The sequence below is a fragment of the Ambystoma mexicanum genome, chromosome 8 (genome assembly GCF_040938575.1).
Source record: "Ambystoma mexicanum isolate Mex_15411 chromosome 8, UKY_AmexF1_1, whole genome shotgun sequence".
NCBI classification, from domain to species: Eukaryota; Metazoa; Chordata; class Amphibia; order Caudata; family Ambystomatidae; genus Ambystoma; species Ambystoma mexicanum.
Genome location: NC_090929.1, coordinates 1,716,456,777 through 1,716,745,134, shown reverse-complemented (window position 1 = coordinate 1,716,745,134; position 288,358 = coordinate 1,716,456,777).

The following is a 288,358-nucleotide window of genomic DNA, read 5'->3' as shown; positions in this document are numbered from 1 at the left end:
CCTAATCACAGGCTCTGGGTCCGAGGCGTGCTCTGATATTCATCTACAGGGGAGGGTGAGAGTACAGGCTCTGACAGGCTAATCACAGGCAGCGGGTCCCAGGCGTGCTCTGACATTCATCTACACGGGAGGCTGAAAGTACAGGCTCTGACAGGCTAATCACAGGCTGTGGGTCCCAGGCATGCTCTGACATTCATCTACAGGTGAGGCTGAGAATACAGGCTCTGACAGGCTATCACAGGCTGCGGGTCCCAGGTGTGCTCTGACATTCATCTAGAGAGGAGGCTGAGAGTACAGGCTCTGACAGGCTAATCGCAGGATGTGGGTCCCAGGCGTGCTCTGACATTCATCTACAGGGGAGGCTGAGAGTACAGGCTCTGACAGGCTAATCACAGGCTGTTGGTCCCAGGAGTGCTCTGACATTCATCTACAGAGGAGGGTGAGAGTACAGGCTCTGACAGGCTAATCACAGGCTGCGGGTCCCAGGAATGCGCTGACATTCATCTACAGGGGAGGCTGAGAATACAGGCTCTGACAGGCTAATCACAGGCTCTGGGTCCGAGGCGTGCTCTGATATTCATCTACAGGGGAGGCTGAGAGTACAGGCTCTGACATCCTAATCACAGGCTCTGGGTCCGAGGCGTGCTCTGATATTCATCTACAGGGGAGGGTGAGAGTACAGGCTCTGACAGGCTAATCACAGGCAGCGGGTCCCAGGCGTGCTCTGACATTCATCTACACGGGAGGCTGAAAGTACAGGCTCTGACAGGCTAATCACATGCTGTGGGTCCCAGGCATGCTCTGACATTCATCTACAGGTGAGGCTGAGAATACAGGCTCTGACAGGCTATCACAGGCTGCGGGTCCCAGGTGTGCTCTGACATTCATCTAGAGAGGAGGCTGAGAGTACAGGCTCTGACAGGCTAATCGCAGGCTGTGGGTCCCAGGCGTGCTCTGACATTCATCTACAGGGGAGGCTGAGAGTACAGGCTCTGACAGGCTAATCACAGGCTGTTGGTCCCAGGCGTGCTCTGACATTCATCTACAGAGGAGGGTGAGAGTACAGGCTCTGACAGGCTATCACAGGCTGCAGGTCCCGGGCGTGCTCTGACATTCATCTAGAGAGGAGGCTGAGAGTACAGGCTCTGACAGGCTAATCACAGGCTGTGGGTCCCAGGCGTGCCATCACATTCATCTACAGGGGGGGCTGAGAGTACAGGCTCTGACAGGCTAATCACAAGCTGTGGGTCCCAGGCGTGCCATCACATTCATCTACAGGGGGGCTGAGAGTACAGGCTCTGACAGGCTAATCAGAGGCTGGGGGTCCCAGGTGTGCTCTGACATTCATCTACAGAGGAGGGTGAGAGTACAGGCTCAGACAGGCTATCACAGGCTGCAGGTCCCAGGCATGCTCTGACATTCATATACATAGGAGGCTGAGAGTACAGGCTCTGACAAGCTAATCACAGGCTGCGGGTCCCAGGCGTGCTCTGACATTCATCTAGAGAGGAGGCTGAGAGTACAGGCTCTGACAGGCTAATCACAGGCTGTGGGTCCCAGGCGTGCCATCACATTCATCTACAGGGGGGGCTGAGAGTACAGGCTCTGACAGGCTAATCAGAGGCTGAGGGTCCCAGGTGTGCTCTGACATTCATCTACAGGGGAGCCTGAGAGTACAGGCTCTGACAGGCTAATCAGAGGCTGTGGGTCCCAGGCATGCTCTGACATTCATCTACAGAGGAGGCTGAGAGTACAGGCTCTGACAGGCTAATCACAGGCTATGGGTCCCAGGCGTGCTCTGACATTCATCTACAGGGGAGGCTGAGAGTACAGGCTCTGACAGGCTAATCACAGGCTGCGGGTCCCAGGCGTGCTCTGACATCCATCTACAGGGGAGGCTGAGAGTACAGGCTCTGACAGGCTAATCACAGGCTCTGGGTGCGAGGCATGCTCTGATATTCATCTACAGGGGAGGCTGAGACTACAGGCTAATCACAGGCTGCGGGTCCCAGGCGTGCTCTGAAATTCATCTACACGGGAGGCTGAGAGTACAGGCTCTGACAGGCTAATCACAGGCTGTGGGTCCCAGGTGTGCTCTGACATTCATCTACAGGGGAGGCTGAGAGTACAGGCTCTCACAGGCTAATCATAGGCTGCAGGTCCCAGGCGTGCTCTGACATTCATCTACAGGGGAAGCTGAGAGTACAGGCTCTGACAGGCTAATCACAGGCTGTGGGTCCCAGGCGTGCTCCAACATTCATCTATAGGGGAGGCTGAGAGTACAGGCTCTGACAGGCTAATCACAGGCTGTGGGTCCCAGGCATGCTCTGACATTCATCTACAGGTGAGAGTGAGAGTACAGGCTCTGACAGGCTATCACAGGCTGCGGGTCCCAGGTGTGCTCTGACATTCATCTACAGAGGAGGGTGAGAGTACAGGCTCTGACAGGCAATCAAAGGCTGCGGGCCCCAGGCATGCTCTGACATTCATCTACAGGGTAGGCTGAGAGTACAGGCTCTGACAGGCTAATCACAGGCTGCGGGTCCCAGGAATGCGCTGACATTTATCTACAGCGGAGGCTGAGAGTACAGGCTCTGACAGGCTAATCACAGGCTGCGGGTCCCAGGCGTGCTCTGACATCCATCTACAGGGGAGGCTCAGAGTACAGGCTCTGACAGGCTAATCACAGGCTCTGGGTCCGAGGCGTGCTCTGATATTCATCTACAGGGGAGGCTGAGAGTACAGGCTCTGACAGGCTAATCGCAGGCTGCGGGTCCCAGGCGTGCTCTGACATCCATCTACAGGGGAGGCTGAGAGTACAGGCTCTGACAGGCTAATCGCAGGCTGTGGGTCCCAGGTGTGCTCTGACATCCATCTACACGGGAGGCTGAGAGTATAGGCTCTGACAAGCTAAACACAGACTGTGGGTCCCACGTGTGCTCTGACATTCATCTAGAGAGGAGGCTGAGAGTATAGGCTCTGACAGGCTAATCGCAGGCTGTGGGTCCCAGGCGTGCTCTGACATTCATCTTCTGAGGCGGCTGAGAGTACAGCATCTGAAAGGCTAATCACAGGCTGCGGGTCCCAGGTGTGCTCTGACATCCATCTACAAAGGAGGCTGAGAGTATAGGCTCTGATAGGCTAATCGCAGGCTGCGGGTCCCAGGCGTGCTCTGACATTCATCTACAGGGGAGGCTGAGAGTACAGGCTCTGACAGGCTAATCACAGGCTGTGGGTCCCAGGTGTGCTCTGACATTCATCTACGGAGGAGGCTTAGAGTACAGGCTCTGACAGGCTAATCGCAGGCTGCGGTTCCCAGGCGTGCTCTGACATTCATCTACAGGGGAGGCTGAGAGTATAGGCTCTGACAGGCTAATCGCAGGCTGCGGGTCCCAGGCGTGCTCTGACATTCATCTACAGGGGAGGCTGAGAGTACAGGCTCTGACAGGCTAATCACAGGCTGCGGGTCCCAGGTGTGCTCTGACATTCATCTACAGAGGAGGCTGAGAGTACAGGGTCTGACAGGCTAATCACAGGCTGCGGGTCCCAGGAATGCGCTGACATTCATCTACAGGGGAGGCTGAGAATACAGGCTCTGACAGGCTAATCACAGGCTCTGAGTCCGAGGCGTGCTCTGATATTCATCTACAGGGGAGGCTGAGAGTACAGGCTCTGACATCCTAATCACAGGCTCTGGGTCCGAGGCGTGCTCTGATATTCATCTACAGGGGAGGGTGAGAGTACAGGCTCTGACAGGCTAATCACAGGCAGCGGGTCCCAGGCGTGCTCTGACATTCATCTACACGGGAGGTTGAAAGTACAGGCTCTGACAGGCTAATCACAGGCTGTGGGTCCCAGGCATGCTCTGACATTCATCTACAGGTGAGGCTGAGAATACAGGCTCTGACAGGCTATCACAGGCTGCGGGTCCCAGGTGTGCTCTGACATTCATCTAGAGAGGAGGCTGAGAGTACAGGCTCTGACAGGCTAATCACAGGCTGTTGGTCCCAGGAGTGCTCTGACATTCATCTACAGAGGAGGGTGAGAGTACAGGCTCTGACAGGCTATCACAGGCTGCAGGTCCCGGGCGTGCTCTGACATTCATCTAGAGAGGAGGCTGAGAGTACAGGCTCTGACAGGCTAATCACAGGCTGTGGGTCCCAGGCGTGCCATCACATTCATCTACAGGGGGGGCTGAGAGTACAGGCTCTGACAGGCTAATCAGAGGCTGGGGGTCCCAGGTGTGCTCTGACATTCATCTACAGAGGAGGGTGAGAGTACAGGCTCTGACAGGCTATCACAGGCTGCGGGTCCCAGGCATGCTCTGACATTCATATACATAGAAGGCTGAGAGTACAGGCTCTGACAAGCTAATCACAGGCTGCGGGTCCCAGGCGTGCTCTGACATTCATCTAGAGAGGAGGCTGAGAGTACAGGCTCTGACAGGATAATCACAGGCTGTGGGTCCCAGGCGTGCCATCACATTCATCTACCGGGGGGGCTGAGAGTACAGGCTCTGACAGGCTAATCAGAGGCTGAGGGTCCCAGGTGTGCTCTGACATTCATCTACAGGGGAGCCTGAGAGTACAGGCTCTGACAGGCTAATCAGAGGCTGTGGGTCCCAGGCGTGCTCTGACATTCATCTACAGAGGAGGCTGAGAGTACATGCTCTGACAGGGTAATCACAGGCTGTGGGTCCCAGGTGTGCTCAGACCTCCATCTACACGGGAGGCTGAGAGTACAGGCTCTGACAGGCTAATCACAGGCTGTGGGTCCCAGGCGTGCTCTGACATTCATCTTCACGGGAGGCTGAGAGTACAGGCTCTGACAGGCTAATCACAGGCTGTTGGTCCCAGGCGTGCTCTGACATTCATCTACAGAGGAGGGTGAGAGTACAGGCTCTGACAGGCTATCACAGGCTGCGGGTCCCAGGCGTGCTCTGACATTCATCTAGAGAGGAGGCTGAGAGTACAGGCTCTGACAGGCTAATCACAGGCTGTGGGTCCCAGGCATGCTCTGACATTCATATACATAGGAGGCTGAGAGTACAGGCTCTGACAAGCTAATCACAGGCTGAGGGTCCCAGGTGTGCTCTGACATTCATATACAGGGGAGCCTGAGAGTACAGGCTCTGACAGGCTAATCAGAGGCTGTGGGTGCCAGGCGTGCTCTGACATTCATCTACAGAGGAGGCTGAGATTACATGCTCTGACAGGGTAATCACAGGCTGTGGGTCCCAGGTGTGCTCAGACCTCCATCTACACCGGAGGCTGAGAGTACAGGCTCTGACAGGCTAATCACAGGCTGTGGGTACCTGCCGTGCTCTGACATTCATCTACACGGGAGGCTGAGAGTACAGGCTCTGACAGGCTAATCACAGGCTGCGGGACCCAGGCATGCTCAGACATTCATCTACAGAGGAGGCTGGAAGTACCGGCTTTGGCAGGCTAATCACAGGCTGTGGGTCCCAGGCGTGCTCTGACATTCATCTACATGGGAGGCTGAGAGTACAGGCTCTGACAGGCTAATCACAGGCTGTTGGTCCCAGGCGTACTCTGACATTCATCTACAGAGGAGGGTGAGAGTACAGGCTCTGACAGGCTATCACAGGCTGTGGGTCCCAGGCGTGTTCTGACATTCATCTAGAGAGGAGGCTGAGAGTACAGGCTAATCACAGGCTGTGGGTCCCAGGTGTGCTCAGACCTCCATCTACACCGGAGGCTGAGAGTACAGGCTCTGACAGGCTAATCACAGGCTGTGGGTCCCAGGCGTGCTCTGACATTCATCTACACGGGAGGCTGAGAGTACAGGCTCTGACAGGCTAATCACAGGCTGCGGGACCCAGGCATGCTCAGACATTCATCTACAGAGGAGGCTGGAAGTACCGGCTTTGGCAGGCCAATCACAGGCTGTGGGTCCCAGGCGTGCTCTGCCATTCATCTACGGGGGGCTGAGAGTACAGGCTCTGACAGGCTAATCACAGGCTGTCGGTCCCAGGTGTGTGCTGACATTCATCTACAGGGGAGGCTGAGAGTACAGGCTCTGACAGGCTAAGCACAAGCTGTGGGTCCCAGGCATGCTCTGACATTCATCTACAGAGGCGGCTGAGAGTACTGGCTCTGACAGGCTAATCACAAGCTGTGGGTCCCAGGCATGCTCTGACATTCATCTATAGGGGAGGCTGAGAGTACAGACTCTGACAGGCTAATCACAGGCTGCGGGTCCCAGGCGTGCTCTGACATCCATCTACAGCGGAGGCTGAGAGTACAGGTTCTGACAGGCTAATCACAGGCTGAGGGTCACAGGCGTGCTCTGACATTCATCTAGAGAGGAGGCTGAGAGTACAGGCTCTGACAGGCTAATCACAGGCTGTGGGTCCCAGGCGTGCCATCACATTCATCTACAGGGGGGGCTGAGAGTACAGGCTCTGACAGGCTAATCAGAGGCTGGGGGTCCCAGGTGTGCTCTGACATTCATCTACAGAGGAGGGTGAGAGTACAGGCTCTGACAGGCTATCACAGGCTGCGGGTCCCAGGCATGCTCTGACATTCATATACATAGAAGGCTGAGAGTACAGGCTCTGACAAGCTAATCACAGGCTGCGGGTCCCAGGCGTGCTCTGACATTCATCTAGAGAGGAGGCTGAGAGTACAGGCTCTGACAGGCTAATCACAGGCTGTGGGTCCCAGGCGTGCCATCACATTCATCTACAGGGGGGGGCTGAGAGTGCAGGCTCTGACAGGCTAATCAGAGGCTGAGGGTCCCAGGTGTGCTCTGACATTCATATACAGGGGAGCCTGAGAGTACAGGCTCTGACAGGCTAATCAGAGGCTGTGGGTGCCAGGCGTGCTCTGACATTCATCTACAGAGGAGGCTGAGATTACATGCTCTGACAGGGTAATCACAGGCTGTGGGTCCCAGGTGTGCTCAGACCTCCATCTACACGGGAGGCTGAGAGTACAGGCTCTGACAGGCTAATCACAGGCTGTGGGTCCCAGGCGTGCTCTGACATTCATCTACACGGGAGGCTGAGAGTACAGGCTCTGACAGGCTAATCACAGGCTGCGGGACCCAGGCATGCTCAGACATTCATCTACAGAGGAGGCTGGAAGTACCGGCTTTGGCAGGCTAATCACAGGCTGTGGGTCCCAGGCGTGCTCTGACATTCATCTACACGGGAGGCTGAGAGTACAGGCTCTGACAGGCTAATCACAGGCTGTTGGTCCCAGGCGTGCTCTGACATTCATCTACAGAGGAGGGTGAGAGTACAGGCTCTGACAGGCTATCACAGGCTGCGGGTCCCAGGCGTGTTCTGACATTCATCTAGAGAGGAGGCTGAGAGTACAGGCTAATCACAGGCTGTGGGTCCCAGGCGTGCCATTACGTTCATCTACAGGGGGGGCTGAGAGTACAGGCTCTGACAGGCTAATCAGAGGCTGAGGGTCCCAGGTGTGCTCTGACATTCATATACAGGGGAGCCTGAGAGTACAGGCTCTGACAGGCTAATCAGAGGCTGTGGGTCCCAGGCGTGCTCTGACATTCATCTACAGAGGAGGATCAGAGTACATGCTCTGACAGGGTAATCACAGGCTGTGGGTCCCAGGTGTGCTCAGACCTCCATCTACACCGGAGGCTGAGAGTACAGGCTCTGACAGGCTAATCACAGGCTGTGGGTCCCAGGCGTGCTCTGACATTCATCTACACGGGAGGCTGAGAGTACAGTCTCTGACAGGCTAATCAGAGGCTGGGGGTCCCAGGTGTGCTCTGACATTCATCTACAGAGGAGGGTAAGAGTACAGGCTCTGACAGGCTAATACAGGCTGCGGGTCCCAGGCATGCTCTGACATTCATATACATAGAAGGCTGAGAGTACAGGCTCTGACAAGCTAATCACAGGCTGCGGGTCCCAGGCGTGCTCTGACATTCATCTAGAGAGGAGGCTGAGAGTACAGGCTCTGACAGGATTATCACAGGCTGTTGGTCCCAGGCGTGCTCTGACATTCATCTACAGAGGAGGGTGAGAGTACAGGCTCTGACAGGCTATCACAGGCTGCGGGTCCCAGGCGTGTTCTGACATTCATCTAGAGAGGAGGCTGAGAGTACAGGCTAATCACAGGCTGTGGGTCCCAGGCGTGCCATTACGTTCATCTACAGGGGGGGCTGAGAGTACAGGCTCTGACAGGCTAATCAGAGGCTGAGGGTCCCAGGTGTGCTCTGACATTCATATACAGGGGAGCCTGAGAGTACAGGCTCTGACAGGCTAATCAGAGGCTGTGGGTCCCAGGCGTGCTCTGACATTCATCTACAGAGGAGGATCAGAGTACATGCTCTGACAGGGTAATCACAGGCTGTGGGTCCCAGGTGTGCTCAGACCTCCATCTACACCGGAGGCTGAGAGTACAGGCTCTGACAGGCTAATCACAGGCTGTGGGTCCCAGGCGTGCTCTGACATTCATCTACACGGGAGGCTGAGAGTACAGGCTCTGACAGGCTAATCAGAGGCTGGGGGTCCCAGGTGTGCTCTGACATTCATCTACAGAGGAGGGTAAGAGTACAGGCTCTGACAGGCTAATACAGGCTGCGGGTCCCAGGCATGCTCTGACATTCATATACATAGAAGGCTGAGAGTACAGGCTCTGACAAGCTAATCACAGGCTGCGGGTCCCAGGCGTGCTCTGACATTCATCTAGAGAGGAGGCTGAGAGTACAGGCTCTGACAGGATTATCACAGGCTGTGGGTCCCAGGCGTGCCATCACATTCATCTACCAGGGGGGCTGAGAGTACAGGCTCTGACAGGCTAATCAGAGGCTGAGGGTCCCAGGTGTGCTCTGACATTCATCTACAGGGGAGCCTGAGAGTACAGGCTCTGACAGGCTAATCAGAGGCTGTGGGTCCCAGGCGTGCTCTGACATTCATCTACAGAGGAGGCTGAGAGTACATGCTCTGACAGGGTAATCACAGGCTGTGGGTCCCAGGTGTGCTCAGACCTCCATCTACACGGGAGGCTGAGAGTACAGGCTCTGACAGGCTAATCACAGGCTGTGGGTCCCAGGCGTGCTCTGACATTCATCTTCACGGGAGGCTGAGAGTACAGGCTCTGACAGGCTAATCACAGGCTGTTGGTCCCAGGCGTGCTCTGACATTCATCTACAGAGGAGGGTGAGAGTACAGGCTCTGACAGGCTATCACAGGCTGCGGGTCCCAGGCGTGCTCTGACATTCATCTAGAGAGGAGGCTGAGAGTACAGGCTCTGACAGGCTAATCACAGGCTGTGGGTCCCAGGCATGCTCTGACATTCATATACATAGGAGGCTGAGAGTACAGGCTCTGACAAGCTAATTACAGGCTGAGGGTCCCAGGTGTGCTCTGACATTCATATACAGGGGAGCCTGAGAGTACAGGCTCTGACAGGCTAATCAGAGGCTGTGGGTGCCAGGCGTGCTCTGACATTCATCTACAGAGGAGGCTGAGATTACATGCTCTGACAGGGTAATCACAGGCTTTGGGTCCCAGGTGTGCTCAGACCTCCATCTACACCGGAGGCTGAGAGTACAGGCTCTGACAGGCTAATCACAGGCTGTGGGTACCTGCCGTGCTCTGACATTCATCTACACGGGAGGCTGAGAGTACAGGCTCTGACAGGCTAATCACAGGCTGCGGGACCCAGGCATGCTCAGACATTCATCTACAGAGGAGGCTGGAAGTACCGGCTTTGGCAGGCTAATCACAGGCTGTGGGTCCCAGGCGTGCTCTGACATTCATCTACATGGGAGGCTGAGAGTACAGGCTCTGACAGGCTAATCACAGGCTGTTGGTCCCAGGCATGCTCTGACATTCATCTACAGAGGAGGGTGAGAGTACAGGCTCTGACAGGCTATCACAGGCTGTGGGTCCCAGGCGTGTTCTGACATTCATCTAGAGAGGAGGCTGAGAGTACAGGCTAATCACAGGCTGTGGGTCCCAGGTGTGCTCAGACCTCCATCTATACCGGAGGCTGAGAGTACAGGCTCTGACAGGCTAATCACAGGCTGTGGGTCCCAGGCGTGCTCTGACATTCATCTACACGGGAGGCTGAGAGTACAGGCTCTGACAGGCTAATCACAGGCTGCGGGACCCAGGCATGCTCAGACATTCATCTACAGAGGAGGCTGGAAGTACCGGCTTTGGCACGCTAATCACAGGCTGTGGGTCCCAGGCGTGCTCTGACATTCATCTACGGGGGGCTGAGAGTACAGGCTCTGACAGGCTAATCACAGGCTGTCGGTCCCAGGTGTGTGCTGACATTCATCTACAGGGGAGGCTGAGAGTACAGGCTCTGACAGGCTAAGCACAAGCTGTGGGTCCCAGGCATGCTCTGACATTCATCTACAGAGGCGGCTGAGAGTACTGGCTCTGACAGGCTAATCACAAGCTGTGGGTCCCAGGCATGCTCTGACATTCATCTATAGGGGAGGCTGAGAGTACAGACTCTGACAGGCTAATCACAGGCTGCGGGTCCCAGGCGTGCTCTGACATCCATCTACAGCGGAGGCTGAGAGTACAGGTTCTGACAGGCTAATCACAGGCTGTGGGTCCCAGGCGTGCCATCACATTCATCTACAGGGGGGGCTGAGAGTACAGGCTCTGACAGGCTAATCAGAGGCTGGGGGTCCCAGGTGTGCTCTGACATTCATCTACAGAGGAGGGTGAGAGTACAGGCTCTGACAGGCTATCACAGGCTGCGGGTCCCAGGCATGCTCTGACATTCATATACATAGAAGGCTGAGAGTACAGGCTCTGACAAGCTAATCACAGGCTGCGGGTCCCAGGCGTGCTCTGACATTCATCTAGAGAGGAGGCTGAGAGTACAGGCTCTGACAGGCTAATCACAGGCTGTGGGTCCCAGGCGTGCCATCACATTCATCTACAGGGGGGGCTGAGAGTGCAGGCTCTGACAGGCTAATCAGAGGCTGAGGGTCCCAGGTGTGCTCTGACATTCATATACAGGGGAGCCTGAGAGTACAGGCTCTGACAGGCTAATCAGAGGCTGTGGGTGCCAGGCGTGCTCTGACATTCATCTACAGAGGAGGCTGAGATTACATGCTCTGACAGGGTAATCACAGGCTGTGGGTCCCAGGTGTGCTCAGACCTCCATCTACACCGGAGGCTGAGAGTACAGGCTCTGACAGGGTAATCACAGGCTGTGGGTCCCAGGCGTGCTCTGACATTCATCTACACGGGAGGCTGAGAGTACAGGCTCTGACAGGCTAATCACAGGCTGCGGGACCCAGGCATGCTCAGACATTCATCTACAGAGGAGGCTGGAAGTACCGGCTTTGGCAGGCTAATCACAGGCTGTGGGTCCCAGGCGTGCTCTGACATTCATCTACACGGGAGGCTGAGAGTACAGGCTCTGACAGGCTAATCACAGGCTGTTGGTCCCAGGCGTGCTCTGACATTCATCTACAGAGGAGGGTGAGAGTACAGGCTCTGACAGGCTATCACAGGCTGCGGGTCCCAGGCGTGTTCTGACATTCATCTAGAGAGGAGGCTGAGAGTACAGGCTAATCACAGGCTGTGGGTCCCAGGCGTGCCATTACGTTCATCTACAGGGGGGGCTGAGAGTACAGGCTCTGACAGGCTAATCAGAGGCTGAGGGTCCCAGGTGTGCTCTGACATTCATATACAGGGGAGCCTGAGAGTACAGGCTCTGACAGGCTAATCAGAGGCTGTGGGTCCCAGGCGTGCTCTGACATTCATCTACAGAGGAGGATCAGAGTACATGCTCTGACAGGGTAATCACAGGCTGTGGGTCCCAGGTGTGTTCAGACCTCCATCTACACCGGAGGCTGAGAGTACAGGCTCTGACAGGCTAATCACAGGCTGTGGGTCCCAGGCGTGCTCTGACATTCATCTACACGGGAGGCTGAGAGTACAGGCTCTGACAGGCTAATCACAGGCTGCGGGACCCAGGCATGCTCAGACATTCATCTACAGAGGAGGCTGGAAGTACCGGCTTTGGCAGGCTAATCACAGGCTGTGGGTCCCAGGCGTGCTCTGACATTCATCTACGGGGGGCTGAGAGTACAGGCTCTGACAGGCTAATCACAGGCTGTCGGTCCCAGGTGTGTGCTGACATTCATCTACAGGGGAGGCTGAGAGTACAGGCTCTGACAGGCTAAGCACAAGCTGTGGGTCCCAGGCATGCTCTGACATTCATCTACAGAGGTGGCTGAGAGTACTGGCTCTGACAGGCTAATCATAAGCTGTGGGTCCCAGGCGTGCTCTGACATTCATCTATAGGGGAGGCTGAGAGTACAGACTCTGACAGGCTAATCACAGGCTGCGGGTCCCAGGCGTGCTCGGACATCCATCTACAGCGGAGGCTGACAGTACAGGTTCTGACAGGCTAATCACAGGCTGAGGGTCACAGGTGTGCTCTGACATTCATCTACAGGGGAGCCTGAGAGTACAGGCTCTGACAGGCTAATCAGAGGCTGTGGGTCCCAGGCGTGCTCTGACATTCATCTACAGAGGAGGCTGAGAGTACATGCTCTGACAGACTATCACAGACTGCGGGTCCCAGGTGTGCTCTGACATTCATGTACAGAGGAGGGTGAGAGTACAGGCTCTGACAGGCTAATCACAGGCTGTGGGTCCCAGGCGTGCTCTGACATTCATCTACAGGGGAGGCTGAGAGTACAGGCTCTGACAGGCTAATCACAGGCTGCGGGTCCCAGGTGTGCTCTGACATTCATCTACAGAGGAGGGTGAGAGTACAGGCTCTGACAGGCTATCACAGGCTGCGGGTCCCAGGCGTGCTCTGACATTCATCTACAGGGGAGGCTGAGAGTACAGGCTCTGACAGGCTAATCAGAGGCTGAGGGTCCCAAGCGTGCTCTGACATTCATCTACAGGGGAGCCTGAGGATACAGGCTCCGACAGGCTAATCAGAGGCTGTGGGTCCCAGGCGTGCTCTGACATTCATCTACAGAGGAGGCTGAGAGTACAGGCTCTGACATCCTAATCACAGGCTCTGGGTCCGAGGCGTGCTCTGATATTCATCTACAGGGGAGGGTGAGAGTACAGGCTCTGACAGGCTAATCACAGGCAGCGGGTCCCAGGCGTGCTCTGACATTCATCTACACGGGAGGCTGAAAGTACAGGCTCTGACAGGCTAATCACAGGCTGTGGGTCCCAGGCATGCTCTGACATTCATCTACAGGTGAGGCTGAGAATACAGGCTCTGACAGGCTATCACAGGCTGCGGGTCCCAGGTGTGCTCTGACATTCATCTAGAGAGGAGGCTGAGAGTACAGGCTCTGACAGGCTAATCGCAGGATGTGGGTCCCAGGCGTGCTCTGACATTCATCTACAGGGGAGGCTGAGAGTACAGGCTCTGACAGGCTAATCACAGGCTGTTGGTCCCAGGAGTGCTCTGACATTCATCTACAGAGGAGGGTGAGAGTACAGGCTCTGACAGGCTAAAAACAGGCTGCGGGTCCCAGGAATGTGCTGACATTCATCTACAGGGGAGGCTGAGAATACAGGCTCTGACAGGCTAATCACAGGCTCTGGGTCCGAGGCGTGCTCTGATATTCATCTACAGGGGAGGCTGAGAGTACAGGCTCTGACATCCTAATCACAGGCTCTGGGTCCGAGGCGTGCTCTGATATTCATCTACAGGGGAGGGTGAGAGTACAGGCTCTGACAGGCTAATCACAGGCAGCGGGTCCCAGGCGTGCTCTGACATTCATCTACACGGGAGGCTGAAAGTACAGGCTCTGACAGGCTAATCACATGCTGTGGGTCCCAGGCATGCTCTGACATTCATCTACAGGTGAGGCTGAGAATACAGGCTCTGACAGGCTATCACAGGCTGCGGGTCCCAGGTGTGCTCTGACATTCATCTAGAGAGGAGGCTGAGAGTACAGGCTCTGACAGGCTAATCGCAGGCTGTGGGTCCCAGGCATGCTCTGACATTCATCTACAGGGGAGGCTGAGAGTACAGGCTCTGACAGGCTAATCACAGGCTGTTGGTCCCAGGCGTGCTCTGACATTCATCTACAGAGGAGGGTGAGAGTACAGGCTCTGACAGGCTATCACAGGCTGCAGGTCCCGGGCGTGCTCTGACATTCATCTAGAGAGGAGGCTGAGAGTACAGGCTCTGACAGGCTAATCACAGGCTGTGGGTCCCAGGCGTGCCATCACATTCATCTACAGGGGGGCTGAGAGTACAGGCTCTGACAGGCTAATCACAGGCTGTGGGTTCCAGGCGTGCCATCACATTCATCTACAGGGGGGCTGAGAGTACAGGCTCTGACAGGCTAATCAGAGGCTGGGGGTCCCAGGTGTGCTCTGACATTCATCTACAGAGGAGGGTGAGAGTACAGGCTCAGACAGGCTATCACAGGCTGCAGGTCCCAGGCATGCTCTGACATTCATATACATAGGAGGCTGAGAGTACAGGCTCTGACAAGCTAATCACAGGCTGCGGGTCCCAGGCGTGCTCTGACATTCATCTAGAGAGGAGGCTGAGAGTACAGGCTCTGACAGGCTAATCACAGGCTGTGGGTCCCAGGCGTGCCATCACATTCATCTACAGGGGGGGCTGAGAGTACAGGCTCTGACAGGCTAATCAGAGGCTGAGGGTCCCAGGTGTGCTCTGACATTCATATACAGGGGAGCCTGAGAGTACAGGCTCTGACAGGCTAATCAGAGGCTGTGGGTCCCAGGCATGCTCTGACATTCATCTACAGAGGAGGCTGAGAGTACAGGCTCTGACAGGCTAATCACAGGCTATGGGTCCCAGGCGTGCTCTGACATTCATCTACAGGGGAGGCTGAGAGTACAGGCTCTGACAGGCTAATCACAGGCTGCGGGTCCCAGGCGTGCTCTGACATCCATCTACAGGGGAGGCTGAGAGTACAGGCTCTGACAGGCTAATCACAGGCTCTGGGTGCGAGGCATGCTCTGATATTCATCTACAGGGGAGGCTGAGACTACAGGCTAATCACAGGCTGCGGGTCCCAGGCGTGCTCTGAAATTCATCTACACGGGAGGCTGAGAGTACAGGCTCTGACAGGCTAATCACAGGCTGTGGGTCCCAGGTGTGCTCTGACATTCATCTACAGGGGAGGCTGAGAGTACAGGCTCTCACAGGCTAATCATAGGCTGCAGGTCCCAGGCGTGCTCTGACATTCATCTACAGGGGAAGCTGAGAGTACAGGCTCTGACAGGCTAATCACAGGCTGTGGGTCCCAGGCGTGCTCCAACATTCATCTATAGGGGAGGCTGAGAGTACAGGCTCTGACAGGCTAATCACAGGCTGTGGGTCCCAGGCATGCTCTGACATTCATCTACAGGTGAGAGTGAGAGTACAGGCTCTGACAGGCTATCACAGGCTGCGGGTCCCAGGTGTGCTCTGACATTCATCTACAGAGGAGGGTGAGAGTACAGGCTCTGACAGGCTATCAAAGGCTGCGGGCCCCAGGCATGCTCTGACATTCATCTACAGGGTAGGCTGAGAGTACAGGCTCTGACAGGCTAATCACAGGCTGCGGGTCCCAGGAATGCGCTGACATTTATCTACAGCGGAGGCTGAGAGTACAGGCTCTGACAGGCTAATCACAGGCTGCGGGTCCCAGGCGTGCTCTGACATCCATCTACAGGGGAGGCTCAGAGTACAGGCTCTGACAGGCTAATCACAGGCTCTGGGTCCGAGGCGTGCTCTGATATTCATCTACAGGGGAGGCTGAGAGTACAGGCTCTGACAGGCTAATCGCAGGCTGCGGGTCCCAGGCGTGCTCTGACATCCATCTACAGGGGAGGCTGAGAGTACAGGCTCTGACAGGCTAATCGCAGGCTGTGGGTCCCAGGTGTGCTCTGACATCCATCTACATGGGAGGCTGAGAGTACAGGCTCTGACAAGCTAAACACAGACTGTGGGTCCCACGTGTGCTCTGACATTCATCTAGAGAGGAGGCTGAGAGTATAGGCTCTGACAGGCTAATCGCAGGCTGTGGGTCCCAGGCGTGCTCTGACATTCATCTTCTGAGGCGGCTGAGAGTACAGCATCTGAAAGGCTAATCACAGGCTGCGGGTCCCAGGTGTGCTCTGACATCCATCTACAAAGGAGGCTGAGAGTATAGGCTCTGATAGGCTAATCGCAGGCTGCGGGTCCCAGGCGTGCTCTGACATTCATCTACAGGGGAGGCTGAGAGTACAGGCTCTGACAGGCTAATCACAGGCTGTGGGTCCCAGGTGTGCTCTGACATTCATCTACAGAGGAGGCTTAGAGTACAGGCTCTGACAGGCTAATCGCAGGCTGCGGTTCCCAGGCGTGCTCTGACATTCATCTACAGGGGAGGCTGAGAGTATAGGCTCTGACAGGCTAATCGCAGGCTGCGGGTCCCAGGCGTGCTCTGACATTCATCTACAGGGGAGGCTGAGAGTACAGGCTCTGACAGGCTAATCACAGGCTGCGGGTCCCAGGTGTGCTCTGACATTCATCTACAGAGGAGGCTGAGAGTACAGGGTCTGACAGGCTAATCACAGGCTGCGGGTCCCAGGAATGCGCTGACATTCATCTACAGGGGAGGCTGAGAATACAGGCTCTGACAGGCTAATCACAGGCTCTGGGTCCGAGGCGTGCTCTGATATTCATCTACAGGGGAGGCTGAGAGTACAGGCTCTGACATCCTAATCACAGGCTCTGGGTCCGAGGCGTGCTCTGATATTCATCTACAGGGGAGGGTGAGAGTACAGGCTCTGACAGGCTAATCACAGGCAGCGGGTCCCAGGCGTGCTCTGACATTCATCTACACGGGAGGCTGAAAGTACAGGCTCTGACAGGCTAATCACAGGCTGTGGGTCCCAGGCATGCTCTGACATTCATCTACAGGTGAGGCTGAGAATACAGGCTCTGACAGGCTATCACAGGCTGCGGGTCCCAGGTGTGCTCTGACATTCATCTAGAGAGGAGGCTGAGAGTACAGGCTCTGACAGGCTAATCGCAGGATGTGGGTCCCAGGCATGCTCTGACATTCATCTACAGGGGAGGCTGAGAGTACAGGCTCTGACAGGCTAATCACAGGCTGTTGGTCCCAGGAGTGCTCTGACATTCATCTACAGAGGAGGGTGAGAGTACAGGCTCTGACAGGCTATCACAGGCTGCAGGACCCGGGCGTGCTCTGACATTCATCTAGAGAGGAGGCTGAGAGTACAGGCTCTGACAGGCTAATCACAGGCTGTGGGTCCCAGGCGTGCCATCACATTCATCTACAGGGGGGGCTGAGAGTACAGGCTCTGACAGGCTAATCAGAGGCTGGGGGTCCCAGGTGTGCTCTGACATTCATCTACAGAGGAGGGTGAGAGTACAGGCTCTGACAGGCTATCACAGGCTGCGGGTCCCAGGCATGCTCTGACATTCATATACATAGAAGGCTGAGAGTACAGGCTCTGACAAGCTAATCACAGGCTGCGGGTCCCAGGCGTGCTCTGACATTCATCTAGAGAGGAGGCTGAGAGTACAGGCTCTGACAGGATAATCACAGGCTGTGGGTCCCAGGCGTGCCATCACATTCATCTACCGGGGGGGCTGAGAGTACAGGCTCTGACAGGCTAATCAGAGGCTGAGGGTCCCAGGTGTGCTCTGACATTCATCTACAGGGGAGCCTGAGAGTACAGGCTCTGACAGGCTAATCAGAGGCTGTGGGTCCCAGGCGTGCTCTGACATTCATCTACAGAGGAGGCTGAGAGTACATGCTCTGACAGGGTAATCACAGGCTGTGGGTCCCAGGTGTGCTCAGACCTCCATCTACACGGGAGGCTGAGAGTACAGGCTCTGACAGGCTAATCACAGGCTGTGGGTCCCAGGCGTGCTCTGACATTCATCTTCACGGGAGGCTGAGAGTACAGGCTCTGACAGGCTAATCACAGGCTGTTGGTCCCAGGCGTGCTCTGACATTCATCTACAGAGGAGGGTGAGAGTACAGGCTCTGACAGGCTATCACAGGCTGCGGGTCCCAGGCGTGCTCTGACATTCATCTAGAGAGGAGGCTGAGAGTACAGGCTCTGACAGGCTAATCACAGGCTGTGGGTCCCAGGCATGCTCTGACATTCATATACATAGGAGGCTGAGAGTACAGGCTCTGACAAGCTAATCACAGGCTGAGGGTCCCAGGTGTGCTCTGACATTCATATACAGGGGAGCCTGAGAGTACAGGCTCTGACAGGCTAATCAGAGGCTGTGGGTGCCAGGCGTGCTCTGACATTCATCTACAGAGGAGGCTGAGATTACATGCTCTGACAGGGTAATCACAGGCTGTGGGTCCCAGGTGTGCTCAGACCTCCATCTACACCGGAGGCTGAGAGTACAGGCTCTGACAGGCTAATCACAGGCTGTGGGTACCTGCCGTGCTCTGACATTCATCTACACGGGAGGCTGAGAGTACAGGCTCTGACAGGCTAATCACAGGCTGCGGGACCCAGGCATGCTCAGACATTCATCTACAGAGGAGGCTGGAAGTACCGGCTTTGGCAGGCTAATCACAGGCTGTGGGTCCCAGGCGTGCTCTGACATTCATCTACATGGGAGGCTGAGAGTACAGGCTCTGACAGGCTAATCACAGGCTGTTGGTCCCAGGCGTGCTCTGACATTCATCTACAGAGGAGGGTGAGAGTACAGGCTCTGACAGGCTATCACAGGCTGTGGGTCCCAGGCGTGTTCTGACATTCATCTAGAGAGGAGGCTGAGAGTACAGGCTAATCACAGGCTGTGGGTCCCAGGTGTGCTCAGACCTCCATCTACACCGGAGGCTGAGAGTACAGGCTCTGACAGGCTAATCACAGGCTGTGGGTCCCAGGCGTGCTCTGACATTCATCTACACGGGAGGCTGAGAGTACAGGCTCTGACAGGCTAATCACAGGCTGCGGGACCCAGGCATGCTCAGACATTCATCTACAGAGGAGGCTGGAAGTACCGGCTTTGGCAGGCTAATCACAGGCTGTGGGTCCCAGGCGTGCTCTGCCATTCATCTACGGGGGGCTGAGAGTACAGGCTCTGACAGGCTAATCACAGGCTGTCGGTCCCAGGTTTGTGCTGACATTCATCTACAGGGGAGGCTGAGAGTACAGGCTCTGACAGGCTAAGCACAAGCTGTGGGTCCCAGGCATGCTCTGACATTCATCTACAGAGGCGGCTGAGAGTACTGGCTCTGACAGGCTAATCACAAGCTGTGGGTCCCAGGCATGCTCTGACATTCATCTATAGGGGAGGCTGAGAGTACAGACTCTGACAGGCTAATCACAGGCTGCGGGTCCCAGGCGTGCTCTGACATCCATCTACAGCGGAGGCTGAGAGTACAGGTTCTGACAGGCTAATCACAGGCTGAGGGTCACAGGCGTGCTCTGACATTCATCTAGAGAGGAGGCTGAGAGTACAGGCTCTGACAGGCTAATCACAGGCTGTGGGTCCCAGGCGTGCCATCACATTCATCTACAGGGGGGGGCTGAGAGTACAGGCTCTGACAGGCTAATCAGAGGCTGGGGGTCCCAGGTGTGCTCTGACATTCATCTACAGAGGAGGGTGAGAGTACAGGCTCTGACAGGCTATCACAGGCTGCGGGTCCCAGGCATGCTCTGACATTCATATACATAGAAGGCTGAGAGTACAGGCACTGACAAGCTAATCACAGGCTGCGGGTCCCAGGCGTGCTCTGACATTCATCTAGACAGGAGGCTGAGAGTACAGGCTCTGACAGGCTAATCACAGGCTGTGGGTCCCAGGCGTGCCATCACATTCATCTACAGGGGGGGCTGAGAGTGCAGGCTCTGACAGGCTAATCAGAGGCTGAGGGTCCCAGGTGTGCTCTGACATTCATATACAGGGGAGCCTGAGAGTACAGGCTCTGACAGGCTAATAAGAGGCTGTGGGTGCCAGGCGTGCTCTGACATTCATCTACAGAGGAGGCTGAGATTACATGCTCTGACAGGGTAATCACAGGCTGTGGGTCCCAGGTGTGCTCAGACCTCCATCTACACGGGAGGCTGAGAGTACAGGCTCTGACAGGCTAATCACAGGCTGTGGGTCCCAGGCGTGCTCTGACATTCATCTACACGGGAGGCTGAGAGTACAGGCTCTGACAGGCTAATCACAGGCTGTTGGTCCCAGGCGTGCTCTGACATTCATCTACAGAGGAGGGTGAGAGTACAGGCTCTGACAGGCTATCACAGGCTGCGGGTCCCAGGCGTGTTCTGACATTCATCTAGAGAGGAGGCTGAGAGTACAGGCTAATCACAGGCTGTGGGTCCCAGGCGTGCCATTACGTTCATCTACAGGGGGGGCTGAGAGTACAGGCTCTGACAGGCTAATCAGAGGCTGAGGGTCCCAGGTGTGCTCTGACATTCATATACAGGGGAGCCTGAGAGTACAGGCTCTGACAGGCTAATCAGAGGCTGTGGGTCCCAGGCGTGCTCTGACATTCATCTACAGAGGAGGATCAGAGTACATGCTCTGACAGGGTAATCACAGGCTGTGGGTCCCAGGTGTGCTCAGACCTCCATCTACACCGGAGGCTGAGAGTACAGGCTCTGACAGGCTAATCACAGGCTGTGGGTCCCAGGCGTGCTCTGACATTCATCTACACGGGAGGCTGAGAGTACAGGCTCTGACAGGCTAATCAGAGGCTGGGGGTCCCAGGTGTGCTCTGACATTCATCTACAGAGGAGGGTAAGAGTACAGGCTCTGACAGGCTAATACAGGCTGCGGGTCCCAGGCATGCTCTGACATTCATATACATAGAAGGCTGAGAGTACAGGCTCTGACAAGCTAATCACAGGCTGCGGGTCCCAGGCGTGCTCTGACATTCATCTAGAGAGGAGGCTGAGAGTACAGGCTCTGACAGGATTATCACAGGCTGTGGGTCCCAGGCGTGCCATCACATTCATCTACCGGGGGGGCTGAGAGTACAGGCTCTGACAGGCTAATCAGAGGCTGAGGGTCCCAGGTGTGCTCTGACATTCATCTACAGGGGAGCCTGAGAGTACAGGCTCTGACAGGCTAATCAGAGGCTGTGGGTCCCAGGCGTGCTCTGACATTCATCTACAGAGGAGGCTGAGAGTACATGCTCTGACAGGGTAATCACAGGCTGTGGGTCCCAGGTGTGCTCAGACCTCCATCTACACGGGAGGCTGAGAGTACAGGCTCTGACAGGCTAATCACAGGCTGTGGGTCCCAGGCATGCTCTGACATTCATCTTCACGGGAGGCTGAGAGTACAGGCTCTGACAGGCTAATCACAGGCTGTTGGTCCCAGGCGTGCTCTGACATTCATCTACAGAGGAGGGTGAGAGTACAGGCTCTGACAGGCTATCACAGGCTGCGGGTCCCAGGCGTGCTCTGACATTCATCTAGAGAGGAGGCTGAGAGTACAGGCTCTGACAGGCTAATCACAGGCTGTGGGTCCCAGGCATGCTCTGACATTCATATACATAGGAGGCTGAGAGTACAGGCTCTGACAAGCTAATCACAGGCTGAGGGTCCCAGGTGTGCTCTGACATTCATATACAGGGGAGCCTGAGAGTACAGGCTCTGACAGGCTAATCAGAGGCTGTGGGTGCCAGGCGTGCTCTGACATTCATCTACAGAGGAGGCTGAGATTACATGCTCTGACAGGGTAATCACAGGCTTTGGGTCCCAGGTGTGCTCAGACCTCCATCTACACCGGAGGCTGAGAGTACAGGCTCTGACAGGCTAATCACAGGCTGTGGGTACCTGCCGTGCTCTGACATTCATCTACACGGGAGGCTGAGAGTACAGGCTCTGACAGGCTAATCACAGGCTGCGGGACCCAGGCATGCTCAGACATTCATCTACAGAGGAGGCTGGAAGTACCGGCTTTGGCAGGCTAATCACAGGCTGTGGGTCCCAGGCGTGCTCTGACATTCATCTACATGGGAGGCTGAGAGTACAGGCTCTGACAGGCTAATCACAGGCTGTTGGTCCCAGGCATGCTCTGACATTCATCTACAGAGGAGGGTGAGAGTACAGGCTCTGACAGGCTATCACAGGCTGTGGGTCCCAGGCGTGTTCTGACATTCATCTAGAGAGGAGGCTGAGAGTACAGGCTAATCACAGGCTGTGGGTCCCAGGTGTGCTCAGACCTCCATCTACACCGGAGGCTGAGAGTACAGGCTCTGACAGGCTAATCACAGGCTGTGGGTCCCAGGCGTGCTCTGACATTCATCTACACGGGAGGCTGAGAGTACAGGCTCTGACAGGCTAATCACAGGCTGCGGGACCCAGGCATGCTCAGACATTCATCTACAGAGGAGGCTGGAAGTACCGGCTTTGGCACGCTAATCACAGGCTGTGGGTCCCAGGCGTGCTCTGACATTCATCTACGGGGGGCTGAGAGTACAGGCTCTGACAGGCTAATCACAGGCTGTCGGTCCCAGGTGTGTGCTGACATTCATCTACCGGGGAGGCTGAGAGTACAGGTTCTGACAGGCTAATCACAGGCTGTGGGTCCCAGGCGTGCCATCACATTCATCTACAGGGGGGGCTGAGAGTACAGGCTCTGACAGGCTAATCAGAGGCTGGGGGTCCCAGGTGTGCTCTGACATTCATCTACAGAGGAGGGTGAGAGTACAGGCTCTGACAGGCTATCACAGGCTGCGGGTCCCAGGCATGCTCTGACATTCATATACATAGAAGGCTGAGAGTACAGGCTCTGACAAGCTAATCACAGGCTGCGGGTCCCAGGCGTGCTCTGACATTCATCTAGAGAGGAGGCTGAGAGTACAGGCTCTGACAGGCTAATCACAGGCTGTGGGTCCCAGGCGTGCCATCACATTCATCTACAGGGGGGGCTGAGAGTGCAGGCTCTGACAGGCTAATCAGAGGCTGAGGGTCCCAGGTGTGCTCTGACATTCATATACAGGGGAGCCTGAGAGTATAGGCTCTGACAGGCTAATCAGAGGCTGTGGGTGCCAGGCGTGCTCTGACATTCATCTACAGAGGAGGCTGAGATTACATGCTCTGACAGGGTAATCACAGGCTGTGGGTCCCAGGTGTGCTCAGACCTCCATCTACACCGGAGGCTGAGAGTACAGGCTCTGACAGGGTAATCACAGGCTGTGGGTCCCAGGCGTGCTCTGACATTCATCTACACGGGAGGCTGAGAGTACAGGCTCTGACAGGCTAATCACAGGCTGCGGGACCCAGGCATGCTCAGACATTCATCTACAGAGGAGGCTGGAAGTACCGGCTTTGGCAGGCTAATCACAGGCTGTGGGTCCCAGGCGTGCTCTGACATTCATCTACACGGGAGGCTGAGAGTACAGGCTCTGACAGGCTAATCACAGGCTGTTGGTCCCAGGCGTGCTCTGACATTCATCTACAGAGGAGGGTGAGAGTACAGGCTCTGACAGGCTATCACAGGCTGCGGGTCCCAAGCGTGTTCTGACATTCATCTAGAGAGGAGGCTGAAAGTACAGGCTAATCACAGGCTGTGGGTCCCAGGCGTGCCATTACGTTCATCTACAGGGGGGGCTGAGAGTACAGGCTCTGACAGGCTAATCAGAGGCTGAGGGTCCCAGGTGTGCTCTGACATTCATATACAGGGGAGCCTGAGAGTACAGGCTCTGACAGGCTAATCAGAGGCTGTGGGTCCCAGGCGTGCTCTGACATTCATCTACAGAGGAGGATCAGAGTACATGCTTTGAAAGGGTAATCACAGGCTGTGGGTCCCAGGTGTGTTCAGACCTCCATCTACACCGGAGGCTGAGAGTACAGGCTCTGACAGGCTAATCACAGGCTGTGGGTCCCAGGCGTGCTCTGACATTCATCTACACGGGAGGCTGAGAGTACAGGCTCTGACAGGCTAATCACAGGCTGCGGGACCCAGGCATGCTCAGGCATTCATCTACAGAGGAGGCTGGAAGTACCGGCTTTGGCAGGCTAATCACAGGCTGTGGGTCCCAGGCGTGCTCTGACATTCATCTACGGGGGGCTGAGAGTACAGGCTCTGACAGGCTAATCACAGGCTGTCGGTCCCAGGTGTGTGCTGACATTCATCTACAGGGGAGGCTGAGAGTACAGGCTCTGACAGGCTAAGCACAAGCTGTGGGTCCCAGGCATGCTCTGACATTCATCTACAGAGGCGGCTGAGAGTACTGGCTCTGACAGGCTAATCATAAGCTGTGGGTCCCAGGCGTGCTCTGACATTCATCTATAGGGGAGGCTGAGAGTACAGACTCTGACAGGCTAATCACAGGCTGCGGGTCCCAGGCGTGCTCTGACATCCATCTACAGCGGAGGCTGAGAGTACAGGTTCTGACAGGCTAATCACAAGCTGTGGGTCCCAGGCATGCTCTGACATTCATCTATAGGGGAGGCTGAGAGTACAGACTCTGACAGGCTAATCACAAGCTGTGGGTCCCAGGCATGCTCTGACATTCATCTATAGGGGAGGCTGAGAGTACAGACTCTGACAGGCTAATCACAGGCTGCGGGTCCCAGGCGTGCTCTGACATCCATCTACAGCGGAGGCTGAGAGTACAGGTTCTGACAGGCTAATCACAGGCTGAGGGTCACAGGCGTGCTCTGACATTCATCTAGAGAGGAGGCTGAGAGTACAGGCTCTGACAGGCTAATCACAGGCTGTGGGTCCCAGGCGTGCCATCACATTCATCTACAGGGGGGGCTGAGAGTACAGGCTCTGACAGGCTAATCAGAGGCTGGGGGTCCCAGGTGTGCTCTGACATTCATCTACAGAGGAGGGTGAGAGTACAGGCTCTGACAGGCTATCACAGGCTGCGGGTCCCAGGCATGCTCTGACATTCATATACATAGAAGGCTGAGAGTACAGGCTCTGACAAGCTAATCACAGGCTGCGGGTCCCAGGCGTGCTCTGACATTCATCTAGAGAGGAGGCTGAGAGTACAGGCTCTGACAGGCTAATCACAGGCTGTGGGTCCCAGGCGTGCCATCACATTCATCTACAGGGGGGGCTGAGAGTGCAGGCTCTGACAGGCTAATCAGAGGCTGAGGGTCCCAGGTGTGCTCTGACATTCATATACAGGGGAGCCTGAGAGTATAGGCTCTGACAGGCTAATCAGAGGCTGTGGGTGCCAGGCGTGCTCTGACATTCATCTACAGAGGAGGCTGAGATTACATGCTCTGACAGGGTAATCACAGGCTGTGGGTCCCAGGTGTGCTCAGACCTCCATCTACACCGGAGGCTGAGAGTACAGGCTCTGACAGGGTAATCACAGGCTGTGGGTCCCAGGCGTGCTCTGACATTCATCTACACGGGAGGCTGAGAGTACAGGCTCTGACAGGCTAATCACAGGCTGCGGGACCCAGGCATGCTCAGACATTCATCTACAGAGGAGGCTGGAAGTACCGGCTTTGGCAGGCTAATCACAGGCTGTGGGTCCCAGGCGTGCTCTGGCATTCATCTACACGGGAGGCTGAGAGTACAGGCTCTGACAGGCTAATCACAGGCTGTTGGTCCCAGGCGTGCTCTGACATTCATCTACAGAGGAGGGTGAGAGTACAGGCTCTGACAGGCTATCACAGGCTGCGGGTCCCAAGCGTGTTCTGACATTCATCTAGAGAGGAGGCTGAAAGTACAGGCTAATCACAGGCTGTGGGTCCCAGGCGTGCCATTACGTTCATCTACAGGGGGGGCTGAGAGTACAGGCTCTGACAGGCTAATCAGAGGCTGAGGGTCCCAGGTGTGCTCTGACATTCATATACAGGGGAGCCTGAGAGTACAGGCTCTGACAGGCTAATCAGAGGCTGTGGGTCCCAGGCGTGCTCTGACATTCATCTACAGAGGAGGATCAGAGTACATGCTTTGAAAGGGTAATCACAGGCTGTGGGTCCCAGGTGTGTTCAGACCTCCATCTACACCGGAGGCTGAGAGTACAGGCTCTGACAGGCTAATCACAGGCTGTGGGTCCCAGGCGTGCTCTGACATTCATCTACACGGGAGGCTGAGAGTACAGGCTCTGACAGGCTAATCACAGGCTGCGGGACCCAGGCATGCTCAGGCATTCATCTACAGAGGAGGCTGGAAGTACCGGCTTTGGCAGGCTAATCACAGGCTGTGGGTCCCAGGCGTGCTCTGACATTCATCTACGGGGGGCTGAGAGTACAGGCTCTGACAGGCTAATCACAGGCTGTCGGTCCCAGGTGTGTGCTGACATTCATCTACAGGGGAGGCTGAGAGTACAGGCTCTGACAGGCTAAGCACAAGCTGTGGGTCCCAGGCATGCTCTGACATTCATCTACAGAGGCGGCTGAGAGTACTGGCTCTGACAGGCTAATCATAAGCTGTGGGTCCCAGGCGTGCTCTGACATTCATCTATAGGGGAGGCTGAGAGTACAGACTCTGACAGGCTAATCACAGGCTGCGGGTCCCAGGCGTGCTCTGACATCCATCTACAGCGGAGGCTGAGAGTACAGGTTCTGACAGGCTAATCACAAGCTGTGGGTCCCAGGCATGCTCTGACATTCATCTATAGGGGAGGCTGAGAGTACAGACTCTGACAGGCTAATCACAAGCTGTGGGTCCCAGGCATGCTCTGACATTCATCTATAGGGGAGGCTGAGAGTACAGACTCTGACAGGCTAATCACAGGCTGCGGGTCCCAGGCGTGCTCTGACATCCATCTACAGCGGAGGCTGAGAGTACAGGTTCTGACAGGCTAATCACAGGCTGAGGGTCACAGGCGTGCTCTGACATTCATCTAGAGAGGAGGCTGAGAGTACAGGCTCTGACAGGCTAATCACAGGCTGTGGGTCCCAGGCGTGCCATCACATTCATCTACAGGGGGGGCTGAGAGTACAGGCTCTGACAGGCTAATCAGAGGCTGGGGGTCCCAGGTGTGCTCTGACATTCATCTACAGAGGAGGGTGAGAGTACAGGCTCTGACAGGCTATCACAGGCTGCGGGTCCCACGCATGCTCTGACATTCATATACATAGAAGGCTGAGAGTACAGGCTCTGACAAGCTAATCACAGGCTGCGGGTCCCAGGCGTGCTCTGACATTCATCTAGAGAGGAGGCTGAGAGTACAGGCTCTGACAGGCTAATCACAGGCTGTGGGTCCCAGGCGTGCCATCACATTCATCTACAGGGGGGGCTGAGAGTGCAGGCTCTGACAGGCTAATCAGAGGCTGAGGGTCCCAGGTGTGCTCTGACATTCATATACAGGGGAGCCTGAGAGTACAGGCTCTGACAGGCTAATCAGAGGCTGTGGGTGCCAGGCGTGCTCTGACATTCATCTACAGAGGAGGCGGAGATTACATGCTCTGACAGGGTAATCACAGGCTGTGGGTCCCAGGTGTGCTCAGACCTCCATCTACACGGGAGGCTGAGAGTACAGGCTCTGACAGGCTAATCACAGGCTGTGGGTCCCAGGCGTGCTCTGACATTCATCTACACGGGAGGCTGAGAGTACAGGCTCTGACAGGCTAATCACAGGCTGCGGGACCCAGGCATGCTCAGACATTCATCTACAGAGGAGGCTGGAAGTACCGGCTTTGGCAGGCTAATCACAGGCTGTGGGTCCCAGGCGTGCTCTGACATTCATCTACACGGGAGGCTGAGAGTACAGGCTCTGACAGGCTAATCACAGGCTGTTGGTCCCAGGCGTGCTCTGACATTCATCTACAGAGGAGGGTGAGAGTACAGGCTCTGACAGGCTATCACAGGCTGCGGGTCCCAGGCGTGTTCTGACATTCATCTAGAGAGGAGGCTGAGAGTACAGGCTAATCACAGGCTGTGGGTCCCAGGCGTGTCATTACGTTCATCTACAGGGGGGGCTGAGAGTACAGGCTCTGACAGGCTAATCAGAGGCTGAGGGTCCCAGGTGTGCTCTGACATTCATATACAGGGGAGCCTGAGAGTACAGGCTCTGACAGGCTAATCAGAGGCTGTGGGTCCCAGGCATGCTCTGACATTCATCTACAGAGGAGGATCAGAGTACATGCTCTGACAGGGTAATCACAGGCTGTGGGTCCCAGGTGTGCTCAGACCTCCATCTACACCGGAGGCTGAGAGTACAGGCTCTGACAGGCTAATCACAGGCTGTGGGTCCCAGGCGTGCTCTGACATTCATCTACACGGGAGGCTGAGAGTACAGGCTCTGACAGGCTAATCAGAGGCTGGGGGTCCCAGGTGTGCTCTGACATTCATCTAAAGAGGAGGGTAAGAGTACAGGCTCTGACAGGCTAATACAGGCTGCGGGTCCCAGGCATGCTCTGACATTCATATACATAGAAGGCTGAGAGTACAGGCTCTGACAAGCTAATCACAGGCTGCGGGTCCCAGGCGTGCTCTGACATTCATCTAGAGAGGAGGCTGAGAGTACAGGCTCTGACAGGATTATCACAGGCTGTGGGTCCCAGGCGTGCCATCACATTCATCTACCGGGGGGGCTGAGAGTACAGGCTCTGACAGGCTAATCAGAGGCTGAGGGTCCCAGGTGTGCTCTGACATTCATCTACAGGGGAGCCTGAGAGTACAGGCTCTGACAGGCTAATCAGAGGCTGTGGGTCCCAGGCGTGCTCTGACATTCATCTACAGAGGAGGCTGAGAGTACATGCTCTGACAGGGTAATCACAGGCTGTGGGTCCCAGGTGTGCTCAGACCTCCATCTACACGGGAGGCTGAGAGTACAGGCTCTGACAGGCTAATCACAGGCTGTGGGTCCCAGGCGTGCTCTGACATTCATCTTCACAGGAGGCTGAGAGTACAGGCTCTGACAGGCTAATCACAGGCTGTTGGTCCCAGGCGTGCTCTGACATTCATCTACAGAGGAGGGTGAGAGTACAGGCTCTGACAGGCTATCACAGGCTGCGGGTCCCAGGCGTGCTCTGACATTCATCTAGAGAGGAGGCTGAGAGTACAGGCTCTGACAGGCTAATCACAGGCTGTGGGTCCCAGGCATGCTCTGACATTCATATACATAGGAGGCTGAGAGTACAGGCTCTGACAAGCTAATCACAGGCTGAGGGTCCCAGGTGTGCTCTGACATTCATATACAGGGGAGCCTGAGAGTACAGGCTCTGACAGGCTAATCAGAGGCTGTGGGTGCCAGGCGTGCTCTGACATTCATCTACAGAGGAGGCTGAGATTACATGCTCTGACAGGGTAATCACAGGCTTTGGGTCCCAGGTGTGCTCAGACCTCCATCTACACCGGAGGCTGAGAGTACAGGCTCTGACAGGCTAATCACAGGCTGTGGGTACCTGCCGTGCTCTGACATTCATCTACACGGGAGGCTGAGAGTACAGGCTCTGACAGGCTAATCACAGGCTGCGGGACCCAGGCATGCTCAGACATTCATCTACAGAGGAGGCTGGAAGTACCGGCTTTGGCAGGCTAATCACAGGCTGTGGGTCCCAGGCGTGCTCTGACATTCATCTACATGGGAGGCTGAGAGTACAGGCTCTGACAGGCTAATCACAGGCTGTTGGTCCCAGGCATGCTCTGACATTCATCTACAGAGGAGGGTGAGAGTACAGGCTCTGACAGGCTATCACAGGCTGTGGGTCCCAGGCGTGTTCTGACATTCATCTAGAGAGGAGGCTGAGAGTACAGGCTAATCACAGGCTGTGGGTCCCAGGTGTGCTCAGACCTCCATCTACACCGGAGGCTGAGAGTACAGGCTCTGACAGGCTAATCACAGGCTGTGGGTCCCAGGCGTGCTCTGACATTCATCTACATGGGAGGCTGAGAGTACAGGCTCTGACAGGCTAATCACAGGCTGCGGGACCCAGGCATGCTCAGACATTCATCTACAGAGGAGGCTGGAAGTACCGGCTTTGGCACGCTAATCACAGGCTGTGGGTCCCAGGCGTGCTCTGACATTCATCTACGGGGGGCTGAGAGTACAGGCTCTGACAGGCTAATCACAGGCTGTCGGTCCCAGGTGTGTGCTGACATTCATCTACAGGGGAGGCTGAGAGTACAGGCTCTGACAGGCTAAGCACAAGCTGTGGGTCCCAGGCATGCTCTGACATTCATCTACAGAGGCGGCTGAGAGTACTGGCTCTGACAGGCTAATCACAAGCTGTGGGTCCCAGGCATGCTCTGACATTCATCTATAGGGGAGGCTGAGAGTACAGACTCTGACAGGCTAATCACAGGCTGCGGGTCCCAGGCGTGCTCTGACATCCATCTACAGCAGAGGCTGAGAGTACAGGTTCTGACAGGCTAATCACAGGCTGTGGGTCCCAGGCGTGCCATCACATTCATCTACAGGGGGGGCTGAGAGTACAGGCTCTGACAGGCTAATCAGAGGCTGGGGGTCCCAGGTGTGCTCTGACATTCATCTACAGAGGAGGGTGAGAGTACAGGCTCTGACAGGCTATCACAGGCTGCGGGTCCCAGGCATGCTCTGACATTCATATACATAGAAGGCTGAGAGTACAGGCTCTGACAAGCTAATCACAGGCTGCGGGTCCCAGGCGTGCTCTGACATTCATCTAGAGAGGAGGCTGAGAGTACAGGCTCTGACAGGCTAATCACAGGCTGTGGGTCCCAGGCGTGCCATCACATTCATCTACAGGGGGGGCTGAGAGTGCAGGCTCTGACAGGCTAATCAGAGGCTGAGGGTCCCAGGTGTGCTCTGACATTCATATACAGGGGAGCCTGAGAGTACAGGCTCTGACAGGCTAATCAGAGGCTGTGGGTGCTAGGCGTGCTCTGACATTCATCTACAGAGGAGGCTGAGATTACATGCTCTGACAGGGTAATCACAGGCTGTGGGTCCCAGGTGTGCTCAGACCTCCATCTACACCGGAGGCTGAGAGTACAGGCTCTGACAGGGTAATCACAGGCTGTGGGTCCCAGGCGTGCTCTGACATTCATCTACACGGGAGGCTGAGAGTACAGGCTCTGACAGGCTAATCACAGGCTGCGGGACCCAGGCATGCTCAGACATTCATCTACAGAGGAGGCTGGAAGTACCGGCTTTGGCAGGCTAATCACAGGCTGTGGGTCCCAGGCGTGCTCTGACATTCATCTACACGGGAGGCTGAGAGTACAGGTTCTGACAGGCTAATCACAGGCTGAGGGTCACAGGCGTGCTCTGACATTCATCTAGAGAGGAGGCTGAGAGTACAGGCTCTGACAGGCTAATCACAGGCTGTGGGTCCCAGGCGTGCCATCACATTCATCTACAGGGGGGGCTGAGAGTACAGGCTCTGACAGGCTAATCAGAGGCTGGGGGTCCCAGGTGTGCTCTGACATTCATCTACAGAGGAGGGTGAGAGTACAGGCTCTGACAGGCTATCACAGGCTGCGGGTCCCACGCATGCTCTGACATTCATATACATAGAAGGCTGAGAGTACAGGCTCTGACAAGCTAATCACAGGCTGCGGGTCCCAGGCGTGCTCTGACATTCATCTAGAGAGGAGGCTGAGAGTACAGGCTCTGACAGGCTAATCACAGGCTGTGGGTCCCAGGCGTGCCATCACATTCATCTACAGGGGGGGCTGAGAGTGCAGGCTCTGACAGGCTAATCAGAGGCTGAGGGTCCCAGGTGTGCTCTGACATTCATATACAGGGGAGCCTGAGAGTACAGGCTCTGACAGGCTAATCAGAGGCTGTGGGTGCCAGGCGTGCTCTGACATTCATCTACAGAGGAGGCGGAGATTACATGCTCTGACAGGGTAATCACAGGCTGTGGGTCCCAGGTGTGCTCAGACCTCCATCTACACGGGAGGCTGAGAGTACAGGCTCTGACAGGCTAATCACAGGCTGTGGGTCCCAGGCGTGCTCTGACATTCATCTACACGGGAGGCTGAGAGTACAGGCTCTGACAGGCTAATCACAGGCTGCGGGACCCAGGCATGCTCAGACATTCATCTACAGAGGAGGCTGGAAGTACCGGCTTTGGCAGGCTAATCACAGGCTGTGGGTCCCAGGCGTGCTCTGACATTCATCTACACGGGAGGCTGAGAGTACAGGCTCTGACAGGCTAATCACAGGCTGTTGGTCCCAGGCGTGCTCTGACATTCATCTACAGAGGAGGGTGAGAGTACAGGCTCTGACAGGCTATCACAGGCTGCGGGTCCCAGGCGTGTTCTGACATTCATCTAGAGAGGAGGCTGAGAGTACAGGCTAATCACAGGCTGTGGGTCCCAGGCGTGTCATTACGTTCATCTACAGGGGGGGCTGAGAGTACAGGCTCTGACAGGCTAATCAGAGGCTGAGGGTCCCAGGTGTGCTCTGACATTCATATACAGGGGAGCCTGAGAGTACAGGCTCTGACAGGCTAATCAGAGGCTGTGGGTCCCAGGCATGCTCTGACATTCATCTACAGAGGAGGATCAGAGTACATGCTCTGACAGGGTAATCACAGGCTGTGGGTCCCAGGTGTGCTCAGACCTCCATCTACACCGGAGGCTGAGAGTACAGGCTCTGACAGGCTAATCACAGGCTGTGGGTCCCAGGCGTGCTCTGACATTCATCTACACGGGAGGCTGAGAGTACAGGCTCTGACAGGCTAATCAGAGGCTGGGGGTCCCAGGTGTGCTCTGACATTCATCTAAAGAGGAGGGTAAGAGTACAGGCTCTGACAGGCTAATACAGGCTGCGGGTCCCAGGCATGCTCTGACATTCATATACATAGAAGGCTGAGAGTACAGGCTCTGACAAGCTAATCACAGGCTGCGGGTCCCAGGCGTGCTCTGACATTCATCTAGAGAGGAGGCTGAGAGTACAGGCTCTGACAGGATTATCACAGGCTGTGGGTCCCAGGCGTGCCATCACATTCATCTACCGGGGGGGCTGAGAGTACAGGCTCTGACAGGCTAATCAGAGGCTGAGGGTCCCAGGTGTGCTCTGACATTCATCTACAGGGGAGCCTGAGAGTACAGGCTCTGACAGGCTAATCAGAGGCTGTGGGTCCCAGGCGTGCTCTGACATTCATCTACAGAGGAGGCTGAGAGTACATGCTCTGACAGGGTAATCACAGGCTGTGGGTCCCAGGTGTGCTCAGACCTCCATCTACACGGGAGGCTGAGAGTACAGGCTCTGACAGGCTAATCACAGGCTGTGGGTCCCAGGCGTGCTCTGACATTCATCTTCACAGGAGGCTGAGAGTACAGGCTCTGACAGGCTAATCACAGGCTGTTGGTCCCAGGCGTGCTCTGACATTCATCTACAGAGGAGGGTGAGAGTACAGGCTCTGACAGGCTATCACAGGCTGCGGGTCCCAGGCGTGCTCTGACATTCATCTAGAGAGGAGGCTGAGAGTACAGGCTCTGACAGGCTAATCACAGGCTGTGGGTCCCAGGCATGCTCTGACATTCATATACATAGGAGGCTGAGAGTACAGGCTCTGACAAGCTAATCACAGGCTGAGGGTCCCAGGTGTGCTCTGACATTCATATACAGGGGAGCCTGAGAGTACAGGCTCTGACAGGCTAATCAGAGGCTGTGGGTGCCAGGCGTGCTCTGACATTCATCTACAGAGGAGGCTGAGATTACATGCTCTGACAGGGTAATCACAGGCTTTGGGTCCCAGGTGTGCTCAGACCTCCATCTACACCGGAGGCTGAGAGTACAGGCTCTGACAGGCTAATCACAGGCTGTGGGTACCTGCCGTGCTCTGACATTCATCTACACGGGAGGCTGAGAGTACAGGCTCTGACAGGCTAATCACAGGCTGCGGGACCCAGGCATGCTCAGACATTCATCTACAGAGGAGGCTGGAAGTACCGGCTTTGGCAGGCTAATCACAGGCTGTGGGTCCCAGGCGTGCTCTGACATTCATCTACATGGGAGGCTGAGAGTACAGGCTCTGACAGGCTAATCACAGGCTGTTGGTCCCAGGCATGCTCTGACATTCATCTACAGAGGAGGGTGAGAGTACAGGCTCTGACAGGCTATCACAGGCTGTGGGTCCCAGGCGTGTTCTGACATTCATCTAGAGAGGAGGCTGAGAGTACAGGCTAATCACAGGCTGTGGGTCCCAGGTGTGCTCAGACCTCCATCTACACCGGAGGCTGAGAGTACAGGCTCTGACAGGCTAATCACAGGCTGTGGGTCCCAGGCGTGCTCTGACATTCATCTACATGGGAGGCTGAGAGTACAGGCTCTGACAGGCTAATCACAGGCTGCGGGACCCAGGCATGCTCAGACATTCATCTACAGAGGAGGCTGGAAGTACCGGCTTTGGCACGCTAATCACAGGCTGTGGGTCCCAGGCGTGCTCTGACATTCATCTACGGGGGCTGAGAGTACAGGCTCTGACAGGCTAATCACAGGCTGTCGGTCCCAGGTGTGTGCTGACATTCATCTACAGGGGAGGCTGAGAGTACAGGCTCTGACAGGCTAAGCACAAGCTGTGGGTCCCAGGCATGCTCTGACATTCATCTACAGAGGCGGCTGAGAGTACTGGCTCTGACAGGCTAATCACAAGCTGTGGGTCCCAGGCATGCTCTGACATTCATCTATAGGGGAGGCTGAGAGTACAGACTCTGACAGGCTAATCACAGGCTGCGGGTCCCAGGCGTGCTCTGACATCCATCTACAGCAGAGGCTGAGAGTACAGGTTCTGACAGGCTAATCACAGGCTGTGGGTCCCAGGCGTGCCATCACATTCATCTACAGGGGGGGCTGAGAGTACAGGCTCTGACAGGCTAATCAGAGGCTGGGGGTCCCAGGTGTGCTCTGACATTCATCTACAGAGGAGGGTGAGAGTACAGGCTCTGACAGGCTATCACAGGCTGCGGGTCCCAGGCATGCTCTGACATTCATATACATAGAAGGCTGAGAGTACAGGCTCTGACAAGCTAATCACAGGCTGCGGGTCCCAGGCGTGCTCTGACATTCATCTAGAGAGGAGGCTGAGAGTACAGGCTCTGACAGGCTAATCACAGGCTGTGGGTCCCAGGCGTGCCATCACATTCATCTACAGGGGGGGCTGAGAGTGCAGGCTCTGACAGGCTAATCAGAGGCTGAGGGTCCCAGGTGTGCTCTGACATTCATATACAGGGGAGCCTGAGAGTACAGGCTCTGACAGGCTAATCAGAGGCTGTGGGTGCTAGGCGTGCTCTGACATTCATCTACAGAGGAGGCTGAGATTACATGCTCTGACAGGGTAATCACAGGCTGTGGGTCCCAGGTGTGCTCAGACCTCCATCTACACCGGAGGCTGAGAGTACAGGCTCTGACAGGGTAATCACAGGCTGTGGGTCCCAGGCGTGCTCTGACATTCATCTACACGGGAGGCTGAGAGTACAGGCTCTGACAGGCTAATCACAGGCTGCGGGACCCAGGCATGCTCAGACATTCATCTACAGAGGAGGCTGGAAGTACCGGCTTTGGCAGGCTAATCACAGGCTGTGGGTCCCAGGCGTGCTCTGACATTCATCTACACGGGAGGCTGAGAGTACAGGCTCTGACAGGCTAATCACAGGCTGTTGGTCCCAGGCGTGCTCTGACATTCATCTACAGAGGAGGGTGAGAGTACAGGCTCTGACAGGCTATCACAGGCTGCGGGTCCCAAGCGTGTTCTGACGTTCATCTAGAGAGGAGGCTGAGAGTACAGGCTAATCACAGGCTGTGGGTCCCAGGCGTGCCATTACGTTCATCTACAGGGGGGGCTGAGAGTACAGGCTCTGACAGGCTAATCAGAGGCTGAGGGTCCCAGGTGTGCTCTGACATTCATATACAGGGGAGCCTGAGAGTACAGGCTCTGACAGGCTAATCAGAGGCTGTGGGTCCCAGGCGTGCTCTGACATTCATCTACAGAGGAGGATCAGAGTACATGCTCTGACAGGGTAATCACAGGCTGTGGGTCCCAGGTGTGTTCAGACCTCCATCTACACCGGAGGCTGAGAGTACAGGCTCTGACAGGCTAATCACAGGCTGTGGGTCCCAGGCGTGCTCTGACATTCATCTACACGGGAGGCTGAGAGTACAGGCTCTGACAGGCTAATCACAGGCTGCGGGACCCAGGCATGCTCAGGCATTCATCTACAGAGGAGGCTGGAAGTACCGGCTTTGGCAGGCTAATCACAGGCTGTGGGTCCCAGGCGTGCTCTGACATTCATCTACGGGGGGCTGAGAGTACAGGCTCTGACAGGCTAATCACAGGCTGTCGGTCCCAGGTGTGTGCTGACATTCATCTACAGGGGAGGCTGAGAGTACAGGCTCTGACAGGCTAAGCACAAGCTGTGGGTCCCAGGCATGCTCTGACATTCATCTACAGAGGCGGCTGAGAGTACTGGCTCTGACAGGCTAATCATAAGCTGTGGGTCCCAGGCGTGCTCTGACATTCATCTATAGGGGAGGCTGAGAGTACAGACTCTGACAGGCTAATCACAGGCTGCGGGTCCCAGGCGTGCTCTGACATCCATCTACAGCGGAGGCTGAGAGTACAGGTTCTGACAGGCTAATCACAAGCTGTGGGTCCCAGGCATGCTCTGACATTCATCTAGAGAGGAGGCTGAGAGTACAGGCTCTGACAGGCTAATCACAGGCTGTGGGTCCCAGGCATGCCATCACATTCATCTACAGGGGGGGCTGAGAGTACAGGCTCTGACAGGCTAATCAGAGGCTGGGGGTCCCAGGTGTGCTCTGACATTCATCTACAGAGGAGGGTGAGAGTACAGGCTCTGACAGGCTATCACAGGCTGCGGGTCCCAGGCATGCTCTGACATTCATATACATAGAAGGCTGAGAGTACAGGCTCTGACAAGCTAATCACAGGCTGCGGGTCCCAGGCGTGCTCTGACATTCATCTAGAGAGGAGGCTGAGAGTACAGGCTCTGACAGGCTAATCACAGGCTGTGGGTCCCAGGCGTGCCATCACATTCATCTACAGGGGGGGCTGAGAGTGCAGGCTCTGACAGGCTAATCAGAGGCTGAGGGTCCCAGGTGTGCTCTGACATTCATATACAGGGGAGCCTGAGAGTACAGGCTCTGACAGGCTAATCAGAGGCTGTGGGTGCCAGGCGTGCTCTGACATTCATCTACAGAGGAGGCGGAGATTACATGCTCTGACAGGGTAATCACAGGCTGTGGGTCCCAGGTGTGCTCAGACCTCCATCTACACGGGAGGCTGAGAGTACAGGCTCTGACAGGCTAATCACAGGCTGTGGGTCCCAGGCGTGCTCTGACATTCATCTACACGGGAGGCTGAGAGTACAGGCTCTGACAGGCTAATCACAGGCTGCGGGACCCAGGCATGCTCAGACATTCATCTACAGAGGAGGCTGGAAGTACCGGCTTTGGCAGGCTAATCACAGGCTGTGGGTCCCAGGCGTGCTCTGACATTCATCTACACGGGAGGCTGAGAGTACAGGCTCTGACAGGCTAATCACAGGCTGTTGGTCCCAGGCGTGCTCTGACATTCATCTACAGAGGAGGGTGAGAGTACAGGCTCTGACAGGCTATCACAGGCTGCGGGTCCCAGGCGTGTTCTGACATTCATCTAGAGAGGAGGCTGAGAGTACAGGCTAATCACAGGCTGTGGGTCCCAGGCGTGCCATTACGTTCATCTACAGGGGGGGCTGAGAGTACAGGCTCTGACAGGCTAATCAGAGGCTGAGGGTCCCAGGTGTGCTCTGACATTCATATACAGGGGAGCCTGAGAGTACAGGCTCTGACAGGCTAATCAGAGGCTGTGGGTCCCAGGCGTGCTCTGACATTCATCTACAGAGGAGGATCAGAGTACATGCTCTGACAGGGTAATCACAGGCTGTGGGTCCCAGGTGTGCTCAGACCTCCATCTACACCGGAGGCTGAGAGTACAGGCTCTGACAGGCTAATCACAGGCTGTGGGTCCCAGGCGTGCTCTGACATTCATCTACACGGGAGGCTGAGAGTACAGGCTCTGACAGGCTAATCAGAGGCTGGGGGTCCCAGGTGTGCTCTGACATTCATCTAAAGAGGAGGGTAAGAGTACAGGCTCTGACAGGCTAATACAGGCTGCGGGTCCCAGGCATGCTCTGACATTCATATACATAGAAGGCTGAGAGTACAGGCTCTGACAAGCTAATCACAGGCTGCGGGTCCCAGGCGTGCTCTGACATTCATCTAGAGAGGAGGCTGAGAGTACAGGCTCTGACAGGATTATCACAGGCTGTGGGTCCCAGGCGTGCCATCACATTCATCTACCGGGGGGGCTGAGAGTACAGGCTCTGACAGGCTAATCAGAGGCTGAGGGTCCCAGGTGTGCTCTGACATTCATCTACAGGGGAGCCTGAGAGTACAGGCTCTGACAGGCTAATCAGAGGCTGTGGGTCCCAGGCGTGCTCTGACATTCATCTACAGAGGAGGCTGAGAGTACATGCTCTGACAGGGTAATCACAGGCTGTGGGTCCCAGGTGTGCTCAGACCTCCATCTACACGGGAGGCTGAGAGTACAGGCTCTGACAGGCTAATCACAGGCTGTGGGTCCCAGGCGTGCTCTGACATTCATCTTCACGGGAGGCTGAGAGTACAGGCTCTGACAGGCTAATCACAGGCTGTTGGTCCCAGGCGTGCTCTGACATTCATCTACAGAGGAGGGTGAGAGTACAGGCTCTGACAGGCTATCACAGGCTGCGGGTCCCAGGCGTGCTCTGACATTCATCTAGAGAGGAGGCTGAGAGTACAGGCTCTGACAGGCTAATCACAGGCTGTGGGTCCCAGGCATGCTCTGACATTCATATACATAGGAGGCTGAGAGTACAGGCTCTGACAAGCTAATCACAGGCTGAGGGTCCCAGGTGTGCTCTGACATTCATATACAGGGGAGCCTGAGAGTACAGGCTCTGACAGGCTAATCAGAGGCTGTGGGTGCCAGGCGTGCTCTGACATTCATCTACAGAGGAGGCTGAGATTACATGCTCTGACAGGGTAATCACAGGCTTTGGGTCCCAGGTGTGCTCAGACCTCCATCTACACCGGAGGCTGAGAGTACAGGCTCTGACAGGCTAATCACAGGCTGTGGGTACCTGCCGTGCTCTGACATTCATCTACACGGGAGGCTGAGAGTACAGGCTCTGACAGGCTAATCACAGGCTGCGGGACCCAGGCATGCTCAGACATTCATCTACAGAGGAGGCTGGAAGTACCGGCTTTGGCAGGCTAATCACAGGCTGTGGGTCCCAGGCGTGCTCTGACATTCATCTATATGGGAGGCTGAGAGTACAGGCTCTGACAGGCTAATCACAGGCTGTTGGTCCCAGGCATGCTCTGACATTCATCTACAGAGGAGGGTGAGAGTACAGGCTCTGACAGGCTATCACAGGCTGTGGGTCCCAGGCGTGTTCTGACATTCATCTAGAGAGGAGGCTGAGAGTACAGGCTAATCACAGGCTGTGGGTCCCAGGTGTGCTCAGACCTCCATCTACACCGGAGGCTGAGAGTACAGGCTCTGACAGGCTAATCACAGGCTGTGGGTCCCAGGCGTGCTCTGACATTCATCTACACGGGAGGCTGAGAGTACAGGTTCTGACAGGCTAATCACAGGCTGCGGGACCCAGGCATGCTCAGACATTCATCTACAGAGGAGGCTGGAAGTACCGGCTTTGGCACGCTAATCACAGGCTGTGGGTCCCAGGCGTGCTCTGACATTCATCTACGGGGGGCTGAGAGTACAGGCTCTGACAGGCTAATCACAGGCTGTCGGTCCCAGGTGTGTGCTGACATTCATCTACAGGGGAGGCTGAGAGTACAGGCTCTGACAGGCTAAGCACAAGCTGTGGGTCGCAGGCATGCTCTGACATTCATATACAGAGGCGGCTGAGAGTACTGGCTCTGACAGGCTAATCACAAGCTGTGGGTCCCAGGCATGCTCTGACATTCATCTATAGGGGAGGCTGAGAGTACAGACTCTGACAGGCTAATCACAGGCTGCGGGTCCCAGGCGTGCTCTGACATCCATCTACAGCGGAGGCTGAGAGTACAGGTTCTGACAGGCTAATCACAGGCTGTGGGTCCCAGGCGTGCCATCACATTCATCTACAGGGGGGGCTGAGAGTACAGGCTCTGACAGGCTAATCAGAGGCTGGGGGTCCCAGGTGTGCTCTGACATTCATCTACAGAGGAGGGTGAGAGTACAGGCTCTGACAGGCTATCACAGGCTGCGGGTCCCAGGCATGCTCTGACATTCATATACATAGAAGGCTGAGAGTACAGGCTCTGACAAGCTAATCACAGGCTGCGGGTCCCAGGCGTGCTCTGACATTCATCTAGAGAGGAGGCTGAGAGTACAGGCTCTTACAGGCTAATCACAGGCTGTGGGTCCCAGGCGTGCCATCACATTCATCTACAGGGGGGGCTGAGAGTGCAGGCTCTGACAGGCTAATCAGAGGCTGAGGGTCCCAGGTGTGCTCTGACATTCATATACAGGGGAGCCTGAGAGTACAGGCTCTGACAGGCTAATCAGAGGCTGTGGGTGCCAGGCGTGCTCTGACATTCATCTACAGAGGAGGCTGAGATTACATGCTCTGACAGGGTAATCACAGGCTGCGGGTCCCAGACGTGCTCTGACATTCATCTAGAGAGGAGGCTGAGAGTACAGGCTCTGACAGGATAATCACAGGCTGTGGGTCCCAGGCGTGCCATCACATTCATCTACCGGGGGGGCTGAGAGTACAGGCTCTGACAGGCTAATCAGAGGCTGAGGGTCCCAGGTGTGCTCTGACATTCATCTACAGGGGAGCCTGAGAGTACATGCTCTGACAGGGTAATCACAGGCTGTGGGTCCCAGGTGTGCTCAGACCTCCATCTACACGGGAGGCTGAGAGTACAGGCTCTGACAGGCTAATCACAGGCTGTGCGTCCCAGGCGTGCTCTGACATTCATCTTCACGGGAGGCTGAGAGTACAGGCTCTGACAGGCTAATCACAGGCTGTTGGTCCCTGGCGTGCTCTGACATTCATCTACAGAGGAGGGTGAGAGTACAGGCTCTGACAGGCTATCACAGGCTGCGGGTCCCAGGCGTGCTCTGACATTCATCTAGAGAGGAGGCTGAGAGTACAGGCTCTGACAGGCTAATCACAGGCTGTGGGTCCCAGGCATGCTCTGACATTCATATACATAGGAGGCTGAGAGTACAGGCTCTGACAAGCTAATCACAGGCTGAGGGTCCCAGGTGTGCTCTGACATTCATATACAGGGGAGCCTGAGAGTACAGGCTCTGACAGGCTAATCAGAGGCTGTGGGTGCCAGGCGTGCTCTGACATTCATCTACAGAGGAGGCTGAGATTACATGCTCTGACAGGGTAATCACAGGTTGTGGGTCCCAGATGTGCTCAGACCTCCATCTACACCGGAGGCTGAGAGTACAGGCTCTGACAGGCTAATCACAGGCTGTGGGTACCTGCCGTGCTCTGACAATTATCTACACGGGAGGCTGAGAGTACAGGCTCTGACAGGCTAATCACAGGCTGCGGGACCCAGGCATGCTCAGACATTCATCTACAGAGGAGGCTGGAAGTACCGGCTTTGGAAGGCTAATCACAGGCTGTGGGTCCCAGGCGTGCTCTGACATTCATCTACATGGGAGGCTGAGAGTACAGGCTCTGACAGGCTAATCACAGGCTGTTGGTCCCAGGCGTGCTCTGACATTCATCTACAGAGGAGGGTGAGAGTACAGGCTCTGACAGGCTATCACAGGCTGTGGGTCCCAGGCGTGTTCTGACATTCATCTAGAGAGGAGGCTGAGAGTACAGGCTAATCACAGGCTGTGGGTCCCAGGTGTGCTCAGACCTCCATCTACACCGGAGGCTGAGAGTACAGGCTCTGACAGGCTAATCACAGGCTGTGGGTCCCAGGCGTGCTCTGACATTCATCTACACGGGAGGCTGAGAGTACAGGCTCTGACAGGCTAATCACAGGCTGCGGGACCCAGGCATGCTCAGACATTCATCTACAGAGGAGGCTGGAAGTACCGGCTTTGGCAGGCTAATCACAGGCTGTGGGTCCCAGGCGTGCTCTGACATTCATCTACGGGGGGCTGAGAGTACAGGCTCTGACTGGCTAATCACAGGCTGTCGGTCCCAGGTGTGTGCTGACATTCATCTACAGGGGAGGCTGAGAGTACAGGCTCTGACAGGCTAAGCACAAGCTGTGGGTCCCAGGCATGCTCTGACATGCATCTACAGAGGCGGCTGAGAGTACTGGCTCTGACAGGCTAATCACAAGCTGTGGGTCCCAGGCATGCTCTGACATTCATCTATAGGGGAGGCTGAGAGTACAGACTCTGACAGGCTAATCACAGGCTGCGGGTCCCAGGCGTGCTCTGACATCCATCTACAGCGGAGGCTGAGAGTACAAGTTCTGACAGGCTAATCACAGGCTGAGGGTCACAGGCGTGCTCTGACATTCATCTAGAGAGGAGGCTGAGAGTACAGGCTCTGACAGGCTAATCACAGGCTGTGGGTCCCAGGCGTGCCATCACATTCATCTACAGGGGGGCTGAGAGTACAGGCTCTGACAGGCTAATCAGAGGCTGGGGGTCCCAGGTGTGCTCTGACATTCATCTACAGAGGAGGGTGAGAGTACAGGCTCTGACAGGCTATCACAGGCTACGGGTCCCAGGCATGCTCTGACATTCATATACATAGAAGGCTGAGAGTACAGGCTCTGACAAGCTAATCACAGGCTGCGGGTCCCAGGCGTGCTCTGACATTCATCTAGAGAGGAGGCTGAGAGTACAGGCTCTGACAGGCTAATCACAGGCTGTGGGTCCCAGGCGTCCCATCACATTCATCTACAGGGGGGGCTGAGAGTGCAGGCTCTGACAGGCTAATCAGAGGCTGAGGGTCCCAGGTGTGCTCTGACATTCATATACAGGGGAGCCTGAGAGTACAGGCTCTGACAGGCTAATCAGAGGCTGTGGGTGCCAGGCATGCTCTGACATTCATCTACAGAGGAGGCTGAGATTACATGCTCTGACAGGGTAATCACAGGCTGTGGGTCCCAGGTGTGCTCAGACCTCCATCTACACCGGAGGCTGAGAGTACAGGCTCTGACAGGCTAATCACAGGCTGTGGGTCCCAGGCGTGCTCTGACATTCATCTACATGGGAGGCTGAGAGTACAGGCTCTGACAGGCTAATCACAGGCTGCGGGACTCAGGCATGCTCAGACATTCATCTACAGAGGAGGCTGGAAGTACCGGCTTTGGCAGGCTAATCACAGGCTGTGGGTCCCAGGCGTGCTCTGACATTCATCTACACGGGAGGCTGAGAGTACAGGCTCTGACAGGCTAATCACAGGCTGTTGGTCCCAGGCGTGCTCTGACATTCATCTACAGAGGAGGGTGAGAGTACAGGCTCTGACAGGCTATCACAGGCTGCAGGTCCCAGGCGTGTTCTGACATTCATCTAGAGAGGAGGCTGAGAGTACAGGCTAATCACAGGCTGTGGGTCCCAGGCGTGCCATTACGTTCATCTACAGGGGGGGCTGAGAGTACAGGCTCTGACAGGCTAATCAGAGGCTGAGGGTCCCAGGTGTGCTCTGACATTCATATACAGGGGAGCCTGAGAGTACAGGCTCTGACAGGCTAATCAGAGGCTGTGGGTCCCAGGCGTGCTCTGACATTCATCTACAGAGGAGGATCAGAGTACATGCTCTGACAGGGTAATCACAGGCTGTGGGTCCCAGGTGTGCTCAGACCTCCATCTACACCGGAGGCTGAGAGTACAGGCTCTGACAGGCTAATCACAGGCTGTGGGTCCCAGGCGTGCTCTGACATTCATCTACACGGGAGGCTGAGAGTACAGGCTCTGACAGGCTAATCACAGGCTGCGGGACCCAGGCATGCTCAGACATTCATCTACAGAGGAGGCTGGAAGTACCGGCTTTGGCAGGCTAATCACAGGCTGTGGGTCCCAGGCGTGCTCTGACATTCATCTACGGGGGGCTGAGAGTACAGGCTCTGACAGGCTAATCACAGGCTGTCGGTCCCAGGTGTGTGCTGACATTCATCTACAGGGGAGGCTGAGAGTACAGGCTCTGACAGGCTAAGCACAAGCTGTGGGTCCCAGGCATGCTCTGACATTCATCTACAGAGGCGGCTGAGAGTACTGGCTCTGACAGGCTAATCACAAGCTGTGGGTCCCAGGCATGCTCTGACATTCATCTATAGGGGAGGCTGAGAGTACAGACTCTGACAGGCTAATCACAGGCTGCGGGTCCCAGGCGTGCTCGGACATCCATCTACAGCGGAGGCTGAGAGTACAGGTTCTGACAGGCTAATCACAGGCTGAGGGTCACAGGTGTGCTCTGACATTCATCTATAGGGGAGCCTGAGAGTACAGGCTCTGACAGGCTAATCAGAGGCTGTGGGTCCCAGGCGTGCTCTGACATTCATCTACAGAGGAGGCTGAGAGTACATGCTCTGACAGACTATCACAGACTGCGGGTCCCAGGTGTGCTCTGACATTCATCTACAGAGGAGGGTGAGAGTACAGGCTCTGACAGGCTAATCACAGGCTGTGGGTCCCAGGCGTGCTCTGACATTCATCTACAGGGGAGGCTGAGAGTACAGGCTCTGACAGGCTAATCACAGGCTGCGGGTCCCAGGCGTGCTCTGACATTCATCTACAGAGGTGGGTGAGAGTACAGGCTCTTACAGGCTATCACAGGCTGCGGGTCCTAGGCGTGCTCTGACATTCATCTACAGGGGAGGCTGAGAGTACAGGCTCTGACAGGCTAATCAGAGGCTGAGGGTCCCAAGCGTGCTCTGACATTCATCTACAGGGGAGCCTGAGGATACAGGCTCCGACAGGCTAATCAGAGGCTGTGGGTCCCAGGCGTGCTCTGACATTCCTCTACAGAGGAGGCTGAGAGTACATGCTCTGACACGGTAATAACAGGCTGTGGGTCCCAGGTGTGCTCTGACATTCATCTAGGGGGGCTGAGAGTACAGGCTCTGACAGGCTAATCACAGGCTGTGGGTCCCAGGAGTGCTCTGACATTCATCTACACGGGAGGCTGAGAGTACAGGCTCTGACAGGCTAATCACAGGCTGTGGGTCCCAGGTGTGCTCAGACCTCCATTTACACGGGAGGCTGAGAGTACAGGCTCTGACAGTCTAATCGCAGGCTGCAGGTCCCAGGCATGCTCTGACATTCATCTACAGGGGAGGCTGAGATCATAGGCTCTGACAGGCTAATCACAGGCTGTGGGTCCCAGGCATGCTCTGACATTCATCTACAGGGGAGACTGAGAGTACAGGCTCTGACAGGCTATCACAGGCTGCAGGTCCCATGAATGCGCTGACATTCATCTACAGGGGAGGCTGAGAGTACAGGCTATGACAGGCTATCACAGGCTGCGGGTCCCAGGTGTGCTCTGACATTCATCTAGAGAGGAGGCTGAGAGTACAGGCTCTGACAGGCTAATCGCAGGCTGCGGGTCCCAGGCATGCTCTGACATTCATCTACAGGGGAGGCTGAGAGTATAGGCTCTGGCAGTCTAATCGCAGGCTGTGGGTCCCAGGCGTGCTCTGACATTCATCTACAGAGGAGGGTGAGAGTACAGGCTCTGACAGGCTATCACAGGCTGCGGGTCCCAGGCGTGCTCTGACATTCATCTAGAGAGGAGGCTGAGAGTACAGGCTCTGACAGGCTAATCACAGGCTGTGGGTCCCAGGCATGCTCTGACATTCATATACATAGGAGGCTGAGAGTACAGGCTCTGACAAGCTAATCACAGGCTGAGGGTCCCAGGTGTGCTCTGACATTCATATACAGGGGAGCCTGAGAGTACAGGCTCTGACAGGCTAATCAGAGGCTGTGGGTGCCAGGCGTGCTCTGACATTCATCTACAGAGGAGGCTGAGATTACATGCTCTGACAGGGTAATCACAGGTTGTGGGTCCCAGATGTGCTCAGACCTCCATCTACACCGGAGGCTGAGAGTACAGGCTCTGACAGGCTAATCACAGGCTGTGGGTACCTGCCGTGCTCTGACATTCATCTACACGGGAGGCTGAGAGTACAGGCTCTGACAGGCTAATCACAGGCTGCGAGACCCAGGCATGCTCAGACATTCATCTACAGAGGAGACTGGAAGTACCGGCTTTGGAAGGCTAATCACAGGCTGTGGGTCCCAGGCGTGCTCTGACATTCATCTACATGGGAGGCTGAGAGTACATGCTCTGACAGGCTAATCACAGGCTGTTGGTCCCAGGCGTGCTCTGACATTCATCTACAGAGGAGGGTGAGAGTACAGGCTCTGACAGGCTATCACAGGCTGTGGGTCCCAGGCGTGTTCTGACATTCATCTAGAGAGGAGGCTGAGAGTACAGGCTAATCACAGGCTGTGGGTCCCAGGTGTGCTCAGACCTCCATCTACACCGGAGGCTGAGAGTACAGGCTCTGACAGGCTAATCACAGGCTGTGGGTCCCAGGCGTGCTCTGACATTCATCTACACGGGAGGCTGAGAGTACAGGCTCTGACAGGCTAATCACAGGCTGCGGGACCCAGGCATGCTCAGACATTCATCTACAGAGGAGGCTGGAAGTACCGGCTTTGGCAGGCTAATCACAGGCTGTGGGTCCCAGGCGTGCTCTGACATTCATCTACGGGGGGCTGAGAGTACAGGCTCTGACAGGCTAATCACAGGCTGTCGGTCCCAGGTGTGTGCTGACATTCATCTACAGGGGAGGCTGAGAGTACAGGCTCTGACAGGCTAAGCACAAGCTGTGGGTCCCAGGCATGCTCTGACATGCATCTACAGAGGCGGCTGAGAGTACTGGCTCTGACAGGCTAATCACAAGCTGTGGGTCCCAGGCATGCTCTGACATTCATCTATAGGGGAGGCTGAGAGTACAGACTCTGACAGGCTAATCACAGGCTGCGGGTCCCAGGCGTGCTCTGACATCCATCTACAGCGGAGGCTGAGAGTACAAGTTCTGACAGGCTAATCACAAGCTGAGGGTCACAGGCGTGCTCTGACATTCATCTAGAGAGGAGGCTGAGAGTACAGGCTCTGACAGGCTAATCACAGGCTGTGGGTCCCAGGCGTGCCATCACATTCATCTACAGGGGGGCTGAGAGTACAGGCTCTGACAGGCTAATCAGAGGCTGGGGGTCCCAGGTGTGCTCTGACATTCATCTACAGAGGAGGGTGAGAGTACAGGCTCTGACAGGCTATCACAGGCTGCGGGTCCCAGGCATGCTCTGACATTCATATACATAGAAGGCTGAGAGTACAGGCTCTGACAAGCTAATCACAGGCTGCGGGTCCCAGGCGTGCTCTGACATTCATCTAGAGAGGAGGCTGAGAGTACAGGCTCTGACAGGCTAATCACAGACTGTGGGTCCCAGGCGTCCCATCACATTCATCTACAGGGGGGGCTGAGAGTGCAGGCTCTGACAGGCTAATCAGAGGCTGAGGGTCCCAGGTGTGCTCTGACATTCATATACAGGGGAGCCTGAGAGTACAGGCTCTGACAGGCTAATCAGAGGCTGTGGGTGCCAGGCGTGCTCTGACATTCATCTACAGAGGAGGCTGAGATTACATGCTCTGACAGGGTAATCACAGGCTGTGGGTCCCAGGTGTGCTCAGACCTCCATCTACACCGGAGGCTGAGAGTACAGGCTCTGACAGGCTAATCACAGGCTGTGGGTCCCAGGCGTGCTCTGACATTCATCTACACGGGAGGCTGAGAGTACAGGCTCTGACAGGCTAATCACAGGCTGCGGGACTCAGGCATGCTCAGACATTCATCTACAGAGGAGGCTGGAAGTACCGGCTTTGGCAGGCTAATCACAGGCTGTGGGTCCCAGGCGTGCTCTGACATTCATCTACACGGGAGGCTGAGAGTACAGGCTCTGACAGGCTAATCACAGGCTGTGGGTCCCAGGCGTGCTCTGACATTCATCTACACGGGAGGCTGAGAGTACAGGCTCTGACAGGCTAATCACAGGCTGCGGGACTCAGGCATGCTCAGACATTCATCTACAGAGGAGGCTGGAAGTACCGGCTTTGGCAGGCTAATCACAGGCTGTGGGTCCCAGGCGTGCTCTGACATTCATCTACACGGGAGGCTGAGAGTACAGGCTCTGACAGGCTAATCACAGGCTGCGGGACTCAGGCATGCTCAGACATTCATCTACAGAGGAGGCTGGAAGTACCGGCTTTGGCAGGCTAATCACAGGCTGTGGGTCCCAGGCGTGCTCTGACATTCATCTACACGGGAGGCTGAGAGTACAGGCTCTGACAGGCTATCACAGGCTGCAGGTCCCAGGCGTGTTCTGACATTCATCTAGAGAGGAGGCTGAGAGTACAGGCTAATCACAGGCTGTGGGTCCCAGGCATGCCATTACGTTCATCTACAGGGGGGGCTGAGAGTACAGGCTCTGACAGGCTAATCAGAGGCTGAGGGTCCCAGGTGTGCTCTGACATTCATATACAGGGGAGCCTGAGAGTACAGGCTCTGACAGGCTAATCAGAGGCTGTGGGTCCCAGGCGTGCTCTGACATTCATCTACAGAGGAGGATCAGAGTACATGCTCTGACAGGGTAATCACAGGCTGTGGGTCCCAGGTGTGCTCAGACCTCCATCTACACCGGAGGCTGAGAGTACAGGCTCTGACAGGCTAATCACAGGCTGTGGGTCCCAGGCGTGCTCTGACATTCATCTACACGGGAGGCTGAGAGTACAGGCTCTGACAGGCTAATCACAGGCTGCGGGACCCAGGCATGCTCAGACATTCATCTACAGAGGAGGCTGGAAGTACCGGCTTTGGCAGGCTAATCACAGGCTGTGGGTCCCAGGCGTGCTCTGACATTCATCTACGGGGGGCTGAGAGTACAGGCTCTGACAGGCTAATCACAGGCTGTCGGTCCCAGGTGTGTGCTGACATTCATCTACAGGGGAGGCAGAGAGTACAGGCTCTGACAGGCTAAGCACAAGCTGTGGGTCCCAGGCATGCTCTGACATTCATCTACAGAGGCGGCTGAGAGTACTGGCTCTGACAGGCTAAACACAAGCTGTGGGTCCCAGGCATGCTCTGACATTCATCTATAGGGGAGGCTGAGAGTACAGACTCTGACAGGCTAATCACAGGCTGCGGGTCCCAGGCGTGCTCGGACATCCATCTACAGCGGAGGCTGAGAGTACAGGTTCTGACAGGCTAATCACAGGCTGAGGGTCACAGGTGTGCTCTGACATTCATCTATAGGGGAGCCTGAGAGTACAGGCTCTGATAGGCTAATCAGAGGCTGTGGGTCCCAGGCGTGCTCTGACATTCATCTACAGAGGAGGCTGAGAGTACATGCTCTGACAGACTATCACAGACTGCGGGTCCCAGGTGTGCTCTGACATTCATCTACAGAGGAGGGTGAGAGTACAGGCTCTGACAGGCTAATCACAGGCTGTGGGTCCCAGGCGTGCTCTGACATTCATCTACAGGGGAGGCTGAGAGTACAGGCTCTGACAGGCTAATCACAGGCTGCGGGTCCCAGGCGTGCTCTGACATTCATCTACAGAGGTGGGTGAGAGTACAGGCTCTGACAGGCTATCACAGGCTGCGGGTCCCAGGCGTGCTCTGACATTCATCTACAGGGGAGGCTGAGAGTACAGGCTCTGACAGGCTAATCAGAGGCTGAGGGTCCCAAGCGTGCTCTGACATTCATCTACAGGGGAGCCTGAGGATACAGGCTCCGACAGGCTAATCAGAGGCTGTGGGTCCCAGGCGTGCTCTGACATTCATCTACAGAGGAGGCTGAGAGTACATGCTCTGACACGGTAATAACAGGCTGTGGGTCCCAGGTGTGCTCTGACATTCATCTAGGGGGGCTGAGAGTACAGGCTCTGACAGGCTAATCACAGGCTGTGGGTCCCAGGAGTGCTCTGACATTCATCTACACGGGAGGCTGAGAGTACAGGCTCTGACAGGCTAATCACAGGCTGTGGGTCCCAGGTGTGCTCAGACCTCCATTTACACGGGAGGCTGAGAGTACAGGCTCTGACAGTCTAATCGCAGGCTGCAGGTCCCAGGCATGCTCTGACATTCATCTACAGGGGAGGCTGAGATCATAGGCTCTGACAGGCTAATCACAGGCTGTGGGTCCCAGGCATGCTCTGACATTCATCTACAGGGGAGACTGAGAGTACAGGCTCTGACAGGCTATCACAGGCTGCAGGTCCCATGAATGCGCTGACATTCATCTACAGGGGAGGCTGAGAGTACAGGCTATGACAGGCTATCACAGGCTGCGGGTCCCAGGTGTGCTCTGACATTCATCTAGAGAGGAGGCTGAGAGTACAGGCTCTGACAGGCTAATCGCAGGCTGCGGGTCCCAGGCATGCTCTGACATTCATCTACAGGGGAGGCTGAGAGTATAGGCTCTGGCAGTCTAATCGCAGGCTGTGGGTCCCAGGCGTGCTCTGACATTCATCTACAGGGGAGGCTGAGAGTACAGGCTCTGACAGGCTATTCACAGGCTGTGTGTCCCAGGCGTGCTCTACACGGGAGGCTCTGACAGGCTAATCACAGGCTGTGGGTCCCAGGCATGCTCTGACATTCATCTACAGGGGAGACTGAGAGTACAGGCTCTGAAAGGCTAATCACAGGCTGCGGGTCCCAAGAATGCGCTGACATTCATCTACAGGGGAGGCTGAGAGTACAGGCTCTGACAGGCTATCACAGGCTTACGGGTCCCAGGTGTGCTCTGACATTCATCTAGAGAGGAGGCTGAGAGTACAGGCTCTGACAGGCTAATCACAGGCTGCGGGTCCCAGGCGTGCTCGGACATCCATCTACAGCGGAGGCTGAGAGTACAGGTTCTGACAGGCTAATCACAGGCTGAGGGTCACAGGTGTGCTCTGACATTCATCTACAGGGGAGCCTGAGAGTACAGGCTCTGACAGGCTAATCAGAGGCTGTGGGTCCCAGGCGTGCTCTGACATTCATCTACAGAGGAGGCTGAGAGTACATGCTCTGACAGACTATCACAGACTGCGGGTCCCAGGTGTGCTCTGACATTCATCTACAGAGGAGGGTGAGAGTACAGGCTCTGACAGGCTAATCACAGGCTGTGGGTCCCAGGCGTGCTCTGACATTCATCTACAGGGGAGGCTGAGAGTACAGGCTCTGACAGGCTAATCACAGGCTGCGGGTCCCAGGCGTGCTCTGACATTCATCTACAGAGGAGGGTGAGAGTACAGGCTCTGACAGGCTATCACAGGCTGCGGGTCCCAGGCGTGCTCTGACATTCATCTACAGGGGAGGCTGAGAGTACAGGCTCTGACAGGCTAATCACAGGCTGTGGGTCCCAGGAGTGCTCTGACATTCATCTACACGGGAGGCTGAGAGTACAGGCTCTGACAGGCTAATCACAGGCTGTGGGTCCCAGGTGTGCTCAGACCTCCATTTACACGGGAGGCTGAGAGTACAGGCTCTGACAGTCTAATCGCAGGCTGCAGGTCCCAGGCATGCTCTGACATTCATCTACAGGGGAGGCTGAGATCATAGGCTCTGACAGGCTAATCACAGGCTGTGGGTCCCAGGCATGCTCTGACATTCATCTACAGGGGAGACTGAAAGTACAGGCTCTGACAGGCTATCACAGGCTGCAGGTCCCATGAATGCGCTGACATTCATCTACAGGGGAGGCTGAGAGTACAGGCTATGACAGGCTATCACAGGCTGCGGGTCCCAGGTGGGCTCTGACATTCATCTAGAGAGGAGGCTGAGAGTACAGGCTCTGACAGGCTAATCGCAGGCTGCGGGTCCCAGGCATGCTCTGACATTCATCTACAGGGGAGGCTGAGAGTATAGGCTCTGGCAGTCTAATCGCAGGCTGTGGGTCCCAGGCGTGCTCTGACATTCATCTACAGGGGAGGCTGAGAGTACAGGCTCTGACAGGGTATTCACAGGCTGTGTGTCCCAGGCGTGCTCTACACGGGAGGCTCTGACAGGCTAATCACAGGCTGTGGGTCCCAGGCATGCTCTGACATTCATCTACAGGGGAGACTGAGAGTACAGGCTCTGAAAGGCTAATCACAGGCTGCGGGTCCCAAGAATGCGCTGACATTCATCTACAGGGGAGGCTGAGAGTACAGGCTCTGACAGGCTATCACAGGCTTACGGGTCCCAGGTGTGCTCTGACATTCGTCTAGAGAGGAGGCTGAGAGTACAGGCTCTGACAGGCTAATCGCAGGCTGCGGGTCCCAGGCATGCTCTGACATTCATCTACACGGGAGGCTGAGAGTACATGCTCTGACAGGCTAATCACAGGCTGCAGGTCCCAGGAATGCGCTGACATTCATCTACAGGGGAGGCTGAGAGTGCAGGCTCTGACAGGCTAATCCCAGGCTGTGGATCCCAGGTGTGCTCTGACATCCATCTACAGGGGAGGCTGATAGTACAGGCTCTGACAGGCTAATCACAGGCTCTGGGTCCGAGGCGTGCTCTGATATTCATCTACAGGGGAGGCTGAGAGTACAGGCTCTGACAGGCTAATCATAGGCTGCGGGTCCCAGGCGTGCTCTGACATTCATCTACACGGGAGGCTGAGAGTGCAGTCTCTGACAGGCTAATAACAGGCTGTGGGTCCCAGGTGTGCTCTGACATTCATCTACAGGGGAGGCTGAAAGTACAGGCTCTGACAGGCTAATCACAGGCTGTGGGTCCCAGGCATGCTCTGACATTCATCTACAGGGGAGGCTGAGAGTATAGGCTCTGGTGGTCTAATCGCAGGCTGTGTGTCCCAGGCGTGCTCTGACATTCATCTACAGGGGAGGCTGAGAGTACAGGCTCTGACAGGCTATTCACAGGCTGTGTGTCCCAGGCGTGCTCTACACGGGAGGCTCTGACAGGCTAATCACAGGCTGTGGGTCCCAGGCATGCTCTGACATTCATCTACAGGGGAGACTGAGAGTACAGGCTCTGAAAGGCTAATCACAGGCTGTGGGTCCCAAGAATGCGCTGACATTCATCTACAGGGGAGGCTGAGAGTACAGGCTCTGACAGGCTATCACAGGCTTACGGGTCCCAGGTGTGCTCTGACATTCATCTAGAGAGGAGGCTGAGAGTACAGGCTCTGACAGGCTAATCGCAGGCTGCGGGTCCCAGGCATGCTCTGACATTCATCTACACGGGAGGCTGAGAGTACATGCTCTGACAGGCTAATCACAGGCTGCAGGTCCCAGGAATGCGCTGACATTCATCTACAGGGGAGGCTGAGAGTGCAGGCTCTGACAGGCTAATCATAGGCTGCAGGTCCCAGGCGTGCTCTGACATTCATCTACAGGGGAGGCTGAAAGTACAGGCTCTGACAGGCTAATCACGGGCTGTGGGTCCCAGGCATGCTCTGACATTCATCTACAGGGGAGGCTGAGAGTATAGGCTCTGGCAGTCTAATCGCAGGCTGTGGGTCCCAGGCGTGCTCTGACATTCATCTACAGGGGAGGCTGAGAGTACAGGCTCTGACAGGCTATTCACAGGCTGTGTGTCCCAGGCGTGCTCTACACGGGAGGCTCTGACAGGCTAATCACAGGCTGTGGGTCCCAGGCATGCTCTGACATTCATCTACAGGGGAGACTGAGAGTACAGGCTCTGAAAGGCTAATCACAGGCTGCGGGTCCCAAGAATGCGCTGACATTCATCTACAGGGGAGCCTGAGAGTACAGGCTCTGACAGGCTATCACAGGCTTACGGGTCCCAGGTGTGCTCTGACATTCATCTAGAGAGGAGGCTGAGAGTACAGGCTCTGACAGGCTAATCGCAGGCTGCGGGTCCCAGGCATGCTCTGACATTCATCTACACGGGAGGCTGAGAGTACATGCTCTGACAGGCTAATCACAGGCTGCAGGTCCCAGGAATGCGCTGACATTCATCTACAGGGGAGGCTGAGAGTGCAGGCTCTGACAGGCTAATCACAGGCTGTGGATCCCAGGTGTGCTCTGACATCCATCTACAGGGGAGGCTGATAGTACAGGCTCTGACAGGCTAATCACAGGCTCTGGGTCCGAGGCGTGCTCTGATATTCATCTACAGGGGAGGCTGAGAGTACAGGCTCTGACAGGCTAATCACAGGCTGCGGGTCCCAAGAATGCGCTGACATTCATCTACAGGGGGGGCTGAGAGTACAGGCTCTGACAGGCTAATCACAGGCTGTCGGTCCCAGGTGTGTGCTGACATTCATCTACAGGGGAGGCTGAGAGTACAGGCTCTGACAGGCTAAGCACAAGCTGTGGGTCCCAGTCATGCTCTGACATTCATCTACAGAGGAGGCTGAGAGTACTGGCTCTGACAGGCTAATCACAAGCTGTGGGTCCCAGGCATGCTCTGACATTCATCTATAGGGGAGGCTGAGAGTACAGACTCTGACAGGCTAATCACAGGCTGCGGGTCCCAGGCGTGCTCGGACATCCATCTACAGCGGAGGCTGAGAGTACAGGTTCTGACAGGCTAATCACAGGCTGAGGGTCACAGGTGTGCTCTGACATTCATCTATAGGGGAGCCTGAGAGTACAGGCTCTGACAGGCTAATCAGAGGCTGTGGGTCCCAGGCGTGCTCTGACATTCATCTACAGAGGAGGCTGAGAGTACATGCTCTGACAGACTATCACAGACTGCGGGTCCCAGGTGTGCTCTGATATTCATCTACAGAGGAGGGTGAGAGTACAGGCTCTGACAGGCTAATCACAGGCTGTGGGTCCCAGGCGTGCTCTGACATTCATCTACAGGGGAGGCTGAGAGTACAGGCTCTGACAGGCTAATCACAGGCTGCGGGTCCCAGGCGTGCTCTGACATTCATCTACAGAGGTGGGTGAGAGTACAGGCTCTGACAGGCTATCACAGGCTGCGGGTCCCAGGCGTGCTCTGACATTCATCTACAGGGGAGGCTGAGAGTACAGGCTCTGACAGGCTAATCAGAGGCTGAGGGTCCCAAGCGTGCTCTGACATTCATCTACAGGGGAGCCTGAGGATACAGGCTCTGACAGGCTAATCAGAGGCTGTGGGTCCCAGGCGTGCTCTGACATTCATCTACAGAGGAGGCTGAGAGTACATGCTCTGACACGGTAATCACAGGCTGTGGGTCCCAGGTGTGCTCTGACATTCATCTAGGGGGGCTGAGAGTACAGGCTCTGACAGGCTAATCACAGGCTGTGGATCCCAGGAGTGCTCTGACATTCATCTACACGGGAGGCTGAGAGTACAGGCTCTGACAGGCTAATCACAGGCTGTGGGTCCCAGGTGTGCTCAGACCTCCATTTACACGGGAGGCTGAGAGTACAGGCTCTGACAGTCTAATCGCAGGCTGCAGGTCCCAGGCATGCTCTGACATTCATCTACAGGGGAGGCTGAGATCATAGGCTCTGACAGGCTAATCACAGGCTGTGGGTCCCAGGCATGCTCTGACATTCATCTACAGGGGAGACTGAGAGTACAGGCTCTGACAGGCTATCACAGGCTGCAGGTCCCATGAATGCGCTGACATTCATCTACAGGGGAGGCTGAGAGTACAGGCTATGACAGGCTATCACAGGCTGCGGGTCCCAGGTGTGCTCTGACATTCATCTAGAGAGGAGGCTGAGAGTACAGGCTCTGACAGGCTAATCGCAGGCTGCGGGTCCCAGCCATGCTCTGACATTCATCTACAGGGGAGGCTGAGAGTATAGGCTCTGGCAGTCTAATCGCAGGCTGTGGGTCCCAGGCGTGCTCTGACATTCATCTACAGGGGAGGCTGAGAGTACAGGCTCTGACAGGCTATTCACAGGCTGTGTGTCCCAGGTGTGCTCTACACGGGAGGCTCTGACAGGCTAATCACAGGCTGTGGGTCCCAGGCATGCTCTGACATTCATCTACAGGGGAGACTGAGAGTACAGGCTCTGAAAGGCTAATCACAGGCTGCGGGTCCCAAGAATGCGCTGACATTCATCTACAGGGGAGGCTGAGAGTACAGGCTCTGACAGGCTATCACAGGCTTACGGGTCCCAGGTGTGCTCTGACATTCATCTAGAGAGGAGGCTGAGAGTACAGGCTCTGACAGGCTAATCACAGGCTGCGGGTCCCAGGCGTGCTCGGACATCCATCTACAGCGGAGGCTGAGAGTACAGGTTCTGACAGGCTAATCACAGGATGAGGGTCACAGGTGTGCTCTGACATTCATCTACAGGGGAGCCTGAGAGTACAGGCTCTGACAGGCTAATCAGAGGCTGTGGGTCCCAGGCGTGCTCTGACATTCATCTACAGAGGAGGCTGAGAGTACATGCTCTGACAGACTATCACAGACTGCGGGTCCCAGGTGTGCTCTGACATTCATCTACAGAGGAGGGTGAGAGTACAGGCTCTGACAGGCTAATCACAGGCTGTGGGTCCCAGGCGTGCTCTGACATTCATCTACAGGGGAGGCTGAGAGTACAGGCTCTGACACGCTAATCACAGGCTGCGGGTCCCAGGCGTGCTCTGACATTCATCTACAGAGGAGGGTGAGAGTACAGGCTCTGACAGGCTATCACAGGCTGCGGGTCCCAGGCGTGCTCTGACATTCATCTACAGGGGAGGCTGAGAGTACAGGCTCTGACAGGCTAATCAGAGGCTGAGGGTCCCAAGCGTGCTCTGACATTCATCTACAGGGGAGCCTGAGGATACAGGCTCCGACAGGCTAATCAGAGGCTGTGGGTCCCAGGCGTGCTCTGACATTCATCTACAGAGGAGGCTGAGAGTACATGCTCTGACACGGTAATCACAGGCTGTGGGTCCCAGGTGTGCTCTGACATTCATCTAGGGGGGCTGAGAGTACAGGCTCTGACAGGCTAATCACAGGCTGTGGGTCCCAGGAGTGATCTGACATTCATCTACACGGGAGGCTGAGAGTACAGGCTCTGACAGGCTAATCACAGGCTGTGGGTCCCAGGTGTGCTCAGACCTCCATTTACACGGGAGGCTGAGAGTACAGGCTCTGACAGTCTAATCGCAGGCTGCAGGTCCCAGGCATGCTCTGACATTCATCTACAGGGGAGGCTGAGATCATAGGCTCTGACAGGCTAATCACAGGCTGTGGGTCCCAGGCATGCTCTGACATTCATCTACAGGGGAGACTGAAAGTACAGGCTCTGACAGGCTATCACAGGCTGCAGGTCCCATGAATGCGCTGACATTCATCTACAGTGGAGGCTGAGAGTACAGGCTATGACAGGCTATCACAGGCTGCGGGTCCCAGGTGTGCTCTGACATTCATCTAGAGAGGAGGCTGAGAGTACAGGCTCTGACAGGCTAATCGCAGGCTGCGGGTCCCAGGCATGCTCTGACATTCATCTACAGGGGAGGCTGAGAGTATAGGCTCTGGCAGTCTAATCGCAGGCTGTGGGTCCCAGGCGTGCTCTGACATTCATCTACAGGGGAGGCTGAGAGTACAGGCTCTGACAGGGTATTCACAGGCTGTGTGTCCCAGGCGTGCTCTACACGGGAGGCTCTGACAGGCTAATCACAGGCTGTGGGTCCCAGGCATGCTCTGACATTCATCTACAGGGGAGACTGAGAGTACAGGCTCTGAAAGGCTAATCACAGGCTGCGGGTCCCAAGAATGCGCTGACATTCATCTACAGGGGAGGCTGAGAGTACAGGCTCTGACAGGCTATCACAGGCTTACGGGTCCCAGGTGTGCTCTGACATTCATCTAGAGAGGAGGCTGAGAGTACAGGCTCTGACAGGCTAATCGCAGGCTGCGGGTCCCAGGCATGCTCTGACATTCATCTACACGGGAGGCTGAGAGTACATGCTCTGACAGGCTAATCACAGGCTGCAGGTCCCAGGAATGCGCTGACATTCATCTACAGGGGAGGCTGAGAGTGCAGGCTCTGACAGGCTAATCCCAGGCTGTGGATCCCAGGTGTGCTCTGACATCCATCTACAGGGGAGGCTGATAGTACAGGCTCTGACAGGCTAATCACAGGCTCTGGGTCCGAGGCATGCTCTGATATTCATCTACAGGGGAGGCTGAGAGTACAGGCTCTGACAGGCTAATCATAGGCTGTGGGTCCCAGGCGTGCTCTGACATTCATCTACACGGGAGGCTGAGAGTGCAGTCTCTGACAGGCTAATAACAGGCTGTGGGTCCCAGGTGTGCTCTGACATTCATCTACAGGGGAGGCTGAAAGTACAGGCTCTGACAGGCTAATCACAGGCTGTGGGTCCCAGGCATGCTCTGACATTCATCTACAGGGGAGGCTGAGAGTATAGGCTCTGGCAGTCTAATCGCAGGCTGTGGGTCCCAGGCGTGCTCTGACATTCATCTACAGGGGAGGCTGAGAGTACAGGCTCTGACAGGCTATTCACAGGCTGTGTGTCCCAGGCGTGCTCTTCACGGGAGGCTCTGACAGGCTAATCACAGGCTGTGGGTCCCAGGCATGCTCTGACATTCATCTACAGGGGAGACTGAGAGTACAGGCTCTGAAAGGCTAATCACAGGCTGCGGGTCCCAAGAATGCGCTGACATTCATCTACAGGGGAGGCTGAGAGTACAGGCTCTGACAGGCTATCACAGGCTTACGGGTCCCAGGTGTGCTCTGACATTCATCTAGAGAGGAGGCTGAGAGAACAGGCTCTGACAGGCTAATTGCAGGCTGCGGGTCCCAGGCATGCTCTGACATTCATCTACACGGGAGGCTGAGAGTACATGCTCTGACAGGCTAATCACAGGCTGCAGGTCCCAGGAATGCGCTGACATTCATCTACAGGGGAGGCTGAGAGTGCAGGCTCTGACAGGCTAATCATAGGCTGCAGGTCCCAGGCGTCCTCTGACATTCATCTACAGGGGAGGCTGAAAGTACAGGCTCTGACAGGCTAATCACAGGCTGTGGGTCCCAGGCATGCTCTGACATTCATCTACAGGGGAGGCTGAGAGTATAGGCTCTGGCAGTCTAATCGCAGGCTGTGGGTCCCAGGCGTGCTCTGACATTCATCTACAGGGGAGGCTGAGAGTACAGGCTCTGACAGGCTATTCACAGGCTGTGTGTCCCAGGCGTGCTCTACACGGGAGGCTCTGACAGGCTAATCACAGGCTGTGGGTCCCAGGCATGCTCTGACATTCATCTACAGGGGAGACTGAGAGTACAGGCTCTGAAAGGCTAATCACAGGCTGCGGGTCCCAAGAATGCGCTGACATTCATCTACAGGGGAGGCTGAGAGTACAGGCTCTGACAGGCTATCACAGGCTTACGGGTCCCAGGTGTGCTCTGACATTCATCTAGAGAGGAGGCTGAGAGTACAGGCTCTGACAGGCTAATCGCAGGCTGCGGGTCCCAGGCATGCTCTGACATTCATCTACACGGGAGGCTGAGAGTACATGCTCTGACAGGCTAATCACAGGCTGCAGGTCCCAGGAATGCGCTGACATTCATCTACAGGGGAGGCTGAGAGTGCAGGCTCTGACAGGCTAATCACAGGCTGTGGATCCCAGGTGTGCTCTGACATCCATCTACAGGGGAGGCTGATAGTACAGGCTCTGATAGGCTAATCACAGGCTCTGGGTCCGAGGCGTGCTCTGATATTCATCTACAGGGGAGGCTGAGAGTACAGGCTCTGACAGGCTAATCATAGGCTGCGGGTCCCAGGCGTGCTCTGACATTCATCTACACGGGAGGCTGAGAGTACAGTCTCTGACAGGCTAATAACAGGCTGTGGGTCCCAGGTGTGCTATGACATTCATCTACAGGGGAGGCTGAGAGTGCAGGCTCTGACAGGCTAATCATAGGCTGCAGGTCCCAGGCGTACTCTGACATTCATCTACAGGGGAGGCTGAAAGTACAGGCTCTGACAGGCTAATCACAGGCTGTGGGTCCCAGGCGTGCTCCGACATTCATCTACAGGGGAGGCTGAGAATACAGGCTTTGACAGGCTAATCACAGGCTGTGGGTCCCAGGCATGCTCTGACATTCATCTACAGGTGAGGCTGAGAGTACAGGCTCTGACAGGCTATCACAGACTGCGGGTCCCAGGTGTGCTCTGACATTCATCTACAGAGGAGGGTGAGAGTACAGGCTCTGACAGGCTATCACAGGCTGCGGGTCCCAGGCATGCTCTGACATTCATATACATAGGAGGCTGTGAGTACAGGCTCTGACAAGCTAATCACAGGCTGCGGGTCCCAGGCGTGCTCTGACATTCATCTAGGGGGGGCTGAGAGTTCAGGCTCTGACAGGCTAATCACAGGCTGTGGGTCCCAGGAGTGCTCTGACATTCATCTACACGGGAGGCTGAGAGTACAGGCTCTGACAGGCTAATCACAGGCTGTGGGTCCCAGGTGTGCTCAGACCTCCATTTACACGGGAGGCTGAGAGTACAGGCTCTGACAGTCTAATCGCAGGCTGCAGGTCCCAGGCATGCTCTGACATTCATCTACAGGGGAGGCTGAGATCATAGGCTCTGACAGGCTAATCACAGGCTGTGGGTCCCAGGCATGCTCTGACATTCATCTACAGGGGAGACTGAGAGTACAGGCTCTGACAGGCTAATCACAGGCTGCGGGTCCCATGAATGCGCTGACATTCATCTACAGGGGAGGCTGAGAGTACAGGCTCTGACAGGCTATCACAGGCTGCGGGTCCCAGGTGTGCTCTGACATTCATCTAGAGAGGAGGCTGAGAGTACACGCTCTGACAGGCTAATCGCAGGCTGCGGGTCCCAGGCATGCTCTGACATTCATCTACAGGGGAGGCTGAGAGTATAAGCTCTGGCAGTCTAATCGCAGGCTGTGGGTCCCAGGCGTGCTCTGACATTCATCTACAGGGGAGGCTGAGAGTACAGGCTCTGACAGGCTAATCACAGGCTGTGTGTCCCAGGCGTGCTCTACACGGGAGGCTCTGACAGGCTAATCACAGGCTGTGAGTCCCAGGCATGCTCTGACATTCATCTACAGGGGAGACTGAGAGTACAGGCTCTGACAGGCTAATCACAGGCTGCGGGTCCCAAGAATGCGCTGACATTCATCTACAGGGGAGGCTGAGAGTACAGGCTCTGACAGGCTATCACAGGCTTACGGGTCCCAGGTGTGCTCTGACATTCATCTAGAGAGGAGGCTGAGAGTACAGGCTCTGACAGGCTAATCGCAGGCTGCGGGTCCCAGGCATGCTCTGACATTCATCTACACGGGAGGCTGAGAGTACATGCTCTGACAGGCTAATCACAGGCTGCAGGTCCCAGGAATGCGCTGACATTCATCTACAGGGGAGGCTGAGAGTGCAGGCTCTGACAGGCTAATCACAGGCTGTGGATCCCAGGTGTGCTCTGACATCCATCTACAGGGGAGGCTGATAGTACAGGCTCTGACAGGCTAATCACAGGCTCTGGGTCCGAGGCGTGCTCTGATATTCCTCTACAGGGGAGGCTGAGAGTACAGGCTCTGACAGGCTAATCATAGGCTGCGGGTCCCAGGCGTGCTCTGACATTCATCTACAGGTGAGGCTGAGAGTACAGTCTCTGACAGGCTAATCACAGGCTGTGGGTCCCAGGTGTGCTATGACATTCATCTACAGGGGAGGCTGAGAGTGCAGGCTCTGACAGGCTAATCATAGGCTGCAGGTCCCAGGCGTGCTCTGACATTCATCTACAGGGGAGGCTGAAAGTACAGGCTCTGACAGGCTAATCACAGGCTGTGGGTCCCAGGCGTGCTCCGACATTCATCTACAGGGGAGGCTGAGAATACAGGCTCTGACAGGCTAATCACAGGCTGTGGGTCCCAGGCATGCTCTGACATTCATCTACAGGTGAGGCTGAGAGTACAGGCTCTGACAGGCTATCACAGACTGCGGGTCCCAGGTGTGCTCTGACATTCATCTACAGAGGAGGGTGAGAGTACAGGCTCTGACAGGCTATCACAGGCTGCGGGTCCCAGGCATGCTCTGACATTCATATACATAGGAGGCTGTGAGTACAGGCTCTGACAAGCTAATCACATGCTGCGGGTCCCAGGCGTGCTCTGACATTCATCTAGATAGGAGGCTGAGAGTACAGGCTCTGACAGGCTAATCACAGGCTGTGGGTCCCAGGCGTGCCATCACATTCATCTACAGGGGGGGCTGAGAGTACAGGCTCTGACAGACTAATCAGAGGCTGAGGGTCCCAGGTGTGCTCTGATATTCATCTACAGGGGAGCCTGAGAGTACAGCCTCTGACAGGCTAATCAGAGGCTGTGGGTCCCAGGCGTGCTCTGACATTCATCTACACGGGAGGCTGAGATTATAGGCTCTGATAGGCTAATCACAGGTTGCGGGTCCCTCGCGTGCTCTGACATTCATCTACAGAGGAGGCTGAGAGCATAGGCTCTGACAGGCTAATCACAGGCTGTGGGTCCCAGGCATGCTCTGACATTCATCTACAGGGGAGACTGAGAGTACAGGCTCTGACAGGCTAATCACAGGCTGCGGGTCCAAGGAATGCGCTGACATTCATCTACAGGGGAGGCTGAGAGTACAGGCTCTGACAGGCTAATCACAGGCTGTGGGTCCCAGGCATGCTCTGACATTCATCTACAGGGGAGACTGAGAGTACTGGCTCTGACAGGCTAATCACAGGTTGCGGGTCCCTTGCGTGCTCTGACTTTCATCTACAGAGGAGGCTGAGAGCATAGGCTCTGACAGGCTAATCAGAGGCTGTGGGTCCCAGGCATGCTCTGACATTCATCTACAGGGGAGACTGAGAGTACAGGCTCTGACAGGCTAATCACAGGCTGCAGGTCCCAGGAATGCGCTGACATTCATCTACAGGGGAGGCTGAGAGTACAGGCTCTGACAGGCTATCACAGGCTGCGGGTCCCAGGTGTGCTCTGACATTCATCTAGAGAGGAGGCTGAGAGTAGAGGCTCTGACAGGCTAATCGCAGGCTGCGGGTCCCAGGCATGCTCTGACATTCATCTACAGGGGAGGCTGAGAGTATAGGCTCTGGCAGTCTAATCGCAGGCTGTGGGTCCCAGGCATGCTCTGACATTCATCTACAGGGGAGGCTGAGAATACAGGCTCTGACAGGCTAATCACAGGCTGTGGGTCCCAGGCGTGCTCTGACATTCATCTACAGGGGAGGCTGAGAGTACAGGCTCTGACAGGCTAATCACAGGCTGCAGGTCCCAGGAAAGCGCTGACATTCATCTACAGGGGAGGCTGAAAGTACAGGCTCTGACAGGCTAATCAGAGGCTGTGGGTCCCAGGCGTGCTCTGACATTCATCTACAGAGGAGGCTGAGAGTACATGCTCTGACAGGGTAATCACAGGCTGTGGGTCCCAGGTGTGCTCAGACCTCCATCTACACGTGAGGCTGAGAGTACAGGCTCTGACAGGCTAATCACAGGCTGCGGGTCCCAGGCGTGCTCTGACATTCATCTACACGGGAGGCTGAGAGTACAGGCTCTGACAGGCTAATCACAGGCTGCGGGACCCAGGCATGCTCAGACATTCATCTACAGAGGAGGCTGGAAGTACCGGCTTTGGCAGGCTAATCACAGGCTGTGGGTCCCAGGCGTGCTCTGACATTCATCTACGGGGGGGCTGAGAGTACAGGCTCTGACAGGCTAATCACAGGCTGTGGGTCCCAGGTGTGCTCAGACCTCCATTTACACGGGAGGCTGAGAGTACAGGCTCTGACAGGCTAATCACAGGCTCTGGTTCCCAGGCATGCTCAGACATTCATCTACAGAGGCGGCTGAGAGTACTGGCTCTGACAGGCTAATCAAAAGCTGTGGGTCCCAGGCATGCTCTGACATTCATCTACAGGGGAGGCTGAGAGTACAGGGTCTGACAAGCTAATCACACAGGCTGCGGGTCCCAGGAATGCGCTGACATTCATCTACAGGGGAGGCTGAGAGTACAGGCTCTGACAGGCTAATCACAGGCTCTGTGTCCGAGGCGTGCTCTGATATTCATCTACAGGGGAGGGTGAGAGTACAGGCTCTGACAGGCTAATCAAAGGCAGCGGGTCCCAGGCGTGCTCTGACATTCATCTACACGGGAGGCTGAAAGTACAGGCTCTGACAGGCTAATCACAGGCTGTGGGTCCGAGGCGTGCTCTGATATTCATCTACAGGGGAGGCTGAGAGTACAGGCTCTGACAGGCTAATCATAGGTTGCGGGTCCCAGGCGTGCTCTGACATTCATCTACATGGGAGGCTGAGAGTACAGTCTCTGACAGGCTAATCACAGGCTGTGGGTCCCAGGTGTGCTCTGACATTCATCTACAGGGGAGGCTGAGAGTGCAGGCTCTGACAGGCTTATCATAGGCTGCAGGTCTCAGGCGTGCTCTGACATTCATCTACAGGGGAGGCTGAAAGTACAGGCTCTGACAGGCTAATCACAGGCTGTGGGTCCCAGGCGTGCTCCGACATTCATCTACAGGGGAGGCTGAGAATACAGGCTCTGACAGGCTAATCACAGGCTGTGGGTCCCAGGCATGCTCTGACATTCATCTACAGGTGAGGCTGAGAGTACAGGCTCTGACGGGCTATCACAGACTGCGGGTCCCAGGTGTGCTCTGACATTCATCTACAGAGGAGGGTGAGAGTACAGGCTCTGACAGGATATCACACGCTGCGGGTCCGAGGCATGCTCTGACATTCATATACATAGGAGGCTGTGAGTACAGGCTCTGACAAGCTAATCACAGGCTGCGGGTCCCAGGCGTGCTCTGACATTCATCTAGATAGGAGGCTGAGAGTACAGGCTCTGACAGGCTAATCACAGGCTGTGGATCCCAGGCGTGCCATCACATTCATCTACAGGGGGGGCTGAGAGTACAGGCTCTGATAGGCTAATCAGAGGCTGAGGGTCCCAGGTGTGCTCTGACATTCATCTACAGGGGAGCCTGAGAGTACAGGCTCTGACAGGCTAATCAGAGGTTGTGGGTCCCAGGCGTGCTCTGACATTCATCTACAGGGGAGACTGAGAGTACAGGCTCTGACAGGCTAATCACAGGCTGCGGGTCCCAGGAAGGCGCTGACATTCATCTACAGGGGAGGCTGAGAGTACAGGCTCTGACAGGCTAATCACAGGCTGTGGGTCCCAGACATGCTCTGACATTCATCTACAGGGGAGACTGAGAGTACTGGCTCTGACAGGTTAATCACAGGTTGCGGGTCCCTCGCGTGCTCTGACATTCATCTACAGAGGAGGCTGAGAGCATAGGCTCTGACAGGCTAATCAGAGGCTGTGGGTCCCAGGCATGCTCTGACATTCATCTACAGGGGAGACTGAGAGTACAGGCTCTGACAGGCTAATCACAGGCTGTGGGTCCCAGGAATGCGCTGACATTCATCTACAGGGAAGGCTGAGAATACAGGCTCTGACAGGCTATCACAGGCTGCGGGTCCCAGGTGTGCTCTGACATTCATCTAGAGAGGAGGCTGAGAGTATAGGCTCTGGCAGTCTAATCGCAGGCTGTGGGTCCCAGGCGTGCTCTGACATTCATCTACAGGGGAGGCTGAGAATACAGGCTCTGACAGGCTAATCACAGGCTGTGGGTCCCAGGCGTGCTCTGACATTCATCTACAGGGGAGGCTGAGAGTACAGGCTCTGACAGGCTAATCACAGGCTGCAGGTCCCAGGAATGCGCTGACATTCATCTACATGGGAGGCTGAAAGTACAGGCTCTGACAGGCTAATCAGAGGCTGTGGGTCCCAGGCGTGCTCTGACATTCATCTACAGAGGAGGCTGAGAGTACATGCTCTGACAGGGTAATCACAGGCTGTGGTTCCCAGGTGTGCTCAGACCTCCATCTACACGTGAGGCTGAGAGTACAGGCTCTGACAGGCTAATCACAGGCTGCGGGTCCCAGGCGTGCTCTGACATTCATCTAGATGGGAGGCTGAGAGTACAGGCTCTGACAGGCTAATCACAGGCTGCGGGACCCAGGCATGCTCAGACATTCATCTACAGAGGAGGCTGGAAGTACCGGCTTTGGCAGGCTAATGACAGGCTGTGGGTCCCAGGCGTGCTCTGACATTCATCTACGGGGGGGCTGAGAGTACAGGCTCTGACAGGCTAATCACAGGCTGTGGGTCCCAGGTGTGCTCAGACCTCCATTTACACGGGAGGCTGAGAGTACAGGCTCTGACAGGCTAATCACAGGCTCTGGTTCCCAGGCATGCTGTGACATTCATCTACAGAGGCGGCTGAGAGTACTGGCTCTGACAGGCTAATCAAAAGCTGTGGGTCCCAGGCATGCTCTGACATTCATCTAAAGGGGAGCCTGAGAGTACAGACTCTGAAAGGCTAATCACAGGCTGCGGGACCCAGGCGTGCTCTGACATCCATCTACAGGGGAGGCTGAGAGTACAGGCTCTGACAGGCTAATCACAGGCTCTGGGTCCGAGGCGTTCTCTGATATTCATCTACAGGGGAGGCTGAGAGTATTGGATCTGACAGGCTAATCACAGGCTGTGGGTCCCAGGCGTGCTCTGACATTCATCTAGAGAGGAGGCTGAGAGTACAGGCTCTGATAGGCTAATCACAAGCTGATAGTCCCAGGTGTGCTCTGACATTCATCTACAGGGGAGCGTGAGAGTACAGGCTCTGACAGGCTAATCACAGGCAGCGGGTCCCAGGCGTGCTCTGACATTCATCTACACGGGAGGCTGAGAGTACAGGCTCTAACAGGCTAATCACAGGCTGTGGGTCCGAGGCATGCTCTGACATTCATCTACAGGTGAGGCTGAGAGTACAGGCTCTGACAGGCTAATCACAGGCTGTGGGTCCCAGGTGTGCTCTGACATTCATCTACAGAGGAGGCTTAGAGTACAGGCTCTGACAGGCTAATCGCAGGCTGCGGTTCCCAGGCATGCTCTGACATTCATCTACAGGGGAGGCTGAGAGTATAGACTCTGATAGGCTAATCGCAGGTTGCGGGTCCCAGGCGTGCTCTGACATTCATCTACAGGGGAGGCTGAGAGTACAGGCTCTGACAAGCTAATCACAGGCTGTGGGTCCCAGGTGTGCTCTGACATTCATCTACAGAGGAGGCTGAGAGTACAGGGTCTGACAGGCTAATCACAGGCTGCGGGTCCCAGGAATGCGCTGACATTCATCTACAGGGGAGGCTGAGAGTACAGGCTCTGACAGGCTATCACAGGCTGCGGGTCCCAGGTGTGCTCTGACATTCATCTAGAGAGGAGGCTGAGAGTACAGGCTCTGACAGGCTAATCGCAGGCTGTGGGTCCCAGGCGTGCTCTGACATTCATCTACAGGGGAGGCTGAGAGTACAGGCTCTGACAGGCTAATCACAGGCTGCAGGTCCCAGGAATGCGCTGACATTCATCTACATGGGAGGCTGAAAGTACAGGCTCTGACAGGCTAATCAGAGGCTGTGGGTCCCAGGCGTGCTCTGACATTCATCTACAGAGGAGGCTGAGAGTACATGCTCTGACAGGGTAATCACAGGCTGTGGTTCCCAGGTGTGCTCAGACCTCCATCTACACGTGAGGCTGAGAGTACAGGCTCTGACAGGCTAATCACAGGCTGCGGGTCCCAGGCGTGCTCTGACATTCATCTAGATGGGAGGCTGAGAGTACAGGCTCTGACAGGCTAATCACAGGCTGCGGGACCCAGGCATGCTCAGACATTCATCTACAGAGGAGGCTGGAAGTACCGGCTTTGGCAGGCTAATGACAGGCTGTGGGTCCCAGGCGTGCTCTGACATTCATCTACGGGGGGGCTGAGAGTACAGGCTCTGACAGGCTAATCACAGGCTGTGGGTCCCAGGTGTGCTCAGACCTCCATTTACACGGGAGGCTGAGAGTACAGGCTCTGAAAGGCTAATCACAGGCTCTGGTTCCCAGGCATGCTGTGACATTCATCTACAGAGGCGGCTGAGAGTACTGGCTCTGACAGGCTAATCAAAAGCTGTGGGTCCCAGGCATGATCTGACATTCATCTACAGGGGAGCCTGAGAGTACAGACTCTGAAAGGCTAATCACAGGCTGCGGGACCCAGGCGTGCTCTGACATCCATCTACAGGGGAGGCTGAGAGTACAGGCTCTGACAGGCTAATCACAGGCTCTGGGTCCGAGGCGTTCTCTGATATTCATCTACAGGGGAGGCTGAGAGTATTGGATCTGACAGGCTAATCACAGGCTGTGGGTCCCAGGCGTGCTCTGACATTCATCTAGAGAGGAGGCTGAGAGTACAGGCTCTGATAGGCTAATCACAAGCTGATAGTCCCAGGTGTGCTCTGACATTCATCTACAGGGGAGGCTGAGAGTACAGGCTCTGACAGGCTAATCACAGGCTGTGGGTCCCAGGCATGCTCTGACATTCATCTACAGGGGAGACTGAGAGTACTGGCTCTGACAGGTTAATCACAGGTTGCGGGTCCCTCGCGTGCTCTGACATTCATCTACAGAGGAGGCTGAGAGCATAGGCTCTGACAGGCTAATCAGAGGCTGTGGGTCCCAGGCATGCTCTGACATTCATCTACAGGGGAGACTGAGAGTACAGGCTCTGACAGGCTAATCACAGGCTGTGGGTCCCAGGAATGCGCTGACATTCATCTACAGGGGAGGCTGAGAATACAGGCTCTGACAGGCTATCACAGGCTGCGGGTCCCAGGTGTGCTCTGACATTCATCTAGAGAGGAGGCTGAGAGTACCGGCTCTGACAGGCTAATCGCAGGCTGCGGGTCCCAGGCATGCTCTGACATTCATCTACAGGGGAGGCTGAGAGTATAGGCTCTGGCAGTCTAATCGCAGGCTGTGGGTCCCAGGCGTGCTCTGACATTCATCTACAGGGGAGGCTGAGAATACAGGCTCTGACAGGCTAATCACAGGCTGTGGGTCCCAGGCGTGCTCTGACATTCATCTACAGGGGAGGCTGAGAGTACAGGCTCTGACAGGCTAATCACAGGCTGCAGGTCCCAGGAATGCGCTGACATTCATCTACATGGGAGGCTGAAAGTACAGGCTCTGACAGGCTAATCAGAGGCTGTGGGTCCCAGGCGTGCTCTGACATTCATCTACAGAGGAGGCTGAGAGTACATGCTCTGACAGGGTAATCACAGGCTGTGGTTCCCAGGTGTGCTCAGACCTCCATCTACACGTGAGGCTGAGAGTACAGGCTCTGACAGGCTAATCACAGGCTGCGGGTCCCAGGCGTGCTCTGACATTCATCTAGATGGGAGGCTGAGAGTACAGGCTCTGACAGGCTAATCACAGGCTGCGGGACCCAGGCATGCTCAGACATTCATCTACAGAGGAGGCTGGAAGTACCGGCTTTGGCAGGCTAATGACAGGCTGTGGGTCCCAGGCGTGCTCTGACATTCATCTACGGGGGGGCTGAGAGTACAGGCTCTGACAGGCTAATCACAGGCTGTGGGTCCCAGGTGTGCTCAGACCTCCATTTACACGGGAGGCTGAGAGTACAGGCTCTGACAGGCTAATCACAGGCTCTGGTTCCCAGGCATGCTGTGACATTCATCTACAGAGGCGGCTGAGAGTACTGGCTCTGACAGGCTAATCAAAAGCTGTGGGTCCCAGGCATGCTCTGACATTCATCTACAGGGGAGCCTGAGAGTACAGACTCTGAAAGGCTAATCACAGGCTGCGGGACCCAGGCGTGCTCTGACATCCATCTACAGGGGAGGCTGAGAGTACAGGCTCTGACAGGCTAATCACAGGCTCTGGGTCCGAGGCGATCTCTGATATTCATCTACAGGGAAGGCTGAGAGTATTGGATCTGACAGGCTAATCACAGGCTGTGGGTCCCAGGCGTGCTCTGACATTCATCTAGAGAGGAGGCTGAGAGTACAGGCTCTGATAGGCTAATCACAAGCTGATAGTCCCAGGTGTGCTCTGACATTCATCTACAGGGGAGCGTGAGAGTACAGGCTCTGACAGGCTAATCACAGGCAGCGGGTCCCAGGCGTGCTCTGACATTCATCTACACGGGAGGCTGAGAGTACAGGCTCTAACAGGCTAATCACAGGCTGTGGGTCCGAGGCATGCTCTGACATTCATCTACAGGTGAGGCTGAGAGTACAGGCTCTGACAGGCTAATCACAGGCTGTTGGTCCCAGGTGTGCTCTGACATTCATCTACAGAGGAGGCTTAGAGTACAGGCTCTGACAGGCTAATCGCAGGCTGCGGTTCCCAGGCATGCTCTGACATTCATCTACAGGGGAGGCTGAGAGTATAGACTCTGATAGGCTAATCGCAGGTTGCGGGTCCCAGGCGTGCTCTGACATTCATCTACAGGGGAGGCTGAGAGTACAGGCTCTGACAAGCTAATCACAGGCTGTGGGTCCCAGGTGTGCTCTGACATTCATCTACAGAGGAGGCTGAGAGTACAGGGTCTGACAGGCTAATCACAGGCTGCGGGTCCCAGGAATGCGCTGACATTCATCTACAGGGGAGGCTGAGAGTACAGGCTCTGACAGGCTATCACAGGCTGCGGGTCCCAGGTGTGCTCTGACATTCATCTAGAGAGGAGGCTGAGAGTACAGGCTCTGACAGGCTAATCGCAGGCTGTGGGTCCCAGGCGTGCTCTGACATTCATCTACAGGGGAGGCTGAGAGTACAGGCTCTGACAGGCTAATCACAGGCTGCAGGTCCCAGGAATGCGCTGACATTCATCTACATGGGAGGCTGAAAGTACAGGCTCTGACAGGCTAATCAGAGGCTGTGGGTCCCAGGCGTGCTCTGACATTCATCTACAGAGGAGGGTGAGAGTACATGCTCTTACAGGGTAATCACAGGCTGTGGTTCCCAGGTGTGCTCAGACCTCCATCTACACGTGAGGCTGAGAGTACAGGCTCTGACAGGCTAATCACAGGCTGCGGGTCCCAGGCGTGCTCTGACATTCATCTAGATGGGAGGCTGAGAGTACAGGCTCTGACAGGCTAATCACAGGCTGCGGGACCCAGGCATGCTCAGACATTCATCTACAGAGGAGGCTGGAAGTACCGGCTTTGGCAGGCTAATGACAGGCTGTGGGTCCCAGGCGTGCTCTGACATTCATCTACGGGGGGGCTGAGAGTACAGGCTCTGACAGGCTAATCACAGGCTGTGGGTCCCAGGTGTGCTCAGACCTCCATTTACACGGGAGGCTGAGAGTACAGGCTCTGAAAGGCTAATCACAGGCTCTGGTTCCCAGGCATGCTGTGACATTCATCTACAGAGGCGGCTGAGAGTACTGGCTCTGACAGGCTAATCAAAAGCTGTGGGTCCCAGGCATGCTCTGACATTCATCTACAGGGGAGCCTGAGAGTACAGACTCTGAAAGGCTAATCACAGGCTGCGGGACCCAGGCGTGCTCTGACATCCATCTACAGGGGAGGCTGAGAGTACAGGCTCTGACAGGCTAATCACAGGCTCTGGGTCCGAGGCGTTCTCTGATATTCATCTACAGGGGAGGCTGAGAGTATTGGATCTGACAGGCTAATCACAGGCTGTGGGTCCCAGGCGTGCTCTGACATTCATCTAGAGAGGAGGCTGAGAGTACAGGCTCTGATAGGCTAATCACAAGCTGATAGTCCCAGGTGTGCTCTGACATTCATCTACAGGGGAGCGTGAGAGTACAGGCTCTGACAGGCTAATCACAGGCAGCGGGTCCCAGGCGTGCTCTGACATTCATCTACACGGGAGGCTGAGAGTACAGGCTCTAACAGGCTAATCACAGGCTGTGGGTCTGAGGAATGCTCTGACATTCATCTACAGGTGAGGCTGAGAGTACAGGCTCTGACAGGCTAATCACAGGCTGTGGGTCCCAGGTGTGCTCTGACATTCATCTACAGAGGAGGCTTAGAGTACAGGCTCTGACAGGCTAATCGCAGGTTGCGGGTCCCAGGCGTGCTCTGACATTCATCTACAGGGGAGGCTGAGAGTACAGGCTCTGACAAGCTAATCACAGGCTGTGGGTCCCAGGTGTGCTCTGACATTCATCTACAGAGGAGGCTGAGAGTACAGGGTCTGACAGGCTAATCACAGGCTGCGGGTCCCAGGAATGCGCTGACATTCATCTACAGGGGAGGCTGAGAGTACAGGCTCTGACAGGCTATCACAGGCTGCGGGTCCCAGGTGTGCTCTGACATTCATCTAGAGAGGAGGCTGAGAGTACAGGCTCTGACAGGCTAATCGCAGGCTGTGGGTCCCAGGCGTGCTCTGACATTCATCTACAGGGGAGGCTGAGAGTACAGGCTCTGACAGGCTAATCACAGGCTGTTGGTCCCAGGCGTGCTCTGACATTCATCTACAGAGGAGGGTGAGAGTACAGGCTCTGACAGGCTATCACAGGCTGCGGGTCCCAGGCGTGCTCTGACATTCATCTAGAGAGGAGGCTGAGAGTACAGGCTCTGACAGGCTAATCACAGGCTGTGGGTCCCAGGCGTGCCATCACATTCATCTACAGGGGGGGCTGAGAGTACAGGCTCTGACAGGCTAATCAGAGGCTGGGGGTCCCAGGTGTGTTCTGACATTCATCTACAGAGGAGGGTGAGAGTACAGGCTCTGACAGGCTATCACAGTCTGCGGGTCCCAGGCATGCTCTGACATTCATATACATAGGAGGCTGAGAGTACAGGCTCTGACAAGCTAATCACAGGCTGCGGGTCCCAGGCGTGCTCTGACATTCATCTAGAGAGGAGGCTGAGAGTACAGGCTCTGACAGGCTAATCACAGGCTGTGGGTCCCAGGCGTGCCATCACATTCATCTACAGGGGGGCTGAGAGTACAGGCTCTGACAGGCTAATCAGAGGATGAGGGTCCCAGGTGTGCTCTGACATTCATCTACAGGGGAGCCTGAGAGTACAGGCTCTGACAGGCTAATCAGAGGCTGTGGGTCCCAGGCGTGCTCTGACATTCATCTACAGAGGAGGGTGAGAGTACATGCTCTGACAGGGTAATCACAGCCTGTGGGTCCCAGGTGTGCTCAGACCTCCATCTACACGGGAGGCTGAGAGTACAGGCTCTGACAGGCTAATCACAGGCTGTGGGTCCCAGGCGTGCTCTGACATTCATCTACACGGGAGGCTGAGAGTACAGGCTCTGACAGGCTATCACAGGCTGTTGGTCCCAGGAGTGCTCTGACATTCATCTACAGGGGAGGGTGAGAGTACAGGCTCTGACAGGCTATCACAGGCTGCGGGTCCCAGGCGTGCTCTGACATTCATCTAGAGAGGAGGCTGAGAGTACAGGCTCTGACAGGCTAATCACAGGCTGTGGGTCCCAGGCGTGCCATCACATTCATCTACAGGGGGGGCTGAGAGTACAGGCTCTGACAGGCTAATCAGAGGCTGGGGGTCCCAGGTGTGCTCTGACATTCATCTACAGAGGAGGGTGAGAGTACAGGCTCTGACAGGCTATCACAGGCTGCGGGTCCCAGGCATGCTCTGACATTCATATACATAGGAGGCTGAGAGTACAGGCTCTGACAAGCTAATCACAGGCTGCGGGTCCCAGGCATGCTCTGACATTCATCTAGAGAGGAGGCTGAGAGTACAGGCTCTGACAGGCTAATCACAGGCTGTGGGTCCCAGGCATGCAATCACATTCATCTACAAGGGGGGCTGAGAGTACAGGCTCTGACAGGCTAATCAGAGGCTGAGGGTCCCAGGTGTGCTCTGACATTCATATACAGGGGATCCTGAGAGTACAGGCTCTGACAGGCTAATCAGAGGCTGTGGGTCCCAGGCGTGCTCTGACATTCATCTACCGAGGAGGCTGAGAGTACATGCTCTGACAGGGTAATCACAGGCTGTGGGTCCCAGGTGTGCTCAGACCTCCATCTACACCGGAGGCTGAGAGTACAGGCTCTGACAGGCTAATCACAGGCTGTGGGTCCCAGGCGTGCTCTGACATTCATCTACACGGGAGGCTGAGAGTACAGGCTCTGACAGGCTAATCACAGGCTGCGGGACCCAGGCATGCTCAGACATTCATCTACAGAGGAGGCTGGAAGTACCGGCTTTGGCAGGCTAATCACAGGCTGTGGGTCCCAGGCGTGCTCTGACATTCATCTACACGGGAGGCTGAGAGTACAGGCTCTGACAGGCTAATCACAGGCTGCGGGTCCCAGGCGTGCTCTGACATTCATCTAGAGAGGAGGCTGAGAGTACAGGCTAATCACAGGCTGTGGGTCCCAGGCGTGCCATTACATTCATCTACAGGGGGGGCTGAGAGTACAGGCTCTGACAGGCTAATCAGAGGCTGAGGGTCCCAGGTGTGCTCTGACATTCATATACAGGGGAGCCTGAGAGTACAGGCTCTGACAGGCTAATCAGAGGCTGTGGGTCCCAGGCGTGCTCTGACATTCATCTACAGAGGAGGCTCAGAGTACATGCTCTGACAGGGTAATCACAGGCTTTGGGTCCCAGGTGTGCTCAGACCTCCATCTACACCGGAGCCTGAGAGTACAGGCTCTGACAGGCTAATCACAGGCTGTGGGTCCCAGGCGTGCTCTGACATTCATCTACACGGGAGGCTGAGAGTACAGGCTCTGACAGGCTAATCACAGGCTGCGGGGCCCAGGCATGCTCAGACATTCATCTACAGAGGAGGCTGGAAGTACCGGCTCTGACAGGCTAATCACAGGCTGTGGGTCCCAGGCGTGCTCTGACATTCATCTACAGGGAAGGCTGAGAGTACAGGCTCTGACAGGCTAAGCACAAGCTGTGTGTCCCAGGCATGCTCTGACATTCATCTACAGAGGCGGCTGAGAGTACTGGCACTGACAGGCTAATCACAAGCTGTGGGTCCCAGGCATGCTCTGACATTCATCTATAGGGGAGGCTGAGAGTACAGACTCTGACAGGCTAATCACAGGCTGCAGGTCCCAGGCGTGCTCTGACATCCATCTACAGGGGAGGCTGAGAGTACAGGTTCTGACAGGCTAATCACAGGCTGAGGGTCACAGGTGTGCTCTGACATTCATCTACAGGGGAGCCTGAGAGTACAGGCTCTGACAGGCTAATCAGAGGCTGTGGGTCCCAGGCATGCTCTGACATTCATCTACAGAGGAGGCTGAGAGTACATGCTCTGACAGACTATCACAGACTGCGGGTCCCAGTTGTGCTCTGACATTCATCTACAGAGGAGGGTGAGAGTACAGGGTCTGACAGGCTAATCACAGGCTGCGGGTCCCAGGAATGCGCTGACATTCATCTACAGGGGAGGCTGAGAGTACAGGCTCTGACAGGCTATCACAGGCTGCGGGTCCCAGGTGTGCTCTGACATTCATCTAGAGAGGAGGCTGAGAGTACAGGCTCTGACAGGCTAATCGCAGGCTGTGGGTCCCAGGCGTGCTCTGACATTCATCTACAGGGGAGGCTGAGAGTACAGGCTCTGACAGGCTAATCACAGGCTGCAGGTCCCAGGAATGCGCTGACATTCATCTACATGGGAGGCTGAAAGTACAGGCTCTGACAGGCTAATCAGAGGCTGTGGGTCCCAGGCGTGCTCTGACATTCATCTACAGAGGAGGCTGAGAGTACATGCTCTGACAGGGTAATCACAGGCTGTGGTTCCCAGGTGTGCTCAGACCTCCATCTACACGTGAGGCTGAGAGTACAGGCTCTGACAGGCTAATCACAGGCTGCGGGTCCCAGGCGTGCTCTGACATTCATCTAGATGGGAGGCTGAGAGTACAGGCTCTGACAGGCTAATCACAGGCTGCGGGACCCAGGCATGCTCAGACATTCATCTACAGAGGAGGCTGGAAGTACCGGCTTTGGCAGGCTAATGACAGGCTGTGGGTCCCAGGCGTGCTCTGACATTCATCTACGGGGGGGCTGAGAGTACAGGCTCTGACAGGCTAATCACAGGCTGTGGGTCCCAGGTGTGCTCAGACCTCCATTTACACGGGAGGCTGAGAGTACAGGCTCTGAAAGGCTAATCACAGGCTCTGGTTCCCAGGCATGCTGTGACATTCATCTACAGAGGCGGCTGAGAGTACTGGCTCTGACAGGCTAATCAAAAGCTGTGGGTCCCAGGCATGCTCTGACATTCATCTACAGGGGAGCCTGAGAGTACAGACTCTGAAAGGCTAATCACAGGCTGCGGGACCCAGGCGTGCTCTGACATCCATCTACAGGGGAGGCTGAGAGTACAGGCTCTGACAGGCTAATCACAGGCTCTGGGTCCGAGGCGTTCTCTGATATTCATCTACAGGGGAGGCTGAGAGTATTGGATCTGACAGGCTAATCACAGGCTGTGGGTCCCAGGCGTGCTCTGACATTCATCTAGAGAGGAGGCTGAGAGTACAGGCTCTGATAGGCTAATCACAAGCTGATAGTCCCAGGTGTGCTCTGACATTCATCTACAGGGGAGCGTGAGAGTACAGGCTCTGACAGGCTAATCACAGGCAGCGGGTCCCAGGCGTGCTCTGACATTCATCTACACGGGAGGCTGAGAGTACAGGCTCTAACAGGCTAATCACAGGCTGTGGGTCCGAGGAATGCTCTGACATTCATCTACAGGTGAGGCTGAGAGTACAGGCTCTGACAGGCTAATCACAGGCTGTGGGTCCCAGGTGTGCTCTGACATTCATCTACAGAGGAGGCTTAGAGTACAGGCTCTGACAGGCTAATCGCAGGTTGCGGGTCCCAGGCGTGCTCTGACATTCATCTACAGGGGAGGCTGAGAGTACAGGCTCTGACAAGCTAATCACAGGCTGTGGGTCCCAGGTGTGCTCTGACATTCATCTACAGAGGAGGCTGAGAGTACAGGGTCTGACAGGCTAATCACAGGCTGCGGGTCCCAGGAATGCGCTGACATTCATCTACAGGGGAGGCTGAGAGTACAGGCTCTGACAGGCTATCACAGGCTGCGGGTCCCAGGTGTGCTCTGACATTCATCTAGAGAGGAGGCTGAGAGTACAGGCTCTGACAGGCTAATCGCAGGCTGTGGGTCCCAGGCGTGCTCTGACATTCATCTACAGGGGAGGCTGAGAGTACAGGCTCTGACAGGCTAATCACAGGCTGTTGGTCCCAGGCGTGCTCTGACATTCATCTACAGAGGAGGGTGAGAGTACAGGCTCTGACAGGCTATCACAGGCTGCGGGTCCCAGGCATGCTCTGACATTCATCTAGAGAGGAGGCTGAGAGTACAGGCTCTGACAGGCTAATCACAGGCTCTGGGTCCCAGGCGTGCCATCACATTCATCTACAGGGGGGGCTGAGAGTACAGGCTCTGACAGGCTAATCAGAGGCTGGGGGTCCCAGGTGTGTTCTGACATTCATCTACAGAGGAGGGTGAGAGTACAGGCTCTGACAGGCTATCACAGTCTGCGGGTCCCAGGCATGCTCTGACATTCATATACATAGGAGGCTGAGAGTACAGGCTCTGACAAGCTAATCACAGGCTGCGGGTCCCAGGCGTGCTCTGACATTCATCTAGAGAGGAGGCTGAGAGTACAGGCTCTGACAGGCTAATCACAGGCTGTGGGTCCCAGGCGTGCCATTCCATTCATCTACAGGGGGGCTGAGAGTACAGGCTCTGACAGGCTAATCAGAGGATGAGGGTCCCAGGTGTGCTCTGACATTCATCTACAGGGGAGCCTGAGAGTACAGGCTCTGACAGGCTAATCAGAGGCTGTGGGTCCCAGGCGTGCTCTGACATTCATCTACAGAGGAGGGTGAGAGTACATGCTCTGACAGGGTAATCACAGCCTGTGGGTCCCAGGTGTGCTCAGACCTCCATCTACACGGGAGGCTGAGAGTACAGGCTCTGACAGGCTAATCACAGGCTGTGGGTCCCAGGCGTGCTCTGACATTCATCTACACGGGAGGCTGAGAGTACAGGCTCTGACAGGCTATCACAGGCTGTTGGTCCCAGGAGTGCTCTGACATTCATCTACAGGGGAGGGTGAGAGTACAGGCTCTGACAGGCTATCACAGGCTGCGGGTCCCAGGCGTGCTCTGACATTCATCTAGAGAGGAGGCTGAGAGTACAGGCTCTGACAGGCTAATCACAGGCTGTGGGTCCCAGGCGTGCCATCACATTCATCTACAGGGGGGGCTGAGAGTACAGGCTCTGACAGGCTAATCAGAGGCTGGGGGTCCCAGGTGTGCTCTGACATTCATCTACAGAGGAGGGTGAGAGTACAGGCTCTGACAGGCTATCACAGGCTGCGGGTCCCAGGCATGCTCTGACATTCATATACATAGGAGGCTGAGAGTACAGGCTCTGACAAGCTAATCACAGGCTGCGGGTCCCAGGCATGCTCTGACATTCATCTAGAGAGGAGGCTGAGAGTACAGGCTCTGACAGGCTAATCACAGGCTGTGGGTCCCAGGCATGCAATCACATTCATCTACAAGGGGGGCTGAGAGTACAGGCTCTGACAGGCTAATCAGAGGCTGAGGGTCCCAGGTGTGCTCTGACATTCATATACAGGGGATCCTGAGAGTACAGGCTCTGACAGGCTAATCAGAGGCTGTGGGTCCCAGGCGTGCTCTGACATTCATCTACAGAGGAGGCTGAGAGTACATGCTCTGACAGGGTAATCACAGGCTGTGGGTCCCAGGTGTGCTCAGACCTCCATCTACACCGGAGGCTGAGAGTACAGGCTCTGACAGGCTAATCACAGGCTGTGGGTCCCAGGCGTGCTCTGACATTCATCTACACGGGAGGCTGAGAGTACAGGCTCTGACAGGCTAATCACAGGCTGCGGGACCCAGGCATGCTCAGACATTCATCTACAGATGAGGCTGGAAGTACCGGCTTTGGCAGGCTAATCACAGGCTGTGGGTCCCAGGCGTGCTCTGACATTCATCTACACGGGAGGCTGAGAGTACAGGCTCTGACAGGCTAATCACAGGCTGCGGGTCCCAGGCGTGCTCTGACATTCATCTAGAGAGGAGGCTGAGAGTACAGGCTAATCACAGGCTGTGGGTCCCAGGCGTGCCATTACATTCATCTACAGGGGGGGCTGAGAGTACAGGCTCTGACAGGCTAATCAGAGGCTGAGGGTCCCAGGTGTGCTCTGACATTCATATACAGGGGAGCCTGAGAGTACAGGCTCTGACAGGCTAATCAGAGGCTGTGGGTCCCAGGCGTGCTCTGACATTCATCTACAGAGGAGGCTCAGAGTACATGCTCTGACAGGGTAATCACAGGCTGTGGGTCCCAGGTGTGCTCAGACCTCCATCTACACCGGAGCCTGAGAGTACAGGCTCTGACAGGCTAATCACAGGCTGTGGGTCCCAGGCGTGCTCTGACATTCATCTACATGGGAGGCTGAGAGTACAGGCTCTGACAGGCTAATCACAGGCTGCGGGGCCCAGGCATGCTCAGACATTCATCTACAGAGGAGGCTGGAAGTACCGGCTCTGACAGGCTAATCACAGGCTGTGGGTCCCAGGCGTGCTCTGACATTCATCTACAGGGAAGGCTGAGAGTACAGGCTCTGACAGGCTAAGCACAAGCTGTGTGTCCCAGGCATGCTCTGACATTCATCTACAGAGGCGGCTGAGAGTACTGGCACTGACAGGCTAATCACAAGCTGTGGGTCCCAGGCATGCTCTGACATTCATCTATAGGGGAGGCTGAGAGTACAGACTCTGACAGGCTAATCACAGGCTGCAGGTCCCAGGCGTGCTCTGACATCCATCTACAGGGGAGACTGAGAGTACAGGTTCTGACAGGCTAATCACAGGCTGAGGGTCACAGGTGTGCTCTGACATTCATCTACAGGGGAGCCTGAGAGTACAGGCTCTGACAGGCTAATCAGAGGCTGTGGGTCCCAGGCATGCTCTGACATTCATCTACAGAGCAGGCTGAGAGTACATGCTCTGACAGACTATCACAGACTGCGGGTTCCAGTTGTGCTCTGACATTCATCTACAGAGGAGGGTGAGAGTACAGGCTCTGACAGGCTAATCACAGGCTGTGGGTCCCAGGCGTGCTCTGACATTCATCTACACGGGAGGCTGAGAGTACAGGCTCTGACAGGCTAATCACAGGCTGCGGGTCCCAGGCGTGCTCTGACATTCATCTACAGAGGAGGGTGAGAGTACAGGCTCTGACAGGCTATCACAGGCTGCGGGTCCCAGGCGTGCTCTGACATTCATCTACAGGGGAGGCTGAGAGTACAGGTTCTGACAGGCTAATCAGAGGCTGAGGGTCCCAGGTGTGCTCTGACATTCATCTACAGGGGAGCCTGAGAATAGAGGCTCCGACAGGCTAATCAGAGGCTGTGGGTCCCAGGCGTGCTCTGACATTCATCTACAGAGGAGGCTGAGAGTACATGCTCTGACACGGTAATCACAGGCTGTGGGTCCCAGGTGTGCTCTGAAATTCATCTACAGGGGAGGCTGAAAATACAGGCTCTGACAGGCTAATCACAGGCTGTGGGTCCCAGGTGTGCTCCGACAATCATCCACAGAGGAGGCTGAGAGTACAGGCTCTGACAGGCTAATTACAGGTTGTGGGTCCCAGGCGTGCTCTGACATTCATCTACAGGGGAGGCTAAGAGTACAGGCTCTGACAGGCTAATCACAGGCTGTGGGTCCCAGGCGTGCTCTGACATTCATCTACACGGGAGTCTGAGAGTACAAGCTCTGAATGGCTAATCACAGGCTCCGGGACCCAGGCATGCTCAGACATTCACCTACAGAGGAGGCTGGAAGTACCGGCTTTGGCAGGCTAATCACAGCCTGTGGGTCCCAGGCGTGCTCTGACATTCATCTAGGGGGGGCTGAGAGTACAGACTCTGACAGGCTAATCACAGGCTGCGGGTCCCAGGCGTGCTCTGACATTCATCTACACGGGAGACTGAGAGTACAGGCTCTGACAGGCTAATCACAGGCTGTGGGTCCCAGGTGTGCTCAGACCTCCATTTACACGGGAGGCTGAGAGTACAGGCTCTGACAGGCTAATCGCAGGCTGCAGGTCCCAGGCATACTCTGACATTCATCTACAGGGGAGGCTGAGAGCATAGGCTCTGACAGGCTAATCACAGGCTGTGGGTCCCAGGCATGCTCTGACATTCATCTACAGGGGAGACTGAGAGTACAGGCTCTGACAGGCTAATCACAGGCTGCGGGTCCCAGGAATGCGCTGACATTCATCTACAGGGGAGGCTGAGAGTACAGGCTCTGACAAGCTTTCACAGGCTGCGGGTCCCAGGTGTGCTCTGACATTCATCTAGAGAGGAGGCTGAGAGTACAGGCTCTGACAGGCTAATCGCAGGCTGCGGGTCCCAGGCATGCTCTGACATTCATCTACAGGGGAGGCTGAGAGTATAGGCTCTGGCAGTCTAATCGCAGGCTGTGGGTCGCAGGCGTGCTCTGACATCCATCTACAGGGGAGGCTGAGAGTACAGGCTCTGACAGGCTAATCACAGGCTGTGCATCCCAGGCGTGCTCTACACGGGAGGCTCTGACAGGCTAATCACAGGCTGTGGGTCCCAGGCATGCTCTGACATTCATCTACAGGGGAGACTGAGAGTACAGGCTCCGACAGGCTAATCACAGGCTGCGGGTCCCAGGAATGCGCTGACATTCATCTACAGGGGAGGCTGAGAGTACAGGCTCTGACAGGCTATCACAGGCTGCGGGTCCCAGGTGTGCTCTGACATTCATCTAGAGAGGAGGCTGAGAGTACAGGCTCTGACAGGCTAATCGCAGGCTGCGGGTCCCAGGCATGCTCTGACATTCATCTACACGGGAGGCTGAGAGTACATGCTCTGACAGGCTAATCACAGGCTGCAGGTCCCAGGAATGCGCTGACATTCATCTACAGGGGAGGCTGAGAGTGCAGGCTCTGACAGGCTAATCACAGGCTGTGGATCCCAGGTGTGCTCTGACATCCATCTACAGGGGAGGCTGATAGTACAGGCTCTGACAGGCTAATCACAGGCTCTGGGTCCGAGGCGTGCTCTGATATTCATCTACAGGGGAGGCTGAGAGTACAGGCTCTGACAGGCTAATCATAGGCTGCGGGTCCCAGGCGTGCTCTGACATTCATCTACACGGGAGGCTGAGAGTACAGTCTCTGACAGGCTAATCACAGGCTGTGGGTCCCAGGTGTGCTCTGACATTCATCTACAGGGGAGGCTGAGAGTGCAGGCTCTGACAGGCTAATCATAGGCTGCAGGTCCCAGGCGTGCTCTGACATTCATCTACAGGGGAGGCTGAAAGTACAGGCTCTGACAGGCTAATCACAGGCTGTGGGTCCCAGGCGTGCTCCGACATTCATCTACAGGGGAGGCTGAGAATACAGGCTCTGACAGGCTAATCACAGGCTGTGGGTCCCAGACATGCTCTGACATTCATCTACAGGTGAGGCTGAGAGTACAGGCTCTGACAGGCTATCACAGACTGCGGGTCCCAGGTGTGCTCTGACATTCATCTACAGAGGAGGGTGAGAGTACAGGCTCTGACAAGCTAATCACAGGCTGTGGGTCCCAGGCGTGCTCTGACATTCATCTAGATAGGAGGCTGAGAGTACAGGCTCTGACAGGCTAATCACAGGCTGTGGGTCCCAGGCGTGCCATCACATTCATCTACAGGGGGGGCTGAGAGTACAGGCTCTGACAGGCTAATCAGAGGCTGAGGGTCCCAGGTGTGCTCTGACATTCATCTACAGGGGAGCCTGAGAGTACAGGCTCTGACAGGCTAATCAGAGGCTGTGGGTCCCAGGCGTGCTCTGACATTCATCTACAGAGGAGGCTGAGAGCATAGGCTCTGACAGGCTAATCACAGGCTGTGGGTCCCAGGCATGCTCTGACATTCATCTACAGGGGAGACTGAGAGTACAGGCTCTGACAGGCTAATCACAGGCTGCGGGTCCCAGGAATGCGCTGACATTCATCTACAGGAGAGGCTGAGAGTACAGGCTCTGACAGGCTATCACAGGCTACGGGTCCCAGGTGTGCTCTGACATTCATCTAGAGAGGAGGCTGAGAGTACATGCTCTGACAGGCTAATCGCAGGCTGCGGGTCCCAGGCATGCTCTGACATTCATCTACAGGGGAGGCTGAGAGTATAGGCTCTGGTAGTCTAATCGCAGGCTGTGGGTCCCAGGCGTGCTCTGACATTCATCTACAGGGGAGGCTGAGAATACAGGCTCTGACAGGCTAATCACATGCTGTGGGTCCCAGGCGTGCTCTTACATTCATCTACAGGGGAGGCTGAGAGTAGAGGCTCTGACAGGCTAATCACAGGCTGCAGGTCCCAGGAATGCGCTGACATTCATCTACAGGGGAGGCTGAAAGTACAGGCTCTGACAGGCTAATCAGAGGCTGTGGTTCCCAGGCGTGCTCTGACATTCATATACATAGGAGGCTGTGAGTACAGGCTCTGACAAGCTAATCACAGGCTGTGGGTCCCAGGCGTGCTCTGACATTCATCTAGATAGGAGGCTGAGAGTACAGGCTCTGACAGGCTAATCACAGGCTGTGGGTCCCAGGCATGCCATCACATTCATCTACAGGGGGGGCTGAGAGTACAGGCTCTGACAGGCTAATCAGAGGCTGAGGGTCCCAGGTGTGCTCTGACATTCATCTACAGGGGAGCCTGAGAGTACAGGCTCTGACAGGCTAATCAGAGGCTGTGGGTCCCAGGCGTGCTCTGACATTCATCTACAGAGGAGGCTGAGAGCATAGGCTCTGACAGGCTAATCACAGGCTGTGGGTCCCAGGCATGCTCTGACATTCATCTACAGGGGAGACTGAGAGTACAGGCTCTGACAGGCTAATCACAGGCTGCGGGTCCCAGGAATGCGCTGACATTCATCTACAGAGGAGGCTGAGAGTACAGGCTCTGACAGGCTATCACAGGCTACGGGTCCCAGGTGTGCTCTGACATTCATCTAGAGAGGAGGCTGAGAGTACAGGCTCTGACAGGCTAATCGCAGGCTGCGGGTCCCAGGCATGCTCTGACATTCATCTACAGGGGAGGCTGAGAGTATAGGCTCTGGCAGTCTAATCGCAGGCTGTGGGTCCCAGGCGTGCTCTGACATTCATCTACAGGGGAGGCTGAGAATACAGGCTGTGACAGGCTAATCACATGCTGTGGGTCCCAGGCGTGCTCTGACATTCATCTACAGGGGAGGCTGAGAGTAGAGACTCTGACAGGCTAATCACAGGCTGCAGGTCCCAGGAATGCGCTGACATTCATCTACAGGGGAGGCTGAAAGTACAGGCTCTGACAGGCTAATCAGAGGCTGTGGGTCCCAGGCGTGCTCTGACATTCATATACAGAGGAGGCTGAGAGTACATGCTCTGACAGGGTAATCACAGGCTGTGGGTCCCAGGTGTGCTCAGACCTCCATCTACATGTGAGGCTGAGAGTACAGGCTCTGACAGGCTAATCACAGGCTGTGGGTCCCAGGCGTGCTCTGACATTCATCTACACGGGAGGCTGAGAGTACAGGCTCTGACAGGCTAATCACAGGCTGCGGGACCCAGGCATGCTCAGACATTCATCTACAGAGGAGGCTGGAAGTACCGGCTTTGGCAGGCTAATCACAGGCTGTGGGTCCCAGGCGTGCTCTGACATTCATCTACGGGGGGGCTGAGAGTACAGGCTCTGACAGGCTAATCACAGGCTGTGGGTCCCAGGTGTGCTCAGACCTCCATTTACACGGGAGGCTGAGAGTACAGGCTCTGACAGGCTAATCACAGGCTCTGGTTCCCAGGCATGCTCTGACATTCATCTACAGAGGCGGCTGAGAGTACTGGCTCTGACAGGCTAATCAAAAGCTGTGGGTCCCAGGCATGCTCTGACATTCATCTACAGGGGAGGCTGAGAGTACAGACTCTGACAGGCTAATCACAGGCTGCGGGACCCAGGCGTGCTCTGACATCCATCTACAGGGGAGGCTGAGAGTACAGGCTCTGACAGGCTAATCACAGGCTCTGGGTCCGAGGCGTGCTCTGATATTCATCTACAGGGGAGGCTGAGAGCATTGGATCTGACAGGCTAATCACAGGCTGTGGGTCCCAGGCGTGCTCTGACATTCATCTAGAGAGGAGGCTGAGAGTACAGGCTGTGATAGGCTAATCACAAGCTGATAGTCCCATGTGTGCTCTGACATTCATCTACAGGGGAGGGTGAGAGTACAGGCTCTGACAGGCTAATCACAGGCAGCGGGTCCCAGGCGTGCTCTGACATTCATCTACACGGGAGGCTGAGAGTACAGGCTCTAATAGGCTAATCACAGGCTGTGGGTCCGAGGCATGCTCTGACATTCATCTACAGGTGAGGCTGAGAGTACAGGCTCTGACAGGCTATCACAGGCTGTGGGTCCCAGGTGTGCTCTGACATTCATCTACAGAGGAGGGTGAGAGAACAGGCTCTGACAGGCTAATCACAGGCTGTGGGTCCCACGTGTGCTCTGACATTCATCTATAGAGGAGGCAGAAAGTACAGGCTCTGACAGGCTAATCACAGGCTGTGGGTCCCAGGTGTGCTCTGACATTCATCTACACGGGAGGCTGAGAGTACAGTCTCTGACAGGCTAATCACAGGCTGTGGGTCCCAGGTGTGCTCTGACATTCATCTACAGGGGAGGCTGAGAGTGCAGGCTCTGACAGGCTAATCATAGGCTGCAGGTCCCAGGCGTGCTCTGACATTCATCTACAGGGGAGGCTGAAAGTACAGGCTCTGACAGGCTAATCACAGGCTGTGGGTCCCAGGCGTGCTCCGACATTCATCTACAGGGGAGGCTGAGAATACAGGCTCTGACAGGCTAATCACAGGCTGTGGGTCCCAGGCATGCTCTGACATTCATCTATAGGTGAGGCTGAGAGTACAGGCTCTGACAGGCTATCACAGACTGCGGGTCCCAGGTGTGCTCTGACATTCATCTACAGAGGAGGGTGAGAGTACAGGCTCTGACAGGATATCACAGGCTGCGGGTCCCAGGCATGCTCTGACATTCATATACATAGGAGGATGTGAGTACAGGCTCTGACAAGCTAATCACAGGCTGCGGGTCCCAGGCGTGCTCTGACATTCATCTAGATAGGAGACTGAGAGTACAGGCTCTGACAGGCTAATCACAGGCTGTGGGTCCCAGGCGTACCATCACATTCATCTACAGGGGGGGCTGAGAGTACAGGCTCTGACAGGCTAATCAGAGGCTGAGGGTCCCAGGTGTGCTCTGACATTCATCTACAGGGGAGCCTGAGAGTACAGGCTCTGACAGGCTAATCAGAGGCTGTGGGTCCCAGGCGTGCTCTGACATTCATCTACAGAGGAGGCTGAGAGCATAGGCTCTGACAGGATAATCACAGGCTGTGGGTCCCAGGCATGCTCTGACATTCATCTACAGGGGAGACTGAGAGTACAGGCTCTGACAGGCTAATCACAGGCTGTGGGTCCCAGGCGTGCCATCACATTCATCTACAGGGGGGGCTGAGAGTACAGGCTCTGACAGGCTAATCAGAGGCTGAGGGTCCCAGGTGTGCTCTGACATTCATCTACAGGGGAGCCTGAGAGTACAGGCTCTGACAGGCTAATCAGAGGCTGTGGGTCCCAGGCGTGCTCTGACATTCATCTACAGAGGAGGCTGAGAGCATAGGCTCTGACAGGCTAATCACAGGCTGTGGGTCCCAGGCATGCTCTGACATTCATCTACAGGGGAGACTGAGAGTACAGGCTCTGACAGGCTAATCACAGGCTGCGGGTCCCAGGAATGCGCTGACATTCATCTACAGGGGAGGCTGAGAGTACAGGCTCTGACAGGCTATCACAGGCTACGGGTCCCAGGTGTGCTCTGACATTCATCTAGAGAGGAGGCTGAGAGTACAGGCTCTGACAGGCTAATCGCAGGCTGCGGGTCCCAGGCATGCTCTGACATTCATCTACAGGGGAGGCTGAGAGTATAGGCTCTGGCAGTCTAATCGCAGGCTGTGGGTCCCAGGCGTGCTCTGACATTCATCTACAGGGTAGGCTGAGAATACAGGCTCTGACAGGCTAATCACATGCTGTGGGTCCCAGGCGTGCTCTGACATTCATCTACAGGGGAGGCTGAGAGTAGATGCTCTGACAGGCTAATCACAGGCTGCAGGTCCCAGGAATGCGCTGACATTCATCTACAGGGGAGGCTGAAAGTACAGGCTCTGACAGGCTAATCAGAGGCTGTGGGTCCCAGGCGTGCTCTGACATTCATCTACAGAGGAGGCTGAGAGTACATGCTCTGACAGGGTAATCACAGGCTGTGGGTCCCAGGTGTGCTCAGACCTCCATCTACATGTGAGGCTGAGAGTACAGGCTCTGACAGGCTAATCACAGGCTGCGGGTCCCATGCGTGCTCTGACATTCATCTACATGGGAGGCTGAGAGTACAGGCTCTGACAGGCTAATCACAGGCTGCGGGACCCAGGCATGCTCAGACATTCATCTACAGAGGAGGCTGGAAGTACCGGCTTTGGCAGGCTAATCACAGGCTGTGGGTCCCAGGCGTGCTCTGACATTCATCTACGGGGGGGCTGAGAGTACAGGCTCTGACAGGCTAATCACAGGCTGTGGGTCCCAGGTGTGCTCAGACCTCCATTTACACAGGAGGCTGAGAGTACAGGCTCTGACAGGCTAATCACAGGCTCTGGTTCCCAGGCATGCTCTGACATTCATCTACAGAGGCGGCTGAGAGTACTGGCTCTGACAGGCTAATCAAAAGCTGTGGGTCCCAGGCATGCTCTGACATTCATCTACAGGGGAGGCTGAGAGTACAGACTCTGACAGGCTAATCACAGGCTGCGGGACCCAGGTGTGCTCTGACATCCATCTACCGGGGAGGCTGAGAGTACAGGCTCTGACAGGCTAATCACAGGCTCTGGGTCCGAGGCGTGCTCTGATATTCATCTACAGGGGAGGCTGAGAGTATTGGATCTGACAGGCTAATCACAGGCTGTGGGTCCCAGGCGTGCTCTGACATTCATCTAGAGAGGAGGCTGAGAGTACAGGCTCTGATAGGCTAATCACAAGCTGATAGTCCCATGTGTGCTCTGACATTCATCTACAGGGGAGGGTGAGAGTACAGGCTCTGACAGGCTAATCACAGGCAGCGGGTCCCAGGCGTGCTCTGACATTCATCTACACGGGAGGCTGAGAGTACAGGCTCTAACAGGCTAATCACAGGCTGTGGGTCCGAGGCATGCTCTGACATTCATCTACAGGTGAGGCTGAGAGTACAGGCTCTGACAGGCTATCACAGGCTGTGGGTCCCAGGTGTGCTCTGACATTCATCTACAGAGGAGGGTGAGAGAACAGGCTCTGACAGGCTAATCACAGGCTGTGGGTCCCACGTGTGCTCTGACATTCATCTATAGAGGAGGCAGAAAGTACAGGCTCTGACAGGCTAATCACAGGCTGTGGGTCCCAGGTGTGCTCTGACATTCATCTGCTGAGGCTGCTAAGTGTACAGGCTCCGACAGGCTAATCACAGGCTGCGGGTCCCAGGTGTGCTCTGACATCCATCTACAAAGGAGGCTGAGAGTAAAGGCTCTGACAGGCTAATCACAGGCTGTGGGTCCCAGGTGTGCTCTGACATCCATCTACAGGGGAGGCTGATAGTACAGGCTCTGACAGGCTAATCACAGGCTCTGGGTCCGAGGCGTGCTCTGATATTCATCTACAGGAGAGGCTGAGAGTACAGGCTCTGACAGGCTAATCATAGGCTGTGGGTCCCAGGCGTGCTCTGACATTCATCTACACGGGAGGCTGAGAGTACAGTCTCTGACAGGCTAATCACAGGCTGTGGGTCCCAGGTGTGCTCTGACATTCATCTACAGGGGAGGCTGAGAGTGCAGGCTCTGACAGGCTAATCATAGGCTGCAGGTCCCAGGCGTGCTCTGACATTCATCTACAGGGGAGGCTGAAAGTACAGGCTCTGACAGGCTAATCACAGGCTGTGGGTCCCAGGCGTGCTCCGACATTCATCTACAGGGGAGGCTGAGAATACAGGCTCTGACAGGCTAATCACAGGCTGTGGGTCCCAGGCATGCTCTGACATTCATCTATAGGTGAGGCTGAGAGTACAGGCTCTGACAGGCTATCACAGACTGCGGGTCCCAGGTGTGCTCTGACATTCATCTACAGAGGAGGGTGAGAGTACAGGCTCTGACAGGATATCACAGGCTGCGGGTCCCAGGCATGCTCTGACATTCATATACATAGGAGGATGTGAGTACAGGCTCTGACAAGCTAATCACAGGCTGCGGGTCCCAGGCGTGCTCTGACATTCATCTAGATAGGAGACTGAGAGTACAGGCTCTGACAGGCTAATCACAGGCTGTGGGTCCCAGGCGTTCCATCACATTCATCTACAGGGGGGCTGAGAGTACAGGCTCTGACAGGCTAATCAGAGGCTGAGGGTCCCAGGTGTGCTCTGACATTCATCTACAGGGGAGCCTGAGAGTACAGGCTCTGACAGGCTAATCAGAGGCTGTGGGTCCCAGGCGTGCTCTGACATCCATCTACAGAGGAGGCTGAGAGCAGAGGCTCTGACAGGATAATCACAGGCTGTGGGTCCCAGGCATGCTCTGACATTCATCTACAGGGGAGACTGAGAGTACAGGCTCTGACAGGCTAATCACAGGCTGCGGGTCCCAGGAATGCGCTGACATTCATCTCCAGGGGAGGCTGAGAGTACAGGCTCTGACAGGCTATCACAGGCTGCGGGTCCCAGGTGTGCTCTGACATTCATCTAGAGAGGAGGCTGAGAGTACAGGCTCTGACAGGCTAATCGCAGGCTGCGGGTCCCAGGCATGCTCTGACATTCATCTACAGGGGAGGCTGAGAGTATAGGCTCTGGCAGTCTAATTGCAGGCTGTGGGTCCCAGGCGTGCTCTGACATTCATCTACAGGGGAGGCTGAGAATACAGGCTCTGACAGGCTAATCACAGGCTGTGGGTCCCAGGCGTGCTCTGACATTCATCTACAGGGGAGACTGAGAGTACAGGCTCTGACAGGCTAATCACAGGCTGCAGGTCCCAGGAATGCGCTGACATTCATCTACAGGGGAGGCTGAAAGTACAGGCTCTGACAGGCTAATCAGAGGCTGTGGGTCCCAGGCGTGCTCTGACATTCATCTACAGAGGAGGCTGAGAGTACATGCTCTGACAAGGTAATCACAGGCTGTGGGTCCCAGGTGTGCTCAGACCTCCATCTACACGTGAGGCTGAGAGTACAGGCTCTGACAGGCTAATCACAGGCTGCGGGTCCCAGGCGTGCTCTGACATTCATCTACACGGGAGGCTGAGAGTACAGGCTCTAACAGGCTAATCACAGGCTGCGGGACCCAGGCATGCTCAGACATTCATCTACAGAGGAGGCTGGAAGTACCGGCTTTGGCAGGCTAATCACAGGCTGTGGGTCCCAGGCGTGCTCTGACATTCATCTACGGGGGGGCTGAGAGTACAGGCTCTGACAGGCTAATCACAGGCTGTGGGTCCAAGGTGTGCTGAGACCTCCATTTACATGGGAGGCTGAGAGTACAGGCTCTGACAGGCTAATCACAGGCTCTGGTTCCCAGGCATGCTTTGACATTCATCTACAGATGCGGCTGAGAGTACTGGCTCTGACAGGCTAATCAAAAGCTGTGGGTCCCAGGCATGCTCTGACATTCATCTACAGGGGAGGCTGAGAGTACAGACTCTGACAGGCTAATCACAGGCTGCGGGACCCAGGTGTGCTCTGACATCCATCTACAGGGGAGGCTGAGAGTACAGGCTCTGACAGGCTAATCACAGGCTCTGGGTCCGAGGCGTGCTCTGATATTCATCTACAGGGGAGGCTGAGAGTATTGGATCTGACAGGCTAATCACAGGCTGTGGGTCCCAGGCGTGCTCTGACATTCATCTAGAGAGGAGGCTGAGAGTACAGGCTCTGATAGGCTAATCACAAGCTGATAGTCCCAGGTGTGCTCTGACATTCATCTACAGGGGAGGGTGAGAGTACAGGCTCTAACAGGCTAATCACAGGCTGTGGGTCCGAGGCATGCTCTGACATTCATCTACAGGTGAGGCTGAGAGTACAGGCTCTGACAGGCTATCACAGGCTGTGGGTCCCAGGTGTGCTCTGACATTCATCTACAGAGGAGGGTGAGAGAACAGGCTCTGACAGGCTAATCACAGGCTGCAGGTCCCAGGTGTGCTCTGACATTCATCTTCTGAGGCGGCTGAGAGTACAGGATCTGACAGGCTAATCACAGGCTGCGGGTCCCAAGTGTGCTCTGACATCCATCTACAAAGGAGGCTGAGAGTAAAGGCTCTGACAGGCTAATCACAGGCTGTGGGTCCCAAGTGTGCTCTGACATTCATCTATGGAGGAGGCAGAAAGTACAGGATCTGACAGGCTAATCACAGGCTGTGGGTCCCAGGTGTGCTCTGACATTCAGCTGCTGAGGCGGCTAAGTGTACAGGCTCCGACAGGCTAATCACAGGCTGCGGGTCCCAGGTGTTCTCTGACATTCATCTAGCGAGGAGGCTGAGAGTACAGGCTCTGACAGGCTAATCGCAGGCTGCGGATCCCAGGTGTTCTCTAACATTCATCTAGCGAGGAGGCTGAGAGTACAGGCTCTGACAGGCTAATCGCAGGCTGCGGGTCCCAGGCATGCTCTGACATTCATCTACAGGGGAGGCTGAGAATATAGGCTCTGGCAGGCTAATCGCAGGCTGTGGGTCCCAGGCGTGCTCTGACATTCATCTACAGGGGAGGCTGAGAGTACAGGCTCTGACAGGCTAATCACAGGCTGTGGGTCCCAGGCGAGCTCTGACATTCATCTACAGGGGAGGCTGAGAGTACAGGCTCTGACAGGCTAATCACAGGCTGCGGGTCCCAGGAATGCGCTGACATTCATCTACAGGGGAGGCTGAGAGTGCAGGCTCTGACAGACTAATCACAGGCTGCGGGTCCCAGGCGTGCTCTGACATCCATCTACAAGGGAGGCTGAGAGTACAGGCTCTGACAGGCTAATCACAGGCTGCGGGTCCCAGGAATGCGCTGACATTCATCTACAGGGGAGGCTGAGAGTAAAGGCTCTGACAGGCTAATCACAGGCTGCGGGTCCCAGGTGTGCTCTGACATCCATCTACAAAGGAGGCTGAGAGTAAAGGCTCTGACAGGCTATTCACAGGCTGTGGGTCCCACGTGTGCTCTGACATTCATCTATAGAGGAGGCAGAAAGTACAGGCTCTGACAGGCTAATCACAGGCTGTGGGTCCCAGGTGTGCTCTGACATTCAGCTGCTGAGGCGGCTAAGTGTACAGGCTCCGACAGGCTAATCACAGGCTGCGGGTCCCAGGTGTTCTCTGACATTCATCTAGCGAGGAGGCTGAGAGTACAGGCTCTGACAGGCTAATCGCAGGCTGCGGATCCCAGGTGTTCTCTGACATTCATCTAGCGAGGAGGCTGAGAGTACAGGCTCTGACAGGCTAATCGCAGGCTGCGGGTCCCAGGCATGCTCTGACATTCATCTACAGGGGAGGCTGAGAATATAGGCTCTGGCAGGCTAATCGCAGGCTGTGGGTCCCAGGCGTGCTCTGACATTCATCTACACGGGAGGCTGAGAGTACAGGTTCTGACAGGCTAATCACAGGCTGTGGGTTCCAGGTGTGCTCTGACATTCATCTACAGGGGAGGCTGAGAGTAAAGGCTCTGACAGGCTAATCATAGGCTGTGGGTCCCAGGCATGTTCTGACATTACTCTACAGGTGAGGCTGAGAGTACAGGCTCTGACAGGCTATCACAGGTTGTGGGTCCCAGGCGTGCTCTGACATTCATCTACAGGGGAGGCTGAGAGTACAGGCTCTGACAGGCTAATCACAGGCTGTGGGTCCCAGGCATGTTCTGACATTCATCTACAGGTGAGGCTGAGAGTACAGGCTCTGACAGGCTATCACAGACTGCGGGTCCCAGGTGTGCTCTGACATTCATCTACAGAGGAGGGTGAGAGTACAGGCTCTGACAGGCTATCACAGGCTGCGGGTCCCAGGCATGCTCTGACATTCATATACATAGGAGGCTGAGAGTACAGGCTCTGACAGGCTAATCACAGGCTCTGGGTCCGAGGCGTACTCGGATATTCATCTACAGGGGAGGCTGAGAGTACAGGCTCTGACAGGCTAATCACAGGCTGCGGGTTCCAGGCATGCTCTGACATTCATCTACACGGGAGGCTGAGAGTACAGGTTCTGACAGGCTAATCACAGGTTGTGGGTTCCAGGTGTGCTCTGACATTCATCTACAGGGGAGGCTGATAGTACAGGCTCCGACAGGCTAATCATAGGCTGCAGGTCCCAGGCGTGCTCTGACATTCATCTAAAGGGGAGGCTGAAAGTACAGGCTCTGACAGGCTAATCACAGGCTGTGGGTCCCAGGCGTGCTCTGACATTCATCTACAGGGGAGGCTGAGAGTACAGGCTCTGACAGGCTAATCACAGGCAGTGGGTCCCAGGCATGCTCTGACATTCATCTACAGGTGAGGGTGAGAGTACAGGCTCTGAGAGGCTATCACAGGCTGCGGGTCCCAGGCATGCTCTGACATTCATATACATAGGAGGCTGAGAGTACAGGCTCTGACAAGCTAATCACAGGCTGCGGGTCCCAGGCGTGCTCTGACATTCATCTAGAGAGGAGGCTGAGAGTACAGGCTCTGACAGGCTAATCACAGGCTGTGGGTCCCAGGCATGCCATCACATTCATCTACAGGGGAGGCTGAGAGTACAGGCTCTGACAGGCTAATCAGAGGCTGAGGGTCCCAGGTGTGCTCTGACATTCATCTACAGGGGAGCCTGAGAGTACAGGCTCTAACAGGCTAATCAGAGGCTGTGGGTCCCAGGCGTGCTCTGACATTCATCTACAGAGGAGGCTGAGAGTACATGCTCTGACACGGTAATCACAGGCTTTGGGTCCCAGGTGTTCTCTGACATTCATCTACAGAGGAGGCTGAGAGTACAGGCTCTGACAGGCTAATTACAGGCTGTGGGTCCCAGGCGTGCTCTGACATTCATCTACAGGGGAGGCTGAGAGTACAGGCTCTGACAGGCTAATCACAGGCTGTGGGTCCCAGGCATGCTCTGACATTCATCTACACGGTAATCTGAGAGTACAGGCTCTGACAGGCTAATCACAGGCTGTGGGACCCAGGCATGCTCAGACCACCATTTACACGGGAGGCTGAGAGCACAGGCTCTGACAGGCTAATCGCCGGCTGCAGGTCCCAGGCATGCTCTGACATTCATCTACAGGGGAGGCTGAGAGCATAGGCTCTGACAGGCTAATCAAAGGCTGTGGGTCCCAGGCATGCTCTGACATTCATCTACAGGGGAGACTGAGAGTACAGGCTCTGACAGGCTAATCACAGGCTGCGGGTCCCAGGCGTGCTCTGACATCCATCTACAGGGGAGGCTGAGAGTACAGGCTCTGACAGGCTAATCGCAGGCTGCAGGTCCCAGGCATGCTCTGACATTCATCTACAGGGGAGGCTGAGAGCATAGGCTCTGACAGGCTAATCACAGGCTGTGGGTCCCAGGCATGCTCTGACATTCATCTACAGGGGAGACTGAGAGTACAGGCTCTGACAGGCTAATCACAGGCTGCGGGTCCCATTAATGCGCTGACATTCATCTACAGGGGAGGCTGAGAGTACAGGCTCTGACAGGCTATCACAGGCTGCGGGTCCCAGGTGTGCTCTCACATTCATCTAGAGAGGAGGCTGAGAGTACAGGCTCTGACAGGCTAATCGCAGGCTGCGGGTCCCAGGCATGCTCTGACATTCATCTACAGGGGAGGCTGAGAGTATAGGCTCTGGCATTCTAATCGCAGGCTGTGGGTCCCAGGCGTGCTCTGACATTCATCTACAGGGGAGGCTGAGAGTACAGGCTCTGACAGGCTAATCCCAGGCTGTGTGTCCCAGGCGTGCTCTACACGGGAGGCTCTGACAGGCTAATCACAGGCTGTGGGTCCCAGGCATGCTCTGACATTCATCTACAGGGGAGACTGAGAGTACAGGCTCTGACAGGCTAATCACAGGCTGCGGGTCCCAGGAATGCGCTGACATTCATCTACAGGGGAGGCTGAGAGTACAGGCTCTGACAGGCTATCACAGGCTGCGGGTCCCAGGTATGCTCTGACATTCATCTAGAGAGGAGGCTGAGAGTACAGGCTCTGACAGGCTAATCATAGGCTGCGGGTCCCAGGCGTGCTCTGACATTCATCTACACGGGAGGCTGAGAGTGCAGGCTCTGACAGGCTAATCATAGGCTGCAGGTCCCAGGCGTGCTCTGACATTCATCTACAGGGGAGGCTGAAAGTACAGGCTCTGACAGGCTAATCACAGGCTGTGGGTCCCAGGCGTGCTCCGACATTCATCTACAGGGGAGGCTGAGAATACAGGCTCTGACAGACTAATCACAGGCTGTGGGTCCCAGGCATGCTCTGAGATTCATCTACAGGTGAGGCTGAGAGTACAGGCTCTGACAGGCTATCACAGACTGCGGGTCTCAGGTGTGCTCTGACATTCATCTACAGAGGAGGGTGAGAGTACAGGCTCTGACAGGATATCACAGGCTGTGGGTCCCAGGCATGCTCTGACATTCATATACATAGGAGGCTGTGAGTACAAGCTCTGACAAGCTAATCACAGGCTGCGGGTCCCAGGCGTGCTCTGACATTCATCTAGATAGGAGGCTGAGAGTACAGGCTCTGACAGGCTAATCACAGGCTGTGGGTCCCAGGCGTGCCATCACATTCATCTACAGGGGGGGCTAAGAGTACAGGCTCTGACAGGCTAATCAGAGGCTGAGGTTCCCAGGTGTGCTCTGACATTCATCTACAGGGGAGCCTGAGAGTACAGGCTCTGACAGGCTAATCAGAGGCTGTGGGTCCCAGGCGTGCTCTGACATTCATCTACAGAGGAGGCTGAGAGCATAGGCTCTGACAGGCTAATCACAGGCTGTGGGTCCCAGGCATGCTCTTACATTCATCTACAGGGGAGACTGAGAGTACAGGCTCTGACAGGCTATCACAGGCTGCGGATCCCAGGTGTGCTCTGACATTCATCTAGAGAGGAGGCTGAGAGTACAGGCTCTGACAGGCTAATCGCAGGCTGCGGGTCCCAGGCATGCTCTGACATTCATCTACAGGGGAGGCTGAAAGTATAGGGTCTGGCAGTCTAATCGCAGGCTGCGGGTCCCAGGCGTGCTCTGACATTCATCTACAGGGGAGGCTGAGAATACAGGCTCTGACAGGCTAATCACAGGCTGTGGGTCCCAGGCATGCTCTGACATTCATCTACAGGGGAGGCTGAGAGTAAAGGCTCTGACAGGCTAATCACAGGCTGCAGGTCCCAGGAATGCGCTGACATTCATCTACACGGGAGGCTGAGAGTACAGGCTCTGACAGGCTAATCACAGGCTGCGGGACCCAGGCATGCTCAGACATTCATCTACAGAGGAGGCTGGAAGTACCGGCTTTGGCAGGCTAATCACAGGCTGTGGGTCCCAGGCGTGCTCTGACATTCATCTACGGGGGGGCTGAGAGTACAGGCTCTGACAGGCTAATCACAGGCTGTGGGTCCCAGGTGTGCTCAGACCTCCATTTACACGGGAGGCTGAGAGTACAGGCTCTGACAGGCTAATCACAGGCTCTGGTTCCCAGGCATGCTCTGACATTCATCTACAGAGGCGGCTGAGAGTACTGGCTCTGACAGGCTAATCAAAAGCTGTGGGTCCCAGGCATGCTCTGACATTCATCTACAGGGGAGGCTGAGAGTACAGACTCTGACAGGCTAATCACAGGCTGCGGGTCCCAGGAGTGCTCTGACATCCATCTACAGGGGAGGCTGAGAGTACAGGCTCTGACATGCTAATCACAGGCTCTGGGTCCGAGGCGTGCTCTGATATTCATCTACAGGGGAGGCTGAGAGTATTGGATCTGACAGGCTAATCACAGGTTGTGGGTCCCAGGCATGCTCTGACATTCATTTAGAGAGGAGGCTGAGAGTACAGGCTCTGATAGGCTAATCACAAGCTGATAGTCCCAGGTGTGCTCTGACATTCATCTACAGGGGAGGGTGAGAGTACAGGCTCTGACAGGCTAATCACAGGCAGCGGGTCCCAGGGGTGCTCTGACATTCATCTACAGGTGAGGCTGAGAGTACAGGCTCTGACAGGCTATCACAGGCTGTGGGTCCAAGGTGTGCTCTGACATTCATCTACAGAGGAGGGTGAGAGAACAGGCTCTGACAGGCTAATCACAGGCTGCGGGTCCCAGGTGTGCTCTGACATTCATCTTCTGAGGCGGCTGAGAGTACAGGATCTGACAGGCTAATCATAGGCTGCGGGTCCCAAGTGTGCTCTGACATCCATCTACAAAGGAGGCTGAGAGTAAAGGCTCTGACAGGCTAATCACAGGCTGTGGGTCCCACGTGTGCTCTGACTTTCATCTATAGAGGAGGCAGGAAGTACAGGCTCTGACAGGCTAATCACAGGCTGTGGGTCCCAGGTGTGCTCTGACATTCAGCTGCTGAGGCGGCTAAGTGTACAGGCTCTGACAGGCTAATCACAGGCTGCGGGTCCCAGGTGTGCTCTGACATCCATCTACAAAGGAGGCTGAGAGTAAAGGCTCTGACAGGCTAATCACAGGCTGCGGATCCCAGGTGTTCTCTGACATTCATCTAGCGAGGAGGCTGCGAGTACAGGCTCTGACAGGCTAATCGCAGGCTGCGGGTCCCAGGCATGCTCTGACATTCATCTACAGGGGAGTCTGAGAATATAGGCTCTGGCAGGCTAATCGCAGGCTGTGGGTTCCAGGGTGCTCTGACATTCATCTACAGGGGAGGCTGAGAGTACAGGCTCTGACAGGCTAATCACAGGCTGCGGGTCCCAGGAATGCGCTGACATTCATCTACAGGGGAGGCTGAGAGTGCAGGCTCTGACAGGCTAATCACAAGCTGATAGTCCCATGTGTGCTCTGACATTCATCTACAGGGGAGGGTGAGAGTACAGGCTCTGACAGGCTAATCACAGGCAGCGGGTCCCAGGCGTGCTCTGACATTCATCTACACGGGAGGCTGAGAGTACAGGCTCTAATAGGCTAATCACAGGCTGTGGGTCCGAGGCATGCTCTGACATTCATCTACAGGTGAGGCTGAGAGTACAGGCTCTGACAGGCTATCACAGGCTGTGGGTCCCAGGTGTGCTCTGACATTCATCTACAGAGGAGGGTGAGAGAACAGGCTCTGACAGGCTAATCACAGGCTGTGGGTCCCACGTGTGCTCTGACATTCATCTATAGAGGAGGCAGAAAGTACAGGCTCTGACAGGCTAATCACAGGCTGTGGGTCCCAGGTGTGCTCTGACATTCATCTACACGGGAGGCTGAGAGTACAGTCTCTGACAGGCTAATCACAGGCTGTGGGTCCCAGGTGTGCTCTGACATTCATCTACAGGGGAGGCTGAGAGTGCAGGCTCTGACAGGCTAATCATAGGCTGCAGGTCCCAGGCGTGCTCTGACATTCATCTACAGGGGAGGCTGAAAGTACAGGCTCTGACAGGCTAATCACAGGCTGTGGGTCCCAGGCGTGCTCCGACATTCATCTACAGGGGAGGCTGAGAATACAGGCTCTGACAGGCTAATCACAGGCTGTGGGTCCCAGGCATGCTCTGACATTCATCTATAGGTGAGGCTGAGAGTACAGGCTCTGACAGGCTATCACAGACTGCGGGTCCCAGGTGTGCTCTGACATTCATCTACAGAGGAGGGTGAGAGTACAGGCTCTGACAGGATATCACAGGCTGCGGGTCCCAGGCATGCTCTGACATTCATATACATAGGAGGATGTGAGTACAGGCTCTGACAAGCTAATCACAGGCTGCGGGTCCCAGGCGTGCTCTGACATTCATCTAGATAGGAGACTGAGAGTACAGGCTCTGACAGGCTAATCACAGGCTGTGGGTCCCAGGCGTACCATCACATTCATCTACAGGGGGGGCTGAGAGTACAGGCTCTGACAGGCTAATCAGAGGCTGAGGGTCCCAGGTGTGCTCTGACATTCATCTACAGGGGAGCCTGAGAGTACAGGCTCTGACAGGCTAATCAGAGGCTGTGGGTCCCAGGCGTGCTCTGACATTCATCTACAGAGGAGGCTGAGAGCATAGGCTCTGACAGGATAATCACAGGCTGTGGGTCCCAGGCATGCTCTGACATTCATCTACAGGGGAGACTGAGAGTACAGGCTCTGACAGGCTAATCACAGGCTGTGGGTCCCAGGCGTGCCATCACATTCATCTACAGGGGGGGCTGAGAGTACAGGCTCTGACAGGCTAATCAGAGGCTGAGGGTCCCAGGTGTGCTCTGACATTCATCTACAGGGGAGCCTGAGAGTACAGGCTCTGACAGGCTAATCAGAGGCTGTGGGTCCCAGGCGTGCTCTGACATTCATCTACAGAGGAGGCTGAGAGCATAGGCTCTGACAGGCTAATCACAGGCTGTGGGTCCCAGGCATGCTCTGACATTCATCTACAGGGGAGACTGAGAGTACAGGCTCTGACAGGCTAATCACAGGCTGCGGGTCCCAGGAATGCGCTGACATTCATCTACAGGGGAGGCTGAGAGTACAGGCTCTGACAGGCTATCACAGGCTACGGGTCCCAGGTGTGCTCTGACATTCATCTAGAGAGGAGGCTGAGAGTACAGGCTCTGACAGGCTAATCGCAGGCTGCGGGTCCCAGGCATGCTCTGACATTCATCTACAGGGGAGGCTGAGAGTATAGGCTCTGGCAGTCTAATCGCAGGCTGTGGGTCCCAGGCGTGCTCTGACATTCATCTACAGGGTAGGCTGAGAATACAGGCTCTGACAGGCTAATCACATGCTGTGGGTCCCAGGCGTGCTCTGACATTCATCTACAGGGGAGGCTGAGAGTAGATGCTCTGACAGGCTAATCACAGGCTGCAGGTCCCAGGAATGCGCTGACATTCATCTACAGGGGAGGCTGAAAGTACAGGCTCTGACAGGCTAATCAGAGGCTGTGGGTCCCAGGCGTGCTCTGACATTCATCTACAGAGGAGGCTGAGAGTACATGCTCTGACAGGGTAATCACAGGCTGTGGGTCCCAGGTGTGCTCAGACCTCCATCTACATGTGAGGCTGAGAGTACAGGCTCTGACAGGCTAATCACAGGCTGCGGGACCCAGGCATGCTCAGACATTCATCTACAGAGGAGGCTGGAAGTACCGGCTTTGGCAGGCTAATCACAGGCTGTGGGTCCCAGGCGTGCTCTGACATTCATCTACGGGGGGGCTGAGAGTACAGGCTCTGACAGGCTAATCACAGGCTGTGGGTCCCAGGTGTGCTCAGACCTCCATTTACACAGGAGGCTGAGAGTACAGGCTCTGACAGGCTAATCACAGGCTCTGGTTCCCAGGCATGCTCTGACATTCATCTACAGAGGCGGCTGAGAGTACTGGCTCTGACAGGCTAATCAAAAGCTGTGGGTCCCAGGCATGCTCTGACATTCATCTACAGGGGAGGCTGAGAGTACAGACTCTGACAGGCTAATCACAGGCTGCGGGACCCAGGTGTGCTCTGACATCCATCTACCGGGGAGGCTGAGAGTACAGGCTCTGACAGGCTAATCACAGGCTCTGGGTCCGAGGCGTGCTCTGATATTCATCTACAGGGGAGGCTGAGAGTATTGGATCTGACAGGCTAATCACAGGCTGTGGGTCCCAGGCGTGCTCTGACATTCATCTAGAGAGGAGGCTGAGAGTACAGGCTCTGATAGGCTAATCACAAGCTGATAGTCCCATGTGTGCTCTGACATTCATCTACAGGGGAGGGTGAGAGTACAGGCTCTGACAGGCTAATCACAGGCAGCGGGTCCCAGGCGTGCTCTGACATTCATCTACACGGGAGGCTGAGAGTACAGGCTCTAACAGGCTAATCACAGGCTGTGGGTCCGAGGCATGCTCTGACATTCATCTACAGGTGAGGCTGAGAGTACAGGCTCTGACAGGCTATCACAGGCTGTGGGTCCCAGGTGTGCTCTGACATTCATCTACAGAGGAGGGTGAGAGAACAGGCTCTGACAGGCTAATCACAGGCTGTGGGTCCCACGTGTGCTCTGACATTCATCTATAGAGGAGGCAGAAAGTACAGGCTCTGACAGGCTAATCACAGGCTGTGGGTCCCAGGTGTGCTCTGACATTCATCTGCTGAGGCTGCTAAGTGTACAGGCTCCGACAGGCTAATCACAGGCTGCGGGTCCCAGGTGTGCTCTGACATCCATCTACAAAGGAGGCTGAGAGTAAAGGCTCTGACAGGCTAATCACAGGCTCTGGGTCCGAGGCGTGCTCTGATATTCATCTACAGGAGAGGCTGAGAGTACAGGCTCTGACAGGCTAATCATAGGCTGTGGGTCCCAGGCGTGCTCTGACATTCATCTACACGGGAGGCTGAGAGTACAGTCTCTGACAGGCTAATCACAGGCTGTGGGTCCCAGGTGTGCTCTGACATTCATCTACAGGGGAGGCTGAGAGTGCAGGCTCTGACAGGCTAATCATAGGCTGCAGGTCCCAGGCGTGCTCTGACATTCATCTACAGGGGAGGCTGAAAGTACAGGCTCTGACAGGCTAATCACAGGCTCTGGGTCCGAGGCGTGCTCTGATATTCATCTACAGGAGAGGCTGAGAGTACAGGCTCTGACAGGCTAATCATAGGCTGTGGGTCCCAGGCGTGCTCTGACATTCATCTACACGGGAGGCTGAGAGTACAGTCTCTGACAGGCTAATCACAGGCTGTGGGTCCCAGGTGTGCTCTGACATTCATCTACAGGGGAGGCTGAGAGTGCAGGCTCTGACAGGCTAATCATAGGCTGCAGGTCCCAGGCGTGCTCTGACATTCATCTACAGGGGAGGCTGAAAGTACAGGCTCTGACAGGCTAATCACAGGCTGTGGGTCCCAGGCGTGCTCCGACATTCATCTACAGGGGAGGCTGAGAATACAGGCTCTGACAGGCTAATCACAGGCTGTGGGTCCCAGGCATGCTCTGACATTCATCTATAGGTGAGGCTGAGAGTACAGGCTCTGACAGGCTATCACAGACTGCGGGTCCCAGGTGTGCTCTGACATTCATCTACAGAGGAGGGTGAGAGTACAGGCTCTGACAGGATATCACAGGCTGCGGGTCCCAGGCATGCTCTGACATTCATATACATAGGAGGATGTGAGTACAGGCTCTGACAAGCTAATCACAGGCTGCGGGTCCCAGGCGTGCTCTGACATTCATCTAGATAGGAGACTGAGAGTACAGGCTCTGACAGGCTAATCACAGGCTGTGGGTCCCAGGCGTTCCATCACATTCATCTACAGGGGGGCTGAGAGTACAGGCTCTGACAGGCTAATCAGAGGCTGAGGGTCCCAGGTGTGCTCTGACATTCATCTACAGGGGAGCCTGAGAGTACAGGCTCTGACAGGCTAATCAGAGGCTGTGGGTCCCAGGCGTGCTCTGACATCCATCTACAGAGGAGGCTGAGAGCAGAGGCTCTGACAGGATAATCACAGGCTGTGGGTCCCAGGCATGCTCTGACATTCATCTACAGGGGAGACTGAGAGTACAGGCTCTGACAGGCTAATCACAGGCTGCGGGTCCCAGGAATGCGCTGACATTCATCTCCAGGGGAGGCTGAGAGTACAGGCTCTGACAGGCTATCACAGGCTGCGGGTCCCAGGTGTGCTCTGACATTCATCTAGAGAGGAGGCTGAGAGTACAGGCTCTGACAGGCTAATCGCAGGCTGCGGGTCCCAGGCATGCTCTGACATTCATCTACAGGGGAGGCTGAGAGTATAGGCTCTGGCAGTCTAATTGCAGGCTGTGGGTCCCAGGCGTGCTCTGACATTCATCTACAGGGGAGGCTGAGAATACAGGCTCTGACAGGCTAATCACAGGCTGTGGGTCCCAGGCGTGCTCTGACATTCATCTACAGGGGAGACTGAGAGTACAGGCTCTGACAGGCTAATCACAGGCTGCAGGTCCCAGGAATGCGCTGACATTCATCTACAGGGGAGGCTGAAAGTACAGGCTCTGACAGGCTAATCAGAGGCTGTGGGTCCCAGGCGTGCTCTGACATTCATCTACAGAGGAGGCTGAGAGTACATGCTCTGACAAGGTAATCACAGGCTGTGGGTCCCAGGTGTGCTCAGACCTCCATCTACACGTGAGGCTGAGAGTACAGGCTCTGACAGGCTAATCACAGGCTGCGGGTCCCAGGCGTGCTCTGACATTCATCTACACGGGAGGCTGAGAGTACAGGCTCTAACAGGCTAATCACAGGCTGCGGGACCCAGGCATGCTCAGACATTCATCTACAGAGGAGGCTGGAAGTACCGGCTTTGGCAGGCTAATCACAGGCTGTGGGTCCCAGGCGTGCTCTGACATTCATCTACGGGGGGGCTGAGAGTACAGGCTCTGACAGGCTAATCACAGGCTGTGGGTCCAAGGTGTGCTGAGACCTCCATTTACATGGGAGGCTGAGAGTACAGGCTCTGACAGGCTAATCACAGGCTCTGGTTCCCAGGCATGCTTTGACATTCATCTACAGATGCGGCTGAGAGTACTGGCTCTGACAGGCTAATCAAAAGCTGTGGGTCCCAGGCATGCTCTGACATTCATCTACAGGGGAGGCTGAGAGTACAGACTCTGACAGGCTAATCACAGGCTGCGGGACCCAGGTGTGCTCTGACATCCATCTACAGGGGAGGCTGAGAGTACAGGCTCTGACAGGCTAATCACAGGCTCTGGGTCCGAGGCGTGCTCTGATATTCATCTACAGGGGAGGCTGAGAGTATTGGATCTGACAGGCTAATCACAGGCTGTGGGTCCCAGGCGTGCTCTGACATTCATCTAGAGAGGAGGCTGAGAGTACAGGCTCTGATAGGCTAATCACAAGCTGATAGTCCCATGTGTGCTCTGACATTCATCTACAGGGGAGGGTGAGAGTACAGGCTCTGACAGGCTAATCACAGGCAGCGGGTCCCAGGCGTGCTCTGACATTCATCTACACGGGAGGCTGAGAGTACAGGCTCTAACAGGCTAATCACAGGCTGTGGGTCCGAGGCATGCTCTGACATTCATCTACAGGTGAGGCTGAGAGTACAGGCTCTGACAGGCTATCACAGGCTGTGGGTCCCAGGTGTGCTCTGACATTCATCTACAGAGGAGGGTGAGAGAACAGGCTCTGACAGGCTAATCACAGGCTGTGGGTCCCACGTGTGCTCTGACATTCATCTATAGAGGAGGCAGAAAGTACAGGCTCTGACAGGCTAATCACAGGCTGTGGGTCCCAGGTGTGCTCTGACATTCATCTGCTGAGGCTGCTAAGTGTACAGGCTCCGACAGGCTAATCACAGGCTGCGGGTCCCAGGTGTGCTCTGACATCCATCTACAAAGGAGGCTGAGAGTAAAGGCTCTGACAGGCTAATCACAGGCTCTGGGTCCGAGGCGTGCTCTGATATTCATCTACAGGAGAGGCTGAGAGTACAGGCTCTGACAGGCTAATCATAGGCTGTGGGTCCCAGGCGTGCTCTGACATTCATCTACACGGGAGGCTGAGAGTACAGTCTCTGACAGGCTAATCACAGGCTGTGGGTCCCAGGTGTGCTCTGACATTCATCTACAGGGGAGGCTGAGAGTGCAGGCTCTGACAGGCTAATCATAGGCTGCAGGTCCCAGGCGTGCTCTGACATTCATCTACAGGGGAGGCTGAAAGTACAGGCTCTGACAGGCTAATCACAGGCTCTGGGTCCGAGGCGTGCTCTGATATTCATCTACAGGAGAGGCTGAGAGTACAGGCTCTGACAGGCTAATCATAGGCTGTGGGTCCCAGGCGTGCTCTGACATTCATCTACACGGGAGGCTGAGAGTACAGTCTCTGACAGGCTAATCACAGGCTGTGGGTCCCAGGTGTGCTCTGACATTCATCTACAGGGGAGGCTGAGAGTGCAGGCTCTGACAGGCTAATCATAGGCTGCAGGTCCCAGGCGTGCTCTGACATTCATCTACAGGGGAGGCTGAAAGTACAGGCTCTGACAGGCTAATCACAGGCTGTGGGTCCCAGGCGTGCTCCGACATTCATCTACAGGGGAGGCTGAGAATACAGGCTCTGACAGGCTAATCACAGGCTGTGGGTCCCAGGCATGCTCTGACATTCATCTATAGGTGAGGCTGAGAGTACAGGCTCTGACAGGCTATCACAGACTGCGGGTCCCAGGTGTGCTCTGACATTCATCTACAGAGGAGGGTGAGAGTACAGGCTCTGACAGGATATCACAGGCTGCGGGTCCCAGGCATGCTCTGACATTCATATACATAGGAGGATGTGAGTACAGGCTCTGACAAGCTAATCACAGGCTGCGGGTCCCAGGCGTGCTCTGACATTCATCTAGATAGGAGACTGAGAGTACAGGCTCTGACAGGCTAATCACAGGCTGTGGGTCCCAGGCGTTCCATCACATTCATCTACAGGGGGGCTGAGAGTACAGGCTCTGACAGGCTAATCAGAGGCTGAGGGTCCCAGGTGTGCTCTGACATTCATCTACAGGGGAGCCTGAGAGTACAGGCTCTGACAGGCTAATCAGAGGCTGTGGGTCCCAGGCGTGCTCTGACATCCATCTACAGAGGAGGCTGAGAGCAGAGGCTCTGACAGGATAATCACAGGCTGTGGGTCCCAGGCATGCTCTGACATTCATCTACAGGGGAGACTGAGAGTACAGGCTCTGACAGGCTAATCACAGGCTGCGGGTCCCAGGAATGCGCTGACATTCATCTCCAGGGGAGGCTGAGAGTACAGGCTCTGACAGGCTATCACAGGCTGCGGGTCCCAGGTGTGCTCTGACATTCATCTAGAGAGGAGGCTGAGAGTACAGGCTCTGACAGGCTAATCGCAGGCTGCGGGTCCCAGGCATGCTCTGACATTCATCTACAGGGGAGGCTGAGAGTATAGGCTCTGGCAGTCTAATTGCAGGCTGTGGGTCCCAGGCGTGCTCTGACATTCATCTACAGGGGAGGCTGAGAATACAGGCTCTGACAGGCTAATCACAGGCTGTGGGTCCCAGGCGTGCTCTGACATTCATCTACAGGGGAGACTGAGAGTACAGGCTCTGACAGGCTAATCACAGGCTGCAGGTCCCAGGAATGCGCTGACATTCATCTACAGGGGAGGCTGAAAGTACAGGCTCTGACAGGCTAATCAGAGGCTGTGGGTCCCAGGCGTGCTCTGACATTCATCTACAGAGGAGGCTGAGAGTACATGCTCTGACAAGGTAATCACAGGCTGTGGGTCCCAGGTGTGCTCAGACCTCCATCTACACGTGAGGCTGAGAGTACAGGCTCTGACAGGCTAATCACAGGCTGCGGGTCCCAGGCGTGCTCTGACATTCATCTACACGGGAGGCTGAGAGTACAGGCTCTAACAGGCTAATCACAGGCTGCGGGACCCAGGCATGCTCAGACATTCATCTACAGAGGAGGCTGGAAGTACCGGCTTTGGCAGGCTAATCACAGGCTGTGGGTCCCAGGCGTGCTCTGACATTCATCTACGGGGGGGCTGAGAGTACAGGCTCTGACAGGCTAATCACAGGCTGTGTGTCCAAGGTGTGCTGAGACCTCCATTTACATGGGAGGCTGAGAGTACAGGCTCTGACAGGCTAATCACAGGCTCTGGTTCCCAGGCATGCTTTGACATTCATCTACAGATGCGGCTGAGAGTACTGGCTCTGACAGGCTAATCAAAAGCTGTGGGTCCCAGGCATGCTCTGACATTCATCTACAGGGGAGGCTGAGAGTACAGACTCTGACAGGCTAATCACAGGCTGCGGGACCCAGGTGTGCTCTGACATCCATCTACAGGGGAGGCTGAGAGTACAGGCTCTGACAGGCTAATCACAGGCTCTGGGTCCGAGGCGTGCTCTGATATTCATCTACAGGGGAGGCTGAGAGTATTGGATCTGACAGGCTAATCACAGGCTGTGGGTCCCAGGCGTGCTCTGACATTCATCTAGAGAGGAGGCTGAGAGTACAGGCTCTGATAGGCTAATCACAAGCTGATAGTCCCAGGTGTGCTCTGACATTCATCTACAGGGGAGGGTGAGAGTACAGGCTCTAACAGGCTAATCACAGGCTGTGGGTCCGAGGCATGCTCTGACATTCATCTACAGGTGAGGCTGAGAGTACAGGCTCTGACAGGCTATCACAGGCTGTGGGTCCCAGGTGTGCTCTGACATTCATCTACAGAGGAGGGTGAGAGAACAGGCTCTGACAGGCTAATCACAGGCTGCAGGTCCCAGGTGTGCTCTGACATTCATCTTCTGAGGCGGCTGAGAGTACAGGATCTGACAGGCTAATCACAGGCTGCGGGTCCCAAGTGTGCTCTGACATCCATCTACAAAGGAGGCTGAGAGTAAAGGCTCTGACAGGCTAATCACAGGCTGTGGGTCCCAAGTGTGCTCTGACATTCATCTATGGAGGAGGCAGAAAGTACAGGATCTGACAGGCTAATCACAGGCTGTGGGTCCCAGGTGTGCTCTGACATTCAGCTGCTGAGGCGGCTAAGTGTACAGGCTCCGACAGGCTAATCACAGGCTGCGGGTCCCAGGTGTTCTCTGACATTCATCTAGCGAGGAGGCTGAGAGTACAGGCTCTGACAGGCTAATCGCAGGCTGCGGATCCCAGGTGTTCTCTAACATTCATCTAGCGAGGAGGCTGAGAGTACAGGCTCTGACAGGCTAATCGCAGGCTGCGGGTCCCAGGCATGCTCTGACATTCATCTACAGGGGAGGCTGAGAATATAGGCTCTGGCAGGCTAATCGCAGGCTGTGGGTCCCAGGCGTGCTCTGACATTCATCTACAGGGGAGGCTGAGAGTACAGGCTCTGACAGGCTAATCACAGGCTGTGGGTCCCAGGCGAGCTCTGACATTCATCTACAGGGGAGGCTGAGAGTACAGGCTCTGACAGGCTAATCACAGGCTGCGGGTCCCAGGAATGCGCTGACATTCATCTACAGGGGAGGCTGAGAGTGCAGGCTCTGACAGACTAATCACAGGCTGCGGGTCCCAGGCGTGCTCTGACATCCATCTACAAGGGAGGCTGAGAGTACAGGCTCTGACAGGCTAATCACAGGCTGCGGGTCCCAGGAATGCGCTGACATTCATCTACAGGGGAGGCTGAGAGTAAAGGCTCTGACAGGCTAATCACAGGCTGCGGGTCCCAGGTGTGCTCTGACATCCATCTACAAAGGAGGCTGAGAGTAAAGGCTCTGACAGGCTATTCACAGGCTGTGGGTCCCACGTGTGCTCTGACATTCATCTATAGAGGAGGCAGAAAGTACAGGCTCTGACAGGCTAATCACAGGCTGTGGGTCCCAGGTGTGCTCTGACATTCAGCTGCTGAGGCGGCTAAGTGTACAGGCTCCGACAGGCTAATCACAGGCTGCGGGTCCCAGGTGTTCTCTGACATTCATCTAGCGAGGAGGCTGAGAGTACAGGCTCTGACAGGCTAATCGCAGGCTGCGGATCCCAGGTGTTCTCTGACATTCATCTAGCGAGGAGGCTGAGAGTACAGGCTCTGACAGGCTAATCGCAGGCTGCGGGTCCCAGGCATGCTCTGACATTCATCTACAGGGGAGGCTGAGAATATAGGCTCTGGCAGGCTAATCGCAGGCTGTGGGTCCCAGGCGTGCTCTGACATTCATCTACACGGGAGGCTGAGAGTACAGGTTCTGACAGGCTAATCACAGGCTGTGGGTTCCAGGTGTGCTCTGACATTCATCTACAGGGGAGGCTGAGAGTAAAGGCTCTGACAGGCTAATCATAGGCTGTGGGTCCCAGGCATGTTCTGACATTACTCTACAGGTGAGGCTGAGAGTACAGGCTCTGACAGGCTATCACAGGTTGTGGGTCCCAGGCGTGCTCTGACATTCATCTACAGGGGAGGCTGAGAGTACAGGCTCTGACAGGCTAATCACAGGCTGTGGGTCCCAGGCATGTTCTGACATTCATCTACAGGTGAGGCTGAGAGTACAGGCTCTGACAGGCTATCACAGACTGCGGGTCCCAGGTGTGCTCTGACATTCATCTACAGAGGAGGGTGAGAGTACAGGCTCTGACAGGCTATCACAGGCTGCGGGTCCCAGGCATGCTCTGACATTCATATACATAGGAGGCTGAGAGTACAGGCTCTGACAGGCTAATCACAGGCTCTGGGTCCGAGGCGTACTCGGATATTCATCTACAGGGGAGGCTGAGAGTACAGGCTCTGACAGGCTAATCACAGGCTGCGGGTTCCAGGCATGCTCTGACATTCATCTACACGGGAGGCTGAGAGTACAGGTTCTGACAGGCTAATCACAGGTTGTGGGTTCCAGGTGTGCTCTGACATTCATCTACAGGGGAGGCTGATAGTACAGGCTCCGACAGGCTAATCATAGGCTGCAGGTCCCAGGCGTGCTCTGACATTCATCTAAAGGGGAGGCTGAAAGTACAGGCTCTGACAGGCTAATCACAGGCTGTGGGTCCCAGGCGTGCTCTGACATTCATCTACAGGGGAGGCTGAGAGTACAGGCTCTGACAGGCTAATCACAGGCTGTGGGTCCCAGGCATGCTCTGACATTCATCTACAGGTGAGGGTGAGAGTACAGGCTCTGAGAGGCTATCACAGGCTGCGGGTCCCAGGCATGCTCTGACATTCATATACATAGGAGGCTGAGAGTACAGGCTCTGACAAGCTAATCACAGGCTGCGGGTCCCAGGCGTGCTCTGACATTCATCTAGAGAGGAGGCTGAGAGTACAGGCTCTGACAGGCTAATCACAGGCTGTGGGTCCCAGGCATGCCATCACATTCATCTACAGGGGAGGCTGAGAGTACAGGCTCTGACAGGCTAATCAGAGGCTGAGGGTCCCAGGTGTGCTCTGACATTCATCTACAGGGGAGCCTGAGAGTACAGGCTCTAACAGGCTAATCAGAGGCTGTGGGTCCCAGGCGTGCTCTGACATTCATCTACAGAGGAGGCTGAGAGTACATGCTCTGACACGGTAATCACAGGCTTTGGGTCCCAGGTGTTCTCTGACATTCATCTACAGAGGAGGCTGAGAGTACAGGCTCTGACAGGCTAATTACAGGCTGTGGGTCCCAGGCGTGCTCTGACATTCATCTACAGGGGAGGCTGAGAGTACAGGCTCTGACAGGCTAATCACAGGCTGTGGGTCCCAGGCATGCTCTGACATTCATCTACACGGTAATCTGAGAGTACAGGCTCTGACAGGCTAATCACAGGCTGTGGGACCCAGGCATGCTCAGACCACCATTTACACGGGAGGCTGAGAGCACAGGCTCTGACAGGCTAATCGCCGGCTGCAGGTCCCAGGCATGCTCTGACATTCATCTACAGGGGAGGCTGAGAGCATAGGCTCTGACAGGCTAATCAAAGGCTGTGGGTCCCAGGCATGCTCTGACATTCATCTACAGGGGAGACTGAGAGTACAGGCTCTGACAGGCTAATCACAGGCTGCGGGTCCCAGGCGTGCTCTGACATCCATCTACAGGGGAGGCTGAGAGTACAGGCTCTGACAGGCTAATCGCAGGCTGCAGGTCCCAGGCATGCTCTGACATTCATCTACAGGGGAGGCTGAGAGCATAGGCTCTGACAGGCTAATCACAGGCTGTGGGTCCCAGGCATGCTCTGACATTCATCTACAGGGGAGACTGAGAGTACAGGCTCTGACAGGCTAATCACAGGCTGCGGGTCCCATTAATGCGCTGACATTCATCTACAGGGGAGGCTGAGAGTACAGGCTCTGACAGGCTATCACAGGCTGCGGGTCCCAGGTGTGCTCTCACATTCATCTAGAGAGGAGGCTGAGAGTACAGGCTCTGACAGGCTAATCGCAGGCTGCGGGTCCCAGGCATGCTCTGACATTCATCTACAGGGGAGGCTGAGAGTATAGGCTCTGGCATTCTAATCGCAGGCTGTGGGTCCCAGGCGTGCTCTGACATTCATCTACAGGGGAGGCTGAGAGTACAGGCTCTGACAGGCTAATCCCAGGCTGTGTGTCCCAGGCGTGCTCTACACGGGAGGCTCTGACAGGCTAATCACAGGCTGTGGGTCCCAGGCATGCTCTGACATTCATCTACAGGGGAGACTGAGAGTACAGGCTCTGACAGGCTAATCACAGGCTGCGGGTCCCAGGAATGCGCTGACATTCATCTACAGGGGAGGCTGAGAGTACAGGCTCTGACAGGCTATCACAGGCTGCGGGTCCCAGGTATGCTCTGACATTCATCTAGAGAGGAGGCTGAGAGTACAGGCTCTGACAGGCTAATCATAGGCTGCGGGTCCCAGGCGTGCTCTGACATTCATCTACACGGGAGGCTGAGAGTGCAGGCTCTGACAGGCTAATCATAGGCTGCAGGTCCCAGGCGTGCTCTGACATTCATCTACAGGGGAGGCTGAAAGTACAGGCTCTGACAGGCTAATCACAGGCTGTGGGTCCCAGGCGTGCTCCGACATTCATCTACAGGGGAGGCTGAGAATACAGGCTCTGACAGACTAATCACAGGCTGTGGGTCCCAGGCATGCTCTGAGATTCATCTACAGGTGAGGCTGAGAGTACAGGCTCTGACAGGCTATCACAGACTGCGGGTCCCAGGTGTGCTCTGACATTCATCTACAGAGGAGGGTGAGAGTACAGGCTCTGACAGGATATCACAGGCTGTGGGTCCCAGGCATGCTCTGACATTCATATACATAGGAGGCTGTGAGTACAAGCTCTGACAAGCTAATCACAGGCTGCGGGTCCCAGGCGTGCTCTGACATTCATCTAGATAGGAGGCTGAGAGTACAGGCTCTGACAGGCTAATCACAGGCTGTGGGTCCCAGGCGTGCCATCACATTCATCTACAGGGGGGGCTAAGAGTACAGGCTCTGACAGGCTAATCAGAGGCTGAGGTTCCCAGGTGTGCTCTGACATTCATCTACAGGGGAGCCTGAGAGTACAGGCTCTGACAGGCTAATCAGAGGCTGTGGGTCCCAGGCGTGCTCTGACATTCATCTACAGAGGAGGCTGAGAGCATAGGCTCTGACAGGCTAATCACAGGCTGTGGGTCCCAGGCATGCTCTTACATTCATCTACAGGGGAGACTGAGAGTACAGGCTCTGACAGGCTATCACAGGCTGCGGATCCCAGGTGTGCTCTGACATTCATCTAGAGAGGAGGCTGAGAGTACAGGCTCTGACAGGCTAATCGCAGGCTGCGGGTCCCAGGCATGCTCTGACATTCATCTACAGGGGAGGCTGAAAGTATAGGGTCTGGCAGTCTAATCGCAGGCTGCGGGTCCCAGGCGTGCTCTGACATTCATCTACAGGGGAGGCTGAGAATACAGGCTCTGACAGGCTAATCACAGGCTGTGGGTCCCAGGCATGCTCTGACATTCATCTACAGGGGAGGCTGAGAGTAAAGGCTCTGACAGGCTAATCACAGGCTGCAGGTCCCAGGAATGCGCTGACATTCATCTGCAGGGGAGGCTGAAAGTGCAGGCTCTGACAGGCTAATCAGAGGCTGCGGGTCCCAGGCGTGCTCTGACATTCATCTACAGAGGAGGCTGAGAGTACATGCTCTGACAGGGTAATCACAGGCTGTGGGTCCCAGGTGTGCTCAGACCTCCATTTACACGTGAGGCTGAGAGTACAGGCTCTGACAGGCTAATCACAGGCTGCGGGTCCCAGGCGTGCTCTGACATTCATCTACACGGGAGGCTGAGAGTACAGGCTCTGACAGGCTAATCACAGGCTGCGGGACCCAGGCATGCTCAGACATTCATCTACAGAGGAGGCTGGAAGTACCGGCTTTGGCAGGCTAATCACAGGCTGTGGGTCCCAGGCGTGCTCTGACATTCATCTACGGGGGGGCTGAGAGTACAGGCTCTGACAGGCTAATCACAGGCTGTGGGTCCCAGGTGTGCTCAGACCTCCATTTACACGGGAGGCTGAGCGTACAGGCTCTGACAGGCTAATCACAGGCTCTGGTTCCCAGGCATGCTCTGACATTCATCTACAGAGGCGGCTGAGAGTACTGGCTCTGACAGGCTAATCAAAAGCTGTGGGTCCCAGGCATGCTCTGACATTCATCTACAGGGGAGGCTGAGAGTACAGACTCTGACAGGCTAATCACAGGCTGCGGGTCCCAGGAGTGCTCTGACATCCATCTACAGGGGAGGCTGAGAGTACAGGCTCTGACATGCTAATCACAGGCTCTGGGTCCGAGGCGTGCTCTGATATTCATCTACAGGGGAGGCTGAGAGTATTGGATCTGACAGGCTAATCACAGGTTGTGGGTCCCAGGCATGCTCTGACATTCATTTAGAGAGGAGGCTGAGAGTACAGGCTCTGATAGGCTAATCACAAGCTGATAGTCCCAGGTGTGCTCTGACATTCATCTACAGGGGAGGGTGAGAGTACAGGCTCTGACAGGCTAATCACAGGCAGCGGGTCCCAGGGGTGCTCTGACATTCATCTACAGGTGAGGCTGAGAGTACAGGCTCTGACAGGCTATCACAGGCTGTGGGTCCAAGGTGTGCTCTGACATTCATCTACAGAGGAGGGTGAGAGAACAGGCTCTGACAGGCTAATCACAGGCTGCGGGTCCCAGGTGTGCTCTGACATTCATCTTCTGAGACGGCTGAGAGTACAGGATCTGACAGGCTAATCATAGGCTGCGGGTCCCAAGTGTGCTCTGACATCCATCTACAAAGGAGGCTGAGAGTAAAGGCTCTGACAGGCTAATCACAGGCTGTGGGTCCCACGTGTGCTCTGACTTTCATCTATAGAGGAGGCAGGAAGTACAGGCTCTGACAGGCTAATCACAGGCTGTGGGTCCCAGGTGTGCTCTGACATTCAGCTGCTGAGGCGGCTAAGTGTACAGGCTCTGACAGGCTAATCACAGGCTGCGGGTCCCAGGTGTGCTCTGACATCCATCTACAAAGGAGGCTGAGAGTAAAGGCTCTGACAGGCTAATCACAGGCTGCGGATCCCAGGTGTTCTCTGACATTCATCTAGCGAGGAGGCTGCGAGTACAGGCTCTGACAGGCTAATCGCAGGCTGCGGGTCCCAGGCATGCTCTGACATTCATCTACAGGGGAGTCTGAGAATATAGGCTCTGGCAGGCTAATCGCAGGCTGTGGGTTCCAGGGTGCTCTGACATTCATCTACAGGGGAGGCTGAGAGTACAGGCTCTGACAGGCTAATCACAGGCTGCGGGTCCCAGGAATGCGCTGACATTCATCTACAGGGGAGGCTGAGAGTGCAGGCTCTGACAGACTAATCACAGGCTGCGGGTCCCAGGCGTGCTCTGACATCCATCTACAGGGGAGGCTGAGAGTACAGGCTCTGACAGGCTAATCACAGGCTCTGGGTCCGAGGCGTACTCTGATATTCATCTACAGGGGAGGCTGAGAGTACAGGCTCTGACAGGCTAATCACAGGCTGCAGGTTCCAGGCATGCTCTGACATTCATCTACACGGGAGGCTGAGAGTACAGGTTCTGACAGGCTAATCACAGGCTGTGGGTTCCAGGTGTGCTCTGACATTCATCTACAGGGGAGGCTGAGAGTAAAGGCTCTGACAGGCTAATCATAGGCTGCAGGTCCCAGGCGTGCTCTGACATTCATCTAAAGGGGAGGCTGAAAGTACAGGCTCTGACAGGCTAATCACAGGCTGTGGGTCCCAGGCGTGCTCTGACATTCATCTACAGGGGAGGCTGAGAGTACAGGCTCTGACAGGCTAATCACAGGCTGTGGGTCGGTCCCAGGCATGTTCTGACATTCATCTACAGGTGAGGCTGAGAGTACAGGCTCTGACAGGCTATCACAGACTGCGGGTCCCAGGTGTGCTCTGACATTCATCTACAGAGGAGGGTGAGAGTACAGGCTCTGACAGGATATCACAGGCTGCGGGTCCCATGCATGCTCTGACATTCATATACATGGGAGGCTGAGAGTACAGGCTCTGACAAGCTAATCACAGGCTGCGGGTTCCAGGCGTGCTCTGACATTCATCTAGAGAGGAGGCTGAGAGTACAGGCTCTGACAAGCTAATCACAGGCTGCGGGTCCCAGGCGTGCTCTGACATCCATCTACAGGGGAGGCTGAGAGTACAGGCTCTGACAGGCTAATCACAGGCTCTGGGTCCGAGGCGTACTCTGATATTCATCTACAGGGGAGGCTGAGAGTACAGGCTCTGACAGGCTAATCACAGGCTGCGGGTTCCAGGCATGCTCTGACATTCATCTACACGGGAGGCTGAGAGTACAGGTTCTGACAGGCTAATCACAGGCTGTGGGTTCCAGGTGTGCTCTGACATTCACCTACAGGGGAGGCTGAGAGTACAGGCTCTGACAGGCTAATCATAGGCTGCAGGTCCCAGGCGTGCTCTGACATTCATCTAAAGGGGAGGCTGAAAGTACAGGCTCTGACAGGCTAATCACAGGCTGTGGGTCCCAGGCGTGCTCTGACATTCATCTACAGGGGAGGCTGAGAGTACAGGCTCTGACATGCTAATCACAGGCTGTGGGTCCCACGTTTGCTCTGACATTCATCTATAGAGGAGGCAGGAAGTACAGGCTCTGACAGGCTAATCACAAGGCTGTGGGTCCCAGGTGTGCTCTGACATTCAGCTGCTGAGGCGGCTAAGTGTACAGGCTCTGACAGGCTAATCACAGGCTGCGGGTCACAGGTGTGCTCTGACATCCATCTACAAAGGAGGCTGAGAGTAAAGGCTCTGACAGGCTAATCACAGGCTGCGGATCCCAGGTGTTCTCTGACATTCATCTAGCGAGGAGGCTGCGAGTACAGGCTCTGACAGGCTAATCGCAGGCTGCGGGTCCCAGGCATGCTCTGACATTCATTTAGAGAGGAGGCTGAGAGTACAGGCTCTGATAGGCTAATCACAAGCTGATAGTCCCAGGTGTGCTCTGACATTCATCTACAGGGGAGGGTGAGAGTACAGGCTCTGACAGGCTAATCACAGGCAGCGGGTCCCAGGCGTGCTCTGACATTCATCTACAGGTGAGGCTGAGAGTACAGGCTCTGACAGGCTATCACAGGCTGTGGGTCCCAGGTGTGCTCTGACATTCATCTACAGAGGAGGGTGAGAGAACAGGCTCTGACAGGCTAATCACAGGCTGCGGGTCCCAGGTGTGCTCTGACATTCATCTTCTGAGGCGGCTGAGAGTACAGGATCTGACAGGCTAATCATAGGCTGCGGGTCCCAAGTGTGCTCTGACATCCATCTACAAAGGAGGCTGAGAGTAAAGGCTCTGACAGGCTAATCACAGGCTGTGGGTCCCACGTGTGCTCTGACATTCATCTATAGAGGAGGCAGGAAGTACAGGCTCTGACAGGCTAATCACAGGCTGTGGGTCCCAGGTGTGCTCTGACATTCAGCTGCTGAGACGGCTAAGTGTACAGGCTCTGACAGGCTAATCACAGGCTGCGGGTCCCAGGTGTGCTCTGACATCCATCTACAAAGGAGGCTGAGAGTAAAGGCTCTGACAGGCTAATCACAGGCTGCGGATCCCAGGTGTTCTCTGACATTTATCTAGCGAGGAGGCTGCGAGTACAGGCTCTGACAGGCTAATCGCAGGCTGCGGGTCCCAGACATGCTCTGACATTCATCTACAGGGGAGTCTGAGAATATAGGCTCTGGCAGGCTAATCGCAGGCTGTGGGTCCCAGGCGTGCTCTGACATTCATCTACAGGGGAGGCTGAGAGTACAGGCTCTGACAGGCTAATCACAGGCTGCGGGTCCCAGGAATGCGCTGACATTCATCTACAGGGGATGCTGAGAGTGCAGGCTCTGACAGACTAATCACAGGCTGCGGGTCCCAGGCATGCTCTGACATCCATCTACAGGGGAGGCTGAGAGTACAGGCTCTGACAGGCTAATCACAGGCTCTGGGTCCGAGGCGTACTCTGATATTCATCTACAGGGGAGGCTGAGAGTACAGGCTCTGACAGGCTAATCACAGGCTGTGGGTTCCAGGTGTGCTCTGACATTCATCTACAGGGGAGGCTGAGAGTAAAGGCTCTGACAGGCTAATCATAGGCTGCAGGTCCCAGGCGTGCTCTGACATTCATCTAAAGGGGAGGCTGAAAGTACAGGCTCTGACAGGCTAATCACAGGCTGTGGGTCCCAGGCGTGCTCTGACATTCATCTACAGGGGAGGCTGAGAGTACAGGCTCTGACAGACTAATCACAGGCTGCGGGTTCCAGGCATGCTCTGACATTCATCTACACGGGAGGCTGAGAGTACAGGTTCTGACAGGCTAATCACAGGCTGTGGGTTCCAGGTGTGCTCTGACATTCATCTACAGAGGAGGGTGAGAGTACAGGCTCTGACAGGCTATCACAGGCTGCAGGTCCCAGGCATGCTCTGACATTCATATACATAGGAGGCTGAGAGTACAGGCTCTGACAAGCAAATCACAGGCTGCGGGTCCCAGGCGTGCTCTGACATTCATCTAGAGAGGAGGCTGAGAGTACAGGCTCTGACAAGCTAATCACAGGCTGCGGGTCCCAGGCGTGCTCTGACATCCATCTACAGGGGAGGCTGAGAGTACAGGCTCTGACAGGCTAATCACAGGCTCTGGGTCCGAGGCGTACTCTGATATTCATCTACAGGGGAGGCTGAGAGTACAGGCTCTGACAGGCTAATCACAGGCTGCGGGTTCCAGGCATGCTCTGACATTCATCTACACGGGAGGCTGAGAGTACAGGTTCTGACAGGCTAATCACAGGCTGTGCGTTCCAGGTGTGCTCTGACATTCATCTACAGGGGAGGCTGAGAGTACAGGCTCTGACAGGCTAATCATAGGCTGCAGGTCCCAGGCGTGCTCTGACATTCATCTAAAGGGGAGGCTGAAAGTACAGGCTCTGACAGGCTAATCACAGGCTGTGGGTCCCAGGCGTGCTCTGACATTCATCTACAGGGGAGGCTGAGAGTACAGGCTCTGACAGGCTAATCACAGGCTGTGGGTCCCAGGCATGTTCTGACATTCATCTACAGGTGAGGCTGAGAGTACAGTCTCTGACAGGCTATCACAGACTGCGGGTCCCAGGTGTGCTCTGACATTCATCTACAGAGGAGGGTGAGAGTACAGACTCTGACAGGCTATCACAGGCTGCGGGTCCCAGGCATGCTCTGACATTCATATACATAGGAGGCTGAGAGTACAGGCTCTGACAAGCTAATCACAGGCTGCTTGTCCCAGGCGTGCTCTGACATTCATCTAGAGAGGAGGCTGAGAGTACAGGCTCTGACAGGCTAATCACAGGCTGTGGGTCCCAGGCATGCCATCACATTCATCTACAGGGGAGGCTGAGAGTACAGGCTCTGACAGGCTAATCAGAGGCTGAGGGTCCCAGGTGTGCTCTGACATTCATCTTCAGGGGAGCCTGAGAGTACAGGCTCTAACAGGCTAATCAGAGGCTGTGGGTCCCAGGCGTGCTCTGACATTCATCTACAGAGGAGGCTGAGAGTACATGCTCTGACACGGTAATCACAGGCTGTGGGTCCCAGGTGTGCTCTGACATTCATCTGCTGAGGCGGCTAAGTGTACAGGCTCCGACAGGCTAATCACAGGCTGCGGGTCCCAGGTGTGCTCTGACATCCATCTACAAAGGAGGCTGAGAGTAAAGGCTCTGACAGGCTAATCACAGGCTGTGGGTCCCAGGTGTGCTCTGACATCCATCTACAGGGGAGGCTGATAGTACAGGCTCTGACAGGCTAATCACAGGCTCTGGGTCCGAGGCGTGCTCTGATATTCATCTACAGGAGAGGCTGAGAGTACAGGCTCTGACAGGCTAATCATAGGCTGTGGGTCCCAGGCGTGCTCTGACATTCATCTACATGGGAGGCTGAGAGTACAGTCTCTGACAGGCTAATCACAGGCTGTGGGTCCCAGGTGTGCTCTGACATTCATCTACAGGGGAGGCTGAGAGTGCAGGCTCTGACAGGCTAATCATAGGCTGCAGGTCCCAGGCGTGCTCTGACATTCATCTACAGGGGAGGCTGAAAGTACAGGCTCTGACAGGCTAATCACAGGCTGTGGGTCCCAGGCGTGCTCCGACATTCATCTACAGGGGAGGCTGAGAGTACAGGCTCTGACAGGCTATCACAGACTGCGGGTCCCAGGTGTGCTCTGACATTCATCTACAGAGGAGGGTGAGAGTACAGGCTCTGACAGGATATCACAGGCTGCGGGTCCCAGGCCTGCTCTGACATTCATATACATAGGAGGATGTGAGTACAGGCTCTGACAAGCTAATCACAGGCTGCGGGTCCCAGGCGTGCTCTGACATTCATCTAGATAGGAGACTGAGAGTACAGGCTCTGACAGGCTAATCACAGGCTGTGGGTCCCAGGCGTGCCATCACATTCATCTACAGGGGGGGCTGAGAGTACAGGCTCTGACAGGCTAATCAGAGGCTGAGGGTCCCAGGTGTGCTCTGACATTCATCTACAGGGGAGCCTGAGAGTACAGGCTCTGACAGGCTAATCAGAGGCTGTGGGTCCCAGGCGTGCTCTGACATCCATCTACAGAGGAGGCTGAGAGCAGAGGCTCTGACAGGATAATCACAGGCTGTGTGTCCCAGGCATGCTCTGACATTCATCTACAGGGGAGACTGAGAGTACAGGCTCTGACAGGCTAATCACAGGCTGCGGGTCCCAGGAATGCGCTGACATTCATCTACAGGGGAGGCTGAGAGTACAGGCTCTGACAGGCTAATCAGAGGCTGTGGGTCCCAGGCGTGCTCTGACATTCATCTACAGAGGAGGCTGAGAGTACATGCTCTGACAGGCTAATCACAGGCTGCGGGTCCCAGGCGTGCTCTGACATTCATCTACACGGGAGGCTGAGAGTACAGGCTCTAACAGGCTAATCACAGGCTGCGGGACCCAGGCATGCTCAGACATTCATCTACAGAGGAGGCTGGAAGTACCGGCTTTGGCAGGCTAATCACAGGCTGTGGGTCCCAGGCGTGCTCTGACATTCATCTACGGGGGGGCTGAGAGTACAGGCTCTGACAGGCTAATCACAGGCTGTGGGTCCAAGTGTGCTCAGACCTCCATTTACACAGGAGGCTGAGAGTACAGGCTCTGACAGGCTAATCACAGGCTCTGGTTCCCAGGCATGCTTTGACATTCATCTACAGATGCGGCTGAGAGTACTGGCTCTGACAGGCTAATCAAAAGCTGTGGGTCCCAGGCATGCTCTGACATTCATCTACAGGGGAGGCTGAGAGTACAGACTCTGACAGGCTAATCACAGGCTGCGGGACCCAGGTGCGCTCTGACATCCATCTACAGGGGAGGCTGAGAGTACAGGCTCTGACAGGCTAATCACAGGCTCTGGGTCCGAGGCGTGCTCTGATATTCATCTACAGGGGAGGCTGAGAGTATTGGATCTGACAGGCTAATCACAGGCTGTGGGTCCCAGGCGTGCTTTGACATTCATCTAGAGAGGAGGCTGAGAGTACAGGCTCTGATAGGCTAATCACAAGCTGATAGTCCCAGATGTGCTCTGACATTCATCTACAGGGGAGGGTGAGAGTACAGGCTCTAACAGGCTAATCACAGGCTGTGGGTCCGAGGCATGCTCTGACATTCATCTACAGGTGAGGCTGAGAGTACAGGCTCTGACAGGCTATCACAGGCTGTGGGTCCCAGGTGTGCTCTGACATTCATCTACAGAGGAGGGTGAGAGAACAGGCTCTGACAGGCTAATCACAGGCTGCGGGTCCCAGGTGTGCTCTGACATTCATCTTCTGAGGCGGCTGAGAGTACAGGATCTGACAGGCTAATCACAGGCTGCGGGTCCCAAGTGTGCTCTGACATCCATCTACAAAGGAGGCTGAGAGTAAAGGCTCTGACAGGCTAATCACAGGCTGTGGGTCCCACGTGTGCTCTGACATTCGTCTATAGAGGAGGCACAAAGTACAGGCTCTGACAGGCTAATCACAGGCTGTGGGTCCCAGGTGTGCTCTGACATTCAGCTGCTGAGGCGGCTAAGTGTACAGGCTCCGACAGGCTAATCACAGGCTGCGGGTCCCAGGTGTTCTCTGACATTCATCTAGCGAGGAGGCTGAGAGTACAGGCTCTGACAGGCTAATCGCAGGCTGCGGATCCCAGGTGTTCTCTGACATTCATCTAGCGAGGAGGCTGAGAGTACAGGCTCTGACAGGCTAATCGCAGGCTGCGGGTCCCAGGCATGCTCTGACATTCATCTACAGGGGAGGCTGAGAATATAGGCTCTGGCAGGCTAATCGCAGGCTGTGGGTCCCAGGCGTGCTCTGACATTCATCTACAGGGGAGGCTGAGAGTACAGGCTCTGACAGGCTAATCACAGGCTGTGGGTCCCAGGCGTGCTCTGACATTCATCTACAGGGGAGGCTGAGAGTACAGGCTCTGACAGGCTAATCACAGGCTGCGGGTCCCAGGAATGCGCTGACATTCATCTACAGGGGAGGCTGAGAGTGCAGGCTCTGACAGACTAATCACAGGCTGTGGGTCCCAGGCGTGCTCTGACATCCATCTACAAGGGAGGCTGAGAGTACAGGCTCTGACAGGCTAATCACAGGCTGCGGGTCCCAGGAATGCGCTGACATTCATCTACAGGGGAGGCTGAGAGTAAAGGCTCTGACAGGCTAATCACAGGCTGCAGGTCCCAGGAATGCGCTGACATTCATCTGCAGGGGAGGCTGAAAGTGCAGGCTCTGACAGGCTAATCAGAGGCTGCGGGTCCCAGGCGTGCTCTGACATTCATCTACAGAGGAGGCTGAGAGTACATGCTCTGACAGGCTAATCACAGGCTGCGGGTCCCAGGCGTGCTCTGACATTCATCTACACGGGAGGCTGAGAGTACAGGCTCTGACAGGCTAATCACAGGCTGCGGGACCCAGGCATGCTCAGACATTCATCTACAGAGGAGGCTGGAAGTACCGGCTTTGGCAGGCTAATCACAGGCTGTGGGTCCCAGGCGTGCTCTGACATTCATCTACGGGGGGGCTGAGAGTACAGGCTCTGACAGGCTAATCACAGGCTGTGGGTCCCAGGTGTGCTCAGACCTCCATTTACACGGGAGGCTGAGAGTACAGGCTCTGACAGGCTAATCACAGGCTCTGGTTCCCAGGCATGCTCTGACATTCATCTACAGAGGCGGCTGAGAGTACTGGCTCTGACAGGCTAATCAAAAGCTGTGGGTCCCAGGCATGCTCTGACATTCATCTACAGGGGAGGCTGAGAGTACAGACTCTGACAGGCTAATCACAGGCTGCGGGTCCCAGGAGTGCTCTGAAATCCATCTACAGGGGAGGCTGAGAGTACAGGCTCTGACATGCTAATCACAGGCTCTGGGTCCGAGGCGTGCTCTGATATTCATCTACAGGGGAGGCTGAGAGTATTGGATCTGACAGGCTAATCACAGGCTGTGGGTCCCAGGCATGCTCTGACATTCATTTAGAGAGGAGGCTGAGAGTACAGGCTCTGATAGGCTAATCACAAGCTGATAGTCCCAGGTGTGCTCTGACATTCATCTACAGGGGAGGGTGAGAGTACAGGCTCTGACAGGCTAATCACAGGCAGCGGGTCCCAGGGGTGCTCTGACATTCATCTACTGGTGAGGCTGAGAGTACAGGCTCTGACAGGCTATCACAGGCTGTGGGTCCCAGGTGTGCTCTGCCATTCATCTACAGAGGAGGGTGAGAGAACAGGCTCTGACAGGCTAATCACAGGCTGCGGGTCCCAGGTGTGCTCTGACATTCATCTTCTGAGGCGGCTGAGAGTACAGGATCTGACAGGCTAATCATAGGCTGCGGGTCCCAAGTGTGCTCTGACATCCATCTACAAAGGAGGCTGAGAGTAAAGGCTCTGACAGGCTAATCACAGGCTGTGGGTCCCACGTGTGCTCTGGCATTCATCTATAGAGGAGGCAGGAAGTACAGGCTCTGACAGGCTAATCACAGGCTGTGGGTCCCAGGTGTGCTCTGACATTCAGCTGCTGAGGCGGCTAAGTGTACAGGCTCTGACAGGCTAATCACAGGCTGCGGGTCCCAGGTGTGCTCTGACATCCATCTACAAAGGAGGATGAGAGTAAAGGCTCTGACAGGCTAATCACAGGCTGCGGATCCCAGGTGTTCTCTGACATTCATCTAGTGAGGAGGCTGCGAGTACAGGCTCTGACAGGCTAATCGCAGGCTGCGGGTCCCAGGCATGCTCTGACATTCATCTACAGGGGAGTCTGAGAATATAGGCTCTGGCAGGCTAATCGCAGGCTGTGGGTTCCAGGGTGCTCTGACATTCATCTACAGGGGAGGCTGAGAGTACAGGCTCTGACAGGCTAATCACAGGCTGCAGGTCCCAGGAATGCGCTGACATTCATCTACAGGGGAGGCTGAGAGTGCAGGCTCTGACAGACTAATCACAGGCTGCGGGTCCCAGGCGTGCTCTGACATCCATCTACAGGGGAGGCTGAGAGTACAGGCTCTGACAGGCTAATCACAGGCTCTGGGTCCGAGGCGTACTCTGATATTCATCTACAGGGGAGGCTGAGAGTACAGGCTCTGACAGGCTAATCACAGGCTGCAGGTTCCAGGCATGCTCTGACATTCATCTACACGGGAGGCTGAGAGTACAGGTTCTGACAGGCTAATCACAGGCTGTGGGTTCCAGGTGTGCTCTGACATTCATCTACAGGGGAGGCTGAGAGTAAAGGCTCTGACAGGCTAATCATAGGCTGCAGGTCCCAGGCGTGCTCTGACATTCATCTACAGGGGAGGCTGAGAGTACAGGCTCTGACAGGCTAATCACAGGCTGTGGGTCCCAGGCATGTTCTGACATTCATCTACAGGTGAGGCTGAGAGTACAGGCTCTGACAGGCTATCACAGACTGCGGGTCCCAGGTGTGCTCTGACATTCATCTACAGAGGAGGGTGAGAGTACAGGCTCTGACAGGATATCACAGGCTGCGGGTCCCAGGCATGCTCTGACATTCATATACATAGGAGGCTGAGAGTACAGGCTCTGACAAGCTAATCACAGGCTGCGGGTTCCAGGCGTGCTCTGACATTCATCTAGAGAGGAGGCTGAGAGTACAGGCTCTGACAAGCTAATCACAGGCTGCGGGTCCCAGGCGTGCTCTGACATCCATCTACAGGGGAGGCTGAGAGTACAGGCTCTGACAGGCTAATCACAGGCTCTGGGTCCGAGGCGTACTCTGATATTCATCTACAGGGGAGGCTGAGAGTACAGGCTCTGACAGGCTAATCACAGGCTGCGGGTTCCAGGCATGCTCTGACATTCATCTACACGGGAGGCTGAGAGTACAGGTTCTGACAGGCTAATCACAGGCTGTGGGTTCCAGGTGTGCTCTGACATTCACCTACAGGGGAGGCTGAGAGTACAGGCTCTGACAGGCTAATCATAGGCTGCAGGTCCCAGGCGTGCTCTGACATTCATCTAAAGGGGAGGCTGAAAGTACAGGCTCTGACAGGCTAATCACAGGCTGTGGGTCCCAGGCGTGCTCTGACATTCATCTACAGGGGAGGCTGAGAGTACAGGCTCTGACATGCTAATCACAGGCTGTGGGTCCCACGTTTGCTCTGACATTCATCTATAGAGGAGGCAGGAAGTACAGGCTCTGACAGGCTAATCACAAGGCTGTGGGTCCCAGGTGTGCTCTGACATTCAGCTGCTGAGGCGGCTAAGTGTACAGGCTCTGACAGGCTAATCACAGGCTGCGGGTCACAGGTGTGCTCTGACATCCATCTACAAAGGAGGCTGAGAGTAAAGGCTCTGACAGGCTAATCACAGGCTGCGGATCCCAGGTGTTCTCTGACATTCATCTAGCGAGGAGGCTGCGAGTACAGGCTCTGACAGGCTAATCGCAGGCTGCGGGTCCCAGGCATGCTCTGACATTCATTTAGAGAGGAGGCTGAGAGTACAGGCTCTGATAGGCTAATCACAAGCTGATAGTCCCAGGTGTGCTCTGACATTCATCTACAGGGGAGGGTGAGAGTACAGGCTCTGACAGGCTAATCACAGGCAGCGGGTCCCAGGCGTGCTCTGACATTCATCTACAGGTGAGGCTGAGAGTACAGGCTCTGACAGGCTATCACAGGCTGTGGGTCCCAGGTGTGCTCTGACATTCATCTACAGAGGAGGGTGAGAGAACAGGCTCTGACAGGCTAATCACAGGCTGCGGGTCCCAGGTGTGCTCTGACATTCATCTTCTGAGGCGGCTGAGAGTACAGGATCTGACAGGCTAATCATAGGCTGCGGGTCCCAAGTGTGCTCTGACATCCATCTACAAAGGAGGCTGAGAGTAAAGGCTCTGACAGGCTAATCACAGGCTGTGGGTCCCACGTGTGCTCTGACATTCATCTATAGAGGAGGCAGGAAGTACAGGCTCTGACAGGCTAATCACAGGCTGTGGGTCCCAGGTGTGCTCTGACATTCAGCTGCTGAGACGGCTAAGTGTACAGGCTCTGACAGGCTAATCACAGGCTGCGGGTCCCAGGTGTGCTCTGACATCCATCTACAAAGGAGGCTGAGAGTAAAGGCTCTGACAGGCTAATCACAGGCTGCGGATCCCAGGTGTTCTCTGACATTTATCTAGCGAGGAGGCTGCGAGTACAGGCTCTGACAGGCTAATCGCAGGCTGCGGGTCCCAGGCATGCTCTGACATTCATCTACAGGGGAGTCTGAGAATATAGGCTCTGGCAGGCTAATCGCAGGCTGTGGGTCCCAGGCGTGCTCTGACATTCATCTACAGGGGAGGCTGAGAGTACAGGCTCTGACAGGCTAATCACAGGCTGCGGGTCCCAGGAATGTGCTGACATTCATCTACAGGGGATGCTGAGAGTGCAGGCTCTGACAGACTAATCACAGGCTGCGGGTCCCAGGCATGCTCTGACATCCATCTACAGGGGAGGCTGAGAGTACAGGCTCTGACAGGCTAATCACAGGCTCTGGGTCTGAGGCGTACTCTGATATTCATCTACAGGGGAGGCTGAGAGTACAGGCTCTGACAGGCTAATCACAGGCTGTGGGTTCCAGGTGTGCTCTGACATTCATCTACAGGGGAGGCTGAGAGTAAAGGCTCTGACAGGCTAATCATAGGCTGCAGGTCCCAGGCGTGCTCTGACATTCATCTAAAGGGGAGGCTGAAAGTACAGGCTCTGACAGGCTAATCACAGGCTGTGGGTCCCAGGCGTGCTCTGACATTCATCTACAGGGGAGGCTGAGAGTACAGGCTCTGACAGACTAATCACAGGCTGCGGGTTCCAGGCATGCTCTGACATTCATCTACACGGGAGGCTGAGAGTACAGGTTCTGACAGGCTAATCACAGGCTGTGGGTTCCAGGTGTGCTCTGACATTCATCTACAGAGGAGGGTGAGAGTACAGGCTCTGACAGGCTATCACAGGCTGCAGGTCCCAGGCATGCTCTGACATTCATATACATAGGAGGCTGAGAGTACAGGCTCTGACAAGCAAATCACAGGCTGCGGGTCCCAGGCGTGCTCTGACATTCATCTAGAGAGGAGGCTGAGAGTACAGGCTCTGACAAGCTAATCACAGGCTGCGGGTCCCAGGCGTGCTCTGACATCCATCTACAGGGGAGGCTGAGAGTACAGGCTCTGACAGGCTAATCACAGGCTCTGGGTCCGAGGCGTACTCTGATATTCATCTACAGGGGAGGCTGAGAGTACAGGCTCTGACAGGCTAATCACAGGCTGCGGGTTCCAGGCATGCTCTGACATTCATCTACACGGGAGGCTGAGAGTACAGGTTCTGACAGGCTAATCACAGGCTGTGCGTTCCAGGTGTGCTCTGACATTCATCTACAGGGGAGGCTGAGAGTACAGGCTCTGACAGGCTAATCATAGGCTGCAGGTCCCAGGCGTGCTCTGACATTCATCTAAAGGGGAGGCTGAAAGTACAGGCTCTGACAGGCTAATCACAGGCTGTGGGTCCCAGGCGTGCTCTGACATTCATCTACAGGGGAGGCTGAGAGTACAGGCTCTGACAGGCTAATCACAGGCTGTGGGTCCCAGGCATGTTCTGACATTCATCTACAGGTGAGGCTGAGAGTACAGTCTCTGACAGGCTATCACAGACTGCGGGTCCCAGGTGTGCTCTGACATTCATCTACAGAGGAGGGTGAGAGTACAGACTCTGACAGGCTATCACAGGCTGCGGGTCCCAGGCATGCTCTGACATTCATATACATAGGAGGCTGAGAGTACAGGCTCTGACAAGCTAATCACAGGCTGCTTGTCCCAGGCTTGCTCTGACATTCATCTAGAGAGGAGGCTGAGAGTACAGGCTCTGACAGGCTAATCACAGGCTGTGGGTCCCAGGCATGCCATCACATTCATCTACAGGGGAGGCTGAGAGTACAGGCTCTGACAGGCTAATCAGAGGCTGAGGGTCCCAGGTGTGCTCTGACATTCATCTTCAGGGGAGCCTGAGAGTACAGGCTCTAACAGGCTAATCAGAGGCTGTGGGTCCCAGGCGTGCTCTGACATTCATCTACAGAGGAGGCTGAGAGTACATGCTCTGACACGGTAATCACAGGCTGTGGGTCCCAGGTGTGCTCTGACATTCATCTGCTGAGGCGGCTAAGTGTACAGGCTCCGACAGGCTAATCACAGGCTGCGGGTCCCAGGTGTGCTCTGACATCCATCTACAAAGGAGGCTGAGAGTAAAGGCTCTGACAGGCTAATCACAGGCTGTGGGTCCCAGGTGTGCTCTGACATCCATCTACAGGGGAGGCTGATAGTACAGGCTCTGACAGGCTAATCACAGGCTCTGGGTCCGAGGCGTGCTCTGATATTCATCTACAGGAGAGGCTGAGAGTACAGGCTCTGACAGGCTAATCATAGGCTGTGGGTCCCAGGCGTGCTCTGACATTCATCTACACGGGAGGCTGAGAGTACAGTCTCTGACAGGCTAATCACAGGCTGTGGGTCCCAGGTGTGCTCTGACATTCATCTACAGGGGAAGCTGAGAGTGCAGGCTCTGACAGGCTAATCATAGGCTGCAGGTCCCAGGCGTGCTCTGACATTCATCTACAGGGGAGGCTGAAAGTACAGGCTCTGACAGGCTAATCACAGGCTGTGGGTCCCAGGCGTGCTCCGACATTCATCTACAGGGGAGGCTGAGAGTACAGGCTCTGACAGGCTATCACAGACTGCGGGTCCCAGGTGTGCTCTGACATTCATCTACAGAGGAGGGTGAGAGTACAGGCTCTGACAGGATATCACAGGCTGCGGGTCCCAGGCCGGCTCTGACATTCATATACATAGGAGGATGTGAGTACAGGCTCTGACAAGCTAATCACAGGCTGCGGGTCCCAGGCGTGCTCTGACATTCATCTAGATAGGAGACTGAGAGTACAGGCTCTGACAGGCTAATCACAGGCTGTGGGTCCCAGGCGTGCCATCACATTCATCTACAGGGGGGCTGAGAGTACAGGCTCTGACAGGCTAATCAGAGGCTGAGGGTCCCAGGTGTGCTCTGACATTCATCTACAGGGGAGCCTGAGAGTACAGGCTCTGACAGGCTAATCAGAGGCTGTGGGTCCCAGGCGTGCTCTGACATCCATCTACAGAGGAGGCTTAGAGCAGAGGCTCTGACAGGATAATCACAGGCTGTGTGTCCCAGGCATGCTCTGACATTCATCTACAGGGGAGACTGAGAGTACAGGCTCTGACAGGCTAATCACAGGCTGCGGGTCCCAGGAATGCGCTGACATTCATCTCCAGGGGAGGCTGAGAGTACAGGCTCTGACAGGCTATCACAGGCTGCGGGTCCCAGGTGTGCTCTGACATTCATCTAGAGAGGAGGCTGAGAGTACAGGCTCTGACAGGCTAATCGCAGGCTGCGGGTCCCAGGCATGCTCTGACATTCATCTACAGGGGAGGCTGAGAGTATAGGGTCTGGCAGTCTAATCGCAGGCTGTGGGTCCCAGGCGTGCTCTGACATTCATCTACAGGGGAGGCTGAGAATACAGGCTCTGACAGGCTAATCACAGGCTGTGGGTCCCAGGAATGCGCTGACATTCATCTACAGGGGAGGCTGAAAGTACAGGCTCTGACAGGCTAATCAGAGGCTGTGGGTCCCAGGCGTGCTCTGACATTCATCTACAGAGGAGGCTGAGAGTACATGCTCTGACAGGGTAATCACAGGCTGTGGGTCCCAGGTGTGCTCAGACCTCCATCTACACGTGAGGCTGAGAGTACAGGCTCTGACAGGCTAATCACAGGCTGCGGGTCCCAGGCGTGCTCTGACATTCATCTACACGGGAGGCTGAGAGTACAGGCTCTAACAGGCTAATCACAGGCTGCGGGACCCAGGCATGCTCAGACATTCATCTACAGAGGAGGCTGGAAGTACCGGCTTTGGCAGGCTAATCACAGGCTGTGGGTCCCAGGCGTGCTCTGACATTCATCTACGGGGGGGCTGAGAGAACAGGCTCTGACAGGCTAATCACAGGCTGTGGGTCCAAGGTGTGCTCAGACCTCCATTTACACAGGAGGCTGAGAGTACAGGCTCTGACAGGCTAATCACAGGCTCTGGTTCCCAGGCATGCTTTGACATTCATCTACAGATGCGGCTGAGAGTACTGGCTCTGACAGGCTAATCAAAAGCTGTGGGTCCCAGGCATGCTCTGACATTCATCTACAGGGGAGGCTGAGAGTACAGGCTCTGACAGGCTAATCACAGGCTCTGGGTCCGAGGCGTGCTCTGATATTCATCTACAGGGGAGGCTGAGAGTATTGGATCTGACAGGCTAATCACAGGCTGTGGGTCCCAGGCGTGCTCTGACATTCATCTAGAGAGGAGGCTGAGAGTACAGGCTCTGATAGGCTAATCACAAGCTGATAGTCCCAGATGTGCTCTGACATTCATCTACAGGGGAGGGTGAGAGTACAGGCTCTAACAGGCTAATCACAGGCTGTGGGTCCGAGGCATGCCTCTGACATTCATCTACAGGTGAGGCTGAGAGTACAGGCTCTGACAGGCTATCACAGGCTGTGGGTCCCAGGTGTGCTCTGACATTCATCTACAGAGGAGGGTGAGAGAACAGGCTCTGACAGGCTAATCACAGGCTGCGGGTCCCAGGTGTGCTCTGACATTCATCTTCTGAGGCGGCTGAGAGTACAGGATCTGACAGGCTAATCACAGGCTACGGGTCCCAAGTGTGCTCTGACATCCATCTACAAAGGAGGCTGAGAGTAAAGGCTCTGACAGGCTAATCACAGGCTGTGGGTCCCACGTGTGCTCTGACATTCATCTATAGAGGAGGCACAAAGTACAGGCTCTGACAGGCTAATCACAGGCTGTGGGTCCCAGGTGTGCTCTGACATTCAGCTGCTGAGGTGGCTAAGTGTACAGGCTCCGACAGGCTAATCACAGGCTGCGGGTCCCAGGTGTTCTCTGACATTCATCTAGCGAGGAGGCTGAGAGTACAGGCACTGACAGGCTAATCGCAGGCTGCGGATCCCAGGTGTTCTCTGACATTCATCTAGCGAGGAGGCTGAGAGTACAGGCTCTGACAGGCTAATCGCAGGCTGCGGGTCCCAGGCATGCTCTGACATTCATCTACAGGGGAGGCTGAGAATATAGGCTCTGGCAGGCTAATCGCAGGCTGTGGGTCCCAGGCGTGCTCTGACATTCATCTACAGGGGAGGCTGAGAGTACAGGCTCTGACAGGCTAATCACAGGCTGTGGGTCCCAGGCGTGCTCTGACATTCATCTACAGGGGAGGCTGAGAGTACAGGCTCTGACAGGCTAATCACAGGCTGCGGGTCCCAGGAATGCGCTGACATTCATCTACAGGGGAGGCTGAGAGTGCAGGCTCTGACAGACTAATCACAGGCTGTGGGTCCCAGGCGTGCTCTGACATCCATCTACAAGGGAGGCTGAGAGTACAGGCTCTGACAGGCTAATCACAGGCTGCGGGTCCCAGGAATGCGCTGACATTCATCTACAGGGGAGGCTGAGAGTAAAGGCTCTGACAGGCTAATCACAGGCTGCGGGTCCCAGGTGTGCTCTGACATCCATCTACAAAGGAGGCTGAGAGTAAAGGCTCTGACAGGCTATTCACAGGCTGTGGGTCCCACGTGTGCTCTGACATTCATCTATAGAGGAGGCAGAAAGTACAGGCTCTGACAGGCTAATCACAGGCTGTGGGTCCCAGGTGTGCTCTGACATTCAGCTGCTGAGGCGGCTAAGTGTACAGGCTCCGACAGGCTAATCACAGGCTGTGGGTCCCAGGTGTGCTCTGACATTCAGCTGCTGAGGCGGCTAAGTGTACAGGCTCCGACAGGCTAATCACAGGCTGCGGGTCCCAGGTGTTCTCTGACATTCATCTAGCGAGGAGGCTGAGAGTACAGGCTCTGACAGGCTAATCGCAGGCTGCGGATCCCAGGTGTTCTCTGACATTCATCTAGCGAGGAGGCTGAGAGTACAGGCTCTGACAGGCTAATCGCAGGCTGCGGGTCCCAGGCATGCTCTGACATTCATCTACAGGGGAGGCTGAGAATATAGGCTCTGGCAGGCTAATCACAGGCTGTGGGTCCCAGGCGTGCTCTGACATTCATCTACAGGGGAGGCTGAGAGTACAGGCTCTGACAGGCTAATCACAGGCTGTGGGTCCCAGGCGTGCTCTGACATTCATCTAGAGGGGAGGCTGAGAGTACAGGCTCTGACAGGCTAATCACAGGCTGCGGGTCCCAGGAATGCGCTGACATTCATCTACAGGGGAGGCTGAGAGTGCAGGCTCTGACAGACTAATCACAGGCTGCGGGTCCCAGGCGTGCTCTGACATCCATCTACAAGGGAGGCTGAGAGTACAGGCTCTGACAGGCTAATCACAGGCTGCGGGTCCCAGGAATGCGCTGACATTCATCTACAGGGGAGGCTGAGAGTAAAGGCTCTGACAGGCTAATCACAGGCTGCGGGTCCCAGGTGTGCTCTGACATCCATCTACAAAGGAGGCTGAGAGTAAAGGCTCTGACAGGCTATTCACAGGCTGTGGGTCCCACGTGTGCTCTGACATTCATCTATAGAGGAGGCAGAAAGTACAGGCTCTGACAGGCTAATCACAGGCTGTGGGTCCCAGGTGTGCTCTGACATTCAGCTGCTGAGGCGGCTAAGTGTACAGGCTCCGACAGGCTAATCACAGGCTGCGGGTCCCAGGTGTTCTCTGACATTCATCTAGCGAGGAGGCTGAGAGTACAGGCTCTGACAGGCTAATCGCAGGCTGCGGATCCCAGGTGTTCTCTGACATTCATCTAGCGAGGAGGCTGAGAGTACAGGCTCTGACAGGCTAATCGCAGGCTGCGGGTCCCAGGCATGCTCTGACATTCATCTACAGGGGAGGCTGAGAATATAGGCTCTGGCAGGCTAATCGCAGGCTGTGGGTCCCAGGCGTGCTCTGACATTCATCTACACGAGAGGCTGAGAGTACAGGTTCTGACAGGCTCATCACAGGCTGTGGGTTCCAGGTGTGCTCTGACATTCATCTACAGGGGAGGCTGAGAGTAAAGGCTCTGACAGGCTAATCATAGGCTGTGGGTCCCAGGCATGTTCTGACATTCATCTACAGGTGAGGCTGAGAGTACAGGCTCTGACAGGCTATCACAGGTTGTGGGTCCCAGGCGTGCTCTGACATTCATCTACAGGGGAGGCTGAGAGTACAGGCTCTGACAGGCTAATCACAGGCTGTGGGTCCCAGGCATGTTCTGACATTCATCTACAGGTGAGGCTGAGAGTACAGGCTCTGACAGGCTATCACAGACTGCGGGTCCCAGGTGTGCTCTGACATTCATCTAGAGGAGGGTGAGAGTACAGGCTCTGACAGGCTATCACAGGCTGCGGGTCCCAGGCATGCTCTGACATTCATATACATAGGAGGCTGAGAGTACAGGCTCTGACAGGCTAATCACAGGCTCTGGGTCCGAGGCGTACTCTGATATTCATCTACAGGGGAGGCTGAGAGTACAGGCTCTGACAGGCTAATCACAGGCTGCGGGTTCCAGGCATGCTCTGACATTCATCTACACGGGAGGCTGAGAGTACAGGTTCTGACAGGCTAATCACAGGCTGTGCGTTCCAGGTGTGCTCTGACATTCATCTACAGGGGAGGCTGAGAGTGCAGGCTCTGACAGGCTAATCATAGGCTGCAGGTCCCAGGCGTGCTCTGACATTCATCTAAAGGGGAGGCTGAAAGTACAGGCTCTGACAGGCTAATCACAGGCTGTGGGTCCCAGGCGTGCTCTGACATTCATCTACAGGGGAGGCTGAGAGTACAGGCTCTGACAGGCTAATCACAGGCTGTGGGTCCCAGGCATGTTCTGACATTCATCTACAGGTGAGGCTGAGAGTACAGTCTCTGACAGGCTATCACAGACTGCGGGTCCCAGGTGTGCTCTGACATTCATCTACAGAGGAGGGTGAGAGTACAGATTCTGACAGGCTATCACAGGCTGCGGGTCCCAGGCATGCTCTGACATTCATATACATAGGAGGCTGAGAGTACAGGCTCTGACAAGCTAATCACAGGCTGCTTGTCCCAGGCGTGCTCTGACATTCATCTAGAGAGGAGGCTGAGAGTACAGGCTCTGACAGGCTAATCACAGGCTGTGGGTCCCAGGCATGCCATCACATTCATCTACAGGGGAGGCTGAGAGTACAGGCTCTGACAGGCTAATCAGAGGCTGAGGGTCCCAGGTGTGCTCTGACATTCATCTTCAGGGGAGCCTGAGAGTACAGGCTCTAACAGGCTAATCAGAGGCTGTGGGTCCCAGGCGTGCTCTGACATTCATCTACAGAGGAGGCTGAGAGTACATGCTCTGACAGGGTAATCACAGGCTGTGGGTCCCAGGTGTGCTCTGACATTCATCTGCTGAGGCGGCTAAGTGTACAGGCTCCGACAGGCTAATCACAGGCTGCGGGTCCCAGGTGTGCTCTGACATCCATCTACAAAGGAGGCTGAGAGTAAAGGCTCTGACAGGCTAATCATAGGCTGTGGGTCCCAGGTGTGCTCTGACATCCATCTACAGGGGAGGCTGATAGTACAGGCTCTGACAGGCTAATCACAGGCTCTGGGTCCGAGGCGTGCTCTGATATTCATCTACAGGAGAGGCTGAGAGTACAGGCTCTGACAGGCTAATCATAGGCTGTGGGTCCCAGGCGTGCTCTGACATTCATCTACACGGGAGGCTGAGAGTACAGTCTCTGACAGGCTAATCACAGGCTGTGGGTCCCAGGTGTGCTCTGACATTCATCTACAGGGGAGGCTGAGAGTGCAGGCTCTGACAGGCTAATCATAGGCTGCAGGTCCCAGGCGTGCTCTGACATTCATCTACAGGGGAGGCTGAAAGTACAGGCTCTGACAGGCTAATCACAGGCTGTGGGTCCCAGGCGTGCTCCGACATTCATCTACAGGGGAGGCTGAGAGTACAGGCTCTGACAGGCTATCACAGACTGCGGGTCCCAGGTGTGCTCTGACATTCATCTACAGAGGAGGGTGAGAGTACAGGCTCTGACAGGATATCACAGGCTGCGGGTCCCAGGCCTGCTCTGACATTCATATACATAGGAGGATGTGAGTACAGGCTCTGACAAGCTAATCACAGGCTGCGGGTCCCAGGCGTGCTCTGACATTCATCTAGATAGGAGACTGAGAGTACAGGCTCTGACAGGCTAATCACAGGCTGTGGGTCCCAGGCGTGCCATCACATTCATCTACAGGGGGGGCTGAGAGTACAGGCTCTGACAGGCTAATCAGAGGCTGAGGGTCCCAGGTGTGCTCTGACATTCATCTACAGGGGAGCCTGAGAGTACAGGCTCTGACAGGCTAATCAGAGGCTGTGGGTCCCAGGCGTGCTCTGACATCCATCTACAGAGGAGGCTGAGAGCAGAGGCTCTGACAGGATAATCACAGGCTGTGTGTCCCAGGCATGCTCTGACATTCATCTACAGGGGAGACTGAGAGTACAGGCTCTGACAGGCTAATCACAGGCTGCGGGTCCCAGGAATGCGCTGACATTCATCTCCAGGGGAGGCTGAGAGTACAGGCTCTGACAGGCTATCACAGGCTGCGGGTCCCAGGTGTGCTCTGACATTCATCTAGAGAGGAGGCTGAGAGTACAGGCTCTGACAGGCTAATCGCAGGCTGCGGGTCCCAGGCATGCTCTGACATTCATCTACAGGGGAGGCTGAGAGTATAGGGTCTGGCAGTCTAATCGCAGGCTGTGGGTCCCAGGCGTGCTCTGACATTCATCTACAGGGGAGGCTGAGAATACAGGCTCTGACAGGCTAATCACAGGCTGTGGGTCCCAGGCGTGCTCTGACATTCATCTACAGGGGAGACTGAGAGTACAGGCTCTGACAGGCTAATCACAGGCTGCAGGTCCCAGGAATGCGCTGACATTCATCTACAGGGGAGGCTGAAAGTACAGGCTCTGACAGGCTAATCAGAGGCTGTGGGTCCCAGGCGTGCTCTGACATTCATCTACAGAGGAGGCTGAGAGTACATGCTCTGACAGGGTAATCACAGGCTGTGGGTCCCAGGTGTGCTCAGACCTCCATCTACACGTGAGGCTGAGAGTACAGGCTCTGACAGGCTAATCACAGGCTGCGGGTCCCAGGCGTGCTCTGACATTCATCTACACGGGAGGCTGAGAGTACAGGCTCTAACAGGCTAATCACAGGCTGCGGGACCCAGGCATGCTCAGACATTCATCTACAGAGGAGGCTGGAAGTACCGGCTTTGGCAGGCTAATCACAGGCTGTGGGTCCCAGGCGTGCTCTGACATTCATCTACGGGGGGGCTGAGAGTACAGGCTCTGACAGGCTAATCACAGGCTGTGGGTCCAAGGTGTGCTCAGACCTCCATTTACACAGGAGGCTGAGAGTACAGGCTCTGACAGGCTAATCACAGGCTCTGGTTCCCAGGCATGCTTTGACATTCATCTACAGATGCGGCTGAGAGTACTGGCTCTGACAGGCTAATCAAAAGCTGTGGGTCCCAGGCATGCTCTGACATTCATCTACAGGGGAGGCTGAGAGTACAGACTCTGACAGGCTAATCACAGGCTGCGGGACCCAGGTGCGCTCTGACATCCATCTACAGGGGAGGCTGAGAGTACAGGCTCTGACAGGCTAATCACAGGCTCTGGGTCCGAGGCGTGCTCTGATATTCATCTACAGGGGAGGCTGAGAGTATTGGATCTGACAGGCTAATCACAGGCTGTGGGTCCCAGGCGTGCTCTGACATTCATCTAGAGAGGAGGCTGAGAGTACAGGCTCTGATAGGCTAATCATAGGCTGTGGGTCCCAGGCGTGCTCTGACATTCATCTACACGGGAGGCTGAGAGTACAGTCTCTGACAGGCTAATCACAGGCTGTGGGTCCCAGGTGTGCTCTGACATTCATCTACAGGGGAGGCTGAGAGTGCAGGCTCTGACAGGCTAATCATAGGCTGCAGGTCCCAGGCGTGCTCTGACATTCATCTACAGGGGAGGCTGAAAGTACAGGCTCTGACAGGCTAATCACAGGCTGTGGGTCCCAGGCGTGCTCCGACATTCATCTACAGGGGAGGCTGAGAGTACAGGCTCTGACAGGCTATCACAGACTGCGGGTCCCAGGTGTGCTCTGACATTCATCTACAGAGGAGGGTGAGAGTACAGGCTCTGACAGGATATCACAGGCTGCGGGTCCCAGGCCTGCTCTGACATTCATATACATAGGAGGATGTGAGTACAGGCTCTGACAAGCTAATCACAGGCTGCGGGTCCCAGGCGTGCTCTGACATTCATCTAGATAGGAGACTGAGAGTACAGGCTCTGACAGGCTAATCACAGGCTGTGGGTCCCAGGCGTGCCATCACATTCATCTACAGGGGGGGGCTGAGAGTACAGGCTCTGACAGGCTAATCAGAGGCTGAGGGTCCCAGGTGTGCTCTGACATTCATCTACAGGGGAGCCTGAGAGTACAGGCTCTGACAGGCTAATCAGAGGCTGTGGGTCCCAGGCGTGCTCTGACATCCATCTACAGAGGAGGCTGAGAGCAGAGGCTCTGACAGGATAATCACAGGCTGTGTGTCCCAGGCATGCTCTGACATTCATCTACAGGGGAGACTGAGAGTACAGGCTCTGACAGGCTAATCACAGGCTGCGGGTCCCAGGAATGCGCTGACATTCATCTCCAGGGGAGGCTGAGAGTACAGGCTCTGACAGGCTATCACAGGCTGCGGGTCCCAGGTGTGCTCTGACATTCATCTAGAGAGGAGGCTGAGAGTACAGGCTCTGACAGGCTAATCGCAGGCTGCGGGTCCCAGGCATGCTCTGACATTCATCTACAGGGGAGGCTGAGAGTATAGGGTCTGGCAGTCTAATCGCAGGCTGTGGGTCCCAGGCGTGCTCTGACATTCATCTACAGGGGAGGCTGAGAATACAGGCTCTGACAGGCTAATCACAGGCTGTGGGTCCCAGGCGTGCTCTGACATTCATCTACAGGGGAGACTGAGAGTACAGGCTCTGACAGGCTAATCACAGGCTGCAGGTCCCAGGAATGCGCTGACATTCATCTACAGGGGAGGCTGAAAGTACAGGCTCTGACAGGCTAATCAGAGGCTGTGGGTCCCAGGCGTGCTCTGACATTCATCTACAGAGGAGGCTGAGAGTACATGCTCTGACAGGGTAATCACAGGCTGTGGGTCCCAGGTGTGCTCAGACCTCCATCTACACGTGAGGCTGAGAGTACAGGCTCTGACAGGCTAATCACAGGCTGCGGGTCCCAGGCGTGCTCTGACATTCATCTACACGGGAGGCTGAGAGTACAGGCTCTAACAGGCTAATCACAGGCTGCGGGACCCAGGCATGCTCAGACATTCATCTACAGAGGAGGCTGGAAGTACCGGCTTTGGCAGGCTAATCACAGGCTGTGGGTCCCAGGCGTGCTCTGACATTCATCTACGGGGGGGCTGAGAGTACAGGCTCTGACAGGCTAATCACAGGCTGTGGGTCCAAGGTGTGCTCAGACCTCCATTTACACAGGAGGCTGAGAGTACAGGCTCTGACAGGCTAATCACAGGCTCTGGTTCCCAGGCATGCTTTGACATTCATCTACAGATGCGGCTGAGAGTACTGGCTCTGACAGGCTAATCAAAAGCTGTGGGTCCCAGGCATGCTCTGACATTCATCTACAGGGGAGGCTGAGAGTACAGACTCTGACAGGCTAATCACAGGCTGCGGGACCCAGGTGCGCTCTGACATCCATCTACAGGGGAGGCTGAGAGTACAGGCTCTGACAGGCTAATCACAGGCTCTGGGTCCGAGGCGTGCTCTGATATTCATCTACAGGGGAGGCTGAGAGTATTGGATCTGACAGGCTAATCACAGGCTGTGGGTCCCAGGCGTGCTCTGACATTCATCTAGAGAGGAGGCTGAGAGTACAGGCTCTGATAGGCTAATCACAAGCTGATAGTCCCAGATGTGCTCTGACATTCATCTACAGGGGAGGGTGAGAGTACAGGCTCTAACAGGCTAATCACAGGCTGTGGGTCCGAGGCATGCTCTGACATTCATCTACAGGTGAGGCTGAGAGTACAGGCTCTGACAGGCTATCACAGGCTGTGGGTCCCAGGTGTGCTCTGACATTCATCTACAGAGGAGGGTGAGAGAACAGGCTCTGACAGGCTAATCACAGGCTGCGGGTCCCAGGTGTGCTCTGACATTCATCTTCTGAGGCGGCTGAGAGTACAGGATCTGACAGGCTAATCACAGGCTGCGGGTCCCAGGTGTGCTCTGACATTCATCTAGAGAGGAGGCTGAGAGTACAGGCTCTGACAGGCTAATCGCAGGCTGCGGGTCCCAGGCATGCTCTGACATTCATCTACAGGGGAGGCTGAGAGTATAGGGTCTGGCAGTCTAATCGCAGGCTGTGGGTCCCAGGCGTGCTCTGACATTCATCTACAGGGGAGGCTGAGAATACAGGCTCTGACAGGCTAATCACAGGCTGTGGGTCCCAGGCGTGCTCTGACATTCATCTACAGGGGAGACTGAGAGTACAGGCTCTGACAGGCTAATCACAGGCTGCAGGTCCCAGGAATGCGCTGACATTCATCTACAGGGGAGGCTGAAAGTACAGGCTCTGACAGGCTAATCAGAGGCTGTGGGTCCCAGGCGTGCTCTGACATTCATCTACAGAGGAGGCTGAGAGTACATGCTCTGACAGGGTAATCACAGGCTGTGGGTCCCAGGTGTGCTCAGACCTCCATCTACACGTGAGGCTGAGAGTACAGGCTCTGACAGGCTAATCACAGGCTGCGGGTCCCAGGCGTGCTCTGACATTCATCTACACGGGAGGCTGAGAGTACAGGCTCTAACAGGCTAATCACAGGCTGCGGGACCCAGGCATGCTCAGACATTCATCTACAGAGGAGGCTGGAAGTACCGGCTTTGGCAGGCTAATCACAGGCTGTGGGTCCCAGGCGTGCTCTGACATTCATCTACGGGGGGGCTGAGAGAACAGGCTCTGACAGGCTAATCACAGGCTGTGGGTCCAAGGTGTGCTCAGACCTCCATTTACACAGGAGGCTGAGAGTACAGGCTCTGACAGGCTAATCACAGACTCTGGTTCCCAGGCATGCTTTGACATTCATCTACAGATGCGGCTGAGAGTACTGGCTCTGACAGGCTAATCAAAAGCTGTGGGTCCCAGGCATGCTCTGACATTCATCTACAGGGGAGGCTGAGAGTACAGGCTCTGACAGGCTAATCACAGGCTCTGGGTCCGAGGCGTGCTCTGATATTCATCTACAGGGGAGGCTGAGAGTATTGGATCTGACAGGCTAATCACAGGCTGTGGGTCCCAGGCGTGCTCTGACATTCATCTAGAGAGGAGGCTGAGAGTACAGGCTCTGATAGGCTAATCACAAGCTGATAGTCCCAGATGTGCTCTGACATTCATCTACAGGGGAGGGTGAGAGTACAGGCTCTAACAGGCTAATCACAGGCTGTGGGTCCGAGGCATGCCTCTGACATTCATCTACAGGTGAGGCTGAGAGTACAGGCTCTGACAGGCTATCACAGGCTGTGGGTCCCAGGTGTGCTCTGACATTCATCTACAGAGGAGGGTGAGAGAACAGGCTCTGACAGGCTAATCACAGGCTGCGGGTCCCAGGTGTGCTCTGACATTCATCTTCTGAGGCGGCTGAGAGTACAGGATCTGACAGGCTAATCACAGGCTGCGGGTCCCAAGTGTGCTCTGACATCCATCTACAAAGGAGGCTGAGAGTAAAGGCTCTGACAGGCTAATCACAGGCTGTGGGTCCCACGTGTGCTCTGACATTCATCTATAGAGGAGGCACAAAGTACAGGCTCTGACAGGCTAATCACAGGCTGTGGGTCCCAGGTGTGCTCTGACATTCAGCTGCTGAGGCGGCTAAGTGTACAGGCTCCGACAGGCTAATCACAGGCTGCGGGTCCCAGGTGTTCTCTGACATTCATCTAGCGAGGAGGCTGAGAGTACAGGCTCTGACAGGCTAATCGCAGGCTGCGGATCCCAGGTGTTCTCTGACATTCATCTAGCGAGGAGGCTGAGAGTACAGGCTCTGACAGGCTAATCGCAGGCTGCGGGTCCCAGGCATGCTCTGACATTCATCTACAGGGGAGGCTGAGAATATAGGCTCTGGCAGGCTAATCGCAGGCTGTGGGTCCCAGGCGTGCTCTGACATTCATCTACAGGGGAGGCTGAGAGTACAGGCTCTGACAGGCTAATCACAGGCTGTGGGTCCCAGGCGTGCTCTGACATTCATCTACAGGGGAGGCTGAGAGTACAGGCTCTGACAGGCTAATCACAGGCTGCGGGTCCCAGGAATGCGCTGACATTCATCTACAGGGGAGGCTGAGAGTGCAGGCTCTGACAGACTAATCACAGGCTGTGGGTCCCAGGCGTGCTCTGACATCCATCTACAAGGGAGGCTGAGAGTACAGGCTCTGACAGGCTAATCACAGGCTGCGGGTCCCAGGAATGCGCTGACATTCATCTACAGGGGAGGCTGAGAGTAAAGGCTCTGACAGGCTAATCACAGGCTGCGGGTCCCAGGTGTGCTCTGACATCCATCTACAAAGCAGGCTGAGAGTAAAGGCTCTGACAGGCTATTCACAGGCTGTGGGTCCCACGTGTGCTCTGACATTCATCTATAGAGGAGGCAGAAAGTACAGGCTCTGACAGGCTAATCACAGGCTGTGGGTCCCAGGTGTGCTCTGACATTCAGCTGCTGAGGCGGCTAAGTGTACAGGCTCCGACAGGCTAATCACAGGCTGCGGGTCCCAGGTGTTCTCTGACATTCATCTAGCGAGGAGGCTGAGAGTACAGGCTCTGACAGGCTAATCGCAGGCTGCGGATCCCAGGTGTTCTCTGACATTCATCTAGCGAGGAGGCTGAGAGTACAGGCTCTGACAGGCTAATCGCAGGCTGCGGGTCCCAGGCATGCTCTGACATTCATCTACAGGGGAGGCTGAGAATATAGGCTCTGGCAGGCTAATCACAGGCTGTGGGTCCCAGGCGTGCTCTGACATTCATCTACAGGGGAGGCTGAGAGTACAGGCTCTGACAGGCTAATCACAGGCTGTGGGTCCCAGGCGTGCTCTGACATTCATCTACAGGGGAGGCTGAGAGTACAGGCTCTGACAGGCTAATCACAGGCTGCGGGTCCCAGGAATGCGCTGACATTCATCTACAGGGGAGGCTGAGAGTGCAGGCTCTGACAGACTAATCACAGGCTGCGGGTCCCAGGCGTGCTCTGACATCCATCTACAAGGGAGGCTGAGAGTACAGGCTCTGACAGGCTAATCACAGGCTGCGGGTCCCAGGAATGCGCTGACATTCATCTACAGGGGAGGCTGAGAGTAAAGGCTCTGACAGGCTAATCACAGGCTGCGGGTCCCAGGTGTGCTCTGACATCCATCTACAAAGGAGGCTGAGAGTAAAGGCTCTGACAGGCTATTCACAGGCTGTGGGTCCCACGTGTACTCTGACATTCATCTATAGAGGAGGCAGAAAGTACAGGCTCTGACAGGCTAATCACAGGCTGTGGGTCCCAGGTGTGCTCTGACATTCAGCTGCTGAGGCGGCTAAGTGTACAGGCTCCGACAGGCTAATCACAGGCTGCGGGTCCCAGGTGTTCTCTGACATTCATCTAGCAAGGAGGCTGAGAGTACAGGCTCTGACAGGCTAATCGCAGGCTGCGGATCCCAGGTGTTCTCTGACATTCATCTAGCGAGGAGGCTGAGAGTACAGGCTCTGACAGGCTAATCGCAGGCTGCGGGTCCCAGGCATGCTCTGACATTCATCTACAGGGGAGGCTGAGAATATAGGCTCTGGCAGGCTAATCGCAGGCTGTGGGTCCCAGGCGTGCTCTGACATTCATCTACACGGGAGGCTGAGAGTACAGGTTCTGACAGGCTAATCACAGGCTGTGGGTTCCAGGTGTGCTCTGACATTCATCTACAGGGGAGGCTGAGAGTAAAGGCTCTGACAGGCTAATCATAGGCTGTGGGTCCCAGGCATGTTCTGACATTCATCTACAGGTGAGGCTGAGAGTACAGGCTCTGACAGGCTATCACAGGTTGTGGGTCCCAGGCGTGCTCTGACATTCATCTACAGGGGAGGCTGAGAGTACACGCTCTGACAGGCTAATCACAGGCTGTGGGTCCCAGGCATGTTCTGACATTCATCTACAGGTGAGGCTGAGAGTACAGGCTCTGACAGGCTATCACAGACTGCGGGTCCCAGGTGTGCTCTGACATTCATCTACAGAGGAGGGTGAGAGTACAGGCTCTGACAGGCTATCACAGGCTGCGGGTCCCAGGCATGCTCTGACATTCATATACATAGGAGGCTGAGAGTACAGGCTCTGACAGGCTAATCACAGGCTCTGGGTCCGAGGCGTACTCTGATATTCATCTACAGGGGAGGCTGAGAGTACAGGCTCTGACAGGCTAATCACAGGCTGCGGGTTCCAGGCATGCTCTGACATTCATCTACACGGGAGGCTGAGAGTACAGGTTCTGACAGGCTAATCACAGGCTGTGCGTTCCAGGTGTGCTCTGACATTCATCTACAGGGGAGGCTGAGAGTGCAGGCTCTGACAGGCTAATCATAGGCTGCAGGTCCCAGGCGTGCTCTGACATTCATCTAAAGGGGAGGCTGAAAGTACAGGCTCTGACAGGCTAATCACAGGCTGTGGGTCCCAGGCGTGCTCTGACATTCATCTACAGGGGAGGCTGAGAGTACAGGCTCTGACAGGCTAATCACAGGCTGTGGGTCTCAGGCATGTTCTGACATTCATCTACAGGTGAGGCTGAGAGTACAGTCTCTGACAGGCTATCACAGACTGCGGGTCCCAGGTGTGCTCTGACATTCATCTACAGAGGAGGGTGAGAGTACAGATTCTGACAGGCTATCACAGGCTGCGGGTCCCAGGCATGCTCTGACATTCATATACATAGGAGGCTGAGAGTACAGGCTCTGACAAGCTAATCACAGGCTGCTTGTCCCAGGCGTGCTCTGACATTCATCTAGAGAGGAGGCTGAGAGTACAGGCTCTGACAGGCTAATCACAGGCTGTGGGTCCCAGGCATGCCATCACATTCATCTACAGGGGAGGCTGAGAGTACAGGCTCTGACAGGCTAATCAGAGGCTGAGGGTCCCAGGTGTGCTCTGACATTCATCTTCAGGGGAGCCTGAGAGTACAGGCTCTAACAGGCTAATCAGAGGCTGTGGGTCCCAGGCGTGCTCTGACATTCATCTACAGAGGAGGCTGAGAGTACATGCTCTGACACGGTAATCACAGGCTGTGGGTCCCAGGTGTGCTCTGACATTCATCTGCTGAGGCGGCTAAGTGTACAGGCTCCGACAGGCTAATCACAGGCTGCGGGTCCCAGGTGTGCTCTGACATCCATCTACAAAGGAGGCTGAGAGTAAAGGCTCTGACAGGCTAATCATAGGCTGTGGGTCCCAGGTGTGCTCTGACATCCATCTACAGGGGAGGCTGATAGTACAGGCTCTGACAGGCTAATCACAGGCTCTGGGTCCGAGGCGTGCTCTGATATTCATCTACAGGAGAGGCTGAGAGTACAGGCTCTGACAGGCTAATCATAGGCTGTGGGTCCCAGGCGTGCTCTGACATTCATCTACACGGGAGGCTGAGAGTACAGTCTCTGACAGTCTAATCACAGGCTGTGGGTCCCAGGTGTGCTCTGACATTCATCTACAGGGGAGGCTGAGAGTGCAGGCTCTGACAGGCTAATCATAGGCTGCAGGTCCCAGGCGTGCTCTGACATTCATCTACAGGGGAGGCTGAAAGTACAGGCTCTGACAGGCTAATCACAGGCTGTGGGTCCCAGGCGTGCTCCGACATTCATCTACAGGGGAGGCTGAGAGTACAGGCTCTGACAGGCTATCACAGACTGCGGGTCCCAGGTGTGCTCTGACATTCATCTACAGAGGAGGGTGAGAGTACAGGCTCTGACAGGATATCACAGGCTGCGGGTCCCAGGCCTGCTCTGACATTCATATACATAGGAGGATGTGAGTACAGGCTCTGACAAGCTAATCACAGGCTGCGGGTCCCAGGCGTGCTCTGACATTCATCTAGATAGGAGACTGAGAGTACAGGCTCTGACAGGCTAATCACAGGCTGTGGGTCCCAGGCGTGCCATCACATTCATCTACAGGGGGGGCTGAGAGTACAGGCTCTGACAGGCTAATCAGAGGCTGAGGGTCCCAGGTGTGCTCTGACATTCATCTACAGGGGAGCCTGAGAGTACAGGCTCTGACAGGCTAATCAGAGGCTGTGGGTCCCAGGCGTGCTCTGACATCCATCTACAGAGGAGGCTGAGAGCAGAGGCTCTGACAGGATAATCACAGGCTGTGTGTCCCAGGCATGCTCTGACATTCATCTACAGGGGAGACTGAGAGTACAGGCTCTGACAGGCTAATCACAGGCTGCGGGTCCCAGGAATGCGCTGACATTCATCTCCAGGGGAGGCTGAGAGTACAGGCTCTGACAGGCTATCACAGGCTGCGGGTCCCAGGTGTGCTCTGACATTCATCTAGAGAGGAGGCTGAGAGTACAGGCTCTGACAGGCTAATCGCTGGCTGCGGGTCCCAGGCATGCTCTGACATTCATCTACAGGGGAGGCTGAGAGTATAGGGTCTGGCAGTCTAATCGCAGGCTGTGGGTCACAGGCGTGCTCTGACATTCATCTACAGGGGAGGCTGAGAATACAGGCTCTGACAGGCTAATCACAGGCTGTGGGTCCCAGGCGTGCTCTGACATTCATCTACAGGGGAGACTGAGAGTACAGGCTCTGACAGGCTAATCACAGGCTGCAGGTCCCAGGAATGCGCTGACATTCATCTACACGGGAGGCTGAGAGTACAGGCTCTAACAGGCTAATCACAGGCTGCGCGACCCAGTCATGCTCAGACATTCATCTACAGAGGAGGCTGGAAGTACCGGCTTTGGCAGGCTAATCACAGGCTGTGGGTCCCAGGCGTGCTCTGACATTCATCTACGGGGGGGCTGAGAGTACAGGCTCTGACAGGCTAATCACAGGCTGTGGGTCCAAGGTGTGCTCAGACCTCCATTTACACAGGAGGCTGAGAGTACAGGCTCTGACAGGCTAATCACAGGCTCTGGTTCCCAGGCATGCTTTGACATTCATCTACAGATGCGGCTGAGAGTACTGGCTCTGACAGGCTAATCAAAAGCTGTGGGTCCCAGGCATGCTCTGACATTCATCTACAGGGGAGGCTGAGAGTACAGACTCTGACAGGCTAATCACAGGCTGCGGGACCCAGGTGCGCTCTGACATCCATCTACAGGGGAGGCTGAGAGTACAGGCTCTGACAGGCTAATCACAGGCTCTGGGTCCGAGGCGTGCTCTGATATTCATCTACAGGGGAGGCTGAGAGTATTGGATCTGACAGGCTAATCACAGGCTGTGGGTCCCAGGCGTGCTCTGACATTCATCTAGAGAGGAGGCTGAGAGTACAGGCTCTGATAGGCTAATCACAAGCTGATAGTCCCAGATGTGCTCTGACATTCATCTACAGGGGAGGGTGAGAGTACAGGCTCTAACAGGCTAATCACAGGCTGTGGGTCCGAGGCATGCTCTGACATTCATCTACAGGTGAGGCTGAGAGTACAGGCTCTGACAGGCTATCACAGGCTGTGGGTCCCAGGTGTGCTCTGACATTCATCTACAGAGGAAGGTGAGAGAACAGGCTCTGACAGGCTAATCACAGGCTGCGGGTCCCAGGTGTGCTCTGACATTCATCTTCTGAGGCGGCTGAGAGTACAGGATCTGACAGGCTAATCACAGGCTGCGGGTCCCAAGTGTGCTCTGACATCCATCTACAAAGGAGGCTGAGAGTAAAGGCTCTGACAGGCTAATCACAGGCTGTGGGTCCCACGTGTGCTCTGACATTCATCTATAGAGGAGGCACAAAGTACAGGCTCTGACAGGCTAATCACAGGCTGTGGGTCCCAGGTGTGCTCTGACATTCAGCTGCTGAGGCGGCTAAGTGTACAGGCTCCGACAGGCTAATCACAGGCTGCGGGTCCCAGGTGTTCTCTGACATTCATCTAGCGAGGAGGCTGAGAGTACAGGCTCTGACAGGCTAATCGCAGGCTGCGGATCCCAGGTGTTCTCTGACATTCATCTAGCGAGGAGGCTGAGAGTACAGGCTCTGACAGGCTAATCGCAGGCTGCGGGTCCCAGGCATGCTCTGACATTCATCTACAGGGGAGGCTGAGAATATAGGCTCTGGCAGGCTAATCACAGGCTGTGGGTCCCAGGCGTGCTCTGACATTCATCTACAGGGGAGGCTGAGAGTACAGGCTCTGACAGGCTAATCACAGGCTGTGGGTCCCAGGCGTGCTCTGACATTCATCTACAGGGGAGGCTGAGAGTACAGGCTCTGACAGGCTAATCACAGGCTGCGGGTCCCAGGAATGCGCTGACATTCATCTACAGGGGAGGCTGAGAGTGCAGGCTCTGACAGACTAATCACAGGCTGTGGGTCCCAGGCGTGCTCTGACATCCATCTACAAGGGAGGCTGAGAGTACAGGCTCTGACAGGCTAATCACAGGCTGCGGGTCCCAGGAATGCGCTGACATTCATCTACAGGGGAGGCTGAGAGTAAAGGCTCTGACAGGCTAATCACAGGCTGTGGGTCCCAGGTGTGCTCTGACATCCATCTACAAAGGAGGCTGAGAGTAAAGGCTCTGACAGGCTATTCACAGGCTGTGGGTCCCACGTGTACTCTGACATTCATCTATAGAGGAGGCAGAAAGTACAGGCTCTGACAGGCTAATCACAGGCTGTGGGTCCCAGGTGTGCTCTGACATTCAGCTGCTGAGGCGGCTAAGTGTACAGGCTCCGACAGGCTAATCACAGGCTGTGGGTCCCAGGTGTGCTCTGACATTCAGCTGCTGAGGCGGCTAAGTGTACAGGCTCCGACAGGCTAATCACAGGCTGCGGGTCCCAGGTGTTCTCTGACATTCATCTAGCGAGGAGGCTGAGAGTACAGGCTCTGACAGGCTAATCGCAGGCTGCGGATCCCAGGTGTTCTCTGACATTCATCTAGCGAGGAGGCTGAGAGTACAGGCTCTGACAGGCTAATCGCAGGCTGCGGGTCCCAGGCATGCTCTGACATTCATCTACAGGGGAGGCTGAGAATATAGGCTCTGGCAGGCTAATCGCAGGCTGTGGGTCCCAGGCGTGCTCTGACATTCATCTACAGGGGAGGCTGAGAGTACAGGCTCTGACAGGCTAATCACAGGCTGTGGGTCCCAGGCGTGCTCTGACATTCATCTACAGGGGAGGCTGAGAGTACAGGCTCTGACAGGCTAATCACAGGCTGCGGGTCCCAGGAATGCGCTGACATTCATCTACAGGGGAGGCTGAGAGTGCAGGCTCTGACAGACTAATCACAGGCTGCGGGTCCCAGGCGTGCTCTGACATCCATCTACAAGGGAGGCTGAGAGTACAGGCTCTGACAGGCTAATCACAGGCTGCGGGTCCCAGGAATGCGCTGACATTCATCTACAGGGGAGGCTGAGAGTAAAGGCTCTGACAGGCTAATCACAGGCTGCGGGTCCCAGGTGTGCTCTGACATCCATCTACAAAGGAGGCTGAGAGTAAAGGCTCTGACAGGCTATTCACAGGCTGTGGGTCCCACGTGTGCTCTGACATTCATCTATAGAGGAGGCAGAAAGTACAGGCTCTGACAGGCTAATCACAGGCTGTGGGTCCCAGGTGTGCTCTGACATTCAGCTGCTGAGGCGGCTAAGTGTACAGGCTCCGACAGGCTAATCACAGGCTGCGGGTCCCAGGTGTTCTCTGACATTCATCTAGCGAGGAGGCTGAGAGTACAGGCTCTGACAGGCTAATCGCAGGCTGCGGATCCCAGGTGTTCTCTGACATTCATCTAGCGAGGAGGCTGAGAGTACAGGCTCTGACAGGCTAATCGCAGGCTGCGGGTCCCAGGCATGCTCTGACATTCATCTACAGGGGAGGCTGAGAATATAGGCTCTGGCAGGCTAATCGCAGGCTGTGGGTCCCAGGCGTGCTCTGACATTCATCTACACGGGAGGCTGAGAGTACAGGTTCTGACAGGCTAATCACAGGCTGTGGGTTCCAGGTGTGCTCTGACATTCATCTACAGGGGAGGCTGAGAGTAAAGGCTCTGACAGGCTAATCATAGGCTGTGGGTCCCAGGCATGTTCTGACATTCATCTACAGGTGAGGCTGAGAGTACAGGCTCTGACAGGCTATCACAGGTTGTGGGTCCCAGGCGTGCTCTGACATTCATCTACAGGGGAGGCTGAGAGTACAGGCTCTGACAGGCTAATCACAGGCTGTGGGTCCCAGGCATGTTCTGACATTCATCTACAGGTGAGGCTGAGAGTACAGGCTCTGACAGGATATCACAGACTGCGGGTACCAGGTGTGCTCTGACATTCATCTGCAGAGGAGGGTGAGAGTACAGGCTCTGACAGGCTATCACAGGCTGCGGGTCCCAGGCATGCTCTGACATTCATATACATAGGAGGCTGAGAGTACAGGCTCTGACAGGCTAATCACAGGCTCTGGGTCCGAGGCGTACTCTGATATTCATCTACAGGGGAGGCTGAGAGTACAGGCTCTGACAGGCTAATCACAGGCTGCGGGTTCCAGGCATGCTCTGACATTCATCTACACGGGAGGCTGAGAGTACAGGTTCTGACAGGCTAATCACAGGTTGTGGGTTCCAGGTGTGCTCTGACATTTATCTACAGGGGAGGCTGATAGTACAGGCTCCGACAGGCTAATCATAGGCTGCAGGTCCCAGGCGTGCTCTGACATTCATCTAAAGGGGAGGCTGAAAGTACAGGCTCTGACAGGCTAATCACAGGCTGTGGGTCCCAGGCGTGCTCTGACATTCATCTACAGGGGAGGCTGAGAGTACAGGCTCTGACAGGCTAATCACAGGCTGTGGGTCCCAGGCATGCTCTGACATTCATCTACAGGTGAGGGTGAGAGTACAGGCTCTGAGAGGCTATCACAGGCTGCGGGTCCCAGGCATGCTCTGACATTCATATACATAGGAGGCTGAGAGTACAGGCTCTGACAAGCTAATCACAGGCTGCGGGTCCCAGGCGTGCTCTGACATTCATCTAGAGAGGAGGCTGAGAGTACAGGCTCTGACAGGCTAATCACAGGCTGTGGGTCCCAGGCATGCCATCACATTCATCTACAGGGGAGGCTGAGAGTACAGGCTCTGACAGGCTAATCAGAGGCTGAGGGTCCCAGGTGTGCTCTGACATTCATCTACAGGGGAGCCTGAGAGTACAGGCTCTAACAGGCTAATCAGAGGCTGTGGGTCCCAGGCGTGCTCTGACATTCATCTACAGAGCAGGCTGAGAGTACATGCTCTGACACGGTAATCACAGGCTTTGGGTCCCAGGTGTTCTCTGACATTCATCCACAGAGGAGGCTGAGAGTACAGGCTCTGACAGGCTAATTACAGGCTGTGGGTCCCAGGCGTGCTCTGACATTCATCTACAGGGGAGGCTGAGAGTACAGGCTCTGACAGGCTAATCACAGGCTGTGTGTCCCAGGCATGCTCTGACATTCATCTACACGGTAATCTGAGAGTACAGGCTCTGACAGGCTAATCACAGGCTGCGGGACCCAGGCATGCTCAGACATTCATCTACAGAGGAGGCTGGAAGTACCGGCTTTGGCAGGATAATCACAGGCTGTGGGTCCCATGCGTGCTCTGACATTCATCTATGGGGGGGCTGAGAGTACAGGCTCTGACAGGCTAATCACAGGCTGCGGGTCCCAGGCGTGCTCTGACATTCATCTACACGGGAGGCTCAGAGTACAGGCTCTGACAGGATAATCACAGGCTGTGGGTCCCAGGTGTGCTCAGACCACCATTTACACGGGAGGCTGAGAGCACAGGCTCTGACAGGCTAATCGCCGGCTGCAGGTCCCAGGCATGCTCTGACATTCATCTACAGGGGAGGCTGAGAGCATAGGCTCTGACAGGCTAATCAAAGGCTGTGGGTCCCAGGCATGCTCTGACATTCATCTACAGGGGAGACTGAGAGTACAGGCTCTGACAGGCTAATCACAGGCTGCGGGTCCCAGGCGTGCTCTGACATCCATCTACAGGGGAGGCTGAGAGTACAGGCTCTGACAGGCTAATCGCAGGCTGCAGGTCCCAGGCATGCTCTGACATTCATCTACAGGGGAGGCTGAGAGCATAGGCTCTGACAGGCTAATCACAGGCTGTGGGTCCCAGGCATGCTCTGACATTCATCTACAGGGGAGACTGAGAGTACAGGCTCTGACAGGCTAATCACAGGCTGCGGGTCCCATTAATGCGCTGACATTCATCTACAGGGGAGGCTGAGAGTACAGGCTCTGACAGGCTATCACAGGCTGCGGGTCCCAGGTGTGCTCTCACATTCATCTAGAGAGGAGGCTGAGAGTACAGGCTCTGACAGGCTAATCGCAGGCTGCGGGTCCCAGGCATGCTCTGACATTCATCTACAGGGGAGGCTGAGAGTATAGGCTCTGGCGTTCTAATCGCAGGCTGTGGGTCCCAGGCGTGCTCTGACATTCATCTACAGGGGAGGCTGAGAGTACAGGCTCTGACAGGCTAATCCCAGGCTGTGTGTCCCAGGCGTGCTCTACACGGGAGGCTCTGACAGGCTAATCACAGGCTGTGGGTCCCAGGTGTGCTCTGACATTCAGCTGCTGAGGCGGCTAAGTGTACAGGCTCCGACAGGCTAATCACAGGCTGTGGGTCCCAGGTGTGCTCTGACATTCAGCTGCTGAGGCGGCTAAGTGTACAGGCTCCAACAGGCTAATCACAGGCTGCGGGTCCCAGGTGTTCTCTGACATTCATCTAGCGAGGAGGCTGAGAGTACAGGCTCTGACAGGCTAATCGCAGGCTGCGGATCCCAGGTGTTCTCTGACATTCATCTAGCGAGGAGGCTGAGAGTACAGGCTCTGACAGGCTAATCGCAGGCTGCGGGTCCCAGGCATGCTCTGACATTCATCTACAGGGGAGGCTGAGAATATAGGCTCTGGCAGGCTAATCGCAGGCTGTGGGTCCCAGGCGTGCTCTGACATTCATCTACAGGGGAGGCTGAGAGTACAGGCTCTGACAGGCTAATCACAGACTGTGGGTCCCAGGCGTGCTCTGACATTCATCTACAGGGGAGGCTGAGAGTACAGGCTCTGACAGGCTAATCACAGGCTGCGGGTCCCAGGAATGCGCTGACATTCATCTACAGGGGAGGCTTAGAGTGCAGGCTCTGACAGACTAATCACAGGCTGCGGGTCCCAGGCGTGCTCTGACATCCATCTACAAGGGAGGCTGAGAGTACAGGCTCTGACAGGCTAATCACAGGCTGCGGGTCCCAGGAATGCGCTGACATTCATCTACAGGGGAGGCTGAGAGTAAAGGCTCTGACAGGCTAATCACAGGCTGCGGGTCCCAGGTGTGCTCTGACATCCATCTACAAAGGAGGCTGAGAGTAAAGGCTCTGACAGGCTATTCACAGGCTGTGGGTCCCACGTGTGCTCTGACATTCATCTATAGAGGAGGCAGAAAGTACAGGCTCTGACAGGCTAATCACAGGCTGTGGGTCCCAGGTGTGCTCTGACATTCAGCTGCTGAGGCGGCTAAGTGTACAGGCTCCGACAGGCTAATCACAGGCTGCGGGTCCCAGGTGTTCTCTGACATTCATCTAGCGAGGAGGCTGAGAGTACAGGCTCTGACAGGCTAATCGCAGGCTGCGGATTCCAGGTGTTCTCTGACATTCATCTAGCGAGGAGGCTGAGAGTACAGGCTCTGACAGGCTAATCGCAGGCTGCGGGTCCCAGGCATGCTCTGACATTCATCTACAGGGGAGGCTGAGAATATAGGCTCTGGCAGGCTAATCGCAGGCTGTGGGTCCCAGGCGTGCTCTGACATTCATCTACACGGGAGGCTGAGAGTACAGGTTCTGACAGGCTAATCACAGGCTGTGGGTTCCAGGTGTGCTCTGACATTCATCTACAGGGGAGGCTGAGAGTAAAGGCTCTGACAGGCTAATCATAGGCTGTGGGTCCCAGGCATGTTCTGACATTCATCTACAGGTGAGGCTGAGAGTACAGGCTCTGACAGGCTATCACAGGTTGTGGGTCCCAGGCGTGCTCTGACATTCATCTACAGGGGAGGCTGAGAGTACAGGCTCTGACAGGCTAATCACAGGCTGTGGGTCCCAGGCATGTTCTGACATTCATCTACAGGTGAGGCTGAGAGTACAGGCTCTGACAGGCTATCACAGACTGCGGGTCCCAGGTGTGCTCTGACATTCATCTGCAGAGGAGGGTGAGAGTACAGGCTCTGACAGGCTATCACAGGCTGCGGGTCCCAGGCATGCTCTGACATTCATATACATAGGAGGCTGAGAGTACAGGCTCTGACAGGCTAATCACAGGCTCTGGGTCCGAGGCGTACTCTGATATTCATCTACAGGGGAGGCTGAGAGTACAGGCTCTGACAGGCTAATCACAGGCTGCGGGTTCCAGGCATGCTCTGACATTCATCTACACGGGAGGCTGAGAGTACAGGTTCTGACAGGCTAATCACAGGTTGTGGGTTCCAGGTGTGCTCTGACATTTATCTACAGGGGAGGCTGATAGTACAGGCTCCGACAGGCTAATCATAGGCTGCAGGTCCCAGGCGTGCTCTGACATTCATCTAAAGGGGAGGCTGAAAGTACAGGCTCTGACAGGCTAATCACAGGCTGTGGGTCCCAGGCGTGCTCTGACATTCATCTACAGGGGAGGCTGAGAGTACAGGCTCTGACAGGCTAATCACAGGCTGTGGGTCCCAGGCATGCTCTGACATTCATCTACAGGTGAGGGTGAGAGTACAGGCTCTGAGAGGCTATCACAGGCTGCGGGTCCCAGGCATGCTCTGACATTCATATACATAGGAGGCTGAGAGTACAGGCTCTGACAAGCTAATCACAGGCTGCGGGTCCCAGGCGTGCTCTGACATTCATCTAGAGAGGAGGCTGAGAGTACAGGCTCTGACAGGCTAATCACAGGCTGTGGGTCCCAGGCATGCCATCACATTCATCTACAGGGGAGGCTGAGAGTACAGGCTCTGACAGGCTAATCAGAGGCTGAGGGTCCCAGGTGTGCTCTGACATTCATCTACAGGGGAGCCTGAGAGTACAGGCTCTAACAGGCTAATCAGAGGCTGTGGGTCCCAGGCGTGCTCTGACATTCATCTACAGAGGAGGCTGAGAGTACATGCTCTGACACGGTAATCACAGGCTTTGGGTCCCAGGTGTTCTCTGACATTCATCCACAGAGGAGGCTGAGAGTACAGGCTCTGACAGGCTAATTACAGGCTGTGGGTCCCAGGCGTGCTCTGACATTCATCTACAGGGGAGGCTGAGAGTACAGGCTCTGACAGGCTAATCACAGGCTGTGTGTCCCAGGCATGCTCTGACATTCATCTACACGGTAATCTGAGAGTACAGGCTCTGACAGGCTAATCACAGGCTGCGGGACCCAGGCATGCTCAGACATTCATCTACAGAGGAGGCTGGAAGTACCGGCTTTGGCAGGATAATCACAGGCTGTGGGTCCCATGCGTGCTCTGACATTCATCTATGGGGGGGCTGAGAGTACAGGCTCTGACAGGCTAATCACAGGCTGCGGGTCCCAAGCGTGCTCTGACATTCATCTACACGGGAGGCTCAGAGTACAGGCTCTGACAGGATAATCACAGGCTGTGGGTCCCAGGTGTGCTCAGACCACCATTTACACGGGAGGCTGAGAGCACAGGCTCTGACAGGCTAATCGCCGGCTGCAGGTCCCAGGCATGCTCTGACATTCATCTACAGGGGAGGCTGAGAGCATAGGCTCTGACAGGCTAATCAAAGGCTGTGGGTCCCAGGCATGCTCTGACATTCATCTACAGGGGAGACTGAGAGTACAGGCTCTGACAGGCTAATCACAGGCTGCGGGTCCCAGGCGTGCTCTGACATCCATCTACAGGGGAGGCTGAGAGTACAGGCTCTGACAGGCTAATCGCAGGCTGCAGGTCCCAGGCATGCTCTGACATTCATCTACAGGGGAGGCTGAGAGCATAGGCTCTGACAGGCTAATCACAGGCTGTGGGTCCCAGGCATGCTCTGACATTCATCTACAGGGGAGACTGAGAGTACAGGCTCTGACAGGCTAATCACAGGCTGCGGGTCCCATTAATGCGCTGACATTCATCTACAGGGGAGGCTGAGAGTACAGGCTCTGAGAGGCTATCACAGGCTGCGGGTCCCAGGTGTGCTCTCACATTCATCTAGAGAGGAGGCTGAGAGTACAGGCTCTGACAGGCTAATCGCAGGCTGCGGGTCCCAGGCATGCTCTGACATTCATCTACAGGGGAGGCTGAGAGTATAGGCTCTGGCGTTCTAATCGCAGGCTGTGGGTCCCAGGCGTGCTCTGACATTCATCTACAGGGGAGGCTGAGAGTACAGGCTCTGACAGGCTAATCCCAGGCTGTGTGTCCCAGGCGTGCTCTACACGGGAGGCTCTGACAGGCTAATCACAGGCTGTGGGTCCCAGGCATGCTCTGACATTCATCTACAGGGGAGACTGAGAGTACAGGCTCTGACAGGCTAATCACAGGCTGCGGGTCCCAGGAATGCGCTGACATTCATCTACAGGGGAGGCTGAGAGTACAGGCTCTGACAGGCTATCACAGGCTGCGGGTCCCAGGTATGCTCTGACATTCATCTAGAGAGGAGGCTGAGAGTACAGGCTCTGACAGGCTAATCATAGGCTGCGGGTCCCAGGCGTGCTCTGACATTCATCTACACGGGAGGCTGAGAGTGCAGGCTCTGACAGGCTAATCATAGGCTGCAGGTCCCAGGCGTGCTCTGACATTCATCTACAGGGGAGGCTGAAAGTACAGGCTCTGACAGGCTAATCACAGGCTGTGGGTCCCAGGCGTGCTCCGACATTCATCTACAGGGGAGGCTGAGAATACAGGCTCTGACAGACTAATCACAGGCTGTGGGTCCCAGGCATGCTCTGAGATTCATCTACAGGTGAGGCTGAGAGTACAGGCTCTGACAGGCTATCACAGACTGCGGGTCCCAGGTGTGCTCTGACATTCATCTACAGAGGAGGGTGAGAGTACAGGCTCTGACAGGATATCACAGGCTGTGGGTCCCAGGCATGCTCTGACATGCATATACATAGGAGGCTGTGAGTACAAGCTCTGACAAGCTAATCACAGGCTGCGGGTCCCAGGCGTGCTCTGACATTCATCTAGATAGGAGGCTGAGAGGACAGGCTCTGACAGGCTAATCACAGGCTGTGGGTCCCAGGCGTGCTATCACATTCATCTACAGGGGGGGCTGAGAGTACAGGCTCTGACAGGCTAATCAGATGCTGAGGGTCCCAGGTGTGCTCTGACATTCATCTACAGGGGAGCCTGAGAGTACAGGCTCTGACAGGCTAATCAGAGGCTGTGGGTCCCAGGCGTGCTCTGACATTCATCTACAGAGGAGGCTGAGAGCATAGGCTCTGACAGGCTAATCACAGGCTGTGGGTCCCAGGCATGCTCTGACATTCATCTACAGGGGAGACTGAGAGTACAGGCTCTGACAGGCTATCACAGGCTGCGGATCCCAGGTGTGCTCTGACATTCATCTAGAGAGGAGGCTGAGAGTACAGGCTCTGACAGGCTAATCGCAGGCTGCGGGTCCCAGGCATGCTCTGACATTCATCTACAGGGGAGGCTGAAAGTATAGGGTCTGGCAGTCTAATCGCAGGCTGCGGGTCCCAGGCGTGCTCTGACATTCATCTACAGGGGAGGCTGAGAATACAGGCTCTGACAGGCTAATCACAGGCTGTGGGTCCCAGGCATGCTCTGACATTCATCTACAGGGGAGGCTGAGAGTAAAGGCTCTGACAGGCTAATCACAGGCTGCAGGTCCCAGGAATGCGCTGACATTCATCTACAGGGGAGGCTGAAAGTGCAGGCTCTGACAGGCTAATCAGAGGCTGCGGGTCCCAGGCGTGCTCTGACATTCATCTACAGAGGAGGCTGAGAGTACATGCTCTGACAGGGTAATCACAGGCTGTGGGTCCCAGGTGTGCTCAGACCTCCATCTACACGTGAGGCTGAGAGTACAGGCTCTGACAGGCTAATCACAGGCTGCGGGTCCCAGGCGTGCTCTGACATTCATCTACACGGGAGGCTGAGAGTACAGGCTCTGACAGGCTAATCACAGGCTGCGGGACCCAGGCATGCTCAGACATTCATCTACAGAGGAGGCTGGAAGTACCGGCTTTGGCAGGCTAATCACAGGCTGTGGGTCCCAGGCGTGCTCTGACATTCATCTACGGGGGGGCTGAGAGCACAGGCTCTGACAGGCTAATCACAGGCTGTGGGTCCCAGGTGTGCTCAGACCTCCATTTACACGGGAGGCTGAGAGTACAGGCTCTGACAGGCTAATCACAGGCTCTGGTTCCAAGGCATGCTCTGACATTCATCTACAGAGGCGGCTGAGAGTACTGGCTCTGACAGGCTAATCAAAAGCTGTGGGTCCCAGGCATGCTCTGACATTCATCTACAGGGGAGGCTGAGAGTACAGACTCTGACAGGCTAATCACAGGCTGCGGGTCCCAGGAGTGCTCTGACATCCATCTACAGGGGAGGCTGAGAGTACAGGCTCTGACATGCTAATCACAGGCTCTGGGTCCGAGGCGTGCTCTGATATTCATCTACAGGGGAGGCTGAGAGTATTGGATCTGACAGGCTAATCACAGGCTGTGGGTCCCAGGCATGCTCTGACATTCATTTAGAGAGGAGGCTGAGAGTACAGGCTCTGATAGGCTAATCACAAGCTGATAGTCCCAGGTGTGCTCTGACATTCATCTACAGGGGAGGGTGAGAGTACAGGCTCTGACAGGCTAATCACAGGCAGCGGGTCCCAGGGGTGCTCTGACATTCATCTACAGGTGAGGCTGAGAGTACAGGCTCTGACAGGCTATCACAGGCTGTGGGTCCCAGGTGTGCTCTGACATTCATCTACAGAGGAGGGTGAGAGAACAGGCTCTGACAGGCTAATCACAGGCTGCGGGTCCCAGGTGTGCTCTGACATTCATCTTCTGAGGCGGCTGAGAGTACAGGATCTGACAGGCTAATCATAGGCTGCGGGTCCCAAGTGTGCTCTGACATCCATCTACAAAGGAGGCTGAGAGTAAAGGCTCTGACAGGCTAATCACAGGCTGTGGGTCCCACGTGTGCTCTGACATTCATCTATAGAGGAGGCAGGAAGTACAGGCTCTGACAGGCTAATCACAGGCTGTGGGTCCCAGGTGTGCTCTGACATTCAGCTGCTGAGGCGGCTAAGTGTACAGGCTCTGACAGGCTAATCACAGGCTGCGGGTCCCAGGTGTGCTCTGACATCCATCTACAAAGGAGGCTGAGAGTAAAGGCTCTGACAGGCTAATCACAGGCTGCGGATCCCAGGTGTTCTCTGACATTCATCTAGCGAGGAGGCTGCGAGTACAGGCTCTGACAGGCTAATCGCAGGCTGCGGGTCCCAGGCATGCTCTGACATTCATCTACAGGGGAGTCTGAGAATATAGGCTCTGGCAGGCTAATCGCAGGCTGTGGGTCCCAGGGTGCTCTGACATTCATCTACAGGGGAGGCTGAGAGTACAGGCTCTGACAGGCTAATCACAGGCTGCGGGTCCCAGGAATGCGCTGACATTCATCTACAGGGGAGGCTGAGAGTGCAGGCTCTGACAGACTAATCACAGGCTGCGGGTCCCAGGCGTGCTCTGACATCCATCTACAGGGGAGGCTGAGAGTACAGGCTCTGACAGGCTAATCACAGGCTCTGGGTCCGAGGCGTACTCTGATATTCATCTACAGGGGAGGCTGTGAGTACAGGCTCTGACAGGCTAATCACAGGTTGCAGGTTCCAGGCATGCTCTGACATTCATCTACACGGGAGGCTGAGAGTACAGGTTCTGACAGGCTAATCACAGGCTGTGGGTTCCAGGTGGGCTCTGACATTCATCTACAGGGGAGGCTGAGAGTAAAGGTTCTGACAGGCTAATCATAGGCTGCAGGTCCCAGGCGTGCTCTGACATTCATCTAAAGGGGAGGCTGAAAGTACAGGCTCTGACAGGCTAATCACAGGCTGTGGGTCCCAGGCGTGCTCTGACATTCATCTACAGGGGAGGCTGAGAGTACAGGCTCTGACAGGCTAATCACAGGCTGTGGGTCCCAGGCATGTTCTGACATTCATCTACAGGTGAGGCTGAGAGTACAGGCTCTGACAGGCTATCACAGACTGCGGGTCCCAGGTGTGCTCTGACATTCATCTACAGAGGAGGGTGAGAGTACAGGCTCTGACAGGATATCACAGGCTGCAGGTCCCAGGCATGCTCTGACATTCATATACATAGGAGGCTGAGAGTACAGGCTCTGACAAGCTAATCACAGGCTGCGGGTTCCAGGCGTGCTCTGACATTCATCTAGAGAGGAGGCTGAGAGTACAGGCTCTGACAAGCTAATCACAGGCTGCGGGTCCCAGGCGTGCTCTGACATCCATCTACAGGGGAGGCTGAGAGTACAGGCTCTGACAGGCTAATCACAGGCTCTGGGTCCGAGGCGTACTCTGATATTCATCTACAGGGGAGGCTGAGAGTACAGGCTCTGACAGGCTAATCACAGGCTGCGGGTTCCAGGCATGCTCTGACATTCATCTACACGGGAGGCTGAGAGTACAGGTTCTGACAGGCTAATCACAGGCTGTGGGTTCCAGGTGTGCTCTGACATTCACCTACAGGGGAGGCTGAGAGTACAGGCTCTGACAGGCTAATCATAGGCTGCAGGTCCCAGGCGTGCTCTGACATTCATCTAAAGGGGAGGCTGAAAGTACAGGCTCTGACAGGCTAATCACAGGCTGTGGGTCCCAGGCGTGCTCTGACATTCATCTACAGGGGAGGCTGAGAGTACAGGCTCTGACAGGCTAATCACAGGCTGTGGGTCCCACGTTTGCTCTGACATTCATCTATAGAGGAGGCAGGAAGTACAGGCTCTGACAGGCTAATCACAGGCTGTGGGTCCCAGGTGTGCTCTGACATTCAGCTGCTGAGGCGGCTAAGTGTACAGGCTCTGACAGGCTAATCACAGGCTGCGGGTCACAGGTGTGCTCTGACATCCATCTACAAAGGAGGCTGAGAGTAAAGGCTCTGACAGGCTAATCACAGGCTGCGGATCCCAGGTGTTCTCTGACATTCATCTAGCGAGGAGGCTGCGAGTACAGGCTCTGACAGGCTAATCGCAGGCTGCGGGTCCCAGGCATGCTCTGACATTCATTTAGAGAGGAGGCTGAGAGTACAGGCTCTGATAGGCTAATCACAAGCTGATAGTCCCAGGTGTGCTCTGACATTCATCTACAGGTGAGGGTGAGAGTACAGGCTCTGACAGGCTAATCACAGGCAGCGGGTCCCAGGCATGCTCTGACATTCATCTACAGGTGAGGCTGAGAGTACAGGCTCTGACAGGCTATCACAGGCTGTGGGTCCCAGGTGTGCTCTGACATTCATCTACAGAGGAGGGTGAGAGAACAGGCTCTGACAGGCTAATCACAGGCTGCAGGTCCCAGGTGTGCTCTGACATTCATCTTCTGAGGCGGCTGAGAGTACAGGATCTGACAGGCTAATCATAGGCTGCGGGTCCCAAGTGTGCTCTGACATCCATCTACAAAGGAGGCTGAGAGTAAAGGCTCTGACAGGCTAATCACAGGCTGTGTGTCCCACGTGTGCTCTGACATTCATCTATAGAGGAGGCAGGAAGTACAGGCTCTGACAGGCTAATCACAGGCTGTGGGTCCCAGGTGTGCTCTGACATTCAGCTGCTGAGACGGCTAAGTGTACAGGCTCTGACAGGCTAATCACAGGCTGCGGGTCCCAGGTGTGCTCTGACATCCATCTACAAAGGAGGCTGAGAGTAAAGGCTCTGACAGGCTAATCACAGGCTGCGGATCCCAGGTGTTCTCTGACATTCATCTAGCGAGGAGGCTGCGAGTACAGGCTCTGACAGGCTAATCGCAGGCTGCGGGTCCCAGGAATGCGCTGGCATTCATCTACAGGGGAGGCTGAGAGTACAGGCTCTGACAGGCTAATCACAGGCTGTGGGTCCCAGGCATGTTCTGACATTCATCTACAGGTGAGGCTGAGAGTACAGGCTCTGACAGGCTATCACAGACTGCGGGTCCCAGGTGTGCTCTGACATTCATCTACAGAGGAGGGTGAGAGTACAGGCTCTGACAGGATATCACAGGCTGCAGGTCCCAGGCATGCTCTGACATTCATATACATAGGAGGCTGAGAGTACAGGCTCTGACAAGCTAATCACAGGCTGCGGGTTCCAGGCGTGCTCTGACATTCATCTAGAGAGGAGGCTGAGAGTACAGGCTCTGACAAGCTAATCACAGGCTGCGGGTCCCAGGCGTGCTCTGACATCCATCTACAGGGGAGGCTGAGAGTACAGGCTCTGACAGGCTAATCACAGGCTCTGGGTCCGAGGCGTACTCTGATATTCATCTACAGGGGAGGCTGAGAGTACAGGCTCTGACAGGCTAATCACAGGCTGCGGGTTCCAGGCATGCTCTGACATTCATCTACACGGGAGGCTGAGAGTACAGGTTCTGACAGGCTAATCACAGGCTGTGGGTTCCAGGTGTGCTCTGACATTCACCTACAGGGGAGGCTGAGAGTACAGGCTCTGACAGGCTAATCATAGGCTGCAGGTCCCAGGCGTGCTCTGACATTCATCTAAAGGGGAGGCTGAAAGTACAGGCTCTGACAGGCTAATCACAGGCTGTGGGTCCCAGGCGTGCTCTGACATTCATCTACAGGGGAGGCTGAGAGTACAGGCTCTGACAGGCTAATCACAGGCTGTGGGTCCCACGTTTGCTCTGACATTCATCTATAGAGGAGGCAGGAAGTACAGGCTCTGACAGGCTAATCACAGGCTGTGGGTCCCAGGTGTGCTCTGACATTCAGCTGCTGAGGCGGCTAAGTGTACAGGCTCTGACAGGCTAATCACAGGCTGCGGGTCACAGGTGTGCTCTGACATCCATCTACAAAGGAGGCTGAGAGTAAAGGCTCTGACAGGCTAATCACAGGCTGCGGATCCCAGGTGTTCTCTGACATTCATCTAGCGAGGAGGCTGCGAGTACAGGCTCTGACAGGCTAATCGCAGGCTGCGGGTCCCAGGCATGCTCTGACATTCATTTAGAGAGGAGGCTGAGAGTACAGGCTCTGATAGGCTAATCACAAGCTGATAGTCCCAGGTGTGCTCTGACATTCATCTACAGGTGAGGGTGAGAGTACAGGCTCTGACAGGCTATCACAGGCTGTGGGTCCCAGGTGTGCTCTGACATTCATCTACAGAGGAGGGTGAGAGAACAGGCTCTGACAGGCTAATCACAGGCTGCGGGTCCCAGGTGTGCTCTGACATTCATCTTCTGAGGCGGCTGAGAGTACAGGATCTGACAGGCTAATCATAGGCTGCGGGTCCCAAGTGTGCTCTGACATCCATCTACAAAGGAGGCTGAGAGTAAAGGCTCTGACAGGCTAATCACAGGCTGTGTGTCCCACGTGTGCTCTGACATTCATCTATAGAGGAGGCAGGAAGTACAGGCTCTGACAGGCTAATCACAGGCTGTGGGTCCCAGGTGTGCTCTGACATTCAGCTGCTGAGACGGCTAAGTGTACAGGCTCTGACAGGCTAATCACAGGCTACGGGTCCCAGGTGTGCTCTGACATCCATCTACAAAGGAGGCTGAGAGTAAAGGCTCTGACAGGCTAATCACAGGCTGCGGATCCTAGGTGTTCTCTGACATTCATCTAGCGAGGAGGCTGCGAGTACAGGCTCTGACAGGCTAATCGCAGGCTGCGGGTCCCAGGAATGCGCTGGCATTCATCTACAGGGGAGGCTGAGAGTACAGGCTCTGACAGGCTAATCACAGGCTGCGGGTCCCAGGAATGCGCTGACATTCATCTACAGGGGATGCTGAGAGTGCAGGCTCTGACAGACTAATCACAGGCTGCGGGTCCCAGGCATGCTCTGACATCCATCTACAGGGGAGGCTGAGAGTACAGGCTCTGACAGGCTAATCACAGGCTGTGGGTTCCAGGTGTGCTCTGACATTCATCTACAGGGGAGGCTGAGAGTAAAGGCTCTGACAGGCTAATCATAGGCTGCAGGTCCCAGGCGTGCTCTGACATTCATCTAAAGGGGAGGCTGAAAGTACAGGCTCTGACAGGCTAATCACAGGCTGTGGGTCCCAGGCGTGCTCTGACATTCATCTACAGGGGAGGCTGAGAGTACAGGCTCTGACAGACTAATCACAGGCTGCGGGTTCCAGGCATGCTCTGACATTCATCTACACGGGAGGCTGAGAGTACAGGTTCTGACAGGCTAATCACAGGCTGTGGGTTCCAGGTGTGCTCTGACATTCATCTACAGGGGAGGCTGAGAGTAAAGTCTCTGACAGGCTAATCATAGGCTGCAGGTCCCAGGCGTGCTCTGACATTCATCTAAAGGGGAGGCTGAAAGTACAGGCTCTGACAGGCTAATCACAGGCTGTGGGTCCCAGGCGTGCTCTGACATTCATCTACAGGGGAGGCTGAGAGTACAGGCTCTGACAGGCTAATCACAGGCTGTGGGTCCCAGGCATGTTCTGACATTCATCTACAGGTGAGGCTGAGAGTACAGGCTCTGACAGGCTATCACAGACTGCGGGTCCCAGGTGTGCTCTGACATTCATCCACAGAGGAGGCTGAGAGTACAGGCTCTGACAGGCTAATTACAGGCTGTGGGTCCCAGGCGTGCTCTGACATTCATCTACAGGGGAGGCTGAGAGTACAGGCTCTGACAGGCTAATCACAGGCTGTGTGTCCCAGGCATGCTCTGACATTCATCTACACGGTAATCTGAGAGTACAGGCTCTGACAGGCTAATCACAGGCTGCGGGACCCAGGCATGCTCAGACATTCATCTACAGAGGAGGCTGGAAGTACCGGCTTTGGCAGGATAATCACAGGCTGTGGGTCCCATGCGTGCTCTGACATTCATCTATGGGGGGGCTGAGAGTACAGGCTCTGACAGGCTAATCACAGGCTGCGGGTCCCAGGCGTGCTCTGACATTCATCTACACGGGAGGCTCAGAGTACAGGCTCTGACAGGATAATCACAGGCTGTGGGTCCCAGGTGTGCTCAGACCACCATTTACACGGGAGGCTGAGAGCACAGGCTCTGACAGGCTAATCGCCGGCTGCAGGTCCCAGGCATGCTCTGACATTCATCTACAGGGGAGGCTGAGAGCATAGGCTCTGACAGGCTAATCAAAGGCTGTGGGTCCCAGGCATGCTCTGACATTCATCTACAGGGGAGACTGAGAGTACAGGCTCTGACAGGCTAATCACAGGCTGCGGGTCCCAGGCGTGCTCTGACATCCATCTACAGGGGAGGCTGAGAGTACAGGCTCTGACAGGCTAATCGCAGGCTGCAGGTCCCAGGCATGCTCTGACATTCATCTACAGGGGAGGCTGAGAGCATAGGCTCTGACAGGCTAATCACAGGCTGTGGGTCCCAGGCATGCTCTGACATTCATCTACAGGGGAGACTGAGAGTACAGGCTCTGACAGGCTAATCACAGGCTGCGGGTCCCATTAATGCGCTGACATTCATCTACAGGGGAGGCTGAGAGTACAGGCTCTGAGAGGCTATCACAGGCTGCGGGTCCCAGGTGTGCTCTCACATTCATCTAGAGAGGAGGCTGAGAGTACAGGCTCTGACAGGCTAATCGCAGGCTGCGGGTCCCAGGCATGCTCTGACATTCATCTACAGGGGAGGCTGAGAGTATAGGCTCTGGCGTTCTAATCGCAGGCTGTGGGTCCCAGGCGTGCTCTGACATTCATCTACAGGGGAGGCTGAGAGTACAGGCTCTGACAGGCTAATCCCAGGCTGTGTGTCCTAGGCGTGCTCTACACGGGAGGCTCTGACAGGCTAATCACAGGCTGTGGGTCCCAGGCATGCTCTGACATTCATCTACAGGGGAGACTGAGAGTACAGGCTCTGACAGGCTAATCACAGGCTGCGGGTCCCAGGAATGCGCTGACATTCATCTACAGGGGAGGCTGAGAGTACAGGCTCTGACAGGCTATCACAGGCTGCGGGTCCCAGGTATGCTCTGACATTCATCTAGAGAGGAGGCTGAGAGTACAGGCTCTGACAGGCTAATCATAGGCTGCGGGTCCCAGGCGTGCTCTGACATTCATCTACACGGGAGGCTGAGAGTGCAGGCTCTGACAGGCTAATCATAGGCTGCAGGTCCCAGGCGTGCTCTGACATTCATCTACAGGGGAGGCTGAAAGTACAGGCTCTGACAGGCTAATCACAGGCTGTGGGTCCCAGGCGTGCTCCGACATTCATCTACAGGGGAGGCTGAGAATACAGGCTCTGACAGACTAATCACAGGCTGTGGGTCCCAGGCATGCTCTGAGATTCATCTACAGGTGAGGCTGAGAGTACAGGCTCTGACAGGCTATCACAGACTGCGGGTCCCAGGTGTGCTCTGACATTCATCTACAGAGGAGGGTGAGAGTACAGGCTCTGACAGGATATCACAGGCTGTGGGTCCCAGGCATGCTCTGACATGCATATACATAGGAGGCTGTGAGTACAAGCTCTGACAAGCTAATCACAGGCTGCGGGTCCCAGGCGTGCTCTGACATTCATCTAGATAGGAGGCTGAGAGGACAGGCTCTGACAGGCTAATCACAGGCTGTGGGTCCCAGGCGTGCTATCACATTCATCTACAGGGGGGGCTGAGAGTACAGGCTCTGACAGGCTAATCAGATGCTGAGGGTCCCAGGTGTGCTCTGACATTCATCTACAGGGGAGCCTGAGAGTACAGGCTCTGACAGGCTAATCAGAGGCTGTGGGTCCCAGGCGTGCTCTGACATTCATCTACAGAGGAGGCTGAGAGCATAGGCTCTGACAGGCTAATCACAGGCTGTGGGTCCCAGGCATGCTCTGACATTCATCTACAGGGGAGACTGAGAGTACAGGCTCTGACAGGCTATCACAGGCTGCGGATCCCAGGTGTGCTCTGACATTCATCTAGAGAGGAGGCTGAGAGTACAGGCTCTGACAGGCTAATCGCAGGCTGCGGGTCCCAGGCATGCTCTGACATTCATCTACAGGGGAGGCTGAAAGTATAGGGTCTGGCAGTCTAATCGCAGGCTGCGGGTCCCAGGCGTGCTCTGACATTCATCTACAGGGGAGGCTGAGAATACAGGCTCTGACAGGCTAATCACAGGCTGTGGGTCCCAGGCATGCTCTGACATTCATCTACAGGGGAGGCTGAGAGTAAAGGCTCTGACAGGCTAATCACAGGCTGCAGGTCCCAGGAATGCGCTGACATTCATCTACAGGGGAGGCTGAAAGTGCAGGCTCTGACAGGCTAATCAGAGGCTGCGGGTCCCAGGCGTGCTCTGACATTCATCTACAGAGGAGGCTGAGAGTACATGCTCTGACAGGGTAATCACAGGCTGTGGGTCCCAGGTGTGCTCAGACCTCCATCTACACGTGAGGCTGAGAGTACAGGCTCTGACAGGCTAATCACAGGCTGCGGGTCCCAGGCGTGCTCTGACATTCATCTACACGGGAGGCTGAGAGTACAGGCTCTGACAGGCTAATCACAGGCTGCGGGACCCAGGCATGCTCAGACATTCATCTACAGAGGAGGCTGGAAGTACCGGCTTTGGCAGGCTAATCACAGGCTGTGGGTCCCAGGCGTGCTCTGACATTCATCTACGGGGGGGGCTGAGAGCACAGGCTCTGACAGGCTAATCACAGGCTGTGGGTCCCAGGTGTGCTCAGACCTCCATTTACACGGGAGGCTGAGAGTACAGGCTCTGACAGGCTAATCACAGGCTCTGGTTCCAAGGCATGCTCTGACATTCATCTACAGAGGCGGCTGAGAGTACTGGCTCTGACAGGCTAATCAAAAGCTGTGGGTCCCAGGCATGCTCTGACATTCATCTACAGGGGAGGCTGAGAGTACAGACTCTGACAGGCTAATCACAGGCTGCGGGTCCCAGGAGTGCTCTGACATCCATCTACAGGGGAGGCTGAGAGTACAGGCTCTGACATGCTAATCACAGGCTCTGGGTCCGAGGCGTGCTCTGATATTCATCTACAGGGGAGGCTGAGAGTAGTGGATCTGACAGGCTAATCACAGGCTGTGGGTCCCAGGCATGCTCTGACATTCATTTAGAGAGGAGGCTGAGAGTACAGGCTCTGATAGGCTAATCACAAGCTGATAGTCCCAGGTGTGCTCTGACATTCATCTACAGGGGAGGGTGAGAGTACAGGCTCTGACAGGCTAATCACAGGCAGCGGGTCCCAGGGGTGCTCTGACATTCATCTACAGGTGAGGCTGAGAGTACAGGCTCTGACAGGCTATCACAGGCTGTGGGTCCCAGGTGTGCTCTGACATTCATCTACAGAGGAGGGTGAGAGAACAGGCTCTGACAGGCTAATCACAGGCTGCGGGTCCCAGGTGTGCTCTGACATTCATCTTCTGAGGCGGCTGAGAGTACAGGATCTGACAGGCTAATCATAGGCTGCGGGTCCCAAGTGTGCTCTGACATCCATCTACAAAGGAGGCTGAGAGTAAAGGCTCTGACAGGCTAATCACAGGCTGTGGGTCCCACGTGTGCTCTGACATTCATCTATAGAGGAGGCAGGAAGTACAGGCTCTGACAGGCTAATCACAGGCTGTGGGTCCCAGGTGTGCTCTGACATTCAGCTGCTGAGGCGGCTAAGTGTACAGGCTCTGACAGGCTAATCACAGGCTGCGGGTCCCAGGTGTGCTCTGACATCCATCTACAAAGGAGGCTGAGAGTAAAGGCTCTGACAGGCTAATCACAGGCTGCGGATCCCAGGTGTTCTCTGACATTCATCTAGCGAGGAGGCTGCGAGTACAGGCTCTGACAGGCTAATCGCAGGCTGCGGGTCCCAGGCATGCTCTGACATTCATCTACAGGGGAGTCTGAGAATATAGGCTCTGGCAGGCTAATCGCAGGCTGTGGGTCCCAGGGTGCTCTGACATTCATCTACAGGGGAGGCTGAGAGTACAGGCTCTGACAGGCTAATCACAGGCTGCGGGTCCCAGGAATGCGCTGACATTCATCTACAGGGGAGGCTGAGAGTGCAGGCTCTGACAGACTAATCACAGGCTGCGGGTCCCAGGCGTGCTCTGACATCCATCTACAGGGGAGGCTGAGAGTACAGGCTCTGACAGGCTAATCACAGGCTCTGGGTCCGAGGCGTACTCTGATATTCATCTACAGGGGAGGCTGTGAGTACAGGCTCTGACAGGCTAATCACAGGTTGCAGGTTCCAGGCATGCTCTGACATTCATCTACACGGGAGGCTGAGAGTACAGGTTCTGACAGGCTAATCACAGGCTGTGGGTTCCAGGTGGGCTCTGACATTCATCTACAGGGGAGGCTGAGAGTAAAGGTTCTGACAGGCTAATCATAGGCTGCAGGTCCCAGGCGTGCTCTGACATTCATCTAAAGGGGAGGCTGAAAGTACAGGCTCTGACAGGCTAATCACAGGCTGTGGGTCCCAGGCGTGCTCTGACATTCATCTACAGGGGAGGCTGAGAGTACAGGCTCTGACAGGCTAATCACAGGCTGTGGGTCCCAGGCATGTTCTGACATTCATCTACAGGTGAGGCTGAGAGTACAGGCTCTGACAGGCTATCACAGACTGCGGGTCCCAGGTGTGCTCTGACATTCATCTACAGAGGAGGGTGAGAGTACAGGCTCTGACAGGATATCACAGGCTGCAGGTCCCAGGCATGCTCTGACATTCATATACATAGGAGGCTGAGAGTACAGGCTCTGACAAGCTAATCACAGGCTGCGGGTTCCAGGCGTGCTCTGACATTCATCTAGAGAGGAGGCTGAGAGTACAGGCTCTGACAAGCTAATCACAGGCTGCGGGTCCCAGGCGTGCTCTGACATCCATCTACAGGGGAGGCTGAGAGTACAGGCTCTGACAGGCTAATCACAGGCTCTGGGTCCGAGGCGTACTCTGATATTCATCTACAGGGGAGGCTGAGAGTACAGGCTCTGACAGGCTAATCACAGGCTGCGGGTTCCAGGCATGCTCTGACATTCATCTACACGGGAGGCTGAGAGTACAGGTTCTGACAGGCTAATCACAGGCTGTGGGTTCCAGGTGTGCTCTGACATTCACCTACAGGGGAGGCTGAGAGTACAGGCTCTGACAGGCTAATCATAGGCTGCAGGTCCCAGGCGTGCTCTGACATTCATCTAAAGGGGAGGCTGAAAGTACAGGCTCTGACAGGCTAATCACAGGCTGTGGGTCCCAGGCGTGCTCTGACATTCATCTACAGGGGAGGCTGAGAGTACAGGCTCTGACAGGCTAATCACAGGCTGTGGGTCCCACGTTTGCTCTGACATTCATCTATAGAGGAGGCAGGAAGTACAGGCTCTGACAGGCTAATCACAGGCTGTGGGTCCCAGGTGTGCTCTGACATTCAGCTGCTGAGGCGGCTAAGTGTACAGGCTCTGACAGGCTAATCACAGGCTGCGGGTCACAGGGGTGCTCTGACATCCATCTACAAAGGAGGCTGAGAGTAAAGGCTCTGACAGGCTAATCACAGGCTGCGGATCCCAGGTGTTCTCTGACATTCATCTAGCGAGGAGGCTGCGAGTACAGGCTCTGACAGGCTAATCGCAGGCTGCGGGTCCCAGGCATGCTCTGACATTCATTTAGAGAGGAGGCTGAGAGTACAGGCTCTGATAGGCTAATCACAAGCTGATAGTCCCAGGTGTGCTCTGACATTCATCTACAGGTGAGGGTGAGAGTACAGGCTCTGACAGGCTAATCACAGGCAGCGGGTCCCAGGCATGCTCTGACATTCATCTACAGGTGAGGCTGAGAGTACAGGCTCTGACAGGCTATCACAGGCTGTGGGTCCCAGGTGTGCTCTGACATTCATCTACAGAGGAGGGTGAGAGAACAGGCTCTGACAGGCTAATCACAGGCTGCAGGTCCCAGGTGTGCTCTGACATTCATCTTCTGAGGCGGCTGAGAGTACAGGATCTGACAGGCTAATCATAGGCTGCGGGTCCCAAGTGTGCTCTGACATCCATCTACAAAGGAGGCTGAGAGTAAAGGCTCTGACAGGCTAATCACAGGCTGTGTGTCCCACGTGTGCTCTGACATTCATCTATAGAGGAGGCAGGAAGTACAGGCTCTGACAGGCTAATCACAGGCTGTGGGTCCCAGGTGTGCTCTGACATTCAGCTGCTGAGACGGCTAAGTGTACAGGCTCTGACAGGCTAATCACAGGCTGCGGGTCCCAGGTGTGCTCTGACATCCATCTACAAAGGAGGCTGAGAGTAAAGGCTCTGACAGGCTAATCACAGGCTGCGGATCCCAGGTGTTCTCTGACATTCATCTAGCGAGGAGGCTGCGAGTACAGGCTCTGACAGGCTAATCGCAGGCTGCGGGTCCCAGGAATGCGCTGGCATTCATCTACAGGGGAGGCTGAGAGTACAGGCTCTGACAGGCTAATCACAGGCTGTGGGTCCCAGGCATGTTCTGACATTCATCTACAGGTGAGGCTGAGAGTACAGGCTCTGACAGGCTATCACAGACTGCGGGTCCCAGGTGTGCTCTGACATTCATCTACAGAGGAGGGTGAGAGTACAGGCTCTGACAGGATATCACAGGCTGCAGGTCCCAGGCATGCTCTGACATTCATATACATAGGAGGCTGAGAGTACAGGCTCTGACAAGCTAATCACAGGCTGCGGGTTCCAGGCGTGCTCTGACATTCATCTAGAGAGGAGGCTGAGAGTACAGGCTCTGACAAGCTAATCACAGGCTGCGGGTCCCAGGCGTGCTCTGACATCCATCTACAGGGGAGGCTGAGAGTACAGGCTCTGACAGGCTAATCACAGGCTCTGGGTCCGAGGCGTACTCTGATATTCATCTACAGGGGAGGCTGAGAGTACAGGCTCTGACAGGCTAATCACAGGCTGCGGGTTCCAGGCATGCTCTGACATTCATCTACACGGGAGGCTGAGAGTACAGGTTCTGACAGGCTAATCACAGGCTGTGGGTTCCAGGTGTGCTCTGACATTCACCTACAGGGGAGGCTGAGAGTACAGGCTCTGACAGGCTAATCATAGGCTGCAGGTCCCAGGCGTGCTCTGACATTCATCTAAAGGGGAGGCTGAAAGTACAGGCTCTGACAGGCTAATCACAGGCTGTGGGTCCCAGGCGTGCTCTGACATTCATCTACAGGGGAGGCTGAGAGTACAGGCTCTGACAGGCTAATCACAGGCTGTGGGTCCCACGTTTGCTCTGACATTCATCTATAGAGGAGGCAGGAAGTACAGGCTCTGACAGGCTAATCACAGGCTGTGGGTCCCAGGTGTGCTCTGACATTCAGCTGCTGAGGCGGCTAAGTGTACAGGCTCTGACAGGCTAATCACAGGCTGCGGGTCACAGGTGTGCTCTGACATCCATCTACAAAGGAGGCTGAGAGTAAAGGCTCTGACAGGCTAATCACAGGCTGCGGATCCCAGGTGTTCTCTGACATTCATCTAGCGAGGAGGCTGCGAGTACAGGCTCTGACAGGCTAATCGCAGGCTGCGGGTCCCAGGCATGCTCTGACATTCATTTAGAGAGGAGGCTGAGAGTACAGGCTCTGATAGGCTAATCACAAGCTGATAGTCCCAGGTGTGCTCTGACATTCATCTACAGGTGAGGGTGAGAGTACAGGCTCTGACAGGCTATCACAGGCTGTGGGTCCCAGGTGTGCTCTGACATTCATCTACAGAGGAGGGTGAGAGAACAGGCTCTGACAGGCTAATCACAGGCTGCGGGTCCCAGGTGTGCTCTGACATTCATCTTCTGAGGCGGCTGAGAGTACAGGATCTGACAGGCTAATCATAGGCTGCGGGTCCCAAGTGTGCTCTGACATCCATCTACAAAGGAGGCTGAGAGTAAAGGCTCTGACAGGCTAATCACAGGCTGTGTGTCCCACGTGTGCTCTGACATTCATCTATAGAGGAGGCAGGAAGTACAGGCTCTGACAGGCTAATCACAGGCTGTGGGTCCCAGGTGTGCTCTGACATTCAGCTGCTGAGACGGCTAAGTGTACAGGCTCTGACAGGCTAATCACAGGCTACGGGTCCCAGGTGTGCTCTGACATCCATCTACAAAGGAGGCTGAGAGTAAAGGCTCTGACAGGCTAATCACAGGCTGCGGATCCTAGGTGTTCTCTGACATTCATCTAGCGAGGAGGCTGCGAGTACAGGCTCTGACAGGCTAATCGCAGGCTGCGGGTCCCAGGAATGCGCTGGCATTCATCTACAGGGGAGGCTGAGAGTACAGGCTCTGACAGGCTAATCACAGGCTGCGGGTCCCAGGAATGCGCTGACATTCATCTACAGGGGATGCTGAGAGTGCAGGCTCTGACAGACTAATCACAGGCTGCGGGTCCCAGGCATGCTCTGACATCCATCTACAGGGGAGGCTGAGAGTACAGGCTCTGACAGGCTAATCACAGGCTGTGGGTTCCAGGTGTGCTCTGACATTCATCTACAGGGGAGGCTGAGAGTAAAGGCTCTGACAGGCTAATCATAGGCTGCAGGTCCCAGGCGTGCTCTGACATTCATCTAAAGGGGAGGCTGAAAGTACAGGCTCTGACAGGCTAATCACAGGCTGTGGGTCCCAGGCGTGCTCTGACATTCATCTACAGGGGAGGCTGAGAGTACAGGCTCTGACAGACTAATCACAGGCTGCGGGTTCCAGGCATGCTCTGACATTCATCTACACGGGAGGCTGAGAGTACAGGTTCTGACAGGCTAATCACAGGCTGTGGGTTCCAGGTGTGCTCTGACATTCATCTACAGGGGAGGCTGAGAGTAAAGTCTCTGACAGGCTAATCATAGGCTGCAGGTCCCAGGCGTGCTCTGACATTCATCTAAAGGGGAGGCTGAAAGTACAGGCTCTGACAGGCTAATCACAGGCTGTGGGTCCCAGGCGTGCTCTGACATTCATCTACAGGGGAGGCTGAGAGTACAGGCTCTGACAGGCTAATCACAGGCTGTGGGTCCCAGGCATGTTCTGACATTCATCTACAGGTGAGGCTGAGAGTACAGGCTCTGACAGGCTATCACAGACTGCGGGTCCCAGGTGTGCTCTGATATTCATCTACAGAGGAGGGTGAGAGTACAGGCTCTGACAGGCTATCACAGGCTGCGGGTCCCAGGCATGCTCTGACATTCATATACATAGGAGGCTGAGAGTACAGGCTCTGACAAGCAAATCACAGGCTGCGGGTCCCAGGCGTGCTCTGACATTCATCTAGAGAGGAGGCTGAGAGTACAGGCTCTGACAAGCTAATCACAGGCTGCGGGTCCCAGGCGTGCTCTGACATCCATCTACAGGGGAGGCTGAGAGTACAGGCTCTGACAGGCTAATCACAGGCTCTGGGTCCGAGGCGTACTCTGATATTCATCTACAGGGGAGGCTGAGAGTACAGGCTCTGACAGGCTAATCACAGGCTGCGGGTTCCAGGCATGCTCTGACATTCATCTACACGGGAGGCTGAGAGTACAGGTTCTGACAGGCTAATCACAGGCTGTGCGTTCCAGGTGTGCTCTGACATTCATCTACAGGGGAGGCTGAGAGTACAGGCTCTGACAGGCTAATCATAGGCTGCAGGTCCCAGGCGTGCTCTGACATTCATCTAAAGGGGAGGCTGAAAGTACAGGCTCTGACAGGCTAATCACAGGCTGTGGGTCCCAGGCGTGCTCTGACATTCATCTACAGGGGAGGCTGAGAGTACAGGCTCTGACAGGCTAATCACAGGCTGTGGGTCCCAGGCATGTTCTGACATTCATCTACAGGTGAGGCTGAGAGTACAGTCTCTGACAGGCTATCACAGACTGCGGGTCCCAGGTGTGCTCTGACATTCATCTACAGAGGAGGGTGAGAGTACAGACTCTGACAGGCTATCACAGGCTGCGGGTCCCAGGCATGCTCTGACATTCATATACATAGGAGGCTGAGAGTACAGGCTCTGACAAGCTAATCACAGGCTGCTTGTCCCAGGCGTGCTCTGACATTCATCTAGAGAGGAGGCTGAGAGTACAGGCTCTGACAGGCTAATCACAGGCTGTGGGTCCCAGGCATGCCATCACATTCATCTACAGGGGAGGCTGAGAGTACAGGCTCTGACAGGCTAATCAGAGGCTGAGGGTCCCAGGTGTGCTCTGACATTCATCTTCAGGGGAGCCTGAGAGTACAGGCTCTAACAGGCTAATCAGAGGCTGTGGGTCCCAGGCGTGCTCTGACATTCATCTACAGAGGAGGCTGAGAGTACATGCTCTGACACGGTAATCACAGGCTTTGGGTCCCAGGTGTGCTCTGACATTCATCCACAGAGGAGGCTGAGAGTACAGGATCTGACAGGCTAATTACAGGCTGTGGGTCCCAGGCATGCTCTGACATTCATCTACAGGGGAGGCTGAGAGTAAAGGCTCTGACAGGCTAATCACAGGCTGCAGGTCCCAGGAATGCGCTGACATTCATCTACAGGGGAGGCTGAAAGTGCAGGCTCTGACAGGCTAATCAGAGGCTGCGGGTCCCAGGCGTGCTCTGACATTCATCTACAGAGGAGGCTGAGAGTACATGCTCTGACAGGTTAATCACAGGCTGTGGGTCCCAGGCGTGCTCTGACATTCATCTACACGGGAGGCTGAGAGTACAGGCTCTGACAGGCTAATCACAGGCTGCGGGACCCAGGCATGCTCAGACATTCATCTACAGAGGAGGCTTGAAGTACCGGCTTTGGCAGGCTAATCACAGGCTGTGGGTCCCAGGCGTGCTCTGACATTCATCTACGGGGGGGCTGAGAGTACAGGCTCTGACAGGCTAATCACAGGCTGTGGGTCCCAGGTGTGCTCAGACCTCCATTTACACGGGAGTCTGAGAGTACAGGCTCTGACAGGCTAATCACAGGCTCTGGTTCCCAGGCATGTTCTGACATTCATCTACAGAGGCGGCTGAGAGTACTGGCTCTGACAGGCTAATCAAAAGCTGTGGGTCCTAGGCATGCTCTGACATTCATCTACAGGGGAGGCTGAGAGTACAGACTCTGACAGGCTAATCACAGGCTGCGGGTCCCAGGAGTGCTCTGACATCCATCTACAGGAGAGGCTGAGAGTACAGGCTCTGACATGCTAATCACAGGCTCTGGGTCCGAGGCGTGCTCTGATATTCATCTACAGGGGAGGCTGAGAGTATTGGATCTGACAGGCTAATCACAGGCTGTGGGTCCCAGGCATGCTCTGACATTCATTTAGAGAGGAGGCTGAGAGTACAGGCTCTGATAGGCTAATCACAAGCTGATAGTCCCAGGTGTGCTCTGACATTCATCTACAGGGGAGGGTGAGAGTACAGGCTCTGACAGGCTAATCACAGGCAGCGGGTCCCAGGCGTGCTCTGACATTCATCTACAGGTGAGGCTGAGAGTACAGGCTCTGACAGGCTATCACAGGCTGTGGGTCCCAGGTGTGCTCTGACATTCATCTACAGAGGAGGGTGAGAGAACAGGCTCTGACAGGCTAATCACAGGCTGCGGGTCCCATGTGTGCTCTGACATTCATCTTCTGAGGCGGCTGAGAGTACAGGATCTGACAGGCTAATCACAGGCTGCGGGTCCCAAGTGTGCTCTGACATCCATCTACAAAGGAGGCTGAGAGTAAAGGCTCTGACAGGCTAATCACAGGCTGTGGGTCCCACGTGTGCTCTGACATTCATCTATAGAGGAGGCAGGAAGTACAGGCTCTGACAGGCTAATCACAGGCTGTGGGTCCCAGGTGTGCTCTGACATTCAGCTGCTGAGGCGGCTAAGTGTACAGGCTCTGACAGGCTAATCACAGGCTGCGGGTCCCAGGTGTGCTCTGACATCCATCTACAAAGGAGGCTGAGAGTATAGGCTCTGGCATTCTAATCACAGGCTGTGGGTCCCAGGCGTGCTCTGACATTCATCTACAGGGGAGGCTGAGAGTACAGGCTCTGACAGGCTAATCACAGGCTGTGTGTCCCAGGCGTGCTCTACACGGGAGGCTCTGACAGGCTAATCACAGGCTGTGGGTCCCAGGCATGTTCTGACATTCATCTACAGGTGAGGCTGAGAGTACAGGCTCTGACAGGCTAATCATATGCTGCGGGTCCCAAGTGTGCTCTGACATCCATCTACAAAGGAGGCTGAGAGTAAAGGCTCTGACAGGCTAATCACAGGCTGTGGGTCCCACGTGTGCTCTGACATTCATCTATAGAGGAGGCAGGAAGTACAGGCTCTAACAGGCTAATCACAGGCTGTGGGTCCCAGGTGTGCTCTGACATTCAGCTGCTGAGGCGGCCTAGTGTACAGGCTCTGACAGGCTAATCACAGGCTGCGGGTCCCAGGTGTGCTCTGACATCCATCTACAAAGGAGGCTGAGAGTAAAGGCTCTGACAGGCTAATCACAGGCTGCGGATCCCAGGTGTTCTCTGACATTCATCTAGCGAGGAGGCTGCGAGTACAGGCTCTGACAGGCTAATCGCAGGCTGCGGGTCCCAGGCATGCTCTGACATTCATTTAGAGAGGAGGCTGAGAGTACAGGCTCTGATAGGCTAATCACAAGCTGATAGTCCCAGGTGTGCTCTGACATTCATCTACAGGGGAGGGTGAGAGTACAGGCTCTGACAGGCTAATCACAGGCAGCGGGTCCCAGGCGTGCTCTGACATTCATCTAAAGGTGAGGCTGAGAGTACAGGCTCTGACAGGCTATCACAGGCTGTGGGTCCCAGGTGTGCTCTGACATTCATCTACAGAGGAGGGTGAGAGAACAGGCTCTGACAGGCTAATCACAGGCTGCGGGTCCCAGGTGTGCTCTGACATTCATCTTCTGAGGCGGCTGAGAGTACAGGATCTGACAGGCTAATCATAGGCTGCGGGTCCCAAGTGTGCTCTGACATCCATCTACAAAGGAGGCTGAGAGTAAAGGCTCTGACAGGCTAATCACAGGCTGTGGGTCCCACGTGTGCTCTGACATTCATCTATAGAGGAGGCAGGAAGTACAGGCTCTGACAGGCTAATCACAGGCTGTGGGTCCCAGGTGTGCTCTGACATTCAGCTGCTGAGACGGCTAAGTGTACAGGCTCTGACAGGCTAATCACAGGCTGCGGGTCCCAGGTGTGCTCTGACATCCATCTACAAAGGAGGCTGAGAGTAAAGGCTCTGACAGGCTAATCACAGGCTGCGGATCCCAGGTGTTCTCTGACATTCATCTAGCGAGGAGGCTGCGAGTACAGGCTCTGACAGGCTAATCGCAGGCTGCGGGTCCCAGGCATGCTCTGACATTCATCTACAGGGGAGTCTGAGAATATAGGCTCTGGCAGGCTAATCGCAGGCTGTGGGTCCCAGGCGTGCTCTGACATTCATCTACAGGGGAGGCTGAGAGTACAGGCTCTGACAGGCTAATCACAGGCTGCGGGTCCCAGGAATGCGCTGACATTCATCTACAGGGGAGGCTGAGAGTGCAGGCTCTGACAGACTAATCACAGGCTGCGGGTCCCAGGCGTGCTCTGACATCCATCTACAGGGGAGGCTGAGAGTACAGGCTCTGACAGGCCAATCACAGGCTCTGGGTCCGAGGCGTACTCTGATATTCATCTACAGGGGAGGCTGAGAGTACAGGCTCTGACAGGCTAATCACAGGCTGCGGGTTCCAGGCATGCTCTGACATTCATCTACACAGGAGGCTGAGAGTACAGGTTCTGACAGGCTAATCACAGGCTGTGGGTTCCAGGTGTGCTCTGACATTCATCTACAGGGGAGGCTGAGAGTAAAGGCTCTGACAGGCTAATCATAGGCTGCAGGTCCCAGGCGTGCTCTGACATTCATCTAAAGGGGAGGCTGAAAGTACAGGCTCTGACAGGCTAATCACAGGCTGTGGGTCCCAGGCGTGCTCTGACATTCATCTACAGGGGAGGCTGAGAGTACAGGCTCTGACAGGCTAATCACAGGCTGTGGGTCCCAGGCATGTTCTGACATTCATCTACAGGTGAGGCTGAGAGTACAGGCTCTGACAGGCTATCACAGACTTCGGGTCCCAGGCGTGCTCTGACATTCATCTACAGAGGAGGGTGAGAGTACAGGCTCTGACAGGCTATCACAGGCTGCGGGTCCCAGGCATGCTCTGACATTCATATACATAGGAGGCTGAGAGTACAGGCTCTGACAAGCTAATCACAGGCTGCGGGTCCCAGGCGTGCTCTGACATTCATCTAGAGAGGAGGCTGAGAGTACAGGCTCTGACAAGCTAATCACAGGCTGCGGGTCCCAGGCGTGCTCTGACATCCATCTACAGGGGAGGCTGAGAGTACAGGCTCTGACAGGCTAATCACAGGCACTGGGTCCGAGGCGTACTCTGATATTCATCTACAGGGGAGGCTGAGAGTACAGGCTCTGACAGGCTAATCACAGGCTGCGGGTTCCAGGCATGCTCTGACATTCATCTACACGGGAGGCTGAGAGTACAGGTTCTGACAGGCTAATCACAGGCTGTGGGTTCCAGGCGTGCTCTGACATTCATCTACAGGGGAGGCTGAGAGTACAGGCTCTGACAGGCTAATCATAGGCTGCAGGTCCCAGGCGTGCTCTGACATTCATCTAAAGGGGAGGCTGAAAGTACAGGCTCTGACAGGCTAATCACAGGCTGTGGGTCCCAGGCGTGCTCTGACATTCATCTACAGGGGAGGCTGAGAGTACAGGCTCTGACAGGCTAATCACAGGCTGTGGGTCCCAGGCATGTTCTGACATTCATCTACAGGTGAGGCTGAGAGTACAGTCTCTGACAGGCTATCACAGACTGCGGGTCCCAGGTGTGCTCTGACATTCATCTACAGAGGAGGGTGAGAGTACAGACTCTGACAGGCTATCACAGGCTGCGGGTCCCAGGCATGCTCTGACATTCATATACATAGGAGGCTGAGAGTACAGGCTCTGACAAGCTAATCACAGGCTGCTTGTCCCAGGCGTGCTCTGACATTCATCTAGAGAGGAGGCTGAGAGTACAGGCTCTGACAGGCTAATCACAGGCTGTCGGTCCCAGGCAAGCCATCACATTCATCTACAGGGGAGGCTGAGAGTACAGGCTCTGACAGGCTAATCAGAGGCTGAGGGTCCCAGGTGTGCTCTGACATTCATCTTCAGGGGAGCCTGAGAGTACAGGCTCTAACAGGCTAATCAGAGGCTGTGGGTCCCAGGCGTGCTCTGACATTCATCTACAGAGGAGGTTGAGAGTACATGCTCTGACACGGTAATCACAGGCTTTGGGTCCCAGGTGTGCTCTGACATTCATCCACAGAGGAGGCTGAGAGTACAGGATCTGACAGGCTAATTACAGGCTGTGGGTCCCAGGCATGCTCTGACATTCATCTACAGGGGAGGCTGAGAGTAAAGGCTCTGACAGGCTAATCACAGGCTGCAGGTCCCAGGAATGCGCTGACATTCATCTACAGGGGAGGCTGAAAGTGCAGGCTCTGACAGGCTAATCAGAGGCTGCGGGTCCCAGGCGTGCTCTGACATTCATCTACAGAGGAGGCTGAGAGTACATGCTCTGACAGGTTAATCACAGGCTGTGGGTCCCAGGCATGCTCTGACATTCATCTACACGGGAGGCTGAGAGTACAGGCTCTGACAGGCTAATCACAGGCTGCGGGACCCAGGCATGCTCAGACATTCATCTACAGAGGAGGCTGGAAGTACCGGCTTTGGCAGGCTAATCACAGGCTGTGGGTCCCAGGCGTGCTCTGACATTCATCTACGGGGGGGCTGAGAGTACAGGCTCTGACAGGCTAATCACAGGCTGTGGGTCCCAGGTGTGCTCAGACCTCCATTTACACGGGAGTCTGAGAGTACAGGCTCTGACAGGCTAATCACAGGCTCTGGTTCCCAGGCATGCTCTGACATTCATCTACAGAGGCGGCTGAGAGTACTGGCTCTGACAGGCTAATCAAAAGCTGTGGGTCCTAGGCATGCTCTGACATTCATCTACAGGGGAGGCTGAGAGTACAGACTCTGACAGGCTAATCACAGGCTGCGGGTCCCAGGAGTGCTCTGACATCCATCTACAGGGGAGGCTGAGAGTACAGGCTCTGACATGCTAATCACAGGCTCTGGGTCCGAGGCGTGCTCTAATATTCATCTACAGGGGAGGCTGAGAGTATTGGATCTGACAGGCTAATCACAGGCTGTGGGTCCCAGGCATGCTCTGACATTCATTTAGAGAGGAGGCTGAGAGTACAGGCTCTGACAGGCTAATCACAGGCAGCGGGTCCCAGGCGTGCTCTGACATTCATCTACAGGTGAGGCTGAGAGTACAGGCTCTGACAGGCTATCACAGGCTGTGGGTCCCAGGTGTGCTCTGACATTCATCTACAGAGGAGGGTGAGAGAACAGGCTCTGACAGGCTAATCACAGGCTGCGGGTCCCAGGTGTGCTCTGACATTCATCTTCTGAGGCGGCTGAGAGTACAGGATCTGACAGGCTAATCACAGGCTGCGGGTCCCAAGTGTGCTCTGACATCCATCTACAAAGGAGGCTGAGAGTATAGGCTCTGGCATTCTAATCACAGGCTGTGGGTCCCAGGCGTGCTCTGACATTCATCTACAGGGGAGGCTGAGAGTACAGGCTCTGACAGGCTAATCACAGGCTGTGTGTCCCAGGCGTGCTCTACACGGGAGGCTCTGACAGGCTAATCACAGGCTGTGGGTCCCAGGCATGTTCTGACATTCATCTACAGGTGAGGCTGAGAGTACAGGCTCTGACAGGCTAATCATATGCTGCGGGTCCCAAGTGTGCTCTGACATCCATCTACAAAGGAGGCTGAGAGTAAAGGCTCTGACAGGCTAATCACAGGCTGTGGGTCCCACGTGTGCTCTGACATTCATCTATAGAGGAGGCAGGAAGTACAGGCTCTGACAGGCTAATCACAGGCTGTGGGTCCCAGGTGTGCTCTGACATTCAGCTGCTGAGGCGGCTAAGTGTACAGGCTCTGACAGGCTAATCACAGGCTGCGGGTCCCAGGTGTGCTCTGACATCCATCTACAAAGGAGGCTGAGAGTAAAGGCTCTGACAGGCTAATCACAGGCTGCGGATCCCAGGTGTTCTCTGACATTCATCTAGCGAGGAGGCTGCGAGTACAGGCTCTGACAGGCTAATCGCAGGCTGCGGGTCCCAGGCATGCTCTGACATTCATTTAGAGAGGAGGCTGAGAGTACAGGCTCTGATAGGCTAATCACAAGCTGATAGTCCCAGGTGTGCTCTGACATTCATCTACAGGGGAGGGTGAGAGTACAGGCTCTGACAGGCTAATCACAGGCAGCGGGTCCCAGGCGTGCTCTGACATTCATCTACAGGTGAGGCTGAGAGTACAGGCTCTGACAGGCTATCACAGGCTGTGGGTCCCAGGTGTGCTCTGACATTCATCTACAGAGGAGGGTGAGAGAACAGGCTCTGACAGGCTAATCACAGGCTGCGGGTCCCAGGTGTGCTCTGACATTCATCTTCTGAGGCGGCTGAGAGTACAGGATCTGACAGGCTAATCATAGGCTGCGGGTCCCAAGTGTGCTCTGACATCCATCTACAAAGGAGGCTGAGAGTAAAGGCTCTGACAGGCTAATCACAGGCTGTGGGTCCCACGTGTGCTCTGACATTCATCTATAGAGGAGGCAGGAAGTACAGGCTCTGACAGGCTAATCACAGGCTGTGGGTCCCAGGTGTGCTCTGACATTCAGCTGCTGAGACGGCTAAGTGTACAGGCTCTGACAGGCTAATCACAGGCTGCGGGTCCCAGGTGTGCTCTGACATCCATCTACAAAGGAGGCTGAGAGTAAAGGCTCTGACAGGCTAATCACAGGCTGCGGATCCCAGGTGTTCTCTGACATTCATCTAGCGAGGAGGCTGCGAGTACAGGCTCTGACAGACTAATCGCAGGCTGCGGGTCCCAGGCATGCTCTGACATTCATCTACAGGGGAGTCTGAGAATATAGGCTCTGGCAGGCTAATCGCAGGCTGTGGGTCCCAGGCGTGCTCTGACATTCATCTACAGGGGAGGCTGAGAGTACAGGCTCTGACAGGCTAATCACAGGCTGCGGGTCCCAGGAATGCGCTGACATTCATCTACAGGGGAGGCTGAGAGTGCAGGCTCTGACAGACTAATCACAGGCTGCGGGTCCCAGGCGTGCTCTGACATCCATCTACAGGGGAGGCTGAGAGTACAGGCTCTGACAGGCTAATTACAGGCTCTGGGTCCGAGGCGTACTCTGATATTCATCTACAGGGGAGGCTGAGAGTACAGGCTCTGACAGGCTAATCACAGGCTGCGGGTTCCAGGCATGCTCTGACATTCATCTACACAGGAGGCTGAGAGTACAGGTTCTGACAGGCTAATCACAGGCTGTGGGTTCCAGGTGTGCTCTGACATTCATCTACAGGGGAGGCTGAGAGTAAAGGCTCTGACAGGCTAATCATAGGCTGCAGGTCCCAGGCGTGCTCTGACATTCATCTAAAGGGGAGGCTGAAAGTACAGGCTCTGACAGGCTAATCACAGGCTGTGGGTCCCAGGCGTGCTCTGACATTCATCTACAGGGGAGGCTGAGAGTACAGGCTCTGACAGGCTAATCACAGGCTGTGGGTCCCAGGTATGTTCTGACATTCATCTACAGGTGAGGCTGAGAGTACAGGCTCTGACAGGCTATCACAGACTGCGGGTCCCAGGCGTGCTCTGACATTCATCTACAGAGGAGGGTGAGAGTACAGGCTCTGACAGGCTATCACAGGCTGCGGGTCCCAGGCATGCTCTGACATTCATATACATAGGAGGCTGAGAGTACAGGCTCTGACAAGCTAATCAAAGGCTGCGGGTCCCAGGCGTGCTCTGACATTCATCTAGAGAGGAGGCTGAGAGTACAGGCTCTGACAAGCTAATCACAGGCTGCGGGTCCCAGGCGTGCTCTGACATCCATCTATAGGGGAGGCTGAGAGTACAGGCTCTGACAGGCTAATCACAGGCTCTGGGTCCGAGGCGTACTCTGATATTCATCTACAGGGGAGGCTGAGAGTACAGGCTCTGACAGGCTAATCACAGGCTGCGGGTTCCAGGCGTGCTCTGACATTCATCTACAGGGGAGGCTGAGAGTACAGGCTCTGACAGGCTAATCATAGGCTGCAGGTCCCAGGCATGCTCTGACATTCATCTAAAGGGGAGGCTGAAAGTACAGGTTCTGACAGGCTAATCACAGGCTGTGGGTTCCAGGCGTGCTCTGACATTCATCTACAGGGGAGGCTGAGAGTACAGGCTCTGACAGGCTAATCATAGGCTGCAGGTCCCAGGCGTGCTCTGACATTCATCTAAAGGGGAGGCTGAAAGTACAGGCTCTGACAGGCTAATCACAGGCTGTGGGTCCCAGGCGTGCTCTGACATTCATCTACAGGGGAGGCTGAGAGTACAGGCTCTGACAGGCTAATCACAGGCTGTGGGTCCCAGGCATGTTCTGACATTCATCTACAGGTGAGGCTGAGAGTACAGTCTCTGACAGGCTATCACAGACTGCGGGTCCCAGGTGTGCTCTGACATTCATCTACAGAGGAGGGTGAGAGTACAGACTCTGACAGGCTATCACAGGCTGCGGGTCCCAGGCATGCTCTGACATTCATATACATAGGAGGCTGAGAGTACAGGCTCTGACAAGCTAATCACAGGCTGCTTGTCCCAGGCGTGCTCTGACATTCATCTAGAGAGGAGGCTGAGAGTACAGGCTCTGACAGGCTAATCAGAGGCTGTGGGTCCCAGGCGTGCTCTGACATTCATCTACAGAGGAGGCTGAGAGTACAGGCTCTGACAAGCTAATCACAGGCTGTGGGTCCCAGGCATGTTCTGACATTCATCTACAGGTGAGGCTGAGAGTACAGTCTCTGACAGGCTATCACAGACTGCGGGTCCCAGGTGTGCTCTGACATTCATCTACAGAGGAGGGTGAGAGTACAGACTCTGACAGGCTATCACAGGCTGCGGGTCCCAGGCATGCTCTGACATTCATATACATAGGAGGCTGAGAGTACAGGCTCTGACAAGCTAATCACAGGCTGCTTGTCCCAGGCGTGCTCTGACATTCATCTAGAGAGGAGGCTGAGAGTACAGGCTCTGACAGGCTAATCACAGGCTGTGGGTCCCAGGCATGCCATCACATTCATCTACAGGGGAGGCTGAGAGTACAGGCTCTGACAGGCTAATCAGAGGCTGAGGGTCCCAGGTGTGCTCTGACATTCATCTTCAGGGGAGCCTGAGAGTACAGGCTCTAACAGGCTAATCAGAGGCTGTGGGTCCCAGGCGTGCTCTGACATTCATCTACAGAGGAGGCTGAGAGTACATGCTCTGACACGGTAATCACAGGCTTTGGGTCCCAGGTGTGCTCTGACATTCATCCACAGAGGAGGCTGAGAGTACAGGATCTGACAGGCTAATTACAGGCTGTGGGTCCCAGGCATGCTCTGACATTCATCTACAGGGGAGGCTGAGAGTAAAGGCTCTGACAGGCTAATCACAGGCTGCAGGTCCCAGGAATGCGCTGACATTCATCTACAGGGGAGGCTGAAAGTGCAGGCTCTGACAGGCTAATCAGAGGCTGCGGGTCTCAGGCGTGCTCTGACATTCATCTACAGAGGAGGCTGAGAGTACATGCTCTGACAGGTTAATCACAGGCTGTGGGTCCCAGGCGTGCTCTGACATTCATCTACACGGGAGGCTGAGAGTACAGGCTCTGACAGGCTAATCACAGGCTGCGGGACCCAGGCATGCTCAGACATTCATCTACAGAGGAGGCTGGAAGTACCGGCTTTGGCAGGCTAATCACAGGCTGTGGGTCCCAGGCGTGCTCTGACATTCATCTACGGGGGGGCTGAGAGTACAGGCTCTGACAGGCTAATCACAGGCTGTGGGTCCCAGGTGTGCTCAGACCTCCATTTACACGGGAGTCTGAGAGTACAGGCTCTGACAGGCTAATCACAGGCTCTGGTTCCCAGGCATGCTCTGACATTCATCTACAGAGGCGGCTGAGAGTACTGGCTCTGACAGGCTAATCAAAAGCTGTGGGTCCTAGGCATGCTCTGACATTCATCTACAGGGGAGGCTGAGAGTACAGACTCTGACAGGCTAATCACAGGCTGCGGGTCCCAGGAGTGCTCTGACATCCATCTACAGGGGAGGCTGAGAGTACAGGCTCTGACATGCTAATCACAGGCTCTGGGTCCGAGGCGTGCTCTAATATTCATCTACAGGGGAGGCTGAGAGTATTGGATCTGACAGGCTAATCACAGGCTGTGGGTCCCAGGCATGCTCTGACATTCATTTAGAGAGGAGGCTGAGAGTACAGGCTCTGACAGGCTAATCACAGGCAGCGGGTCCCAGGCGTGCTCTGACATTCATCTACAGGTGAGGCTGAGAGTACAGGCTCTGACAGGCTACCACAGGCTGTGGGTCCCAGGTGTGCTCTGACATTCATCTACAGAGGAGGGTGAGAGAACAGGCTCTGACAGGCTAATCACAGGCTGCGGGTCCCAGGTGTGCTCTGACATTCATCTTCTGAGGCGGCTGAGAGTACAGGATCTGACAGGCTAATCACAGGCTGCGGGTCCCAAGTGTGCTCTGACATCCATCTACAAAGGAGGCTGAGAGTAAAGGCTCTGACAGGCTAATCACAGGCTGTGGGTCCCACGTGTGCTCTGACATTCATCTATAGAGGAGGCAGGAAGTACAGGCTCTGACAGGCTAATCACAGGCTGTGGGTCCCAGGTGTGCTCTGACATTCAGCTGCTGAGGCGGCTAAGTGTACAGGCTCTGACAGGCTAATCACAGGCTGCGGGTCCCAGGTGTGCTCTGACATCCATCTACAAAGGAGGCTGAGAGTATAGGCTCTGGCATTCTAATCACAGGCTGTGGGTCCCAGGCGTGCTCTGACATTCATCTACAGGGGAGGCTGAGAGTACAGGCTCTGACAGGCTAATCACAGGCTGTGTGTCCCAGGCGTGCTCTACACGGGAGGCTCTGACAGGCTAATCACAGGCTGTGGGTCCCAGGCATGTTCTGACATTCATCTACAGGTGAGGCTGAGAGTACAGGCTCTGACAGGCTAATCATATGCTGCGGGTCCCAAGTGTGCTCTGACATCCATCTACAAAGGAGGCTGAGAGTAAAGGCTCTGACAGGCTAATCACAGGCTGTGGGTCCCACGTGTGCTCTGACATTCATCTATAGAGGAGGCAGGAAGTACAGGCTCTGACAGGCTAATCACAGGCTGTGGGTCCCAGGTGTGCTCTGACATTCAGCTGCTGAGGCGGCTAAGTGTACAGGCTCTGACAGGCTAATCACAGGCTGCGGGTCCCAGGTGTGCTCTGACATCCATCTACAAAGGAGGCTGAGAGTAAAGGCTCTGACAGGCTAATCACAGGCTGCGGATCCCAGGTGTTCTCTGACATTCATCTAGCGAGGAGGCTGCGAGTACAGGCTCTGACAGGCTAATCGCAGGCTGCGGGTCCCAGGCATGCTCTGACATTCATTTAGAGAGGAGGCTGAGAGTACAGGCTCTGATAGGCTAATCACAAGCTGATAGTCCCAGGTGTGCTCTGACATTCATCTACAGGGGAGGGTGAGAGTACAGGCTCTGACAGGCTAATCACAGGCAGCGGGTCCCAGGCGTGCTCTGACATTCATCTACAGGTGAGGCTGAGAGTACAGGCTCTGACAGGCTATCACAGGCTGTGGGTCCCAGGTGTGCTCTGACATTCATCTACAGAGGAGGGTGAGAGAACAGGCTCTGACAGGCTAATCACAGGCTGCGGGTCCCAGGTGTGCTCTGACATTCATCTTCTGAGGCGGCTGAGAGTACAGGATCTGACAGGCTAATCATAGGCTGCGGGTCCCAAGTGTGCTCTGACATCCATCTACAAAGGAGGCTGAGAGTAAAGGCTCTGACAGGCTAATCACAGGCTGTGGGTCCCACGTGTGCTCTGACATTCATCTATAGAGGAGGCAGGAAGTACAGGCTCTGACAGGCTAATCACAGGCTGTGGGTCCCAGGTGTGCTCTGACATTCAGCTGCTGAGACGGCTAAGTGTACAGGCTCTGACAGGCTAATCACAGGCTGCGGGTCCCAGGTGTGCTCTGACATCCATCTACAAAGGAGGCTGAGAGTAAAGGCTCTGACAGGCTAATCACAGGCTGCGGATCCCAGGTGTTCTCTGACATTCATCTAGCGAGGAGGCTGCGAGTACAGGCTCTGACAGGCTAATCGCAGGCTGCGGGTCCCAGGCATGCTCTGACATTCATCTACAGGGGAGTCTGAGAATATAGGCTCTGGCAGGCTAATCGCAGGCTGTGGGTCCCAGGCGTGCTCTGACATTCATCTACAGGGGAGGCTGAGAGTACAGGCTCTGACAGGCTAATCACAGGCTGCGGGTCCCAGGAATGCGCTGACATTCATCTACAGGGGAGGCTGAGAGTGCAGGCTCTGACAGACTAATCACAGGCTGCGGGTCCCAGGCGTGCTCTGACATCCATCTACAGGGGAGGCTGAGAGTACAGGCTCTGACAGGCTAATTACAGGCTCTGGGTCCGAGGCGTACTCTGATATTCATCTACAGGGGAGGCTGAGAGTACAGGCTCTGACAGGCTAATCACAGGCTGCGGGTTCCAGGCATGCTCTGACATTCATCTACACAGGAGGCTGAGAGTACAGGTTCTGACAGGCTAATCACAGGCTGTGGGTTCCAGGTGTGCTCTGACATTCATCTACAGGGGAGGCTGAGAGTAAAGGCTCTGACAGGCTAATCATAGGCTGCAGGTCCCAGGCGTGCTCTGACATTCATCTAAAGGGGAGGCTGAAAGTACAGGCTCTGACAGGCTAATCACAGGCTGTGGGTCCCAGGCGTGCTCTGACATTCATCTACAGGGGAGGCTGAGAGTACAGGCTCTGACAGGCTAATCACAGGCTGTGGGTCCCAGGTATGTTCTGACATTCATCTACAGGTGAGGCTGAGAGTACAGGCTCTGACAGGCTATCACAGACTGCGGGTCCCAGGCGTGCTCTGACATTCATCTACAGAGGAGGGTGAGAGTACAGGCTCTGACAGGCTATCACAGGCTGCGGGTCCCAGGCATGCTCTGACATTCATATACATAGGAGGCTGAGAGTACAGGCTCTGACAAGCTAATCACAGGCTGCGGGTCCCAGGCGTGCTCTGACATTCATCTAGAGAGGAGGCTGAGAGTACAGGCTCTGACAAGCTAATCACAGGTTGCGGGTCCCAGGCGTGCTCTGACATCCATCTACAGGGGAGGCTGAGAGTACAGGCTCTGACAGGCTAATCACAGGCTCTGGGTCCGAGGCGTACTCTGATATTCATCTACAGGGGAGGCTGAGAGTACAGGCTCTGACAGGCTAATCACAGGCTGCAGGTTCCAGGCATGCTCTGACATTCATCTACACGGGAGGCTGAGAGTACAGGTTCTGACAGGCTAATCACAGGCTGCGGGTTCCAGGCGTGCTCTGACATTCATCTACAGGGGAGGCTGAGAGTACAGGCTCTGACAGGCTAATCATAGGCTGCAGGTCCCAGGCGTGCTCTGACATTCATCTAAAGGGGAGGCTGAAAGTACAGGCTCTGACAGGCTAATCACAGGCTGTGGGTCCCAGGCGTGCTCTGACATTCATCTACAGGGGAGGCTGAGAGTACAGGCTCTGACAGGCTAATCACAGGCTGTGGGTCCCAGGCATGTTCTGACATTCATCTACAGGTGAGGCTGAGAGTACAGTCTCTGACAGGCTATCACAGACTGCGGGTCCCAGGTGTGCTCTGACATTCATCTACAGAGGAGGGTGAGAGTACAGACTCTGACAGGCTATCACAGGCTGCGGGTCCCAGGCATGCTCTGACATTCATATACATAGGAGGCTGAGAGTACAGGCTCTGACAAGCTAATCACAGGCTGCTTGTCCCAGGCGTGCTCTGACATTCATCTAGAGAGGAGGCTGAGAGTACAGGCTCTGACAGGCTAATCAGAGGCTGTGGGTCCCAGGCGTGCTCTGACATTCATCTACAGAGGAGGCTGAGAGTACATGCTCTGACACGGTAATCACAGGCTTTGGGTCCCAGGTGTGCTCTGACATTCATCCACAGAGGAGGCTGAGAGTACAGGATCTGACAGGCTAATTACAGGCTGTGGGTCCCAGGCATGCTCTGACATTCATCTACAGGGGAGGCTGAGAGTAAAGGCTCTGACAGGCTAATCACAGGCTGCAGGTCCCTGGAATGCGCTGACATTCATCTACAGGGGAGGCTGAAAGTGCAGGCTCTGACAGGCTAATCAGAGGCTGCGGGTCCCAGGCGTGCTCTGACATTCATCTACAGAGGAGGCTGAGAGTACATGCTCTGACAGGTTAATCACAGGCTGTGGGTCCCAGGTGTGCTCAGACCTCCATCTACACGTGAGGCTGAGAGTACAGGCTCTGACAGGCTAATCACAGGCTGCGGGTCCCAGGCGTGCTCTGACATTCATCTACATGGGAGGCTGACAGTACAGGCTCTGACAGGCTAATCATTGGCTGCGGGACCCAGGCATGCTCAGACATTCATCTACAGAGGAGGCTGGAAGTACCGGCTTTGGCAGGCTAATCACAGGCTGTGGGTCCCAGGCGTGCTCTGACATTCATCTACGGGGGGGCTGAGAGTACAGGCTCTGACAGGCTAATCACAGGATGTGGGTCCCAGGTGTGCTCAGACCTCCATTTACACGGGAGTCTGAGAGTACAGGCTATGACAGGCTAATCACAGGCTCTGGTTCCCAGGCATGCTCTGACATTCATCTACAGAGGCGGCTGAGAGTACTGGCTCTGACAGGCTAATCAAAAGCTGTGGGTCCTAGGCATGCTCTGACATTCATCTACAGGGGAGGCTGAGATTACAGACTCTGACAGGCTAATCACAGGCTGCGGGTCCCAGGAGTGCTCTGACATCCATCTACAGGGGAGGCTGAGAGTACAGGCTCTGACATGCTAATCACAGGCTCTGGGTCCGAGGCGTGCTCTGATATTCATCTACAGGGGAGGCTGAGAGTATTGGATCTGACAGGCTAATCACAGGCTGTGGGTCCCAGGCGTGCTCTGACATTCATTTAGAGAGGAGGCTGAGAGTACAGGCTCTGATAGGCTAATCACAAGCTGATAGTCCCAGGTGTGCTCTGACATTCATCTACAGGGGAGGGTGAGAGTACAGGCTCTGACAGGCTAATCACAGGCAGCGGGTCCCAGGCGTGCTCTGACATTCATCTACAGGTGAGGCTGAGAGTACAGGCTCTGACAGGCTATCACAGGCTGTGGGTCCCAGGTGTGCTCTGACATTCATCTACAGAGGAGGGTGAGAGAACAGGCTCTGACAGGCTAATCACAGGCTGCGGGTCCCAGGTGTGCTCTGACATTCATCTTCTGAGGCGGCTGAGAGTACAGGATCTGACAGGCTAATCACAGGCTGCGGGTCCCAAGTGTGCTCTGACATCCATCTACAAAGGAGGCTGAGAGTAAAGGCTCTGACAGGCTAATCACAGGCTGTGGGTCCCACGTGTGCTCTGACATTCATCTATAGAGGAGGCAGGAAGTACAGGCTCTGACAGGCTAATCACAGGCTGTGGGTCCCAGGTGTGCTCTGACATTCAGCTGCTGAGGCGGCTAAGTGTACAGGCTCTGACAGGCTAATCACAGGCTGCGGGTCCCAGGTGTGCTCTGACATCCATCTACAAAGGAGGCTGAGAGTATAGGCTCTGGCATTCTAATCGCAGGCTGTGGGTCCCAGGCGTGCTCTGACATTCATCTACAGGGGAGGCTGAGAGTACAGGCTCTGACAGGCTAATCACAGGCTGTGTGTCCCAGGCGTGCTCTACACGGGAGGCTCTGACAGGCTAATCACAGGCTGTGGGTCCCAGGCATGCTCTGACATTCATCTACAGGGGAGACTGAGAGTACAGGCTCTGACAGGCTAATCACAGGCTGCGGGTCCCAGGAATGCGCTGACATTCATCTATAGGGGAGGCTGAGAGTACAGGCTCTGACAGGCTATCACAGGCTGCGGGTCCCAGGTGTGCTCTGACATTCATCTAGAGAGGAGGCTGAGAGTACAGGCTCTGACAGGCTAATCATAGGGTGCGGGTCCCAGGCGTGCTCTGACATTCATCTACACGGGAGGCTGAGAGTGCAGGCTCTGACAGGCTAATCATAGGCTGCAGGTCCCAGGCGTGCTCTGACATCCATCTACAGGGGAGGCTGAGAGTACAGGCTCTGACAGGCTAATCACAGGCTCTGGGTCCGAGGCGTACTCTGATATTCATCGACAGGGGAGGCTGAGAGTACAGGCTCTGACAGGCTAATCACAGGCTGCGGGTACCAGGCGTGCTCTGACATTCATCTACACGGGAGGCTGAGAGTGCAGGCTCTGACAGACTAATCACAGGCTGCGGGTCCCAGGCGTGCTCTGACATCCATCTACAGGGGAGGCTGAGAGTACAGGCTCTGACAGGCTAATCACAGGCTCTGGGTCCGAGGCGTACTCTGATATTCATCTACAGGGGAGGCTGAGAGTACAGGCTCTGACAGGCTAATCACAGGCTGCGGGTTCCAGGCATGCTCTGACATTCATCTACACGGGAGGCTGAGAGTACAGGTTCTGACAGGCTAATCACAGGCTGTGGGTTCCAGGTGTGCTCTGACATTCATCTACAGGGGAGGCTGAGAGTAAAGGCTCTGACAGGCTAATCATAGGCTGCAGGTCCCAGGCGTGCTCTGACATTCATCTAAAGGGGAGGCTGAAAGTACAGGCTCTGACAGGCTAATCACAGGCTGTGGGTCCCAGGCGTGCTCTGACATTCATCTACAGGGGAGGCTGAGAGTACAGGCTCTGACAGGCTAATCACAGGCTGTGGGGCCCAGGCATGTTCTGACATTCATCTACAGGTGAGGCTGAGAGTACAGGCTCTGACAGGCTATCACAGACTGCGGGTCCCAGGTGTGCTCTGACATTCATCTACAGAGGAGGGTGAGAGTACAGGCTCTGACAGGCTATCACAGGCTGCGGGTCCCAGGCATGCTCTGACATTCATATACATAGGAGGCTGAGAGTACAGGCTCTGACAAGCTAATCACAGGCTGCGGGTCCCAGGCGTGCTCTTACATTCATCTAGAGAGGAGGCTGAGAGTACAGGCTCTGACAAGCTAATCACAGGCTGCGGGTCCCAGGCCTGCTCTGACATCCATCTACAGGGGAGGCTGAGAGTACAGGCTCTGACAGGCTAATCACAGGCTCTGGGTCCGAGGCGTACTCTGATATTCATCTACAGGGGAGGCTGAGAGTACAGGCTCTGACAGGCTAATCACAGGCTGCGGGTTCCAGGCATGCTCTGACATTCATCTACACGGGAGGCTGAGAGTACAGGTTCTGACAGGCTAATCACAGGCTGTGGGTTCCAGGTGTGCTCTGACATTCATCTACAGGGGAGGCTGAGAGTACAGGCTCTGACAGGCTAATCATAGGCTGCAGGTCCCAGGCGTGCTCTGACATTCATCTAAAGGGGAGGCTGAAAGTACAGGCTCTGACAGGCTAATCACAGGCTGTGGGTCCCAGGCGTGCTCTGACATTCATCTACAGGGGAGGCTGAGAGTACAGGCTCTGACAGGCTAATCACAGGCTGTGGGTCCCAGGCGTGCTCTGACATTCATCAACAGGGGAGGCTGAGAGTACAGGCTCTGACAGGCTAATCACAGGCTGTGGGTCCCAGGCATGTTCTGACATTCATCTACAGGTGAGGCTGAGAGTACAGGCTCTGACAGGCTATCACAGACTGCGGGTCCCAGGTGTGCTCTGACATTCATCTACAGAGGAGGGTGAGAGTACAGACTCTGACAGGCTATTACAGGCTGCGGGTCCCAGGCATGCTCTGACATTCATATACATAGGAGGCTGAGAGTACAGGCTCTGACAAGCTAATCACAGGCTGCAGGTCCCAGGCGTGCTCTGACATTCATCTAGAGAGGAGGCTGAGAGTACAGGCTCTGACAGGCTAATCACAGGCTGTGGGTCCCAGGCATGCCATCACATTCATCCACAGGGGAGGCTGAGAGTACAGGCTCTGACAGGCTAATCAGAGGCTGTGGGTCCCAGGCGTGCTCTGACATTCATCTACAGAGGAGGCTGAGAGTACATGCTCTGACACGGTAATCACAGGCTTTGGGTCCCAGGTGTGCTCATACATTCATCCACAGAGGAGGATGAGAGTACAGGCTCTGACAGGCTAATTACAGGCTGTGGGTCCCAGGCGTGCTCTGACATTCATCTACAGGGGAGGCTGAAAGTACAGGCTCTGACAGGCTAATCACAGGCTGTGGGTCCCAGGCATGCTCTGACATTCATCTACACGGTAATCTGAGAGTACAGGCTCTGACAGGCTAATCACAAGCTGTGGGACCAAGGCATGCTCAGACATTCATCTACAGAGGAGGCTGGAAGTACCGGCTTTGGCAGGATAATCACAGGCTGTGGGTCCCAGGCGTGCTCTGACATTCATCTACGGGGGGCTGAGAGTACAGGCTCTGACAGGCTAATCACAGGCTGCGGGTCCCAGGCGTGCTCTGACATTCATCTACACGGGAGGCTGAGAGTACAGGCTCTGATAGGCTAATCACAGGCTGCAGGTCCCAGGCGTGCTCTGACATTCATCTAGAGAGGAGGCTGAGAGTACAGGCTCTGACAGGCTAATCACAGGCTGTGGGTCCCAGGCATGCCATCACATTCATCCACAGGGGAGGCTGAGAGTACAGGCTCTGACTGGCTAATCAGAGGCTGAGGGTCCCAGGTGTGCTCTGACATTCATCTACAGGGGAGCCTGAGAGTACAGGCTCTAACAGGCTAATCAGAGGCTGTGGGTCCCAGGCGTGCTCTGACATTCATCTACAGAGGAGGCTGAGAGTACATGCTCTGACACGGTAATCACAGGCTTTGGGTCCCAGGTGTGCTCTTACATTCATCCACAGAGGAGGCTGAGAGTACAGGCTCTGACAGGCTAATTACAGGCTGTGGGTCCCAGGCGTGCTCTGACATTCATCTACAGGGGAGGCTGAGAGTACAGGCTCTGACAGGCTAATCACAGGCTGCGGGTCCCAGGCATGCTCTGACATTCATCTACACGGTAATCTGAGAGTACAGGCTCTGACAGGCTAATCACAGGCTGTGGGACCCAGGCATGCTCAGACATTCATCTACAGAGGAGGCTGGAAGTACCGGCTTTGGCAGGCTAATCACAGGCTGCGGGTCCCAGGCGTGCTCTGACATCCATCTACAGGGGAGGCTGAGAGTACAGGCTCTGACAGGCTAATCACAGGCTGTGGGTCCCAGGTGTGCTCAGACCTCCATTTACACGGGAGGCTGAGAGTACAGGCTCTGACAGGCTAATCGCCGGCTGCAGGTCCCAGGCATGCTCTGACATTCATCTACAGGGGAGGCTGAGAGCATAGGCTCTGACAGGCTAATCACAGGCTGTGGGTCCCAGGCGTGCTCTGACATTCATCTACAGGGGAGACTGAGAGTACAGGCTCTGACAGGCTAATCACAGGCTGCGGGTCCCAGGCGTGCTCTGACATCCATCTACAGGGGAGGCTGAGAGTACAGGCTCTGACAGGCTAATCACAGGCTCTGGGTCCGAGGTGTGCTCTGATATTCATCTACAGGGGAGGCTGAGAGTACTGGATCTGAAAGGCTAATCACAGGCTGTGAGTCCCAGGTGTGCTCTGACATTCAACTAGAGAGGAGGTTGAGAGTACAGGCTCTGACAGGCTAATCACAAGCTGATAGTCCCAGGTGTGCTCTGACATTCATCTAAAGGGGAGGGTGACAGTACAGGCTCTGACAGGCTTATCACAGGCAGCGGGTCCCAGGCGTGCTCTGACATTCATCTATACGGGAGGCTGAGAGTACAGGCTCTGACAGGCTAATCACAGGCTGTGGGTCCCAGACATGCTCTGACATTCATCTACAGGTGATGCTGAGAGTACAGGCTCTGACAGGCTAATCACAGGCTGCGGGTCCCAGGTGTGCTCTGACATTCATCTTCTGAGGCGGCTGAGAGTACAGGATCTGACAGGCTAATCACAGGCTGCGGGTCCCAAGTGTGCTCTGACATCCATCTACAAAGGAGGCTGAGAGTAAAGGCTCTGACAGGCTAATCACAGGCTGTGGGTCCCACATGTGCTCTGACATTCATCTACAGAGGAGTCAGGAAGTACAGGCTCTGACAGGCTAATCACAGGCTGTGGGTCCCAGGTGTGCTCTGACATTCAGCTACTGAGGCGGCTGAGAGTACAGGCTCTGACAGGCTAATCACAGGCTGCGGGTCCCAGGTGTGCTCTGACATCCATCTACAAAGGAGGCTGAGAGTAAAGGCTCTGACAGGCTAATCACAGGCTGCGGGTCCCAGGTGTTCTCTGACATTCATCTAGAGAGGAGGCTGAGAGTACAGGCTCTGACAGGCTAATCACAGGCTGTGGGTCCCAGGCGTGCTCTGACATTCATCTACATGGGAGGCTGAGAGTACAGTCTCTGACAGGCTAATCACAGGTTGCGGGTCTCAGGAATGCGCTGACATTCATCTACAGGGGAGGCTGAGAGTACAGGCTCTGACAGGCTAATCACAGGCTGCGGTCCCAGGCGTGCTCTGACATCCATCTACAGGGGAGGATGAGAGTACAGGCTCTGACAGGCTAATCACAGGCTCTGGGTGTGAGGCGTGCTCTGATCTACAGGGGAGGCTGAGAGTACAGGCTCTGACAGGCTAATCACAGGCTGTGGGTCCCAGGTGTGCTCTGACATTCATCTACACGGGAGGCTGAGAGTACAAGCTCTGACAGGCTAATCACAGGCTGTGGGTCCCAGGTGTGCTCTGACATTCATCTACACGGGAGGCTGAGAGTACAGGCTCTGACAGGCTAATCACAGGCTGTGGGTCCCAGGCGTGCTCTGACATTCATCTACACGGGAGGCTGAGATTACAGGCTCTGACAGGCTAATCACAGGCTGTGGGTCCCAGGTGTGCTCTGACATTCATCTACAGGGGAGGCTGAGAGTACAGGCTCTGACAGGCTAATTATAGGCTGCAGGTCCCAGGCGTGCTCTGACATTCATCTACAGGTGAGAGTGAGAGTACAGGCTCTGACAGGCTATCACAGGCTGAGGGTCCGAGGCATGCTCTGACATTCATCTACAGAGGAGGGTGAGAGTACAGGCTCTGACAGGCTATCACAGGCTGCGGGTCCCAGGCATGCTCTGACATTCATCTACAGGGTAGGATGAGAGTACAGGCTCTGACAGGCTAATCACAGGCTGCGGGTCCCAGGAATGCGCTGACCTTCATCTACAGGGGAGGCTGAGAGTACAGGCTCTGACAAGCTAATCACAGGCTGCGGGTCCCAGGCGTGCTCTGACATTCATCTAGAGAGGAGGCTGAGAGTACAGGCTCTGACAGGCTAATCACAGGCTGTGGGTCCCAGGCATGCCATCACATTCATCTACAGGGGAGGCTGAGCGAACAGGCTCTAACAGGCTAATCAGAGGCTGTGGGTCCCAGGCGTGCTCTGACATTCATCTACAGAGGAGGCTGAGAGTACATGCTCTGACACGGTAATCACAGGCTTTGGGTCCCAGGTGTGCTCTGACATTCATCCACAGAGGAGGCTGAGAGTACAGGCTCTGACAGGCTAATTACAGGCTGTGGGTCCCAGGCGTGCTCTGACATTCATCTACAGGGGAGGCTGAGAGTACAGGCTCTGACAGGCTAATCATAGGCTGCGGGTCCCAGGCATGCTCTGACATTCATCTACACGGTAATCTGAGAGTACAGGCTCTGACAGGCTAATCACAGGCTGTGGGACCCAGGCATGCTCAGACATTCATCTACAGAGGAGGCTGGAAGTACCGGCTTTGGCAGGATAATCACAGGCTGTGGGTCCCAGGCGTGCTCTGACATTCATCTATGGGGGGCTGAGAGTACAGGCTCTGACAGGCTAATCACAGGCTGCGGGTCCCAGGCGTGCTCTGACATTCATCTATACGGGAGGCTGAGAGTACAGGCTCTGACAGGCTAATCACAGGCTGTGGGTCCCAGGTGTGCTCAGACCTCCATTTACACGGGAGGCTGAGAGTACAGGCTCTGACAGGCTAATCGCCGGCTGCAGGTCCCAGGCATGCTCTGACATTCATCTACAGGGGAGGCTGAGAGCATAGGCTCTGACAGGCTAATCACAGGCTGTGGGTCCCAGGCGTGCTCTGACATTCATCTACAGGGGAGACTGAGAGTACAGGCTCTGACAGGCTAATCACAGGCTGCGGGTCCCAGGCGTGCTCTGACATCTATCTACAGGGGAGGCTGAGAGTACAGGCTCTGACAGGCTAATCACAGGCTCTGGGTCCGAGGTGTGCTCTGATATTCATCTACAGGGGAGGCTGAGAGTACTGGATCTGAAAGGCTAATCACAGGCTGTGAGTCCCAGGTGTGCTCTGACATTCAACTAGAGAGGAGGTTGAGAGTACAGGCTCTGACAGGCTAATCACAAGCTGATAGTCCCAGGTGTGCTCTGACATTCATCTAAAGGGGAGGGTGACAGTACAGGCTCTGACAGGCTTATCACAGGCAGCGGGTCCCAGGCGTGCTCTGACATCCATCTACAGGGGAGGCTGAGAGTACAGGCTCTGACAGGCTAATCACAGGCTCTGGGTCCGAGGCGTACTCTGATATTCATCTACAGGGGAGGCTGAGAGTACAGGCTTTGACAGGCTAATCACAGGCTGCGGGTTCCAGGCATGCTCTGACATTCATCTACATGGGAGGCTGAGAGTACAGGTTCTGACAGGCTAATCACAGGCTGTGGGTTCCAGGCGTGCTCTGACATTCATCTACAGGGGAGGCTGAGAGTACAGGCTCTGAAAGGCTAATCATAGGCTGCAGGTCCCAGGCGTGCTCTGACATTCATCTAAAGGGGAGGCTGAAAGTACAGGCTCTGACAGGCTAATCACAGGCTGTGGGTCCCAGGCGTGCTCTGACATTCATCTACAGGGGAGGCTGAGAGTACAGGCTTTGACAGGCTAATCACAGGCTGTGGGTCCCAGGCATGTTCTGACATTCATCTACAGGTGAGGCTGAGAGTACAGTCTCTGACAGGCTATCACAGACTGCGGGTCCCAGGTGTGCTCTGACATTCATCTACAGAGGAGGGTGAGAGTACAGACTCTGACAGGCTATCACAGGCTGCGGGTCCCAGGCATGCTCTGACATTCATATACATAGGAGGCTGAAAGTACAGGCTCTGACAAGCTAATCACAGGCTGCTTGTCCCAGGCGTGCTCTGACATTCATCTAGAGAGGAGGCTGAGAGTACAGGCTCTGACAGGCTAATCAGAGGCTGTGGGTCCCAGGCGTGCTCTGACATTCATCTACAGAGGAGGCTGAGAGTACAGGCTCTGACAAGCTAATCACAGGCTGTGGGTCCCAGGCATGTTCTGACATTCATCTACAGGTGAGGCTGAGAGTACAGTCTCTGACAGGCTATCACAGACTGCGGGTCCCAGGTGTGCTCTGACATTCATCTACAGAGGAGGGTGAGAGTACAGACTCTGACAGGCTATCACAGGCTGCGGGTCCCAGGCATTCTCTGACATTCATATACATAGGAGGCTGAGAGTACAGGCTCTGACAAGCTAATCACAGGCTGCTTGTCCCAGGCGTGCTCTGACATTCATCTAGAGAGGAGGCTGAGAGTACAGGCTCTGACAGGCTAATCACAGGCTGTGGGTCCCAGGCATGCCATCACATTCATCTACAGGGGAGGCTGAGAGTACAGGCTCTGACAGGCTAATCAGAGGCTGAGGGTCCCAGGTGTGCTCTGACATTCATCTTCAGGGGAGCCTGAGAGTACAGGCTCTAACAGGCTAATCAGAGGCTGTGGGTCCCAGGCGTGCTCTGACATTCATCTACAGAGGAGGCTGAGAGTACATGCTCTGACACGGTAATCACAGGCTTTGGGTCCCAGGTGTGCTCTGACATTCATCCACAGAGGAGGCTGAGAGTACAGGATCTGACAGGCTAATTACAGGCTGTGGGTCCCAGGCATGCTCTGACATTCATCTACAGAGGAGGGTGAGAGTACAGACTCTGACAGGCTATCACAGGCTGCGGGTCCCAGGCATGCTCTGACATTCATATACATAGGAGGCTGAGAGTACAGGCTCTGACAAGCTAATCACAGGCTGCTTGTCCCAGGCGTGCTCTGACATTCATCTAGAGAGGAGGCTGAGAGTACAGGCTCTGACAGGCTAATCAGAGGCTGTGGGTCCCAGGCGTGCTCTGACATTCATCTACAGAGGAGGCTGAGAGTACATGCTCTGACACGGTAATCACAGGCTTTGGGTCCCAGGTGTGCTCTGACATTCATCCACAGAGGAGGCTGAGAGTACAGGATCTGACAGGCTAATTACAGGCTGTGGGTCCCAGGCATGCTCTGACATTCATCTACAGGGGAGGCTGAGAGTAAAGGCTCTGACAGGCTAATCACAGGCTGCAGGTCCCAGGAATGCGCTGACATTCATCTACAGGGGAGGCTGAAAGTGCAGGCTCTGACAGGCTAATCAGAGGCTGCGGGTCCCAGGCGTGCTCTGACATTCATCTACAGAGGAGGCTGAGAGTACATGCTCTGACAGGTTAATCACAGGCTGTGGGTCCCAGGCGTGCTCTGACATTCATCTACACGGGAGGCTGAGAGTACAGGCTCTGACAGGCTAATCACAGGCTGCGGGACCCAGGCATGCTCAGACATTCATCTACAGAGGAGGCTGGAAGTACCGGCTTTGGCAGGCTAATCACAGGCTGTGGGTCCCAGGCGTGCTCTGACATTCATCTACGGGGGGCTGAGAGTACAGGCTCTGACAGGCTAATCACAGGCTGTGGGTCCCAGGTGTGCTCAGACCTCCATTTACACGGGAGTCTGAAAGTACAGGCTCTGACAGGCTAATCACAGGCTCTGGTTCCCAGGCATGCTCTGACATTCATCTACAGAGGCGGCTGAGAGTACTGGCTCTGACAGGCTAATCAAAAGCTGTGGGTCCTAGGCATGCTCTGACATTCATCTACAGGGGAGGCTGAGAGTACAGACTCTGACAGGCTAATCACAGGCTGTGGGTCCCAGGAGTGCTCTGACATCCATCTACAGGGGAGGCTGAGAGTACAGGCTCTGACATGCTAATCACAGGCTCTGGGTCCGAGGCGTGCTCTGATATTCATCTACAGGGGAGGCTGAGAGTATTGGATCTGACAGGCTAATCACAGGCTGTGGGTCCCAGGCATGCTCTGACATTCATTTAGAGAGGAGGCTGAGTGTACAGGCTCTGATAGGCTAATCACAAGCTGATAGTCCCAGGTGTGCTCTGACATTCATCTACAGCGGAGGGTGAGAGTACAGGCTCTGACAGGTTAATCACAGGCAGCGGGTCCCAGGCGTGCTCTGACATTCATCTACAGGTGAGGCTGAGAGTACAGGCTCTGACAGGCTATCACAGGCTGTGGGTCCCAGGTGTGCTCTGACATTCATCTACAGAGGAGGGTGAGAGAACAGGCTCTGACAGGCTAATCACAGGCTGCGGGTCCCAGGTGTGCTCTGACATTCATCTTCTGAGGCGGCTGAGAGTACAGGATCTGACAGGCTAATCACAGGCTGCGGGTCCCAAGTGTGCTCTGACATCCATCTATAAAGGAGGCTGAGAGTAAAGGCTCTGACAGGCTAATCACAGGCTGTGGGTCCCACGTGTGCTCTGACATTCATCTATAGAGGAGGCAGGAAGTACAGGCTCTGACAGGCTAATCACAGGCTGTGGGTCCCAGGTGTGCTCTGACATTCAGCTGCTGAGGCGGCTAAGTGTACAGGCTCTGACAGGCTAATCACAGGCTGCGGGTCCCAGGTGTGCTCTGACATCCATCTACAAAGGAGGCTGAGAGTATATGCTCTGGCATTCTAATCACAGGCTGTGGGTCCCAGGCGTGCTCTGACATTCATCTACAGGGGAGGCTGAGAGTACAGGCTCTGACAGGCTAATCACAGGCTGTGTGTCCCAGGCGTGCTCTACACGGGAGGCTCTGACAGGCTAATCACAGGCTGTGGGTCCCAGGCATGTTCTGACATTCATCTACAGGTGAGGCTGAGAGTACAGGCTCTGACAGGCTAATCATATGCTGCAGGTCCCAAGTGTGCTCTGACATCCATCTACAAAGGAGGCTGAGAGTAAAGGCTCTGACAGGCTAATCACAGGCTGTGGGTCCCACGTGTGCTCTGACATTCATCTATAGAGGAGGCAGGAAGTACAGGCTCTGACAGGCTAATCACAGTCTGTGGGTCCCAGGTGTGCTCTGACATTCAGCTGCTGAGGCGGCTAAGTGTACAGGCTCTGACAGGCTAATCACAGGCTGCGGGTCCCAGGTGTGCTCTGACATCCATCTACAAAGGAGGCTGAGAGTAAAGGCTCTGACAGGCTAATCACAGGCTGCGGATCCCAGGTGTTCTCTGACATTCATCTAGCGAGGAGGCTGCGAGTACAGGCTCTGACAGGCTAATCGCAGGCTGCGGGTCCCAGGCATGCTCTGACATTCATTTAGAGAGGAGGCTGAGAGTACAGGCTCTGATAGGCTAATCACAAGCTGATAGTCCCAGGTGTGCTCTGACATTCATCTACAGGGGAGGGTGAGAGTACAGGCTCTGACAGGCTAATCACAGGCAGCGGGTCCCAGGCGTGCTCTGACATTCATCTACAGGTGAGGCTGAGAGTACAGGCTCTGACAGGCTATCACAGGCTGTGGGTCCCAGGTGTGCTCTGACATTCATCTACAGAGGAGGGTGAGAGAACAGGCTCTGACAGGCTAATCACAGGCTGCTGGTCCCAGGTGTGCTCTGACATTCATCTTCTGAGGCGGCTGAGAGTACAGGATCTGACAGGCTAATCATAGGCTGCGGGTCCCAAGTGTGCTCTGACATCCATCTACAAAGGAGGCTGAGAGTAAAGGCTCTGACAGGCTAATCACAGGCTGTGGGTCCCACGTGTGCTCTGACATTCATCTATAGAGGAGGCGGGAAGTACAGGCTCTGACAGGCTAATCACAGGCTGTGGGTCCCAGGTGTGCTCTGACATTCAGCTGCTGAGACGGCTAAGTGTACAGGCTCTGACAGGCTAATCACAGGCTGCGGGTCCCAGGTGTGCTCTGACATCCATCTACAAAGGAGGCTGAGAGTAAAGGCTCTGACAGGCTAATCACAGGCTGCGGATCCCAGGTGTTCTCTGACATTCATCTAGCGAGGAGGCTGCGAGTACAGGCTCTGACAGGCTAATCGCAGGCTGCGGGTCCCAGGCATGCTCTGACATTCATCTACAGGGGAGTCTGAGAATATAGGCTCTGGCAGGCTAATCGCAGGCTGTGGGTCCCAGGCGTCTCTGACATTCATCTACAGGGGAGGCTGAGAGTACAGGCTCTGACAGGCTAATCACAGGCTGCGGGTCCCAGGAATGCGCTGACATTCATCTACAGGGGAGGCTTAGAGTGCAGGCTCTGACAGACTAATCACAGGCTGCGGGTCCCAGGCGTGCACTGACATCCATCTACAGGGGAGGCTGAGAGTACAGGCTCTGACAGGCTAATCACAGGCTCTGGGTCCGAGGCGTACTCTGATATTCATCTACAGGGGAGGCTGAGAGTACAGGCTCTGACAGGCTAATCACAGGCTGCGGGTTCCAGGCAAGCTCTGACATTCATCTACACAGGAGGCTGAGAGTACAGGTTCTGACAGGCTAATCACAGGCTGTGGGTTCCAGGTGTGCTCTGACATTCATCTACAGGGGAGGCTGAGAGTAAAGGCTCTGACAGGCTAATCATAGGCTGCAGGTCCCAGGCGTGCTCTGACATTCATCTAAAGGGGAGGCTGAAAGTACAGGCTCTGACAGGCTAATCACAGGCTGTGGGTCCCAGGCGTGCTCTGACATTCATCTACAGGGGAGGCTGAGAGTACAGGCTCTGACAGGCTAATCACAGGCTGTGGGTCCCAGGCATGTTCTGACATTCATCTACAGGTGAGGCTGAGAGTACAGGCTCTGACAGGCTATCACAGACTGCGGGTCCCAGGCGTGCTCTGACATTCATCTACAGAGGAGGGTGAGAGTACAGGCTCTGACAGGCTATCACAGGCTGCGGGTCCCAGGCATGCTCTGACATTCATATACATAGGAGGCTGAGAGTACAGGCTCTGACAAGCTAATCACAGGCTGCGGGTCCCAGGCGTGCTCTGACATTCATCTAGAGAGGAGGCTGAGAGTACAGGCTCTGACAAGCTAATCACAGGCTGCGGGTCCCAGGCGTGCTCTGACATCCATCTACAGGGGAGGCTGAGAGTACAGGCTCTGACAGGCTAATCACAGGCTCTGGGTCCGAGGCGTACTCTGATATTCATCTACAGGGGAGGCTGAGAGTACAGGCTCTGACAGGCTAATCACAGGCTGCGGGTTCCAGGCATGCTCTGACATTCATCTACACGGGAGGCTGAGAGTACAGGTTCTGACAGGCTAATCACAGGCTGTGGGTTCCAGGCGTGCTCTGACATTCATCTACAGGGGAGGCTGAGAGTACAGGCTCTGACAGGCTAATCATAGGCTGCACGTTCCAGGCGTGCTCTGACATTCATCTAAAGGGGAGGCTGAAAGTACAGGCTCTGACAGGCTAATCACAGGCTGTGGGTCCCAGGCGTGCTCTGACATTCATCTACAGGGGAGGCTGAGAGTACAGGCTCTGACAGGCTAATCACAGGCTGTGGGTCCCAGGCATGTTCTGACATTCATCTACAGGTGAGGCTGAGAGTACAGTCTCTGACAGGCTATCACAGACTGCGGGTCCCAGGTGTGCTCTGACATTCATCTACAGAGGAGGGTGAGAGTACAGGCTCTGACAGGCTATCACAGGCTGCGGGTCCCAGGCATGCTCTGACATTCATATACATAGGAGGCTGAGAGTACAGGCTCTGACAAGCTAATCACAGGCTGCGGGTCCCAGGCGTGCTCTGACATTCATCTAGAGAGGAGGCTGAGAGTACAGGCTCTGACAAGCTAATCACAGGCTGCGGGTCCCAGGCGTGCTCTGACATCCATCTACAGGGGAGGCTGAGAGTACAGGCTCTGACAGGCTAATCACAGGCTCTGGGTCCGAGGCGTACTCTGATATTCATCTACAGGGGAGGCTGAGAGTACAGGCTCTGACAGGCTAATCACAGGCTGCGGGTTCCAGGCATGCTCTGACATTCATCTACACGGGAGGCTGAGAGTACAGGTTCTGACAGGCTAATCACAGGCTGTGGGTTCTAGGCGTGCTCTGACATTCATCTACAGGGGAGGCTGAGAGTACAGGCTCTGACAGGCTAATCATAGGCTGCAGGTCCCAGGCGTGCTCTGACATTCATCTAAAGGGGAGGCTGAAAGTACAGGCTCTGACAGGCTAATCACAGGCTGTGGGTCCCAGGCGTGCTCTGACATTCATCTACAGGGGAGGCTGAGAGTACAGGCTCTGACAGGCTAATCACAGGCTGTGGGTCCCAGGCATGTTCTGACATTCATCTACAGGTGAGGCTGAGAGTACAGTCTCTGACAGGCTATCACAGACTGCGGGTCCCAGGTGTGCTCTGACATTCATCTACAGAGGAGGGTGAGAGTACAGACTCTGACAGGCTATCACAGGCTGCGGGTCCCAGGCATGCTCTGACATTCATATACATAGGAGGCTGAGAGTACAGGCTCTGACAAGCTAATCACAGGCTGCTTGTCCCAGGCGTGCTCTGACATTCATCTAGAGAGGAGGCTGAGAGTACAGGCTCTGACAGGCTAATCAGAGGCTGTGGGTCCCAGGCGTGCTCTGACATTCATCTACAGAGGAGGCTGAGAGTACATGCTCTGACACGGTAATCACAGGCTTTGGGTCCCAGGTGTGCTCTGACATTCATCCACAGAGGAGGCTGAGAGTACAGGATCTGACAGGCTAATTACAGGCTGTGGGTCCCAGGCATGCTCTGACATTCATCTACAGGGGAGGCTGAGAGTAAAGGCTCTGACAGGCTAATCACAGGCTTCAGGTCCCTGGAATGCGCTGACATTCATCTACAGGGGAGGCTGAAAGTGCAGGCTCTGACAGGCTAATCAGAGGCTGCGGGTCCCAGGCGTGCTCTGACATTCATCTACAGAGGAGGCTGAGAGTACATGCTCTGACAGGTTAATCACAGGCTGTGGGTCCCAGGTGTGCTCAGACCTCCATCTACACGTGAGGCTGAGAGTACAGGCTCTGACAGGCTAATCACAGGCTGCGGGTCCCAGGCGTGCTCTGACATTCATCTACATGGGAGGCTGACAGTACAGGCTCTGACAGGCTAATCATTGGCTGCGGGACCCAGGCATGCTCAGACATTCATCTACAGAGGAGGCTGGAAGTACCGGCTTTGGCAGGCTAATCACAGGCTGTGGGTCCCAGGCGTGCTCTGACATTCATCTACGGGGGGGCTGAGAGTACAGGCTCTGACAGGCTAATCACAGGATGTGGGTCCCAGGTGTGCTCAGACCTCCATTTACACGGGAGTCTGAGAGTACAGGCTCTGACAGGCTAATCACAGGCTCTGGTTCCCAGGCATGCTCTGACATTCATCTACAGAGGCGGCTGAGAGTACTGGCTCTGACAGGCTAATCAAAAGCTGTGGGTCCTAGGCATGCTCTGACATTCATCTACAGGGGAGGCTGAGATTACAGACTCTGACAGGCTAATCACAGGCTGCGGGTCCCAGGAGTGCTCTGACATCCATCTACAGGGGAGGCTGAGAGTACAGGCTCTGACATGCTAATCACAGGCTCTGGGTCCGAGGCGTGCTCTGATATTCATCTACAGGGGAGGCTGAGAGTATTGGATCTGACAGGCTAATCATAGGCTGCGGGTCCCAAGTGTGCTCTGACATCCATCTACAAAGGAGGCTGAGAGTAAAGGCTCTGACAGGCTAATCACAGGCTGTGGGTCCCACGTGTGCTCTGACATTCATCTATAGAGGAGGCGGGAAGTACAGGCTCTGACAGGCTAATCACAGGCTGTGGGTCCCAGGTGTGCTCTGACATTCAGCTGCTGAGACGGCTAAGTGTACAGGCTCTGACAGGCTAATCACAGGCTGCGGGTCCCAGGTGTGCTCTGACATCCATCTACAAAGGAGGCTGAGAGTAAAGGCTCTGACAGGCTAATCACAGGCTGCGGATCCCAGGTGTTCTCTGACATTCATCTAGCGAGGAGGCTGCGAGTACAGGCTCTGACAGGCTAATCGCAGGCTGCGGGTCCCAGGCATGCTCTGACATTCATCTACAGGGGAGTCTGAGAATATAGGCTCTGGCAGGCTAATCGCAGGCTGTGGGTCCCAGGCGTCTCTGACATTCATCTACAGGGGAGGCTGAGAGTACAGGCTCTGACAGGCTAATCACAGGCTGCGGGTCCCAGGAATGCGCTGACATTCATCTACAGGGGAGGCTTAGAGTGCAGGCTCTGACAGACTAATCACAGGCTGCGGGTCCCAGGCGTGCACTGACATCCATCTACAGGGGAGGCTGAGAGTACAGGCTCTGACAGGCTAATCACAGGCTCTGGGTCCGAGGCGTACTCTGATATTCATCTACAGGGGAGGCTGAGAGTACAGGCTCTGACAGGCTAATCACAGGCTGCGGGTTCCAGGCAAGCTCTGACATTCATCTACACAGGAGGCTGAGAGTACAGGTTCTGACAGGCTAATCACAGGCTGTGGGTTCCAGGTGTGCTCTGACATTCATCTACAGGGGAGGCTGAGAGTAAAGGCTCTGACAGGCTAATCATAGGCTGCAGGTCCCAGGCGTGCTCTGACATTCATCTAAAGGGGAGGCTGAAAGTACAGGCTCTGACAGGCTAATCACAGGCTGTGGGTCCCAGGCGTGCTCTGACATTCATCTACAGGGGAGGCTGAGAGTACAGGCTCTGACAGGCTAATCACAGGCTGTGGGTCCCAGGCATGTTCTGACATTCATCTACAGGTGAGGCTGAGAGTACAGGCTCTGACAGGCTATCACAGACTGCGGGTCCCAGGCGTGCTCTGACATTCATCTACAGAGGAGGGTGAGAGTACAGGCTCTGACAGGCTATCACAGGCTGCGGGTCCCAGGCATGCTCTGACATTCATATACATAGGAGGCTGAGAGTACAGGCTCTGACAAGCTAATCACAGGCTGCGGGTCCCAGGCGTGCTCTGACATTCATCTAGAGAGGAGGCTGAGAGTACAGGCTCTGACAAGCTAATCACAGGCTGCGGGTCCCAGGCGTGCTCTGACATCCATCTACAGGGGAGGCTGAGAGTACAGGCTCTGACAGGCTAATCACAGGCTCTGGGTCCGAGGCGTACTCTGATATTCATCTACAGGGGAGGCTGAGAGTACAGGCTCTGACAGGCTAATCACAGGCTGCGGGTTCCAGGCATGCTCTGACATTCATCTACACGGGAGGCTGAGAGTACAGGTTCTGACAGGCTAATCACAGGCTGTGGGTTCCAGGCGTGCTCTGACATTCATCTACAGGGGAGGCTGAGAGTACAGGCTCTGACAGGCTAATCATAGGCTGCACGTTCCAGGCGTGCTCTGACATTCATCTAAAGGGGAGGCTGAAAGTACAGGCTCTGACAGGCTAATCACAGGCTGTGGGTCCCAGGCGTGCTCTGACATTCATCTACAGGGGAGGCTGAGAGTACAGGCTCTGACAGGCTAATCACAGGCTGTGGGTCCCAGGCATGTTCTGACATTCATCTACAGGTGAGGCTGAGAGTACAGTCTCTGACAGGCTATCACAGACTGCGGGTCCCAGGTGTGCTCTGACATTCATCTACAGAGGAGGGTGAGAGTACAGGCTCTGACAGGCTATCACAGGCTGCGGGTCCCAGGCATGCTCTGACATTCATATACATAGGAGGCTGAGAGTACAGGCTCTGACAAGCTAATCACAGGCTGCGGGTCCCAGGCGTGCTCTGACATTCATCTAGAGAGGAGGCTGAGAGTACAGGCTCTGACAAGCTAATCACAGGCTGCGGGTCCCAGGCGTGCTCTGACATCCATCTACAGGGGAGGCTGAGAGTACAGGCTCTGACAGGCTAATCACAGGCTCTGGGTCCGAGGCGTACTCTGATATTCATCTACAGGGGAGGCTGAGAGTACAGGCTCTGACAGGCTAATCACAGGCTGCGGGTTCCAGGCATGCTCTGACATTCATCTACACGGGAGGCTGAGAGTACAGGTTCTGACAGGCTAATCACAGGCTGTGGGTTCTAGGCGTGCTCTGACATTCATCTACAGGGGAGGCTGAGAGTACAGGCTCTGACAGGCTAATCATAGGCTGCAGGTCCCAGGCGTGCTCTGACATTCATCTAAAGGGGAGGCTGAAAGTACAGGCTCTGACAGGCTAATCACAGGCTGTGGGTCCCAGGCGTGCTCTGACATTCATCTACAGGGGAGGCTGAGAGTACAGGCTCTGACAGGCTAATCACAGGCTGTGGGTCCCAGGCATGTTCTGACATTCATCTACAGGTGAGGCTGAGAGTACAGTCTCTGACAGGCTATCACAGACTGCGGGTCCCAGGTGTGCTCTGACATTCATCTACAGAGGAGGGTGAGAGTACAGACTCTGACAGGCTATCACAGGCTGCGGGTCCCAGGCATGCTCTGACATTCATATACATAGGAGGCTGAGAGTACAGGCTCTGACAAGCTAATCACAGGCTGCTTGTCCCAGGCGTGCTCTGACATTCATCTAGAGAGGAGGCTGAGAGTACAGGCTCTGACAGGCTAATCAGAGGCTGTGGGTCCCAGGCGTGCTCTGACATTCATCTACAGAGGAGGCTGAGAGTACATGCTCTGACACGGTAATCACAGGCTTTGGGTCCCAGGTGTGCTCTGACATTCATCCACAGAGGAGGCTGAGAGTACAGGATCTGACAGGCTAATTACAGGCTGTGGGTCCCAGGCATGCTCTGACATTCATCTACAGGGGAGGCTGAGAGTAAAGGCTCTGACAGGCTAATCACAGGCTTCAGGTCCCTGGAATGCGCTGACATTCATCTACAGGGGAGGCTGAAAGTGCAGGCTCTGACAGGCTAATCAGAGGCTGCGGGTCCCAGGCGTGCTCTGACATTCATCTACAGAGGAGGCTGAGAGTACATGCTCTGACAGGTTAATCACAGGCTGTGGGTCCCAGGTGTGCTCAGACCTCCATCTACACGTGAGGCTGAGAGTACAGGCTCTGACAGGCTAATCACAGGCTGCGGGTCCCAGGCGTGCTCTGACATTCATCTACATGGGAGGCTGACAGTACAGGCTCTGACAGGCTAATCATTGGCTGCGGGACCCAGGCATGCTCAGACATTCATCTACAGAGGAGGCTGGAAGTACCGGCTTTGGCAGGCTAATCACAGGCTGTGGGTCCCAGGCGTGCTCTGACATTCATCTACGGGGGGGCTGAGAGTACAGGCTCTGACAGGCTAATCACAGGATGTGGGTCCCAGGTGTGCTCAGACCTCCATTTACACGGGAGTCTGAGAGTACAGGCTCTGACAGGCTAATCACAGGCTCTGGTTCCCAGGCATGCTCTGACATTCATCTACAGAGGCGGCTGAGAGTACTGGCTCTGACAGGCTAATCAAAAGCTGTGGGTCCTAGGCATGCTCTGACATTCATCTACAGGGGAGGCTGAGATTACAGACTCTGACAGGCTAATCACAGGCTGCGGGTCCCAGGAGTGCTCTGACATCCATCTACAGGGGAGGCTGAGAGTACAGGCTCTGACATGCTAATCACAGGCTCTGGGTCCGAGGCGTGCTCTGATATTCATCTACAGGGGAGGCTGAGAGTATTGGATCTGACAGGCTAATCACAGGCTGTGGGTCCCAGGCGTGCTCTGACATTCATTTAGAGAGGAGGCTGAGAGTACAGGCTCTGATAGGCTAATCACAAGCTGATAGTCCCAGGTGTGCTCTGACATTCATCTACAGGGGAGGGTGAGAGTACAGGCTCTGACAGGCTAATCACAGGCAGCGGGTCCCAGGTGTGCTCTGACATTCAGCTGCTGAGACGGCTAAGTGTACAGGCTCTGACAGGCTAATCACAGGCTGCGGGTCCCAGGTGTGCTCTGACATCCATCTACAAAGGAGGCTGAGAGTAAAGGCTCTGACAGGCTAATCACAGGCTGCGGATCCCAGGTGTTCTCTGACATTCATCTAGCGAGGAGGCTGCGAGTACAGGCTCTGACAGGCTAATCGCAGGCTGCGGGTCCCAGGCATGCTCTGACATTCATCTACAGGGGAGTCTGAGAATATAGGCTCTGGCAGGCTAATCGCAGGCTGTGGGTCCCAGGCGTCTCTGACATTCATCTACAGGGGAGGCTGAGAGTACAGGCTCTGACAGGCTAATCACAGGCTGCGGGTCCCAGGAATGCGCTGACATTCATCTACAGGGGAGGCTTAGAGTGCAGGCTCTGACAGACTAATCACAGGCTGCGGGTCCCAGGCGTGCACTGACATCCATCTACAGGGGAGGCTGAGAGTACAGGCTCTGACAGGCTAATCACAGGCTCTGGGTCCGAGGCGTACTCTGATATTCATCTACAGGGGAGGCTGAGAGTACAGGCTCTGACAGGCTAATCACAGGCTGCGGGTTCCAGGCAAGCTCTGACATTCATCTACACAGGAGGCTGAGAGTACAGGTTCTGACAGGCTAATCACAGGCTGTGGGTTCCAGGTGTGCTCTGACATTCATCTACAGGGGAGGCTGAGAGTAAAGGCTCTGACAGGCTAATCATAGGCTGCAGGTCCCAGGCGTGCTCTGACATTCATCTAAAGGGGAGGCTGAAAGTACAGGCTCTGACAGGCTAATCACAGGCTGTGGGTCCCAGGCGTGCTCTGACATTCATCTACAGGGGAGGCTGAGAGTACAGGCTCTGACAGGCTAATCACAGGCTGTGGGTCCCAGGCATGTTCTGACATTCATCTACAGGTGAGGCTGAGAGTACAGGCTCTGACAGGCTATCACAGACTGCGGGTCCCAGGCGTGCTCTGACATTCATCTACAGAGGAGGGTGAGAGTACAGGCTCTGACAGGCTATCACAGGCTGCGGGTCCCAGGCATGCTCTGACATTCATATACATAGGAGGCTGAGAGTACAGGCTCTGACAAGCTAATCACAGGCTGCGGGTCCCAGGCGTGCTCTGACATTCATCTAGAGAGGAGGCTGAGAGTACAGGCTCTGACAAGCTAATCACAGGCTGCGGGTCCCAGGCGTGCTCTGACATCCATCTACAGGGGAGGCTGAGAGTACAGGCTCTGACAGGCTAATCACAGGCTCTGGGTCCGAGGCGTACTCTGATATTCATCTACAGGGGAGGCTGAGAGTACAGGCTCTGACAGGCTAATCACAGGCTGCGGGTTCCAGGCATGCTCTGACATTCATCTACACGGGAGGCTGAGAGTACAGGTTCTGACAGGCTAATCACAGGCTGTGGGTTCCAGGCGTGCTCTGACATTCATCTACAGGGGAGGCTGAGAGTACAGGCTCTGACAGGCTAATCATAGGCTGCACGTTCCAGGCGTGCTCTGACATTCATCTAAAGGGGAGGCTGAAAGTACAGGCTCTGACAGGCTAATCACAGGCTGTGGGTCCCAGGCGTGCTCTGACATTCATCTACAGGGGAGGCTGAGAGTACAGGCTCTGACAGGCTAATCACAGGCTGTGGGTCCCAGGCATGTTCTGACATTCATCTACAGGTGAGGCTGAGAGTACAGTCTCTGACAGGCTATCACAGACTGCGGGTCCCAGGTGTGCTCTGACATTCATCTACAGAGGAGGGTGAGAGTACAGGCTCTGACAGGCTATCACAGGCTGCGGGTCCCAGGCATGCTCTGACATTCATATACATAGGAGGCTGAGAGTACAGGCTCTGACAAGCTAATCACAGGCTGCGGGTCCCAGGCGTGCTCTGACATTCATCTAGAGAGGAGGCTGAGAGTACAGGCTCTGACAAGCTAATCACAGGCTGCGGGTCCCAGGCGTGCTCTGACATCCATCTACAGGGGAGGCTGAGAGTACAGGCTCTGACAGGCTAATCACAGGCTCTGGGTCCGAGGCGTACTCTGATATTCATCTACAGGGGAGGCTGAGAGTACAGGCTCTGACAGGCTAATCACAGGCTGCGGGTTCCAGGCATGCTCTGACATTCATCTACACGGGAGGCTGAGAGTACAGGTTCTGACAGGCTAATCACAGGCTGTGGGTTCTAGGCGTGCTCTGACATTCATCTACAGGGGAGGCTGAGAGTACAGGCTCTGACAGGCTAATCATAGGCTGCAGGTCCCAGGCGTGCTCTGACATTCATCTAAAGGGGAGGCTGAAAGTACAGGCTCTGACAGGCTAATCACAGGCTGTGGGTCCCAGGCGTGCTCTGACATTCATCTACAGGGGAGGCTGAGAGTACAGGCTCTGACAGGCTAATCACAGGCTGTGGGTCCCAGGCATGTTCTGACATTCATCTACAGGTGAGGCTGAGAGTACAGTCTCTGACAGGCTATCACAGACTGCGGGTCCCAGGTGTGCTCTGACATTCATCTACAGAGGAGGGTGAGAGTACAGACTCTGACAGGCTATCACAGGCTGCGGGTCCCAGGCATGCTCTGACATTCATATACATAGGAGGCTGAGAGTACAGGCTCTGACAAGCTAATCACAGGCTGCTTGTCCCAGGCGTGCTCTGACATTCATCTAGAGAGGAGGCTGAGAGTACAGGCTCTGACAGGCTAATCAGAGGCTGTGGGTCCCAGGCGTGCTCTGACATTCATCTACAGAGGAGGCTGAGAGTACATGCTCTGACACGGTAATCACAGGCTTTGGGTCCCAGGTGTGCTCTGACATTCATCCACAGAGGAGGCTGAGAGTACAGGATCTGACAGGCTAATTACAGGCTGTGGGTCCCAGGCATGCTCTGACATTCATCTACAGGGGAGGCTGAGAGTAAAGGCTCTGACAGGCTAATCACAGGCTTCAGGTCCCTGGAATGCGCTGACATTCATCTACAGGGGAGGCTGAAAGTGCAGGCTCTGACAGGCTAATCAGAGGCTGCGGGTCCCAGGCGTGCTCTGACATTCATCTACAGAGGAGGCTGAGAGTACATGCTCTGACAGGTTAATCACAGGCTGTGGGTCCCAGGTGTGCTCAGACCTCCATCTACACGTGAGGCTGAGAGTACAGGCTCTGACAGGCTAATCACAGGCTGCGGGTCCCAGGCGTGCTCTGACATTCATCTACATGGGAGGCTGACAGTACAGGCTCTGACAGGCTAATCATTGGCTGCGGGACCCAGGCATGCTCAGACATTCATCTACAGAGGAGGCTGGAAGTACCGGCTTTGGCAGGCTAATCACAGGCTGTGGGTCCCAGGCGTGCTCTGACATTCATCTACGGGGGGGCTGAGAGTACAGGCTCTGACAGGCTAATCACAGGATGTGGGTCCCAGGTGTGCTCAGACCTCCATTTACACGGGAGTCTGAGAGTACAGGCTCTGACAGGCTAATCACAGGCTCTGGTTCCCAGGCATGCTCTGACATTCATCTACAGAGGCGGCTGAGAGTACTGGCTCTGACAGGCTAATCAAAAGCTGTGGGTCCTAGGCATGCTCTGACATTCATCTACAGGGGAGGCTGAGATTACAGACTCTGACAGGCTAATCACAGGCTGCGGGTCCCAGGAGTGCTCTGACATCCATCTACAGGGGAGGCTGAGAGTACAGGCTCTGACATGCTAATCACAGGCTCTGGGTCCGAGGCGTGCTCTGATATTCATCTACAGGGGAGGCTGAGAGTATTGGATCTGACAGGCTAATCACAGGCTGTGGGTCCCAGGCGTGCTCTGACATTCATTTAGAGAGGAGGCTGAGAGTACAGGCTCTGATAGGCTAATCACAAGCTGATAGTCCCAGGTGTGCTCTGACATTCATCTACAGGGGAGGGTGAGAGTACAGGCTCTGACAGGCTAATCACAGGCAGCGGGTCCCAGGCGTGCTCTGACATTCATCTACAGGTGGGGCTGAGAGTACAGGCTCTGACAGGCTATCACAGGCTGTGGGTCCCAGGTGTGCTCTGACATTCATCTACAGAGGAGGGTGAGAGAACAGGCTCTGACAGGCTAATCACAGGCTGCGGGTCCCAGGTGTGCTCTGACATTCATCTTCTGAGGCGGCTGAGAGTACAGGATCTGACAGGCTAATCACAGGCTGCGGGTCCCAAGTGTGCTCTGACATCCATCTACAAAGGAGGCTGAGAGTAAAGGCTCTGACAGGCTAATCACAGGCTGTGGGTCCCACGTGTGCTCTGACATTCATCTATAGAGGAGGCAGGAAGTACAGGCTCTGACAGGCTAATCACAGGCTGTGGGTCCCAGGTGTGCTCTGATATTCAGCTGCTGAGGCGGCTAAGTGTACAGGCTCTGACAGGCTAATCACAGGCTGCGGGTCCCAGGTGTGCTCTGACATCCATCTACAAAGGAGGCTGAGAGTATAGGCTCTGGCATTCTAATCGCAGGCTGTGGGTCCCAGGCGTGCTCTGACATTCATCTACAGGGGAGGCTGAGAGTACAGGCTCTGACAGGCTAATCACAGGCTGTGTGTCCCAGGCGTGCTCTACACGGGAGGCTCTGACAGGCTAATCACAGGCTGTGGGTCCCAGGCATGCTCTGACATTCATCTACAGGGGAGACTGAGAGTACAGGCTCTGACAGGCTAATCACAGGCTGCGGGTCCCAGGAATGCGCTGACATTCATCTACAGGGGAGGCTGAGAGTACAGGCTCTGACAGGCTATCACAGGCTGCGGGTCCCAGGTGTGCTCTGACATTCATCTAGAGAGGAGGCTGAGAGTACAGGCTCTGACAGGCTAATCATAGGGTGCGGGTCCCAGGCGTGCTCTGACATTCATCTACACGGGAGGCTGAGAGTGCAGGCTCTGACAGGCTAATCATAGGCTGCAGGTCCCAGGCGTGCTCTGACATCCATCTACAGGGGAGGCTGAGAGTACAGGCTCTGACAGGCTAATCACAGGCTCTGGGTCCGAGGCGTACTCTGATATTCATCTACAGGGGAGGCTGAGAGTACAGGCTCTGACAGGGTAATCACAGGCTGCGGGTTCCAGGCGTGCTCTGACATTCATCTACACGGGAGGCTGAGAGTGCAGGCTCTGACAGACTAATCACAGGCTGCGGTTCCCAGGCGTGCTCTGACATCCATCTACAGGGGAGGCTGAGAGTACAGGCTCTGACAGGCTAATCACAGGCTCTGGGTCCGAGGCGTACTCTGATATTCATCTACAGGGGAGGCTGAGAGTACAGGCTCTGACAGGCTAATCACAGGCTGCGGGTTCCAGGCATGCTCTGACATTCATCTACACGGGAGGCTGAGAGTACAGGTTCTGACAGGCTAATCACAGGCTGTGGGTTCCAGGTGTGCTCTGACATTCATCTACAGGGGAGGCTGAGAGTAAAGGCTCTGACAGGCTAATCATAGGCTGCAGGTCCCAGGCGTGCTCTGACATTCATCTAAAGGGGAGGCTGAAAGTACAGGCTCTGACAGGCTAATCACAGGCTGTGGGTCCCAGGCGTGCTCTGACATTCATCTACAGGGGAGGCTGAGAGTACAGGCTCTGACAGGCTAATCACAGGCTGTGGGGCCCAGGCATGTTCTGACATTCATCTACAGGTGAGGCTGAGAGTACAGGCTCTGACAGGCTATCACAGACTGCGGGTCCCAGGTGTGCTCTGACATTCATCTACAGAGGAGGGTGAGAGTACAGGCTCTGACAGGCTATCACAGGCTGCGGGTCCCAGGCATGCCCTGACATTCATATACATAGGAGGCTGAGAGTACAGGCTCTGACAAGCTAATCACAGGCTGCAGGTCCCAGGCGTGCTCTTAGATTCATCTAGAGAGGAGGCTGAGAGTACAGGCTCTGACAAGCTAATCACAGGCTGCGGGTCCCAGGCCTGCTCTGACATCCATCTACAGGGGAGGCTGAGAGTACAGGCTCTGACAGGCTAATCACAGGCTCTGGGTCCGAGGCGTACTCTGATATTCATCTACAGGGGAGGCTGAGAGTACAGGCTCTGACAGGCTAATCACAGGCTGCGGGTTCCAGGCATGCTCTGACATTCATCTACACGGGAGGCTGAGAGTACAGGTTCTGACAGGCTAATCACAGGCTGTGGGTTCCAGGTGTGCTCTGACATTCATCTACAGGGGAGGCTGAGAGTACAGGCTCTGACAGGCTAATCATAGGCTGCAGGTCCCAGGCGTGCTCTGACATTCATCTAAAGGGGAGGCTGAAAGTACAGGCTCTGACAGGCTAATCACAGGCTGTGGGTCCCAGGCGTGCTCTGACATTCATCTACAGGGGAGGCTGAGAGTACAGGCTCTGACAGGCTAATCACAGGCTGTGGGTCCCAGGCGTGCTCTGACATTCATCAACAGGGGAGGCTGAGAGTACAGGCTCTGACAGGCTAATCACAGTCTGTGGGTCCCAGGCATGTTCTGACATTCATCTACAGGTGAGGCTGAGAGTACAGGCTCTGACAGGCTATCACAGACTGCGGGTCCCAGGTGTGCTCTGACATTCATCTACAGAGGAGGGTGAGAGTACAGACTCTGACAGGCTATTACAGGCTGCGGGTCCCAGGCATGCTCTGACATTCATATACATAGGAGGCTGAGAGTACAGGCTCTGACAAGCTAATCACAGGCTGCAGGTCCCAGGCGTGCTCTGACATTCATCTAGAGAGGAGGCTGAGAGTACAGGCTCTGACAGGCTAATCACAGGCTGTGGGTCCCAGGCATGCCATCACATTCATCCACAGGGGAGGCTGAGAGTACAGGCTCTGACTGGCTAATCAGAGGCTGAGGGTCCCAGGTGTGCTCTGACATTCATCTACAGGGGAGCCTGAGAGTACAGGCTCTAACAGGCTAATCAGAGGCTGTGGGTCCCAGGCGTGCTCTGACATTCATCTACAGAGGAGGCTGAGAGTACATGCTCTGACACGGTAATCACAGGCTTTGGGTCCCAGGTGTGCTCTTACATTCATCCACAGAGGAGGCTGAGAGTACAGGCTCTGACAGGCTAATTACAGGCTGTGGGTCCCAGGCGTGCTCTGACATTCATCTACAGGGGAGGCTGAGAGTACAGGCTCTGACAGGCTAATCACAGGCTGCGGGTCCCAGGCATGCTCTGACATTCATCTACACGGTAATCTGAGAGTACAGGCTCTGACAGGCTAATCACAGGCTGTGGGACCCAGGCATGCTCAGACATTCATCTACAGAGGAGGCTGGAAGTACCGGCTTTGGCAGGATAATCACAGGCTGTGGGTCCCAGGCGTGCTCTGACATTCATCTACGGGGGGCTGAGAGTACAGGCTCTGACAGGCTAATCACAGGCTGCGGGTCCCAGGCGTGCTCTGACATCCATCTACAGGGGAGGCTGAGAGTACAGGCTCTGACAGGCTAATCACAGGCTGTGGGTCCCAGGTGTGCTCAGACCTCCATTTACACGGGAGGCTGAGAGTACAGGCTCTGACAGGCTAATCGCCGGCTGCAGGTCCCAGGCATGCTCTGACATTCATCTACAGGGGAGGCTGAGAGCATAGGCTCTGACAGGCTAATCACAGGCTGTGGGTCCCAGGCGTGCTCTGACATTCATCTACAGGGGAGACTGAGAGTACAGGCTCTGACAGGCTAATCACAGGCTGCGGGTCCCAGGCGTGCTCTGACATCCATCTACAGGGGAGGCTGAGAGTACAGGCTCTGACAGGCTAATCACAGGCTCTGGGTCCGAGGTGTGCTCTGATATTCATCTACAGGGGAGGCTGAGAGTACTGGATCTGAAAGGCTAATCACAGGCTGTGAGTCCCAGGTGTGCTCTGACATTCAACTAGAGAGGAGGTTGAGAGTACAGGCTCTGACAGGCTAATCACAAGCTGATAGTCCCAGGTGTGCTCTGACATTCATCTAAAGGGGAGGGTGACAGTACAGGCTCTGACAGGCTTATCACAGGCAGCGGGTCCCAGGCGTGCTCTGACATTCATCTATACGGGAGGCTGAGAGTACAGGCTCTGACAGGCTAATCACAGGCTGTGGGTCCCAGACATGCTCTGACATTCATCTACAGGTGATGCTGAGAGTACAGGCTCTGACAGGCTAATCACAGGCTGCGGGTCCCAGGTGTGCTCTGACATTCATCTTCTGAGGCGGCTGAGAGTACAGGATCTGACAGGCTAATCACAGGCTGCGGGTCCCAAGTGTGCTCTGACATCCATCTACAAAGGAGGCTGAGAGTAAAGGCTCTGACAGGCTAATCACAGGCTGTGGGTCCCACGTGTGCTCTGACATTCATCTACAGAGGAGTCAGGAAGTACAGGCTCTGACAGGCTAATCACAGGCTGTGGGTCCCAGGTGTGCTCTGACATTCAGCTACTGAGGCGGCTGAGAGTACAGGCTCTGACAGGCTAATCACAGGCTGCGGGTCCCAGGTGTGCTCTGACATCCATCTACAAAGGAGGCTGAGAGTAAAGGCTCTGACAGGCTAATCACAGGCTGCGGGTCCCAGATGTTCTCTGACATTCATCTAGAGAGGAGGCTGAGAGTACAGGCTCTGACAGGCTAATCACAGGCTGTGGGTCCCAGGCGTGCTCTGACATTCATCTACATGGGAGGCTGAGAGTACAGTCTCTGACAGGCTAATCACAGGTTGCGGGTCTCAGGAATGCGCTGACATTCATCTACAGGGGAGGCTGAGAGTACAGGCTCTGACAGGCTAATCACAGGCTGCGGTCCCAGGCGTGCTCTGACATCCATCTACAGGGGAGGATGAGAGTACAGGCTCTGACAGGCTAATCACAGGCTCTGGGTGTGAGGCGTGCTCTGATCTACAGGGGAGGCTGAGAGTACAGGCTCGGACAGGCTAATCACAGGCTGTGGGTCCCAGGTGTGCTCTGACATTCATCTACACGGGAGGCTGAGAGTACAAGCTCTGACAGGCTAATCACAGGCTGTGGGTCCCAGGTGTGCTCTGACATTCATCTACACGGGAGGCTGAGAGTACAGGCTCTGACAGGCTAATCACAGGCTGTGGGTCCCAGGCGTGCTCTGACATTCATCTACACGGGAGGCTGAGATTACAGGCTCTGACAGGCTAATCACAGGCTGTGGGTCCCAGGTGTGCTCTGACATTCATCTACAGGGGAGGCTGAGAGTACAGGCTCTCACAGGCTAATTATAGGCTGCAGGTCCCAGGCGTGCTCTGACATTCATCTACAGGTGAGAGTGAGAGTACAGGCTCTGACAGGCTATCACAGGCTGTGGGTCCCAGGCATGCTCTGACATTCATCTACAGAGGAGGGTGAGAGTACAGGCTCTGACAGGCTATCACAGGCTGCGGGTCCCAGGCATGCTCTGACATTCATCTACAGGGTAGGATGAGAGTACAGGCTCTGACAGGCTAATCACAGGCTGCGGGTCCAGGAATGCGCTGACATTCATCTACAGGGGAGGCTGAGAGTACAGGCTCTGACAAGCTAATCACAGGCTGCGGGTCCCAGGCGTGCTCTGACATTCATCTAGAGAGGAGGCTGAGAGTACAGGCTCTGACAGGCTAATCACAGGCTGTGGGTCCCAGGCATGCCATCACATTCATCTACAGGGGAGGCTGAGCGAACAGGCTCTAACAGGCTAATCAGAGGCTGTGGGTCCCAGGCGTGCTCTGACATTCTCCTACAGAGGAGGCTGAGAGTACATGCTCTGACACGGTAATCACAGGCTTTGGGTCCCAGGTGTGCTCTGACATTCATCCACAGAGGAGGCTGAGAGTACAGGCTCTGACAGGCTAATTACAGGCTGTGGGTCCCAGGCGTGCTCTGACATTCATCTACAGGGGAGGCTGAGAGTACAGGCTCTGACAGGCTAATCACAGGCTGCGGGTCCCAGGCATGCTCTGACATTCATCTACACGGTAATCTGAGAGTACAGGCTCTGACAGGCTAATCACAGGCTGTGGGACCCAGGCATGCTCAGACATTCATCTACAGAGGAGGCTGGAAGTACCGGCTTTGGCAGGATAATCACAGGCTGTGGGTCCCAGGCGTGCTCTGACATTCATCTATGGGGGGCTGAGAGTACAGGCTCTGATAGGCTAATCACAGGCTGCGGGTCCCAGGCGTGCTCTGACATTCATCTACACGGGAGGCTGAGAGTACAGGCTCTGACAGGCTAATCACAGGCTGTGGGTCCCAGGTGTGCTCAGACCTCCATTTACACGGGAGGCTGAGAGTACAGGCTCTGACAGGCTAATCGCCGGCTGCAGGTCCCAGGCATGCTCTGACATTCATCTACAGGGGAGGCTGAGAGCATAGGCTCTGACAGGCTAATCACAGGCTGTGGGTCCCAGGCGTGCTCTGACATTCATCTACAGGGGAGACTGACAGTACAGGCTCTGACAGGCTAATCACAGGCTGCGGGTCCCAGGCGTGCTCTGACATCTATCTACAGGGGAGGCTGAGAGTACAGGCTCTGACAGGCTAATCACAGGCTCTGGGTCCGAGGTGTGCTCTGATATTCATCTACAGGGGAGGCTGAGATTACTGGATCTGAAAGGCTAATCACAGGCTGTGAGTCCCAGGTGTGCTCTGACATTCAACTAGAGAGGAGGTTGAGAGTACAGGCTCTGACAGGCTAATCACAAGCTGATAGTCCCAGGTGTGCTCTGACATTCATCTAAAGGGGAGGGTGACAGTACAGGCTCTGACAGGCTTATCACAGGCAGCGGGTCCCAGGCGTGCTCTGACATCCATCTACAGGGGAGGCTGAGAGTACAGGCTCTGACAGGCTAATCACAGGCTCTGGGTCCGAGGCGTACTCTGATATTCATCTACAGGGGAGGCTGAGAGTACAGGCTCTGACAGGCTAATCACAGGCTGCGGGTTCCAGGCATGCTCTGACATTCATCTACACGGGAGGCTGAGAGTACAGGTTCTGACAGGCTAATCACAGGCTGTGGGTTCCAGGTGTGCTCTGACATTCATCTACAGGGGAGGCTGAGAGTAAAGGCTCTGACAGGCTAATCATAGGCTGCAGGTCCCAGGCGTGCTCTGACATTCATCTAAAGGGGAGGCTGAAAGTACAGGCTCTGACAGGCTAATCACAGGCTGTGGGTCCCAGGCGTGCTCTGACATTCATCTACAGGGGAGGCTGAGAGTACAGGCTCTGACAGGCTAATCACAGGCTGTGGGTCCCAGGCATGTTCTGACATTCATCTACAGGTGAGGCTGAGAGTACAGGCTCTGACAGGCTATCACAGACTGCGGGTCCCAGGTGTGCTTTGACATTCATCTACAGAGGAGGGTGAGAGTACAGGCTCTGACAGGCTATCACAGGCTGCGGGTCCCGGGCATGCTCTGACATTCATATACATAGGAGGCTGAGAGTACAGGCTCTGACAAGCAAATCACAGGCTGCGGGTCCCAGGCGTGCTCTGACATTCATCTAGAGAGGAGGCTGAGAGTACAGGCTCTGACAAGCTAATCACAGGCTGCGGGTCCCAGGCGTGCTCTGACATCCATCTACAGGGGAGGCTGAGAGTACAGGCTCTGACAGGCTAATCACAGGCTCTGGGTCCGAGGCGTACTCTGATATTCATCTACAGGGAAGGCTGAGAGTACAGGCTCTGACAGGCTAATCACAGGCTGCGGGTTCCAGGCATGCTCTGACATTCATCTACACTGGAGGCTGAGAGTACAGGTTCTGACAGGCTAATCACAGGCTGTGCGTTCCAGGTGTGCTCTGACATTCATCTACAGGGGAGGCTGAGAGTACAGGCTCTGACAGGCTAATCATAGGCTGCAGGTCCCAGGCGTGCTCTGACATTCATCTAAAGGGGAGGCTGAAAGTACAGGCTCTGATAGGCTAATCACAGGCTGTGGGTCCCAGGCGTGCTCTGACATTCATCTACAGGGGAGGCTGAGAGTACAGGCTCTGACAGGCTAATCACAGGCTGTGGGTCCCAGGCATGTTCTGACATTCATCTACAGGTGAGGCTGAGAGTACAGTCTCTGACAGGCTATCACAGACTGCGGGTCCCAGGTGTGCTCTGACATTCATCTACAGAGGAGGGTGAGAGTACAGACTCTGACAGGCTATCACAGGCTGCGGGTCCCAGGCATGCTCTGACATTCATATACATAGGAGGCTGAGAGTACAGGCTCTGACAAGCTAATCACAGGCTGCTTGTCCCAGGCGTGCTCTGACATTCATCTAGAGAGGAGGCTGAGAGTACAGGCTCTGACAGGCTAATCACAGGCTGTGGGTCCCAGGCATGCCATCACATTCATCTACAGGGGAGGCTGAGAGTACAGGCTCTGACAGGCTAATCAGAGGCTGAGGGTCCCAGGTGTGCTCTGACATTCATCTTCAGGGGAGCCTGAGAGTACAGGCTCTAACAGGCTAATCAGAGGCTGTGGGTCCCAGGCGTGCTCTGACATTCATCTACAGAGGAGGCTGAGAGTACATGCTCTGACACGGTAATCACAGGCTTTGGGTCCCAGGTGTGCTCTGACATTCATCCACAGAGGAGGCTGAGAGTACAGGATCTGACAGGCTAATTACAGGCTGTGGGTCCCAGGCATGCTCTGACATTCATCTACAGGGGAGGCTGAGAGTAAAGGCTCTGACAGGCTAATCACAGGCTGCAGGTCCCAGGAATGCGCTGACATTCATCTACAGGGGAGGCTGAAAGTGCAGGCTCTGATAGGCTAATCAGAGGCTGCGGGTCCCAGGCGTGCTCTGACATTCATCTACAGAGGAGGCTGAGAGTACATGCTCTGACAGGTTAATCACAGGCTGTGGGTCCCAGGCGTGCTCTGACATTCATCTACACGGGAGGCTGAGAGTACAGGCTCTGACAGGCTAATCACAGGCTGCGGGACCCAGGCATGCTCAGACATTCATCTACAGAGGAGGCTGGAAGTACCGGCTTTGGCAGGCTAATCACAGGCTGTGGGTCCCAGGCGTGCTCTGACATTCATCTACGGGGGGGCTGAGAGTACAGGCTCTGACAGGCTAATCACAGGCTGTGGGTCCCAGGTGTGCTCAGACCTCCATTTACACGGGAGTCTGAGAGTACAGGCTCTGACAGGCTAATCACAGGCTCTGGTTCCCAGGCATGCTCTGACATTCATCTACAGAGGCGGCTGAGAGTACTGGCTCTGACAGGCTAATCAAAAGCTGTGGGTCCTAGGCATGCTCTGACATTCATCTACAGGGGAGGCTGAGAGTACAGACTCTGACAGGCTAATCACAGGCTGCGGGTCCCAGGAGTGCTCTGACATCCATCTACAGGGGAGGCTGAGAGTACAGGCTCTGACATGCTAATCACAGGCTCTGGGTCCGAGGCGTGCTCTGATATTCATCTACAGGGGAGGCTGAGAGTATTGGATCTGGCAGGCTAATCACAGGCTGTGGGTCCCAGGCGTGCTCTGACATTCATTTAGAGAGGAGGCTGAGAGTACAGGCTCTGATAGGCTAATCACAAGCTGATAGTCCCAGGTGTGCTCTGACATTCATCTACAGGGGAGGGTGAGAGTACAGGCTCTGACAGGCTAATCACAGGCAGCGGGTCCCAGGCGTGCTCTGACATTCATCTACAGGTGAGGCTGAGAGTACAGGCTCTGACAGGCTATCACAGGCTGTGGGTCCCAGGTGTGCTCTGACATTCATCTACAGAGGAGGGTGAGAGAACAGGCTCTGACAGGCTAATCACAGGCTGCGGGTCCCAGGTGTGCTCTGACATTCATCTTCTGAGGCGGCTGAGAGTACAGGATCTGACAGGCTAATCACAGGCTGCGGTTCCCAAGTGTGCTCTGACATCCATCTACAAAGGAGGCTGAGAGTAAAGGCTCTGACAGGCTAATCACAGGCTGTGGGTCCCACGTGTGCTCTGACATTCATCTATAGAGGAGGCAGGAAGTACAGGCTCTGACAGGCTAATCACAGGCTGTGGGTCCCAGGTGTGCTCTGACATTCAGCTGCTGAGGCGGCTAAGTGTACAGGCTCTGACAGGCTAATCACAGGCTGCGGGTCCCAGGTGTGCTCTGACATCCATCTACAAAGGAGGCTGAGAGTATAGGCTCTGGCATTCTAATCGCAGGCTGTGGGTCCCAGGGGTGCTCTGACATTCATCTACAGGGGAGGCTGAGAGTACAGGCTCTGACAGGCTAATCACAGGCTGTGTGTCCCAGGCGTGCTCTACACGGGAGGCTCTGACAGGCTAATCACAGGCTGTGGGTCCCAGGCATGTTCTGACATTCATCTACAGGTGAGGCTGAGAGTACAGGCTCTGACAGGCTAATCATATGCTGCAGGTCCCAAGTGTGCTCTGACATCCATCTACAAAGGAGGCTGAGAGTAAAGGCTCTGACAGGCTAATCACAGGCTGTGGGTCCCACGTGTGCTCTGACATTCATCTATAGAGGAGGCAGGAAGTACAGGCTCTGACAGGCTAATCACAGGCTGTGGGTCCCATGTGTGCTCTGACATTCAGCTGCTGAGGCGGCTAAGTGTACAGGCTCTGACAGGCTAATCACAGGCTGCGGGTCCCAGGTGTGCTCTGACATCCATCTACAAAGGAGGCTGAGAGTAAAGGCTCTGACAGGCTAATCACAGGCTGCGGATCCCAGGTGTTCTCTGACATTCATCTAGCGAGGAGGCTGCGAGTACAGGCTCTGACAGGCTAATCGCAGGCTGCGGGTCCCAGGCATGCTCTGACATTCATTTAGAGAGGAGGCTGAGAGTACAGGCTCTGATAGGCTAATAACAAGCTGATAGTCCCAGGTGTGCTCTGACATTCATCTACAGGGGAGGGTGAGAGAACAGGCTCTGACAGGCTAATCACAGGCAGCGGGTCCCAGGCGTGCTCTGACATTCATCTACAGGTGAGGCTGAGAGTACAGGCTCTGACAGGCTATCACAGGCTGTGGGTCCCAGGTGTGCTCTGACATTCATCTACAGAGAAGGGTGAGAGAACAGGCTCTGACAGGCTAATCACAGGCTGCGGGTCCCAGGTGTGCTCTGACATTCATCTTCTGAGGCGGCTTAGAGTACAGGATCTGACAGGCTAATCAAAGGCTGCGGGTCCCAAGTGTGCTCTGACATCCATCTACAAAGGAGGCTGAGAGTAAAGGCTCTGACAGGCTAATCACAGGCTGTGGGTCCCACGTGTGCTCTGACATTCATCTATAGAGGAGGCAGGAAGTACAGGCTCTGACAGGCTAATCACAGGCCGTGGGTCCCAGGTGTGCTCTGACATTCAGCTGCTGAGACGGCTAAGTGTACAGGCTCTGACAGGCTAATCACAGGCTGCGGGTCCCAGGTGTGCTCTGACATCCATCTACAAAGGAGGCTGAGAGTAAAGGCTCTGACAGGCTAATCACAGGCTGCGGATCCCAGGTGTTCTCTGACATTCATCTAGCGAGGAGGCTGCGAGTACAGGCTCTGACAGGCTAATCGCAGGCTGCGGGTCCCAGGCATGCTCTGACATTCATCTACAGGGGAGTCTGAGAATATAGGCTCTGGCAGGCTAATCGCAGGCTGTGGGTCCCAGGTGTGCTCTGACATTCATCTACAGGGGAGGCTGAGAGTACAGGCTCTGACAGGCTAATCACAGGCTGCGGGTCCCAGGAATGCGCTGACATTCATCTACAGGGGAGGCTGAGAGTGCAGGCTCTGACAGACTAATCACAGGCTGCGGGTCCCAGGCGTGCTCTGACATCCATCTACAGGGGAGGCTGAGAGTACAGGCTCTGACAGGCTAATCACAGGCTCTGGGTCCGAGGCGTACTCTGATATTCATCTACAGGGGAGGCTGAGAGTACAGGCTCTGACAAGCTAATCACAGGCTGCGGGTCCCAGGCGTGCTCTGACATCCATCTACAGGGGAGGCTGAGAGTACAGGCTCTGACAGGCTAATCACAGGCTCTGGGTCCGAGGCGTACTCTGATATTCATCTACAGGGGAGGCTGAGAGTACAGGCTCTGACAGGCTAATCACAGGCTGCGGGTTCCAGGCATGCTCTGACATTCATCTACACGGGAGGCTGAGAGTACAGGTTCTGACAGGCTAATCACAGGCTGTGGGTTCCAGGCGTGCTCTGACATTCATCTACAGGGGAGGCTGAGAGTACAGGCTCTGACAGGCTAATCATAGGCTGCAGGTCCCAGGCGTGCTCTGACATTCATCTAAAGGGGAGGCTGAAAGTACAGGCTCTGACAGGCTAATCACAGGCTGTGGGTCCCAGGCGTGCTCTGACATTCATCTACAGGGGAGGCTGAGAGTACAGGCTCTGACAGGCTAATCACAGGCTGTGGGTCCCAGGCATGTTCTGACATTCATCTACAGGTGAGGCTGAGAGTACAGTCTCTGACAGGCTATCACAGACTGCGGGTCCCAGGTGTGCTCTGACATTCATCTACAGAGGAGGGTGAGAGTACAGACTCTGACAGGCTATCACAGGCTGCGGGTCCCAGGCATGCTCTGACATTCATATACATAGGAGGCTGAGAGTACAGGCTCTGACAAGCTAATCACAGGCTGCTTGTCCCAGGCGTGCTCTGACATTAATCTAGAGAGGAGGCTGAGAGTACAGGCTCTGACAGGCTAATCAGAGGCTGTGGGTCCCAGGCGTGCTCTGACATTCATCTACAGAGGAGGCTGAGAGTACATGCTCTGACACGGTAATCACAGGCTTTGGGTCCCAGGTGTGCTCTGACATTCATCCACAGAGGAGGCTGAGAGTACAGGATCTGACAGGCTAATTACAGGCTGTGGGTCCCAGGCATGCTCTGACATTCATCTACAGGGGAGGCTGAGAGTAAAGGCTCTGACAGGCTAATCACAGGCTGCAGGTCCCTGGAATGCGCTGACATTCATCTACAGGGGAGGCTGAAAGTGCAGGCTCTGACAGGCTAATCAGAGGCTGCGGGTCCCAGGCGTGCTCTGACATTCATCTACAGAGGAGGCTGAGAGTACATGCTCTGACAGGCTAATCACAGGCTGCGGGTCCCAGGCGTGCTCTGACATTCATCTACATGGGAGGCTGACAGTACAGGCTCTGACCAGCTAATCATTGGCTGCGGGACCCAGGCATGCTCAGACATTCATCTACAGAGGAGGCTGGAAGTACCGGCTTTGGCAGGCTAATCACAGGCTGTGGGTCCCAGGCGTGCTCTGACATTCATCTACGGGGGGGCTGAGAGTACAGGCTCTGACAGGCTAATCACAGGCTGTGGGTCCCAGGTGTGCTCAGACCTCCATTTACACGGGAGTCTGAGAGTACAGGCTCTGACAGGCTAATCACAGGCTCTGGTTCCCAGGCATGCTCTGACATTCATCTACAGAGGCGGCTGAGAGTACTGGCTCTGACAGGCTAATCAAAAGCTGTGGGTCCTAGGCATGCTCTGACATTCATCTACAGGGGAGGCTGAGATTACAGACTCTGACAGGCTAATCACAGGCTGCGGGTCCCAGGAGTGCTCTGACATCCATCTACAGGGGAGGCTGAGAGTACAGGCCCTGACATGCTAATCACAGGCTCTGGGTCCGAGGCGTGCTCTGATATTCATCTACAGGGGAGGCTGAGAGTATTGGATCTGACAGGCTAATCACAGGCTGTGGGTCCCAGGCGTGCTCTGACATTCATTTAGAGAGGAGGCTGAGAGTACAGGCTCTGATAGGCTAATCACAAGCTGATAGTCCCAGGTGTGCTCTGACATTCATCTACAGGGTAGGGTGAGAGTACAGGCTCTGACAGGCTAATCACAGGCAGCGGGTCCCAGGCGTGCTCTGACATTTATCTACAGGTGAGGCTGAGAGTACAGGCTCTGACAGGCTATCACAGGCTGTGGGTCCCAGGTGTGCTCTGACATTCATCTACAGAGGAGGGTGAGAGAACAATCTCTGACAGGCTAATCACAGGCTGCGGGTCCCAGGTGTGCTCTGACATTCATCTTCTGAGGCGGCTGAGAGTACAGGATCTGACAGGCTAATCACAGGCTGCGGGTCCCAAGTGTGCTCTGACATCCATCTACAAAGGAGGCTGAGAGTAAAGGCTCTGACAGGCTAAACACAGGCTGTGGGTCCCACGTGTGCTCTGACATTCATCTATAGAGGAGGCAGGAAGTACAGGCTCTGACAGGCTAATCACAGGCTGTGGGTCCCAGGTGTGCTCTGACATTCAGCTGCTGAGGCGGCTAAGTGTACAGGCTCTGACAGGCTAATCACAGGCTGCGGGTCCCAGGTGTGCTCTGACATCCATCTACAAAGGAGGCTGAGAGTATAGGCTCTGGCATTCTAATCGCAGGCTGTGGGTCCCAGGCGTGCTCTGACATTCATCTACAGGGGAGGCTGAGAGTACAGGCTCTGACAGGCTAATCACAGGCTGTGTGTCCCAGGCGTGCTCTACACGGGAGGCTCTGACAGGCTAATCACAGGCTGTGGGTCCCAGGCATGCTCTGACATTCATCTACAGGGGAGACTGAGAGTACAGGCTCTGACAGGCTAATCACAGGCTGCGGGTCCCAGGAATGTGCTGACATTCATCTACAGGGGAGGCTGAGAGTACAGGCTCTGACAGGCTATCACAGGCTGCGGGTCCCAGGTGTGCTCTGACATTCATCTAGAGAGGAGGCTGAGAGTACAGGCTCTGACAGGCTAATCATAGGGTGCGGGTCCCAGGCGTGCTCTGACATTCATCTACACAGGAGGCTGAGAGTGCAGGCTCTGACAGGCTAATCATAGGCTGCAGGTCCCAGGCGTGCTCTGACATCCATCTACAGGGGAGGCTGAGAGTACAGGCTCTGACAGGCTAATCACAGGCTCTGGGTCCGAGGCGTACTCTGATATTCATCTACAGGGGAGGCTGAGAGTACAGGCTCTGACAGGCTAATCACAGGCTGCGGGTTCCAGGCATGCTCTGACATTCATCTACACGGGAGGCTGAGAGTGCAGGCTCTGACAGACTAATCACAGGCTGCGGGTCCCAGGCGTGCTCTGACATCCATCTACAGGGAAGGCTGAGAGTACAGGCTCTGACAGGCTAATCACAGGCTCTGGGTCCGAGGCGTACTCTGATATTCATCTACAGGGGAGGCTGAGAGTACAGGCTCTGACAGGCTAATCACAGGCTGCGGGTTCCAGGCATGCTCTGACATTCATCTACACGGGAGGCTGAGAGTACAGGTTCTGACAGGCTAATCACAGGCTGTGGGTTCCAGGTGTGCTCTGACATTCATCTACAGGGGAGGCTGAGAGTAAAGGCTCTGACAGGCTAATCATAGGCTGCAGGTCCCAGGCGTGCTCTGACATTCATCTAAAGGGGAGGCTGAAAGTACAGGCTCTGACAGGCTAATCACAGGCTGTGGGTCCCAGGCGTGCTCTGACATTCATCTACAGGGGAGGCTGAGAGTACAGGCTCTGACAGGCTAATCACAGGCTGTGGGGCCCAGGCATGTTCTGACATTCATCTACAGGTGAGGCTGAGAGTACAGGCTCTGACAGGCTATCACAGACTGCGGGTCCCAGGTGTGCTCTGACATTCATCTACAGAGGAGGGTGAGAGTACAGGCTCTGACAGGCTATCACAGGCTGCGGGTCCCAGGCATGCTCTGACATTCATATACATAGGAGGCTGAGAGTACAGGCTCTGACAAGCTAATCACAGGCTGCGGGTCCCAGGCGTGCTCTTACATTCATCTAGAGAGGAGGCTGAGAGTACAGGCTCTGACAAGCTAATCACAGGCTGCGGGTCCCAGGCCTGCTCTGACATCCATCTACAGGGGAGGCTGAGAGTACAGGCTCTGACAGGCTAATCACAGGCTCTGGGTCCGAGGCGTACTCTGATATTCATCTACAGGGGAGGCTGAGAGTACAGGCTCTGACAGGCTAATCACAGGCTGCGGGTTCCAGGCATGCTCTGACATTCATCTACACGGGAGGCTGAGAGTACAGGTTCTGACAGGCTAATCACAGGCTGTGGGTTCCAGGTGTGCTCTGACATTCATCTACAGGGGAGGCTGAGAGTACAGGCTCTGACAGGCTAATCATAGGCTGCAGGTCCCAGGCGTGCTCTGACATTCATCTAAAGGGGAGGCTGAAAGTACAGGCTCTGACAGGCTAATCACAGGCTGTGGGTCCCAGGCGTGCTCTGACATTCATCTACAGGGGAGGCTGAGAGTACAGGCTCTGACAGGCTAATCACAGGCTGTGGGTCCCAGGCGTGCTCTGACATTCATCTACAGGGGAGGCTGAGAGTACAGGCTCTGACAGGCTAATCACAGGCTGTGGGTCCCAGGCATGTTCTGACATTCATCTACAGGTGAGGCTGAGAGTACAGGCTCTGACAGGCTATCACAGACTGCGGGTCCCAGGTGTGCTCTGACATTCATCTACAGAGGAGGGTGAGAGTACAGACTCTGACAGGCTATTACAGGCTGCGGGTCCCAGGCATGCTCTGACATTCATATACATAGGAGGCTGAGAGTACAGGCTCTGACAAGCTAATCACAGGCTGCGGGTCCCAGGCGTGCTCTGACATTCATCTACAGGGGAGGGTGAGAGAACAGGCTCTGACAGGCTAATCACAGGCAGCGGGTCCCAGGCGTGCTCTGACATTCATCTACAGGTGAGGCTGAGAGTACAGGCTCTGACAGGCTATCACAGGCTGTGGGTCCCAGGTGTGCTCTGACATTCATCTACAGAGAAGGGTGAGAGAACAGGCTCTGACAGGCTAATCACAGGCTGCGGGTCCCAGGTGTGCTCTGACATTCATCTTCTGAGGCGGCTTAGAGTACAGGATCTGACAGGCTAATCATAGGCTGCGGGTCCCAAGTGTGCTCTGACATCCATCTACAAAGGAGGCTGAGAGTAAAGGCTCTGACAGGCTAATCACAGGCTGTGGGTCCCACGTGTGCTCTGACATTCATCTATAGAGGAGGCAGGAAGTACAGGCTCTGACAGGCTAATCACAGGCTGTGGTTCCCAGGTGTGCTCTGACATTCAGCTGCTGAGACGGCTAAGTGTACAGGCTCTGACAGGCTAATCACAGGCTGCGGGTCCCAGGTGTGCTCTGACATCCATCTACAAAGGAGGCTGAGAGTAAAGGCTCTGACAGGCTAATCACAGGCTGCGGATCCCAGGTGTTCTCTGACATTCATCTAGCGAGGAGGCTGCGAGTACAGGCTCTGACAGGCTAATCGCAGGCTGCGGGTCCCAGGCATGCTCTGACATTCATCTACAGGGGAGTCTGAGAATATAGGCTCTGGCAGGCTAATCGCAGGCTGTGGGTCCCAGGTGTGCTCTGACATTCATCTACAGGGGAGGCTGAGAGTACAGGCTCTGACAGGCTAATCACAGGCTGCGGGTCCCAGGAATGCGCTGACATTCATCTACAGGGGAGGCTGAGAGTGCAGGCTCTGACAGACTAATCACAGGCTGCGGGTCCCAGGCGTGCTCTGACATCCATCTACAGGGGAGGCTGAGAGTACAGGCTCTGACAGGCTAATCACAGGCTCTGGGTCCGAGGCGTACTCTGATATTCATCTACAGGGGAGGCTGAGAGTACAGGCTCTGACAGGCTAATCACAGGCTGCGGGTTCCAGGCATGCTCTGACATTCATCTACACAGGAGGCTGAGAGTACAGGTTCTGACAGGCTAATCACAGGCTGTGGGTTCCAGGTGTGCTCTGACATTCATCTACAGGGGAGGCTGAGAGTAAAGGCTCTGACAGGCTAATCATAGGCTGCAGGTCCCAGGCGTGCTCTGACATTCATCTAAAGGGGAGGCTGAAAGTACAGGCTCTGACAGGCTAATCACAGGCTGTGGGTCCCAGGCGTGCTCTGACATTCATCTACAGGGGAGGCTGAGAGTACAGGCTCTGACAGGCTAATCACAGGCTGTGGGTCCCAGGCATGTTCTGACATTCATCTACAGGTGAGGCTGAGAGTACAGGCTCTGACAGGCTATCACAGACTGCGGGTCCCAGGTGTGCTCTGACATTCATCTACAGAGGAGGGTGAGAGTACAGGCTCTGACAGGCTATCACAGGCTGCGGGTCCCAGGCATGCTCTGACATTCATATACATAGGAGGCTGAGAGTACAGGCTCTGACAAGCTAATCACAGGCTGCGGGTCCCAGGCGTGCTCTGACATTCATCTAGAGAGGAGGCTGAGAGTACAGGCTCTGACAAGCTAATCACAGGCTGCGGGTCCCAGGCGTGCTCTGACATCCATCTACAGGGGAGGCTGAGAGTACAGGCTCTGACAGGCTAATCACAGGCTCTGGGTCCGAGGCGTACTCTGATATTCATCTACAGGGGAGGCTGAGAGTACAGGCTCTGACAGGCTAATCACAGGCTGCGGGTTCCAGGCATGCTCTGACATTCATCTACACGGGAGGCTGAGAGTACAGGTTCTGACAGGCTAATCACAGGCTGTGGGTTCCAGGCGTGCTCTGACATTCATCTACAGGGGAGGCTGAGAGTACAGGCTCTGACAGGCTAATCATAGGCTGCAGGTCCCAGGCGTGCTCTGACATTCATCTAAAGGGGAGGCTGAAAGTACAGGCTCTGACAGGCTAATCACAGGCTGTGGGTCCCAGGCGTGCTCTGACATTCATCTACAGGGGAGGCTGAGAGTACAGGCTCTGACAGGCTAATCACAGGCTGTGGGTCCCAGGCATGTTCTGACATTCATCTACAGGTGAGGCTGAGAGTACAGTCTCTGACAGGCTATCACAGACTGCGGGTCCCAGGTGTGCTCTGACATTCATCTACAGAGGAGGGTGAGAGTACAGACTCTGACAGGCTATCACAGGCTGCGGGTCCCAGGCATGCTCTGACATTCATATACATAGGAGGCTGAGAGTACAGGCTCTGACAAGCTAATCACAGGCTGCTTGTCCCAGGCGTGCTCTGACATTAATCTAGAGAGGAGGCTGAGAGTACAGGCTCTGACAGGCTAATCAGAGGCTGTGGGTCCCAGGCGTGCTCTGACATTCATCTACAGAGGAGGCTGAGAGTACATGCTCTGACACGGTAATCACAGGCTTTGGGTCCCAGGTGTGCTCTGACATTCATCCACAGAGGAGGCTGAGAGTACAGGATCTGACAGGCTAATTACAGGCTGTGGGTCCCAGGCATGCTCTGACATTCATCTACAGGGGAGGCTGAGAGTAAAGGCTCTGACAGGCTAATCACAGGCTGCAGGTCCCTGGAATGCGCTGACATTCATCTACAGGGGAGGCTGAAAGTGCAGGCTCTGACAGGCTAATCAGAGGCTGCGGGTCCCAGGCGTGCTCTGACATTCATCTACAGAGGAGGCTGAGAGTACATGCTCTGACATGCTAATCACAGGCTGCGGGTCCCAGGCGTGCTCTGACATTCATCTACATGGGAGGCTGACAGTACAGGCTCTGACCAGCTAATCATTGGCTGCGGGACCCAGGCATGCTCAGACATTCATCTACAGAGGAGGCTGGAAGTACCGGCTTTGGCAGGCTAATCACAGGCTGTGGGTCCCAGGCGTGCTCTGACATTCATCTACGGGGGGGCTGAGAGTACAGGCTCTGACAGGCTAATCACAGGCTGTGGGTCCCAGGTGTGCTCAGACCTCCATTTACACGGGAGTCTGAGAGTACAGGCTCTGACAGGCTAATCACAGGCTCTGGTTCCCAGGCATGCTCTGACATTCATCTACAGAGGCGGCTGAGAGTACTGGCTCTGACAGGCTAATCAAAAGCTGTGGGTCCTAGGCATGCTCTGACATTCATCTACAGGGGAGGCTGAGATTACAGACTCTGACAGGCTAATCACAGGCTGCGGGTCCCAGGAGTGCTCTGACATCCATCTACAGGGGAGGCTGAGAGTACAGGCTCTGACATGCTAATCACAGGCTCTGGGTCCGAGGCGTGCTCTGATATTCATCTACAGGGGAGGCTGAGAGTATTGGATCTGACAGGCTAATCACAGGCTGTGGGTCCCAGGCGTGCTCTGACATTCATTTAGAGAGGAGGCTGAGAGTACAGGCTCTGATAGGCTAATCACAAGCTGATAGTCCCAGGTGTGCTCTGACATTCATCTACAGGGTAGGGTGAGAGTACAGGCTCTGACAGGCTAATCACAGGCAGCGGGTCCCAGGCGTGCTCTGACATTCATCTACAGGTGAGGCTGAGAGTACAGGCTCTGACAGGCTATCACAGGCTGTGGGTCCCAGGTGTGCTCTGACATTCATCTACAGGGGAGGCTGAGAGTACAGGCTCTGACAGGCTAATCACAGGCTGCGGGTCCCAGGAATGCGCTGACATTCATCTTCTGAGGCGGCTGAGAGTACAGGATCTGACAGGCTAATCACAGGCTGCGGGTCCCAAGTGTGCTCTGACATCCATCTACAAAGGAGGCTGAGAGTAAAGGCTCTGACAGGCTAAACACAGGCTGTGGGTCCCACGTGTGCTCTGACATTCATCTATAGAGGAGGCAGGAAGTACAGGCTCTGACAGGCTAATCACAGGCTGTGGGTCCCAGGTGTGCTCTGACATTCAGCTGCTGAGGCGGCTAAGTGTACAGGCTCTGACAGGCTAATCACAGGCTGCGGGTCCCAGGTGTGCTCTGACATCCATCTACAAAGGAGGCTGAGAGTATAGGCTCTGGCATTCTAATCGCAGGCTGTGGGTCCCAGGCGTGCTCTGACATTCATCTACAGGGGAGGCTGAGAGTACAGGCTCTGACAGGCTAATCACAGGCTGTGTGTCCCAGGCGTGCTCTACACGGGAGGCTCTGACAGGCTAATCACAGGCTGTGGGTCCCAGGCATGCTCTGACATTCATCTACAGGGGAGACTGAGAGTACAGGCTCTGACAGGCTAATCACAGGCTGCGGGTCCCAGGAATGTGCTGACATTCATCTACAGGGGAGGCTGAGAGTACAGGCTCTGACAGGCTATCACAGGCTGCGGGTCCCAGGTGTGCTCTGACATTCATCTAGAGAGGAGGCTGAGAGTACAGGCTCTGACAGGCTAATCATAGGGTGCGGGTCCCAGGCGTGCTCTGACATTCATCTACACAGGAGGCTGAGAGTGCAGGCTCTGACAGGCTAATCATAGGCTGCAGGTCCCAGGCGTGCTCTGACATCCATCTACAGGGGAGGCTGAGAGTACAGGCTCTGACAGGCTAATCACAGGCTCTGGGTCCGAGGCGTACTCTGATATTCATCTACAGGGGAGGCTGAGAGTACAGGCTCTGACAGGCTAATCACAGGCTGCGGGTTCCAGGCATGCTCTGACATTCATCTACACGGGAGGCTGAGAGTGCAGGCTCTGACAGACTAATCACAGGCTGCGGGTCCCAGGCGTGCTCTGACATCCATCTACAGGGAAGGCTGAGAGTACAGGCTCTGACAGGCTAATCACAGGCTCTGGGTCCGAGGCGTACTCTGATATTCATCTACAGGGGAGGCTGAGAGTACAGGCTCTGACAGGCTAATCACAGGCTGCGGGTTCCAGGCATGCTCTGATATTCATCTACACGGGAGGCTGAGAGTACAGGTTCTGACAGGCTAATCACAGGCTGTGGGTTCCAGGTGTGCTCTGACATTCATCTACAGGGGAGGCTGAGAGTAAAGGCTCTGACAGGCTAATCATAGGCTGCAGGTCCCAGGCGTGCTCTGACATTCATCTAAAGGGGAGGCTGAAAGTACAGGCTCTGACAGGCTAATCACAGGCTGTGGGTCCCAGGCGTGCTCTGACATTCATCTACAGGGGAGGCTGAGAGTACAGGCTCTGACAGGCTAATCACAGGCTGTGGGGCCCAGGCATGTTCTGACATTCATCTACAGGTGAGGCTGAGAGTACAGGCTCTGACAGGCTATCACAGACTGCGGGTCCCAGGTGTGCTCTGACATTCATCTACAGAGGAGGGTGAGAGTACAGGCTCTGACAGGCTATCACAGGCTGCGGGTCCCAGGCATGCTCTGACATTCATATACATAGGAGGCTGAGAGTACAGGCTCTGACAAGCTAATCACAGGCTGCGGGTCCCAGGCGTGCTCTTACATTCATCTAGAGAGGAGGCTGAGAGTACAGGCTCTGACAAGCTAATCACAGGCTGCGGGTCCCAGGCCTGCTCTGACATCCATCTACAGGGGAGGCTGAGAGTACAGGCTCTGACAGGCTAATCACAGGCTCTGGGTCCGAGGCGTACTCTGATATTCATCTACAGGGGAGGCTGAGAGTACAGGCTCTGACAGGCTAATCACAGGCTGCGGGTTCCAGGCATGCTCTGACATTCATCTACACGGGAGGCTGAGAGTACAGGTTCTGACAGGCTAATCACAGGCTGTGGGTTCCAGGTGTGCTCTGACATTCATCTACAGGGGAGGCTGAGAGTACAGGCTCTGACAGGCTAATCATAGGCTGCAGGTCCCAGGCGTGCTCTGACATTCATCTAAAGGGGAGGCTGAAAGTACAGGCTCTGACAGGCTAATCACAGGCTGTGGGTCCCAGGCGTGCTCTGACATTCATCTACAGGGGAGGCTGAGAGTACAGGCTCTGACAGGCTAATCACAGGCTGTGGGTCCCAGGCGTGCTCTGACATTCATCTACAGGGGAGGCTGAGAGTACAGGCTCTGACAGGCTAATCACAGGCTGTGGGTCCCAGGCATGTTCTGACATTCATCTACAGGTGAGGCTGAGAGTACAGGCTCTGACAGGCTATCACAGACTGCGGGTCCCAGGTGTGCTCTGACATTCATCTACAGAGGAGGGTGAGAGTACAGACTCTGACAGGCTATTACAGGCTGCGGGTCCCAGGCATGCTCTGACATTCATATACATAGGAGGCTGAGAGTACAGGCTCTGACAAGCTAATCACAGGCTGCGGGTCCCAGGCGTGCTCTGACATTCATCTAGAGAGGAGGCTGAGAGTACAGGCTCTGACAGGCTAATCACAGGCTGTGGGTCCCAGGCATGCCATCACATTCATCCACAGGGGAGGCTGAGAGTACAGGCTCTGACAGGCTAATCAGAGGCTGAGGGTCCCAGGTGTGCTCTGACATTCATCTACAGGGAAGCCTGAGAGTACAGGCTCTAACAGGCTAATCAGAGGCTGTGGGTCCCAGGCGTGCTCTGACATTCATCTACAGAGGAGGCTGAGAGTACATGCTCTGACACGGTAATCACAGGCTTTGGGTCCCAGGTGTGCTCTTACATTCATCCACAGAGGAGGCTGAGAGTACAGGCTCTGACAGGCTAATTACAGGCTGTGGGTCCCAGGCGTGCTCTGACATTCATCTACAGGGGAGGCTGAGAGTACAGGCTCTGACAGGCTAATCACAGGCTGCGGGTCCCAGGCATGCTCTGACATTCATCTACACGGTAATCTGAGAGTACAGGCTCTGACAGGCTAATCACAGGCTGTGGGACCCAGGCATGCTCAGACATTCATCTACAGAGGAGGCTGGAAGTACCGGCTTTGGCAGGATAATCACAGGCTGTGGGTCCCAGGCGTGCTCTGACATTCATCTACGGGGGGCTGAGAGTACAGGCTCTGACAGGCTAATCACAGGCTGCGGGTCCCAGGCGTGCTCTGACATTCATCTACACGGGAGGCTGAGAGTACAGGCTCTGACAGGCTAATCACAGGCTGTGGGTCCCAGGTGTGCTCAGACCTCCATTTACACGGGAGGCTGAGAGTACAGGCTCTGACAGGCTAATCGCCGGCTGCAGGTCCCAGGCATGCTCTGACATTCATCTACAGGGGAGGCTGAGAGCATAGGCTCTGACAGGCTAATCACAGGCTGTGGGTCTCAGGCGTGCTCTGACATTCATCTACAGGGGAGACTGAGAGTACAGGCTCTGACAGGCTAATCACAGGCTGCGGGTCCCAGGCGTGCTCTGACATCCATCTACAGGGGAGGCTGAGAGTACAGGCTCTGACAGGCTAATCACAGGCTCTGGGTCCGAGGTGTGCTCTGATATTCATCTACAGGGGAGGCTGAGAGTACTGGATCTGAAAGGCTAATCACAGACTGTGAGTCCCAGGTGTGCTCTGACATTCAACTAGAGAGGAGGTTGAGAGTACAGGCTCTGACAGGCTAATCACAAGCTGATAGTCCCAGGTGTGCTCTGACATTCATCTAAAGGGGAGGGTGACAGTACAGGCTCTGACAGGCTTATCACAGGCAGCGGGTCCCAGGCGTGCTCTGACATTCATCTATACGGGAGGCTGAGAGTACAGGCTCTGACAGGCTAATCACAGGCTGTGGGTCCCAGACATGCTCTGACATTCATCTACAGGTGATGCTGAGAGTACAGGCTCTGACAGGCTAATCACAGGCTGCGGGTCCCAGGTGTGCTCTGACATTCATCTTCTGAGGCGGCTGAGAGTACAGGATCTGACAGGCTAATCACAGGCTGCGGGTCCCAAGTGTGCTCTGACATCCATCTACAAAGGAGGCTGAGAGTAAAGGCTCTGACAGGCTAATCACAGGCTGTGGGTCCCACGTGTGCTCTGACATTCATCTACAGAGGAGTCAGGAAGTACAGGCTCTGACATGCTAATCACAGGCTGTGGGTCCCAGGTGTGCTCTGACATTCAGCTACTGAGGCGGCTGAGAGTACAGGCTCTGACAGGCTAATCACAGGCTGCGGGTCCCAGGTGTGCTCTGACATCCATCTACAAAGGAGGCTGAGAGTAAAGGCTCTGACAGGCTAATCACAGGCTGCGGGTCCCAGGTGTTCTCTGACATTCATCTAGAGAGGAGGCTGAGAGTACAGGCTCTGACAGGCTAATCACAGGCTGTGGGTCCCAGGCGTGCTCTGACATTCATCTACATGGGAGGCTGAGAGTACAGTCTCTGACAGGCTAATCACAGGCTGCGGGTCTCAGGAATGCGCTGACATTCATCTACAGGGGAGGCTGAGAGTACAGGCTCTGACAGGCTAATCACAGGCTGCGGTCCCAGGCGTGCTCTGACATCCATCTACAGGGGAGGATGAGAGTACAGGCTCTGACAGGCTAATCACAGGCTCTGGGTGTGAGGCGTGCTCTGATCTACAGGGGAGGCTGAGAGTACAGGCTCTGACAGGCTAATCACAGGCTGTGGGTCCCAGGTGTGCTCTGACTTTCATCTACACGGGAGGCTGAGAGTACAAGCTCTGACAGGCTAATCACAGGCTGTGGGTCCCAGGTGTGCTCTGACATTCATCTACACGGGAGGCTGAGAGTACAGGCTCTGACAGGCTAATCACAGGCTGTGGGTCCCAGGCGTGCTCTGACATTCATCTACACGGGAGGCTGAGAGTACAAGCTCTGACAGGCTAATCACAGGCTGTGGGTCCCAGGTGTGCTCTGACATTCATCTACACGGGAGGCTGAGAGTACAGGCTCTGACAGGCTAATCACAGGCTGTGGGTCCCAGGCGTGCTCTGACATTCATCTACAGGGGAGACTGAGAGTACAGGCTCTGACAGGCTAATCACAGGCTGCGGGTCCCAGGCGTGCTCTGACATCCATCTACAGGGGAGGCTGAGAGTACAGGCTCTGACAGGCTAATCACAGGCTCTGGGTCCGAGGTGTGCTCTGATATTCATCTACAGGGGAGGCTGAGAGTACTGGATCTGAAAGGCTAATCACAGACTGTGAGTCCCAGGTGTGCTCTGACATTCAACTAGAGAGGAGGTTGAGAGTACAGGCTCTGACAGGCTAATCACAAGCTGATAGTCCCAGGTGTGCTCTGACATTCATCTAAAGGGGAGGGTGACAGTACAGGCTCTGACAGGCTTATCACAGGCAGCGGGTCCCAGGCGTGCTCTGACATTCATCTATACGGGAGGCTGAGAGTACAGGCTCTGACAGGCTAATCACAGGCTGTGGGTCCCAGACATGCTCTGACATTCATCTACAGGTGATGCTGAGAGTACAGGCTCTGACAGGCTAATCACAGGCTGCGGGTCCCAGGTGTGCTCTGACATTCATCTTCTGAGGCGGCTGAGAGTACAGGATCTGACAGGCTAATCACAGGCTGCGGGTCCCAAGTGTGCTCTGACATCCATCTACAAAGGAGGCTGAGAGTAAAGGCTCTGACAGGCTAATCACAGGCTGTGGGTCCCACGTGTGCTCTGACATTCATCTACAGAGGAGTCAGGAAGTACAGGCTCTGACAGGCTAATCACAGGCTGTGGGTCCCAGGTGTGCTCTGACATTCAGCTACTGAGGCGGCTGAGCGTACAGGCTCTGACAGGCTAATCACAGGCTGCGGGTCCCAGGTGTGCTCTGACATCCATCTACAAAGGAGGCTGAGAGTAAAGGCTCTGACAGGCTAATCACAGGCTGCGGGTCCCAGGTGTTCTCTGACATTCATCTAGAGAGGAGGCTGAGAGTACAGGCTCTGACAGGCTAATCACAGGCTGTGGGTCCCAGGCGTGCTCTGACATTCATCTACATGGGAGGCTGAGAGTACAGTCTCTGACAGGCTAATCACAGGCTGCGGGTCTCAGGAATGCGCTGACATTCATCTACAGGGGAGGCTGAGAGTACAGGCTCTGACAGGCTAATCACAGGCTGCGGTCCCAGGCGTGCTCTGACATCCATCTACAGGGGAGGATGAGAGTACAGGCTCTGACAGGCTAATCACAGGCTCTGGGTGTGAGGCGTGCTCTGATCTACAGGGGAGGCTGAGAGTACAGGCTCTGACAGGCTAATCACAGGCTGTGGGTCCCAGGTGTGCTCTGACATTCATCTACACGGGAGGCTGAGAGTACAAGCTCTGACAGGCTAATCACAGGCTGTGGGTCCCAGGTGTGCTCTGACATTCATCTACACGGGAGGCTGAGAGTACAGGCTCTGACAGGCTAATCACAGGCTGTGGGTCCCAGGCGTGCTCTGACATTCATCTACACGGGAGGCTGAGATTACAGGCTCTGACAGGCTAATCACAGGCTGTGGGTCCCAGGTGTGCTCTGACATTCATCTACAGGTGAGAGTGAGAGTACAGGCTCTGACAGGCTATCACAGGCTGAGGGTCCCAGGCATGCTCTGACATTCATCTACAGAGGAGGGTGAGAGTACAGGCTCTGACAGGCTATCACAGGCTGCGGGTCCCAGGCATGCTCTGACATTCATCTACAGGGTAGGATGAGAGTACAGGCTCTGACAGGCTAATCACAGGCTGCGGGTCCCAGGAATGCGCTGACATTCATCTACAGGGGAGGCTGAGAGTACAGGCTCTGACAAGCTAATCACAGGCTGCGGGTCCCAGGCGTGCTCTGACATTCATCTAGAGAGGAGGCTGAGAGTACAGGCTCTGACAGGCTAATCACAGGCTGTGGGTCCCAGGCATGCCATCACATTCATCTACAGGGGAGGCTGAGCGAACAGGCTCTAACAGGCTAATCAGAGGCTGTGGGTCCCAGGCGTGCTCTGACATTCATCTACAGAGGAGGCTGAGAGTACAGGCTCTGACAGGCTAATTACAGGCTGTGGGTCCCAGGCGTGCTCTGACATTCATCTACAGGGGAGGCTGAGAGTACAGGCTCTGACAGGCTAATCACAGGCTGCGGGTCCCAGGCATGCTCTGACATTCATCTACACGGTAATCTGAGAGTACAGGCTCTGACAGGCTAATCACAGGCTGTGGGACCCAGGCATGCTCAGACATTCATCTACAGAGGAGGCTGGAAGTACCGGCTTTGGCAGGATAATCACAGGCTGTGGGTCCCAGGCGTGCTCTGACATTCATCTATGGGGGGCTGAGAGTACAGGCTCTGAAAGGCTAATCACAGGCTGCGGGTCCCAGGCGTGCTCTGACATTCATCTACACGGGAGGCTGAGAGTACAGGCTCTGACAGGCTAATCACAGGCTGTGGGTCCCAGGTGTGCTCAGACCTCCATTTACACGGGAGGCTGAGAGTACAGGCTCTGACAGGCTAATCGCCGGCTGCAGGTCCCAGGCATGCTCTGACATTCATCTACAGGGGAGGCTGAGAGCATAGGCTCTGACAGGCTAATCACAGGCTGTGAGTCCCAGGCGTGCTCTGACATTCATCTACAGGGGAGACTGAGAGTACTGGATCTGAAAGGCTAATCACAGGCTGTGGGTCCCAGGTGTGCTCTGACATTCATCTAAAGGGGAGGGTGACAGTACAGGCTCTGACAGGCTTATCACAGGCAGCGGGTCCCAGGCGTGCTCTGACATTCATCTATACGGGAGGCTGAGAGTACAGGCTCTGACAGGCTAATCACAGGCTGTGGGTCCCAGACATGCTCTGACATTCATCTACAGGTGATGCTGAGAGTACAGGCTCTGACAGGCTATCACAGGCTGCGGGACCCAGGTGTGCTCTGACATTCATCTACAGAGGAGGGTGAGAGTACAGGCTCTGACAGGCTAATCACAGGCTGCGGGTCCCAGGTGTGCTCTGACATTCATCTTCTGAGGCGGCTGAGAGTACAGGATCTGACAGGCTAATCACAGGCTGCGGGTCCCAAGTGTGCTCTGACATCCATCTACAAAGGAGGCTGAGAGTAAAGGCTCTGACAGGCTAATCACAGGCTGTGGGTCCCACGTGTGCTCTGACATTCATCTACAGAGGAGTCAGGAAGTACAGGCTCTGACAGGCTAATCACAGGCTGTGGGTCCCAGGTGTGCTCTGACATTCAGCTACTGAGGCGGCTGAGAGTACAGGCTCTGACAGGCTAATCACAGGCTGCGGGTCCCAGGTGTGCTCTGACATCCATCTACAAAGGAGGCTGAGAGTAAAGGCTCTGACAGGCTAATCACAGGCTGCGGGAACCAGGTGTTCTCTGACATTCATCTAGAGAGGAGGCTGAGAGTACAGGCTCTGACAGGCTAATCACAGGCTGTGGGTCCCAGGCGTGCTCTGACATTCATCTACATGGGAGGCTGAGAGTACAGTCTCTGACAGGCTAATCGCAGGCTGCGGGTCCCAGGTGTGCTCTGACATTCATCTACAGAGGAGGCTGAGTGTACTGGCTCTGACAGGCTAATCGCAGGCTGCAGGTCCCAGGCGTGCTCTGACATTCATCTACATGGGAGGCTAAGAGTACAGGCTCTGACAGGCTAATCAAAGGCTGTGTGTCCCAGGCATGCTCTGACATTCATCTACAGAGGAGGCTGAGAGTGCAGGCTCTGACAGGCTAATTACAGGCTTTGGGTCCCAGGTGTGCTCTGACATTCATCTACAGAGGTGGCTGAGAGTACTGGCTCTGACAGGCTAATCACAGGCTGCGGGTCCCAGGCGTGCTCAGACATTCATCTAAATGGGAGGCTGAGAGTACAGGCTCTGACAGTCTATCACAGGCTGCGGGTCCCACGCGTGAGCTGACAGTCATCTACACAGGAGGCTGAGAGTACAGGCTCTGACAGGCTAATCACAGGCTGTGGGTCCCAGGCATGCGCTGACATTCATCAACATAGGAGGCTGATAGTACAGGCTCTGACAGGCTATCACAGGCTGCGGGTCCCAGGCATGCGCTGACATTCATCAACATAGGAGGCTGATAGTACAGGCTCTGACAGGCTAATCACAGGCTGTGGGTCCCAGGCATGCTCTCATATTCATCTAGAGAGGAGGCTGAGAGTACAGGCTCTGACAGGCTAATCTCAGGCTGTGGGTCCCAGGTGTGCTCTGACATTCATCTACACCGGAGGCTGAGAGTATAGGCTCTGACAGGCTAATCACTGGCTGTGGGTCCCAGGCGTGCTCTGACATTCATCTACACGGGAGGCTGAGAGAACAGGCTCTGACAGGCTAATCACAGGCTATGGATCCCAGGTGTGCTCCGACATTCATCTACAGTGGAGGCTGAGAGAACAGGCTCTGACAGGCTAATCACAGGCTGTGGTCCCAGGACGAGAGTACAGGCTCTGACAGGCTATCAGAGGCTGTGGGTCCCAGGCGTTCTCCGACATTCATCTACACGGGAGGCTGAGAGTACAGGCTCTTACAGGCTAATCAAAGGCTATGGATCCCAGGTGTGCTCCGACATTCATTTACAGTGGAGGCTGAGAGAACAGGCTCTGACAGGCTAATCACAGGTTGTGGTCCCAGGACGAGAGTACAGGCTCTGACAGGCTATCACAGACTGTGGGTCCCAGGCGTGCTCTGACATTCATCAACAGAGGAGGCTGAGAGTAAAGGCTCTGACAGGCGAATCACAGGCTGTGTGTCCCAGGTGTGGTCAGACCTCCATCTACAGTGGAGACTGGGAGAACAGGCTCTGACAGGCTATCACAGGCTGTGGGTCCCAGGCATGCTCCGACATTCATCTACACAGGAGGCTGAGAGTACAGGCTCTGACAGGCTAATCACAGGCTATGGATCCCAGGTGTGCTCCGACATTCATCTACAGTGGAGGCTGAGAGAACAGGCTCTGACAGGCTAATCACAGGCTGTGGTCCCACGATGAGAGTACAGGCTCTGACAGGCTGTCACAGGCTGTGGGTCCCAGGCGTGATCTGACATTCATCTACAGAGGAGGCTGAGAGTAAAGGCTCTGGCAGGCGAATCACAGGCTGTGGGTCCCAGGTGTGGTCAGACCTCCATCTACACGGGAGGCTGAGAGTACAGGCTCTGACAGGCTAATCACACTCTGTGGGTCCCAGGTGTGCTCTGACATTCATCTACACGGGAGGCTGAGAGTACAGCTCTGACAGGCTAATTGCAGGCTGTGGGTCCCAGGCGTTGACTGGCATTCATATACAGAGGAGGCTGAGTGTACAGGCTCTGACAGGCTAATCACAGGCTGCGGGTCCCAGGCGTGCTCTGACATTCATCTACAGGGGAGGCTGAGAGTACAGGCTCTGACAGGCTAATCGCAGGCTGCGAGTCCCAGGTGTGCTCTGACATTCATCTACAGAGGAGGCTGAGTGTACTGGCTCTGACAGGCTAATCGCAGGCTGCAGGTCCCAGGCGTGCTCTGACATTCATCTACATTGGAGGCTAAGAGTACAGGCTCTGACAGGCTAATCAAAGGCTGTGTGTCCCAGGCATGCTCTGACATTCATCTACAGAGGAGGCTGAGAGTGCAGGCTCTGACAGGCTAATTACAGGCTTTGGGTCCCAGGTGTGCTCTGACATTCATCTACAGAGGCGGCTGAGAGTACTGGCTCTGACAGGCTAATCACAGGCTGCGGGTCCCAGGCATGCTCAGACATTCATCTAAATGGGAGGCTGAGAGTACAGGGTCTGACAGTCTATCACAGGCTGCGGGTCCCACGCGTGCGCTGACAGTCATCTACACAGGAGGCTGAGAGTACAGGCTCTGACAGGTTAATCACAGGCTGTGGGTCCCAGGCATGCGCTGAAATTCATCAACATAGGAGGCTGATAGTACAGGCTCTGACAGGCTAACACAGGCTGCGGGTCCCAGGCATGCGCTGACATTCATCAACATAGGAGGCTGATAGTATAGGCTCTGACAGGCTAATCACAGGCTGTGGGTCACCGGCATGCTCTCATATTCATCTAGAGAGGAGGCTAAGAGTACAGGCTCTGACAGGCTAATCTCAGGCTGTGGGTCCCAGGTGTGCTCTGACATTCATCTACACCGGAGGCTGAGAGTATAGGCTCTGACAGGCTAATCACTGACTGTGGGTCCCAGGCGTGCTCTGACATTCATCTACACGGGAGGCTGAGAGAACAGGCTCTGACAGGCTAATCACAGGCTATGGATCCCAGGTGTGCTCCGACATTCATCTACAGTGGAGGCTGAGAGAACAGGCTCTGACAGGCTAATCACAGGCTGTGGTCCCAGGACGAGAGTACAGGCTCTGACAGGCTATCACAGGCTGTGGGTCCCAGGCGTTCTCCGACATTCATCTACACGGGAGGCTGAGAGTACAGGCTCTTACAGGCTAATCACAGGCTATGGATCCCAGGTGTGCTCCGACATTCATTTACAGTGGAGGCTGAGAGAACAGGCTATGACAGGCTAATCTCAGGCTGTGGGTCCCAGGCGTGCTCTGACATTCATATACAGAGGAGGCTGAGAGTACAGGCTCTTACAGGCTAATCATAGGCTGCGGGTCCCTCACGTGCTCTGACATTCATCTACAGAGGAGGCTGAGAGTACTGGCTCTGACAGGCTAATCACAGGCTGTGGGTCCTAGGTGTGCTCTGACATTCATCTGTCAGAGGCGGCTGAGAGTATAGGCTCTGACAGGCTAACCACAGGCTGCGGGTCCAAAGTGTGCTCTTACATTCATCTACAGGGGAGGCTAAGAGTACTGGCTCTGACAGGCTAATCACAGGCTGCGGGTCCCAGCGTGCTCAGACCTCCATCTAGAGAGGAGGCTGAGAGTACAGGCTCTGACAGGCTAATCACAGGCTGTGGGTCCAGGTGTGCTGTGACATTCATCTACAGAGGCAGCTGAGAGTACTGGCTCTGACAGGCTAATCACAGGCTGCGGGTCCCAGGCGTGCTCAGACATTCATCTACAGGGGAGGCTGAGAGTAAAGGCTCTGACAGGCTATCACAGGGTGCGGGTCCCAGGCGTGCGCTGACATTCATCTACACAGGAGGCTGAGAGTACAGGCTCTGACAGGCTAATCACAGGCTCTGGGTCCCAGGCGTGCTCTGATAATCATCTACAGAGGAGGCTGAGAGCACAGGCTCTGACAGGCTAATCTCAGGCTGTGGGTCCCAGGCGTGCTCTGACATTCATCTACACGGGAGGCTGAGAGTATAGGCTCTGACAAGCTAATCACAGGCTGTAGGTCCCAGGTGTGCTCTGACATTCATCTGTCAGAGGCGGCTGAGAGTATAGGCTCTGACAGGCTAACCACAGGCTGCAGGTCCAAGGTGTGCTCTTACATTCATCTACACGGGAGGCTAAGAGTACTGGCTCTGACAGGCTAATCATAGGCTGCGGGTCCCAGGCGTGCTCAGACCTCCATCTACAGAGGAGGCTGAGAGTACAGGCTCTGACAGGCTAATAACAGTCTATGGATCCCAGGTGTGCTCCGACATTTATCTACAGTGGAGGCTGAGAGAACAGGCTTTGACAGGCTAATCACGGGCTGTGGTCCCAGGCGAGAGTACAGGCTCTGAGAGGCTAATCACAGGCTGTGGGTTCCAGGCATGCTCTGGCATTAATATGCAGAGGAGGCTGAGAGTACAGGCTCTGACAGGCAAATCACAGGCTGTGGGTCCCATGTGTGCTCAGACCTCCATCTACACGGGAGGCTGAGAGTACAGGCTCTGAAAGGCTAATCACAGGCTGTGGGTCCCAGGTGTGCTCTGACATTCATCTAGAGAGGAGGCTGTGAGTATAGGCTCTGACAGGCTAATCATAGGCTGCGGTTCCGAGGCGTGCTCTGACATTCATATACAGAGGAGGCTGAGAGTACTGGCTCTGACAGGCTAATCACAGGCTGCGGGTCCCAGGCATACGCTGACATTTATCTACATGGGAGGCTGAGAATAAAGGCTCTGACAGGCTAATCACATGCTGTGGGTCCCAGGCGTGCTCTGACATTCATCTACAGAGGGGGCTGAGAGTACTGGCTCTGACAGGCTAATCACAGGATGTGGGTCCCAGGCGTGCTCTGACATTCATCTACAGGGGAGGCTGAGAGTACGGGCTCTGACAGGCTAATCACAGGTTGTGGTCCCAGGACGAGAGTACAGGCTCTGACAGGCTATCACAGACTGTGGGTCCCAGGCGTGCTCTGACATTCATCAACAGAGGAGGCTGAGAGTAAAGGCTCTGACAGGCGAATCACAGGCTGTGTGTCCCAGGTGTGGTCAGACCTCCATCTACAGTGGAGACTGAGAGAACAGGCTCTGACAGGCTAATCACAGGCTGTGGTCCCAGGACGAGAGTACAGGCTCTGACAGGCTATCACAGGCTGTGGGTCCCAGGCGTGCTCCGACATTCATGTACACAGGAGGCTGAGAGTACAGGCTCTGACAGGCTAATCACAGGCTATGGATCCCAGGTGTGCTCCGACATTCATCTACAGTGGAGGCTGAGAGAACAGGCTCTGACAGGCTAATCACAGGCTGTGGTCCCACGATGAGAGTACAGGCTCTGACAGGCTATCACAGGCTGTGGGTCCCAGGCGTGATCTGACATTCATCTACAGAGGAGGCTGAGAGTAAAGGCTCTGGCAGGCGAATCACAGGCTGTGGGTCCCAGGTGTGGTCAGACCTCCATCTACACGGGAGGCTGAGAGTACAGGCTCTGACAGGCTAATCACACTCTGTGGGTCCCAGGTGCGCTCTGACATTCATCTACACGGGAGGCTGAGAGTACAGCTCTGACAGGCTAATTGCAGGCTGTGGGTCCCAGGCGTTGACTGGCATTCATATACAGAGGAGGCTGAGAGTACAGGCTCTGACAGGCTAATCACAGGCTGCGGGTCCCAGGCGTGCTCTGACATTCATCTACAGGGGAGGCTGAGAGTACAGGCTCTGACAGGCTAATCGCAGGCTGCGGGTCCCAGGCGTGCTCTGACATTCATCTACAGAGGAGGCTGAGTGTACTGGCTCTGACAGGCTAATCGCAGGCTGCAGGTCCCAGGCGTGCTCTGACATTCATCTACATGGGAGGCTAAGAGTACAGGCTCTGACAGGCTAATCAAAGGCTGTGTGTCCCAGGCATGCTCTGACATTCATCTACAGAGGAGGCTGAGAGTGCAGGCTCTGACAGGCTAATTACAGGCTTTGGGTCCCAGGTGTGCTCTGACATTCATCTACAGAGGCGGCTGAGAGTACTGGCTCTGACAGGCTAATCACAGGCTGCGGGTCCCACGCGTGCGCTGACAGTCATCTACACAGGAGGCTGAGAGTACAGGCTCTGACAGGCTAATCACAGGCTGTGGGTCCCAGGCATGCGCTGACATTCATCAACATAGGAGGCTGATAGTACAGGCTCTGACAGGCTATCACAGGCTGCGGGTCCCAGGCATGCGCTGACATTCATCAACATAGGAGGCTGATAGTATAGGCTCTGACAGGCTAATCACAGGCTGTGGGTCCCAGGCATGCTCTCATATTCATCTAGAGAGGAGGCTAAGAGTACAGGCTCTGACAGGCTAATCTCAGGCTGTGGGTCCCAGGCGTGCTCTGACATTCATCTACAGAGGAGGCTGAGAGTACAGGCTCTGACAAGCTAATCACAGGCTGTGGGTCCCAGGCATGTTCTGACATTCATCTACAGGTGAGGCTGAGAGTACAGTCTCTGACAGGCTATCACAGACTGCGGGTCCCAGGTGTGCTCTGACATTCATCTACAGAGGAGGGTGAGAGTACAGACTCTGACAGGCTATCACAGGCTGCGGGTCCCAGGCATGCTCTGACATTCATATACATAGGAGGCTGAGAGTACAGGCTCTGACAAGCTAATCACAGGCTGCTTGTCCCAGGCGTGCTCTGACATTCATCTAGAGAGGAGGCTGAGAGTACAGGCTCTGACAGGCTAATCACAGGCTGTGGGTCCCAGGCATGCCATCACATTCATCTACAGGGGAGGCTGAGAGTACAGGCTCTGACAGGCTAATCAGAGGCTGAGGGTCCCAGGTGTGCTCTGACATTCATCTTCAGGGGAGCCTGAGAGTACAGGCTCTAACAGGCTAATCAGAGGCTGTGGGTCCCAGGCGTGCTCTGACATTCATCTACAGAGGAGGCTGAGAGTACATGCTCTGACACGGTAATCACAGGCTTTGGGTCCCAGGTGTGCTCTGACATTCATCCACAGAGGAGGCTGAGAGTACAGGATCTGACAGGCTAATTACAGGCTGTGGGTCCCAGGCATGCTCTGACATTCATCTACAGAGGAGGGTGAGAGTACAGACTCTGACAGGCTATCACAGGCTGCGGGTCCCAGGCATGCTCTGACATTCATATACATAGGAGGCTGAGAGTACAGGCTCTGACAAGCTAATCACAGGCTGCTTGTCCCAGGCGTGCTCTGACATTCATCTAGAGAGGAGGCTGAGAGTACAGGCTCTGACAGGCTAATCAGAGGCTGTGGGTCCCAGGCGTGCTCTGACATTCATCTACAGAGGAGGCTGAGAGTACATGCTCTGACACGGTAATCACAGGCTTTGGGTCCCAGGTGTGCTCTGACATTCATCCACAGAGGAGGCTGAGAGTACAGGATCTGACAGGCTAATTACAGGCTGTGGGTCCCAGGCATGCTCTGACATTCATCTACAGGGGAGGCTGAGAGTAAAGGCTCTGACAGGCTAATCACAGGCTGCAGGTCCCAGGAATGCGCTGACATTCATCTACAGGGGAGGCTGAAAGTGCAGGCTCTGACAGGCTAATCAGAGGCTGCGGGTCCCAGGCGTGCTCTGACATTCATCTACAGAGGAGGCTGAGAGTACATGCTCTGACAGGTTAATCACAGGCTGTGGGTCCCAGGCGTGCTCTGACATTCATCTACACGGGAGGCTGAGAGTACAGGCTCTGACAGGCTTATCACAGGCTGCGGGACCCAGGCATGCTCAGACATTCATCTACAGAGGAGGCTGGAAGTACCGGCTTTGGCAGGCTAATCACAGGCTGTGGGTCCCAGGCGTGCTCTGACATTCATCTACGGGGGGCTGAGAGTACAGGCTCTGACAGGCTAATCACAGGCTGTGGGTCCCAGGTGTGCTCAGACCTCCATTTACACGGGAGTCTGAAAGTACAGGCTCTGACAGGCTAATCACAGGCTCTGGTTCCCAGGCATGCTCTGACATTCATCTACAGAGGCGGCTGAGAGTACTGGCTCTGACAGGCTAATCAAAAGCTGTGGGTCCTAGGCATGCTCTGACATTCATCTACAGGGGAGGCTGAGAGTACAGACTCTGACAGGCTAATCACAGGCTGCGGGTCCCAGGAGTGCTCTGACATCCATCTACAGGGGAGGCTGAGAGTACAGGCTCTGACATGCTAATCACAGGCTCTGGGTCCGAGGCATGCTCTGATATTCATCTACAGGGGAGGCTGAGAGTATTGGATCTGACAGGCTAATCACAGGCTGTGGGTCCCAGGCATGCTCTGACATTCATTTAGAGAGGAGGCTGAGAGTACAGGCTCTGATAGGCTAATCACAAGCTGATAGTCCCAGGTGTGCTCTGACATTCATCTACAGGGGAGGGTGAGAGTACAGGCTCTGACAGGTTAATCACAGGCAGCGGGTCCCAGGCGTGCTCTGACATTCATCTACAGGTGAGGCTGAGAGTACAGGCTCTGACAGGCTATCACAGGCTGTGGGTCCCAGGTGTGCTCTGACATTCATCTACAGAGGAGGGTGAGAGAACAGGCTCTGACAGGCTAATCACAGGCTGCGGGTCCCAGGTGTGCTCTGACATTCATCTTCTGAGGCGGCTGAGAGTACAGGATCTGACAGGCTAATCACAGGCTGCGGGTCCCAAGTGTGCTCTGACATCCATCTACAAAGGAGGCTGAGAGTAAAGGCTCTGACAGGCTAATCACAGGCTGTGGGTCCCACGTGTGCTCTGACATTCATCTATAGAGGAGGCAGGAAGTACAGGCTCTGACAGGCTAATCACAGGCTGTGGGTCCCAGGTGTGCTCTGACATTCAGCTGCTGAGGCGGCTAAGTGTACAGGATCTGACAGGCTAATCACAGGCTGCGGGTCCCAGGTGTGCTCTGACATCCATCTACAAAGGAGGCTGAGAGTATAGGCTCTGGCATTCTAATCACAGGCTGTGGGTCCCAGGCGTGCTCTGACATTCATCTACAGGGGAGGCTGAGAGTACAGGCTCTGACAGGCTAATCACAGGCTGTGTGTCCCAGGCGTGCTCTACACGGGAGGCTCTGACAGGCTAATCACAGGCTGTGGGTCCCAGGCATGTTCTGACATTCATCTACAGGTGAGGCTGAGAGTACAGGCTCTGACAGGCTAATCATATGCTGCGGGTCCCAAGTGTGCTCTGACATCCATCTACAAAGGAGGCTGAGAGTAAAGGCTCTGACAGGCTAATCACAGGCTGTGGGTCCCACGTGTGCTCTGACATTCATCTATAGAGGAGGCAGGAAGTACAGGCTCTGACAGGCTAATCACAGGCTGTGGGTCCCAGGTGTGCTCTGACATTCAGCTGCTGAGGCGGCTAAGTGTACAGGCTCTGACAGGCTAATCACAGGCTGCGGGTCCCAGGTGTGCTCTGACATCCATCTACAAAGGAGGCTGAGAGTAAAGGCCCTGACAGGCTAATCACAGGCTGCGGATCCCAGGTGTTCTCTGACATTCATCTAGCGAGGAGGCTGCGAGTACAGGCTCTGACAGGCTAATCGCAGGCTGCGGGTCCCAGGCATGCTCTGACATTCATTTAGAGAGGAGGCTGAGAGTACAGGCTCTGATAGGCTAATCACAAGCTGATAGTCCCAGGTGTGCTCTGACATTCATCTACAGGGGAGGGTGAGAGTACAGGCTCTGACAGGCTAATCACAGGCAGCGGGTCCCAGGCGTGCTCTGACATTCATCTACAGGTGAGGCTGAGAGTACAGGCTCTGACAGGCTATCACAGGCTGTGGGTCCCAGGTGTGCTCTGACATTCATCTACAGAGGAGGGTGAGAGAACAGGCTCTGACAGGCTAATCACAGGCTGCTGGTCCCAGGTGTGCTCTGACATTCATCTTCTGAGGCGGCTGAGAGTACAGGATCTGACAGGCTAATCATAGGCTGCGGGTCCCAAGTGTGCTCTGACATCCATCTACAAAGGAGGCTGAGAGTAAAGGCTCTGACAGGCTAATCACAGGCTGTGGGTCCCACGTGTGCTCTGACATTCATCTATAGAGGAGGCGGGAAGTACAGGCTCTGACAGGCTAATCACAGGCTGTGGGTCCCAGGTGTGCTCTGACATTCAGCTGCTGAGACGGCTAAGTGTACAGGCTCTGACAGGCTAATCACAGGCTGCGGGTCCCAGGTGTGCTCTGACATCCATCTACAAAGGAGGCTGAGAGTAAAGGCTCTGACAGGCTAATCACAGGCTGCGGATCCCAGGTGTTCTCTGACATTCATCTAGCGAGGAGGCTGCGAGTACAGGCTCTGACAGGCTAATCGCAGGCTGCGGGTCCCAGGCATGCTCTGACATTCATCTACAGGGGAGTCTGAGAATATAGGCTCTGGCAGGCTAATCGCAGGCTGTGGGTCCCAGGCGTCTCTGACATTCATCTACAGGGGAGGCTGAGAGTACAGGCTCTGACAGGCTAATCACAGGCTGCGGGTCCCAGGAATGCGCTGACATTCATCTACAGGGGAGGCTTAGAGTGCAGGCTCTGACAGACTAATCACAGGCTGCGGGTCCCAGGCATGCTCTGACATTCATCTACACGGTAATCTGAGAGTACAGGCTCTGACAGGCTAATCACAGGCTGTGGGACCCAGGCATGCTCAGACATTCATCTACAGAGGAGGCTGGAAGTACCGGCTTTGGCAGGATAATCACAGGCTGTGGGTCCCAGGCGTGCTCTGACATTCATCTACGGGGGGCTGAGAGTACAGGCTCTGACAGGCTAATCACAGGCTGCGGGTCCCAGGCGTGCTCTGACATCCATCTACAGGGGAGGCTGAGAGTACAGGCTCTGACAGGCTAATCACAGGCTGTGGGTCCCAGGTGTGCTCAGACCTCCATTTACACGGGAGGCTGAGAGTACAGGCTCTGACAGGCTAATCGCCGGCTGCAGGTCCCAGGCATGCTCTGACATTCATCTACAGGGGAGGCTGAGAGCATAGGCTCTGACAGGCTAATCACAGGCTGTGGGTCCCAGGCGTGCTCTGACATTCATCTACAGGGGAGACTGAGAGTACAGGCTCTGACAGGCTAATCACAGGCTGCGGGTCCCAGGCGTGCTCTGACATCCATCTACAGGGGAGGCTGAGAGTACAGGCTCTGACAGGCTAATCACAGGCTCTGGGTCCGAGGTGTGCTCTGATATTCATCTACAGGGGAGGCTGAGAGTACTGGATCTGAAAGGCTAATCACAGGCTGTGAGTCCCAGGTGTGCTCTGACATTCAACTAGAGAGGAGGTTGAGAGTACAGGCTCTGACAGGCTAATCACAAGCTGATAGTCCCAGGTGTGCTCTGACATTCATCTAAAGGGGAGGGTGACAGTACAGGCTCTGACAGGCTTATCACAGGCAGCGGGTCCCAGGCGTGCTCTGACATTCATCTATACGGGAGGCTGAGAGTACAGGCTCTGACAGGCTAATCACAGGCTGTGGGTCCCAGACATGCTCTGACATTCATCTACAGGTGATGCTGAGAGTACAGGCTCTGACAGGCTAATCACAGGCTGCGGGTCCCAGGTGTGCTCTGACATTCATCTTCTGAGGCGGCTGAGAGTACAGGATCTGACAGGCTAATCACAGGCTGCGGGTCCCAAGTGTGCTCTGACATCCATCTACAAAGGAGGCTGAGAGTAAAGGCTCTGACAGGCTAATCACAGGCTGTGGGTCCCACGTGTGCTCTGACATTCATCTACAGAGGAGTCAGGAAGTACAGGCTCTGACAGGCTAATCACAGGCTGTGGGTCCCAGGCATGTTCTGACATTCATCTACAGGGGAGGCTGAGAGTACAGTCTCTGACAGGCTATCACAGACTGCGGGTCCCAGGTGTGCTCTGACATTCATCTACAGAGGAGGGTGAGAGTACAGGCTCTGACAGGCTATCACAGGCTGCGGGTCCCAGGCATGCTCTGACATTCATATACATAGGAGGCTGAGAGTACAGGCTCTGACAAGCTAATCACAGGCTGCGGGTCCCAGGCGTGCTCTGACATTCATCTAGAGAGGAGGCTGAGAGTACAGGCTCTGACAAGATAATCACAGGCTGCGGGTCCCAGGCGTGCTCTGACATCCATCTACAGGGGAGGCTGAGAGTACAGGCTCTGACAGGCTAATCACAGGCTCTGGGTCCGAGGCGTACTCTGATATTCATCTACAGGGGAGGCTGAGAGTACAGGCTCTGACAGGCTAATCACAGGCTGCGGGTTCCAGGCATGCTCTGACATTCATCTACACGGGAGGCTGAGAGTACAGGTTCTGACAGGCTAATCACAGGCTGTGGGTTCCAGGCGTGCTCTGACATTCATCTACAGGGGAGGCTGAGAGTACAGGCTCTGACAGGCTAATCATAGGCTGCAGGTCCCAGGCGTGCTCTGACATTCATCTAAAGGGGAGGCTGAAAGTACAGGCTCTGACAGGCTAATCACAGGCTGTGGGTCCCAGGCGTGCTCTGACATTCATCTACAGGGGAGGCTGAGAGTACAGGCTCTGACAGGCTAATCACAGGCTGTGGGTCCCAGGCATGTTCTGACATTCATCTACAGGTGAGGCTGAGAGTACAGTCTCTGACAGGCTATCACAGACTGCGGGTCCCAGGTGTGCTCTGACATTCATCTACAGAGGAGGGTGAGAGTACAGACTCTGACAGGCTATCACAGGCTGCGGGTCCCAGGCATGCTCTGACATTCATATACATAGGAGGCTGAGAGTACAGGCTCTGACAAGCTAATCACAGGCTGCTTGTCCCAGGCGTGCTCTGACATTCATCTAGAGAGGAGGCTGAGAGTACAGGCTCTGACAGGCTAATCAGAGGCTGTGGGTCCCAGGCGTGCTCTGACATTCATCTACAGAGGAGGCTGAGAGTACATGCTCTGACACGGTAATCACAGGCTTTGGGTCCCAGGTGTGCTCTGACATTCATCCACAGAGGAGGCTGAGAGTACAGGATCTGACAGGCTAATTACAGGCTGTGGGTCCCAGGCATGCTCTGACATTCATCTACAGGGGAGGCTGAGAGTAAAGGCTCTGACAGGCTAATCACAGGCTTCAGGTCCCTGGAATGCGCTGACATTCATCTACAGGGGAGGCTGAAAGTGCAGGCTCTGACAGGCTAATCAGAGGCTGCAGGTCCCAGGCGTGCTCTGACATTCATCTACAGAGGAGGCTGAGAGTACATGCTCTGACAGGTTAATCACAGGCTGTGGGTCCCAGGTGTGCTCAGACCTCCATCTACACGTGAGGCTGAGAGTACAGGCTCTGACAGGCTAATCACAGGCTGCGGGTCCCAGGCGTGCTCTGACATTCATCTACATGGGAGGCTGACAGTACAGGCTCTGACAGGCTAATCATTGGCTGCGGGACCCAGGCATGCTCAGACATTCATCTACAGAGGAGGCTGGAAGTACCGGCTTTGGCAGGCTAATCACAGGCTGTGGGTCCCAGGCGTGCTCTGACATTCATCTACGGGGGGGCTGAGAGTACAGGCTCTGACAGGCTAATCACAGGATGTGGGTCCCAGGTGTGCTCAGACCTCCATTTACACGGGAGTCTGAGAGTACAGGCTCTGACAGGCTAATCACAGGCTCTGGTTCCCAGGCATGCTCTGACATTCATCTACAGAGGCGGCTGAGAGTACTGGCTCTGACAGGCTAATCAAAAGCTGTGGGTCCTAGGCATGCTCTGACATTCATCTACAGGGGAGGCTGAGATTACAGACTCTGACAGGCTAATCACAGGCTGCGGGTCCCAGGAGTGCTCTGACATCCATCTACAGGGGAGGCTGAGAGTACAGGCCCTGACATGCTAATCACAGGCTCTGGGACCGAGGCGTGCTCTGATATTCATCTACAGGGGAGGCTGAGAGTATTGGATCTGACAGGCTAATCACAGGCTGTGGGTCCCAGGCGTGCTCTGACATTCATTTAGAGAGGAGGCTGAGAGTACAGGCTCTGATAGGCTAATCACAAGCTGATAGTCCCAGGTGTGCTCTGACATTCATCTACAGGGGAGGGTGAGAGTACAGGCTCTGACAGGCTAATCACAGGCAGCGGGTCCCAGGCGTGCTCTGACATTCATCTACAGGTGAGGCTGAGAGTACAGGCTCTGACAGGCTATCACAGGCTGTGGGTCCCAGGTGTGCTCTGACATTCATCTACAGAGGAGGGTGAGAGAACAGGCTCTGACAGGCTAATCACAGGCTGCGGGTCCCAGGTGTGCTCTGACATTCATCTTCTGAGGCGGCTGAGAGTACAGGATCTGACAGGCTAATCACAGGCTGCGGGTCCCAAGTGTGCTCTGACATCCATCTACAAAGGAGGCTGAGAGTAAAGGCTCTGACAGGCTAATCACAGGCTGTGGGTCCCACGTGTGCTCTGACATTGATCTATAGAGGAGGCAGGAAGTACAGGCTCTGACAGGCTAATCACAGGCTGTGGGTCCCAGGTGTGCTCTGACATTCAGCTGCTGAGGCGGCTAAGTGTACAGGCTCTGACAGGCTAATCACAGGCTGCGGGTCCCAGGTGTGCTCTGACATCCATCTACAAAGGAGGCTGAGAGTATAGGCTCTGGCATTCTAATCGCAGGCTGTGGGTCCCAGGCGTGCTCTGACATTCATCTACAGGGGAGGCTGAGAGTACAGGCTCTGACAGGCTAATCACAGGCTGTGTGTCCCAGGCGTGCTCTACACGGGAGGCTCTGACAGGCTAATCACAGGCTGTGGGTCCCAGGCATGCTCTGACATTCATCTACAGGGGAGACTGAGAGTACAGGCTCTGACAGGCTAATCACAGGCTGCGGGTCCCAGGAATGCGCTGACATTCATCTACAGGGGAGGCTGAGAGTACAGGCTCTGACAGGCTATCACAGGCTGCGGGTCCCAGGTGTGCTCTGACATTCATCTAGAGAGGAGGCTGAGAGTACAGGCTCTGACAGGCTAATCATAGGGTGCGGGTCCCAGGCGTGCTCTGACATTCATCTACACGGGAGGCTGAGAGTGCAGGCTCTGACAGACTAATCACAGGCTGCGGTTCCCAGGCGTGCTCTGACATCCATCTACAGGGGAGGCTGAGAGTACAGGCTCTGACAGGCTAATCACAGGCTCTGGGTCCGAGGCGTACTCTGATATTCATCTACAGGGGAGGCTGAGAGTACAGGCTCTGACAGGCTAATCACAGGCTGCGGGTTCCAGGCATGCTCTGACATTCATCTACACGGGAGGCTGAGAGTACAGGTTCTGACAGGCTAATCACAGGCTGTGGGTTCCAGGTGTGCTCTGACATTCATCTACAGGGGAGGCTGAGAGTAAAGGCTCTGACAGGCTAATCATAGGCTGCAGGTCCCAGGCGTGCTCTGACATTCATCTAAAGGGGAGGCTGAAAGTACAGGCTCTGACAGGCTAATCACAGGCTGCGGGTCCCAGGCGTGCTCTGACATTCATCTACAGGGGAGGCTGAGAGTACAGGCTCTGACAGGCTAATCACAGGCTGTGGGGCCCAGGCATGTTCTGACATTCATCTACAGGTGAGGCTGAGAGTACAGGCTCTGACAGGCTATCACAGACTGCGGGTCCCAGGTGTGCTCTGACATTCATCTACAGAGGAGGGTGAGAGTACAGGCTCTGACAAGCTAATCACAGGCTGCGGGTCCCAGGCCTGCTCTGACATCCATCTACAGGGGAGGCTGAGAGTACAGGCTCTGACAGGCTAATCACAGGCTCTGGGTCCGAGGCGTACTCTGATATTCATCTACAGGGGAGGCTGAGAGTACAGGCTCTGACAGGCTAATCACAGGCTGCGGGTTCCAGGCATGCTCTGACATTCATCTACACGGGAGGCTGAGAGTACAGGTTCTGACAGGCTAATCACAGGCTGTGGGTTCCAGGTGTGCTCTGACATTCATCTACAGGGGAGGCTGAGAGTACAGGCTCTGACAGGCTAATCATAGGCTGCAGGTCCCAGGCGTGCTCTGACATTCATCTAAAGGGGAGGCTGAAAGTACAGGCTCTGACAGGCTAATCACAGGCTGTGGGTCCCAGGCGTGCTCTGACATTCATCTACAGGGGAGGCTGAGAGTACAGGCTCTGACAGGCTAATCACAGGCTGTGGGTCCCAGGCGTGCTCTGACATTCATCAACAGGGGAGGCTGAGAGTACAGGCTCTGACAGGCTAATCACAGGCTGTGGGTCCCAGGCATGTTCTGACATTCATCTACAGGTGAGGCTGAGAGTAGAGGCTCTGACAGGCTATCACAGACTGCGGGTCCCAGGTGTGCTCTGACATTCATCTACAGAGGAGGGTGAGAGTACAGACTCTGACAGGCTATTACAGGCTGCGGGTCCCAGGCATGCTCTGACATTCATATACATATGAGGCTGAGAGTACAGGCTCTGACAAGCTAATCACAGGCTGCAGGTCCCAGGCGTGCTCTGACATTCATCTAGAGAGGAGGCTGAGAGTACAGGCTCTGACAGGCTAATCACAGGCTGTGGGTCCCAGGCATGCCATCACATTCATCCACAGGGGAGGCTGAGAGTACAGGCTCTGACTGGCTAATCAGAGGCTGAGGGTCCCAGGTGTGCTCTGACATTCATCTACAGGGGAGCCTGAGAGTACAGGCTCTAACAGGCTAATCAGAGGCTGTGGGTCCCAGGCGTGCTCTGACATTCATCTACAGAGGAGGCTGAGAGTACATGCTCTGACACGGTAATCACAGGCTTTGGGTCCCAGGTGTGCTCTTACATTCATCCACAGAGGAGGCTGAGAGTACAGGCTCTGACAGGCTAATCACAGGCTGCGGGTCCCAGGCATGCTCTGACATTCATCTACACGGTAATCTGAGAGTACAGGCTCTGACAGGCTAATCACAGGCTGTGGGACCCAGGCATGCTCAGACATTCATCTACAGAGGAGGCTGGAAGTACCGGCTTTGGCAGGATAATCACAGGCTGTGGGTCCCAGGCGTGCTCTGACATTCATCTACGGGGGGCTGAGAGTACAGGCTCTGACAGGCTAATCACAGGCTGCGGGTCCCAGGCGTGCTCTGACATCCATCTACAGGGGAGGCTGAGAGTACAGGCTCTGACAGGCTAATCACAGGCTGTGGGTCCCAGGTGTGCTCAGACCTCCATTTACACGGGAGGCTGAGAGTACAGGCTCTGACAGGCTAATCGCCGGCTGCAGGTCCCAGGCATGCTCTGACATTCATCTACAGGGGAGGCTGAGAGCATAGGCTCTGACAGGCTAATCACAGGCTGTGGGTCCCAGGCGTGCTCTGACATTCATCTACAGGGGAGACTGAGAGTACAGGCTCTGACAGGCTAATCACAGGCTGCGGGTCCCAGGCGTGCTCTGACATCCATCTACAGGGGAGGCTGAGAGTACAGGCTCTGACAGGCTAATCACAGGCTCTGGGTCCGAGGTGTGCTCTGATATTCATCTACAGGGGAGGCTGAGAGTACTGGATCTGAAAGGCTAATCACAGGCTGTGAGTCCCAGGTGTGCTCTGACATTCAACTAGAGAGGAGGTTGAGAGTACAGGCTCTGACAGGCTAATCACAAGCTGATAGTCCCAGGTGTGCTCTGACATTCATCTAAAGGGGAGGGTGACAGTACAGGCTCTGACAGGCTTATCACAGGCAGCGGGTCCCAGGCGTGCTCTGACATTCATCTATACGGGAGGCTGAGAGTACAGGCTCTGACAGGCTAATCACAGGCTGTGGGTCCCAGACATGCTCTGACATTCATCTACAGGTGATGCTGAGAGTACAGGCTCTGACAGGCTAATCACAGGCTGCGGGTCCCAGGTGTGCTCTGACATTCATCTTCTGAGGCGGCTGAGAGTACAGGATCTGACAGGCTAATCACAGGCTGCGGGTCCCAAGTGTGCTCTGACATCCATCTACAAAGGAGGCTGAGAGTAAAGGCTCTGACAGGCTAATCACAGGCTGTGGGTCCCACGTGTGCTCTGACATTCATCTACAGAGGAGTCAGGAAGTACAGGCTCTGACAGGCTAATCACAGGCTGTGGGTCCCAGGCATGTTCTGACATTCATCTACAGGTGAGGCTGAGAGTACAGTCTCTGACAGGCTATCACAGACTGCGGGTCCCAGGTGTGCTCTGACATTCATCTACAGAGGAGGGTGAGAGTACAGGCTCTGACAGGCTATCACAGGCTGCGGGTCCCAGGCATGCTCTGACATTCATATACATAGGAGGCTGAGAGTACAGGCTCTGACAAGCTAATCACAGGCTGCGGGTCCCAGGCGTGCTCTGACATTCATCTAGAGAGGAGGCTGAGAGTACAGGCTCTGACAAGATAATCACAGGCTGCGGGTCCCAGGCGTGCTCTGACATCCATCTACAGGGGAGGCTGAGAGTACAGGCTCTGACAGGCTAATCACAGGCTCTGGGTCCGAGGCGTACTCTGATATTCATCTACAGGGGAGGCTGAGAGTACAGGCTCTGACAGGCTAATCACAGGCTGCGGGTTCCAGGCATGCTCTGACATTCATCTACACGGGAGGCTGAGAGTACAGGTTCTGACAGGCTAATCACAGGCTGTGGGTTCCAGGCGTGCTCTGACATTCATCTACAGGGGAGGCTGAGAGTACAGGCTCTGACAGGCTAATCATAGGCTGCAGGTCCCAGGCGTGCTCTGACATTCATCTAAAGGGGAGGCTGAAAGTACAGGCTCTGACAGGCTAATCACAGGCTGTGGGTCCCAGGCGTGCTCTGACATTCATCTACAGGGGAGGCTGAGAGTACAGGCTCTGACAGGCTAATCACAGGCTGTGGGTCCCAGGCATGTTCTGACATTCATCTACAGGTGAGGCTGAGAGTACAGTCTCTGACAGGCTATCACAGACTGCGGGTCCCAGGTGTGCTCTGACATTCATCTACAGAGGAGGGTGAGAGTACAGACTCTGACAGGCTATCACAGGCTGCGGGTCCCAGGCATGCTCTGACATTCATATACATAGGAGGCTGAGAGTACAGGCTCTGACAAGCTAATCACAGGCTGCTTGTCCCAGGCGTGCTCTGACATTCATCTAGAGAGGAGGCTGAGAGTACAGGCTCTGACAGGCTAATCAGAGGCTGTGGGTCCCAGGCGTGCTCTGACATTCATCTACAGAGGAGGCTGAGAGTACATGCTCTGACACGGTAATCACAGGCTTTGGGTCCCAGGTGTGCTCTGACATTCATCCACAGAGGAGGCTGAGAGTACAGGATCTGACAGGCTAATTACAGGCTGTGGGTCCCAGGCATGCTCTGACATTCATCTACAGGGGAGGCTGAGAGTAAAGGCTCTGACAGGCTAATCACAGGCTTCAGGTCCCTGGAATGCGCTGACATTCATCTACAGGGGAGGCTGAAAGTGCAGGCTCTGACAGGCTAATCAGAGGCTGCGGGTCCCAGGCGTGCTCTGACATTCATCTACAGAGGAGGCTGAGAGTACATGCTCTGACAGGTTAATCACAGGCTGTGGGTCCCAGGTGTGCTCAGACCTCCATCTACACGTGAGGCTGAGAGTACAGGCTCTGACAGGCTAATCACAGGCTGCGGGTCCCAGGCGTGCTCTGACATTCATCTACATGGGAGGCTGACAGTACAGGCTCTGACAGGCTAATCATTGGCTGCGGGACCCAGGCATGCTCAGACATTCATCTACAGAGGAGGCTGGAAGTACCGGCTTTGGCAGGCTAATCACAGGCTGTGGGTCCCAGGCGTGCTCTGACATTCATCTACGGGGGGGCTGAGAGTACAGGCTCTGACAGGCTAATCACAGGATGTGGGTCCCAGGTGTGCTCAGACCTCCATTTACACGGGAGTCTGAGAGTACAGGCTCTGACAGGCTAATCACAGGCTCTGGTTCCCAGGCATGCTCTGACATTCATCTACAGAGGCGGCTGAGAGTACTGGCTCTGACAGGCTAATCAAAAGCTGTGGGTCCTAGGCATGCTCTGACATTCATCTACAGGGGAGGCTGAGATTACAGACTCTGACAGGCTAATCACAGGCTGCGGGTCCCAGGAGTGCTCTGACATCCATCTACAGGGGAGGCTGAGAGTACAGGCCCTGACATGCTAATCACAGGCTCTGGGTCCGAGGCGTGCTCTGATATTCATCTACAGGGGAGGCTGAGAGTATTGGATCTGACAGGCTAATCACAGGCTGTGGGTCCCAGGCGTGCTCTGACATTCATTTAGAGAGGAGGCTGAGAGTACAGGCTCTGATAGGCTAATCACAAGCTGATAGTCCCAGGTGTGCTCTGACATTCATCTACAGGGGAGGGTGAGAGTACAGGCTCTGACAGGCTAATCACAGGCAGCGGGTCCCAGGCGTGCTCTGACATTCATCTACAGGTGAGGCTGAGAGTACAGGCTCTGACAGGCTATCACAGGCTGTGGGTCCCAGGTGTGCTCTGACATTCATCTACAGAGGAGGGTGAGAGAACAGGCTCTGACAGGCTAATCACAGGCTGCGGGTCCCAGGTGTGCTCTGACATTCATCTTCTGAGGCGGCTGAGAGTACAGGATCTGACAGGCTAATCACAGGCTGCGGGTCCCAAGTGTGCTCTGACATCCATCTACAAAGGAGGCTGAGAGTAAAGGCTCTGACAGGCTAATCACAGGCTGTGGGTCCCACGTGTGCTCTGACATTGATCTATAGAGGAGGCAGGAAGTACAGGCTCTGACAGGCTAATCACAGGCTGTGGGTCCCAGGTGTGCTCTGACATTCAGCTGCTGAGGCGGCTAAGTGTACAGGCTCTGACAGGCTAATCACAGGCTGCGGGTCCCAGGTGTGCTCTGACATCCATCTACAAAGGAGGCTGAGAGTATAGGCTCTGGCATTCTAATCGCAGGCTGTGGGTCCCAGGCGTGCTCTGACATTCATCTACAGGGGAGGCTGAGAGTACAGGCTCTGACAGGCTAATCACAGGCTGTGTGTCCCAGGCGTGCTCTACACGGGAGGCTCTGACAGGCTAATCACAGGCTGTGGGTCCCAGGCATGCTCTGACATTCATCTACAGGGGAGACTGAGAGTACAGGCTCTGACAGGCTAATCACAGGCTGCGGGTCCCAGGAATGCGCTGACATTCATCTACAGGGGAGGCTCAGAGTACAGGCTCTGACAGGCTATCACAGGCTGCGGGTCCCAGGTGTGCTCTGACATTCATCTAGAGAGGAGGCTGAGAGTACAGGCTCTGACAGGCTAATCATAGGGTGCGGGTCCCAGGCGTGCTCTGACATTCATCTACACGGGAGGCTGAGAGTGCAGGCTCTGACAGACTAATCACAGGCTGCGGTTCCCAGGCGTGCTCTGACATCCATCTACAGGGGAGGCTGAGAGTACAGGCTCTGACAGGCTAATCACAGGCTCTGGGTCCGAGGCGTACTCTGATATTCATCTACAGGGGAGGCTGAGAGTACAGGCTCTGACAGGCTAATCACAGGCTGCGGGTTCCAGGCATGCTCTGACATTCATCTACACGGGAGGCTGAGAGTACAGGTTCTGACAGGCTAATCACAGGCTGTGGGTTCCAGGTGTGCTCTGACATTCATCTACAGGGGAGGCTGAGAGTAAAGGCTCTGACAGGCTAATCATAGGCTGCAGGTCCCAGGCGTGCTCTGACATTCATCTAAAGGGGAGGCTGAAAGTACAGGCTCTGACAGGCTAATCACAGGCTGCGGGTCCCAGGCGTGCTCTGACATTCATCTACAGGGGAGGCTGAGAGTACAGGCTCTGACAGGCTAATCACAGGCTGTGGGGCCCAGGCATGTTCTGACATTCATCTACAGGTGAGGCTGAGAGTACAGGCTCTGACAGGCTATCACAGACTGCGGGTCCCAGGTGTGCTCTGACATTCATCTACAGAGGAGGGTGAGAGTACAGGCTCTGACAAGCTAATCACAGGCTGCGGGTCCCAGGCCTGCTCTGACATCCATCTACAGGGGAGGCTGAGAGTACAGGCTCTGACAGGCTAATCACAGGCTCTGGGTCCGAGGCGTACTCTGATATTCATCTACAGGGGAGGCTGAGAGTACAGGCTCTGACAGGCTAATCACAGGCTGCGGGTTCCAGGCATGCTCTGACATTCATCTACACGGGAGGCTGAGAGTACAGGTTCTGACAGGCTAATCACAGGCTGTGGGTTCCAGGTGTGCTCTGACATTCATCTACAGGGGAGGCTGAGAGTACAGGCTCTGACAGGCTAATCATAGGCTGCAGGTCCCAGGCGTGCTCTGACATTCATCTAAAGGGGAGGCTGAAAGTACAGGCTCTGACAGGCTAATCACAGGCTGTGGGTCCCAGGCGTGCTCTGACATTCATCTACAGGGGAGGCTGAGAGTACAGGCTCTGACAGGCTAATCACAGGCTGTGGGTCCCAGGCGTGCTCTGACATTCATCAACAGGGGAGGCTGAGAGTACAGGCTCTGACAGGCTAATCACAGGCTGTGGGTCCCAGGCATGTTCTGACATTCATCTACAGGTGAGGCTGAGAGTAGAGGCTCTGACAGGCTATCACAGACTGCGGGTCCCAGGTGTGCTCTGACATTCATCTACAGAGGAGGGTGAGAGTACAGACTCTGACAGGCTATTACAGGCTGCGGGTCCCAGGCATGCTCTGACATTCATATACATAGGAGGCTGAGAGTACAGGCTCTGACAAGCTAATCACAGGCTGCAGGTCCCAGGCGTGCTCTGACATTCATCTAGAGAGGAGGCTGAGAGTACAGGCTCTGACAGGCTAATCACAGGCTGTGGGTCCCAGGCATGCCATCACATTCATCCACAGGGGAGGCTGAGAGTACAGGCTCTGACTGGCTAATCAGAGGCTGAGGGTCCCAGGTGTGCTCTGACATTCATCTACAGGGGAGCCTGAGAGTTCAGGCTCTAACAGGCTAATCAGAGGCTGTGGGTCCCAGGCGTGCTCTGACATTCATCTACAGAGGAGGCTGAGAGTACATGCTCTGACACGGTAATCACAGGCTTTGGGTCCCAGGTGTGCTCTTACATTCATCCACAGAGGAGGCTGAGAGTACAGGCTCTGACAGGCTAATTACAGGCTGTGGGTCCCAGGCGTGCTCTGACATTCATCTACAGGGGAGGCTGAGAGTACAGGCTCTGACAGGCTAATCACAGGCTGCGGGTCCCAGGCATGCTCTGACATTCATCTACACGGTAATCTGAGAGTACAGGCTCTGACAGGCTAATCACAGGCTGTGGGACCCAGGCATGCTCAGGCATTCATCTACAGAGGAGGCTGGAAGTACCGGCTTTGGCAGGATAATCACAGGCTGTGGGTCCCAGGCGTGCTCTGACATTCATCTACGGGGGGCTGAGAGTACAGGCTCTGACAGGCTAATCACAGGCTGCGGGTCCCAGGCGTGCTCTGACATCCATCTACAGGGGAGGCTGAGAGTACAGGCTCTGACAGGCTAATCACAGGCTGTGGGTCCCAGGTGTGCTCAGACCTCCATTTACACGGGAGGCTGAGAGTACAGGCTCTGACAGGCTAATCGCCGGCTGCAGGTCCCAGGCATGCTCTGACATTCATCTACAGGGGAGGCTGAGAGCATAGGCTCTGACAGGCTAATCACAGGCTGTGGGTCCCAGGCGTGCTCTGACATTCATCTACAGGGGAGACTGAGAGTACAGGCTCTGACAGGCTAATCACAGGCTGCGGGTCCCAGGCGTGCTCTGACATCCATCTACAGGGGAGGCTGAGAGTACAGGCTCTGACAGGCTAATCACAGGCTCTGGGTCCGAGGTGTGCTCTGATATTCATCTACAGGGGAGGCTGAGAGTACTGGATCTGAAAGGCTAATCACAGGCTGTGAGTCCCAGGTGTGCTCTGACATTCAACTAGAGAGGAGGTTGAGAGTACAGGCTCTGACAGGCTAATCACAAGCTGATAGTCCCAGGTGTGCTCTGACATTCATCTAAAGGGGAGGGTGACAGTACATGCTCTGACAGGCTTATCACAGGCAGCGGGTCCCAGGCGTGCTCTGACATTCATCTATACGGGAGGCTGAGAGTACAGGCTCTGACAGGCTAATCACAGGCTGTGGGTCCCAGACATGCTCTGACATTCATCTACAGGTGATGCTGAGAGTACAGGCTCTGACAGGCTAATCACAGGCTGCGGGTCCCAGGTGTGCTCTGACATTCATCTTCTGAGGCGGCTGAGAGCACAGGATCTGACAGGCTAATCACAGGCTGCGGGTCCCAAGTGTGCTCTGACATCCATCTACAAAGGAGGCTGAGAGTAAAGGCTCTGACAGGCTAATCACAGGCTGTGGGTCCCACGTGTGCTCTGACATTCATCTACAGAGGAGTCAGGAAGTACAGGCTCTGACAGGCTAATCACAGGCTGTGGGTCCCAGGCATGTTCTGACATTCATCTACAGGTGAGGCTGAGAGTACAGTCTCTGACAGGCTATCACAGACTGCGGGTCCCAGGTGTGCTCTGACATTCATCTACAGAGGAGGGTGAGAGTACAGGCTCTGACAGGCTATCACAGGCTGCGGGTCCCAGGCATGCTCTGACATTCATATACATAGGAGGCTGAGAGTACAGGCTCTGACAAGCTAATCACAGGCTGCGGGTCCCAGGCGTGCTCTGACATTCATCTAGAGAGGAGGCTGAGAGTACAGGCTCTGACAAGATAATCACAGGCTGCGGGTCCCAGGCGTGCTCTGACATCCATCTACAGGGGAGGCTGAGAGTACAGGCTCTGACAGGCTAATCACAGGCTCTGGGTCCGAGGCGTACTCTGATATTCATCTACAGGGGAGGCTGAGAGTACAGGCTCTGACAGGCTAATCACAGGCTGCGGGTTCCAGGCATGCTCTGACATTCATCTACACGGGAGGCTGAGAGTACAGGTTCTGACAGGCTAATCACAGGCTGTGGGTTCCAGGCGTGCTCTGACATTCATCTACAGGGGAGGCTGAGAGTACAGGCTCTGACAGGCTAATCATAGGCTGCAGGTCCCAGGCGTGCTCTGACATTCATCTAAAGGGGAGGCTGAAAGTACAGGCTCTGACAGGCTAATCACAGGCTGTGGGTCCCAGGCGTGCTCTGACATTCATCTACAGGGGAGGCTGAGAGTACAGGCTCTGACAGGCTAATCACAGGCTGTGGGTCCCAGGCATGTTCTGACATTCATCTACAGGTGAGGCTGAGAGTACAGTCTCTGACAGGCTATCACAGACTGCGGGTCCCAGGTGTGCTCTGACATTCATCTACAGAGGAGGGTGAGAGTACAGACTCTGACAGGCTATCACAGGCTGCGGGTCCCAGGCATGCTCTGACATTCATATACATAGGAGGCTGAGAGTACAGGCTCTGACAAGCTAATCACAGGCTGCTTGTCCCAGGCGTGCTCTGACATTCATCTAGAGAGGAGGCTGAGAGTACAGGCTCTGACAGGCTAATCAGAGGCTGTGGGTCCCAGGCGTGCTCTGACATTCATCTACAGAGGAGGCTGAGAGTACATGCTCTGACACGGTAATCACAGGCTTTGGGTCCCAGGTGTGCTCTGACATTCATCCACAGAGGAGGCTGAGAGTACAGGATCTGACAGGCTAATTACAGGCTGTGGGTCCCAGGCATGCTCTGACATTCATCTACAGGGGAGGCTGAGAGTAAAGGCTCTGACAGGCTAATCACAGGCTTCAGGTCCCTGGAATGCGCTGACATTCATCTACAGGGGAGGCTGAAAGTGCAGGCTCTGACAGGCTAATCAGAGGCTGCGGGTCCCAGGCGTGCTCTGACATTCATCTACAGAGGAGGCTGAGAGTACATGCTCTGACAGGTTAATCACAGGCTGTGGGTCCCAGGTGTGCTCAGACCTCCATCTACACGTGAGGCTGAGAGTACAGGCTCTGACAGGCTAATCACAGGCTGCGGGTCCCAGGCGTGCTCTGACATTCATCTACATGGGAGGCTGACAGTACAGGCTCTGACAGGCTAATCATTGGCTGCGGGACCCAGGCATGCTCAGACATTCATCTACAGAGGAGGCTGGAAGTACCGGCTTTGGCAGGCTAATCACAGGCTGTGGGTCCCAGGCGTGCTCTGACATTCATCTACGGGGGGGCTGAGAGTACAGGCTCTGACAGGCTAATCACAGGATGTGGGTCCCAGGTGTGCTCAGACCTCCATTTACACGGGAGTCTGAGAGTACAGGCTCTGACAGGCTAATCACAGGCTCTGGTTCCCAGGCATGCTCTGACATTCATCTACAGAGGCGGCTGAGAGTACTGGCTCTGACAGGCTAATCAAAAGCTGTGGGTCCTAGGCATGCTCTGACATTCATCTACAGGGGAGGCTGAGATTACAGACTCTGACAGGCTAATCACAGGCTGCGGGTCCCAGGAGTGCTCTGACATCCATCTACAGGGGAGGCTGAGAGTACAGGCCCTGACATGCTAATCACAGGCTCTGGGTCCGAGGCGTGCTCTGATATTCATCTACAGGGGAGGCTGAGAGTATTGGATCTGACAGGCTAATCACAGGCTGTGGGTCCCAGGCGTGCTCTGACATTCATTTAGAGAGGAGGCTGAGAGTACAGGCTCTGATAGGCTAATCACAAGCTGATAGTCCCAGGTGTGCTCTGACATTCATCTACAGGGGAGGGTGAGAGTACAGGCTCTGACAGGCTAATCACAGGCAGCGGGTCCCAGGCGTGCTCTGACATTCATCTACAGGTGAGGCTGAGAGTACAGGCTCTGACAGGCTATCACAGGCTGTGGGTCCCAGGTGTGCTCTGACATTCATCTACAGAGGAGGGTGAGAGAACAGGCTCTGACAGGCTAATCACAGGCTGCGGGTCCCAGGTGTGCTCTGACATTCATCTTCTGAGGCGGCTGAGAGTACAGGATCTGACAGGCTAATCACAGGCTGCGGGTCCCAAGTGTGCTCTGACATCCATCTACAAAGGAGGCTGAGAGTAAAGGCTCTGACAGGCTAATCACAGGCTGTGGGTCCCACGTGTGCTCTGACATTCATCTATAGAGGAGGCAGGAAGTACAGGCTCTGACAGGCTAATCACAGGCTGTGGGTCCCAGGTGTGCTCTGACATTCAGCTGCTGAGGCGGCTAAGTGTACAGGCTCTGACAGGCTAATCACAGGCTGCGGGTCCCAGGTGTGCTCTGACATCCATCTACAAAGGAGGCTGAGAGTATAGGCTCTGGCATTCTAATCGCAGGCTGTGGGTCCCAGGCGTGCTCTGACATTCATCTACAGGGGAGGCTGAGAGTACAGGCTCTGACAGGCTAATCACAGGCTGTGTGTCCCAGGCGTGCTCTACACGGGAGGCTCTGACAGGCTAATCACAGGCTGTGGGTCCCAGGCATGCTCTGACATTCATCTACAGGGGAGACTGAGAGTACAGGCTCTGACAGGCTAATCACAGGCTGCGGGTCCCAGGAATGCGCTGACATTCATCTACAGGGGAGGCTGAGAGTACAGGCTCTGACAGGCTATCACAGGCTGCGGGTCCCAGGTGTGCTCTGACATTCATCTAGAGAGGAGGCTGAGAGTACAGGCTCTGACAGGCTAATCATAGGGTGCGGGTCCCAGGCGTGCTCTGACATTCATCTACACGGGAGGCTGAGAGTGCAGGCTCTGACAGACTAATCACAGGCTGCGGTTCCCAGGCGTGCTCTGACATCCATCTACAGGGGAGGCTGAGAGTACAGGCTCTGACAGGCTAATCACAGGCTCTGGGTCCGAGGCGTACTCTGATATTCATCTACAGGGGAGGCTGAGAGTACAGGCTCTGACAGGCTAATCACAGGCTGCGGGTTCCAGGCATGCTCTGACATTCATCTACACGGGAGGCTGAGAGTACAGGTTCTGACAGGCTAATCACAGGCTGTGGGTTCCAGGTGTGCTCTGACATTCATCTACAGGGGAGGCTGAGAGTAAAGGCTCTGACAGGCTAATCATAGGCTGCAGGTCCCAGGCGTGCTCTGACATTCATCTAAAGGGGAGGCTGAAAGTACAGGCTCTGACAGGCTAATCACAGGCTGCGGGTCCCAGGCGTGCTCTGACATTCATCTACAGGGGAGGCTGAGAGTACAGGCTCTGACAGGCTAATCACAGGCTGTGGGGCCCAGGCATGTTCTGACATTCATCTACAGGTGAGGCTGAGAGTACAGGCTCTGACAGGCTATCACAGACTGCGGGTCCCAGGTGTGCTCTGACATTCATCTACAGAGGAGGGTGAGAGTACAGGCTCTGACAAGCTAATCACAGGCTGCGGGTCCCAGGCGTGCTCTTACATTCATCTAGAGAGGAGGCTGAGAGTACAGGCTCTGACAAGCTAATCACAGGCTGCGGGTCCCAGGCCTGCTCTGACATCCATCTACAGGGGAGGCTGAGAGTACAGGCTCTGACAGGCTAATCACAGGCTCTGGGTCCGAGGCGTACTCTGATATTCATCTACAGGGGAGGCTGAGAGTACAGGCTCTGACAGGCTAATCACAGGCTGCGGGTTCCAGGCATGCTCTGACATTCATCTACACGGGAGGCTGAGAGTACAGGTTCTGACAGGCTAATCACAGGCTGTGGGTTCCAGGTGTGCTCTGACATTCATCTACAGGGGAGGCTGAGAGTACAGGCTCTGACAGGCTAATCACAGGCTGCGGGTTCCAGGCATGCTCTGACATTCATCTACACGGGAGGCTGAGAGTACAGGTTCTGACAGGCTAATCACAGGCTGTGGGTTCCAGGTGTGCTCTGACATTCATCTACAGGGGAGGCTGAGAGTAAAGGCTCTGACAGGCTAATCATAGGCTGCAGGTCCCAGGCGTGCTCTGACATTCATCTAAAGGGGAGGCTGAAAGTACAGGCTCTGACAGGCTAATCACAGGCTGCGGGTCCCAGGCGTGCTCTGACATTCATCTACAGGGGAGGCTGAGAGTACAGGCTCTGACAGGCTAATCACAGGCTGTGGGGCCCAGGCATGTTCTGACATTCATCTACAGGTGAGGCTGAGAGTACAGGCTCTGACAGGCTATCACAGACTGCGGGTCCCAGGTGTGCTCTGACATTCATCTACAGAGGAGGGTGAGAGTACAGGCTCTGACAAGCTAATCACAGGCTGCGGGTCCCAGGCGTGCTCTTACATTCATCTAGAGAGGAGGCTGAGAGTACAGGCTCTGACAAGCTAATCACAGGCTGCGGGTCCCAGGCCTGCTCTGACATCCATCTACAGGGGAGGCTGAGAGTACAGGCTCTGACAGGCTAATCACAGGCTCTGGGTCCGAGGCGTACTCTGATATTCATCTACAGGGGAGGCTGAGAGTACAGGCTCTGACAGGCTAATCACAGGCTGCGGGTTCCAGGCATGCTCTGACATTCATCTACACGGGAGGCTGAGAGTACAGGTTCTGACAGGCTAATCACAGGCTGTGGGTTCCAGGTGTGCTCTGACATTCATCTACAGGGGAGGCTGAGAGTACAGGCTCTGACAGGCTAATCATAGGCTGCAGGTCCCAGGCGTGCTCTGACATTCATCTAAAGGGGAGGCTGAAAGTACAGGCTCTGACAGGCTAATCACAGGCTGTGGGTCCCAGGCGTGCTCTGACATTCATCTACAGGGGAGGCTGAGAGTACAGGCTCTGACAGGCTAATCACAGGCTGTGGGTCCCAGGCGTGCTCTGACATTCATCAACAGGGGAGGCTGAGAGTACAGGCTCTGACAGGCTAATCACAGGCTGTGGGTCCCAGGCATGTTCTGACATTCATCTACAGGTGAGGCTGAGAGTAGAGGCTCTGACAGGCTATCACAGACTGCGGGTCCCAGGTGTGCTCTGACATTCATCTACAGAGGAGGGTGAGAGTACAGACTCTGACAGGCTATTACAGGCTGCGGGTCCCAGGCATGCTCTGACATTCATATACATAGGAGGCTGAGAGTACAGGCTCTGACAAGCTAATCACAGGCTGCAGGTCCCAGGCGTGCTCTGACATTCATCTAGAGAGGAGGCTGAGAGTACAGGCTCTGACAGGCTAATCACAGGCTGTGGGTCCCAGGCATGCCATCACATTCATCCACAGGGGAGGCTGAGAGTACAGGCTCTGACTGGCTAATCAGAGGCTGAGGGTCCCAGGTGTGCTCTGACATTCATCTACAGGGGAGCCTGAGAGTACAGGCTCTAACAGGCTAATCAGAGGCTGTGGGTCCCAGGCGTGCTCTGACATTCATCTACAGAGGAGGCTGAGAGTACATGCTCTGACACGGTAATCACAGGCTTTGGGTCCCAGGTGTGCTCTTACATTCATCCACAGAGGAGGCTGAGAGTACAGGCTCTGACAGGCTAATTACAGGCTGTGGGTCCCAGGCGTGCTCTGACATTCATCTACAGGGGAGGCTGAGAGTACAGGCTCTGACAGGCTAATCACAGGCTGCGGGTCCCAGGCATGCTCTGACATTCATCTACACGGTAATCTGAGAGTACAGGCTCTGACAGGCTAATCACAGGCTGTGGGACCCAGGCATGCTCAGACATTCATCTACAGAGGAGGCTGGAAGTACCGGCTTTGGCAGGATAATCACAGGCTGTGGGTCCCAGGCGTGCTCTGACATTCATCTACGGGGGGCTGAGAGTACAGGCTCTGACAGGCTAATCACAGGCTGCGGGTCCCAGGCGTGCTCTGACATCCATCTACAGGGGAGGCTGAGAGTACAGGCTCTGACAGGCTAATCACAGGCTGTGGGTCCCAGGTGTGCTCAGACCTCCATTTACACGGGAGGCTGAGAGTACAGGCTCTGACAGGCTAATCGCCGGCTGCAGGTCCCAGGCATGCTCTGACATTCATCTACAGGGGAGGCTGAGAGCATAGGCTCTGACAGGCTAATCACAGGCTGTGGGTCCCAGGCGTGCTCTGACATTCATCTACAGGGGAGACTGAGAGTACAGGCTCTGACAGGCTAATCACAGGCTGCGGGTCCCAGGCGTGCTCTGACATCCATCTACAGGGGAGGCTGAGAGTACAGGCTCTGACAGGCTAATCACAGGCTCTGGGTCCGAGGTGTGCTCTGATATTCATCTACAGGGGAGGCTGAGAGTACTGGATCTGAAAGGCTAATCACAGGCTGTGAGTCCCAGGTGTGCTCTGACATTCAACTAGAGAGGAGGTTGAGAGTACAGGCTCTGACAGGCTAATCACAAGCTGATAGTCCCAGGTGTGCTCTGACATTCATCTAAAGGGGAGGGTGACAGTACAGGCTCTGACAGGCTTATCACAGGCAGCGGGTCCCAGGCGTGCTCTGACATTCATCTATACGGGAGGCTGAGAGTACAGGCTCTGACAGGCTAATCACAGGCTGTGGGTCCCAGACATGCTCTGACATTCATCTACAGGTGATGCTGAGAGTACAGGCTCTGACAGGCTAATCACAGGCTGCGGGTCCCAGGTGTGCTCTGACATTCATCTTCTGAGGCGGCTGAGAGTACAGGATCTGACAGGCTAATCACAGGCTGCGGGTCCCAAGTGTGCTCTGACATCCATCTACAAAGGAGGCTGAGAGTAAAGGCTCTGACAGGCTAATCACAGGCTGTGGGTCCCACGTGTGCTCTGACATTCATCTACAGAGGAGTCAGGAAGTACAGGCTCTGACAGGCTAATCACAGGCTGTGGGTCCCAGGTGTGCTCTGACATTCAGCTACTGAGGCGGCTGAGAGTACAGGCTCTGACAGGCTAATCACAGGCTGCGGGTCCCAGGTGTGCTCTGACATCCATCTACAAAGGAGGCTGAGAGTAAAGGCTCTGACAGGCTAATCACAGGCTGCGGGTCCCAGATGTTCTCTGACATTCATCTAGAGAGGAGGCTGAGAGTACAGGCTCTGACAGGCTAATCACAGGCTGTGGGTCCCAGGCGTGCTCTGACATTCATCTACATGGGAGGCTGAGAGTACAGTCTCTGACAGGCTAATCACAGGTTGCGGGTCTCAGGAATGCGCTGACATTCATCTACAGGGGAGGCTGAGAGTACAGGCTCTGACAGGCTAATCACAGGCTGCGGTCCCAGGCGTGCTCTGACATCCATCTACAGGGGAGGATGAGAGTACAGGCTCTGACAGGCTAATCACAGGCTCTGGGTGTGAGGCGTGCTCTGATCTACAGGGGAGGCTGAGAGTACAGGCTCGGACAGGCTAATCACAGGCTGTGGGTCCCAGGTGTGCTCTGACATTCATCTACACGGGAGGCTGAGAGTACAAGCTCTGACAGGCTAATCACAGGCTGTGGGTCCCAGGTGTGCTCTGACATTCATCTACACGGGAGGCTGAGAGTACAGGCTCTGACAGGCTAATCACAGGCTGTGGGCCCCAGGCGTGCTCTGACATTCATCTACACGGGAGGCTGAGATTACAGGCTCTGACAGGCTAATCACAGGCTGTGGGTCCCAGGTGTGCTCTGACATTCATCTACAGGGGAGGCTGAGAGTACAGGCTCTCACAGGCTAATTATAGGCTGCAGGTCCCAGGCGTGCTCTGACATTCATCTACAGGTGAGAGTGAGAGTACAGGCTCTGACAGGCTATCACAGGCTGTGGGTCCCAGGCATGCTCTGACATTCATCTACAGGGTAGGATGAGAGTACAGGCTCTGACAGGCTAATCACAGGCTGCGGGTCCAGGAATGCGCTGACATTCATCTACAGGGGAGGCTGAGAGTACAGGCTCTGACAAGCTAATCACAGGCTGCGGGTCCCAGGCGTGCTCTGACATTCATCTAGAGAGGAGGCTGAGAGTACAGGCTCTGACAGGCTAATCACAGGCTGTGGGTCCCAGGCATGCCATCACATTCATCTACAGGGGAGGCTGAGCGAACAGGCTCTAACAGGCTAATCAGAGGCTGTGGGTCCCAGGCGTGCTCTGACATTCATCTACAGAGGAGGCTGAGAGTACATGCTCTGACACGGTAATCAAAGGCTTTGGGTCCCAGGTGTGCTCTGACATTCATCCACAGAGGAGGCTGAGAGTACAGGCTCTGACAGGCTAATTACAGGCTGTGGGTCCCAGGCGTGCTCTGACATTCATCTACAGGGGAGGCTGAGAGTACAGGCTCTGACAGGCTAATCACAGGCTGCGGGTCCCAGGCATGCTCTGACATTCATCTACACGGTAATCTGAGAGTACAGGCTCTGACAGGCTAATCACAGGCTGTGGGACCCAGGCATGCTCAGACATTCATCTACAGAGGAGGCTGGAAGTACCGGCTTTGGCAGGATAATCACAGGCTGTGGGTCCCAGGCGTGCTCTGACATTCATCTATGGGGGGCTGAGAGTACAGGCTCTGATAGGCTAATCACAGGCTGCGGGTCCCAGGCGTGCTCTGACATTCATCTACACGGGAGGCTGAGAGTACAGGCTCTGACAGGCTAATCACAGGCTGTGGGTCCCAGGTGTGCTCAGACCTCCATTTACACGGGAGGCTGAGAGTACAGGCTCTGACAGGCTAATCGCCGGCTGCAGGTCCCAGGCATGCTCTGACATTCATCTACAGGGGAGGCTGAGAGCATAGGCTCTGACAGGCTAATCACAGGCTGTGGGTCCCAGGCGTGCTCTGACATTCATCTACAGGGGAGACTGAGAGTACAGGCTCTGACAGGCTAATCACAGGCTGCGGGTCCCAGGCGTGCTTTGACATCTATCTACAGGGGAGGCTGAGAGTACAGGCTCTGACAGGCTAATCACAGGCTCTGGGTCCGAGGTGTGCTCTGATATTCATCTACAGGGGAGGCTGAGATTACTGGATCTGAAAGGCTAATCACAGGCTGTGAGTCCCAGGTGTGCTCTGACATTCAACTAGAGAGGAGGTTGAGAGTACAGGCTCTGACAGGCTAATCACAAGCTGATAGTCCCAGGTGTGCTCTGACATTCATCTAAAGGGGAGGGTGACAGTACAGGCTCTGACAGGCTTATCACAGGCAGCGGGTCCCAGGCGTGCTCTGACATCCATCTACAGGGGAGGCTGAGAGTACAGGCTCTGACAGGCTAATCACAGGCTCTGGGTCCGAGGCGTACTCTGATATTCATCTACAGGGGAGGCTGAGAGTACAGGCTCTGACAGGCTAATCACAGGCTGCGGGTTCCAGGCATGCTCTGACATTCATCTACACGGGAGGCTGAGAGTAGAGGTTCTGACAGGCTAATCACAGGCTGTGGGTTCCAGGTGTGCTCTGACATTCATCTACAGGGGAGGCTGAGAGTAAAGGCTCTGACAGGCTAATCATAGGCTGCAGGTCCCAGGCGTGCTCTGACATTCATCTAAAGGGGAGGCTGAAAGTACAGGCTCTGACAGGCTAATCACAGGCTGTGGGTCCCAGGCGTGCTCTGACATTCATCTACAGGGGAGGCTGAGAGTACAGGCTCTGACAGGCTAATCACAGGCTGTGGGTCCCAGGCATGTTCTGACATTCATCTACAGGTGAGGCTGAGAGTACAGGCTCTGACATGCTATCACAGACTGCGGGTCCCAGGTGTGCTTTGACATTCATCTACAGAGGAGGGTGAGAGTACAGGCTCTGACAGGCTATCACAGGCTGCGGGTCCCAGGCATGCTCTGACATTCATATACATAGGAGGCTGAGAGTACAGGCTCTGACAAGTAAATCACAGGCTGCGGGTCCCAGGCGTGCTCTGACATTCATCTAGAGAGGAGGCTGAGAGTACAGGCTCTGACAAGCTAATCACAGGCTGCGGGTCCCAGGCGTGCTCTGACATCCATCTACAGGGGAGGCTGAGAGTACAGGCTCTGACAGGCTAATCACAGGCTCTGGGTCCGAGGCGTACTCTGATATTCATCTACAGGGGAGGCTGAGAGTACAGGCTCTGACAGGCTAATCACAGGCTGCGGGTTCCAGGCATGCTCTGACATTCATCTACACTGGAGGCTGAGAGTACAGGTTCTGACAGGCTAATCACAGGCTGTGCGTTCCAGGTGTGCTCTGACATTCATCTACAGGGGAGGCTGAGAGTACAGGCTCTGACAGGCTAATCATAGGCTGCAGGTCCCAGGCGTGCTCTGACATTCATCTAAAGGGGAGGCTGAAAGTACAGGCTCTGATAGGCTAATCACAGGCTGTGGGTCCCAGGCGTGCTCTGACATTCATCTACAGGGGAGGCTGAGAGTACAGGCTCTGACAGGCTAATCACAGGCTGTGGGTCCCAGGCATGTTCTGACATTCATCTACAGGTGAGGCTGAGAGTACAGTCTCTGACAGGCTATCACAGACTGCGGGTCCCAGGTGTGCTCTGACATTCATCTACAGAGGAGGGTGAGAGTACAGACTCTGACAGGCTATCACAGGCTGCGGGTCCCAGGCATGCTCTGACATTCATATACATAGGAGGCTGAGAGTACAGGCTCTGACAAGCTAATCACAGGCTGCTTGTCCCAGGCGTGCTCTGACATTCATCTAGAGAGGAGGCTGAGAGTACAGGCTCTGACAGGCTAATCACAGGCTGTGGGTCCCAGGCATGCCATCACATTCATCTACAGGGGAGGCTGAGAGTACAGGCTCTGACAGGCTAATCAGAGGCTGAGGGTCCCAGGTGTGCTCTGACATTCATCTTCAGGGGAGCCTGAGAGTACAGGCTCTAACAGGCTAATCAGAGGCTGTGGGTCCCAGGCGTGCTCTGACATTCATCTACAGAGGAGGCTGAGAGTACATGCTCTGACACGGTAATCACAGGCTTTGGGTCCCAGGTGTGCTCTGACATTCATCCACAGAGGAGGCTGAGAGTACAGGATCTGACAGGCTAATTACAGGCTGTGGGTCCCAGGCATGCTCTGACATTCATCTACAGGGGAGGCTGAGAGTAAAGGCTCTGACAGGCTAATCACAGGCTGCAGGTCCCAGGAATGCGCTGACATTCATCTACAGGGGAGGCTGAAAGTGCAGGCTCTGATAGGCTAATCAGAGGCTGCGGGTCCCAGGCGTGCTCTGACATTCATCTACAGAGGAGGCTGAGAGTACATGCTCTGACAGGTTAATCACAGGCTGTGGGTCCCAGGCGTGCTCTGACATTCATCTACACGGGAGGCTGAGAGTACAGGCTCTGACAGGCTAATCACAGGCTGCGGGACCCAGGCATGCTCAGACATTCATCTACAGAGGAGGCTGGAAGTACCGGCTTTGGCAGGCTAATCACAGGCTGTGGGTCCCAGGCGTGCTCTGACATTCATCTACGGGGGGGCTGAGAGTACAGGCTCTGACAGGCTAATCACAGGCTGTGGGTCCCAGGTGTGCTCAGACCTCCATTTACACGGGAGTCTGAGAGTACAGGCTCTGACAGGCTAATCACAGGCTCTGGTTCCCAGGCATGCTCTGACATTCATCTACAGAGGCGGCTGAGAGTACTGGCTCTGACAGGCTAATCAAAAGCTGTGGGTCCTAGGCATGCTCTGACATTCATCTACAGGGGAGGCTGAGAGTACAGACTCTGACAGGCTAATCACAGGCTGCGGGTCCCAGGAGTGCTCTGACATCCATCTACAGGGGAGGCTGAGAGTACAGGCTCTGACATGCTAATCACAGGCTCTGGGTCCGAGGCGTGCTCTGATATTCATCTACAGGGGAGGCTGAGAGTATTGGATCTGGCAGGCTAATCACAGGCTGTGGGTCCCAGGCGTGCTCTGACATTCATTTAGAGAGGAGGCTGAGAGTACAGGCTCTGATAGGCTAATCACAAGCTGATAGTCCCAGGTGTGCTCTGACATTCATCTACAGGGGAGGGTGAGAGTACAGGCTCTGACAGGCTAATCACAGGCAGCGGGTCCCAGGCGTGCTCTGACATTCATCTACAGGTGAGGCTGAGAGTACAGGCTCTGACAGGCTATCACAGGCTGTGGGTCCCAGGTGTGCTCTGACATTCATCTACAGAGGAGGGTGAGAGAACAGGCTCTGACAGGCTAATCACAGGCTGCGGGTCCCAGGTGTGCTCTGACATTCATCTTCTGAGGCGGCTGAGAGTACAGGATCTGACAGGCTAATCACAGGCTGCGGGTCCCAAGTGTGCTCTGACATCCATCTACAAAGGAGGCTGAGAGTAAAGGCTCTGACAGGCTAATCACAGGCTGTGGGTCCCACGTGTGCTCTGACATTCATCTATAGAGGAGGCAGGAAGTACAGGCTCTGACAGGCTAATCACAGGCTGTGGGTCCCAGGTGTGCTCTGACATTCAGCTGCTGAGGCGGCTAAGTGTACAGGCTCTGACAGGCTAATCACAGGCTGCGGGTCCCAGGTGTGCTCTGACATCCATCTACAAAGGAGGCTGAGAGTATAGGCTCTGGCATTCTAATCGCAGGCTGTGGGTCCCAGGGGTGCTCTGACATTCATCTACAGGGGAGGCTGAGAGTACAGGCTCTGACAGGCTAATCACAGGCTGTGTTTCCCAGGCGTGCTCTACACGGGAGGCTCTGACAGGCTAATCACAGGCTGTGGGTCCCAGGCATGTTCTGACATTCATCTACAGGTGAGGCTGAGAGTACAGGCTCTGACAGGCTAATCATATGCTGCAGGTCCCAAGTGTGCTCTGACATCCATCTACAAAGGAGGCTGAGAGTAAAGGCTCTGACAGGCTAATCACAGGCTGTGGGTCCCACGTGTGCTCTGACATTCATCTATAGAGGAGGCAGGAAGTACAGGCTCTGACAGGCTAATCACAGGCTGTGGGTCCCAGGTGTGCTCTGACATTCAGCTGCTGAGGCGGCTAAGTGTACAGGCTCTGACAGGCTAATCACAGGCTGCGGGTCCCAGGTGTGCTCTGACATCCATCTACAAAGGAGGCTGAGAGTAAAGGCTCTGACAGGCTAATCACAGGCTGCGGATCCCAGGTGTTCTCTGACATTCATCTAGCGAGGAGGCTGCGAGTACAGGCTCTGACAGGCTAATCGCAGGCTGCGGGTCCCAGGCATGCTCTGACATTCATTTAGAGAGGAGGCTGAGAGTACAGGCTCTGATAGGCTAATAACAAGCTGATAGTCCCAGGTGTGCTCTGACATTCATCTACAGGGGAGGGTGAGAGAACAGGCTCTGACAGGCTAATCACAGGCAGCGGGTCCCAGGCGTGCTCTGACATCCATCTACAGGGGAGGCTGAGAGTACAGGCTCTGACATGCTAATCACAGGCTCTGGGTCCGAGGCGTGCTCTGATATTCATCTACAGGGGAGGCTGAGAGTATTGGATCTGACAGGCTAATCACAGGCTGCTTGTCCCAGGCGTGCTCTGACATTCATCTAGAGAGGAGGCTGAGAGTACAGGCTCTGACAGGCTAATCACAGGCTGTGGGTCCCAGGCATGCCATCACATTCATCTACAGGGGAGGCTGAGAGTACAGGCTCTGACAGGCTAATCAGAGGCTGAGGGTCCCAGGTGTGCTCTGACATTCATCTTCAGGGGAGCCTGAGAGTACAGGCTCTAACAGGCTAATCAGAGGCTGTGGGTCCCAGGCGTGCTCTGACATTCATCTACAGAGGAGGCTGAGAGTACATGCTCTGACACGGTAATCACAGGCTTTGGGTCCCAGGTGTGCTCTGACATTCATCCACAGAGGAGGCTGAGAGTACAGGATCTGACAGGCTAATTACAGGCTGTGGGTCCCAGGCATGCTCTGACATTCATCTACAGGGGAGGCTGAGAGTAAAGGCTCTGACAGGCTAATCACAGGCTGCAGGTCCCAGGAATGCGCTGACATTCATCTACAGGGGAGGCTGAAAGTGCAGGCTCTGATAGGCTAATCAGAGGCTGCGGGTCCCAGGCGTGCTCTGACATTCATCTACAGAGGAGGCTGAGAGTACATGCTCTGACAGGTTAATCACAGGCTGTGGGTCCCAGGCGTGCTCTGACATTCATCTACATGGGAGGCTGAGAGTACAGGCTCTGACAGGCTAATCACAGGCTGCGGGACCCAGGCATGCTCAGACATTCATCTACAGAGGAGGCTGGAAGTACCGGCTTTGGCAGGCTAATCACAGGCTGTGGGTCCCAGGCGTGCTCTGACATTCATCTACGGGGGGGCTGAGAGTACATGCTCTGACAGGCTAATCACAGGCTGTGGGTCCCAGGTGTGCTCAGACCTCCATTTACACGGGAGTCTGAGAGTACAGGCTCTGACAGGCTAATCACAGGCTCTGGTTCCCAGGCATGCTCTGACATTCATCTACAGAGGCGGCTGAGAGTACTGGCTCTGACAGGCTAATCAAAAGCTGTGGGTCCTAGGCATGCTCTGACATTCATCTACAGGGGAGGCTGAGAGTACAGACTCTGACAGGCTAATCACAGGCTGCGGGTCCCAGGAGTGCTCTGACATCCATCTACAGGGGAGGCTGAGAGTACAGGCTCTGACATGCTAATCACAGGCTCTGGGTCCGAGGCGTGCTCTGATATTCATCTACAGGGGAGGCTGAGAGTATTGGATCTGGCAGGCTAATCACAGGCTGTGGGTCCCAGGCGTGCTCTGACATTCATTTAGAGAGGAGGCTGAGAGTACAGGCTCTGATAGGCTAATCACAAGCTGATAGTCCCAGGTGTGCTCTGACATTCATCTACAGGGGAGGGTGAGAGTACAGGCTCTGACAGGCTAATCACAGGCAGCGGGTCCCAGGCGTGCTCTGACATTCATCTACAGGTGAGGCTGAGAGTACAGGCTCTGACAGGCTATCACAGGCTGTGGGTCCCAGGTGTGCTCTGACATTCATCTACAGAGGAGGGTGAGAGAACAGGCTCTGACAGGCTAATCACAGGCTGCGGGTCCCAGGTGTGCTCTGACATTCATCTTCTGAGGCGGGTGAGAGTACAGGATCTGACAGGCTAATCACAGGCTGCGGGTCCCAAGTGTGCTCTGACATCCATCTACAAAGGAGGCTGAGAGTAAAGGCTCTGACAGGCTAATCACAGGCTGTGGGTCCCACGTGTGCTCTGACATTCATCTATAGAGGAGGCAGGAAGTACAGGCTCTGACAGGCTAATCACAGGCTGTGGGTCCCAGGTGTGCTCTGACATTCAGCTGCTGAGGCGGCTAAGTGTACAGGCTCTGACAGGCTAATCACAGGCTGTGGGTCCCAGGTGTGCTCTGACATCCATCTACAAAGGAGGCTGAGAGTATAGGCTCTGGCATTCTAATCGCAGGCTGTGGGTCCCAGGGGTGCTCTGACATTCATCTACAGGGGAGGCTGAGAGTACAGGCTCTGACAGGCTAATCACAGGCTGTGTGTCCCAGGCGTGCTCTACACGGGAGGCTCTGACAGGCTAATCACAGGCTGTGGGTCCCAGGCATGTTCTGACATTCATCTACAGGTGAGGCTGAGAGTACAGGCTCTGACAGGCTAATCATATGCTGCAGGTCCCAAGTGTGCTCTGACATCCATCTACAAAGGAGGCTGAGAGTAAAGGCTCTGACAGGCTAAACACAGGCTGTGGGTCCCACGTGTGCTCTGACATTCATCTATAGAGGAGGCAGGAAGTACAGGCTCTGACAGGCTAATCACAGGCTGTGGGTCCCAGGTGTGCTCTGACATTCAGCTGCTGAGGCGGCTAAGTGTACAGGCTCTGACAGGCTAATCACAGGCTGCGGGTCCCAGGTGTGCTCTGACATCCATCTACAAAGGAGGCTGAGAGTAAAGGCTCTGACAGGCTAATCACAGGCTGCGGATCCCAGGTGTTCTCTGACATTCATCTAGCGAGGAGGCTGCGAGTACAGGCTCTGACAGGCTAATCGCAGGCTGCGGGTCCCAGGCATGCTCTGACATTCATTTAGAGAGGAGGCTGAGAGTACAGGCTCTGATAGGCTAATAACAAGCTGATAGTCCCAGGTGTGCTCTGACATTCATCTACAGGGGAGGGTGAGAGAACAGGCTCTGACAGGTTAATCACAGGCAGCGGGTCCCAGGCGTGCTCTGACATTCATCTACAGGTGAGGCTGAGAGTACAGGCTCTGACAGGCTATCACAGGCTGTGGGTCCCAGGTGTGCTCTGACATTCATCTACAGAGAAGGGTGAGAGAACAGGCTCTGACAGGCTAATCACAGGCTGCGGGTCCCAGGTGTGCTCTGACATTCATCTTCTGAGGCGGCTGAGAGTACAGGATCTGACAGGCTAATCATAGGCTGCGGGTCCCAAGTGTGCTCTGACATCCATCTACAAAGGAGGCTGAGAGTAAAGGCTCTGACAGGCTAATCACAGGCTGTGGGTCCCACGTGTGCTCTGACATTCATCTATAGAGGAGGCAGGAAGTACAGGCTCTGACAGGCTAATCACAGGCTGTGGGTCCCAGGTGTGCTCTGACATTCAGCTGCTGAGACGGCTAAGTGTACAGGCTCTGACAGGCTAATCACAGGCTGCGGGTCCCAGGTGTGCTCTGACATCCATCTACAAAGGAGGCTGAGAGTAAAGGCTCTGACAGGCTAATCACAGGCTGCGGATCCCAGGTGTTCTCTGACATTCATCTAGCGAGGAGGCTGCGAGTACAGGCTCTGACAGGCTAATCGCAGGCTGCGGGTCCCAGGCATGCTCTGACATTCATCTACAGGGGAGTCTGAGAAAATAGGCTCTGGCAGGCTAATCGCAGGCTGTTGGTCCCAGGCGTGCTCTGACATTCATCTACAGGGGAGGCTGAGAGTACAGGCTCTGACAGGCTAATCACAGGCTGCGGGTCCCAGGAATGCGCTGACATTCATCTACAGGGGAGGCTGAGAGTGCAGGCTCTGACAGACTAATCACAGGCTGCGGGTCCCAGGCGTGCTCTGACATCCATCTACAGGGGAGGCTGAGAGTACAGGCTCTGACAGGCTAATCACAGGCTCTGGGTCCGAGGCGTACTCTGATATTCATCTACAGGGGAGGCTGAGAGTACAGGCTCTGACAGGCTAATCACAGGCTGCGGGTTCCAGGCATGCTCTGACATTCATCTACAGGGGAGGCTGAGAGTAAAGGCTCTGACAGGCTAATCACAGGCTGCAGGTCCCAGGAATGCGCTGACATTCATCTACAGGGGAGGCTGAAAGTGCAGGCTCTGATAGGCTAATCAGAGGCTGCGGGTCCCAGGCGTGCTCTGACATTCATCTACAGAGGAGGCTGAGAGTACATGCTCTGACAGGTTAATCACAGGCTGTGGGTCCCAGGCGTGCTCTGACATTCATCTACATGGGAGGCTGAGAGTACAGGCTCTGACAGGCTAATCACAGGCTGCGGGACCCAGGCATGCTCAGACATTCATCTACAGAGGAGGCTGGAAGTACCGGCTTTGGCAGGCTAATCACAGGCTGTGGGTCCCAGGCGTGCTCTGACATTCATCTACGGGGGGGCTGAGAGTACATGCTCTGACAGGCTAATCACAGGCTGTGGGTCCCAGGTGTGCTCAGACCTCCATTTACACGGGAGTCTGAGAGTACAGGCTCTGACAGGCTAATCACAGGCTCTGGTTCCCAGGCATGCTCTGACATTCATCTACAGAGGCGGCTGAGAGTACTGGCTCTGACAGGCTAATCAAAAGCTGTGGGTCCTAGGCATGCTCTGACATTCATCTACAGGGGAGGCTGAGAGTACAGACTCTGACAGGCTAATCACAGGCTGCGGGTCCCAGGAGTGCTCTGACATCCATCTACAGGGGAGGCTGAGAGTACAGGCTCTGACATGCTAATCACAGGCTCTGGGTCCGAGGCGTGCTCTGATATTCATCTACAGGGGAGGCTGAGAGTATTGGATCTGGCAGGCTAATCACAGGCTGTGGGTCCCAGGCGTGCTCTGACATTCATTTAGAGAGGAGGCTGAGAGTACAGGCTCTGATAGGCTAATCACAAGCTGATAGTCCCAGGTGTGCTCTGACATTCATCTACAGGGGAGGGTGAGAGTACAGGCTCTGACAGGCTAATCACAGGCAGCGGGTCCCAGGCGTGCTCTGACATTCATCTACAGGTGAGGCTGAGAGTACAGGCTCTGACAGGCTATCACAGGCTGTGGGTCCCAGGTGTGCTCTGACATTCATCTACAGAGGAGGGTGAGAGAACAGGCTCTGACAGGCTAATCACAGGCTGCGGGTCCCAGGTGTGCTCTGACATTCATCTTCTGAGGCGGCTGAGAGTACAGGATCTGACAGGCTAATCACAGGCTGCGGGTCCCAAGTGTGCTCTGACATCCATCTACAAAGGAGGCTGAGAGTAAAGGCTCTGACAGGCTAATCACAGGCTGTGGGTCCCACGTGTGCTCTGACATTCATCTATAGAGGAGGCAGGAAGTACAGGCTCTGACAGGCTAATCACAGGCTGTGGGTCCCAGGTGTGCTCTGACATTCAGCTGCTGAGGCGGCTAAGTGTACAGGCTCTGACAGGCTAATCACAGGCTGTGGGTCCCAGGTGTGCTCTGACATCCATCTACAAAGGAGGCTGAGAGTATAGGCTCTGGCATTCTAATCGCAGGCTGTGGGTCCCAGGGGTGCTCTGACATTCATCTACAGGGGAGGCTGAGAGTACAGGCTCTGACAGGCTAATCACAGGCTGTGTGTCCCAGGCGTGCTCTACACGGGAGGCTCTGACAGGCTAATCACAGGCTGTGGGTCCCAGGCATGTTCTGACATTCATCTACAGGTGAGGCTGAGAGTACAGGCTCTGACAGGCTAATCATATGCTGCAGGTCCCAAGTGTGCTCTGACATCCATCTACAAAGGAGGCTGAGAGTAAAGGCTCTGACAGGCTAAACACAGGCTGTGGGTCCCACGTGTGCTCTGACATTCATCTATAGAGGAGGCAGGAAGTACAGGCTCTGACAGGCTAATCACAGGCTGTGGGTCCCAGGTGTGCTCTGACATTCAGCTGCTGAGGCGGCTAAGTGTACAGGCTCTGACAGGCTAATCACAGGCTGCGGGTCCCAGGTGTGCTCTGACATCCATCTACAAAGGAGGCTGAGAGTAAAGGCTCTGACAGGCTAATCACAGGCTGCGGATCCCAGGTGTTCTCTGACATTCATCTAGCGAGGAGGCTGCGAGTACAGGCTCTGACAGGCTAATCGCAGGCTGCGGGTCCCAGGCATGCTCTGACATTCATTTAGAGAGGAGGCTGAGAGTACAGGCTCTGATAGGCTAATAACAAGCTGATAGTCCCAGGTGTGCTCTGACATTCATCTACAGGGGAGGGTGAGAGAACAGGCTCTGACAGGTTAATCACAGGCAGCGGGTCCCAGGCGTGCTCTGACATTCATCTACAGGTGAGGCTGAGAGTACAGGCTCTGACAGGCTATCACAGGCTGTGGGTCCCAGGTGTGCTCTGACATTCATCTACAGAGAAGGGTGAGAGAACAGGCTCTGACAGGCTAATCACAGGCTGCGGGTCCCAGGTGTGCTCTGACATTCATCTTCTGAGGCGGCTGAGAGTACAGGATCTGACAGGCTAATCATAGGCTGCGGGTCCCAAGTGTGCTCTGACATCCATCTACAAAGGAGGCTGAGAGTAAAGGCTCTGACAGGCTAATCACAGGCTGTGGGTCCCACGTGTGCTCTGACATTCATCTATAGAGGAGGCAGGAAGTACAGGCTCTGACAGGCTAATCACAGGCTGTGGGTCCCAGGTGTGCTCTGACATTCAGCTGCTGAGACGGCTAAGTGTACAGGCTCTGACAGGCTAATCACAGGCTGCGGGTCCCAGGTGTGCTCTGACATCCATCTACAAAGGAGGCTGAGAGTAAAGGCTCTGACAGGCTAATCACAGGCTGCGGATCCCAGGTGTTCTCTGACATTCATCTAGCGAGGAGGCTGCGAGTACAGGCTCTGACAGGCTAATCGCAGGCTGCGGGTCCCAGGCATGCTCTGACATTCATCTACAGGGGAGTCTGAGAAAATAGGCTCTGGCAGGCTAATCGCAGGCTGTTGGTCCCAGGCGTGCTCTGACATTCATCTACAGGGGAGGCTGAGAGTACAGGCTCTGACAGGCTAATCACAGGCTGCGGGTCCCAGGAATGCGCTGACATTCATCTACAGGGGAGGCTGAGAGTGCAGGCTCTGACAGACTAATCACAGGCTGCGGGTCCCAGGCGTGCTCTGACATCCATCTACAGGGGAGGCTGAGAGTACAGGCTCTGACAGGCTAATCACAGGCTCTGGGTCCGAGGCGTACTCTGATATTCATCTACAGGGGAGGCTGAGAGTACAGGCTCTGACAGGCTAATCACAGGCTGCGGGTTCCAGGCATGCTCTGACATTCATCTACACAGGAGGCTGAGAGTACAGGTTCTGACAGGCTAATCACAGGCTGTGGGTTCCAGGTGTGCTCTGACATTCATCTACAGGGGAGGCTGAGAGTAAAGGCTCTGACAGGCTAATCATAGGCTGCAGGTCCCAGGCGTGCTCTGACATTCATCTAAAGGGGAGGCTGAAAGTACAGGCTCTGACAGGCTAATCACAGGCTGTGGGTCCCAGGCGTGCTCTGACATTCATCTACAGGGGAGGCTGAGAGTACAGGCTCTGACAGGCTAATCACA